The sequence below is a fragment of the Anthonomus grandis genome, chromosome 13 (assembly GCF_022605725.1).
Source record: "Anthonomus grandis grandis chromosome 13, icAntGran1.3, whole genome shotgun sequence".
Lineage (NCBI taxonomy): Eukaryota > Metazoa > Arthropoda > Insecta > Coleoptera > Curculionidae > Anthonomus > Anthonomus grandis.
Window position 1 is genome coordinate 26,916,428 of NC_065558.1, and position 288,358 is coordinate 27,204,785.

The following is a 288,358-nucleotide window of genomic DNA, read 5'->3' on the forward strand; positions in this document are numbered from 1 at the left end:
CATTTTGTCGAAAACAGCTTGGTAATAAATGTCGTAACAAGGCAAGCCCACCCAATAAAAATACTTAAAGGTATGACACTGGGGTATATAGAAAAACCCTGTATGTACAACCTGGTAGACTCCTCAATGCTCTACATAGAGACAGACGAAAGGGAAGAAGAGCAAGTGACATTGGCCGACCTCAAAATCAGCCATATCCGAGACACCCATATAAAAGCACAGCTTAAGGAACTCCTCGAAGAATTTGAGGACGTATTTTCTAAATCTCCAAAGTATATGGGACAAACGGACTTGGTAGAACACGACATAGACATAGGGGATTCACAGCCGATAAAGCAAAAGGCATATAGGGTCTCCCAAAAAGAGAGAGAGATTATAGACCAACAAATTAAAGAAATGGCAAAACATAACGTGATTCGCCCTAGTCAGTCAGCATGGTCAAGCCCTGTAGTTCTCGTAAAGAAAAAATCCGGAAAAACAAGATTTTGTGTAGACTACAGAAAATTAAATGAATGCACACAAAAAGTTAATTGGCCAATACCAAATATAGACGACATCATGACTTACTTAGGAAAAGCCAAACATTTTACTACCCTTGACATGTTCTCAGGATTCTGGCAGGTCAAAATCACAGAAAAAGCAAAACAATATACAGCATTTCAGGCACAAGGCCACGGTCTTTGGGAATTTAATTACATGAGTTTGGACTATGTAACGCACCGGCCACGTTCCAAAAACTAGCAGACAAAGTATTCGAGGTACTAAAATGGAAAGAAATACTAGTATATATAGATGACATCATAATATTTTCTGAAACCCTAGAAGAACACCTTAAAAAACTAAGAAAAGTATTTATGCGACTTAGGCAGGCCGGACTTACGCTAAAACCCAGCAAATGTGAGTACCTAAAAGAAAAGATTAATATTCTAGGATACACGGTTTCTAGCGAGGGCATTCAACCAGACGAAAATAAAGTAGTAACAATAAAAAAGTTCCCAACCCCTAAGACAGTAAAAGATGTACAGAGCTTTTTGGGACTCTGCAACTACTACCGAAAATTTATTAACAACTTTTCAAGTATAGCCCACCCACTACACAAAGTGACACGAAAAGACATTGGGTTTATTTGGAACGAAGAGCAACAAGAAGCATTTGTAAACCCTAAAAGGAAAGCTTATAACAACACCCGTTTTAGCCCATTACAATCCAGAAAAATCTAGCGAGCTCAGGGTAGACGCCTGTGGAAATGGCATTGGAGCCATCTTACTCCAAGAGGACGACGAACAAAAATTACACCCCATAGCATACGCCAGCAGAAGTCTCTCAAAGGCTGAAAAGAATTACACCATCACAGAACTAGAAGGACTAGCAGCTATATGGGCATTGACATATTTGAGGCATTTAATATATGGAAAGCCCGTTAAAATAATCACCGATCATCACGCACTCTGTTGGTTGAAGTCATTAAAGGACCCAACAGGTAGGCTGGCGAGATGGTCGATAAAACTGTCGGAATTCGAATATACTATCATCCACAAGAGCGGGGTATTCCATAAGGACGCTGATTGCTTAAGCAGGTACCCAGTACTACAACCAACAACCGATATAATAGGCGACATAGACGAGACCCCCACATTTTTATTACAATCCGACGACATTGGCAAACTACAAAGAGAGGATAAGCAACTTAATACACTAATAAAGGCATTATTACACCCAGACAGCGTGTCAATTGGAGAAAGGAGACGAGCCAAGAATTATAGGTTAGAAGAGCAGGTTCTTTATAAGGTAGGAACACCTTTTGAGAAAGTGGGTATAGACCTACTAGGACCTTTTAGAAAAAGCAGCAACGGAAAAACAATGATCATAGTAGCAACAGACTATGCTACACGCTGGGCAGAAACCGAGGCCCTCCCTAGCGGAAAAGCAGGGCCCGTAGCCAGATTTATACTAGAAAAAATAATAACACGACACGGTGCACCAAAGCATTTATTAAGCGACAGGGGTAAAGTTTTCCAGTCAGAAATAGTACGAGAACTTTTAAAAAGAATGGGCACAGCTAGTCAGTTCACGACCGCTTACCACCCTTCGACTAATGGTCTAACAGAACGGCTCAATAAAACTCTAGCGGATATGATTGCCATGTATACCAATACCAACCAAACAAGTTGGGACCAGTATTTACCCCATGTGACATTTGCTTACAATACATCGAAACAAAACACTACAAGGTTTTCGCCTTTTATGCTGGTATACGGCAGAGAACCCATCTTACCGATCGAAGCAACCCTAATGCCGCCTCCCAACCCCCAGGACAGTAGTGAAATAAGAGATAAAGCACTACTATTAAGGAATTTGGCAGTGCAGAATATTCAGAGGAGGCAGGGTATCGATAAAGTACGCTACGACACCAAACATAGACATATAGAGTACGCCGTAGGAGACCAGGTGAAAGTATTCACCCCTATAAGAAAAGTGGGGAGAAGCGAAAAACTACTTTTAAAATAGTTCGGTCCATACTATATAACTAAGAAGACTTCAGACGTAGATTACGAAATTCAAAAGGGTTCAAATAAAAACGCGAAAAGAGATATAATTCATGTCAGTAGAATACTCCCTTATAACGACCCCTGGACCCCAGACGCGACCCCAAATGTACAATAATCGCCATAAAAAATCGAAAAACTCTGTAATGTAAATACGTGACATATATAAATTTATATATATAGTACCTCTTATAGATTCTTTTTTTACGGTACATGTTCTATATTACAAAATATATACGAACATTTTTTTTTCTTTTCTTAATGGATTCTGTAAACAGGAGATACAACTCAACTTATTTATTATATTATTTTTAGCATCTAAGATAAATATCATGCTAATCATAAATATCATGACCGCATTACAATATGCAAAATAATCAAAAATAATATATCACTACAAATTAAAGAACCTAAGACTATAGTCGGTTAATTAGTAACTTAAGGTGTACAAAGAAACCCTACACACTTAAATTCCTGACGACATACCTTATTTTTAATTCGTAGCAATATATAGTTATAAAAGCAAAAAACGCTAAATGTTTAATATAATAAGTATAAGGGGTATATATAACGGATATATAGATATAAATAGATGAAAAGTTCATGTAATACGATAAGCTCATAGCTTGGGAAATATTATTTCATTATATGCATGAATATTATAGTATTGTTACATACGGTTAGATTAGGTTTGATGTGAGTGGGACACCTGGTCCATATTGACTCACTCCTAAGTTTACTACATATAACTAATATATAGGTTAATTCATAGACAAAGGGAATAACATTTATATTTTAAATGAAATAAATACATAAAGAAATCAAATACGTATATATATAAACGTAAATATATACTAAGTATAATAAACTCAAAGTAATCAATAGGTATATTAAATTAACTTTAAATAAGTAGATAAATGATTAGTTTAGATACGTAAAGAAACAAATATACATAGAGTACAAAATGTAATGTAACGCCAAAATACCTTACAAGTTAATTTGAGATAATATGGACGACATAGGCTATAATAAATTACTTTATAAATCCTTTAGAATGGTAGGATATATAAAGAACACTATTTTAAAAAAAACATATTTTAATGCTATTATTAGGTTAATCACTATGGTGCTAAATCAGACGCAGAACATGAAGGAAGAACAAGATTACAGAGTTGAGGTTAGCGCGGGAGCTTATTGGAAACCACTCCCAGCGACAAGAATCTATGAAGCTACAGTACCATTGACATATAAAACGGAATGGACCGAAAATACCGATGACCACACGATGGATGTAGGAAATCTCAAATGCAGCCAATTGCAAACGAACGAATGCTTCATAATAAATAGTATAAATGGACTAAATAAAGCATTCTTCAAAGAATTAACTTTACTTAACGAACACTGGGGCATAGCACCACTAAGAAACAACGAACCATCTAAGAGAGAGAAGAGGTCTCTAGACTTTATAGGCTCAGGATTATCATGGTGTTGCGGAGTGGCAACATTGCAAAAACTAAATATGGTCGAAAACTCAGATGACGAGATCAGAAAAAGGCTAGACACAATGTCACAAGGACTGTCCGATACCGTAAAACAAATGAGCGAAAACTCCAAACACTTTCAAGACTATGAGAAATTAGTCGCAGCAACGTTCTCGGACACGGAGCTAAGGTTAAAGAGCATAGAGAGGTTCACTAAACAACTGGAAAATAAGGTGGCAAATACGACAAACGAACAGGAATTACTAATAATGACAAACCTCTATAACGGATATCTAAACCTAAAAAGGATGGTATTACTAGTAAGGACTCTCAGGAGACAGGCTATCGTAAATTCATGCAGACACCATAAAATACCGGCGGAAATTGTCAACCCGCAAGTCCTAAAAAAGGATCTGGAGGATTTCGAGTCAAAAATCGCAAATTAATAACCACACCCTTTGCTTGGTATAACCAGACCTGTATTATACGCCACCAACCGCTATACATTGCAGTGTCCAAAAACGGAAATAACGAGGGCGACTTAAGACAAATATCGGGGACAGGCTTACATTCATGCAAAATAAATTATGCTATTTACCCAGATTCTCAGCAGACATCCTACAAGGGCCTGAATGTGCGAAAATCCTATATCAAGAGGCAATAGTAAAAGAATTAAGCCAGTACTGCCCAATGGACTGCCACTCAGCAACATCGATGACAATATCCGAAATTAAAGACGAAACTTATGTCATTACCCACCCGAAACAGGACATGACAATCTCTTGTGACAAAAGTAAGCCTCAGAAATTAGACACGACATTAGCACGTCAAGGCTCTATCAAAATTTTCCTCCCATGCAAATGCCACCTCAGCGTAGGCAATGCAGTTATTATACCTGAAAATTTCCCTTGTCCAGAAAACATCACTACCAATGCAATAGTAACCCACATAATACCTGCAACCTGGTCAAATCTAAATTCCTATATCCTCAATCCCAACATTATTAGTACCCCACCAATCGACAAAAACATTTCCGAATGCCTAAATACAAATTGGACACTAGAGATACCCCATCTTAATCTCACATCCAGCGATAACACCTTAAAAAATATTCTAAAATCAGTAGAGAAAAACTATCCAAATGTAATCACTTATGGTGATACACATAGCTTTCACGGGGACTCATTTTTTCTAATTTGGAACATAACCATTTCAATCTTGGTAGCGTACATCCTAATTAAACAAAATAGAATAGCAATAGTAGCGGCAGTTCCACAAATACGTGGAGAAATAGACTGTCATGAAAAAAGCCCCTCAACAAGTGTTAATCACGAGGCTCTCTATATAATAATTTACACTTCATGTTTACTTTTCCTTCTATTCTTATTTACTTATATTTTATATATAACGCTCAGATACTTCAAAAACAAACCAAAAAATTCAACTACAACCCAAAATCCCATGTCCATTAGAAGTGCAAAAACATTTGACGAAACAATATTATACCCAATCCCCGACCCAGACAATGACCCCGAACCGAGCGTCGAACCAAACGCCATGTCAAGATTCCGGCTAGATATAAAAAATAGTGCTAGCCTTTTATCACTGTCCCCTGGTAAAAAAGTAGATGCTAGTATAGAACGCATCGAAATAGAATAATTACTTATTATTTTACGCAAGCTTGCATATAGTTAGTATATACTGGGGCCCCTCTGAAGATGATACATTTCACCATGTTATTTAAGCCTTAATTGTAGTCATGACAATCTAAACAATTTAAGGATAAATATCATAGTAATTTGCAAATCACATCAGAAAACGTATAAATAATTTTGATTTACGCGCGTATATACATATTCGAAATGAAATTTATTGAAATAATAATATATTGAAATGAGATAATAATGGGGAAATACTATAAATATATCGCCGGTAGGCGAGGGACAGCGAGCCTAAGGCACATAAATATTTAAGTAGAAGCTAAAAAGAAAACATATTATTAAAAATAATGTAAAAGAAAGGGTCTAATTAATAATCTATAAAAGTTAAAAAGACATACATAAATAAAAGTTATTCAGAAGAGAGGGGATAAACAATTAATGGATAAAAAAAAAATTTTTTTTTGGGTTTTCTATAAATAAAACACTTAGTTATCTAAACTCGAAATACAAGAAACTTCCAAAGATCTGAGACAAAGGAAAATTAATAAAATTTGATTATGAGTCAAATTATCCTAAAATATATAATACAAAAATTGCGAGGAAGTCAACAATTTCTCAAGATATAATATAAAGATTTAACATGAAATCAAAATGATTAAATATAAAACCATTAAGCACCATATAATAGCACATACTTACACTTTGTTCTTTCTTTACATATAAACATACCATGAGATGCCACACGTACAAATTCGACCTGAACAGAAAATAAGGGTACGCTCCTACCAGAACCATAGAAAGTAGCCGATGGAACCAGAGCCAGAGCCAAACAGAAACACCTCACATCCGCGCACTGCCTTGTTGTCAGTCCTGATCATCCCAATCGCAGACAGGGTGATGCCAGAGCCATGGCCATCCCAGGACAAGCTAAGTTACCACTGCGCCAATGGTCAAAGTCCAAACTTGCCCGAACTCACGACGCTACCAGCAGCGGGTTGAAGTGTTCAACCTATGATCTCCAGTAGGGGATGCCAACATTACGAATCATGGATTCAGCTGAAGATACGGCAGAGGCCATCCGTAAAGCACAGTAAGCTTATGGGATAGCTCACTGGAAATGGTAAAAAAGGGACAAAACAAAAGTTTTGTCACGCCACAGCAGCTGCAATGAAGGAGTCTCTGCCTACAGGTTCCAGGAAACCGACGGCATTGAAGGACTGGTACAAAACAAGGGAGAAGTCAGGCATACAAGGGGGTGTCATGTGATGTCGCAAGGGTTGCCAACGGACGAATGGAGGCGTCAAACCCGTAGGCGTTCCAGACGAGGAGTCAGACATACATGGGTGAAGGTGTCCTAGGACGACACATGGAGGCGTCAAACCTGTAGGCGTTCCAGACGAGGGGCAGGCGACAACGCTATGAACGTCGCCGTGTCGCCACCTTATGGACCGGACCCGGATGCTGAAGACATTTTGTGTTCAGAGACTACGTAGTGAAGTTATATTTGTATTTTGTGGTAAAAGACTTAAAAAATGTGGACATCAAAAGCGATAGTTACTTTAATTGTAGTTAAAATTTAATGAATAATTAGGGTTCACCTCTAATTAATTATATGTTATTTAGGTACATTGTTGTTCTGATCCTACTAATTGTAAATTTTTTTTTCTTCTGGATCTTCTTCGATCATGATTTCGATTGTTAACAATAAAGCTGGAGGCCAGCTTTTCTATGCCCGGGGGATATGTCAAACGAAGATAATTCATTAAAAAACATTTTAAATTTTATTTTATTAATATAAAAGTCACTTAAAAATATTCGTTCGGTATACCAGGTCATTTACCCACAAACTGTGTAAGTAACAATTTCCTGATTGCATGATGAAATAACCAAGTCATTTCCATCGTAAAAAGATTGCAAAAGTACTTTGTCGACAGAACGATGGTTTGGAAAAAACCGGAAATTCTGCTGACAAAAAAAAAATTAACACTAGGGTACGACGAACGAAATTTGGCAGAGTTACGACCGGGTCTCGGGCAAGAAGAGGTGACCGAAAGCAGTGCGGAAAAGCTTTGTGAAATGTTTGCTCCAAGAATAATAATAATGTAAGTACAACATTTTATCATATCGAAGAAGATCACAATTATTGTCACTTTATTAAGTTACGTAACATTACTTTCACTTTAATTATAGAATTCGCTACATATTCCCATGTACTTAAATTATTAATCCTGTTATGTCGATCTTAGTTTATCTCTTGTCAAATTAGCTCTTTTATTTGGGTAACTCCACTTAAATCGTTATAATTATATTTTGCTGTTAATACAAGGTATTTAGTAAACGATATATTTTGTTTCAATGCTAAAGCGTACCTTAAGGTCCCAGTTACATACAATGTATGTAACCGTCACACGGCCTTGTCCTAGACCGGGCCAACCCCCGGTGTGACAATATTAAGCTCCCACTCAGTTTCAGAGGCAAGCTGACGGGATCCTAGATCAGCCTCTTTGTTTTCTGAGGATTGAATGTAAGACACAAATATAAAAATTTCTCTTTGTTCACACCAGTCCCAAATAATCCGACATAATTTGTTTAACCTGTCAAACCGAATACCCCCCATTTTATTTATAAAGGCAATAGCCGTTGTATTATCAATATGAAGAAGGATTCGTTTTTGCCTAACATCTCGAGCAAAACATTTTAACCCAAAAAAGGCTGCCTTTAATTCTAACAAATTTATGGGTAAACATCTTTCTTCCCTAGACCAAAAACCATGTGTTGACTGTCCCTCACAGAAAACCCCCCAACCAGTCAAAGAGGCATCAGAAAATATTACTAAATTAAAGTCTTGGGCTTTTAAAAAATGTCTTGACATTGGAATCTTTTTTATCCACCAAATAAAATCTTGATGGAGGCTATCTGGTATATACATTGTACTATCAAAATTACCTCTTAACAATTGCAAAGCCCTAAATTTGGCCCTTTCAAAGGGTTTTAAATGCAGCCAGCCATATGGCACTGCGGGACAAACTGACACAATTTTTCCTGTTAGTTTAGCAAAATCTCTTATTACACATCTCTCTTTTTTCATAAAATCAGATAATATGAATAAAAGAGATTTTATTTTAATTTCAGGTAGTGTTAAAGAAAGGTCCCTGAAATTATAAATAAAACCTAAATATTGTATTTTTGTTGTGGGTTCAATTTTACTTTTCTTAAAGTTAATTAAAAAACCTAACTTTTCCAAAGTTTTTATGGTAAACATAACGTTATCTTCACAGTTCCGAAAAGAGTTACCTATTAATAGAAAATCATCAAGATAAACAACAGATCTGAAGTTCTTAGTTCTTAAAAAGGCCATTACAGACTTCATCAATTTTGTTAAGACAAAAGGCGCGCAATTGAGTCCAAATGGGAGACAATTAAATTCATAAATGTCATTGTGAAAATAAAAACGTAAGAATTTACGATATGATTTTTTAACTGAAATTAAGAAATAAGCATCCTTCAGATCTATTGTAGCCATAAAATCATTGTATTGAAGAATTTTGGCAACTGTTTTATGATCTTCAAGTTTAAAATGATCAGCTTTTACAAAGTTATTAAGCTTTTTAAGATTAAGAACAAATCTATGTGAACCATCAGCTTTAGGAACAGTAAAGGTATTAGAAAGAAAGACCCGAGCAAGCAAGGCTTTACAACACTTAGAGAACCTGAGGCTAAAAGTTTGCAAATACAACTTTTCAAAATGTTACCCTCAGTTAAAGACCACACTTGCCTCCTTGGACAAGACTTTTGAATTGGTTTTTTTGTAAATGGGATTTCAAAACCCCTTACCCAAGACAAAATATTTTTATCTTGAGTTATTTTTGACCATTCAAGTAAATAATCTTTCAGTCGACCAGAAGTAAAAGGATGTGTTACCTCAGCATTTATCTGCGAGTCCCCCTTGCCATCTTTGTCTTGTTGGGAATTTCTTTGCGATGCTGGAATCCCTGAGGCTTCCTCCTCTCTTGGATGTTGACTGCTTTCCGGAAATTGTTGGGGGCATGTTGTGTTGGTTTTTGTTCAACCAGATATTCCCCTTGATGTCGAGGTGGACGCCTGTAGTTTAACTGCGGTCTAGGAGTATTAGACACCACTTTTTTAAAAACCTTTGGGCTTAGATCCAAGCCAGATCGCTCTAATTTCTTAGACATTTTGATCCTCTCTCCCAGCTTCTCTCCAAAAAGCCACTCATCAATGGGGCTGTTAGTAAGGGTGTCTTTGAACTCTTTTTTTAAGTCCAATAATAACAATTCTCTTCTAGATTTGGATTGTTTTGAATGGAAGTGTAACAGTAACCTTGTAGCATCACCAATTATTTGAATTTTCAATTAATTTCCAGTGGCGTTCTCAGTAATTAAAGAACTCAGCACTTGACCTAATGCTGATAGAGCTGTACCAATTTGATTCTGTAAATCCAGTATTTTATTGTCTCGTTTCCGGACAACATCTCGGCTAGCAGCATCAACCTCTAGATTTAGTTTTGGACCTCCAATAAAAAGACAGTTCTCAGGTGAAGGGTATTTTGCCATAAGGGAAAATACCCTTTATTACCTTTTTGAAGGGTATTCTTCCAACTTAATGCCACTTCTTTTAGAATGGGCGGAGAGGATGTTTTTTGGGGAGCCGAGTAATGAGAGGACTTACTGGTTCAATTCATTAGGGTCAAGCTCACCTTCATTTTCCTTATTTTGCCCTGCAAATGAGATATGGAGGTATAAACTGAAATCCTAGAACTTGAACTATTTTACTGTTATCCAAACAGTAAAAATAAAAGTATTTGTTATCAAAACAACAAAAATAAATGTATTTGTTATCAAAACAGTAAAACTAATTGGGTTAGGTACCTATTTGTTATGAAAATAAAAGAAAATTTGCCTGGCAATTAGCATTTCAAATTATAGGACAATACAAAGAGATTGTTATCAAAACAATTAAACCTTTCACTTATAAAACAAAATACACAGGCAAAAAGACTCAAGACAAGTGGGGTAAACCTACCTGCTAAATCCGATGATTCAATAACATCAGAAAAGCTGGTAAAAGCGGAGGGCGAAGATAACCCTGCCCTTTCTTGAAATTGCTCTGGGTAATCACCCTCGCCCATCGATCGATAATCAGGCGGTTCGGTAAAAGACTTCGGAAAAGAGTGTTCGCGCTCTCTCTCACGCCTATTTTTACCTTCCCCTTCGCGTGAATCATCGATGTCCTCTAATTTGGATAGCTTCTTTTTAACAGCTTCTCAAAGAAGCTGTTTACTGTGGTTCACAGAACACAAATATATAGAGAAGTGGTGGTTGCATACAAACTGATAGAAATTCTTCTGACAAATCAGCTAGCGTCCTCTCGCTTGGCAACGGAAACTGTTGTAAATAACTTGACAGTTTGACGTGCCTAATTGGACCAATCAAAATGGTGAAAGGCGTGGCCAAATTAAGGCGGGAAATCAAATTTCATTTAGTCTGACAATCTTATCATTTAATTGTAATATCTAAAGCAAAAGCCTACTCAAAAAGGTTACTCATAGAGAAAAGAGTCTTTTTGATTAGGTGTTAGCATCAGATATTGATCTGAACAAAAATAAAACTTTTCAGTTTTATTTTACATATCTACATGGGTAAATTGACTGCAATAATCTACGACAGTGTACTAACAATAGTGTAATATATATCACCAATTATAAAATGGAAATAAAACAATGTTTTTCTTTAATATATTTATTATTTAATTTTTCTAAACAATAATTACTTAAATTTATATACATAATTTATTGGAATTTATTATAACAGACATATAAATTAGAATTAATCTAAATGTTTAAAAGTATTTTGTTAGCACTGAACTACCCTAACCCAAACAGAAAAGGTTTTGAAGATGTTTGTGCTATTTTCTTATCGTACACTAAGGACATTATCATTATGCTAATAATATCCTTATTTTACTAACACAGAGATATATTCAATAGAGGATGAATTATCTTTGTCTAATATGTACTTGTTTCTGTTTCCTAAAGAAAAATTAAACAGGTTTTAAGAACTAATTTAAAATTCTATAACACAAAAAAACAAAAACTCTTTAAAAACAAAAACAACTTATTATAGTATAACATATATCACATACATAGTATATATTTGTTGGTCTTTCATAATAGTAACAACATAACTTGTAACTGTAAATTAAAAAAACAACTGAAAGACCAATGTCTCTATAAAATAAAAATAAAAAAAAACAAGATATCACAAAAACATTTATTCTATTTCATTCATTCATTTTGGGGCTCAGCTCTCTCGGAACCCTTTATCTCTGTCTCACCTCAGCAACATAGGAAGTGGTATGAAACAAGGATAAAATAAAATTAAAAAATAGGCAGTGCAAACCTTATAAATAAATTCACTAAATGATTTATGTGAAAAATAATGACAAAACTAATGTTTAAATAAATAGGTATTGTATTGCAAAGCCTTATTAAATATAGTATATTAGAAATAAGGGTATCATATATCACAGATAATTGAGTACCTAAGTCATTAATTATCACAGAAATTCGATTACTTTAAAATGCAATTTAGATTTTACATTTTTAGCCTCTTTTTTGGAATCTTTGATTGACAGATGTTTTTTTGTTTTTTTGCATGGCCATCACTATTTAAGGTTTTATGATTTTTATCCTTTAAATATTTATAGATTTTTAATTGAGTAATAGTTCTTACAATGGGTTTAACGATGTCATCTGTGTCGCAAAAATTAAAGTCATTAAATTTCTCTTGATGAAGAGACCAAAAATTATCTACTAAATCTGTATAATGTCCATATTTATCCAAAAAGTTATATAATTTATCATGAACAGTATCTACTAAAAGTGATAATTGACTTGAAGGGTAATTTAATCTTGTTGTATTGTCATTTTCCTTAAACTGAATAAATAAGTGCTCTTCCTGTACTTCACTTGAATATAAATTACTGTGGCATGTTGTGCAATTATCAAAATTATTTTTTCTTAGAATATAACCAGCAACATATGGTGTGGCATAGTTATCTTGTGGAAAAAATTCATCCTCATCAGAAATTTTATCAATATTAGCAGAAGGCTGAATAATGTCCAGGTCCAAGCTGTTATCAGTTTGTTTATCACAATATTTTTGTAAAAACTCACCAAAGTTACCAATTGATTTACAGAAATCATCTTCACAATTAAAACTTTTTGAAATTGGAGAACTAAGATTATTTATACTCAAAGTTTTTAAAGCTGCAATAAACTGCAAACAGTTTGGATTGGAGTTTGAAATTCCATGTTGCCTAATTTGCCCAAACAAATTTTCAATGGGATCTTCATTAAGATTTCTAAGATTTAAATATTTAAGTCCCATACCTTTGAGATTTTGCCATAATAGCATCACTGCTCTTATAGTAATTTACCATCCCTGAATAAATTGACATCTATTATTTATTTTTCCCTTTGCATCAATAATTTTCCACCCACTTAATTTAGGCAACATGTCTGACCATAATTTCCAGTGAGGGGAATCAACTGACAAAGCACAACGATATTGTTTGCCATTACTATTAATATATTGTGAATTATTAAGTGAATCAAACAAATTATCAATTAAGTGGCAAAACTCAGCAGTATAAATAGCCTCAGCTTTTAAATCTCCTGCTTTTTTTTAACTTTCATTGCTAAAAAAGTGTCACTGAAGTTAAAATGATTTTCCTTTAATTTATTAAGGCACTTATATGTTCTTTTTAAGTTGTCACATTGAAAAGCTTGCTTAATGTACTCCATAGTGGCAAACTTTCCCTTCTCAAATTCAATTTTGTTTTTAACGAGAGCATTTCTAGTATTTTTTAGTAAATGTGGCACATCAAAGATAGTGGATTAAATGGACAGTAATACACTGTCCATTTAAAATAAAGTGATATGGAGTAGGTTTGCTGTCACTATACTCCATGGTCAATTCTCTTAGAGCTGCTCTATTAGGGCCAGCTTGATCACAAATTGTTGCACAAACCTTTAGACCAATTGACTGTAGATCTTTAATACAGTTAACAATCAATATTTTTAGGACCTCTGTTTTGATTGTATGCTGAGTGAAAAAATAGGATACTGACATTTTATAAGATTTCCGTAGACCCCTTATCATAAAAACAAGAGCATGATTTGCTTGCTTGGAACTTCTACCAAGTGTTCCTAAATCTTCAAATCCAGAAATTCTTTGTCTGGACCTTTCATAAAAAAGTCCCGAACATAATGATATCTCATCAAACATTAGAGCACAACAACGATCTAGTTCACTCATTGATTCAACTTGTAATTTCAGATGTTCTAAAATGGGTTTTACCTGACCACAATCAAAAGGAATGCATGCAAGAATTTCTTGAAGCGTCCTTGGAGAGGGTAGTTGAAAAAATGTCTCAAGTATTTGTAAAGACGTGGACTTCTTTTAAAAATAGAGAGGGCAAAGGCTTTGTCTTTCACTGACCATCTGCGACCTGAAGGAGGACGATTAGCATTTAACAACTGTGAATTAATGAATTCCTTAGTTACTTCATTAAGGCTGTCCTCTATAAATTGAAATCTTCCATCATTGTAAAGGGACTTTAAAGAGGCAAGTTCAGCTCTCTCATTTTTCAGCAATAACTTAAGTTTTGACAGCTTGGTCATGGTAGATTTTACAGGAAAATCTTGTAATATTTATTTATAATGATAAATTAAAAAATTAAATATTTGAAAGGTTGGTTAAAACCAATTGAATTTGAGTTTATTATAGACAAAAAATTGACAATACAAAAAGATAACAGTAATAAATAAAATCACACTTTCTTACCGAAAAACCTGGAAAGTTGCTGCAAATTAATTAACACGTTACCCATAATATTAAAAGAGACATTTTTTAGGAAAAAAGTAATAAATTTAAAACAGCATTATTTAAACAAACCTAACCCACGCTTACGATATACATAGAAAGAGAAACCGATATTACCGATATGACATGACAAATGATGTTCCGTCAGTCAATACCAACAACGTCATTTCTCTCAGCTCTCTATCAATTTTGCCAAGCAAGATGGCCGACATACGATTCCCACCTGCCCCATACAAGTTTCATATAGGTGCTGTGGTTCGCCCGATACCTGCGGGCCGGGGTTCATGGATGGTAGAGATGGGCGATTTTTCGCTGTTGCTTTAAACTCGTAGTGGTTAATATAGGGATGGGGATACTACATAGTGTATTCTTATTTACGAGACGAGGTCCAATATAATGTAAATATTCACTATAAAAGCACACTGGCAATCCCCCAGCATAAGACTGAATGTCTGAAAAGTTTTTTCATATATATGTACTTCTGCCTGTATTTACATTACATTACATTATATGGCCTACCTGCAAAAATTAAAGATTTAGGCATGGCCTCTTTTAAGTCTAAATTTTAAAAAATTTTGGAGACTGCTGATATTTTAATACGGGTGTAACTTTGATTCTGATATGGTTCTCTGAATCATTTTTGTTTAAGTTTTTATTTTTAAGAAAATTGTACTATTTACTTTTATTATTTATTGTGGTGGTTATTAAACCATGCCTAGTGGTACTTTCCACCTTTGTATGTATAAGTATAGAATAGATGTAATTTATTTGTTGCATACAATAAAGATTATTTTATTTTGTGAGAAGGAATATGATATCTAATAACATTCCTGAGATTCAAGTTCTGGGGGTTTGATCTGCAGATACTGAACCAGGTAATTGGGAGAATGTATGCTCAATATGCCAATGCATAAAAAGAGCCAAGTGAATATCAACTGTTATCAGAAATTGTAATCATCTCTCAGATGAGCCAACCAGACTCATTTATTGTATAACACTGATTCAGATTAACACTCTTAAAAGAGTTCAAAATAAATTTTTGAGATATTGTGCTTATAGGTCTCATATCAACAATAGCAACCTTCATCAGTCAGACTTCTTTGACAATCATCTGGCTCTGAAGCCATTGGCCAGTCACAGGGAGGTCTGTGGTAAATTATACTGGTAATATTTTATGGAATTCACAGCCCTATCGACCATTATATGATTTTTCTAAATAAGCATCCTTATATTGACATTCATAATTTCACTGACAATCAGGTGAAAATATCTCCTGCCTTGTAATAAATTGTTAGCTTGGTAATTGTGTTGTTATATTATGTTATATTATTTTATATGTTTTTTTATTGTTAGTGTTCTCTTATTTTCAATTTAATACTTTATATTATTACTATGATGAACCATATGCTGTGTTTATAATCTTCAAAAGTTTTTACATTTTAATGAGGTTTGCCCATATATTTACAAATTAATAAATAAGAACAATAATATTATGATAAATAACCTCAAAAATTTTGACTGTTACGTCACGTTCGGTTATTCGTCGATGTGAATTATGTATTGCAGAAAATGGTTCACATTTCGAACACCTTCTTTAAATTTGTTAATTGTTTGTTGTGTTCTTGTAATCTGTTGTTTGTTATAAATAAGTTATAAGTATTTGTGGTATTGTTCTATGTTGCGATTTATTAGACGGTTGAAATAAATTTATCTTCAAATCTTAAGTGATTTTTACAACCCAATTTGAGGAGAAAACGGAGTCAGATACGAAAAAATATCAAGAGGGCATTTTTGTTTACAATTTAATGCACTATTTAGAAATGATTGTTTAATCGACCTAATCCAGTGGCGTGCTACTTTTTTAGTCACATTAACATTATTAATTAGTCATATCTCCGCCACTGGCCAACGTAGAAACATGACATTATTTACGATTATGACCCTTCATCCTAGAATTGTTTATACCAATTTTGATTTAATCTTTGATAGTTCGGATATTAAAAAATAAAAACTTTTTTTTTGGGAAACTTTGACGCCCTGTATCTCAGAAACAAAAAGTTTGACGATCAATATTTATATGAGAAACCTACCTTAAAATTAATTTTTCTAAATACTGTTAAAGTCCTGCTACAAAAAAGTGAAACACCCTGTATATATATATATATATACAGGGTGTCTCACGACGAATAGACGCGATCGATATCTCGGAAACTAATTTTTTTAAAATTTTGAAAATTTGGCAACATGGCACAGTCGATGGGGGCTACACAACTAAAATATTTTGACAGTTGTGACATTTCCGGTTATACTGGAAGTAGGTGTCAACTTCGTTATTTTAAATGGAACACCCTGTATATTTTTACATTTTTGGCTTGTACGTGAAATTCTAAGTATATTTTGTGTATAATGTCCTATACCTAAGTGTAACCGTTTTTGATATATTTTTAATGTCATGTGAAAAACTATGTTTATAAGCCCTAACATAATTACCGATTACTCCCTTTTAGTAGCCTTTATTTATTGGTTAGTTTTGGTTTTATTTTAGAGGAAGGACCATTTTAAAAGACTATTTTAATTTATGGCTAAAAAAAAGATACAGGGTGGTCAAAAACTATAATTAAAAATTAAAATGAAAAAATCATTAAAAGTCAATTTTTTTAAATGGAAACCCCTTATTTTTATAATTTTTTCATAAAGATAATTAAAAATAAGGTTAACTTTGTATAAGGTTATTTAGTCCAAAAATTGATAGTTTCCGAAATATTGGCAGTTTAAATTTGGCCTAATATTAAAAGCCGTATAGTAACACGACTCAAGGATTGTTGATTAGTTGGGCATGACGGTTATCATACGAGTAGTAACCGCTAGAAGCGGCAGTAAGATAATGGATTATAACAGAAATGTACCATTTTTAATTAAATTACACTTTTATCTTTTACGAAGAAAACTTAAATAGCAAGTAACTTATAAATTTAATGCATATAATCCATTGTCTCACTGCCGCTTCTAGCGGTTACTATGACAACCGTCATGCCCAACTAATCAACAATCCTTGAGCCGTGTTCCTATACGGCTTTTAATATTAGGCCAAATTTAAACTGCCAATATTTCGGAAACTATCAATTTTTGGACTAGATAACCTTATACAAAGTTAACCTTATTTTTAATTATCTTTATGAAAAAATTATAAAAATAGGGGGTTTCCATTTAAAAAAATTGACTTTTAATGATTTTTTCATTTTAATTTTTAATGCTAGTTTTTGACCACCCTGTATCTTTTTTTAGCCAAATATTAAAATAGTCTTTTAAAGTGTTCCTTCCTCTAAAATAAAACCAAAACTAACCAATAAATAAAGGCTACTAAAAGGGAGTAATCGGTAATTATGTTAGGGCTTATAAACATAGTTTTTCACATGAAATTAAAAATATATCAAAAGCGGTTACACTTAGGTATAGGACATTATACACAAAATATACTTAGAATTTCACGTAAAAGCAAAAAATGTAAAAATATACAGGGTGTTCCATTTAAAATAACAAAGTTGACACCTACTTCCGGTATAACCGGAAACGTCACAACTGTCAAAATATTTTAGTTGTGTAGCCCTCATCGACTGTGCCATGTTGCCAAATTTTCAAAATTCTTGAAAAATTAGTTTCCGAGATATCGATCGCGTCTATTCGTCGTGAGACACCCTGTATATATATATACAGGGTGAGTTTTTTAAAGTGTTACAATGCGATATGTCAAAAACGGCTGCAATTTTTTTTTACATTTTGGTGACATTTCAAGTATACCGGGGAGCACTTTTTGTGATATTTTTGACATTTTTGACATCCCTTCACCCCCCTAAGAGGCGGGGGAGGGTCACTTCCTTATTTTAAATGGAATGACGTGTTTTTTATTCTTAAATACGAATCTACATAAAATATGAAGTCTGTTTACAAAAAATTTTTAAAATTGCTCTGCTGGTTACGGAATTATGATCAAAAATGTTTTGATTAAAGTTAAAAATAATTCGAATATTCTACTACAATAAAAACAAATTATTTCCTACTTTTTAACTATTTATCGTCTATGTATTATGCCTAAGGAGCTGTTCGAAGTGACCGCCTTCGACTTCCAAACACTTTCTTATCCTTTCTTGACATGAGTTTCGTACCCGCTGTAACATTGCTGGTGTCACTAATGAACAAGCAAAACGAATCCTGTTCTTCATGTCCTCTGGAGTTGTAGGTGCACTAGCCATTACTTTGTCTTTTATAAATCCCCATAAAAAAAAGCCAAGGGGGGTCAAATCTGGCGAACGAGCAGGGCAGTTGACAGGACCACCACGACCAATCCACCTGTTTTCAAAAATCTCATTTAAATAAGTACGGGCCTGTATGGCATAATGGGGTGGAGCTCCGTCCTGCTGAAACCATACGTTAGGATTTAAATTTTGGTTTAGTAGACGAGGTAACTGATTTCTTAAAAAATCTGTGTAGACCTGTCCATTTAAATGACCTTGGAAAAATGCAGACCAATAACTCTATCCTCGAAAATACCACACCATACGTTCACAGACCAGGGATGTTGATTTGGTACAGTTCTCATCCAGTGAGGATTATTTGCTGCCCAGTAATGTATGTTGTGCCTGTTTACCTTTTAGAAAAACAAACAACCAAAACTTGAATATGTTCTAATTTAAATAAGTTAAATCTTACCTGCCCGCAATTATTAAAAGAAGCCTCATCAGAAAAAATAACGTTTCTCAAAAAATGGTTATTTTCACGCATTTTTGTTGAAATCCAAGTGCAAAAATTAATGCGATTCTCAAAATCATGTCCGTAAAGTTCTTGATGAAGTGTAATGTGGTAAGGATGAAACTTGTACCGGTGCAGAATTGTTATAATTGATGATTGACTAATTCCAGCATCTAAAGCAAGCCGCCTGGTACTGATTTGAGGATCAATAGCTACTGCTCCTAATACAGCAACTGCCTTATTTTCATCTGTTTGCGTTTTAATCCGATTTCGTCGTTTACTTTTTAGACCACCAGTCATACGACTTCTGGTCTCCAGTCTCTTAAAGGCCATATGAGATTTTGGAATATCCGGCAACCTCTCGACCCACACTACTGCAGCCTCCCTATAATTTTTTCTGCACTCCCCCAAAATTAACAACATATCTACTTCTACACTGAAATTCGCTTTTAATTTTTTTCTTTTTAAACACAATTTACTTGTTAATAACACGTCAAAATTTTTATGTGACACTGCTTGTTATGTTGCCATGGAAATCCTACTGTTACTAGGATTTTCATTTCTATCCATACTAGTAAAATAAACAGGATTTCCATGGCAACCGGTTGTTATTATGGTAAAGTATTCGAATTATTTTTAAATTTTATCAAAACATTTTTAATCATAATTCCGTAACCAGCAGAGCAATTTTAAACATTTTTTGTAAACAGACTTCATATTTTATGTAGATTCGTATTTAAGAATAAAAAACACGTCATTCCATTTAAAATAAGGAAGTGACCCTCCCCCCCTCTTAGGGGGGTGAAGGAACAAATGTCAAAAATATCACAAAAAGTGCCCCCCGGTATACTTGAAATGTCACCAAAATGTCAAAAATTTTTTTTTCACATATCGCATTGTAACACTTTAAAAAACTCACACTGTATATATACATATATATATATATATGTATATATATATATATGTATATATATATATCTCAAGTATATTTTTAAAATCTTTGGTAATAAATAACATTATTTGGAGTACAAAATATTACTAAATTGAATTTTTCCACTAATATAAGACACTTTGGGAATACCTCTGCTTTATTGAAAAAGTGGTGATATGTGATATGTAACTTGGTGCAGGATCAAGTTAACCATTAACTTTAATTTTTTAGTCACAATTTTAATCTTAGGAATTGCCTGACCATATCACAGGACAGTGCTTTTCCAATGTTTACATATTTTTGTGTTGTTACATATACATATGTATGTTAATGTTTTACATATTTTAATTATATAACTGTAAGCAGCATAAGTTGCTTCAGATGTAAGTTTGAAACAAGGTTTTTAGTTTAGGAATATGAAAATTTTGTATAACATCAATTGATGCCTTTAAGGATTGAAGCTCCGATTATAATATTAGGTTTAATAACTGTTGTCTTAGGAATATCATGTAACAGTTGAATGTGTAAAGTGTAAGAATAACAGTACTATAATGTACACTATCATTTTTCTTAATAAAGAGTTGATATTATTTTATTACAACAATAAAGTTTTACAATATATACACTGTAATATTACATTGTTATTATACTTTTCATTTTCCATATATTACAGATTATTGCTGTGGTTATCTTTATTAATTTATATACCAATCTTTTTATGTAAGTTGACATAATGTGGAGAACATAGTTTTGGAAGGTATTTTTAAATATAGCAAATAATAAATGTTTAACACCTAGCTTTACTAAATCTACATATATATAAGCATTGTTATGTCTATAAGGTTCTAAAAGCAAATGCAGTTAGATATCATTGTTGTAATTATGACGAAAAACAAATTTATTGACTAGAATATAATAATGTATACTTACTTTTGCAATATGGCAACTGAAATAAAAAACAAAAGATCTTTTTTTAGTGTTCATAAAAGTCTCATTACTATACTGTTCACTATAAGTCACTACTATACTGTTCAATAGAGTGGGCCGAAATTTTTTTTTTGTAAAATATCAACTCCTGGGGTCAAAAAAGTTGCGTTGTAGCAAAACATAATTTTTAAGCACAAAAATAGTCCCAACAAATATTTTTCTTCACTGCCACAAAGACCCTCTGTTTTTTTAATATAAAAAGTCGTGGTGGCAGGGGAAAAAAATTGAAAATTATATTTTTTTAGAAGCAGATCTTTCATATTTTTTTATTATATAATTTTTAGAGCATCAGGGTTATAACTTTTTTTTACCTGAAAAAAAATTACATTATTACCCATCATTATTACATATAATATTACTCCGAATAGTTAAGTAAATGTTCCTAAAACAAGGTGACCTTGAAAATCAGCAGTTTTGACCCGGCAGTTTTACAGCAAGCGCGGCGCAACGCAGGTAATTCAGACAGACATTTTTATTTTAGGGCTTTGCCGACTGTCGAGTAGGAAATAGTGGCTGCGAAAATGGCTAAAACAAGAAATTCGTGTCCAATTTTTGGTGATCCTAGTGAATTTAATGACTCGCAGTAACCAACATACAAAGATGTTATTAAGTGTTTTTTGTGGGTTCGTTTCGATTTGAAAAAAAATGGTGTCAATAAGAATCGACTTGTTCCGGAAGCCTTGGAAAGTAAAAAGCATTTGGATCAAGGCTTCAATTCCAATCATAAGCCACCAAAGGATTATTTTCTTATTGAGAAAATATCAAGAAAAACGAAGACAAATTCTTAAACCATTTAAGAAAAGACAAAATGTTCCCGGTTACAAATCTCAACTGGAATCATTTTTAAACAACAGTGAAACCTTGTTTGACATAGCGACTTGTAAATGTAAAGGTAAAGATGCTGAAACCATTTCATGTAATTGCCCAAAGAAATACAAGGTAAACTTTTATTCCTTATTAGTTTAACAAACTTTGTTTAAAAATTTATTACCCATTTTTTAGATACCTCGACTGGAAAGAGCATTTCTTCTAGACCAGAGAACTTGCCGCAAAATGAAGATTGGTTCCCTTGATTTAGTTGAGTCCCAAAAACTTTTGCAAAAGGAGAAAAAAGCTTTCACAGTGGCTACGTCACATACTTCAGAATCAACTAGTGTAATAGTCAATAAAAAAGATTTATCGTCTTCTGAATTACTGACAGATGTGTGTGATAAATCTGACAGTAAAGATTTTGACTCAGACTTTTCCAACTCCAATTTGTATGCAAGCTCTTCTAGTGCGACGTTGCCCGAGGTATTTAATTTCCCACCTAGCACATCAAATTTGCCTAGTACTTCAGAACGCAATTTGAAGGAAATACCGAGATTAGCTGAAACACTAGACCGGTATTCGGTTTCCGACCGAGCAGGAGCAGCAATTGCCTCAGCGGTGCTCCTAGATTTTGGTGTTATAGGTCCACAAAGGAAAACAAATGTCATCGATAAGAACAAAATAAGAAGAGCAAGAGAAAAGAAAAGAACTGAAGTTCAGGACGATTCTATTCCATTATTTTTACGTGGTATCTACTTTGATGGACGGAAAAGACAAGACTTTAGTGTTCCAGGAAAATGCAAGGAAAACTGTGGTGGAAGAGCATATCATAATGATAGAAGTGTTATTTTTAAACATCAAAATATTAATAATGATTTTAAGTACGTCCCTGTCTTTTAATAATTTCTGTATTGTCAGTTGGCAATACTTCTTGTCAGTGTAGTATTTAGTAACTTTTCTGTCATTTTGTAATAAAGTAGTTAGTTGAGATTGAACTGTAATGCAAGCTTGTTTAATTTTTTACCACCTTTTTGAACAGGTTATGGGCCCAGACAGCAGCAGTTAGCGCGGGGTTTTGTTCTTTGTGCAAGTCTTGTGTTCATTATCTTGAGTCATGGCAGTGAATTTTGTGTCGAATGTGCGGAAATTAAAAGGCCGGGAGAACTATAGTAGTTGGGCGTTCGCGGTTCGGAATATGCTAGTTTTAGACGAATTGTCAAATTGCTTAGACGGTACCGAGTCGGACAGCAATAAAGATGCAAAGGCGTTAGCGAAATTAGTTTTGACTATCGATCCGAGTTTGTACGTGCATATCAAAGACGCCAAGAAAACTAATGAATTGTGGACTCAGTTGCAGAAGTTGTTTGATGACACGGGATTCTGCAGAAAAATTGGGTTGCTGCGATCGTTAATTTCGATCAGATTAGAGGGCTGTGATTGAATGGAAACATATGTTACCCAGCTAATTGAAACCGCCCAGAAACTAAGGTACAGGCTTTAATATAGACGAAAATTGGATTGGTTCATTGCTTTTGGCCGGACTACCTGAAAAATTTGCGCCCATGATAATGGCCATCGAACATTCCGGAATCCAGTTGACAGTTGACAGCATCAAGACCAAGCTGTTAGACATGGAGCCCTCGGACAAAAAAACTGGAGGCAGCGCTTTCTTTGGTGCCAATAGAAGCAGTAAATATAGCAAGCGTAGCAACCGAAATTATGGTGTTGGCAACCCTGGCAGCCTCAGTAGTTCGAATGCACCACAGATGACTTCTGTCAATCAGACCTCTGGTGTCAAAAATGTGAAGTGTTACAAATGTCAACAAACAGGACATTTTAAAAACAAATGTCCAAATATTGGCCCAAAAGTGGCTTTTAACACTGTATTTTTAAGCTCCCAGTTTAGTAAAAGGGAATGGTATGTTGATTCTGGGGCTAGCTGTCATTTAACTGTGCATAGGGAATGGCTTTCTGAAATTTGTGATAATGTGGAACAAAAGGAGATTGTAACAGCTAACAATCACAAACTCCTTGTGACTTGTTGTGGTGATGTAAATATAAAAACAACAGTAGAAAATTGTTCTTATGATGTTGTCATAAAGAGAGCTATGTGTGTACCAAATTTGGCAACAAATCTTTTGTCAGTTGGCACTTTAACCAAGAGTGGAAACAAAGTCACATTTAATACAAAGCGCTGTAAAATTTTTAGCAGTGATGGGACTTTAGTGGCAGTAGCAGATTTGGTAAATAATGTCTATAAACTGAGGATTGATGAGGAACCTCAATGTTTTTGGTCTTCTACTGTGACACCAGCAGTGGGCAGTGAAGTATGGCACAGGAGGTTTGGACACACCAATTACCAAGATTTATACAAAATGCGAGATGGTGCTGTTGAGGGTATGGTATTTAAATCAAATTTGGGCAGTTCAAAAGATTGTCAGGCATGCTACGAAGGTAAGCAAAAAAGGCTTTCATTTAAACCTAGTAGTACAAAAACAAATTCTGTTCTTGAACTTGTGCACACTGATGTATGTGGTCCAATGGACGTAAGATCTATTGGAGGTTCCAAATATTTTGTCTTATTTGAAGATGACTATAGCAGATATGTGTTTGTTTATTTTTTGAAGCAAAAGTCAGATGTATTTGAATGTTTTAAAAATTTTAAAGCATTGGTAGAGAACCAGACAGGAAAAAAGCTCAAAAAAGTGGAAAAAGCGAAGTGTATGCTGTTTGATGCCAAACTTGACCAAAATCTTTGGGGAGAAGCTGTGGATACAGCTGTATATTTAAAAAATAGATGTATTGCTTCATCTTTAGGTAACATAACACCATATGAAGCTTGGTATAAAAAAAAACCCACTGTTGGACACCTAAGGGTTTTTGGAAGCATGGCTATGGTCCATGTACCAAAAGAAAAAAGGACAAAATGGAGCAAAAAATCTCAGAAGCTGATATTGGTTGGTTATAGTGAAACAACAAAAGGTTACCGTGTTTATAACCCCGAGACCAATACTGTAAGCACCAGCAGGGATGTTGTTATTATAGAAGACAAAGAAGAGCGTGGTATAATAAGTGTCGAGACATCAGATCCAGTGGGGGACCATGGTAAAGATCCAGAGCCTATTACAGATATGCCTGAAGTGTGTGATGATTCTAGTAGCAGTACTAAGCAGGGAACTGGTGAAATTGAAGAGGAGACATCCAGTGAGTCACTCTCTGACAGTGACTATGTACCGGAGGAAAATCTAGATGGTTCCTTGGAACAGATGCTGGCTGATGATGTTAGACGATCACAAAGGGTCCCAAAGCCGAAGGTATTTGATGATTATGTTTCCTACATGTGTGCTGGTGGTATCGAGCTTGGAAGCAATCCAGTGACAGTGGAGCAGGCTCTTTCTGGCACAGAGAAAGAGCAGTGGCGTCAAGCAATGAGGGAGGAGTACCAATCCTTCATAGACTGCGAGGCATGGGATGTGGTTGATTGTCCAGATGGAGCCAATATTATTGGGAACAAATGGGTCTTTAGGAAGAAAAGGAACAAGGATGACACTGTACGCTACCGTGCTAGGTTAGTGGCTAAGGAGTTTACCCAACAACATGGTGTGGACTATGATGAAACTTTTTCTCCTGTGGTAAGGCATAGCACCCTTAGATTATTAATTGCTCTTTCTGTACAGTTAGATTTAGTAATAAGTCATTATGATGTTATGACAGCTTTCTTGAATGGTGATTTAACAGAATGTTTGTATATAAGTCAGCCAGAGGGTTTTGTAAAGGGGCCTAATAATAAAATTTGTAAACTTAAAAAGGCAATATATGGGCTGAAACAAGCTTCACGGGTCTGGTACATTAAAGTCGATAAAATTCTAGGTGATATAGGTTATCATAGGTCGGAACTTGAGCATTGTATGTATATTAAAACTAACGAAGCAGGTTTAACAATAGTGGCCTTATATGTGGATGATTTTTTCGTTTTTTCTAACAATTCTCAAGAAACTAGTTTTTTAAAAGAAAAACTTAGTAATAATTTCAAGTTAAAAGATCTGGGAGAAGCTAAAGAATGTTTGGGTATGAAGATTACACGAAATTGGGAAAAGGGTTTAATCAGGTTAGATCAGACAGATTATGTAAAGGAAATTTTAAAAGGATTCAACTTGTCAGATTGTAAACTGATCGCAACACCTTTAGAGATGAATGTAGAATTTCCATTAGATGTAAATATTTGTGACAAGAATATACCTTATCAAAAGGCTATAGGCAGCTTAATGTATTTGGCCGTTCTAACGAGACCAGATATTTCATATGCAGTAAGTTTTATGAGTCAATTTAATAATAAGTATACTGAGTCTCATTGGAAGTGTGTCAAGAGAATACTAAAATATTTACAGGGTACTAAGGGATATGGGTTAACATTTAAAAAATCGACTTTAGATTTACAAGGATCTGTCGATGCAGATTGGGGCAGTGATAAGATAGATCGTAAGTCTTATACGGGATATGTATTTAGGCTTTCTGAAGGTGCCATATCCTGGGAAAGTAAAAAACAAAAAACTGTTGCCCTTTCAAGTACAGAAGCCGAGTATATGGGACTTTCAGAAGCATCTAAAGAAGCCATTTATTTAAGGAATATTTTGTATGAAATTTTTGGCAAAACTTTCTGTATCACTTTATTTAACGATAATATAAGTGCTCAAAAATTAGCTGTAAATCCTCTATATAATAAACGTTCAAAACATATAGATATCAGGCACCATTTTGTTAGAGAGGCAGTCAGTGATGATAAGGTTAAATTGATATATTTGCAAACCAATGAAATGAGTGCTGATATACTAACAAAAGGTTTGGGTCGTGATAAACATTATAAATTTATGCAGGACTTAGGTTTAGAAATGTAGTTTACATGTTTTGATGTAGTGGGGGTGTTATTTTTAAACATCAAAATATTAATAATGATTTTAAGTACGTCCCTGTCTTTTAATAATTTCTGTATTGTCAGTTGGCAATACTTCTTGTCAGCTGTTTAGTATTTAGTAACTTTTCTGTCATTTTGTAATAAAGTAGTTAGTTGAGATTGAACTGTAATGCAAGCTTGTTTCATTTTTTACCACCTTTTTGAACAAGAAGAACCTGGTGCTAAGTATCTGGGTCACATTTGTCCTAAGTCTGGCACTGCTGTGAATATAGTAAATAAAATCTTGGAGTTTTTACAAAAATGTAATTTGGACCTCAACAGATTAGAGGTCGTTGGCTGTGATGGTACTGTCACAAACACAGGGCGTAAGGGAGGCATTATAGTGTTAATGGAGAACAAAATTGGAAGGCCCCTGCAGTGGTTTGTCTGTCAGCTACACGCCAATGAGTTGCCCCTAAGACATCTATTTGAAAAACTGGATGGCAATACCAGTGGACCACGTGCGTTTTCCGGGCGTCTTGGAAAACAACTGCAAATCTGCGAAACGCTTCCTGTAACTTTATTTAAAAAAATAGATTCATCAGTTGGCGAATTCCGGAGCGACGATCTTAGCACAGATCAAAAATATCTGTACGATATTTGTCAAGCAGTAAAAAGCGGTGTTTGTTCAGAACTGTCTAGGAGGCAGTCTGGGAAAATGGTTCATTCTCGCTGGTTTACCACTGCTTCCCGTATTCTTCGTTTATATGTAGCAACTTAAAACCCTTCAGAAAATTTACAAATACTAAGCAATTTTGTAATGAAAGTATATGCGCCCATATGGTTTTGCATTAAGGCTCAACCGTCATGCATTTATGGTGTAAGGCATTTATTCAAAACCATAAGACTCTGCGACTATTTACAACCAGAATTAAAAGATTTAGTGTATAAAACCATTCAAAGAAATGAATACTTTGGAAGCCCAGAAAATATTATTTTGTCTATGTTATTTGACGAACGTAAATACATAAGGCAACTAGGATTCCAAAGAATTTTGAAGAGTAGGCAGTTAAATTACAAAGATCAGCGACATTTTATAGTACCAGAATTTATTTTTGACGCTAAAGAGTATTTTGAAATTATCGGCTGCCAAAAAGTGTTATGGGCAGAGCCTCCTGTAACTATAAAACTATCAAAGGACCAACTAGAAGAAGTTGTTCAGAATCCTAAAACCAGTCTTTTGGCATACGTAACAGCATACCCTTGTCATACGCAAGCAATTGAGAGGGGTATCAAAATAGTAACAGAAGCTTCAGCTTCTGTCTGTGGAAATGAAAAAAGAGACGGGTATATACGAAACAGGCTAAAGTCAATGGTAAATATGCCCAAATATAAATCAAAAAAAGACTTTTGTTTAAACTGATGTGTTTTTTTTCTTAAAAGAGTTACGCTTTGTTTTTTTTTTACTTGTGGTTTCATTTACAAATAAAAAATATATTTTTTTAAATATTTTATTAGGTGTTTTTTATTTTCATTTCCTTTTTATGCGTTTAGATCAAAAAAAACTTTATCCGAAAATAATTTTTTTCAAAATCTATCAGACAATAAGAAATATAATGTTTTTTTTTAAATTTTAATTTTTTTATCGCTCTGTGGCAGTGAGCTAAAAAATTAAATTATTTATCAACCAAAATCCTATGAAGTTAGTTACCTCATCAAATTCTGTTTTTGGCTAAGGAGACCGTAATTAATAAAGAAAAACAAATTTAGCATATTATATTAAATAATTAGTTTTTTTTGTAAAAATTACATTCTAATATAACTCTGTGGCAGTGGAAAAAAAAATGAATCATGAAGAAAAACACTATAAAGTAAGTCATCGTACGATACATCTTTTCCGGGGTCAGGAGATCCAATTTAAAAAACAAAAAATCACATTACTCAACGGCCCACCCTACTGTTCAACACTGTTAACCACTAACCACCAACACTCCGAAAATACTCTAGGATCCTGTGAATGTACGTATTCGCCGGCATATGTTGAAAATTTTTTCAAACAATCACATTAATCATTAATCGCACAAAGAGAAGTGACTTAAGTCATTAAATTAAAGTGAAAACCACAGAATAGCCCCACATAGAAAGGTAAGGTGCGTGTTAATGACGTGTTCGACGTGTTGCTGACTTTAAAGCGCCATCTAGTGGATGGCCGAGGCCGGGGTAATTTGGGGTTATTCAGTCGTAAAAACAGTGTTGCCAGCTATACTTATTAAATGCTCCGCGCCAGTTTTGACATTAAAAATTGCCACCAAAGCTCCACATTATAAATAAAGTCTTATAACTATCATTTTTTAGTAAATAGTCTGGAAATTTATGAAAAGGCATAACTTTTAAGGTTATGTCATAATGTTTTTCTTGTTATATTTCATTTTTTTTGTGATTTTAGTGGAGTACACCATTAAAAGTCATGTATTTTGCACCAGATTAAACGCATCATAGCGAAAAACGAATCTGTTATTTCTTTAAATTTCCAAAAGAATCCCTGGAAAAAGAGAAATGGATATTTCTGCTAAGGGATACTAAGGAATATTATAACTGAATCTTAAATTGTTTTATTATTCCTAAGTGAGGTATTCTACAAATTTTGTTCCTTATAGGCAAAAGGATAAAAAAACCTTCAATCCATGCCTTGGTATGTAATTGTCATTTTGTTGACAAAAATAGAATAAATGATCTCACTATTTTTCCACACGCAAAGAGATTTACCGAGGAGAAACCAAAGACCTTAAAGTCAAAAACTCAGGTAATTCTATACTTCCAACTTATAATTATTTATTTATTTCCAAGCTTCATTTCTTTTAAGGTAAATACAGAATTGCTTAGTACAAACTTATCTATACCCAGTACAAGTTCGTCCACTTCTTTAAAGCATGGTACTTCAAACAGAGAAACTGTCAACGATTTGGTAGAAGGTGAACCGGTGTCAAATTCCAGTAAGGGACATGATTTCAATTTTGCACCAACAGCAGAGCCTGAAATTAATTTTGCTGTGAAAAGTTGGAGGATGTGAAAGAAAAAAGTGCAGAAGTTAAAATTAAGTTTTTCTTATAAGCATATAAAAAATAGTCATAACAAAGTTCAGTTGTATACAGGTTTGCACGTAATAAATATTTTTGTAACCTTATTAAGTTAATTAGTTTAATACATTATTTAAATAATAATTGTATAGCTCACATAGAATAGGCAGAAGTTATAGGTACATATATAAAATGTTTTATTAAGATCAGGACAACATGTATTAAAGCATAACACATAATGTAGACACACATATAATATCTTTATTAAAAATTATAATTTTATGTTATGTAACATTAGAGCCTAAAAACATTAAGGAGAATAAAGGTCGTTATTAGCAAATGACAATAATATTTTCTCTATTTTCTACATTTTTGGTGAAGGGAATCGGCTCTGCCCTAAGAAGCCAGATTAGACCAAGAGCAAAAATGTTTAGGTCTCATGAGTGTAACTAAAGTAAACCGTTCTATTAAAAAGGCCATTCAGGATAAAAAAAAATATGCTAAAAATATTAATGTTAATTCTCTAGCGACATCTAGGGTGGATATGCTGAAACAGACTCCATCAATTAATTCACTCTCGTACTGGTAAACGATATAGCATATTCACCATAGGATGCAGATAATCGCTGTTCTCAAAGTAATTTCATTTAAGGTGCGGGTCTAGAAATACAGCGATTGCATTTTTCGGCGCTTGACTCTCGGCTTCGTTAATTAAAGGAGAAACGGGGAATCGGGGAGTACAGGTGGTGGGGATAGAAACAGATCACCATGATCGTCATCGCATCGCGGATCGAGGCGCTCGTCTCGGTACGAACGCGTCGAACTGTCGGCACTTAAGGGGGGTTTACACGATGCCAGTGACTTGAACAAGTTACTAGAATCCAGTACCAAAAGCAAGTGCTTTGGAAGATAGTTCTTGTCTACGTGATGCCAGTCATTTGATCAAGTAACTTGCATAAAATCCATTTTATCAAGTTTTTATAGTGTAGGTTACAGGCGAGAATTAAAAACGTTAAATTTAAATGATGAGTGCGAAGCAGAAGGAATATGTTTTACTTAAAAGAAACTTAATATTAGGTGTTAAAGTACTGATAGAGGAGTTAATTGACATTGTTCAGAGTGAATTAACAACAAATCCCAAGAAAAGAATTTGGGTTAGAAAATGGCTGGCAAGGAGAAGCACGCATGGTGCATCTAACATGCTTTTAAAGGAACTTGCCATCGAAGACGTTCAAGAATACAGAAACTGTATGAGAATGTCTCCTGCTTCCTTTGACGTTCTTCTGAAAAAAATATATCGCCAGCTATACAGCGATCTGACACCACAATGAGAATGGCTTTACCTGCCAGAACAAAATTAGAAATTACTCTGTCATATTTAGCTACTGGAAATAGTTACCGAAATTTGCAGCAGCAATTCCGTGTTTCCCGGCCTGCAATTTCCAAGTTTATTCCAGAAGTATGCGATGCCATATACGATGCATTGGAGGATTTTATACAGGTAAATAATGTCGTATTCCTTTTTTTATAAAATTAAAATCATAGTTTTCAACAGTAAAAAAATAATTATTCATATATCATATTATTGAATTAAACGTAAAATAACACATTATTCTTTAAACTGAAATCTAAATATTAAGTATGAATGAAAATAAAGTATATGATTCTAACCCCAATTATCAGTATCTAGATCAAAAGCGGATCTATATGCTTCGGAAAGAATATTGCTTGTATTGTTATCTGCCGGTGGTAGGGATGTGTTGGGTGATTCTGGTTAAATCAAGGTTTCACCTGATTCCGGGATCGGCAAAGTACTAAATGCACTGGTGCATCTGGAAGAACCTAATGAGGTGCTTGTACCCTCTATATTTGACACTCTGGAACGAGTCAAAATTTGCTGAATTTCAGCTTGAGCCGTGACGGCCGCTAAAAGGGGCAACTTATTTAATTGTGCAGCTACGCTCTTCCCGAAAATATCGAATTCATTTTCAGATGATTCCGTAGATTGTAGATCTCGAATAGACTTCGTTAAAGAATTTAAGTCTTTGATGCAACCAGCAACTTCTTTAATCTTGGACTTCGCTGCCTTATGGCGTTTTGGAGTAGGTTCATTAATAGCTCCACTAACATTCGCTTTTATTACCTCTGCTGCTAATGGTACTTCTTCGTGTGTTGCCTCTTCAACTTCATCTTCTACTTGTAATGTATTCGATCCATTATATGTTTCTGAAGCCTAGAAAATATCTCATATTCACACATTTGGCATATTAAGAAATTATTTAGTATTTTTTATTTTAGGTACCAAAAAGTAACATTTTAATATATTTTGTATTCAATTACTAATATAGGTACATATAATAAAATAATATAGTAGCTTCTTACTTACCAAATTACTGCATGTTACCCTTCTCTTATCCATTGTTTGTAAAAACATATGCATAACTGAAAACCACTTCATTTTTGGTTTATATATTTCATCGGCTCTGGCCCCAGAGCTTTGCGATTTCTTAATTTTTGCTACCTCTTGTACATACGTCGACCTTAGAGTTTTTATTTTGTTTTTTACATCTATTGGGCCAAAATTCTCGATTTCCATTGTTTCCACAATTCTTTTTATAGCCGACTCACGGGCTTGTTTATTTCTATAGATTACCAACTGTGTATTCCAAAGGCACTCTTCCTCCTTATATAATTCTACAAACTTTACTGTGATATCTTCAGTCCATTTTGCGCACATTTTGAATAATAATAACACCTACACTTTAAAACAATTACTAAAACTACGTACTGATTTATTTACTAAAATCGAACGCTGGAATCATCGTGTCTACACAGGTTTAGTTAAGAAGATAGTGGGAGTGGGGGCAACTACTTGCTCCAGTAAATAGAAATGCTTTCTATTCAGTGTACTGAAATCGTTACTAAAATCAGTACTGGAATATATGTTTACACAAAGCAAGTACTAAAATCCAGTGCTGGATTTTAGTAACTTGTTCAAGTCACTGGCATCGTGTAAACCCCCCTTTAGGGTACAAACATAGTGGAACGACGAGGCTAGAGGCACAGCGACGAGGTAAGCGAGTTATGGAACATATAACCCCTGACTATAGTATATTTTATTCCTTAGTTTATAGAATATGATCTTTTGCATTGTAATCATTTTTACTTTAGCTAAGAAGTAATTTGTATTGTTTTAATCAGATAGATTTAAGCATTAGTAGAGTTAAGTCACAACGCTGTAACGTTCTTAAAATAAATTTTAAAAGCCTTTCCATCTTTCAAATCTATAACTGGCGCAGTCGACGGAGTTCTAAGTCGAACAATATCCGACAAAAATCGAGGAATTGGTCCGTTTTTACGGTTTATCGGCAATCGCGAACCTTGTGAATTTACGAAGAGGCAGCACCCAGGAGGAAGTCAAACTTCGACCAAATCTATTGGGAGAAGAGCGTTCAGCAACGGTCCAACTTCGACCAACCCTAGATTAGGCTTGGGAACACAAGCATCGGTTCCTATAGGCAACGTAGTCTAAGAGAATGCAGCTTTTCATCGCTGGATTTTTGCTATTGTAAGTGCTCATTGTCCTTTCTTTTTCCTTTGTTTTTAAATTGATTTTTATTTTGATTTTTCCGTTTTTGCACAATTGCAAACTATAACATATACTGTTGTTTTTACGATTGGCAATTTTATTTAGGTTAGATTTAGAGTTACAATTTATTCAAGTTTTATTTTTTCTTTCTAGTCAAGTTACGTAATTTTGCGTAATTTTTTTATTAATTTTATGTCTGAAAATAATTCTGAAATTATTGACGAATTACTTTCTCATTTGGAAAGGTTATCCGTAACAAATACTAAAACGGATTCGCCTTATTTAAATCAAATTATTTCTGATAATACCGCTGATATTAATAATACTTTACCTGCCTTACCGGAGGAAGAACTCGAAGTAGAATCTGTATCAGTTGTATCCAGAACCATGCCTACTGATATGCCACTTTTAAAATACCAAACGGATAACATCCCACATTTCGATGGGAATCCAAAGTTATTGCAAAGATTTATTTTATCGTGTGAAAATCTTCTAAGAAATTTTCAAAATAGTCAAACTCGTGAAGACCCTATTAATTCAATTTTAATAGACTCGATTTTAGGCAAATTAAGGGGTAGAGCAGCTGATTTAATTGGCTCTAGATCAGAATTAAATACTTGGGCTTTAATAAAAGAAACCTTAAATTTAACATTCGCAGATCAAAGGGGTATTGACTGTCTAATACAAGACTTAATTTCTATTAGGCCTTATAAAAATGAACCACCATTAAATTTCGGCATGAGAATACAAGATGCCAGAAGTCTTTTGTTTGCTAAATTAAGTACTTTAATTGTTGATGAAAATGAAAAACGAATTAAAATCGCCCATTACGATGATTTTGCTTTAAAAACCTTCTTAGCAGGACTCAAATATCACATGCAGTTAGTAGTTAGGCTTAAAAATCCAATTAATTTAGAACAGGCACTATCATTTGCCGCCGAAGAAGAAAACTTCATAAATTTCAGCCGAAATCAACATCAAAACACAACTGTAAACCTACCACCACAGACTAAAACACATCCACATCAACATATTAGAGCTACAAATAATAATCAACAAACATTTCCCCATAATAATAAGCAATTCCCAATACCTTTCTTACAACCAACATTTAATGCCCAATCATCCCCAGAAATTAATATTTTCCGCCCAACACCACCCTAAAATAATGTGTTTGCATTAAACCCCCAACAGCCTCCAATAAATAATGCATCTTTTGTACCAAGGCCCCCTCAACCACAACCGTCAAATAATTTTCAACAAAAACCATTTTTCCAAAACCCAAATACAAATTTTCCAATAAATACCAATAACAGACCGAATTTTAATCAAAGTTCATCAATTAGAAGCCGCAGTGCTCGAAGCAATTTAAATAGGCCGACGCCAATGGACACTAGTTCAGGCACAGCCATAATTCATCATCCAACACCCCATAAATTGAATTACCAAGAATTTCATGCACAACAAATTAACGACAATAATAATTATTGCTACAATAATTCCCAAGATGATTATTATTACGATTTCTTAGAGCAAAACGAATCTGACCCATATCCCAATGAAAATGCATATTATGCAGATGTGCAAGATCTTTATCACTACAATAACACTCAGACATCCGATCCTTGCGCTTCAAGTGAAAATATAAAACCAGATGAAAATTTTCAGCAAGTTCAGCCAACACAATACCCAACGTAATTAATATGCATAATTACAACATAAGATCAGATTTACCGTACGTGTTTATTCCCGAAATCACCGCACATTTTTTAATTGATACCGGCAGCTCTAGAAGTCTAATGAAACCTTACCTTGCACACAAATTTTATAAGAATTTTATTAATAAAGAGGTATTTAATATTCAGACCGCCCACGCAATGACATATCATGATGAAGTCGCAAACATTCCTATTTTTAGTTTATTTAATACCAATGCCTATCACAAATTTTATCTTTTCGACTTTTCTCAAAAATACGATGGTTTAATTGGCGCAGATTTATTGAACCAATTAAATGCTAGTATAAACATTAATGCTCGGAAAATAACAACTTCTAATGCAGAAATACCAATAATTTATGAAAAACGTGACGATAAAATCCCGAATGAAAATTTTCAAAATTACAATTTTTTAGTGACAGTATCTCCTAGATCCCAACAAATAGTTAAAGTACCAGTAACCGTTGAACATGGTACCGGATTTTTAGATTATCATAAATTTGAACATAATTTAGAAATACCAGGTTCTTTGGTTAATATCTTAAACTATTTTGCCATCACTTCAGTCACAAATCCTCAGGATATTCCTATAACCCTACATTTGACAAAACCTCTAGATATTGAACTTCTTGACATTCATAATATAAATTTTGTTGAAAAAATGGAAGTTGATGAACCTCTTTCCTTAGAGCAAAATAATCTGCTTAAAGAAAATTTAAAAAATATTCGCTTAGACCATTGTAACATAGAAGAAAAACAAATGATTCGAGACTTATGTCTAGAATATAAAGATATATTTTATTGCGAAAAAATTCCCCTTACTTTTACTAACCAGATTAGACATCAAATAAAATTAGACAATCACACACCGATTTATACAAAAAGTTATCGCTACCCAGAAGTCCATAGACAGGAAGTAAAACAACAAATTTCAAAAATGTTAGAACAAGGCATTATCCAAAATTCATATTCCCCTTGGTCCAGCCCCATCTGGATCGTTCCAAAAAAATTCGATTCTTCCGGAAAACGCAAGTGGCGACTTGTTATAGATTATCGTAAGCTCAACGAACGAACGATTGATGACAAATACCCTCTTCCCCAAATTACAGACATTCTGGATAAGCTTGGCAGAAGCCAATATTTTTCAACACTTGATTTGGCCAATGGTTTTCATCAAATCGAGATGGATCCCCATGATATCCCAAAAACCGCCTTCTCCACTGAAAATGGACATTACGAGTTCAAACGAATGCCTTTCGGACTTAAGAATGCCCCATCGACATTCCAGAGAGTCATGGATAACATCTTAAGAGGTCTTCAAAATGAAATCTGTCTTGTATATTTGGACGACATTGTCATTTTCAGCAGTTCTTTGGAAGAACACATTTCCCGTTTAAGACAAATTTTTGACAAACTTCGTGAATCCAATTTCAAAATTCAGTTGGACAAATCAGAATTTTTAAAAAAGGAAGTCCAATATTTGGGTCATGTTGTTACTACTGAAGGTGTTAAACCTAATCCAGACAAAATTTCAGCAATTAAAAATTTCCCAATTCCAAATTCCCCCAAAGCTCTGAAGTCGTTTTTAGGTTTACTTGGTTATTATCGTCGATTTATAAAAGATTTTGCCAAAATAACAAAGCCTATGACGATTTGCCTTAAAAAAGATCATAAAATAATTCATACCCCCGAGTTCATTAAATCATTTAACCACTGCAAACAACTTCTCACCAATTCCCCCATACTTCAATATCCAGACTTCAGCAAACCATTTGTTTTGACAACTGACGCTAGCAACTATGCAGTTGGAGCAGTCCTTTCCCAAGGGAACATTCCCAATGATAAACCCATCGCCTACGCATCAAGAACCCTTAATGACACCGAAGTAAAATACTCCACGATAGAGAAAGAGTTACTTGCTATAGTTTGGGCATGCAAACATTTTCGACCTTATCTTTTCGGTCGCAAATTCAAAATTTACACAGACCATCGACCTTTGGTATGGCTTTTTAATATGCGAGAACCAAATAGCAAACTCGTAAGATGGAGATGTAAATTAAGGGAATACGATTTTGAAATTATTTACAAAAAGGGTAACCAAAATACCAACGCAGACGCACTCTCACGAATTTGTATTAATGCAATTGAAAACGAAAGTATCGTAAATAATTCAGGTGATATAGATCTAGATATTGACCAATTCCTAAAGTCCTATGACCCCAATAAACTAAACCCAGCAGATATAACATCAGTTTTAAAAGAATTAAAACCTCCCTGTCCAGAACCAAAAATTAAAATATTGCAAAATATTCAGTTGGTTCCTCCAAGAAATACAAACCTTAATATTCAACCACCCCAATATAATTTCCAAAATTTTAACGACCCACCCCCTCAGTACGAAACACAAACTCTTAATGATTTCTCAAACTTAAACCTTCAACCAGATAATGTCAATTTACCACCACCAGAGTTTCATTCCCAAGAGACTCCAGAATCTTCTATAAATACTCCGCATTCTAGCAGCAACCATAACACATTAAATGATGGAATCCCCATACTGGATGATATTATTAACAATAAATCATATCAAATAATTATCTCCAAAAATCCACACAATAAATTGACTGTCAACTGGGAAACATTCGAGAAACATAATATATGGCATGTCAAAATTCCAAAATCTAATCCCAAACTTATATTAGAATTCCTAAAAACATATACCACCGATAAGAAAACTTTTTACCTATATTTTCATGATGATTCCATGTATATCGAATTTAATGATGTTTATATGCACCACTTCCATCAATCTGGACCAAAACTATTTAAATGTACAAAACTAATAAACTCTATAAAAGAACCTGATGAGCGAATCCTTATTATGAAATACCAGCATGAAGGTAAATGTAATCACCGCGGAATAGCCGAGACTTTAGAAAAACTTAAAAGGAATTATTATTGGCCATCCATGAAATCCGACATAACAAAGTATATAAATGATTGTAGCATATGTCAAACATCTAAATATTCCCGTAAACCACCGTATGTTCCTCTTGTACTAACAGAAACCACTGGAAAACCATTCCAGCTGCTTCATATAGATATTTTCAAATTTGACAACCAAGACTTTCTTACACTCGTCGACACCTTTTCAAAACTAGGTCAAGCCATTCCTATTCAAGGCAAAACTTCAGTCGAAATATGTTCAGCTCTCATCCATTATTTTTCATTTTATGGTCTTCCTGAGAGAATAATTATGGACAATGGTCCTGAATTTAAAAATACCACCGTTCAAGAAATCTTAAAGACTCATAAAATAAAAATACATTTCACAACACCTTTTCACCATGAATCGAACTCACCAATCGAAAGACTCCACTCTACACTTATCGAACACCTTCGAATTTTAGGAGACCGTTTTAAGGACGAAGACGTTAAAACCTTAATGAAATATGCCATAATAGCATACAATTGTTCGATCCATTCCTCGACGCAGTTTACACCCTTCGAGCTAACATTTGGTCACACAAACACAAGAGACCCATGTGAACTTATAAATACCGGCTATTATACCGATTATGCCTTTAATCATAAAGAAAAGATAAAACACCTTTATGATGAAATAAAAGAAAAATTAGAATCCCAAAAACAAAAAATTATCGAAAAAAGAAACGTTCTAGGTCCAAATCAATATCAATTTAAAGTAGGACAAATTGTATATAAAAATAACGCCAACAGAAATAAAAAATCTAAACGATTCTTAGGCCCTTTTGAACTAATTGAACTACTCGAAAATAATAAAGTTAAAATAAAAAACAAAAAGAACAATAAAGAAGAGGTAGTCCATATAAAAGAATTAAAAACCCCTGTTGTTGCAGGTCCCTCAACATCAAACATGCAAGACCTGACGTAACATTTCATGACGTATCCAAGAACCCCGGACTTTTACCAATGAAATTAGGAAACTCGCAAAACATAATTGATTACTGGACTTTCATTCAAATTTACGACATCAACCCTATTATCAGCCAATACCTCATAATGCAAAAAACTATATACGACTTAGAAAAAAACATAGAAAACTGTTCTTTATATAAAAAAGAATATTTTAATTCATACAATTTAGCTTCAACCTTAAAAGAAAAAATAAAAAATCAAATACTTCAAATAAATCCATTCTCTCTTAAAACTCGCGAAAAAAGAGGCCTTATAAATGGATTAGGCAGTATTGTCAAAAGTATAACCGGCAATTTAGATAATGAGGATGCTCAGCGCTATGATTCAGCAATAACTTCAATTATGCAAAACGAAAATAATATAAAACTTTTAATGCAAGAACAAATTACCATAATAGATAATTCTAATAAACTTGTTCAAAAACTCTCAAAGAATTTAACTTCCAATCAAAATATTTTGGAATCACAAATAAAAGAAATTCAAATAGAGGTCCAAAGACTTAACAAAATCAGTTTTGAAGATAAGCATTTCTTTCTTTTGCAAACAATTCTATCTCATGCTATCACACTCTTACAAGAAATGTATGATGTCTTAGAAGATCTTCAAATAGCAATAACTTTTTCAAAACTAAATACCTTTCATCCATCGATCATTAGTCCAAAAGACTTATTCAAGGAAATTCAATTAATTTCTACGAGTTTAACATCCGGTAAACTCCCATTTGATCCAACTTTTAAAAATGTATTTCTTTTTGAGAAAGTCCTTAATATAAAAAGTTACGCAAAGGAAAACAAAGTCATATTTATCATTGAAATGCCGATCGTAGAGAAGAACAGTTATCTACTGTACCACCTTTATCCTCTACCTACACCTTCAAAAACCTTCCACGATGTAATATTTCCGCAAACCAAATACCTAATCCTTAATGAGCTGAATTATGCAAAATCCAACCAACCATGCAGGAAAATCACCACCAACGAATACGTTTGCCAAGACTTTAACCCCTTGCCTATAGACGAAGATGCATCTTGCGAAGTACAGATGCTAAAATTTAGAGAATCAATATCCCAATGCCAGCAGACGAAAATCCAAATTACCACCAACAAAGCAGAAAAACTGGAAGAAGGAAAATGGATGCTAATCGTACCTCGACCTCTTGCAGCTATCCAGACTTGTGGTTCCAATAAAGATAATATCCCATTAAATGGCACCTACATAGTAGAACTGGATTCAACTTGTGAACTTCGAGTCGGAAACATTGTCATCAAAAATTACAAGGATCCAGAAACCCATTACAAAAACATCGAACTACCTCAAATCAACCTATCACCGCCTAGCAATGAAGCTACACCAATTATCTTTAATAATTTGGAATTAAGCTCACTGGACCTAAATGAAGCCAAACATCTTCATAAATCCATCGAGATTCAGCATCAAAGACTTGACCGGGCCCTGAACCAACCTGTATACTACCACAGAACCAGCATTTATACCGTATTACTTTATATTCTGCTAGTAGCAATAATTAGCTACTTTATGGTGCAGAAATTCCTGATGCCAAGAATATCTAAGAGAAGCCTACATCCAGACGAATCTATGACGAAATCCTGTTCAGAAATCGTCATATAACCACCTCACCACTCCTGTACCATCCGTAAGCTCGTTTCTTAGGAGGGAGGAGTTATGGAACATATAACCCCTGACTATAGTATATTTTATTCCTTAGTTTATAGAATATGATCTTTTGCATTGTAATCATTTTTACTTTAGCTAAGAAGTAATTTGTATTGTTTTAATCAGATAGATTTAAGCATTAGTAGAGTTAAGTCACAACGCTGTAACGTTCTTAAAATAAATTTTTAAAAAAAGCCTTTTCATCTTTCAAATCTATAACTAGCGACGCGGCTTTTATTTCATCGTGTATTGTAATGAAGCCAAACATAGTAAAGAGATCGACGCGGTGCGCGTCGAGATAAAATTTGCATTTATTGTCGCGTTGATACGGGACGGTTTTGATTGGTTTTTGCATGTTTTGGTTTAGAAAAGGTTGTTTGTTGGTACAGCATATACGCAATGGCTGAGCAAGTAAACATAATAACCTGCGTGTTCAACAGGCGTGCATTATGGAATGCTTTTCATCCAGATCATAGAAACCGTTATGTATTAGATGAGCTTTGGTCACAAGTAGCTACAGAATGTGGAATAACAGGCAAGTAAATTTTAAGTACATACATTTATTTTATATACAGAGTCACTCATATTGAATGGGGAAATTATTTAGGTAATCTTTAAATGTGTCACGAATAAAAATTGCTTGATTGGGAACCCGACCTCTTGCATTCCAATTGGGTCTTGTAAAATTATTATTTGCAGGACTTTCTGTGACCAATTTTAAATGCCTTTCGAAACCCTCTTTATCCATGATAATATTATGTAAAAGACAAATTGCCTTAATTGTAATGTCGGCGAGTTGTTCGTTTGTTTCTATGGCTTTCGATAATATTCTCCATTTTGCATATATTATACCAAATGAACATTCAATCGTCTTCCTAGCTCTAGATAATCGCTGGTTAAAGTACTGCCTTTCAGGATTCAGAGTTTGTCTACTATAGGGTTTAAGCAAGTTTTCTTGTAGCGGATATGCTTCATCGGCTATGAAAACAAATGGCATTCGAATTTGCGTATGTGGTAGAGACTGATCAGTTGGTACATTTAATTGTTTCTTTGAAAGTAATTTAGAGAAACCCGAACTTTGAAAAGTACCCCCATCGGATTGTCGTCCATATCCTCCCACCTCTATTACAGTAAAGCGATAATTTGCATCACAGACTGCTTGAAGAACGATCGAGAAGAATTTTTTATAATTTTTATAGAACATGCTTCCTGAATGACTGGGACATTTAATTTTTACGTGCTTGCCATCCAATGCACCTAAGCAATTGGGAAAATTCCAGATTTTCATGTAATCTTCACTGATTTTAATGAAAGCATCCTGTGTTGGAACTGGCAAGTGTATTGGCTGTAATATATTCCATACCGCGTTAACACTTTCTTTAACAATTGATCCAACTGTTGTAGATGCGAAAAGTGAATGATAGGCTTTTGAAAGATTCCCCTGTAGCACAATATCTGCAATAAAAAATAATAAAATTTTAGTTAGTGTCAGTGATTAGGCTGTGTTCTATTTTATTTTAACACTAATGCTAGAATGAACCACTTCTGAAACAAAAATCAATGTTAAAAATAGCTTATTCGTAACTGAAATCCATTGTTTTGCAGTGAAGGTGGCCCAAACTAAATGGAAAAATTTAAGAGATTATTTCCGAAGAGAACTGAAAAAACTTCCCATTCCACGGTCTGGTGATCCAGGGGAGCAATTAAATCCCACTGGCCCTATTTTAAAAGTTTGTTATTCTTAATGGATCAATTTAGGCCTCGACAAGCAACGGGAAATTTGGTAGATTCTTTGGAAGAATCGCTTGCTACGGACGTGCAATCTGATGTTAATTCTGATGACGATAGAGTGAAGACGGAAACAATAGACGATGTACAAGATCCCGTGAATGTCGAGCCATTGACACCTGCTTCTGTTGCTTCCGAAAACACTGAGGATTCATCTACAGGCACGTCAAGTCATTTTGCTGAACCTCGAACAGTTTTAAAGGGCCGACTCCGTAAAAGAAAAAATAATGTTGACGCTTATATTGATTTTTTGATTAATTGACGCTATTATATTATTATGAAAATGTAAATACGTTAATTATTCTGCTAGTTTTTGTACAATTTTATTAGTATTCTGTAGTTAAAGTTGATTCGTAGGGTTTCTTTAGGGTTCTACTTACGTTTGGTTTATTATTTTCATCTATAGTGTTTAGTTTTTAGGTAGTTCATCTTGTTTGAGAGCCCCATTTTGGCCCCAATTTAGGTTATTTAGGTTATATTATTGTAAATCCCTGTAGTTCTAATTTTCTAGAATTTGTATACTTGCTTGCTTTGACTGTCAGTATTCTCATAAAATTATTGGTCCCTTTGGGCAAAAACAATGAAGATAATTTTAAATATTTCGAAACTGTTCCATCGGGTTTTAAAAAGGACGCGCTTCGTGACAAATCATTCAGTTTTAATTGTTTAGTCAGTTTTTACCTTGGAAACAATTAAACGACAGTCAAAGCGAGTTAGGTTAGTGTTTTTGACGTTGATAATAAAAGTGTGTTCCCGAATTTCGTTACAATATGTAATGACGCTTTATTGGCCATCGAGGAACAGAAATTGGAGTTCATTAGAACAAAGAGGGCAAACATAAATGAAACCAAAGAAGATGATCATCTGTCATTTTTTAAGAGTCTACTACCACACGTGAGGAAAATTACGGATAACAACATTTTGCATTTTAGAAATGGCGTTCAAGATCTGGTTCAGAGATATGCTTATGGCTATACTAATCAAATGAATCAGAATCAAGGAATCGAACCTTTCGATTATCCGATCAATCAGAACGCCAACTCCTACTGAATCTTTCGTTTTATGTTTTTACCGAAATGAATATTTCTACTTAGTTTATTTTTGTTCATTTTTTCCAGTGTTTAAGATGTTATGTTAATTGACCTGTTTAGTTGTAATACTTAATAAATATTATGTTTTTTGTACAAAAATATACATTCAACTTACCTTAAAGTAATAACCAACCTCTCTTCCGGTCCAATGGGTTGTTTATTGTAGTTTGTCCAATTTATTTGTAGACATGGAGACACTTTTTCTAAAATATAGTTAAAAGTAGCAATATCCATTCTCAAGTACTCGAAAAATCGGTCTGGATGCTGCTTGAGTTCAAAAAATAGTGTATGATACTGCCCAAATCGTTTACGCGATTTATTAATGGGATGTACAGAGCAAGTTCTGTTTAAACCTCCCATTACAATAAGTCCGCGAAGCGCGGCATTGTCAAATAAAATTTCATCTTCACTGTCGGAAAACATTGTTTTGACTAAATTGAATTTAAAGAGTCGCAATTAATCGCGACTTCTGTCTCCTTACTATGTGTATGTCCCCTGCCACGTCGCTTATATCGTCGCTGTGTCTCTAGCCTCGTCGTTCCACTATGTTTGTACCCTTAGGCAGTTGCGAGTTGTGATGTTTTTTTCTGTTTAGCGGAGCGAAATAGGGTGAAAACAAACTTCTGATAAAATGCTTTTATTGTTATTTATTGTCTTATTGGACATCCAAAATGGTGATTTACGATATTTTTTAGTGGTCAAGTGGTTTTTTATTTAGAAAAATAGCACCAAATTGAATAAAATCGAAAAATGTATTTTGCGAGTTTACATAATAAGTTCTCTAATACTAACAAAGCTAGGAAATCATTTTTTTCACCATAATAAAGTTCATTTGTTGGGCTTTCTAACAATTCTATATATTTTTGTACCGTAGATTGTTTTATATTTTTTAAACGATGTTTTAAGAATGAAGTTACAAAAAGTGACTGTAAAACTTCATTAAGCGACAAACTTTTTTATTTTTTGCTTTTTTTACATACGTTTTGCGAAGAAAATAAAGAAAAAATATCCAAAAAGTTTTTAAAGTAAAAATCTTTTAGCTAAGAGGGTAAGAGGTATAGTTGTTTAGCTATGAATTTTATAAAACCGCGCAATTCTTAAAAACTCTCGTTGGAAAACGTCCGCGGGTTTGGCGACAGTGCAGCAGTTATTTAGTATTTTGTGTTCGGAATATGTAAGAATAAAAACAAAATTAATATTTATAAAATAAAAAAAGTAAAGCCTTTTCGACAAATTAAATACTTATATTATAAATTAAATACTTATATAAATACTTATTATACAAATTAAATAATATATTTTGCTTTAAACAAATACCTATATAATAATTTCTAAATAGGATTTTTTAAATAGCAAAAAATCTATCCCCTTTAGCTAAAAGATTTTTACTTTAAAAACTTTTTGGACATTTTTTGTTTATTTTTTTTCGCGGGATGTATGCGAAAAAGGTAAAAAATAAAAAAGTTTGTCGCCTAGGTAAATTTTACAGTCATTTTTTGTGACGTCATTTAAAAAATATAAGTTACCTACAAATCACACAGTTTTTAAATAATTAAATATGTAAATAAATAATTAAGGTTTTTAAAATAATAAATAGTTTTCTTCAATTTTGTATTTCTGGCAATTACATCAAGAGTCTCGCCCACTCAAAAAAGTTAATACAAATTTAAAACAAATACATATAATTAGGTATGTAAAAAAACTTTTACTTTCATTTCTTTATTTCCCTTTTTTTTGTGCATCTAAAATTAGGATCAAGGCAGTTCAGTTTGTTTCCTCGTCTGTTTAAAACGATTTCTGGAGCTACACATTCCAGAAAAAATTGTTTCAGTTTAGGTAGCATTATGTTATTCCAAACCTCTTCATTTTTTGGAATTTTTGGAACAAAAAGCTCATTTTTGGGTCCGGAATAGACAACAAAATAACATAAACTTGCCCCCGTTATGGCGAATTGCCCTTGAATCTATTAAAATATATGAAAAAAAAAAAATTACAGCTTTTATTATTAAATGAAAACCTGAAAATAGTAATCATGTGATTCTTTTAATATGATGTGCGAATCATTTTCTACTAAATAGGTTATTTCATTGTCCTTAACTGCAGCTTCAAAGGTCTTTTCAGAATGGGCAATTTTAAAACTGCATTTAACCTCTACAATTTCGTTTTCGTTAATTATGCCTACAAGAATGTGTATGGGTACAAATTTTGTAACTTGGTTAAATAGTTCTTACCATCCGGTGACGCAGCCAAAAAACCATAATTTAGATCAATAAATAAGCCTGCAGGTACCACAACTTTTCCGTTTTTTTCTGAAAAGACGCTTATTGCTACTAATTCGTTTTGTTTTCCATATCTTGTGCTTGCTGTTTGAAAATCTTGCGAACCCGATAATATTTTTTTCACTAAAACATCGCAAGGTGTAGCGATTCTTCTTTTAACTACTGCCCCAAAATTAGAAGCAGTTAGCCTATTCAATCGGTGAGTTAGGTAAAGAGGATTATCAAACTGCTTGACAGTAGATTGGGATATTTGAATTATCTCCTCTTTAGTAACCTAAAAACAATATTTTTTTTTGGTTGTAACAATAAATCACCATCATATAAAACTAAAAATAATTCCGATTTAAAAGTTGCATAAAAAACGACAAATTTCACGTTAAATATTTGTAAGAAATATTAGTTTTCGAACCTTGAATTGTTTAACAACTTGTTGAACCTCAACTTGAAGTTGCTCTGGAGTAAGCAAGATTTCGGCAATGTCTTGACCGTAATCAGGAACCGTTTCTTCTTTAAAATTAGGCTAGGCGCCGCTTTTTCGGTCTTCTTGAATCTCGGTCACTTTTTCTTTTTTTTTCCTGTAGGGATATAAACTTTTGAAGCGATTTTCCTGGACTCCGCTTAAAGGTTTCTTTCCAGGGACTGACATGCCATTTATAACTATAATTATATTTTAGCCCTGTTACAATAGACCAAATTTCAAATGAGTCCCTCTGAATTAAATTAAGTCATTTTCCCATATTAAACCTTGCTAAAAGGCTCATAAATAACTCAGCTCTATTATTTGTTTCCTTATCTAAAAGGAGATGCGCCTTGCTTGAAAGGTTATTAAGAGCTGCTTGTAGATGGTGATGTAAACCAGAAGCCATTAAGTTATCACAGTTGTTTTGTTATTTGTTGCCTACATTTGTGCAAAGATAGTCTTTGCAGGCTTCATGGTTTCCAAAAACATGAAAAACGGAATTTTGGATATCGCATTTGAGGGTAATAACATCATTAATGTTGGCGTAAATAGCATGCTGAACCGAGTGACATAATTCATCTAAAATTTCTCGACTTAAAAGTTTTCTGGCCTGAAGAGGTACCCCTTTTGTGTCCTGTTTTATTTTATAAAGAGCTTTTCCAAAATTTTTCATCACATGATTAGTACATTCAGCCTTTTGTACCTTAAATAGTTATAATAAAATAGTAAAATCATATTAGATATATCACTTAATTTTATACTATACTTACTTCTAAACTAAAAGAGACATATTTACGTATTTTTGAAAATACGATTGAGTCTCCATCGGCAATTATTTTGGTGTACTTTAAACCATGGCTTTCAATACTTGATTTGAAAGCCTCCACAATAATATCAGACTCCATTGCGCTGGAAGAACCGCTCCAGTTTTTAAAGCATATGTGCTCAGGTACTTCTTTATTTTCATTTGTCGCACAAATGGAACAATATTTATTCCTCACTCCCAGAAAAAGGACTTTTCCAGTAGCTTTTCCAATAACAACTGCCTAAAAGTAAATGTAAGAATTAGTATACTAAGTACTAATATTCTATTATTAGTATTTTGTTCAAATTTGGTGCTTTGTAAACCTATATCGAATTTACCTGCTTCAAAACAAACTTACTACTCCTGAACAAGCATTGTATGTGTGATCATAACTCCTTTTTGACCACCCACCATCCATAAGCACGGAAATGCAAGGAATCCCTTGTTTGTCAACATTTCCATTTTTAATGGCAATTTCCTTTTCTTCTTTTCCGGCATTATTCATGGAATTTATAATTTCATCTTTCCATACCTTAAAAAAAGTTAAAAATTATTATAGTTTTTCTTGGGTATTTATTTAAAGTAGTAGCTTTTAACACAAGTGTTTATTTAAAATAACTTACTTGACTCAGTTTCCTTTGAGTGTTATAAAACATAGACTTTGTCCCGGAATGTCCAAGACACTTAAAAATTCCTGTGTATGCGCATATGTACTACCAGCTGCAATCGTTGCACAAACCAATGCTTTATTAAAAACTGAATTTTCCTTCTTAGGATGCTCATTAAAAAGAGAAACAGATTTATTGCAATAATTGCATTGCACAATAAAAGTGCTCTTTAAGCCAAGGCAAATTTCCTTTTTATAAATCAATTTCCCAAATGGACAAATCTTTGTATGTTCATATTGTGCAGAAATAGTGGTCTCCAAAAAAAATTAATGTCTACAATCCTGTTTCCACAAATATTTTCAGTATCTTGAACTTGCTCAACTTCCAAGATGTGCTCATCAACTCTGAAAAACAATATAGCTTAGGTAAGTAGGAAAGACAATGAATACTTTCTTAAATTATTCGTAAAATGAAAAAAAAAACAAAAATTTTATTACTTCTGACATTCTTCGATATATTCCGAATCATTGAAAAAACCATACTCAGCATTCTTCAAGAATGGTAGCTAAAATACTATTTGCAGCAAGTGTAGCTTCTCGTCGGCGCTCACGATTTTGAGCAGCTTTTGCTTTTGAATTTCGTTTTTTGAAAGACATTTTTTACCAGTAGTTTCACTAAAAAATATGTTAAAAAATGGTATAAATTGATATGTGATACATAATATATCTGCTTTATGAACCAATTTCTCGTTACAACTACCCTCCCTATAATAAAAAATTGCCACATTCCACAATCACAAAACTTAATAGATTTAGAATCCCACATTAATATATACCTACCGTCCACTGACAAAAAATAGCTTCTAGCTTTTTTTGTTTCTCTTTCATTTTAACACCTATTTTCAGTAAATACATACATATTCAGGGTGATTCATGAAGAAATGTCAATACTTTAGATACGTATTCAGGGCCCAAAAATAAACATAAAAGTTTATACAAATATGATGGATTCGCAACGCCTTCGTTTCCAAAATACAGGGTGTTTTTATATATGTATGTGAGTGGCGCCCCCAACAAGTAAGAGCCATACTAAGATTATATTCGAATTTATCATACCAAAAAATCCCCCGACACCAATTTTTGCTCCAATATTATTACAATATCTAAGATTTTATTTAAAAAATACAAAAATTTAATAAAAAGTTTAACACCCTGTATTTCGGAAACGAAGGCATTGCGAACCCGTATTTGTGAAAACTTTTATGTTTACTTTTAGGTCCGGAATACTCACCTGAAGTATTAACATTTTCTCGTAAATCACCCCTGTAGATATCTAGAGAGCTGATCATAGACACTTACCTAAGAAATACTTTTTGTCACAAACACAATAAAACACACAAAAATTAAAATTGTCAATATAATCTAAAGTTCACAAAAAACAGCACTTTTTCAAAAATGCAACTTTCTTATTTTTTCAAAATATTTCAAAAACGAAAAAAGATAAAATCGTTCTCAAAGCGGCATTGGATTGGCATTTAAATTTCTTACAACTTTCCCCTTGCCGGTCATCGTTGTCGTGTTGATGTTTCTTCTTGCGATAAGGAAAAAACGGCTGAACTAAATTCTTGAAAGAGATCAGGCCGTATTTTCGAAACCATGCGAGAATCTTCGAATGCGAACAAAGTCGAGCGGCAAAATTCGAACACGAATTAAAAAGTGCAGTTTTGAACAGCACTTGAAATTTCATTCGCATGCGAACATGAAATGTAGTGGCAACGTAGCAAAGTCGAGTGCTATTGGAGGCCGTGTCAACCGGGATGAAGACGATAAAGATTTAACGTAACCTAAAATTTAAGTTTAAAAACATCAGGGAATTTTGAGGTTTTTTCGTTTCTTGGGTTTTTGCGAATTGACTTTTTTTTAAATGAATTCAAAAAATAAAAAATATTGCGGTTTTGTGTCGAGCGAGCGAAAGAAAGAACTAATTTCATTTATGGAAGAGCACCCGGAATTAAAGTCGGGCAAATTCACCCAAAATTTTTCGGCTAAAACTGCACAAGCCTTGTGGATAAAACTAGCGGACAGATTACACACTTACACAGTCTCTGGAGCACATAAAGAGCACATCATCGTAATAGGCTTAATCATTCTATCTTATATCTTAATCATTCTATAGGCTTGTTTAATCTATATTATTAAATTGAGAATCTGAATACATTTCAAATGGGTCAAGAAATGAAGAGTACATCCTATTCCTTCTATCTGCCAGAGTTTTAGTCTCTTCCAGTGCATCGACGACTTTTCTTTGCACAATATTGTTTAATCTTGCTATTTGATTATTCTTATTTTTTTTCAATAAACAACAAGAAAACATTACAAAAAAACTTAACCAACTCACAAATTAAGAAAAAAAACAAAGCTAGTTTAAAATCAAAACAAGACAAGCGGCAGAATCGCACACGAACTTTGAAATTCGAATGGTATATACCCATTCGAGACACCTCATGCGAAAATGTTCGCATACGAAGCGGTCGAAAATACGAATATCGATTTTTCGTGCGAAATCCTCTAATTTCGTATGCGAATCAAAGTCGAATGGTTTCAAAAATACGGCCCCAGCAGACCCCTCTCTCTCATACATTAACAAACGTCCATAAGAGCCGTAAAACAAATTTTGGGATCGTAACCGGCTGGCTAAAAAAGCACAAATCTCAAAAAATATTCATTTCTTTGAACATTTTTTTTGACTATCGTATTTAGAAATGTTCCCAGATTAGTATAAAGTAATTTGGTTAACTTTGGCCCATTATTAACTAAAATATTGCGAGTTTAAGATGAGAGATCTTAATTCTGAATTAAAACCGGAATTTTATAAACGATTAAAAAAAATAGATAGAATTTTTATAAAAATTTGAAACTGCTTCATATAATAGCTATAGCTCATACCTTTATAATGGTGTAGTTTAAATTTTTAAATAATAAAAACTTTTTAAGATTTGTGCTTTTTAAATCTCTTATGGAAAATTAACATTGCTTTTAAAATTAGACGGCCCCCTTAAGTTTTTAAATTATGCTCCAAATTCAACATTTCTTTTTTTACCTTAAAGGCCATTTAAAACTTAGTAAAAAAGTCTATTAAGTAAAATTCCACGATTTATACGTGCCACAAGATAAAGGGAAAATAGAGTCCCATAAGAGTCTAGGTATTGGGATAAGACAACCAGGTTTTGATGTCGATTTTTTTTATTTTCCATTTTTATTTTAAAAAGCAATTGTAATAAAATATGAAAAGAGTTAACAGGAAAAGAATTAGTGACAAAAGAAACCATCGACGAAATGAATCGAAGCTATAGAAGCCGAGATGACCGAGTAAAAATGTGGGAAAAACAAAAGAAAACTGGTTTTTTCCCACGGTACCATTTTTTTTCCTTAAAATAATGATTGTCAAATTTTAATGTTAGCCCTAAAACGAATTGATTCTAGCTATCGCAGAATCAGAAAAAATTGGAAAAAAAACATTAAATATAAATATCGATTTATCAGAGGTCCCATGGAAAAATTTCAATTTTTTATTTCTCAATCCTGTACTACTTCAGAGTACCTTTAAAAAAGTTTATTACCGATTTGACTCTAAAATGAACAGAAAAGCTATTTCTTTGCATTTTTCGATTTACGAACAAAATCCGAGGTCAAAATGACCATTTTTTCAAAATATTCTCCAAATTCAAAAAAAAAAAAAAAAATCTGGTCAAAGACCATTCAAAAACTAGTAAAAAAGCTTCATGATAAAATTGTTCACGATCTACCCGAGTGCTACAATATAAAGGAAAGATTAGGTCCCATAAGAATTCATGTATGTTTTTCGTGAATTTTTTTGATTTTTCAGTTTTATTTTTAAAAGCCAATAGTAATAAAATATAAAAGGAATTAACAGGAAAAAAAAGAAGTAAAAGAAACCATCAATGAATTGAGTCGAAGCTATAGAAACCGAGAGATTAATAAAAAAAGTGGAAAAAACAAAAGAAAACTCGTTTTTTCCCATGATACCATTTTTTTTCCTAAAATAATTATTGGCAAATTTTAAAGTAAGCCCTAATCTAGCTATTTCCAGTAAAAAAACCAATAAAAAAATATTTTTTTTTTTGGTCGAAAATCGAAAGTATACCCACGAAAAATTTCGAAAAAATGATTTTTATTTTTTCCTAAATTAACTGTAAGTCTGCTAACTTTTTGTTTCAAACAAAAGTTCTCAGGAATATTGTAGCGTTATATTTTTCTACTCCTTATGTTCACTAACGACCCACCTCTCGCCTGAGCTGTCAATATCAGCCAATCAGAGAAAATGTTAATTATGACCAATCAGAGAAGTGACGGACCGTCAACAGAAAGCATGAATGATTAAACCAGGAGAGTGATGCGTTACAGTAGTAATATGTCATTGACAGTGTGAATTTAATGAAATATGAATAAAGGAAGTTGACTGAAATTATTAATGTAATTATTGAAATAATTTGAATAATTATAATATATATAATAATAATTGAATAAAAAAAAAATTGATATTTCATTAATTTCTTTGTAATTTGTATCGCGGGTTGTATATAGTATTTGGGGCTAATACTTAGTTTTATTAATTAATAATTGTAGGTATTCCCTTGGTATTACCTATCTTAACTAGTATGTTCATTGTTCATATTTCATCTTTTTTTTTGTTTTTTTTTATTTTTTGTTTTTTTTGTATTTTTATTTTTTTTTTAACAGATTTGAAGAAGAACTTTAACTTCAAAAATTCATGTGAGTTAGTGTATCTAATTTTCTTTTACTGCCTTTCCCAAGTCGATCATTTTTTTTGCCACAGTAATTTTTTAAAAGAGTATTGCTAACAGAATTAATAATAATTTTTACATTAGTTTAACTACTATGAATATGACATTTAGGAAAGCTGTCTAGAAAATTATTTTTCTTAATATATTCCAATGTGGTCATTGCTAAAAACTTTTTTTATTATGAATCGCTATAGGAAGTCATCTTCAGAGTTTTGTAAAACTTGATTAAAAATAATATATTCATATAAAACGATGTTACTTATATAATCTTTAGGAAATTTAAGACACCCTCTTGTCAAATTTTTAATAATGTGTATGATTATCATCAATTTGAAGGTCATCTTTAAAAGCTAAATTTTCTTTACATATGTCACATTTAGTTTTTTTAAAAGAATGTAGCAACAATACCCTCCGAAATAGGCAATTACTGGTATTTCTTCTTTGACATTTTCGATATCATGTTCAGTTCTTACTTCTACGTTCTCTCTGTTAAAACATTCTTTACCTGCATTGCATTATTTTTTTGTTCATAGTTATGTAGATTGATATCTGTAGGTTTTTTCAATGGACCTGCATCTGTATTTTGGTTAAAATGGTGTATTTGTTCAGTGGTAATATTTTCAGCATCTATCTGTTGTTCTATTATGATGGTATCAGGAAAATCACTTCCCGTAGCCAGTACAGTTATATTTGAATGTGTGTTTACAATGCACTGCATAACATCATCTGAAAAACAAAATTGCTAGAAATTTAAAGAAGTTGAAATTATCTAGCAAAGGCAAAGAAACATGCCTCAAAGCGCGCATTTTGCACAAGACATTAAAATTATAAAATTAACTTACCATCTAGTGGGATTTCTGCTAGTTCTTGAAGAACAGCTTGTTTCTCTGGAATTGCAAACAGACGAACAGGAACCTCATTTCCATCACTAATAATAATCTGATCTAAAAATAACATTTTCTGAAAAGTTTGGCATGATTTGCAAACAAACACAATAACTTTTAAATGTTGTAGAAATTTAAATTACCTAGCAAATAACTTCGCAAAAACAGTTTTTGTATTATTTACAAATATTATGTAAAATGCAGATCTTAAAATAAGTCTTAAAACTAAAAACTTACCACATCGTGGATTTTCTCCTGTCTCCTGAAAGTCCTGCAAAATATCTTGTTCCTGTGGTCCTAATATCTCGTCCCCATATTTATTATCACAAGAAACCAATGTAGATAAAAAATTATTTGGAACAACATTTTCTTTATTACACATAGATAACCGATGTATTGGTTTAGATTGTGCCTTCACAAGTGCCATTATTTTATCACTACTGTCAGGCCAAAAATGTTAAATTCAAATCCGGTGGCGGTAAATAAATATTTTAATTTTAATATATGGGACGTTTACCAATTTTTATTATTAAAAACAATATTAATCAAATAAATCAAATACTAGTCTTAGTGATAATTACTTACATTATATAGTTAAAAACCACGATACTTAAATTACTTGTTGATTATGTTGATAAATATGTTGATACATGTAGTCAAGTGTAAGATGACATAACGTACGTACCTGGAAAAAATAAATGTGTTGAGCAACCAATTTCCTAATTATGTTATTTTATTTAGTATTTAGATATTTTGATTATTAAAAGATTTAAACATTTATAACTAGTTAAATTATTATTTAATATTTATTATATTTGAAATATTATTACGCATTGTGTCTGTCACCCACTAGCGCAATATAAATGTGCTATTAACTGCTTAAACAGATAGTAAAATAGGATATTTGGAAAGGTATAGTTTCATACTATAAATAGTACAGGAAAACGTAATTTGCAACATTCAAGTGGCTTCTGTAATCATAGGCACTGCAATCTGTAAGTGGCTCAAACACTCCACAATACAGAAAGATTGCTCTGTGGCTCAATCACTCTACAATAAGCAACTTGTTGGTAAATAAACCTACGTTATATGGCCATTTTAGGTAAAAGGAAAAAGATGATATGCAGCTCTAGCACTCTGCTTTTATTAAATGAATTATCTGTAAATATTTTATGTAAAATATTATTATTATCTTGTAAAACACATATATTTAAAATAAAATGTTGAAATGTAAATAGCAACAACAATAAAAATAGGAAATAAAAAATAATGGAAATTGGATATGCTCCGTGAGAAAACTCACCAGTATAAAAATAATCCAAAATAAGGCACATGCACTTAAAACAAATAATATTCACGCACGCTACTTTTACTTCAAAAGTCGAATACGTTTTAAAAAGATCTTTTAAGCAAAGTTTGGATCTCAGGGCTCTTAGACTGAATGTTTATGAGATCGAACCTCAAGTATCGAATTACTCTTGTATGGCTTGTCCATAAATTCTTTCTTAATCTTAATAGTTATTGCGACGTTAAAAGAAATTGACGAAGTGATTAGTTTAGTTTAATATTTTTTCAAAGGAAAAAAAACTTACATCTTACAGTCGGCCATCCTGCGAATATCTCGTCCCGAGATACTCAGCTTAGTGGTTGCCTTCATCCTCGTCTGAAGACATAGGCACTCCATCTTCACCGCTATCATCATCAGAATCATCAGAAACTCCACCAGGTATTCTCCAAGGACGCATTCTATCGACTGCAATAGTCTTTTCATAGTTGGAGGACCTTAAAGTACGATGTGAACCAGCCATATCTTTAACCACATATCGATCATTTGGTAGAACGGTTTTAACTACCATTGGCCCACTATACAATGGTGCTAGCTTTCTACTAGTACCTGTAGGTCCAATCTGTTTGATTATGACTACCAAGTCTCCTTCTTTATAGGTTTTCGGCATTTTTCTTTTCTTATCAAAGTAATGTTTTTGTTTTATCTGAGCCATTTCTATTTTTTTACTTGCTTCTTCTCGTATTGCCAGTAAATTATCTATTATAATTGGTATTTGCTTAATTTCATCTATCAATAAAGCATCGGTACTTTTTCGAGGTGTATATCCAAACATCAGTTGACTAGGAGTTTTCCCTTTTGCATTAATAACTTGTCTATACTCTATTTCAGAAGCGTGTACAGCAATAAAACCTCATTAGGTATGCAAAAGTGGTACCTGGTGATCCACCAATATTTTATGCCACTACCTTAGTTGGGTATTAGTTTCAATGTAAAATTCTTTCTTTTCGTTGATTGCAGGTAGTGCCACCCGGTTTTGGGTCAATTTATGAGTTTTGCCCATTGTTACCCACTGATAAACATTAAAAACGGTTCGCCAAAGGCGTGCAACTGGGACTTGTTTTTTACCTTATAATTAATGTACTTAAATGCTATTTTATTTTAGAAAGTTACTTTTGTTTAAATGGAATAAATATTTTTTTCACAAATTTATTGAACATGATATGTAGAGTAAAACAGTTGAAAATGTCACTTTTGGATCTGGCACTTTTTGAACAGTGTATAACAATTTTAAATTATAATAGATTGTAGTCTTCTTCGTCATCTGACGAACTGTCATCACCTCTTGACATTATAATTAAAGGATCGACTGTCTGATCGATGAGGTTGTCAAGATCAAGAGAAGTTTGCAGTCAGCCAATCGATAATTTCTTGCTTTCTCCAACTTGAAGTTGGCGTCTTCTCTATTCGCCGTGAATGATAGCTTGCGTTATCCATAACCACCACCGAATTAGCCGGAAGAAATTTTATCATTTATCAAAATTTTATCATTAATCATTTTATCAAAATAGTCCTCGAAAACGTCTGAGTTCATGTCTTTATGGTAATCTCCTGTGCGAGTCGACTCAAAGGTTAGCAGACCTTCTTTTAAAAATCCCTCTTCGCTTCCAATATGTGTGATTATAAGTCTTTTTCCTTTTCCCGAAGGTACTTTAATACCCGTAGACAGGCCTTCTATGAAAGCTTGGCGAGCACTGGTTATATTTTTGTCTTGCCACATTTTTTGGACTATATAACCTTCGTTAATCCACGTCTCATCAAGATAAAAAACTTTCTTTTGCTCCCTGCGGTACTGCTTGATACTTCTCAAGTATTGTCGTCTCCAACAAACAATTTCGTCGCTCTCCAGTAAAAATGCTTTGCGGTTATGCTTTTCCCAGGCAAAATCCATATTTTTTAAAGTTTTCCATAAAAGTTTTCTACTTATCAACGGAATACTGTCATCTCGGCCAAGCTCCATTAAAATTTTGTCTAGGGTGGGTATTTCCTTTTTAAAATAAAAAGAGTGAACTTTTCTTCGAATTATACATTTAGCATTTTCATCAAGGACTTTTGTAGGTCGTCCTGGCTTTTGCTTGGGAGATTCCACTTGACCTGCTACTTTTCTTTCCCGCAACAATTTGAAAATGGTGGACTTTCCAATTCCACTCATTCGAGAACATTTTTCAACAATTTCTTGCACAGTAAAACTAGGGTAATCGTGTTTTATGCAATCATGTACATTTAAAATAATAACTTTTTCACTCAGCGATAGTGGAGAATTTTTAGTACATCTTTTCGTTGGACTGAATACCTCCATTTTTTAAATATTGGGATAATAATATTGTGATTACACTACAGCGTAGCAGTGACTACTAACGGTTAAAATATGATTTCATCATCTTGGCACTAATGTTTCCGGACTAGCTACATGGCTCCTGCCGGTCTTCTGACTGTTAATTTACCGAGATTTAGGCGCCTATCTTTTGTTTATGCGGTCGCATCAGAGTGCTTTGGTTTGTAAGGCGCGGAGCGTGGGAATTGACTAGAGATGTTACAAAAAGAACGGAACAGGTTTTTGAGAATAGGTTTCACAAAGCCTGTTCAGTGAACAGTTCTTTTCAAAGAACGGTTAACGGAACAGTTCCGTAAGTTTCGCTATCGTTCCCCACGAACGGACTGACTACGCATGTTCTCAATATGTCGGGACTGCCACTGGCCATGCCGACGCCGGTTTTCGATTCCCGATTCCGTTCTTTGACGATTCGCGAGTGCTTGTCGGCTTGTTGACTTGTTCACGTGTATAGTTAGCGTGAGATGCCAAGATGTCGTACTCATCGGTTCTTTGCTGTTATTTAAAATGTTATTTTATTTAACTGTGGGTTCTAAAAATGTTTGTTTTGTTTGCTTTTATTTTTTATACGAACGTTTTGCTTTTATTAAATAGGTATATTTAGTTGTTTTACGTTTTATTACTCAATTTTTTGAAATCTCTAATAAATTTTTAAATAAGAATAAATGAAAAAAGTTAATTATAAGTTTTACTTAGGTAGATATATTAAACAAATATCCATAAACAAATGTCTATATTATAAAATATACATTTTATACATTGAGTTTATTATATTGACAAACACCAAGATATTATAAACCTATAATAGCTTTGTGTTTGTATTCAAAAACAAAAGCTGATGTGCTTTAGAGTTTCCTAAACGGTTTCGCCTGTCAGTAAGTATTTGCCCAGCTTTTGAAAATAAATGCTCACAAGGAACAGAGGTCGCAACAACACAGCATTTTTCCCTTACCAATAATGCTAAGTTTGGGTAAACAAATCTGTTCTCGAGCCACCAAGTCAAAGGGTCCATTTTTCTTTCAAGGGGTTCATCTTCCATATATCTCTGGACTTCAATAATGGATCTGGCTGTTGAGGATTTTATTTGAGTGGGTTTGTTTGAGCTTAATTTGTCAACGGAGGCCCATATTGAGAGTTTCTGTTTTTTCTCGACATTAAAAGGTTCGGCAATTTTTGACTTATTTTGTTGACTTCCCGTTTCGTCAGTACTGGCATCTTTTTTAACTTTTTTCTGCTGCTCCAAATCTTTTCTATAAATAATGTCTGCTAATGCAGAAATTACTTCCTTTTAAGCTTTTTTTCCCGCATCTTCGCTCATAAAAAACAGGGTTTTAAAACGTGGATCCAAAAAAGTACACATGGCTAATGTATTGCTATATTCCACATTTCCAAGGCGTTCCGTAAGTTCTTTTTCGAGTTTCTTTGCCACAACTTTTGCATTCACAGCAAAGTCTGAAGACTCTAAAATCTGTTTGCAGACACCCAACAGCCCATTAGTAACAACAATTACTAATGAGGCAGTCATGTACTGTTGACCGCTAACGACCTTTGCTGCCTCTTCAAAAGGTTCCAGCACTTTTTGCAGATCCCGAAGTATTTGCCACTCTTCCAAACTAATGGGTGGCAATGTGACGTCCAAGAGAGCTACCGTACTCCGTACTGCTTCCTCCAGTTCGGTAAATCTTTGCAACATGTAGAATGTGGAGTTCCACCTTGTCGCCACATCTTGAATGAGTTTGAGAGGATTCTTGACTCCACTGTTCTGCTGAGTTTTTATCAGTTTAAATGTTGCCTTGGGGCTTCTTTTAAAATGACCAACAACAGTTTTAACTTTATCTAAAAGTTCTCTATTTAAGTTTAGATTTAGGGCACTTTGAACTATTAAATTAAGTGTGTGAGCAAAACACCCAAAATGCTTCCACCCAAGTTCTTTAGCTATTGCTGACTTGATATTTGATGCATTATCTGACACAGCGAGCATAATTTTTTTTTCAAGTCCCCATTCTTCTGCTACAGATTTCAAGTCAGCAGCAAGATTTATGCTAGTATGAGCCTTATCAAAGAAAGCACATTTTAATAGGGCTGACCGAAACCTAAATTCTTCATCTATAAAATGTATTGTAATTCCGACAAAACTATCATTTGTCTTGGAGGTCCAGGCATCAGTTGTTAGGGAAACTGATAAAACTTTCGAAATAATTTCTTTAACACGCAAGACGCACTCCTCATAGAAACTAGGTATGTAACTCCTCGAAATTGTTTGGCGAGATGGAAGTTCATAATTAGGATTTAGTGCTTTGACGAATTCCCTGAATCCCAAATCATCGACAATTCTAAACGGCTGGTAGTCCCAATAAAAGAGTTTAAGTAGCTGGGCATCAATTTTTTTTTTACAGCTTACTGTCACTTTTTTTGGTAAATACGATGACAAGGTGGTTTGACGTGGTTTTGGGTGAATGGTGCCACTAGCAGGAACAGAACTAATTGAACTAGTACCAGGACTGGAGCTCTCAGTAGGCAAAGGCGCTTGTTCCTGTGGTTTTTCTATCTGAAATTAAAAAATATACCTTAAAAATAACGCAAATATAATTTATTTATTTATTTTGTATCTCAAAGTCTTAAACAATCATTGGGCTAAAAAAACAAAATTAAATAGCAATATTATTCGCGATTCGCATTTCGCAAGCCTATATGAACTAGGCTTAATCCTCCTTATTCGCGTCTAAACTGTGAAACGTCATCTGACAAAGAAAAATTGAAGAAAGGATTGGCCTATTGCCTATTGGCCATGGTACATTTTGGCGGTAAACGCATCATCTAAAACTTATACATGACTTTTTTTACCAAATAGCAGAGGTGGCTCTAGGATATAGCGATATAATAAACTTAAGACTGTGATTACTCTACCACATAATATGTATGTATTATGTATAAATTAAAATATAAAATAAATTTATAACCAAGAATATGTACTTACCTCAGAATTCCCTATCGTAATGCCATTTCTAGTTGTTTGTGTTTGCCCTACTGACAATTGCACCGTAGGATGTTTTTTAGAAATATGTCTTTTTAAATTCGAAACAGAGGATTTAAAAGAAATATCACTCTTGCAAATGTCACATTTTGCGATTTGATTAGTCTTATCTACGATTGTAAAAAAACTCCATACAGGGCTGCTTTTTCTACTCATTTTGAATTAGACAAAAATGTTGATTGCAACACAGCACAACGCGAAAACAATTAAAACCACAAAACAAAAAAAACAGTAAATACTAAATAAAACAAGGGAGGCTACTAAGAATATACTGACAACAGGTTCTAACTTATCAGAACTGATCTGTCAATGTCAAAATCAAAACAATAATAAAAAATAAAATCCAAGAAAATAAAAACATTAATATTGTAAGCCATACCCAGATGACGGCGTATCAAACTATTATCAAACTTTTTTCGGTAGTTTATAGTTTTTTTTAAGGCTTAAATGGAAAAACCATGTGTAACCATGTAAACACGCATTTTCTTGTATAACGGTGAATTTCGTATTTTTGAAAAAAATTAAAATACTTAAAAATAAGAAATTTTTTTCATAAAATTTTTTCTTTTGAATAAAGTATTTATTATTATACTATTATGAAACTTTTAACATAACGCATAAATAACATTTAAATACATACAATACAAAAAAAATTTATTAAGTGACCTTAACAAACATACAAAAATTGAGTAAGTTTAACTTTAACTTTATATAAAAGTATAAAACGCCATATAATCGATGTCTTACCATAGATCCATACAATTAAATCAAAAGAACAGATGAACAGGTGAACAGGTTTATAGAACATGTTCTCTGAAAAGAACGGAACAGTTTGAACCTGTTCACGATTTTTACCTGTTCTTTAACATCCCTAGAATTGACTGTCGGGACGTGAAAAGGTGGGTTATATTTATACCTTTGGGTCGCTCTGGGATTGGTGGCTGGCCCAAGCGCAGGCCACGCCCCCAAAAGCGAAAACTGCTGATCCTTTACGGTGCACTTTGTAGCGGAGAGAGCACAGCATTTTACGCGGTGTAATTTAGGTTTTGACCGTCAAATGGGATCTTGAATGAGGTCGATTTTTGCGGTGTCGGAGAATAGACAGTTTGCGCTATGTTTGGGCTTGATGTTTTTGTAGGTTATTTTTATGAGAAAAGGCCTCTCCACGGCCGGCTTTCTCGCCATTTTAGAAAGAATTTTTTCAGTTCTTCATTCTCGAGGGACCTTATACGCTCTTTGAATTTGATGTGTTTCATTTTTATAAACTCCTCTATGGTCTCAATGCGGCAATCCTCTCTTATATCTATATTCCTTGCATATAAAGGTGCATTTGTGATCGTTCTTAAAGTTTTATTTTGAAATCTTTCTAGTCTTGTGAGGTTTGTTTCTGTTATATTTGTTAGCACGCATGAGCCATAGAGGAGCTTAGGTCTAATGATTTGTTTATAAATCAAGAGTTTATTCTCAATCGACATCTTGCTCCTTCGACCCAGAAAAGAGTAAAGTTTCTGTACCAAGCCATTGCATTGACTATGCTGCCTTTTGATGTGAAAACTGAAATTGTTTTTGTTGTCAAAAAAGACCCCTAGGTAGCGAATCTCGCTCTTCCAGGGAACCTCTGTGCCCAATACCACCAAGTTTAGAATGTCACGATCTCTTTTTTTTGTAATTAAAATTGCCTTCGTCTTGTCTTCATTGATCTTTATCTTCCATGTTTTTGCCCATAAGCAGAGTTTATCTATGTGGCTCTGTATATAAGCATTTATCTGGTCTATTGCAACTGGCGAAAACACAGGTGTCATCAGCAAAAAGTGCTAACTGTGAATAATGATCATTCTTCGGTATGTCCGCCTGGTAAATGTTAAATAGTGTTGGGGAGAGTGGGGAGCCCTGGGGCACCCCTGCTCTCGCTTCTCTATATGGTAGAGTTTTATCGCCAATTTTGGCGGTAAAAGCTCTACCTTTTAAATAGTTTTGGATTAATTTTACCATTCCGGCGGACACACCGAATTTTAGCATTTTGTATATCAATCCGCCATGCCACACCCGGTCGAAAGCTTTCTCGATGTCGAGTGTGATCATGGCGGTTGAGTATTTAGCATTGAATGAGTCCACAAGACTTTGTTGGATTCTCGCCAGCTGCATCTCTGTTGAGTGACCCTGTACAAAGCCATGCTGTTCTTTGGGGATTATTTTTAATCTTTCCGTTTCCTCTCTCAGCCTGTTTAGTACCGCCTTTTCAAAATTTTTCCAATTATTGGTAACAGACTGATGGGTCGATAACTCTCTGGTTTTGCTAAGTTTTTCCCCTGTTTGGGTATCATTGTTACTATTGCCCTTTTCCAAGCTTCAGGAAAATGGCACAGGTTAAGACATTGGTTGTATATTATTAGTAAATCCATTATTGTGTTGTCAGGTAGCTTTTTTAACATTTTATTATTTATGTCATCATAACCTGGTGCTTTTCTGTTTAGCTGTAATGCTATAAGTTCTTTTATTTCATGTAATTTAATTTTTTTAGGGCTTATTATATTCTGTGGTATTTTTTCTTCTATTATTTTATATGTATTTTTAATTTCTTCTTCTAGTGCTAGTATTTCAGGTCCTTCATTTAAGTTAAATTGTTTTTCTAGTGATTTGTTGAATGCCTCGACTTTTTCTAAGTCCGAGTACACTAGAGTTCCATCTTCTGTTTGTATGGGCGGAAAATTTGTTTTTGTTTCCCCTCTCAGTATCTTTGAAACCCTCCAAAAGTTTTTATGATTTTCGTCATTGTTATTTAATTCTTGTAAAAAGTTATTCCATTTTTCGTTTCTAAAATCATATACTTCATTTTTTATTGTTTTGGTTAGACTGTTTGCTATTTTTTTTGTATCTGGGTCTTTGTATAACCTTGCCTGTTTATTTAATCTATTTCTTATTTTAATCAAGTTTTTGATTCTCATTGGGAAAACCAGGGTGTGAGAGTTTGGGATAGGGATTTTAGTTGTTGCTTTTTCATAAGCTGATTTTATTGTATTTGTTAAATTAACAACTTGAGTGTTAATTTCCTCTGTGGATTGTGGAGTTGGGATGGGTTTAGTATTTTGAAGAATTTCTGTGAAATATTGCCAATTTGTTACATTTTTTTCAGGTAGAGGATTTTTTTTTAAAGATTGAGCTATTGTTATAAGTATTGGAGTGTGGTCTAAGGAACTTAAGGAATCCAGGTTTTCAACAGCAATGTTATGGCCAAGGTTTTTTGTTACTGCTATATCTAGTATGTCAGGTGTTAAATAATGGTAATGAGTTGGCTCTTTTGGAGCTGCTACCTGTATAGTGTTTTCATAAATGTAATTTTCTAATTTTATCCCGGCATTGTTTTCAGTTTTACATCCCCAGATTTTGCTTTTGGCATTCCAATCCCCCACGGCTATTGTTGGAATGTCCTCTTTAAAAAGCTCGTCTAACTCTTTATTTGTTAATGATTTACTTGGTCTTTTATATACTAAGATAAGCAATAGTTCTTTATTCTTCATATAAATTTTTATAGCCGTATTTTCTATTACCGGGTCTGTTTCCCTTTGCGGTACTTCTTGATGTATAATATTTCTTTTTATAATAATTGCTGTACCTCCGCCCACAACGTTTGGTCTATCGTTTCTGTATATTTTGTAATTTGGTATTTTTAGCTTTGTGTGGGGTCTAAGAAATGTTTTCTGAACCAGGGCCACATCTATGTTATTATGGTTGATAAAGTCAATGAATTCAAGTTTTTTTGGAAACAATGATTGTGCATTCCAACTGATGATATTTAGACAACTAGAAAGGTCTCCCAGAATTACAAGTTAGCCCCCAGGAGTAACTTAATTGCCGGATTGGCGTTTAACTGGTTTAATTTATCCATTAATTTATCTAATTTTTTGTCTAACACACCTTCAGGCAAGCTTAATAAATACAATAGGCCATTATTTTGGGTAGGCAACCCAACTCGCTTTGCAGCTGAAGTTGAGGTGCCCGCCTCCAAAATAATGGCCTATTGTATTTATTAAGCTTGCCTGAAGGTGTGTTAGACAAAAAATTAGATAAATTAATGGATAAATTAAACCAGTTAAACGCCAATCCGGCAATTAAGTTACTCCTGGGGGCTAACTTGTAATTCTGGGAGACCTTTCTAGTTGTCTAAATATCATCAGTTGGAATGCACAATCATTGTTTCCAAAAAAACTTGAATTCATTGACTTTATCAACCATAATAACATAGATGTGGCCCTGGTTCAGAAAACATTTCTTAGACCCCACACAAAGCTAAAAATACCAAATTACAAAATATACAGAAACGATAGACCAAACGTTGTGGGCGGAGGTACAGCAATTATTATAAAAAGAAATATTATACATCAAGAAGTACCGCAAAGGGAAACAGACCCGGTAATAGAAAATACGGCTATAAAAATTTATATGAAGAATAAAGAACTATTGCTTATCTTAGTATATAAAAGACCAAGTAAATCATTAACAAATAAAGAGTTAGACGAGCTTTTTAAAGAGGACATTCCAACAATAGCCGTGGGGGATTGGAATGCCAAAAGCAAAATCTGGGGATGTAAAACTGAAAACAATGCCGGGATAAAATTAGAAAATTACATTTATGAAAACACTATACAGGTAGCAGCTCCAAAAGAGCCAACTCATTACCATTATTTAACACCTGACATACTAGATATAGCAGTAACAAAAAACCTTGGCCATAACATTGCTGTTGAAAACCTGGATTCCTTAAGTTCCTTAGACCACACTCCAATACTTATAACAATAGCTCAATCTTTAAAAAAAAATCCTCTACCTGAAAAAAATGTAACAAATTGGCAATATTTCACAGAAATTCTTCAAAATACTAAACCCATCCCAACTCCACAATCCACAGAGGAAATTAACACTCAAGTTGTTAATTTAACAAATACAATAAAATCAGCTTATGAAAAAGCAACAACTAAAATCCCTATCCCAAACTCTCACACCCTGGTTTTCCCAATGAGAATCAAAAACTTGATTAAAATAAGAAATAGATTAAATAAACAGGCAAGGTTATACAAAGACCCAGATACAAAAAAAATAGCAAACAGTCTAACCAAAACAATAAAAAATGAAGTATATGATTTTAGAAACGAAAAATGGAATAACTTTTTACAAGAATTAAATAACAATGACGAAAATCATAAAAACTTTTGGAGGGTTTCAAAGATACTGAGAGGGGAAACAAAAACAAATTTTCCGCCCATACAAACAGAAGATGGAACTCTAGTGTACTCGGACTTAGAAAAAGTCGAGGCATTCAACAAATCACTAGAAAAACAATTTAACTTAAATGAAGGACCTGAAATACTAGCACTAGAAGAAGAAATTAAAAATACATATAAAATAATAGAAGAAAAAATACCACAGAATATAATAAGCCCTAAAAAAATTAAATTACATGAAATAAAAGAACTTATAGCATTACAGCTAAACAGAAAAGCACCAGGTTATGATGACATAAATAATAAAATGTTAAAAAAGCTACCTGACAACACAATAATGGATTTACTAATAATATACAACCAATGTCTTAACCTGTGCCATTTTCCTGAAGCTTGGAAAAGGGCAATAGTAACAATGATACCCAAACAGGGGAAAAACTTAGCAAAACCAGAGAGTTATCGACCCATCAGTCTGTTACCAATAATTGGAAAAATTTTGAAAAGGCGGTACTAAACAGGCTGAGAGAGGAAACGGAAAGATTAAAAATAATCCCCAAAGAACAGCATGGCTTTGTACAGGGTCACTCAACAGAGATGCAGCTGGCGAGAATCCAACAAAGTCTTGTGGACTCATTCAATGCTAAATACTCAACCGCCATGATCACACTCGACATCGAGAAAGCTTTCGACCGGGTGTGGCATGGCGGATTGATATACAAAATGCTAAAATTCGGTGTGTCCGCCGGAATGGTAAAATTAATCCAAAACTATTTAAAAGGTAGAGCTTTTACCGCCAAAATTGGCGATAAAACTCTACCATATAGAGAAGCGAGAGCAGGGGTGCCCCAGGGCTCCCCACTCTCCCCAACACTATTTAACATTTACCAGGCGGACATACCGAAGAATGATCATTATTCACAGTTAGCACTTTTTGCTGATGACACCTGTGTTTTCGCCAGTTGCAATAGACCAGATAAATGCTTATATACAGAGCCACATAGATAAACTCTGCTTATGGGCAAAAACATGGAAGATAAAGATCAATGAAGGGCCACATCTATGTTATTATGGTTGATAAAGTCAATGAATTCAAGTTTTTTTGGAAACAATGATTGTGCATTCCAACTGATGATATTTAGACAACTAGAAAGGTCTCCCAGAATTACAAGTTAGCCCCCAGGAGTAACTTAATTGCCGGATTGGCGTTTAACTGGTTTAATTTATCCATTAATTTATCTAATTTTTTGTCTAACACACCTTCAGGCAAGCTTAATAAATACAATAGGCCATTATTTTGGGTAGGCAACCCAACTCGCTTTGCAGCTGAAGTTGAGGTGCCCGCCTCCAAAATGTCCGCCATAGACTCCTCCTCTCTAGGTCTCGAGCCGGGCGTTTTTTTATCGCATCTGCGAAACTGACAGTTTTTTTGGCATTGTTTATTTTGATAAGATTAGGATTTTTTGGGCAGCGCCAGAAGTTCGCTGGGTGATCGCCGCCGCAATTACAACACAAAGCCGGTGTCGTTTTATCTTTGGTGCACTGTGAATAAAAGTGATCTCCTTTGCACTTATGACAACGCGGCTTTGCGTTGCAACTGGACATTGAATGGCCATATTCTTGGCACCTGTGGCACTGCCCGATTTGTTTAATATTATCTATTGTAAAGGTTCTTAACACGTTCAGCGCCATGACGGTCCCATGGGACCTACAATGTGTTATAAATTTGAACATCGCTTACTGTCCGTAGGTCCCCTTTTATATGCTTTAAATCATTAAAAAGGACCGTCGCGGTCATATAGACTGCAAAAAATATGCGGGGTATGATTTTTGTTTTCGGGTTACCTATGTGGTCCATTATAAATGACAGGTATGTATATAAAAATATTTTTGTACAAAATGTTTTATTTATCAAAGCTAACAATAAACACATCACGTTTTAATTTTTTTTGTGAAGCTTATTGAAACAATTGAGACACATAAAGGGCTCTCCATCACATGATTGACAAAAAGTAATTACTTTTTTTGTTTTATTTTGTGCTGCCTTCCTACCTTCTTTTTGGGATAATTCTTTGTAACAGTTTACGCACATGCGTCTTACTTCATGTTTTTTTCCTTCTTTGGCTTTTAATTCATGTTGCCTGGTTTTAGAAATATCAATTGATAGTTCACGATCACCATTATCAACTACCTCAGTTACATGACGAACCAGTTCCTTTTTGAAATCAACGATGGATATATTTTGGCCGGAAGTAAGCAAAAGTTCAAATGCCAACTTACGATACCACTTTATGGTTTTACGGAGAGGATTGCTATAGGCGCCCATTTGGTCCGATAAATCGACTGATGATTTTGCAGCATTATAGTCGATTATCATTTTTGGTTTGACTTTGGTTCCTCCTCTGCATCCAACTTCAACTATTTCACTGGAATGTCTCGTAGATAACATAAGAACATTGCGCTGATCTTACCAGTTTAGAACCGTAATTCCTCTGTGTTTTTCTTCACCAATAATTTCACCTTTTTTTAATTTTTTTGTTACGACACTCTTAGGCAAACCCTTTCGATTAGAGCGCAAAGTTCCAATCAAATGTGTATTCGCATCTAAGAGTTTATTAGCTAAATCTAGGTTAGTATACCAATTATCAGTGCACATAGTACGACCTTCGTGCAGTAAATTATTTCCCAAAGATAAAACGATGTCCCTTGGTACAGTTTTTTCTATTTCTAAATTTTTACCGCAATAAACTTTTAGGTTGTAGGTGTAACACATTCCAGCACACAGCTTAAATAGTTATTCCATATCGGTGCCGTTTTTGTTTTATGTATTGTCTCATAATAAGCCGTCCCCTGAATGGGACCATGGTCTCGTCCACACACATATACTCCCCTGGTATGTAAAGTGCTTGGAAATTTTCAACCAATATATCTACTAAAGGTTGGATTTTATGCAGACGATCTCCTGGTATACAAGCGGAGTTATCTGCAAAGTGAAACATCTTTAGAATTAGTTGAAATCTGTTTCTGGTTATTTTTGTTCTTGCAAATTGAACATGATATAATGGGTCTTGGCTCCAATAATCTCTTATAGAGGGCAATTTTACGAGACCCATCCACATTACCAAGCCTAGAAAAGTTTTTACTTCTTGAATGGTAACTGGATTCCAAGAATGAAGTCGAGATCCGGGAGCTGCATCATTCCCTAGGAGTTGTTGGGTGGCATATAAATTAGTCTGATCGACGATCATCTGTAGAATTCGATCGTCAATCAAAGCAGAATAAACAGTACCAGCGGTACAGTCGGGTGCTAACAAGGCTGCTACGTTTGGTTCAACCCCTCCTGTGCCTCCATTGAATGCAAGTTTTGGCTGATTTCCGGTTGGAGGACCCCATTCCTTTTGCAAATGTCTGACATTATTCTGATCTGTATCGACCGTATCTTCAGGATCATTGTCAATGTGTTGAATAACTTGAGTTATATTATCAGCAACTGACGGTAAAACAGTTTTACAAGGATTTCCAGGAAACAAATGCTCAACAGTCTGATTTTCTGGAAGAATAATTTCAGTTAAATTAGCTGAACTCGTAGAGGGTAAAGGTTCAAATTCACTTTCAGTTGGTTTTGGTAAACAAAGCTTTTTCGAGTGTGGCTTTGGAACAATTCGTTCAGCTTCTGAGTCAGTCTCAGAACTTGAATCAGTCGGCTCAAAACATGAATCAGCATCAGAGTCATAGAAACTGCTACAATCTTCATCTGACATCTCCAACCTCAAAGCTAATGCCTCAAGTTCATCGGGCCTTAGTGCTCGTTTTCTATCACGTTTGTTTTCAGACATCTAGAAAAAAACAAACTTGCTAGAACAACCGTAAACTATAAATATAATATTGTTCAAGCTATTCCGATGTGCGATGTTCATAGGATCGTAAAAATAACCTTTAGCACAAAAAAAGCATATTATATTCACTTACCTTTATATTTCCAATGAACCACTCAAAACTCACGTTATAACAAGCACAGGTACAACAAAATTGCAAAGATAAGAATTAGACACATGCGCTACCAATATGCACGAGAAACAGAATGATGCAATAACTCACCTCCCACCACGCGGACCAACGGTCCCGCGTTAAAAATTTGAATTCGCCAGACCGCGTTGGTCCCATGGGACCAACTGTCAATAACTGTCAATATTTATAAAAATGTGTCAATAATTCAACAATTACTAATGTTAAGGTATTTATTATCATGATATCTTTCAAAATTTATGGTTAGTTCAAAATTGAAAATTACAATTTTTTTTGCTGGCGCTTAACGTGTTAAACGCTCGACTCGAACCTTTATACAGAGCAAGGTGTCGACCTTGAAAATATCCTCCTGATTCTTTGGGATTAAGAATCTGATGAGGTCTGTTTGCCTCTTTCTACCCGGGCCGGTATTGAACCATCCCATTTCTTCGAGCTCAAACCCCATCAGATTCAGTTCCTCTTTGATTTCATCTAAATTAAAATTTCTATCAAATCCCCTTAAGATGACATTTAATTTTCGGTCTTCCTCGAGAAAGAAAGAATGAAATTCTATGTTTTTTTCTCTTAGTAATTTTGTAAGACCTCTATGGTCCTGAAGGGTCTTTGGGAAAAGCCCTAAACCCAGTCTTTCTTTTTGTGTTTTTAAAATGTTTATTTTATTTTCTATAATCATTTTATATTTCGCAGCCCAATTTGTGGTGTCTCTTATGACTACTTTTGGCACTTTTAGAATACTGGGTTCAGCGCTTTTTCCCTTTCCCACCAAGGAGAGGTCGTTTAAAGGCATGTGTAGCGGATTTTTTGGGTTTTTTATTATATTCTCATTTTGATTTTTGTTTTCTACAATCCCATCCATAGCGCAAGTGTCCTTGTTTGCACCTGAAGATGTTGCTTGTTGTAGATCTTTATTGTTTTTCTAGTTCAGATTCGTGCACTTCCCCGTCCTGCGGGGGCGGCGAAGTGCCCGTCTCCTCCCTAGGTCTTTTTCTGGGTTGTTCTTTTTTATTACTTTCGTCATTTTTAATTTGTTTTTGCAACATATCCAGGTGCAAAGTCAAGTTTTGATTATTCACTACTAGGTTTTGATTAGTGTTTACTGCCTCATTCAATCTGCCATTTAGGTTCAAGATCTGAGCATTGAATTTTTCTGTGATTTGGTCTAGTTTTTCCTCAAGTTCTTTAATTTTTTTATTTAATTGGCTATTTAAGAATCTAAGAGCAAAGTTTTCTTTATTTATTTTTTCGATGCTCACATCTTTTTCCCTCACTACACCCTCTAATTTTTTACTGTGTCTCTCCGCCAGGGACAGCTTTTCGCTTTGGAGCGGCGTTAAGCCAGCGCCAGTTTTTGCCCCCCCCTGCCAGAGTGGGTTCACCATCGGAAAGGGATACGGTAGGTTTACTTGTGCGGGATGCTGAAGGTTTTTTAAATTTAGAGGATTGGGGATAGCCTTCCAAAGTCTTACCCCGCTCTACTCTCTTTTTAGTCTTTGAATCATCGCTCTTTATGGAAAGGTCTGTCAGGTAGCCATCCGAAACGTCCATCTTCTCTCTTTCTGACGACATTCTCTGATTGTGCCCCCCACAGACTATGGGGGGCGATTCGATGTTGGATTCCGCCGTGTGCTGTGGGGTTTGATTGCTTTTTGTAAGAATTAAAACAACGCTTGATTTATTTATTGATTAATAAAGTAATAGACGCTGTGTTTCACTCTCTCTGTTTTCGCTTTGATCGAAAAAACAACGCTCTTTTTCGAAAAAAGACAACTGCAAAATATGATTTAAAAGTATTTATAGTCTGTATATATTACCTGACCCCATTTTTGCACGTTACAAAGCGTTAAAAGATAGGTACCTATACAAAAGGATTAAAAGTATTTATTTAGTATTTAATCTCTTTCAAAATAAAGGCATTTAATCCGTGAAAATTAAATTCATAAATATTATAAGTACCTGCGCCTATGAACTACCACGAAATGTAGCCAAACAGAACGGAATTCCCCAGTTTATTGCTCTATACACTTCTGAAATAGAGTATAACATTATTTTGTTGGCAAAAGATTTTAAATTTATTTGAAGTAAATGAACTGCCTTGGTCTGATATCAGAATTTTAGGTACTCCATAAGTTGCAAAAATATCCTTGAAACAATCTATAACGTATTTTGTTTTGGTATCTTTTGCTGCTCTCAAGAAACAAAACTTCGTGAAAGCATCTATTCCAACTATAAGGTAGCAATTACCCCTTTTTGATTTTGGAAAAGGGCCTAAATGATCCACATGAAAAGTTTGTAATGGTTGAGCACCTTTTGGGATCGGATGTAGGAAACCTTCTTTCTTTCCAGTATTACGTTTATTATATAGACACGGTACGCAGCAAGCTATGTATCGTTCTACATAATTCTTCATTTTTGGGAACCAATAGTTTTCAGTTAGTCTCTTCAAAGTTTTATCTACACCAAAATGCCCAAAATCATCGTGCGCTGCTTTTAAAACACGTTGCCTTATTCCAGCTGGAACCAACCATAGTAAACCTTTTACCGTAATACGGTATACTCGTCCATCTCTTAAGCAATAGTTCTTATATATCTGTTTTTCGTTATCTCTCTGAGGTGGTTTTGACAGAATCTGGTGTATTTCTTTTACTTTATCATCAGTAAGTTGTGCAGATAGAACCCAATCAGCTTCCTCGATTCGAAAAACTTGATCTACTATTTGTGTGTTTGGACAGGGGTTGCGACTAAGTGCATCTACATGCTTCATTCGATCTCCTGGTCGATACTGAACTTCAAACGTAAATTCCTGCAGCCCAAGCCACCATCTAGCTATTCGTGGTATAAGCTCTTTCTTTTTGCTAGTGGCTTTAAGAGAGTTGCAATCGGTAACAACTGTGAAAGTTATTCCAAGCAAATAGATTCTAAACTTCATAAGACTTTCTACAACAGCAAGAGTCTCTAGTTCATATGAATGATACTTTCGTTCAGTATCCGATGTCTGTCTGCTGTAGAAAGCTATGGGATGTAATCGGTCATCGGCATGTCGCTGCAACAATATACCAGCAAGGCCCAATTGACTAGCGTCTGTATGAACTTCTGTAGTTGCATTTGGATCGAATAACGCAAGTATTGGTCTTTCCACCAATATACTTTGTAGTTTTCTAAATGCTTCATTTTCAACTGTAGTCCATTTCCAGGGAATATCTTTCTTTGTGAGCGTTGTAAGAGGTTTTGCTATCAGTGCATATTTTTCTACGAGATGACGAAAATATCCAGTTAATCCAAGAAACAGTCTGACATTATGTACACTATTTGGTGCTGGAAATTCTTTGACAGTTCGAATTTTATCACTTCCTGGTCTTACTTTACCTTGTTGAATTTCAAACCCTAAATAATTAATTGTTGTTTGTAGAAAAGAACACTTTCTCAAATTAAGTGTAAGTCCCTCTTATCGGAAAATTTACAAAGCATCTTTTAATTTATTTAGTGCTTCTTCCACAGTCTTGGCAAAACAATTTCTGTATTCATTCAAAAGCTCGATTAGTTGTTGTTTTTGTTCTTTGCTAATTGAGCCGGTACAAATTTGCTCTACTGGAAGCGGTGTTAACTCGGTTTCGTTGACTTTATGTATTATTTCTAGTGGCTGTTTATCCTCTACACATTTTTCTGTCCTAGCAATTATTTTATCTTTGAAAAAGTTAAGTTCCTTGCTAGAAAAATTGACTATTGGTAAAACGGAGTCTACATTTTTCTTCAGCGAGATAATTGTGCGTGGAATGCAATATTCATGTCCTACAAGTCCTCTAGTGCTTCCTTCAATCAAAACATCTCCTTCGTAATTGCAGTCATTATAAACTTTTAAATGACCCCAATGATTTGGTAAAATAGTTGGATTTTCCTTAAGTCTTTTCTAATTTTTAAAGTAGGTATTTCGGGCTCTATATTACTTAAATCTATCTTCTTATTACGATTATAAAATGTTAGTTTAGTAATATCTTTAACAACTAAAACATTGGGTAATTCGGTGACATTTCGACCAATTAAAATTGGCATCTCTTCAACTGTATCGGGTACAACATAGGCGGAACCTTCGGCTTCTACTTCATCGATTTTTATGGTGACTGTTACAGTACCTAAAGTGGTTGTATGAGATTTACCGTATCCTTGAAGTACTGTCGTCTCGTTTGGATTATACTGAATTTTTAAATGTTGAATATCCTGTAATCTTATTGCAGTACAAGAACTACCCAAATCTATATAAGCTAAAATTTTATTATTATTAATTAGGATATCTTTATAAAACTTTTGATTTGTTTTATCTACTACTAGTCAGATCTACTTGACTGACTTCTGCTTCAAAAAACACTTCTCCTCAACATGTTTACAAAAATGGCACTTAACGACTTCTTTATTGTCGTTGTTTTTGGCAGTGCAAGAATACGCGTAGTGCCCAGGTTTCTTGCACTTGTAACAAAACGCAGCCTGTTTATTGCTGGATGACTTGAAAAACTTTTTGTTTTCAAATCGTCTGTGTTTTGAATGTGCCGAAAAATTCAACCTCGATGTTGATGGTACGCTACTTAAGGAACTTAGCGAACTTAAGTAACCATAGAGGGAATCCATTGATTGGTGATTTCCCGCGGCAGCTCCCGTTTTAACTACCACGTCGTGAATGCCTCCAATCACGCACGACACAGCATCAGGACCAGTAATTCTGCACCTGTTCAGCAAAGCCATTTTCTCATAATAGTATTTTGTATAGCTTTCTTCAGGTTTTTTCCTACGATTCATCATCGCCCATAAGTCTCCATTATAATCCTGCTTGCTCGGAAAAGCAGCCTGCATTTTTAATTCCCATTCCTCCCATGAAAATTTTAAAGTTGGTAAGCTTTTATACCAGACCTCAGCTAGTCCCTTTAATTTAGCGGTTACAAAATAAATAGTGGCTTCTTCGGACCATTTATATATCTTCCGAAGTTCATCAACCTTTTGACACCAGCTAATCATTGTTTTTTTGTTACTCTCTGGGTCAAAGTCAGGTATAACATCCCCTTTCACAGATGGTGCACTTAAGTGGTCCCGTTTTTCTAGAAAAGCAGTCATAACCGTAGTTAAGCGGTCGATAGAGTCGTTATTATTGCTTGTGGATGGTAAAGATATGCTTTCCGACGTACTACTTCTTTGTCGGTTTGAAAAAGATTCACGCAATTCGTTATTATTATCAATGGGAAGTGGCCTTTTGCGACGATTATTACGAGAACTCATTATCGTAGTTTTTCGTCACGAAAATCTTTAAAACAAAACATAACGCTAGACCTTTTTATTTTGAATAAAGTACAAAACGTCATCTTGACACATGTATCAAAGTAAAATCAATCTTGGTTTAAATAAAAATTGTTTTAGTTTCATAATAAAAATTGAGATATCAAAATGCTTACACCGACTTATTTATTTACATGCAAGAATTCTGTCTCACACAGGGTTTTGTGTTGTTATTTGTTAGTTAGATGGTTTTAATATAGGTTTGACTCTATTCCGTGCACCAATCAAATTTACAATCATGCATTGATTCATACCAATTTAAATAGGTAAGTCGGTAAGTTCATTTTGTTGTTTATCCCACTTCTGAAAATTTTGTCAGGCCAAAAATGTTAAATTCAAATCCGGTGGCGGTAAATAAATATTTTAATTTTAATATATGGGGCGTTTACCAATTTTTATTATAAAAACAATATTAATCAAATAAATCAAATACTAGTCTTAGTGATAATTACTTACATTATATAGTTAAAAACCACGATACTTAAATTACTTGTTGATTATGTTGATACATGTAGTCAAGTGTAAGATGACATAACGTACGTACCTGGAAAAAATAAATGTGTTGAGCAACCAATTTCCTAATTATGTTATTTTATTTAGTATTTAGATATTTTGATTATTAAAAGATTTAAACATTTATAACTAGTTAAATTATTATTTAATAGCTATTTATTATATTTCAAATATTATTACGCATTGTGTCTGTCACCCACTAGCGCAATATAAATGTGCTATTAACTGCTTAAACAGATAGTAAAATAGGATATTTGGAAAGGTGTAGTTTCATACTATAAATAGTACAGGAAAACGTAGTTTGCAACATTCAAATTTGTAAGTAGCTCAAACACTCCACAATACAGTGCTAAGTGGCTCTAGCACTCCACAATAGCAATAAATAAAATAATTGCTCTGCAAGAGGCTCAAACACTCCACAATACAGAAAGATTGCTCTGTGGCTCAATCACTCCACAATAAGCAACTTGTTGGTAAATAAATCTACGTTATATGGCCATTTTAGGTAAAAGGAAAAAGATGATATGCAGCTCTAGAACTCTGCTTTTATTTTATTAAATGAATTACAGTGTGGCAGACGGCTCTGAAACACTTCGGCCTGAGGTAAGGGGAATGCAGTAGTGGAGACAACATGACCGACTTCATTCATAAAATGGACAGTGGCGTGTGGTATTATGTGAAACTATTTAAATTCGATTTAAGGAAAATAATTTTAAAATTTATCAAAATAAATTTTCCTAATTAATTATTCATTTGTATGTTTTATGGTTTTAGAAATAAGTTTTTTTTTTGGTATACAGGGTGTCCCACAATCAACGTCACAGGCTATAACTTTTTTATTTTTAACTATAAAAATTAGAAAAAAAAAATTAATAGCTATAGGACCACTACCCAAAATTACTTAAAAAAACTACCCCCAACAAATACCTCCCCCAAAAATGAATTTGTCGGGGGTAGTTTTTTTAAGTAATTTTGGGTAGTGATCCTATAGCTATTAAAAATATATTTAAAAAAAAAATATCCTTAAAAATAAAAAAGTTATAGCCTGTGACGTTGATTGTGGACCACCCTGTATACAGGGTCGCACGCAAATATCTCTGTTGCTAAGCCGAATTTAAAAACAAAGTTTAAACAAAAGTTGCTAAGGTCACAGGGGGCCACGTCACTGCAATAGTACGTGTATTTTGAAGGTCATTAAAAAAAACAAAACAAAAGTCAAACGTCGACTAAAATGAGCCACCTGGTATAGATTATAAAAAACGAACAGCATAAGCGTTTTGGCAATGATAAAAGTTCGGTTAAACTAGGAACGGGAATTTTTATGTTTTTTTATGCGAAATTTTCACTCTTTTTGGTATTTCCGAAAAAGTAAGGTAATTTGAGAAAAATATAAGGTAAATAACTTACCTAATTTTTCGTTTACTGTTATTTATGTTAATGTTTTTTTTAAGTCTCACACACTTCACTTAAACATGTTTTTATTTTCACTGAAATAAGCGAGCTCGTTTTCTTTACCTTCAGCCTCGTATTCATTATCGTCTTCACTACTACTGCCATTAGTGTCACTGTCCTCAGTTCCTACTGTGATGACAAGGGGCTCGATTTCTTCCATGATTTGGTCAGTTTCCCAGAATTTATCCTCCACAGTTCTGACGTGCTGGTAAAATTTCTGCCAATTATTTTCGGAAATCGAGGATATAGCATCCTCAGTAACCTCCTTTAAGGTTGTAATGTTAAAATTGCCAGTAGTATTCCGACTTCTTATTAAAAATTTGAGTCTTGCCCAAGCTAATTCCATTGGGTTTAACTCGCATAAATAAGGCGGTGTTCTTAATGGAGTATGCCCATGGGATCTTATAATCCGATCTACTATATAATTTTTTTGGTCATCAGGTGGTTTGTGGCGTAAAACCAAATCGAAAAGATCAAATTTTCTGGCACTTGCATCGTGACTTATACCTATAACATATAGTATATGTAATACATAATAATATACAGGATATACCTTATTCCACCCCATTTTTTTCAGCCATTTTCTTAAAAAAAAAATTTTTGCCAATCGATATTAGACTGCAAGGGACAAATTTATTTGGTATTTTTAACCCCTTAACTTTAACCCCACGCAGGGGTGACTATCAGCCCCAAAATCTTAAATGGTAAGGGTATCACTCGACACCCCTTCCTATTTAAGATTTTGGGGTTGATAGTCACCCCCGCATGGGGGTTAGAGTTAAGGGATTGAATATACCAAATAAATTTGTTCGCCTGAAGTCAAAAAACGATCATCAAAAATTTTTTTTTAAAGAAAATATCTGAAGAAACTGGGGTGAAAAGTTTTCATTAGCTCACCGTGTATGTACATATTATGTAGGTACATTTATATATTTAAAATTTATCAGTTCAAAAGGCTTAATTAAGTTGTTATAGCTACTTTTCTTAGTTAACCAGGCGATTATATCTCTTTTTAAAGAGGATTTTGTTGGGGTTTTATCCTCCTGCACCGAATGATAAGGAGCATTGTCTAACACTATTACCGAATTAGCAGGTATATTTGGGAGAAGTTTTTCCGTGAGCCATCTAGTAAAATTTTCCCTATTCATTTGGCCATGGTATTTAAAGCCTACGGCCTTATTATTAAACAGGCATTGTCCACAAAACCCTTGTCGGAACCTGCATGAACAATTATTAGCCGACCTAAAATATCATTTAAAATATATATATTTCTCAAATTTAACGGGTCCTTGCCCGTGAAAAAATATATGACTGTAAATTATACACACTGTTTTGTATTGTATGCTTACCCGTTGAACTAATATTTTTTAAAACACCAGTAACCGTATCGCTCTGCCAACATTTCTTGAACGTTATCCACCCAAGTTTCGTCCAAGTAAATAATGTTTCGGCCTTCTTCACGATATTTTCGTATTTCGCGAAGATATTTGTATCTCCAGGAAAGAATATTGGGCCTCTCCATTAAGATTTTCCTCTTATTTTGACACTTACGCCAAAAAAAGCCATTTGACTTTAATAAAAGCCGAAGCGTTTCCCTGGAATAAGAAAAATTTGCTTCTTCTTTTAATTTTCTTAACAACTTTCTAGTTGTCGGAACCACTTTATATTACAGGTAAAATCTGGTGATACAATGCCTAACTATTTGAAAATGAAAACTGTCATCTTTTTCGACGACAGTTTTCCGTGGCCGTTTTTTCCCTGGACTGGCTAACATTTCATCAGGGTTATTTTGTCGCCTTTCTTCATCTTCCTTGTGAATTTTTCTCACAGATGATACGGAGACTCCGGTATAAAGGGAAACGCGATCAAGCTTACGCTTAAGAGGCAATTTCATCGAATTATTTGCAGCTTCTTCATCGCAAATCCTAATAACAACATTTTGAATGCATAGTTGGTATACAAAAAGCAATAAAATATAATATAAACTACTGTTTTTTTAAGAGGCACAATGTATTTCACTTTTTTTGAAATAAATTATTAGAACTTACCTGTAAACGTTTGCTATGACTTCTCTCGTTTGACTATAAAGGACCTTACCCTCAGTAAACTTATTCATTATAATAAATGTTATTATTCGTATATATGTAGACAATAATAAAACAAACTAAAAAATTAAATATTAGGTATTTCATGTAAGTAATAATACAGTGAAACTCCAAACCTACGAAAATTACACTACCTACTTATAGGTATACACAACACTAATATCAATTTTTTCACAAATAAAACAAAATAATAAATAACATATAAAATAAACGGAATCCAAAAATCAACGATAAAACCTACGCCACTGTCCACCCTTCAATAGTAATCAATGTTTTGAAACGGCAGCAAGCATTGTAAACAGGTGACAAATACGCTGTCCAATGAACTGTCGAAATAATTCATAACAAAACACGTGCGGCGAGGTGGAACGTAATGTTGCCAGATTTACTAAACATGATCCATTTTTTGGACAAACATTTAATTCTACCATATTTAATGGTAAAACAATTGCGTATTAAAGCCAAAATGAAATAACTATTTAGATTATAATTCTTAAGAATTTACCCTCTATATCTTGTGATTGTAAAAAATCTTTATTCAGTGGCGGCTCCTGACAGTTCAGGGAGGTAGGGCCAGACCTTGATCTAATTTTATCATGACCGAACGAGTGATCGAAATTATTACATTTTATTATCAAAATTATAACGCAATAAGTTTTCTATTTTTTTTTGTAGATAAAAATATAAATTTTAAAAATTTTGAAATTTAAGGAAATGAACTTACAAAAACTACGTGGAAATGTCAATACTTCAAGTAACAGGCAACATACAGTTTTCCATATTTACAGGAAGGTACACAAATAAGTAATTTTATTGTTTTTAATAACTCAAAGAAATTTTTCTATATTTAAATCGGGCAACGGTCGCCCTAACTTCTTTATTTCTACTTTTTGTTCCAATGATAAAGTGGAAAATGGATTTGCTTTTAAAAAACTAATTTTATTCATTGTTTTTAATATTCAATAAAAATAAAAAACACCAACAAAGCCGAAAACGCCAGCCAAATAAAATAAAAGATCTCTACAGAACCGCGAACGTCCGATGAATAATCAAAACAAACAATATCACGCACGTTTTGCTAGAAAAGATTCTATTGGTTTGGAGCCCGGCCCAAAATTATTTAATTTGCCGTAGCTTTACCCCATTGTTTCAAGGACATTTGCTGTGATTATTCGATGTGAACACGCACCGATACGGGGCCTGGCGCGACAACTACGTCTTCGATTTCGCATTAGCGGAATTTGCGGAATCTTGCACTGGCTGCGTTCCAGTATCTTAATTTTATAATTGGTATTAAATATTAGTATACAGATATTTTTTTGGACTGAAGTAAAATTTAAAAAATTAATTACTCTTTTTATTTTCAACGTTTATTAGGTAGAGCCATGGCACTGTGGCTCTACCCCAAAAGCCGCCACTATATTCCATATTATTAGAAAGTAAGTCCCGCACAATTACGTTTTGAGGTTAAACGTGGCAACGTCGAATATTTTGGCCCACATTCCTGCCGCTGTTTCAGATCCACTTGCCAGACTATATCTGTAAATATTTTATGTAGTTTAAACAGGTCTTAAATGTTTTATGTAAAATATTATTATTATCTTGTAAAACACATATATTTAAAATAAAATGTTGAAATGTAAATAGCAACAACAATAAAAATAGGAAATACAAAATAATGGAAATTGGATATGCTCCGTGAGAAAACTCACCAGTATAAAAATAATCCAAAATAAGGCATAAGCACTTATATATACAGTGCTTTTCTTTGAAGTCCCCCCCCCCATTTATTTTTTGAACGGGTCAAAAAAAATTTTTGAAACTTGGCATAAGTAATTGGTGGAGAAAAAATTTTAAATAGAAAGGGGGGTCGTGTGGTCATTTTAAAGGTCTCAATGAGTACTTTATAACCCTGAAATATTAGACCCATATCTTAACTCGTTTCAAAATGGCGGCCTAATAAAAAAGTATTTTTTTTGTTTTAATGTTTTACATTTTTATGATTTTTGAATAGGTAAAAATCAGTGTACGAAAATAAATGCGTCACTATTTTATTTTGACATAAAAACGACAGTTTTATTTAAATTTGGATTTAAAAATTGTCCATGTAATAAATATTAAAAGTACTCAATAAAACCTTTTAAATGAGGTAACACAAGATTTCTATTTAATGCATTTATTCAAGATGGCGCTTATGTGTTATTTTGACATTTAGAACTGTCGTTTTTATGTCAAAATAAAATAGTGACGCATTTATTTTCGTACACTGATTTTTACCTATTCAAAAATTATAAAAATGTAAAACGTTAAAATAAAAAAAATACTTTTTTATTAGGCCGCCATTTTGAAACGAGTTAAGATATGGGTCTAATATTTCAGGGTTATAAAGTACTCATTGAGACCTTTAAAATGAGGTACCACACGACCCCCCTTTCTATTTAAAATTTTTTCTCAAGATGTCGCCCAGCAGCCATCTTGGAATTTACAACTACCTAGTTTACAGTGAAAAATAGTATCTATAGACCAATTTACTTATGCCAAGTTTCAAACATTTTTTTTGACCCGTTCAAAAAATAAATGGGGGGGGGGGGACTTCAAAGAAAAGCATGGTATATATACAGGGTGTCATTGAAATGGTGTAAAAAAATTCGGGGGGTGATAGTACTCCTAAAAATTTTAAAAAATTTCCTATAACTATAGGGTGGAAAATGCATATTAAGGGAGTTAGGGGCACTGAAAGGGTAAATTTAAAAAACGGTTTTTTGAAATTGTAGGCTTAAAAAACGAGATAAAATTTCGAAAAAAAATCCTCTGCCATAAATTTTGACCCAAAATCAAATGGTGATACTGAAAAATAATTTGGAAAATCGGAAAGGGTAGTTTTTGCAAGGGTAGGGGGTTAATTCGTGAATAACTTTTTTTAGGTTATTTTCTTCGCAACGTGGGTTCATTTTTTAAAAACTAAATACTTTTTCCTACAAAAAAGGTACTCTTGTTGCACATCGCCCAGAACGATGGTTTTCGAGAAAATTGAAGGCAAAAAGTTTGCTCTGATGGGCTGCTAACTGGTTAAACAACATAAACTTATGAAAGTTATGGGGTTTCAAAAGTAAACAAGTAGTTATTAAATAATTAATTGAAAAATCTAAATTTCATGATTTTTAAAACATCGTATTGCTTTAAAAAAACGAAATAAACCAATTACCAAAATTCCTTATTAAATGCATACTTATTTGATTCATTAGCCTAGTTTACACCGCGAGTACCAAATATTCAATACGCGGACCCAATCCCCTAGTCTCAAACTTAACGTGCGCGAGTTGACAAGTTTACACGTAAATTATTCCAAATTGTGACTTAATAGGTTTGAGAATATGTAGAGGTTTTAGTCCGCGTACTGAATATTTGGTACTCGCGGGGTAAACGTAGCTATTGAAGGTATGCGGTCTTATCACTTTATTTATTTTGCATGTACGCAAAAGAAATGTTCTGGTTCATAAATATTTTTGTCAGTTGATTGTTGTTGAAGTGTGCGTAAACGTAAAATTTCACAAATTATGGAATACCCTGTGTGTGAACTGGCAGATATGCATTTTATTTATGGAAGAGCAAACGGAAACGGTCTTTTGGCTAAGCGCTTGTATGTCCAAAAATATCCAAATCGCAGGGCACCTTCTCACCGGATATTTGCGAGAATTCATCAGCGCCTAAGAGACACAGGCTCATTTGGACATAGAAACCAAGACCGTGGCCGTAACTTGATGGTACGTACACCTGATGTTGAGGAGCGCATTTTAGCACATGTAGAGGAAGATCCGGGGATATCTGTAAGGAGAATTGCAGCGCGGGAAAACGTGAGTCGCCATTCTGTGTGGATGACTCTTAAGACTCAACTCCTGCATCTGTATCACATCCAAAGGGTACAAGCTCTTGCTCCGGCAGACTATCCCGCTCAAGTCATCTTCTGTCGTTGGTTATTAAGAAAACAGGTACAAGAACCCCTTTTTTTGGCAAATATTTTATGCACGGATGAAGCTGGGTTTACAAGAAATGGAATTTTCAATTACCATAATACACATCACTGGTCCGATGAGAACCCTCATGCTGTTGTGGAAAGTCGACACCAAATTCGATTCTCAGTTAATGTTTGGGCGGGAATTCTTGGCGATAGACTTATTGGACCATTTTTTCTACCCCCGAGGTTAATTTGACACCTTTTGAAAAGTCGCTTGTTATTTATAATAATAAACATTTTAGGCTAAATGGTCAAAGTTACCTTAATTTTCTAATACATGATCTACCAGCACTTTTGGAGGAAGTTCCCATAGCACAGAGGCAGATCACGTATTTTATGCATGATGGTGCACCAGCTCATTTTCCGCTAGCGGTGAGGAATCATTTAAACCAAGTTTTTGAGAGGCGTTGGATAGGACGTGGTGGTCCACAAGCTTGGCCAGCAAAATCACCAGATCTTAATCCATTAGATTTCTACTTCTGGGGCCACTTGAAAACTTTGGTTTACTCAGTGCCGATTAATACTGAAGAGCAACTACGTCAACGCATTATCGACTGTTCCAATCAAATTCGTACAACCCCAGGGATATTCCACAGGGTACGCAGATCATGGAGAAGAAGAGCAGATGTCTGCATTGAAATGAATGGTGGCCACTTTGAACATTTACTATGAATGAATTAAGAAATGCATTATTTTAATAAGGAATTTTGGTAATTGGTTTATTTCGTTTTTTAAAGCAATAAGATGTTTTAAAAATCATAAAATTTAGATTTTTCAATTAATTATTTAATAACTACGTGTTTACTTTTGAAACCCCATAACTTTCATAGGTTTATGTTGTTTAACCAGTTAGCAACCCATCAGAGCAAACTTTTTGCCTTCAATTTTCTCGAAAACCATCGTTCTGGGCGATGTGCAACAAGAGTACCTTTTTTGTAGGAAAAAGTATGTAGTTTTTAAAAAATGAACCCACGTTGCGAAAAAAATAACCTAAAAAAAGTTATTCACGAATTAACCCCCTACCCTTGCAAAAACTACCCTTTCCGATTTTCCAAATTATTTTTCAGTATCACCATTTGATTTTGGGTCAAAATTTATGGCAGAGGATTTTTTTTCGAAATTTTATCTCGTTTTTTAAGCCTACAATTTGAAAAAACCGTTTTTTAAATTTACCCTTTCAGTGCCCCTAACTCCCTTAATATGCATTTTCCGCCCTATAGTTATAGGAACTTTTTTTAAAATTTTTAGGAGTACTATCACCCCCCGAATTTTTTTACACCATTTCAATGACACCCTGTATAATAATATTCACGCACGCTACTTTTACTTCAAAAGTCGAATACGTTTTAAAAAGATCTTTTAAGCAAAGTTTGGATCTCAGGGCTCTTAGACTGAATGTTTATGAGATCGAACCTCAAGTATCGATTACTCTTGTATGGCTTGTCCATAAATTTATTCTTAATCTTAATAGTTATTGCGACGTTAAAAGAAATGGGACGAAGTGATTAGTTTAGTTTCATATTTTTTCAAAGGAAAAAAACTTACATCTTACACTACGCTTTGACATTGTCAAAACCGGCGTATTTTGTCACTAATAAATTAAAAAACAAACTTCCAAGCCAACTTATAATGCAACGAATTAAAATCTCCACGTGTTGTTTATGTTTAGCCAAACGTTGTCAGTGTGCGTCGCCATCGTCTAATTTCGCGCAAAACAGACATTCCAGACGGTCCAGCATAAAAACATAAATTTATTTTATTATTGTAACCATTATATTATTTGTTGACGCGCTCAATTAAATTGAAAGAGTTTTACTACGTAAGGTAGCAGTAACAGATACTTGCTTAATAAGAGTGTAGTATATGCATATCATTTACTGCGGTTTAGTTTAGTACATGACCGATACTGCGCTTTTATTTAGTATGTACGGTAAATTGTGTATATGCTGCAAATAAAATTGACGTTTTTTTAAATTTCTTATGGAATATACTGCATTTTTACTTAGCAATAAGATACCTAATTGCACATAGAATCCAAAGACCAAAAAAACTAATTTTGCTAATTTTTGCACATACGGCACTTTCGTTAAGCAGGGCAGTATAGTATTAGTACTTCTTTGGTTGTGTAGAGAAGCGTGCAAACACGTGCGAGCATAATAATGGCGCGGAATATTTACGAAAATGAACAAAAAAGGCTTCAAATGCTAATGGATGAAGCTTTAGCTGAGAATAATAGTGCTCAATTTCAAGAGGAGGTTTTAGATATGAGCGATGAAGACGTACCTGAGCCCTTTGGAGATTATTCCGAAGATGACTATTTACCTAGTGATTTTTCGTCTACAGATTCGGAAGATTATGAACCAGTTCGCAAAAAAAGAAAAAAAACAAGTTGAAAGGTAAATACCTAAAGTTTTAAATGTATATTTTTTTAAACGAATATGGATTTTTTTAGAACAGATATTTTGAAAAAGAAACAACCTAACACCAATCAACAAATAGGGTCAATATCACTTGATATGCCATCCACTTCAACGGTTGATTAAACTACAGAGGAAGTAAGTAAATCAAGCACATCAAAACCCAGAATTATCTGACCATTCGGAGCCTGATGAGGATTCTTCTGATGTTCCTGGGGAGTTGGTATGGAGCCCCGTTACTGGAATAAACCTAAAACAATTTTATTTTTCTGAAGTAAACTCTAGAATTCCTGCAGAGATTATCAATGAATTAATTGACAAAAGTCCGTATGAATATTACAAGTTCTTTTTGACTGAAGGCATCATTCAGCACATGATGACAGAGACAAACAGGTATGCACAACAAACGCTGGACAACAACTACTATCTGATTACTGGTCATAAAAATTTATTTATGAGAATAAAGTAAAAAATGTAATGTCCAGAAATCGTTTTGAGCTTATTCTACGCATGTGGCATTTATCAGATAATAAAGCATGCCCCGAAGGTGATCGACTCTTTAAGATAAAACACCTTATAGATTTATTAATGGCACGCTTTCAAGCAGCAAATATACCCAAAAAAGAAATTTGCATAGACGAAACTTTGGAGGAAAACTTGCCTTTAAGCAATTTATAAAAAATAAAAAACATAAATTTGGCATAAAGGTATATAAATTATGCACTGAAAATGGTTATACTTATAACATGAAAGTATATTGCGGTAGAGATGTCCAGCCAGGAGCACCAGCAGCTTCATCTGTAGTAATGGAGTTAATGGCTAATCTTGTGGATTCGGGAAGAATACTTTACACAGACAATTTTTACAGCAGTGTCCATCTTGCCCATCAATTATTACAACATTCTACTCATCTTGTTGGCACTCTAAGAAGTAATAGGAAACTAAACCCACAAGAAGTTATACAGGCCAAATTGAACAAGAATGATACCATTTCTCGAGAAAGCAATACTGGACTAGTAGTCCTTAAGTGGAAAGACAAAAGAGACGTACTGACATTAAGCACTATTTATGACAACAGAATGGTCGATATTCCTAAGGAGAACAGCACAGCACTCAAAAACCTCAAATTGTGGTGGATTACCATCGTAGACATATATCAGACCAAATGAAAGCCTATTCAGCTGCACTCAGGAGAGGGGTAAAATGGTACCATAAACTCGCAATCGAACTGATAACAGGGTCGGCTCTTGTAAATGCACACATTCTTTACAAAATAATTAAAAAGAAAAACATAAAAATAACCAGTTTTAAAGAAGAGGTTACAATGGCTCTATTACAGTCTGAAATTTCTGAAACAGAAAATTTACCAATAGAAGATTGTTCTTTAAAACATATGGATGCAAGAAGAAGATGTACAGTTTGTTATGAGAGCTTGAAGTCGCAATTTGGAAAAAAACATGCAGCTTTAAAAGCAAAACAAACTCCATATAAGTGCGAAAAATGTAAATCTTATTTTTGCGTAGAATATTTTTTTGTTAAACAAATCATTTAAATTATAAGTACTATATAAAATATCCATTAAATTAACCATTATTTTGTTCTATAAGCTTAAAAACATGTGTTTATTTTGTCTATAATAAAGGTAATATTTGTTATAACATATGTGTATTTTTATGCCTCCTTTAATTAAAAAAATAAACTAAAACTACAGGCCAATTATATTAGTTTGCTCCTGGGGCCATGATCAATATCACTCCATAAGCAAAGTATTAAAACGTGAAGCGTACAGAAGTCACACGGCGTTATAGGTAAGGATGTGATGGAGTTAAATAAAATTCACTTGGAGCAGAGTGCCCAACGCCGTGTGAATTATATTTACTTCATATCGCAGTCAACGTGTTAATATTGGACCTAAAAGTATATTTTATTGTCCAGCAAGAACCAGCGCCGAGGTGAGAGTTAAGTCTTGCCAGGAATAGGAAGGGATAAGGAAATAGGAATATGGTTTATGAAATAAACAAAAATAAGGTATACATTATATGGGACTAGAAAAATAGGATAATAAATAAAAAGGAGAATTCTATCATCAACTGAAACCATGTAATGCTTTTATATACAAAAATAAAACAAAACGTAAAAAATATTAGCCTTGGTAAAAACTTTGGTTAGTTGCTTATATTGCAGATAGCAGAATGTGCTCTAAAAGTTTATAAAAAATAATATTTACAAATTTACAAAATTATTCTATAAATAAAAAAAAACTCGACTCTAGCAAAACCATGTAATGGTTTTATATACAAAATATAACAAAAACGTAAAAATATTTTCCTTGTTAAAAACTTTGGTTAAGTAGCTTATAATGTAAATAGTAAAATAAGCTTTAAAATAATATTTTATATACATACATACATACATACATATTTATGTACAAAAAATATTTTATAAATAAAAAACTCTGTTATAGCCAAATGTTATGGTTTTATATGCTGAATAGAACAAAAGAAAAACATATTTTCTTTGGAAAAAACTTTGGTTATTATTGCTTTATATCACAAACAAATACTTAGTAGGAATAAGTTTTAAAACTCAAAAATAAAAATATAATATACGTGTGGACGTATATAATATACGTCCAAGCGAATAAGATAATAATTTATTATGTACAATGTACATACATACATATGTATGTACATATATATGTATACATTATAGTCATTATACATCAGTTATTTGTTTGTTGTTTTTTTTTTTAATTTTTTTCTGTGGGCTCTACTCTGGTTTGAAAATTAAGGGAATTCTTCGGTTTTTCATATTAGCAAAGAAGTCTATAACTTCGTCATAAAATTTTTTATTTTTTGTCATTTCTTTTATATACTCTTTTTCGATTGAAAGAGATATATTACTTAGTCGCATTTGGGTCATGGAATTACGGCTATAACTTTTAATTCTTTTGAGTGCTGAAAAATTTCTTTCTACAGATGCCGATGTTACGGTTATACTCACAGCAATGTTAATAAATTTATACAGCTCTGGCATGCACTCACTTAAATTATTTTCAAACATAAAACTTAATAATTCAGATGGAGACTTACAACTCTGAAACATCTGAGGGTCGCTGTAGGTTACAATTAATTCATTTTTTAATTGAATGGGATCAAAAAACGGATACTGGTTTACTAAATTATCCAGTAATTTTTGGAGAAAATCTTTGGAGTAGGATCGACATTTTTCGAACATTAATAGATCAAAGTAATTTAATTTACTAAGATCGCTGAATCTAACCTTAATTTGTTCAGTTATTGTGTCCATTTATTCAATATAGATTTGTCTATAATTTTGTCGCAAGTCAAAATCAGATTTTCGTTTTTTTACTGGCGGCTCAACAATAACATCAAGTTTTTCAAAAATGCTATTAAAATACTGCTCATCACTTCTTTTTATTCTCAACTTTTGCAAAATTTCTAAATTTTGTCAAATTATTTAATCGATTTTTTGAAAAATTAATGTCTGAAGATTTATTTTAAAGAATTAAGAAAACCACGTCAGTTTGCTCAAAAACTAGTTTAAATGTTTCAAGCAAAAAAGAAAATTTATGGTCTGTTAAAATATACTTGAAACCCTTTGCCTCCCTGATACTTTGGTCGTCACTTTTAAAATCCTCACTGTTTAGAATAAAATCAAAAACATCTATTAATTTTTCCTTATGTGTTCCTGAAAACACAGATTTTGATGTAGAATTCTACCGTGTAGCAGCAAAAGTAGGCATTCGGCTACCGCAAATTTCATTAAGGATGCGACTCCTCTTGGTGGACTTGGAGAAAAAGGCAGAAAATCTTGACAAGTTGGAGAAAAAAATACGACAGTCTTTAATATTATTGCATGTCTTGCTTAAAACTAAGTTTAGTGCATGGGCATGGCAATGCGTAAAAAGTGCATAGGGCGCTATCGATTTAATTTTAGCTTGCAAGCCATTTAAATGTCCCGCCATGGCTGCTGCCCCATCATATGTTTGCGCAATTAGCTTACGCCTGAAATCAAATTTGTCGCATTTATTAACCGGGAGATTAAATAAATCGTCTGCAGTCCGCCCAGATGAAACATCATGAAACCCCATAAACCGTTCTACTACCTTTCCGTCTTTGACATACCTAAAAACAATCGAAAGTTGGGAATTACAAGTAATATCCGTAGTCTCGTCTATTTCCCATGCAAAAAAAGGGACTGCTTGAATTTCTTGGAAAATATGCTCATCGACGACATGTGACAAACTTTCAATGATTTCATTTTGAATCGTTTTTGATGTGTCCGAAAAAACATTACCTTTTAAAAATTCGCCAAATTTTGAATCGTATTTACCCCACAACGTCAAAAGTTCTTTACAGTTGCCACGATTAATCGACTCTTCGGTCTCATCATGTCCGCGAAAAGTTAGTTCTTGTGAAGCTAAATAAAGAGTAATGTCAACAAGCCGCTTTAAATTTGACCGGTTTTCACGTACTTGATTGTTAAAAGAAATAAAGGCTTCTTTTTGAGCATTATCTAAAGGAGAAGCAATATTTTGTTTTCCAAAAAGCTTCTTCCTTTTTTAACGTACATAATATGACAGTATCTTTTTTTAAACGTATTTGTTTCATTTATTGTTTACCATTAGTCATACCAGCTGGTTTTCATTAGTATATCAAGAAGCTTTCTTAAACACAAAAACTAATAGATTTAATTCGACCCTATTTTCCACAACCTTCTGTTAATAATACAGGCAGAGGAAGTAGAGTTATCATTGAATGGGCAGTTTTAGTATGTCAAGATTTTATGCCACGGATTATTACCAAAGAAGCATTGGACAAGATTTTAAATTTGGAATTAGCGAAACTACTGCAAGTCGTTGAATCCATAAATTTACTAAAATTATTGACAATCACCTTGCTGACCGATTAATTTTTCAAATATAAGAGATGAGAGAAATTAATAAATTAACATTTATAGAGAGATCCAATTTCCCTGGTGTTATAGGTCCTATTGATTGCACCCATGTTGCCATATTAAAACTAAAAGTGGATGAACACAAGTTTTTGTGATTTTCCATGAATTTAATTATTATTTTCCAATGGATAGTGGTGGTTTTAAACGAAATTTTTTTATTTTATAGAAATAATATAGGCATAAATTTAAATAAAAAAACAAGAAGGCGAAAAAATGAAAATTCTTAGTGTTTACTGTTGTATTAATTGACGGAGTAGTGTTAATTGACGTTTCCATCTGTCAAATATAAGGAAAATAACAAAAATTGTACCAAGAAACCTAAATCAAATCGAATAAAACCAGTTTAGCCGACGATTGAAATTTATAATCACCCTTGTCGTCACGACTGAGTGGCGGTCGAATTCGAAGTCGTGATCGTATCGAGATCGAGTCGTGATTTTAGAATCCCAGCCCTGTGTCGATGTGGATGAAGCCGGTTAGCTTTCTCTCTTTTCTTACAACTGTTTAAAAAAGGATGCGAGTCGCGGCGAATTAACAGTATGACGTATGGCTACGCTTCTAAAATCACGATTCGAGACGATTACTCGATATCACTGATTCTAAATAAAATTTTCAGTCTTGAGTGTCTTGCGGATTGCCTATTTGTCGACGACACGCTTGGGTATATCGTATACACCAGACGATATAGCTTCTTCCTTTTTTAATACGTGCATAATGTGACAGCATCCTTTTTTAAACGTATTTGTTTCATTTATTGTTTATCAATGTTTTCATCTTGAAAAAGCTTTGTGTTAGGTGAATAGAAGTGTTCTAGTGTATAGAATCTATGAACCAGAAGTCCGTCTGTGTTTAAAACTGAAATCATTGCACCAAAAATATATTTGAGAGGTAAACACAAAAAGGTAAGAAATCAATTTTTTCATTTTAATTATATAATCTTTTGTTTTGAAGATATGCTACCAATATTTGCGAATCGTTTAAGACGCCATTACCGGAGGGAAGTAAATTTACCACTAATTCAACAGAGAGCTCAAATTAGAAGATTAAATAATGCTTTCAATTTAAGCGAGAGAAGATTTATAGAGTTGTTTAGGTTAAACAAATTACCTCAACACAACATCTAATAGATCTAATTCGACCGTATTTTCGACAACGTCCTGTCAATAATAGAGGCAGAGGAAGCAAAGTTACAATTGAGTTGGCAGTTTTAGTGTGCCTAAGATTTTATGCCACAGGTTCTTACCAAAGAAGCATTGGGCAAGATTTTAATTTTGGAATTAGCCAAACAACTGCAAGTCGTTGGATCCACAAAATTACGGAAATTATTAATCACCTTGCTGACAATCACCTTCCTGACCAATTCATTAATTTTCCGAAAACAAGAGACGAAAGACAACTTAATAAAGTAACATTTATGGAACGATCAAATTTCCCTGGAGTTATAGGTGCTATTGATTGCACCCATGTTGCAATATTGAAACCAAAAGTGGATGAACACAACTTTTTAAATCGTAAAGGTTTTCATTCTTTAAATGTGCAGTGTATATGTGATCCAAACTTAAAAATTATTAATTTAAATACCAACTATGGAGGGGCAACACATGATTCTTTTATTTGGAGACTGAGTCAGCAGTTCAGCAGTTTATGAAAAACTTATTTGAATCTGAGGAAAGAAACACATGGTTGATTGGAGACTCAGGGTATCCATTGCAACCCTATTTATTAAAGCCATTTTTAAATCCACCTCCCAACACCCCAGAAAGCAGGTTCAATGATGCTCATTGCAAAGCGCGTAATGCAATTGAAAGAACCTTCGGGATGTTAAAAATGAGATTTCGCTATTTGCTAAGAGAGAGAGTAGCAAGGTATGATCCTTATTTTGTGGGGAGGCTGATCACTGTATGTGCTGTTTTGCACAATCTCTGTATCACAAAAGCCACATTGTAAATTTGTTTGTAATATTTGTCAAAAAAAAACCAAAAATCTTAATATAGAATTTATTTTTAATAAACAAAACAAAATACAAACTCATCAAAAAAAAGTCTTAACTCTTAAATATTAAAGGTACATAATATACATACATAAATATCTTCAAAAACTAAATATTTATATAAATTCTCTAACTAAATGACAACAAACATGAAATAATATAATTAGGATAACATGATATAGATAATATAAATTATAAAAAATTACATCACAGAACAAAATTATAATTGTCAGTCTTACTATTGTGAATTTTATTGCTTCCTTTCTGCAATTTTCTCTAAAGCAGACTGAATACCTTCTCCACAGTTTGCTATCTCTTTTAAGAATCCTTTGATTTCTCTTAACTCATTGAGAGTTTCTTTATACATGCTTTCCATTGGGTTTTCAGCATTGGTTTTTACTCTTTTTGGTCCATTTTGCATGAGGATTTTTAAATAATCATGATCATTTAATGATCTTTGCTTGGGATGATTAATACTAAAAAGAAAAGTTAGATGTTCAGTAAAAATAACAAATATCTTCAACACCTTATATAAATGATACAAGTTGAATTATTGTATATAAATAGATTTCTACAGAATTCGAGTTCAGTAAAGTGTACCTACCTTGTTGCCTTTTCTTGAAAAAAAATTTGTTAACAGGTTTCATTTGAAATCTGAGTTCTCTCTGTAGATATGGATGTGTTACTTGTACTTGATGAAGGCAAGTTACTCTTGCTAAAGCTGCTGGACATTCTTAAGTCTACACAGCTATTTCTAGGCTGAAGGGGCTCAGTAACACTACTTTCACTTATTTGTTGAAATCCAGTATTACATTAAAAATATTGCAAAAAATTATTAAAAATTTTAATAATATATTATTCATCATATTATAATAGTTAAGACAGATTCATATAATATTATTATATCACTGATCTAAATTATATGTCAACTTATTACTTAAAGCTGCTAACTGGCTAAAGTATATTTATTTGAAAGATAGAACTAAACCAAATAGAGATCTTGATAATTATTTATCTGCCTGTGTGAACGGACAGAGCTTTTACAATTTGTTGTCCACTGGAAATTTATCTTCAGGATGACTAAAGGGAAAGCTCTATCCCTAAGCAGCTATATCTATATTTTAATGACTAGTATTATAAGTATAAATGTCTTGTATAAATAAATTTTATACTTAGTAGTTATAGATAAAAACATTTACACCATTTTCTAACCTGCCAACCCATTGGTAAAATGTTGGGCCCAAAATGGATAAAACTCTCTTCTCAATATCTGAAAGTCCTTGCATCTGTAGAGGTCCACCTCCACTAATATTTTGTTGTTGTTTCAACTCAGCAGCTTTTTTTTTCAGCAAAATGTTTAAAATCTGTCCAAGAAATATGAAAACAACAATGAAATTTCTCCTTTTATATGCCATTTGATGACAATAAAACTTGAGAGTATTTCAACAGCAAATCCTCTTAAATGAATACAAATATTATTTTGAAAAGCATTAATATCATAATAATACAAAGATGCTATCTAGGTGGAGCAGAGCACCTAATATTTATTTACCCATATAAATTTAAGAAGAACTTACCTTTTGCCATTTCTTTATAGATCTTTCCCCATGACCGGCTGAATTTAATTGCACTGTGAGTTCTTGCCACAGATTTTTTGTGGTGTCTTTCCCTGAAGGACCACATATAAAGCCATGAGCTAGGCTTTTGTGATTTTCTATAAATTCAATTATTATTTCCCAATGGGTAGTGGTGGTTTTAAAGGACATTTTTTTATATTAAAGAAATCCTATATTTAAATATAAAAACACGGAGGCGAAAATTATTAACGAAGCAAATGAAAATGTTTAGATTGTTTATCATTTACAAAAGACAATTGACATTTCCATCTGTCAAATATTAGGGAAAATAACAAATATATACGAAGAAACCTAAATCAAATCGAATAAAGTCGCGATCGAATTCGAAGTCGTGATCGCATCGAGATCGAGTCGTGATTTTAGAATCCCAGCCCTGGTTCGCGCTATATTGGTGTATTAGAAGTTATAGAGTCGGTACTTATTATTTGGAAAAAAAAACTATTTTCTTTTTTTATTTTTGTTAAATATTTTTATTATTTCATTACAATTTGATGGGGAGGCTAAGCCTCCCTTACATCCCCTGACGAGTCGCCACTGGTTTATTTCATAATTCTGGTGCAGGATGCCCAAGATTTTGATGGATAGATAATGAAACTTAGCAAGGTGAGTGTGTCACATTTTTAACGCCATTCATTTTTTTATCGACAGTGAATACAATGGCAACCGTTGTTTTAGGGTTTTACTTTTTTGTTTTCCTCTTTATTCTCCTTCAATTGTTGATGACAGCAAGCTTTTGATTTCCCCGGGAAATAGTTGAAAGCCGTGGAGCTGGAGCTAGGGTTAAAGCTAGTATTAGAGATTCCCAATCCCGATAGCTAAGCTACAAATGGCATACATTCACAGCCTCGGTTTTGAAGGCTAACCGTTCATTTCTTGGAGGAATATACAGGCCAGTTTATTCCATTTATTTAAATATCACTAACCATAGATTTGTCTCTTATTTAAATTTTTATTAATATACCTTTAATTTCAATTTATTGCTACAAATATTTAATCAATATTATAATTTAATACGTAAATTTCTTATATATAACACTGCACAACAAATCGAAGGTTATTTTATGTTGACTGAAATATTTTTAATGTTGTTTACTAATTCGAGGCATCTGATTTCGAATCTGTCGTCAGTTTTACTCTAACAGCTCGAGTTGTTTAGATATAGCTACGTTCTTCTCATTTATCTTTATTTTTGGTTTTTTATCTATTATAGTCGCGTTTTAGATAAATTATTGTAATTTTCATCATGACTTCGCTAAGAAGGGTCTGCATTAACGATCCGAATTGTTTTTGTTATATTTGTGGTGAATATGTTTTTCAAAAATTTCGATTGAATATGTCAGACTTTGTAAAACGAGCGTATTTAGAGTGTTTTGGTTTTCCTTTGGAAACAGATAACAAGTGCTGGGTGCCCAATATTGTGTGCAAAATTTGTGTTGAAGAATTACGTTTATGGGCCACTAAGAAGAGACTCTCTTTTAAATTCCAATCCCCAATGATTTGGCGTGAACCTTTAAATCATCACGATGACTGCTATTTTTGCGTTGTTAATATAAAAGGAATCAACAAGACGAACCGCTCCAAATGGATTTACCCCACATCAACATCAGCTGTGAGGCCTGTAAGGAGCTCAAAAGATACATCTTTACCATTACCATCTACATCTACAGAAAGTTCTGATGAATTGAATGAACTGAGTAGCATAAGCGATGACGAGTTTGTTCCAGAAAATCTCTTTGAACCAAAACCATTCGATCAAAGTGCACTTGATGATTTAATTAGAGACCTTGGACTATCCAAAACTTCGTCTGAATTATTGGCCTCCAGATTAAAAGAGAGAAATCTTTTAACTAAAGAAACTAAAGTTTCTTATTACCGCACTCGAGAAAAAGACTTACTTCCCTTTTTCGCTGAGGAGGATAATTTTGTATTTTGTACTAATATTTCTGGTTTAATGACTGCCATGGGCTTGCAGAAATATGAACCAATCGATTGGCGTTTATTTATTGACTCGTCAAAACGGAGTTTGAAGTGTGTACTATTGCACAACGGAAATAAACTAGGCTCCATACCAATAGCACATTCAACTAAAGTTAAGGAAGAATACCCCACAATAGCACTGGTCATGAACAAAATCAAATATAACAATCATAAATGGGTGATTTCCGTTGATCTTAAGATGGTGAACTTCCTTTTAGGACAACAAGGAGGCTACACTAAATATCCTTGTTTTATGTGTTTATGGGATAGTAGAGCAAAATCAGAACATTGGTCAAAAAAAGAATGGCCCTCAAGGGAAGCACTACTTCCAGGTAGTCTTAATGTTATAAATGAACCTCTAGTGCCACGAGATCGTATCATATTGCCACCCCTGCACATTAAACTAGGTTTAATGAAGCAATATGTTAAGGCATAATAAAGATGGTGAATGTTTCAAATATATTTCAAGGAAATTTCCAAGTCTAAGTTCAGAAAAACTCAAGGCAGGTATATTTGGTCCACAAATTCGCAAGTTGGTAAACGATCCTAATTTCACCAGCTCAATGTCAGAAATTGAGAAGAATGCATGGGATTCCTTTGTTTGTGTTATCCAAAATTTCTTAGGTAATAGGAAGGGTGATGATTACATTGCGCACATCGAAGAGATGTTGTCACACTTCCAGCGACTTGGATGTAACATGAGCATCAAAGTGCACTTCCTACACAGCCATTTACACCATTTTCCTGAAAATCTCGGTGACATGAGTGAAGAACAGGGTGAACGATTCCACCAAGATCTTCGAACCATGGAGGAACGATTTCAGGGTCGCTGGGATGCACATATGTTGGCCGATTTTTGCTGGAGTATTCAGAGTAGCAGTTCATTCAAAACTAGTAGAAAATCATATAAAAGAAAATTCCTGAGTGTATAGTTCTTGTAATTAAAAATGTTTGTACGTTGAGTGTATTTTTAATTCCCAAAAAATACTCCCTCCTTTTAACTCAAAAACTAGAGCTGACACATATAAACTGATGACATTATTTAATATCAGCATAAAAATAAGCCTAGAATCATAAAAATATTCCATGCAACATACATGCTGTTGGGCGGTGATAATTTTAGTTATTTTTTGTTCAGTATTTTTCAGTACCTTTTTTGGTAATTAAGTGGATATAACTCGGTTAACGCTGGTATACCTTAGGTAAAAAGACTCATGAACTTTCCCCTGCGTAATACAAATATATACTAAAAACTTTGATAATAGCAATTTATTTTTCAAGTGCTGAAATCTACCTAGTAGCGAAATCATAATTTAAATGTTACTTTTGTCAAACTTATTTTAATCATATCAACATTATTCATATTTTAATTCATAATAATTATTAAACATTTAACAGATTAGAACATGAGGTGTATACATATCTTTGATGTAAATATAATTTGGTTGTGTTGTTAAGATATTTTTTTTGCCTCTTTAAATCTACCTTATCCAGGGTCATTTAATTGTTAATTAAAACCTACATTGGTATGTCTTATCTTGTATTAGACTTGGTAGTCTTTTTCTTAGTTTTCTTTCATTTATAAAAAAACTAAGTGGCGCCCTCTTATTTAATAGTTATAATCAAGTTTATATTCTTTAATAGCCAGTCATTAGTGAACCTTCGAACAATCCCAAGCCTCCAATAATTCTGAGCTACCGTCTGCAAACTCTTGGCAAAATAGTAACACTGTAAAGTTAACACCACAATATTCCGAGGTATCTGTATGTCAAAACGAATCGGTTCTAGCTATCATAGAATTGGAGAAAATTGAAAAAAACTATAAAACATAAATATCGAATTATCATGAGTCCTATGAAAAAATTTCAATTTTGTATTTTTCTGTCCTGTACTACCTCAAGTTTTAAGTCTTTAGGTGCCGCCAATAAAGAGTTATTAAGAAAAATAGAAAAAATCGGTCAAAAAAAGGCTCAAAAAGGGGTTTATATTTGTTAACACAGCTCACTCTGTATAATACGTAGCGTCATGAGTAATACCTCTATTTAATCCTAAAGGACTAAGCTTTCAAATCGTGTACAGAAAAAATTTAAAAAAAATTTAATGTAAACGCATCTATATCATAGGCTTCAGGATTTCTATGCCAAGACACAAAAACCCTGCACTTCTTATTAATCCTACTTGCAAAAAGGTCAATACTCGGCTCATAAAATGTTTCAATTATTTTGTTAAAATAACTACTGTTGAGTTCCCACTCTGTTTCAAAATTTAACTGGCGTGAACCTAAATTTGCCTTTTTATTTTCTGAGGATTTGGTATAAGATGCAAAAATAAAAATCTGCCTTACTTCACACCAATCCCAAATAATCCTACTTAATTTATGTAATTTTATAAAGCGAATACCTCCCATTTTATTTATAAAAGTAATGGCAGTTGTGTTATCAATTCATAACAAAATTCTTTTCCCTCTAAGATTGTCTGCAAAACACTTGCAACAAAAATGCTGCCTTTAATTCTAATAGATTTATTGGAGAAAGTTTTTCCTCCAATGACCAAAACCCATGAGACGATTGCCCTTCACAAAATACACCCCAACCCGTTAGGGAAGCGTCTGAGAAAATAATGAGGTCAAAATTTTGAGATTTTATAAAATTTTTCAAACAGGGGATCCTGGATAACCACCAATTAAAATCTAAAGCTAAGCTAGCTGGTATGAACATATCCTTATTATAATCATCTTTAGATTCTTTTAAAGCTTTAAACTTTACCCTTTCAAAAGCTTTTAAATGTAACCACCCATAAGGTATGGCAGGACATACAGATACCAATTTACCTGTTAGTTTGGCAAAGTCTATAATCTAACATCTTTTCATATTTTTAAACTCAAACAACATAGATAATAAAGACTTTTTTTTATTTTCAGGTAGAGATATAGAAAGATCTTCTGAATTATAATTAAAACCTAAATATTGTATTGTATGTTTAGGATAGATCTCACTTTTTTTTATAATTGATGACAAACCCCAATGACTCTAATGTCTTAATGGTAAATGAAACATTGTCTAAACAATCTTGAAAAGAGTTTCCCAGTAAAAGGTAGTCATCAAGATAAACCACAGACCTGAATCTATTTTGTCTCAAAAAAGCCATTACCGGTTTCATCAACTTGGTAAAAACAAAAGGGGCACAGTTAAGACCGAAAGGCAAACAGTTAAATTCATATAAATTATTATTAAGTCTAAACCGTAAATATTTACGAAATGGAACGGCAACAGAAATTAAGAAATATGCATCCTTCAAATCAATAGATGCCATAAAATCATTTATTTATATAATCTTAGCAACTGTCTTTAAATCTTCTAATTTAAAATGATCAGTCTTTACAAAAGTATTGAGAATCTTAAGATTTAAAACAAACCTAAAAGAGCCATCAGGTTTAGGTACTGTAAATATATTTGACAAAAACTGATCAGAGCAACGCTTGACCATACTGATGGCTCCCGAGTTTAAAAGTTCAGAAATACAACTTTTTAAAATAATGGTTTCTTTTGACGACCACACCTGTCTTTTTGGGACCAGTTTCTGAACAGGCATCTTAATAAAAGGAATTTCAAATCCCTTTATCCAAGTTAAAATGGTGTTGTCTTTTGTAATTGTTGACCATTGATTAAAAAAATATTTTAGCTGACCAGAAGAACCACAACTCACCTTACTAGTTATCTGTGAGTCCGTCGGGCCATCTGAGGTCTGGCAGGCAACTCCCTGTACCTCAACTGATTGTTCCCCTGGGTCACCTTCTTCCTGTCTGGAACATTGTCTGATCTCCTGTTGGAACGAATTTGATTTTGCCTTGGTCCACTTCGAAAGTTCCCTGGGGCTCGAAGTGGACGGTTGGAGTTTAAAGCCTCCTTTGTATTACCAAATGGTTTCTTAAAAACTTTTGGTTTTAGATCCAGGCTTGAGCGCTCTAAATCCTTTGATTGTTTAATTCTGTCATTCAGCTTATCGCCAAAAAGCCACTCACTCGAGGGATTTTTAGTTAGGGTCTCTTTTACATCTTTCTTTAAGTCTCGCATTAGTAGCTCTCTTCTTGATTTAGACTGGATGCCATGAAAATCCAGCAGAAGTCTGGAAGCATCTCCAATGCACTTAATCTTGGACTCATTATCCTCTCGATTTTCCTTTATTAAGTCACTAAGTACTAGTCCTAATGCAGATAAGGCTGACCCAATTTGGTTTTGGTATTCCTGAATCTTTTTATCCCTCTTCCTAACAACTTCCCTGCTTGCCACTTCCACTTCAGGGTTAAGCTTAGGTGCCCCAAGCAACAAACAGTTTATAGGTGGAGGGTATTTTTCTAAAAGACAAGAACGATCCTCTTCTGCCAAACCTCTTTGCAGCATACTTGACCAGCTAACAGCAATTTCTTTTACGAGAGGAGGGAAGCCTGCCTTTAAAGGAGCTACATCATATCCTAATAACGAGAGAACGGATTGATTCAACTCCTTGTCGAGGTCACTCTGATTTTCCTTGTTGGATTCAACATCTGCAATCCAGGAAAAAAATATGCTGATATTATGCGTTTAAGCCATGTATTACTATTATCAAAATAGTAAACATAAAAAAATATATTAAAAAAAAAATTAATAGGTACTCAAGACAATTCTTGGGTGCATAATCAAAAAAAAAAAAACATCAGCCCTCCCATAAACCACTGTCATCAAAACGGAGTTTATTAATAAATTTGTTTTCAAAACAAATATTGGGCAGGTAACAACACAAGAATAATTCAGAAGTCACTGTTATCAAAACAGTGATTATGATCTCATAATATATCTGTTCTTGGACACCTAAAATTCCAGTCACATGAAGCAGTGTTTTCAAAACAGGCAGAGTATAGGTATAGAAATGTAATTTTTTAAAAACAAACAATGTACCTATATAAAATATGGCCCCACACTTGTTGACCTAGTCCAGCGTAATTGTTGTCCTAACATATCATAAAAACTCACCTGGAAATTCGGATGGCTCAATCATAGAAAAATTCGAAAGCCTGGAGGGCGATTCGACCCCCGACAAATCAACAAAAACATCTGTGTCGACCTCGACTGGGGGTTCAACAATACCGCTGACGTCACCCGATCGATAATCATGTTCGGCACGTGTACGTCCCTTCATGGTGCGTGGTGACGAAGCTCCAACGGAAGGCTCCTTGTCGTCCATCTTTGATAGTTTGCCCTTTATTATTTTCACTGCTTTTCTTAGGACGACATCGTCATCCGACTCAGAATCACTGTACTCTGCCCTCCTCCTCTTCCTTGAGTGTTTTCCCATTTTCGTAGAAAAATTAGCGATTGCAAACACACAAAAAAAAACGCCCAAAAACGCGTGAAAAGATAATGATGCTCTGTGGTTAACACGAGAACGAGAAGTGATTTATGTGTGCGGCGCCGGAGTGGAGTAGGGGTGGCCCGGCGCGGTGGGAGATGTTATTTTTCGCGGTTGCTTTAAATCTCGTGGTTAACGTAGGAATGGGGAAACTACAATAATATTCTTATTTACGAGACGAGGACCAATATAATTTACCCTTCTTTTTTGAGTTTTTGGGAATGGGGATCGCCTCAAGAATATGATTATTTTTGTCGTCTCGCCTGGATGCTCTTTTTTTAGTCTTTACTGCCGCTACAAACTCTCTGCCATCCGTTTTTCGTGCTATTCCTAGTAGCTCTCTAATTACCCTTTCCCGGAATGTTGCATATGATGGCTTTTTTTCTAACTTATGTCTATAGATATAAAATGCATTACACAATGCAATATCAAGAAAGTGAAATATTCCTTTTTTATACCATCTTACAGTTTTTTTAGGGCAGGAATAATAACTGATCATTTGATCGGATCTATCTATTCCAGACATGTGGTTATTATATTGCACTATTTCTAATGGTTTTGCAGTCTTTTTCCCATATCTATTTTCGGATTCTATCATCTGTGGGGTATAAGCGGTTGTAATGGCTAAGACTTCACGTTTGTCTTTCCACTTTGAAACATAAACATCATTTGAACGATGCCAGATATGATCACCACATCGTAGTTTTGCTGTAGTTACTTCTTTGGGGTTACCAGCCCTGTTACTCCTTAATGTTCCAGTTGAGTGTGTCTTTTGAACTAGCAGCTTGTTGGATAAAGTGACGCTAATATAAAAATTATCCATATATGCGTGGTGCCCTTTATTTAAATAAGGTTCCATTAGGCGTAAAACTAGGGAATCTATTTTGGATGATCCGACATCATCGCGATTTGTTTTTCCTTTCTACATTTCAATATTAAGGATGTAACCATCACTTGAACAAAGTTCGTAGAATTTTATCCCATACCTTGTTTTTTTATTTTTATATACACGCGGAATCTAAGCCTACCTCTAAACAATAAAAGAGATTCATCCAATGATAATGCTTCTTGGGGATAAAATAAATCTTGGCTGTTTTTTATTATTTTTTTAAAAGGAGGCTTACTGTTCAGGCTGTATCATTTTGTAGAAACTAGAACAATTAAGACATCTCAAAATCTGTTCAAATCGTCTGCCAGAAATAGTGGCCGAAAATATTAGATGATAGTAAATTGGATCCAGAGAAAACAACTTTCTTGCAGATCGACATTTCAGTTACCCACCTATAAGACATAAATCAAAAAACTGTTTCATTTCCTGCATACTAACGGGTTGAAAATTTCTAAATCTCTCATTCCTTCTCTTTGGTCTATTTTGAAGACATAAAACCTCGCCATGTTCATTCAAATCAAATCAAATCAAACTTCTTTATTTGCCCAATATACATATACAAATTATACACAATCAATTTTACAACTATATACTATATAACCCGAGGACAAAAAGGACTACAGCGCGACCATAGTGGCCGATAACAGAAAATACATAAATCATGTGAATTTGTGCGCGGTAACCCTGTATCACCTAAACTATACATAAATAAGTAAATAAGTCAATAAAATTTTCAATGGAACAGCAAATGGCAGAAAAAAAGGGCGAAAGGCGTGCGCGAGACAAAACAAGGGCAGTTAACAGTAAATTCGTTTTCTCTACTAGTAAATTCATAATATCACGGGTCCATATTAGTTCATAAACTTGAATTGGTGTCATATTATCAATATTTTGCCTAATACCACTATTAGAACCATCAAACGTAAGGTCAACAGGATCGTTTATTGTAGATTCCCATACCAAATTCCTCTCTGCAGATGTCTGAACTAAAAAAAAATAATATTTGCCGAATACTGAATAACGGATGATAAAACAGGTACATTACTTTCTTCTTCTTCTTCTCGTTCATTTTCAGAGTCTGAACTAATATCCGTCTGATCCGGGAGGCATGTTTTTACTTTTTCCCTATCATTAGACCTTGAAGTCGATGCTAAAAAAATGGCAAAGTATAAAAAATACTCGGTACATGCTAGTGTTTTTACTCAATACTTGACAATATTATAATACGATAGATAAACTTACGTCTATCCCTTTGATAATTTTTATTTTCCAGTTCACTATCACTTGAACTTTCGTTTAATTCGTCACTATCGGCTTCGTAGTCCGAGTCATCATCTCCGCTAAAGGGGTTATGTTCTGAAGACATTTCATCTGTATCACACTCTTCGTAAAGTTTAAGAAGTTTTTGCCGTTCATTTTTTAATTTATTCTTTTATAAACACGTGCTAACTGGACCGCGGTCATCAATAAACTATTATAACCCGAAACCAGAAAACTTTTTATACTACTCATCCTAAATATACGCCAGCGGGTTTTTAGAATGACAGCCTACCCTAAATACATGATAAATTGTCGGCATTTGACGCTAACTGCTATAAAACCGCCATACAGCAAACGCGTTATATCACGTCAGTGTCCACCAAAGCGCTTTACGCTTTGCCACCAAAGTGCTTTACGCTTTGCGGTATATGCCGCTAGTGCCGATATATTACCCTAAGGAAAAGGCAGGTGTCCTTCAACGTGTTAAATATGACAAAATATTAACTATTTTTTGGTTCCCCAAAAAAAGGCGTTTTAGAAAACTCACAATTTACACTTTGCGGCATATTGAAACTAATATATCTGAGAATCCTTTAGTGTATAAATATTGTTTTTGTACTATCTCTTTTATCTGTGGTACGATATTTCTGTTATCGATGATTTTGTTTCTCAATTATTAAGTTTTTTTGGGTTTTAAAAAAATGGCTTCAATTGGCTAAGCTAAAATTAGGCGTTTTGGAAAGATCAAACCTTACCTAAGTAATGCCAACAAATATTGGCTGCGACCACTTGCGACCCCGCGAAATAATTGCGTATTACGCTTAATTCAACGATTGCGTAGACTAAGAAACCTTTCTAATCACAGAGATACAAAGAATTGTTACAAAAAATAGGTTTCAAGATACGGGGTGGTGTATATTTTGAATGTATTTTTAGTTATACAGGGTGTCCCAATATGAAGGTACCGATATCAACTTTCAAATTTTCAATGCGATATCATGTAGTTTTATGCATTTTTGAGTTCTTTGCAAAATGTTTAACAAAAAATCTTCTTTATTTGATATTGATGTTTGAAAATTGACAATTTCCGGATTTTCAAGCGACATAGGTAGTTTCAAGCGAAAATGAGTTAAATTAGCGCGAAACGTCTTTGAGGCTCCCATCTTCATTTTCAACTTTCAATCATTTGACATCAATTTCCGGTTTAAATTGCACATACGGTTTTAAAGGAAGTGTTGGTTAAACCTGAAGTACCTAACAATATGGATGTCAAATTAAAAAAGAAAGGCAGGAGCCTGCATAGAAGCCGTTTTGCTATATGTATTTTGAACCGTTTTCAAGATATAAGATATCGTGAGTGGGCCGTGATGTAATGTCGTTATCATAGGTACACAAACTAAATAAATTTGCATGTCACGGTCATATTTTTTAGTTTGACAGCTAAATATTTTTCACAAAATGCACAACGGTGAAAATAATACCTACGATATATCAAAAAGAAGTGAAATAGAGCAGTATATGATCCGGCTCTTCGACAGACATTTCCGACCTGCACTGCGCCAAATGAGCAGGGAAGCATTATCAGCCTTAATACATGGACGTATTGGACAAAATAGGCAGGAAACAAAACAGGAAGTTATTAATTTCCTGCGTCTTATAAAAGAATCTGGGGAAGATGCTAACAAAAATGGTTTGCTAAGTCCTCCGGCATCAGCACCCAATCTCTCGGATGCTTCCTTGGACGTAGAAGAATAGTAATAAATATATTATGTGATAATTATTGATAATGTGTTGAAATATAATTAGATTTAATTAAAAAGTGAATTCTATATATTGAATAACAGGGTGAATCAGGTTTTAAGCGACAAACTGAAGTGGGTGATTTGAGCAAATAAGTTTATATAAACATGATTCCAATCTCATTTTTTTTTTTTGCTACAAAATCGGTTGTGGCTTAGTTTGAATCATAGCTGGCCAAAATTTTGCAAAAGTAACCTTGACACTTCGGACAGCAATAATACCAAGAGAGGACCTCGAAAGAGTTTTCAAAAATTAGGTAACAGACAGAAACTAAGAAGGACGGCCAGCTTAAGACAGGCAAATGTCGACGATCTTATTTTTGCAATTTTGTCAAAAATAAAGGCAGGTAAGATCGATTTTCATGACTAAGTGAAATTAGAAATTGATCATTAATAGTCATTAATTTTTAGGATCTGCTAATAAAGATATCAATAAAATACTACAATTTTTAAATGAAAATCCGAACGAGGTGCAAAACGTACTTCATTTCTACAAAAATATGGATCAGTTCCATTGCCACTCCTACACAAAAGAGAATGCCCTTGCTCTATTTGTCTCCTTAGCAATACATTAAGATTAGAAAATCAGCACAAGATGAACATTGTAACATTTATCCGTCCTACTATCAGATCCAGCAAGCGAAACAAGAATGTTTCCCTCCAAAGTGTTCAATAATGGTCACTGATACATTTGCAAAAATAATTCTTCAATCTTTACTGGATATTACCGCAAGAAGAATTTTGGATATTTCAGATTGCCGTAATAAAATTGAAGGCAATAGCGAGCTTACGCTCTTTGGAAAATGTGGTTTTGATGGTGCATCAGGACAAAGCGTGTATAAACAAACCTTTGATACGATGAATGTCGATGACTTTAGTATTTTTATGTCAGCTTACGTTCCATTAAGACTAGTTCATTCCAATGACTGTACAAAGGTTATATGGGAAAATCCAAAACCATCAATAAAATGTTGATTTTTATTGCAGACCGCTTTGCTTTCAATTAGTAAAAGGATCCAAGGAAATTATTTTACAGTGTTCTGAGTCCTTGAATGAAGAAAAAGCCATGCTTACCACAAATTTTTTTTCTGGTGGTGTTTCTATCAAACATGAAATTTTTACAACCATGATTGATGGAAAAATTTGTTTGTGTTTAGCGGGCGCGTCAACAATGGTCTGTTACATATGCGGAGCAAAGCCTAGTGAAATGAACAATATGTAGGGAAATTTTTATATGCTTTTGAGGCTTTAAATACCGTATGTATCTACTTTTGTATTGGTAGGTCATCGAGGAAAAAAATCTGAATGAGGACAAGTACGCTTTGGGGCTTTCTACTCTTCACTCTTGGATCAGAGATCTCCACATATCCTACAATTTAGATTTTAAAAAATGGTCTGCAAGAACTTCCCAAAAAAAACAACAAAAGGAAACAAGGAAAAAAGAAATTCAAAAAAGGTATATTCATTTGCTTTTATGATTATGCTGTTATTACTTTGTACTTTCTTATTATCAGAAGATACGATGCAAAATACCTAATAAAAATAGGCCGCGCGTTAATATGATTTTACAATAAAAACATCAATGGAAGTATAGTTTAATTTAGATTTTTTTTTGAATTCCAACTATTTTGTAAAAACATAAAAAAAATTTTGTCCAATAAAATGAAATATTTTTTTTAGATTTAAGGACGAAATGGGTCTACACGTGGATTTTGTAAAGCAAGGGCTGGGTACGTCAAACGATGGAAACACAGCAAGAAGATTTTTTTAAAAGTTTGAAAAAATTATATGTAGAGTTGTATGGATGGTACTACATACCGGCATCTATACACAAACTTCTCATGCATGGAGCCGACATAATAAGAAATTTTATATTCCCTATAGGCAACCTTTCGGAAGAAGCAGCAGAGGCGAGGATTAAACATTTTCGCCATTACAGAGAGTTCCACGCAAGAAAAAGTAGTAGGATATTTACAAACGAAGATATTTTACATAATCTAATTCTCTCATCAGATTCATCTCTCACCATCCAGGAACTCTCTGTAATGGCGAAAATGTTTATTGACCATCTTTGTTCTAGAAGTCGGACAATAGCCTTTCCTTTATAAATACTTGAAACTTTGCCATGCTGAAAGAATTCGTGCAGCATTATACACTTGTTATGTTATAAATATTATCCCGGCAAGACTATCCGGTTTACAGGGGCTATTTCTAGGGAGTTGAGTTTGTTCGACAGTCTTGGTTTAAGAGTTCTAAACAACAAGAACAACTCCCTAGATCTGATAGGTTCCAGAAACCCTGTTAAATTTAAAAGATGGAACAAAACAAAAAAAAAAGAACCTATCAGGCCGGCTTCGTGGGTTCTCTGTATGGTCAGTTGCCTCAGTCACACTCACTCACTCAGTAGTAAAACACCTTAATTTAATTTAAATAGGGTGTTTATTAAAGTCTTCATACTCAATAGCTTAATTTATCAGAAACAAGGAGTTAAATCTACATGGTAAGTAAATATAAGTAAATATACAAGATGGTCTTAAAAAGGTAAACAAAAATAAATAAAAGATATATATATATATACAAGTTTATAACCCAAAGGTAGATACCTGAATTCGTCAGTGATCACTTCGGAAGCATTACATAATAAGGCGTAACATTGAATTGTTTTAATTTAGATAATTATACCATAAATATAGTTACTTATGTTTTAAATATTAAAATGAGAAAGTGATAATAAATTCATGTTAAATCATACAAAAAAAATCAAAAGAAGAATATGGTTAAGATTAAAAGAATGTGCTTACGGGTCAAGTTCCATGGTGTTCTTCTTCATCGAGAGCCCGCGATGGGCAATTTTTCACCACATAGGGCTTACGGCATGATGTGTGTTGACGGGGCTAAGGGCGGCGAAATTATTTTTCAGGCTTCAGGGCGAAATCCTCATCACCGCTGGGTCACGGCTGGCGGTTTACACTGTCATATTTAAGGAGCCCTAAGAGAGATTTCGCAATGGAAACACGGAACACCAAATAAAATGTCACCAACGGTGAAAACTACTTACGAAGTTTCGAGAGGCATCAAACTACTAAAACCCATCCTGCTTCAAAAATATTTCGTTGAAACTGAAGAAACACTAATGCATTTTAGTTTTAGATGTTATTTTAACAAAAAAGGTGCTGGCGGAGAGAGATGATAATAGATTTATTTCAAACCTCTCTCCGTCACAGCGGGCAGCACGGTTCACTCTTGACGGATGCAGGAGCTGGAAAGACCCCCAGATACGTCGCGGAACTGCTTAAGTAGTAGTCCAAAAGACGTCTGGGCGCAAGACCGGAGATTGAGGAACTTCACTCGTTACTTTATGGGTTTAGCCGCTATGGGCCCAACCAAAACCCATACATAGGTCACTAATAAGCAAACCATAGAGTGCCTAGTGGAAAGTACAATTACGGGCCAAATCGTAATAATTCGACACGCGGCGCCACTGGCGTCCGCTTTAGTAAACCAGTTGACCAATTCAATTGCCGTGAAATCTTCTCCATGCACAGCATATTGTAAACAATAACAAAGAATTAAAATGGTGATAATATTGATAGTGGTTTAATGAAAAATATTGGCGAATTCCATTAAGAGTCGAAGGCAATTGTAATTATGGTGGGTGTCTCAGTTTTGAAAGAAAAATTTAGAATAAAGTCATTTTTAAATATTTTAACCAAATGAATAAAAGTTAGGATTCTCCAGATCCCGTCTAAAGCGTAATTAATCCTGCAACAACTCCCCCTCTTCCCCCAAGAGAATTACCAGAAAAGTAATTCTCATGCGAAGAGAAGTAAGCATCCAACTGGGAAGGGAAGTAAAGAATGTGCGAACAATCTAATTATTTGAAAATGCTATTCAAGCATTAAAATAAGTCAGAAAAATTAAAACTTCAAATTGATTGACTCATGAAATAATAATACTATAATAACCAACGAAATACCAAATAACACAAAATTTCTAGTAATTTCTGATAGAATTCCTAATCGGAAATCTAAAATGCTTCAAGTGGTAGGCCTTCACCACAAGAAACTTCACTAGAAAGAGAAAAACAAACAAGGTAGCTACTATCCAATAACCGCAAAAACATCAAAATACCCAGTCCGCACAGCTTTGAGGAAAGAAACTGGAGAAAAAGAAATTATATTAGAATTGAAAAATCAAAAGAACTAATAAGTAAAACACAAAAAAAAAAAAACATACGTCCCGACCAGTAAGCAAAATCGATAAAGTCTAATCGGAATCGGAATCAACGAGTAGCTCTTCTTTTGGGATCTTTTTCAAATCTTTAACATGCCAAGCACCCTTAAACTTGCGCTTTTCGTCAATCAGTTCATAGACTACCGGAGATAACTTCTTCTTTATTGTAAAGGGGCCCAAAAATTTTGGTGCGAGTTTGGCGGTAAAGTTTTTACTAGCATCAGAAAGATCGTAATTTTTGCAATAAACTCGCTCACCGATCTCAAAACTAATTGGTCTTCGTCGAAGATTATAACGATTCTTTGATCTCTGATGCGCCGCTTTCAGTCTTTCCTCAACGTCCCTATATACTTTACTTAATTCACGTGAACGTGCCATAAAGTCGCCAACCGTGATACTGGGAACATCCCTATTATTGTGTTGGTCGCCCGAGGGCATATATTCTCTGGAAAAATTCATAAAATAGGGAGTGAGCCCGGTGGCTTCATGCACCGAAGATCTTATGGCAGAACCAACCTTAGGTAGAAGTCGATCCCAATTCTTATGATTATCCTCAATATAACAACTTAACATGGTTTTAAGGACTTGATTCACACGCTCCACGGGGTTGGCCTGGGGATGATAAGCCGGAGTATATCGGATATTGACCTTATACTGCTCACACAGTTTGGAAAAAAGTTCACCTCGAAATTGAGCACCATTATCGCAAATAAGAAATTGGGGAACACCAAAAATGAGAAAAACTTGTTCCTCCATAAGACGACAAATCATAGGGGCCTTAGCTGAGCAAAGAGGGAAGAACAAAGGAAATTTAGTGAAGGTATCCAAGACGACCAATACGTATTTGTAACCCTGAGTAGAACGAGGCAAGGGCCCAAAAAGATCGACGCTAATCGTGTTCCATGGCTTCAAAACTTGAGTTTGTTGTCCCATTAATCCGTGTCGCTCCCGGAGGGGCTTTTGCGAAATACATTTGGCGCAATGCCTAACATATCGGAGGACATCAGCTCTCATTTTTGGCCAATAATAACGACGCTTCAATCGTTCGTATGTCTTCATGACACCACCATGACCAGCCAAAGGATGATCATGATTTTCTTCCAAAATCATACGTCTTCGATCCTTGGGTACTACTTCCTTCCAGAAATCTTCATCATCTCGAAGAGACGGGTAAGAACATTTCACATACTTGTAAAGTAAATTTCCTTCAATTCGCCATTGGGGATAATTAATAGGATTCTCTACGACCTGATTGAAAACTCTTCGATACCACTTATCTGCAACTTCTGGTTCCTGGTATACACTCAATTTAGCAATCTCTGGCACAGCTCTACTGAGAACATCCGGCACAACATGATCTTGGCCCTTTCTATGAATAACCTCAAAATCGAATTGTTGCAACCGCAAAACCCATCTGGCAAGCCGTCCTGTTGGTTCCTTCAGACTATGAATCCATTTCAGACTATGATGATCTGTTATCACTTTAAAGGAGTATCCCTCTAAGTAGGGTCGTAATTTCTCGCAAGCATAAATAATGGCCAACAGTTCTCTCTCTGTGGTGGAAAAATTCCTCTCTGCTTTAGACAGAGATCGAGATATGTAACAGATAACATGTTCACCATCATCAAACTCTTGAGATAATACAGCACCGATCCCATACGCTGAGGCATCAGTCTGAACCAAAAAGGGTTTCGAGAAATCAGGACAAGTAAGTACAGGAGCGGAAACTAACGAATTTTTGATGTTCTGAAACGAATTTTGACATTCTGGGGTCCAGTTCCACTTTTTGTGTTTACAAAGAAGAGCGGTAAGGGGAGAAATAACGGTTGAGAACTGAGGAATAAAACGCCTGTACCAGGACGCCATACCGATGACACGTCGGACTTCGGTGGTGTTCTTTGGAGTCGGAATGTTCAATACGGCTGTCACCTTATCCGGGTCGACATGAAGTCCATCTTTATCGACAACATATCCTAAATACTTAAGTTCGGATCGACAGAATTTACACTTATCCTGAGAGAGTGTTATACCGGCTCTATGAAATCTCTGGAAAATCTCTTCCAAAACCTCTAAATGTTGCTGAAAAGTCTCAGAAATACAGATTACGTCATCTAAATAAACAAAGACATGTGGCTCCAAATCAGCTCCCAATAAGGTATCTACCAATCGCTGCCAAGTTGCAGGGGCATTCGTCAACCCAAATGGCATTCTCTTAAATCGATAAAGTCCCCGACCAGGGACAGAAAAACTAGTTTTATCACGTGAATGTTCATCAACCTCGATTTGCCAATATGCAGAGTTAACATCTAACGAAGTAAGATACTTTGCATTTCTTAATTTGTCCAAAATACTATCAATAAAAGGGATCGGATAAGCATCCTTAGCCGTAACAGAATTTAGTTTTCGATAGTCCACGCAAAATCTCCATTTACCATTACCTTTCGGTACTACTAAGGCAGGGAAAGACCAGGCAGATTGTGATGGCTCGATAATATCGAGTTGCAGCATGTTATCAACCTCCTCATCGATAATCTTTAGAGTGGCGGGTGAGTATCTATAAGGGCGCAAACGAATGGGTTGGGCATTACCAGTATTAATCTGATGCTTCACTAAATCTGTTCGACCAAGCTTACCACCCATTAAAGAAAAGTATTTTGAAGTCAATTTATCCAAGGCGGATCGCTGTTCTGGGGTTAAAGTTTCCTGAGGAATAATGGCTTCAGTGATACAGATGTCCTGAGACGGCACACCAAAATACCAACAACCATTTTGCAAATCAGGAACGACACCAACAGTTTTCCAAAAATCGGTACCCAATATCAATGGACAACTCAATTTCTCCACTACCAAAACACTGCAAACCGCTACCTTATCATACAAAACAATAGGTAAGTTAATTGCGCCAATCACTTTACTAGAACTATGATTTCCAAAATTGCACTGAGAAAAAGGTGATGATAACAATTGTATGTCTGAACGTTGTAATATATTCCATATGCTTAAACCAATAGCAGTAACATTTGCTCCAGAATCCAATAAGCCAATAAATTTCATACCAAATATCGAGACTTCGAGATGAGGACGATCATCACCCTTGCACTGTGCGAAGGCGTAATCTAGAATAGGGTAGCTGGGGTTACTAGTCGAGACCTTAGGAATCGAACTGATCTCTCGACTAACTAACAGTTCGCCCTTGGGTTTCCCGACCTACTACAATTTTGACATGAACGGGTAGTCACATTTTCCCGACCGCAACGGAAACAGTGTCGACGAAAGGGTTGTGGACAAGTACCACTCAAATGGCCAGTAACACGACAATTCCAACAAACCACCGGACCACGAGAATTCTGAAGGTGCGGTGAAGAATTCATTGTATGTACACGAGGGTTTCTTGGTCGCTGATACATCAACTCAGGCTCGGCGACATTATTAGGGTTTACTGGAGGAGGTTGCATGCGTTGAGTTCGCAATTGGATGTTCTCAATCTCTTGTGCTGCAAGTTCCAGCTCTGTGATGTTGGTGAAATTGTGAAGTGCAAGTTGATTTTGCAATGAGGGGAGCAAATTTCGGCGTATAATGCGAAGTTGCATTTCCTCGGATGGAGGTTCACGTAACTTTCGAAACAAGTTTCGCATTTGTGCAATAAAGATTACCGACTTCTCCACTGGACCTTGTGTCCTATTCCTTATATCACACCAAATATCCTCCTCATATTCTGACGATAAATAGGCAGACCTAAGTTTACATTTCAGTTCTTCCCATGACCTGATATCACTGCGTATAGATCTATACCAAGACAAGGCTGTGTCCGAAAATAAAATTACTGCACAATGCAGCAGCTGATTCCAAGATATTCCACAAGCAAAACCCAACTCCTCTACACGCTCAATAAAATTGGTAACACTACCAGAACCATCAAAATGTAACTGCCATTTTGAAATTGTTGAAAAGCTCTTAGCCAGATCATCGGAACCTAACGGAATCGTGACATCATTAGCATTAGCAGAAGTAAACACGGGTACATTCCGCTTCAAGGTGGAATTAGATTGTGGAGGAAAGGAATAGTTCCTCGATGGGGAATAATAAGAACACGTTATTGGGTTAACTGGATCCTGTGAAATAACGTTCGTAGAAGGAATGGTGTGAAGTGACTGAACTAAATGTGTCGAAGTGTGGTCACAAAAAGTTGGTGCTGTTCGAGTAAACGGAATTGAAGCAGGCCGAAACGAACAAGAGGGACCTGGATTTACAGATACCGTCGAAGGAATCACATTGGGTGAAAGATGCTGTGAGACTTCTGTCTGAGCTTGAGAAACAGGAAGAGGATGATCCAGAAGGGAGTCCTCTCCAGGGGAAGCCTCAATAGTAACCGGCACCTGCAAAATTTCCTCTACACTCATTGTCAAGGTTCTCTTAGCCATTTCTAACCTATCAATAATAGAATTTAGCTGAGTAGACAAACTCATTACTTCTTCAGAAAAATCAGGATGAAATTCTAATAACTTCTTGAAACGACCCTGGATATGTAAGGCCTTAGACCGCAACCTACTATACTCTTTATTAATATTTAATTCACTAAGACCTGAGATAGCACTTTCCAATAAATTACACTTTCCTGTACAAATATCAACTTCGTTATCAGGGTCCAATTCTATTACCTCAAACATCGGCAAGCTATTAAGTTTCTCTAATTTCAAATATAACCTTAAACGTTGACGCTTTTCAATAAGAGTACCAGCCGTGATAGCACCTCGAGATGATAGCTCATACTCAAGCTCGTCCAGCTCCAATTTATTTATATCCATTTTCCCCAAAAATATCTCCGCCAATAACACAAACAAAAAAAAATTAAAAAAAAAAATAAATTTTTTTCTTTTCTTTCCTTTTTTTTTTAAATTATAGTCCCCTGTATGTATTGTGTATTGTGATGTAACTTGAGCAACTAAGCCGCTAACAAGGTACGGTGCACACAGTGCAACCCACCCCGTTCCAAAAAAAATTAAAAAAAAAAAATCTGAAGTCCCGGGTTTGTACTGCCCCTAACCTACGTTAAAATCCCAATGACAGTATAAACGCTTTACTGAGTTGCAACACTAATCACTGTTAGTAAAACACCTCAGTAAGATTCCCCCCCAACCTAGAATAATTATACCTAATAATATATCTATAATAACAATATCTAATATAAAATACCTATCTAAATTTTATTTCTATAAGCTCTAAATATCTTTATACCTAAATCACTCTTAAAAAATCTCCAAATTCAGAAAAACAATTTGAAAACAATTTATATTTTCACAGTATTACAGTAAGCATGACCCAGCAGTGCCGATTTCCCCCTAGCCCAGCAAAAGAATTTCGCCCAAAAAAATTCAATTCGCCTCAAAGATTTACTATAAGTAATTTATTTAATTAGCCCTGTCTAGCTGAAACGTTACATTAAAAGAAAATCTTAACAAGTTATAATCCTAATTAGAAATGAAATGTAAGTAGATAAGTAATCTTCAAACTTTCAAACACCCTATAATATATTAAATCTACCAAAAGGAAATTAAATTAAAAAAAAAACTTTCAAAAGAAAAGTACTATATAAAAAAAAATGAAAATCCAATCTCCCCTTCCTTCCTTAATTTCCATAAATTTTTTTAAAAATATTTTTGTTGAGCCTTAGTATGGGTATGTTCTAATGGAAGACACCCCATACTGGTAAAAGAGCACTAAGTGGAATTTTACCACCACCAGCTAACTGTACAAAGTTAGTCTACCCATTGACTGAGTTGGACAACTCCAATGTTTCGCGCCACTGAGTCATCCAACTTTCGCCAAACGCCCACTTTGTAGAGCGGGTTTTTTTTTTTTTTTTTTTTTTTAAGCATCTAGTATATAAAATTAAAAAAAAAGTATATGGAAAGCAAAAGGAAAAGAAAAAAAAAACTCCCTATAATATAAGACAAGTTACTTGGAACCACTAATTGTTTCACCCTGTAGTACCAAAATAAGAAAAAAAAAATTTACTTCAAGTATCTTTTATACTACTTGTGTACACCACCCTGTATAATTCTATAATAAAATTAAATTAATTTAAAAAAAAAAATTCAGGGATTAAAGTCCACCCTGTATACCAACAAAATTCAATGAAGATTTATTAAATTGATTAAACAATAAAAGTTGACCCTGACCTTCCTATCAGTAAAACAAAATCCTATTTAAAAAAAATATTTAAAACAACCCTTATTAATAAGTATGTACTTGTATATGAAAACCACTAATAAGTCATATTCCTGCCTAAAATTAAATTATCAAGGTTTATAGAAAAATTCTCAAAATTATTTCTTGTAAGATACCAAAAAAAAACTAATTATTGTCAATAACAGGAAAGCTATATATAGTAAGGAATGCTATTCAATGTTATAGTCCCTACATATTTTATCTCTATACTGTCCATGCTCATATACCCAAGTCACAATAATCACAATATCACCATCACTATCTACTAAATCACCCCCCTGAAAGTTAAGACAATTCATGCTATCAGCCGGAGATAAAGAATGGAGAAAAAAAATATGTCAGTCATAAATTTAGAAAAATGAATTATAAAATATGTGAATATTTAACAAAAAAAAATGAAATGTTGCATTACACCACCTGTATGTTATGCACTGAAATGTCGATATTTAAAATAAAATACTGTTACATAACTTGCCATGAACATTAGCCACCGCCAAATTCAAAATTTACAATACATTAGAAAATAAAAAAAAGTATCAGAAACTTAGTTATCTTAACCTTTAAAAAATCATCACACCCAAAAGAATTTATCACAATTCCATGAAACTTCACCCCCAATTATCATCATATACCTAGCTATGAGAATTTTAAAACAACCCTAGAGAAGATGCAACAATACCCAATGTACAAAAAAATTATATCTATATATATATATTAAAATTGCTGAAATAAATTTAAATTTTTGTTTTATTAAAAGTGTCTTACCCCAAGATAAGCGAGGATGACCAATGACAACTTTTGACCAGAAAACTTTTTAAAATTTGGGCGCCATCTTGTTATGTTATAAATATTATCCCGGCAAGACTATCCGGTTTACAGGGGCTATTTCTAGGGAGTTGAGTTTGTTCGACAGTCTTGGTTTAAGAGTTCTAAACAACAAGAACAACTCCCTAGATCTGATAGGTTCCAGAAACCCTGTTAAATTTAAAAGATGGAACAAAACAAAAAAAAAAGAACCTATCAGGCCGGCTTCGTGGGTTCTCTGTATGGTCAGTTGCCTCAGTCACACTCACTCACTCAGTAGTAAAACACCTTAATTTAATTTAAATAGGGTGTTTATTAAAGTCTTCATACTCAATAGCTTAATTTATCAGAAACAAGGAGTTAAATCTACATGGTAAGTAAATATAAGTAAATATACAAGATGGTCTTAAAAAGGTAAACAAAAATAAATAAAAGATATATATATATATACAAGTTTATAACCCAAAGGTAGATACCTGAATTCGTCAGTGATCACTTCGGAAGCATTACATAATAAGGCGTAACATTGAATTGTTTTAATTTAGATAATTATACCATAAATATAGTTACTTATGTTTTAAATATTAAAATGAGAAAGTGATAATAAATTCATGTTAAATCATACAAAAAAAATCAAAAGAAGAATATGGTTAAGATTAAAAGAATGTGCTTACGGGTCAAGTTCCATGGTGTTCTTCTTTCGGGGGCGAGAGCCCGCGATGGGCAATTTTTCACCACATAGGGCTTACGGCATGATGTGTGTTGACGGGGCTAAGGGCGGCGAAATTATTTTTCAGGCTTCAGGGCGAAATCCTCATCACCGCTGGGTCACGGCTGGCGGTTTACACTGTCATATTTAAGGAGCCCTAAGAGAGATTTCGCAATGGAAACACGGAACACCAAATAAAATGTCACCAACGGTGAAAACTACTTACGAAGTTTCGAGAGGCATCAAACTACTAAAACCCATCCTGCTTCAAAAATATTTCGTTGAAACTGAAGAAACACTAATGCATTTTAGTTTTAGATGTTATTTTAACAAAAAAGGTGCTGGCGGAGAGAGATGATAATAGATTTATTTCAAACCTCTCTCCGTCACAGCGGGCAGCACGGTTCACTCTTGACGGATGCAGGAGCTGGAAAGACCCCCAGATGCGTCGCGGAACTGCTTAAGTAGTAGTCCAAAAGACGTCTGGGCGCAAGACCGGAGATTGAGGAACTTCACTCGTTACTTTATGGGTTTAGCCGCTATGGGCCCAACCAAAACCCATACATAGGTCACTAATAAGCAAACCATAGAGTGCCTAGTGGAAAGTACAATTACGGGCCAAATCGTAATAATTCGACACGCGGCGCCACTGGCGTCCGCTTTAGTAAACCGGTTGACCAATTCAATTGCCGTGAAATCTTCTCCATGCACAGCATATTGTAAACAATAACAAAGAATTAAAATGGTGATAATATTGATAGTGGTTTAATGAAAAATATTGGCGAATTCCATTAAGAGTCGAAGGCAATTGTAATTATGGTGGGTGTCTCAGTTTTGAAAGAAAAATTTAGAATAAAGTCATTTTTAAATATTTTAACCAAATGAATAAAAGTTAGGATTCTCCAGATCCCGTCTAAAGCGTAATTAATCCTGCAACACACTGGTCAAAAAATACATTTATTACATTGACTTCATTGACAACCTTCACTACAACTAACTGAAGCCGGTGGTTATAACAGTGAATGTAAGGAATACTTCTTTGAATCTCTTTTTGCATAAGAGCAGAAACTCCACCTTTTTACCACTCATGACGCATGTAAGCAATGTAAACCATGGTACATCAGAATTTTTTACATCATTTACTATGATTTCACGTACTATTTCAGCTAATATTCCTATAATTTCATTTTGTATCTCAGGAGACGTCTACTTTGCGTTTTTGGGGATATGTTTATTTGCCCCTCCAAGAAGTTTATCCTTTTTAAGAGTATAATCAAAAAGACTAGCAAAATAAACCTCGCTCTTTGCTTCTTCCACAACATAGCTTCCTCACATAGCAAGTTCGTGGACTGCTAAAAACTGTATGATCTCAGCGATTGATTTTACATAATATCGATATTTTTCAAGCAACTCGCTATTACTAAGTGTTGAAACTGCAGTGCCTGTTAAGTCCCGAGAAGATCGTTCTTTCCACATAATCATAGCTCTTAAATGTGGGGTATAAATGCAAAACGCGACATGTCCATTAGATTACAATTTGAGAAAACTAAAAAAAACCTTTTTCGAGGTTTTCATTGCTTTATTGAAATAAGTTTTAATTATTGTTTAAAACTGAATTGTTAAATATGTCTACCCTACCGTTTTGATGAATGCATAATCATTAGGCTTCTTTTAATTTAGAGCTATATTTTGGACATGTCGCATTCTGAAACTAAGGCTTGGACATGTCTTATTTTGCACACAACAATTGAGCAGAGCAATGATAAACCCAACTTACTAAAATTATTAGCTCCCGTTTTTTATTAGGAAAAAAACCAAGTCACTTAGAAAAACTTTATTAAAATAAAAAAAACTTTTACAAAAACTTATTTTTAGATATTAATTTCTTCGTCACTTATTATTTCATTTTCATCGGCATCAACCTGCCTTTCAAAATTATTTTCTACATTGCTGTCGAAAATATTTTTGAAATAACCTAATGCTTCGTTTGATTTCCATTCATCCCCGTAGTGAGTCTTTAATAAGTTTGAAATGCTTTTAATTTTATCTTCTTTTATTCTCAGTCCAACTTGGAGTGTTTTAGGCCTTACTGCTTCAATTCGCTTCCCTTTTCTACAAATATTATAGATAATATAGATTTAAACCAAAACGCACGAAAAACACGACCATTATTTTGTTTTGGATATTCTTTTAGGATAATTTGCTTTATAGGTTCACCTGTTTTTGGCAGATCAGTAACTTGCATGTTAAGACCCTGTCCCTGTGCTTTTGAAGAGTTTGTCAAGCTTTTTCCGTCGGTAGAGCAGCCAGGCTCAGTACCAATCGGGGAAGTATCATCGCCATCAAGAGGTCGTTTTTTAGTGGTCAAAAATTTTCTTATGTCCATTCTAAATACCTTTCGCACTTTAAAAAAACAAGCTTTGATTTGATTGCGGAGCAAAAATATATAATTAACAATTCCGAACCGAAATAATATAAAAAACCGAAACGTGCTTTAAAAAATACAACGACAGAAATCTAACTACGCCGTCCGCCGAGATGCAAGTGCAAAAAATACTGAGAATAGGAAATGTATAGTCGTTCGTCCTAGCGCCGTCGCCGCCGCGTCGTCGCGCGGGGAATTGCAGTGTTGGCAACTGGGGAATTACCCGTTTTGCGGAAATTTTTTATTTAAAAGGGAAAAGTAAGCTTTAAACAGGAATACTTTAAATTTAGTTTAAATTACCAACAAAATTCAACCTTTTTGCTAATAAGTTCCTGGTAGGTAGAGAATGTTTTTTTTTTATTTTTTAAATTTAATTTTTGTTAAAAATAATTTTTTTACTAGGGCGGTCGTTTTGCCTGCCAGGGCGGCGCACAGTGACGACTTTTGCTAATCTAGGGGAACAAAAGTATTACTTTGTAATAGACACAATTTTTGTGTGCCAAATTTATATTTTATGCATATATTAGTAAAGAGAAGTAATTTTTAAGCAGTACCGTGCGCAGGGGGCAAGCCCTCCCCCCTCCTAGTGCTCAAAAATTAACTCTTTTAAAAAGCAAATCCCTCCAATACTTTTTGGGTATATAATAGTTAGGTTATTTTAAAAAAATACCCAACGACCCCCCCCCCCTCCCCCCTGAAACACCCCTCCCAGAACCACTGTTTTACGCTTACATTTTTTTAATATAAAACAAAAAATATCTCAATATTTTTTTTATTAATTGAAAATATTCTAAGCTGTCTTTAAAGATCTGTATTGTAGTATTCAAGTATTTCTAATTAAAATAAATTAGATAATAATTATTCTTTTGCTTACATATTACAAAAAAGATAAATATTTTCTTAAGTCTAAACACAAATTAAAAATTGGCTACAAAATTTTGGTTTGAAAACAATAGATACTTGAATAGTATGTAAAATAAATTAAATAGTTATTCTGCACATATAAAAAAAAGTTCAATAAAAATTAAAGACTTAATCAGTCTCACTGTCACTATTATTATCGCTATCGATATCGCTCTCATAAATTCTTTCCAATTCCATATCTGGGGCTTTTAAAAGACCCAAAGCCTCAGGTGAAAACTGTTTTAAAGGTTTACTAGTTTTATTTCTAAAGCTATTTATTACTGGATCTGATGCCACTAAAAGATGATGCATTAAATCCTGCATTGTAGCTTTCCTGGAAAATTTTCTGGTGTTGTATTCTCGCACTTTCTTAATATCTTTATGCATGCACTCTTGCGCATCTTCGGATAGTTGTCCAATTGGGATTAACGCATTTTTTATGATGGCTGAGCCATGTACCAAGATTTTATGCACAGTCACCGGCAAATAGTACCAACTGTAGTGTTCTAAGTACATAGCTAGAGTTCGGTCTGCATAAATCTGATATTTTTCTGGATCAATTTCAAACCCAGAGGATAGTACCTGAAGAAGTATTGCAAATTTTTTTATTAACTCCAGGTTCACTCCAGTAATTAGGCTTGAAGTTTCAGGATTGTCGAAGAATTTACGGGCCGTATTCCCGTCATTACTGGATCCGAAACCCTGCTTTACAGTGTCAACCAAAATATTTAATTCTTGTTTAAATCTTTTTTGCACTTGTTCTTTTTTCTTGTTTGCTATTTCTTTATCACTTCCTTTTGCTTGCCATTTTTTGAATTCTAATCTGTAAGATATTTTAAGAAGACATACCATTGTTCTGATTCGTGCATGTAAAGAAGATATACCAAAACTATATACTTCTGACTTGGCTTGTTTATTTAAAAATTTGTTTGGGTCATTCATTTCTTTCGGTCCACAGCCACAAATATAGCACTTTTGTGATGCAATGTGCAAAAGGGAATTACAAATTTTTGTGTCAACCATGGTAAAGGAAAGATTTGGTGTAATTCTTACAGTATTATTATTTTCGAGATCATAAGAACATTTTTTTAACTGTGAAATTTGCGATTTAATCTTGTCTGTTTCAGTTATAATAAGTCCTTCGGTTTCTTTTTTTTGCAAAAGCTTAACTGGTCTGCAGAATCGGGTGCTTGCTGGAGTCGGATTTTGCCATAAAATATGTTGTTTGCCCTCTGACTCATAAGATAATCGAATTGGAACAAGGGAAATTACAAAAATTGCACTGTCATCTTCATTTTCGCAATTTTCCATTAAATAACGTTGCTTGTAGTTAGTATAACCACTGCTTCCATCGCAACCCCATTTTAACAAAAGTTGCAGTTCAGCATCACCATTGCAAAATTGATTAAGAACTTCATTCTGAACGGTACAAAGCCTATTTATGGTATGATCCAACAGCGATTGCAGAATGATTTCTGCAGAAATGTCTGTCACGGTAATATTTTCAGGATAACAATTTTTTTTTGCCTCAATTATACCTTTATCATACGAGGGTAACAGTTTTATACCACGACCTTTTAGTTTTTGATAGACGCTTATATAGGACCTCCTGCTCATTTTACCATCTAAGAACATGGCCAATGCCTCATTCTTTGAGAAATTTTCAAAATTATTATTAGTTGAAGTCCTTTGCTCGGCTTTTTTTAGTGCTGTGGCAGCGGTATTTCGTTCAGAGGCAACCTTTCTTACTATCAAAGCAGCATCCCTTTTTCCCTCTGCATAAAGTTTCACTTGTGCCGCATACAAAATTTCTTCTCTTGAGTGCGACTGGAGTAATCCTTCTATTTTTTTTCTTTTATTTTTTTTACAAAGTTCTTCAAAATTTTTCTGTGGTCTTCCCATTTTTGAGGTTGATGGTTGTTCAGCTTGCTCAGCATTCAAATCAAAATTTATTTGTTGATTAAGCCAATTGAAGTTTAATTCTAGAAATTTTTTTTCAATTCGATAACTTTTTTCCCACTTTTCAGCAAATTTGTATCCTAACTTTTTTAGCTTTTCCTTAATTGAATTTTCTGAGTCTTCTGGAAGCATATCCACATTATATCTTGACAGAAAATATGTATACATTGCTTCATTTTTGATATCTTTTGATTTCTCGGTGCGCCAAGCATCAAACAGGTTTCTGTGAGTAATGACAACCTCATCTAAAAATTTAGAAAAAAAACAAAGTTGCAAAAAGTTGCAAATTTTTATTTTTGTATTTGAAAGAACATTGCCGAGGGACCATATAAATTTTTTTAATTTTACTGGAATCTGCTGGACTCAAAATATATGACTAGTTGTAATCAATTTGTTAAAATTTAAAAAATTTTGACATATCTAATAAAAAAAATTAAAATCTTATATAACGCTACTCAAATTTTAAAAAAATCATACTGTTTGCAAAAGTACATACCTACATCCATTTTATAAAATAGGAACCGAAACAACAAACCAATACACTTTTCACTACGAGCCTTTTACAACTACTTGAAATTGCAAATAAAAACTGCTATAACATAAACACTTCAGAAATGCTTTACATTCTTATCAATTAAACCGATAAGAACTTATAATTTTTTGCTTTTTCGTTTGGATTCATGCGAGTTCGGCATATTTTTAAAATATTTCGAGCAAAAATTAAATGAACTATTTTTTCTAAAAAAATACTTTTGTTCCCCTAGATTGCCAAAAGTAGTCACTGTGCGGCGCCCTGATCCGCCATATTGTAGCTATGGCCCTGTGCAGCGGATGGTGAACGTTACGACCATCTCATCGATGAACTGCAAAAGAACGACAATAAATTGTCTCAAAGTGTAATGAACCAAAACTCCTTAATCTTTAGTGTTATAAAGAAATTTAACAACAGAATTTTACAAATAGCTAAGCGTTAAGAAATGTTGGAATTCCGGATAAATCAAATAGCTGATGTTCTAAAAGATTTTGATCATACTTAGAATTCTAATAGTATTAGAAACATTCTTGATGCTCTTGTTAATGTTTATGAATTTATAGATTCTACGTTACAAGAGTTAGAAAACTATAACTTTTGCTAAACTTAAAACGATGCATCCTAGTATTATTAAAACCACAGATCTATTTACCGAATTAAAACAATTAGAACAACGAGTAGGTTCTAATCAACTACCAATAAAAATTGAACTTGAGAACATGCTTTTAATAGAAAAAATAATAAAAATAAGCTCTTACATTCTAAATAATAGAATTACATTTATCCTACATGTTCCCGTAACATTTAACGAAAATTTTGAGATATTTCACTTATATGCTGCCCCTGTCCTTGTACAGAGTCGGTTTAAGGTTATATTACCGCGAAGTAGAAGGTAATATATAATAAAAAACAAATTGCATTACGCATATCAAAGCCAGGCTTGTCAAGAAGTCTCTACATAGCTGTTCCTTTGTGACAAATCTAATCTACAAGATGTTCAGGAATCTAGCCCTTGCGAACTCCAACTGCTGTCCTATGTCAAAAGCACTTCCATATGTAGCCAGATACAAGTCGTTCTTAACCACATCATAATTAACCAGTTATCTAGCTCAAACAACTGGTTATTTGCCTTACCAAAAGAAGCACTAGTTCTACTGAAATGCCAAGCACAAGAAGAAGAGGTTCAGTTTATGGGATCCTATATGGTTAATATTCCGAACAACTCTTTGGCCAAGGTCAACGAACTTATCATTACTAACGATGATAAACCCACAAACTTCAGCCCACAACCACTACTATTTCCAGATCTAAACAAGATCAATGAACCATTGCTACTACTAAACTTAAGTTTCACATCAACCGATGTAAAGCTAGATGAACTTCAGGAGTTGCAGAACCAGATAGTTGCAATTGACCCTTCACCAGAATTCTCCAGAGTAGCCGCTGTACCATCATTTTGGACAATCCTTATCTATATCATGTTGGTAACTGGGATTAGCTACCTATGTTATGCCAAATTGAGAAAAAGATACTGTACCCAGAAAAAATGCCAAGAGGACAACCAGCAGTCGATCCAGCTTCCTTAGCAGTAGAGCTGTCACTAGGGGTGGAGGAGTTATGTCACAGTCCCTTATGGAGAATGCTGATCATTGCTTATGCTTAACTTGTTCTTTTACTCATATAAATATCCACCATTTGTAATTTAGTCAGTTGAAATTGTAGCTACGCTAAGTTTGTACGAAATAAATATTGTATTTTTTTAAAAAGGAGTTTGGCATATTCGAATAGTTAACTCACTACCTTTATTGACAGCTTTATGGTATGCTTCGGGCTGTATTTTATACTGAATTTGCAGTATCCCAAGACCATAGCTATAACTCTTGAAATGGTGCAAAGATTTCATCTAAAAATACACCCAGATTCTGGAACCAGGGGCAAAACTGCTTCAAAATGTAAAGTATTAACCCTTATGAAAAATCTGTCAATGTTTTCTCCTAATCTTCTTATTTTCAACCTTAAAAAAGTTTTATTTTTTAAAATGCAAATTAGAATTTAGGAATTAATATTTAAGTTATTTGTGTACTTAAAATCCAAACAAAAAATACCGGTTTTATGTATTAAGTAAAAATTATTGTTTTCTACCCTTACCCTTTTGCTCTTTGGTAAACAAGTAGTGATGTATCAAGTGTGACAAAGTAGATTTATTATGACAAATAGCAATTTTTTAATTAGATGTCAATATTCAAATTATCTTGCTATCAAATTATGTGCGTATATAAAGGGTGATTTAAAAAAAACTATTTCATTTTAAATACGTGATAGCGGAGAAAGAAAGGAGTACATTTAAACCTAATGACCTCCATCTTATGTTTTCGGAGATATGGACCGTTGAAGATTGATTTTTGCATCGTTGACATACTATAAAATCCGACTAATAGTTTAAGTTCCAAGTTCACACTTCCTTATCTTAACTTTTAACCTATTTACTTATATAAAGTTTAACTGCTGCCAATCGTCAAAATGTTTTTTTTTGTAAAGCAGAAAATTTTTGCTCGCTTTTTTTAAAAGGCAACTGCACCTTCTTCAATTTTATAGAAGTTGATAGGTTTTAAAAGGTTATGATAGAAAAGCGTAAACGTTTTTTCTTCTTTCTAAAATTATCAGATTTATAATACCATATCAAATGTGCAAAAATCTTAATATTAAAATGTCAATATCTCAGAATCCATGGGACTGGGTGAGCATAGTTAGGGTTAAATATGTTCCTTTTATTCTCTTCTATCACACTTTTAAAAGAATTGGTCAAACTTGTAAGCAACCACGTATACTATATTCTTGTAGACTAGAAGTCATTGGACAGTAATGTTATTTTACGAGTAATGTTATTTATTGCTTGATTTTCTACTTTGTAATTTGTTACATTAATTTTTACCGTAAAATAAAACATAAATGTTTATACAGATTCCGGTAAGTACAGTTCTCGAGAGTATGTACCGAAATCTGTAAAATACAAATGTTTTATTTAGAAAAAAAAGTATATATCTTTGATTATTTTTCCTTTTTGCCAATTATTGAAACAAAGATCCTGGCGTTATATTTCTTGGGTTAATATTTGCATTTTTTTGGTATATTTATAGAATACGCAAAGAAAACGTGTTCAAACACTGTTTTTTTTTTATTTAGTGTTAGATATTTGGTTTTGTGTATTTTCGAAATGTTCGATATCTTGTTTAACTGTTTCTGTTTTGTTGGTATTGCATATAATTAAGACTGCCTGGAGACTGATTTATTTGTATGTTTATTTCATTTACCATTTTAATAAACGTTTTTAAAATAAAATGAATTTTTACTATTCCTAAAATTCAAAATGTTTATTATAAGCTTGGTATAGTTAGTCACATTCAGTTCTGCAAAAATTGTTTATAATGGTGTTCAGTTTGTAAGAAAAATTATTAGGTTCGGCAACGCCGCTTCAGTCATGTGAAGGCTGGTGGTTCAGCAGTCTCCGCGTTCCGCGCTCTTTATCCGTCTCTTCTACCGCCGTCGGCCATCGTGTACGCAATACAATAAATACAGTCCGCTTAGAAACAAAAGTAATTGGCTTTTATTTACTTGAAAGTTAATTAAATTAGTACAAGTCTAAGAGAAAATAACTCAGTCCATAAGGGTTGAATGAAATGGTATGCGATAAAATTTCATAAAAATGCTAACGATAGCTTGTAAGACTAGTTTAAAGCTCATCAAACTATATGTAACAAGCATTTTAAGTTTTTAAAAGGTAGGGTAACGGGTACAGTTATTGGCCAGTTAAGCAATGTTCCTGTGTTGAATAGAGAAAATAATAAAAACAATTTAGAATAAATGTTTTATTTAGTTTAAAGCATCGAGGACACATAAGGAAATAACTCAAATAAAAAATTATTAACTAAAGATAACAAATAAAAAAAATATTTAATTAAAGAGATCCTGATAAAAACTACAGTCATTGGCCAGCCTTATATAGTTATCAGCCATGCGTTTGGACAGTAATTGGCCATTTATAACTAGAGATACAAACATAAGTAGATATTCTAAAAACAAAAATATCTAAATACCTACAAGTAGTATAAAATCTATAACTAAACATTATAAAACTTCTTAAATGTATCTTATGATTAAAATAATATAAGAATATAGAATAAAGAAAATATCATGAAATTAACAGGTACGTACGTCTTAAATTAGTAAAAAATGCTTACAATTTTTTATGAAATGTTATTATTTATGTTCCGTACAAATATGACCTGTGTTATTATCCTTATATACTTTAGTTTATTTATGTTGGCTTGTTGTTGCAATAGTTTGGGAAATAATTGTATGTATGCGCTCGCGTCAATATATTTATAATTTGTTATTTTGCCTATTCTTATTGCGCCTGGGTCAACCAGGCTTTCATGGTACGCAGTACCATTTGGCGCTCCCCACCAAAAAAAATGTGTATATATGGAACGGAGAGCGGACCGAGTCGCCCGAATTATTGGCGACAGAGAACACCAATTAAGGTAAATTTCGCACCTTTTCGTAACAATTTTGGTTTTACGGTCTTTCGAAGTTGGAAATACATATTCCTACGCGATAATTAAACCTCGCCGGATAAGTGTAAAAACATTGATCCTTTCGCGCCGGATATGAACTAGAAATTCGGGAAAAACTGCCTTTTCTGCCTATAATATTGCACGTGCTGAGTGAATATTTTCGTTGTGGCCTGGCTCTCTTTGTCGTAATCGGATAAGTTGCTGGAATTCCTATAATATACGGAGAACGGAAAAGCCGAGAAGATCCCAGGTAAAGATTAGGCAAATTTCCTTTTAAATTCGTTTGTTAAAAATACATTTTTTTTTGTTGTTTTCGAAAGTTCAGACATACAATTTACCTAATATCTATTGGATTGAAATGATTATTAGCTAAATTTATTACATAAAAAAGTAAAATAATAACTATAAAAATTTTATTGAAGGTCACGCTAAAATCCATAGTTATAATCTTGGGCACTAAATTCGCTGGTACCAGGTATTTGACCTTCGAATTTTTGTTAGGTTTTTAATAGCAATTACAGGTATTCGATGTACGGTACTTGACACTTATACGTTACCAGTATTCTTGCTACTTGTTTTGATGCGTGGAAATAATTTTTTGACCCTAAACGGTTTAATTTAATTTTGAACGTCCTTGCAAGCAACTGACAGCTATTTGTTTACGCTTGGCTTGTTTAATTTTGGCCGTAAATAAATAGTAAAACGGGATTATTATTTGGTTTTTCAATTTAATTTAATTTTTTTAAAAATTAAACTGGTTGCACATGCGTTGAGTATAAAGAGTTCTTTAACTTAAGACAGTTGCTTCTATACATTTACGTATTGTCCTATTTTACTTTTTTTCGAAGTAGGGGCTACTTAATAACCTTCAATTTTTTTTTTAATTGATTTAATTTTTTTTTGTTATTTAAAATGGCAACGCAATTAACTGCTTCCCAAAGCGAGAAGTTGAATAGGCTCACATACCAGAGAAACGCTGTTTCAAATAGTTTAAAGGAATCTTATGCTGTAGCTTTAAGTGCAAAAACAGATGAAAATTTAATTTGTGAAGTTAAGGCTAGGTATGATGACACTGTTAACGATTTTCAAACTTTTCGGGAGTTACATAATTCGATTCGATTCGATTGGTATGATGGCGAGTTTAGGCGATGAAGAATTTCAAAGGCAGGATGAGTTGAGGGCAGGTGTTGCAAAAGTTTTTTATTCGTTTAAATCTTTATATAATCAACTTGTAGGCAGTTCGGTCAATGCTATGGCTTCTCAACCTGCTCATAAAAGCATAAAGTTGGAACCATTAAGTCTAAAGGCCTTTACTGGTGGCTTTAAAGAATGGAGAACATTTTTTGATATGTTTAATAGTTGTGTGCATAATGACTTGGAGCTTTCTGTTATTGACAAATTTAGATATTTGCTAAAATATTTAGATGGTGAACCCTTGGCTTTAGCTCGCTCTTTGCCTCTCACTGAAGATAACTATGCCATTGCTTATAATGCTTTAATAAAAAAATATGAAAATCACAGGTTAATTGTAACAAATTTTTGGAATGAAATATTCTTTTCTTCAAATTTAAGAAATGATTTTAATCTGTCAGATTTAAGTAAACTTTTAAGAACCTTTTCTGAAAATTTAGAAGCATTGAAAAACCTTCGTTATCCTGTCGATCAGTGGGATTTTATTATTTTTCATTTGTTGTTATACAAAATCGACAATAATACTAGAAATCGATTTGAGCTTGATTTTGCGAATAAAAGGACAGCTAACAGTACAAGAGGGATGCCGGCTTACTTCGATCTTTACTCTTTTCTAGAGTCCCAACTTCATGCTATACAGTCTTCAAATATTATACAGAGTGCTGTAAAAAATTATTCGAGATCATCGAATTTTAATTTTAATTTTTCTCGTTCATCTCAACCTCAGACTTCTAGAAAACCATCAGTGGCCTTTGTCTCTACTAGTGCAAATAATATTTGCTCTCTTTGTAAAGAGGATCATTTTTTGACTTCGTGCCCCAAATTTCTTTCCAAAAATCCGCATGCTAGATTTAATTTTGCTAAATCTAGACGTCTGTGTTTGATCTGCCTTAGTTCTGCTCATAATGTTAAAGGTTGTACTACCTCACAGGGTTGTAATAGTTGTGGAAATCGCCATAACACTTTACTGCATTTTGCAAAAACTCACAGTACCCAAGTTAATCCATCTCCAGCTGAAGAAGTTCAGAATATGGGTGTCACAAATTTAGTTGATCATATTCCAGTAGGTACAACATTAGTGGAATCTACAGCCTCTATACCTATTCTTCCTACAGCCATTGTGGAGTTAAAGGATTCCAAGGGTAATTTTTTACCTGTTAGAGCCCTTATTGATTCTGGGGCTGCTGCGTGTTTTATTTCAAACGAATGTCTTCTTCGTCTTGGTTTGTCGTATCAAAAATACCAAATAGACATTTCGGGAATCGGAAATACTGCTCGCACTACCTCAAAGGGTATTACAGAGTGTATAATTAAACCTCATTTTTCACCGGAGCCCAAGTTTTCGATGAAGGTGCTTGTATTACCAGAAATTTGCTCGCAGTTGCCTCATAGAATGGTAAACACAGAGCACATAAAAAACTTGGACACCTTTGAACTTGCGGATGCTCAGTTTTGGAGACCAGGTCGTATAGATCTTCTTATTGGAGCCGAGATGTTTCCCTTTATTGTTAAATCTTGTAAGCCCATGGATTCCATTGATCATCCCTTATTTTTGGAAACTGTTTTTGGTTGGGTAATCATGGGTAATGGAAAACCTTTGGAAAATTCTTCTAATTCGTCATGGTTATGTTTGACAGCTAATTGTTTGACATTAGAATCATTAGATGAACATTTAAAAAGGCTTTGGGAATTAGACAACATCCCTCTTAAGAAAATTGAATCCCCAGAGGCAACATTTTGTGAGGAATTTTACTCGAACACATATGCTAGAGACCCAGCTTCTAATAAGTATGTTGTTGCTTTGCCCTTCCGTATTAAAGACCCTATATTTGGTGAATCCAGACATTTAGCCCTTCGTCGACTCTATTCTCTCGAAAACAGGATCTACAAGGATTCTTCATTGTTGCAAGGTTATAAGGGTTTTATGCAAGAATATTTGGATTCGGGTTATATGTCTTTAATTTCATCAAACCAGCATAATAGCAATACTTATTACATACCGCACCATTGCGTAATAAAGGAAGAATCTGTTTCAACCAAATTGCGAGTGGTCTTTGATGCTAGCATGAAGTCCTCTGCTGGAATTTCTTTGAACGACACTCTTTATGCCGGTCCAAAGCTTCATTCTGATATTGCCACTGTACTCCTTCATTTTAGATTAAATAAATTTTGTCTGATTGCAGATATCAGAAAAATGTTTTTGCAAATTTTAGTCAGGGAGGGCGATAGGCGTTTTCAGAGAATCCTTTGGAGATTTAATCGAGAGGATTTTGTACAGGAATACGAGTTAAATACTGTGGTATTTGGTGTTACTTCTTCACCATACTTAGCCAATAGGACTATACAGCAGTTAGCCATGGATGAAAAGGAATCTTTTCCAATAGCCTCGGAAATTCTTTTAAAAAACATTTTTGTGGACGACATTTTGTCGGGTTGCCAGACTCTGGATATGGCAATTAAAATTAAGGGTGAACTTACAAATTTGCTTAAAAGAGGAGGGTTTGACTTAAGGAAATGGGCAAGTAATTGTCCTGATATTCTGTCAGGCACTCCAATAGAACACCAACAGCCTTCTTGCCTAAAGGTTTTGGGTTTGCAGTGGCAACCTAGTTTGGATAATTTTGTTTACCAAATTCGCGAGACATCTGGTGACGTTTGTACAAAGCGTTCAATTCTGTCTAGTTTGGCTCGGATTTTCGATCCTTTGGGCATGATTTCTCCGCTCACTATGTATGCCAAAATTTTAATACAGGATTTATGGAAATTAGGTATGGATTGGAATGAAAATTCGCCCCCTGATATTACTCGCAGATGGAAAAGGTTTCAATCAGAACTAGGGCTGCTTTCGTCTATTAAAATTCCTAGACATATTCCTGTAATAGAGGCAGAATCCGAGGTGCACGCCTTTTGTGACGCCAGTGAGAAGGGCTATGCGGGTGTTATTTATTTTCGTGTTTTGGTGGAAGAAGAATGTCGGGTATTCTTTGTGATTGGCAAATCTAAGGTTGCTCCTTTGAAAAAAATTACATTACCTCGACTTGAACTTTGCGCGGCTGTATTGCTATCTAACTTGTTGGAATTTGTCATAGGGGCGTTAGGAGACAAACTTTTAATTTCCAATATTTATGCTTGGTCCGATTCTAAAGTGACTTTGTCGTGGATCAAATCTTCGGCTCATCGTTGGCACACCTTTGTGAGTAATCGGGTAAGCCACATCCAAGAAAGAGTCTCCCCTGAAAAATGGCGTTATGTTCCCACTGGCGACAATCCAGCTGATTGTGCAAGCAGAGGTCTCTGCCCTGCCGATTTAACAGGTTATTCTGCATGGTTTAACGGGCCTTTATTTCTTCGTTTGCCTTCTGAGCATTGGCCCATTGATAATCATTTTACTGTCAATAATGCCGAGGAATATCTGCAGGAAGAGAAAAGAGTTGTCTTGACGTCCTTAAAACTTTTGGAAAGGGATGGGTTGTTGTATAAATATTCTTCCTTACAAAAGATTTTGCGTGTCTTAGGGTATTGTTATAGATGGGTAAAGACTTTTCGCAGGACCAAGAATAAGGAACCTCACGTAATCGGTAAATTTTGTGAAAATGATTTGCAGGAAGCCCTAATGTGTCTTGTAAAACAGGTGCAAGAAGAAGTGTTTTCCGAGGTGATATCCAACCTTCGTAAAGAAAATCCTATTTCGAAAGGATTGAGACAATTAAACCCTTTTTTAGACGAACATGGATTTCTTAGGGTCGGCGGTCGTCTCACAAACTCGACCTTGTTTATTGCCTCTTTTATTGCCCCAAAGACACAGGCTAACCGAATTATTAATAGTAGATATTCACGAAAAACATTTACATCCTGGTTTGCGAACATTACACTCCTTTATAGTGCAGCAGTTTTGGATATTGTCCGCAAAGAGCAATAAATCGATGTCTATCTCAGTGTTACAGGTGTTTCAGGGTCAATCCCAAGCCTATTGTTCCCTATATGAGCGATCTACCTGCTTGTAGAGTATCTCAGTTAAAACCCTTTGAAGAAATTGGTGTTGATTTTGCTGGGCCATTTTTAGTCACATTAGGCAAATCTAGAGGCATAAAATCGCAAAAGGCTTATATCTGTATATTTGTTTGTTTTGCAGTTAAGGCGGTACACTTGGAGCTTGTGTCAGATTTGAGCAGCAATGCATTTCTTGGAGCCTTACGTCGATTTATAGCCCGTAGGGGTCGATGTAATAAAATCCATTCTGATTGTGGCACTAATTTTGTCGGGGCCAATAGGCAACTTTTGGATTTGTTTAAGGATGCCGCGCTCAGTGAAAGGATTGAATGGAGTTTTAATCCGCCGGCAGCACCAAACTTTGGAGGCTTGTGGGAGGCTGGGGTGCGCAGCATGAAAACTCATTTAGTAAAAATAGTAGGAATGCAGGTTCTTACTTTCGAAGAGATGTATACAGTTGTATGCCAGATAGAGGCCGTACTTAATTCGAGGCCATTGCACCCTGTTAGTAACGATCCTAATGATGTTACGGCTCTAACGCCCGGTCATTTTTTAACACTAGAACCACTAATTTCTCTTCCTTCAAGGGATTTTTCCAAAACCAATATTAATACCCTACAACGTTGGGAACTTGTGCAAAAGATCCAGATTGATTTTTGGAAGCGTTGGCACCAGGATTATTTGCATACGTTGCAACAACGGTCGAAATGGACAAATAAGTATCCAAACATTAGGGTCGGGGACTTGGTTGTCATTAAGGATAATTTGCGGCCGCCATTGCATTGGTTGCTTGCACGGGTGCAACAGGTTCATCTTGGATTGGATGGCATTTGCCGGGTAGCAACGGTCAAGACAAGTAGTGGTACTTTACAAAGGCCCACCTCCAAATTATGTCTCTTACCAAATATTAATTAAATTCTTCTGATAATAAATTCTTAAGCAATTTATAATTTCATTTAATTTTGTTTTTTTTTTATTTTTGATTTTTTGTTTTGGCATTTAGTTAAAATAAATGGTTATTTTAAGGTCGGCGGTATGTTCCGTACAAATATGACCTGTATTATTATCCTTATACCCTTTAGTTTATTTATGTTGGCTTGTTGTTGCAATAGTTTGGGAAATAATTGTATGTATGCGCTCGCGTCAATATATTTATAATTTGTTATTTTGCCTATTCTTATTGCGCCTGGGTCAACCAGGCTTTCATGGTACGCAGTACCATTTGGCGCTCCCCACCAAAAAAAATGTGTATATATGGAACGGAGAGCGGACCGAGTCGCCCGAATTATTGGCGACAGAGAACACCAATTAAGGTAAATTTCGCACCTTTTCGTAACAATTTTGGTTTTACGGTCTTTCGAAGTTGGAAATACATATTCCTACGCGATAATTAAACCTCGCCGGATAAATGTAAAAACAATTTATTTACGAAGAAAAACAAATTGTTAAAACATATATGTATGTAATAAAAATATATATATTTTAAGTAAAGTACTATTTCGTTCTTAACTAGGATTTTGCTTTCCAACGCGTATTTTCTGAACCTGCCATGGAACAGAGCCGACTGGAGAATTAAAATAGTTCCTAAACTCATCTCTAACCATTAGTGCTTCATTTGATGAGTTCCCTCCTATTCGATTTAGATCTTGCAATCCGCCAACTTTAGTAACATCTAAGGTTTAAGTCACTTTCGGTCTAGTGACAATTATCATTTCTCAAATAGTTGTGAAGGCAACACGCGGCAAGTACAATAGTGTTAATGTGTTCATGAGACAATGATAATCGGTGCTCGAAAAGTCTAAATTTTCTTACCAGAATTCCGAATGAATTTTCTGAAACATTTCGCGCTCGGCTGAGCCTATAGTTATATATCTTTTTTTCCTCATCACCTAGGGCTGACTTTCGCGAATATGGCCTCATTAAATTGGCACATAGAGGAAATGCTTCATCGCCAATAATTACATGCGGCAACAGTGCTTTGCTTCCGGGCAGCAATTTATTGGGTGGAAATTGTAACAACGAATTACGCAGACGTTTTCCGAAATTGGAATGTTTAAAGATGCTTCCATCAGAATTTTTACCAAAACCTCCTACGTCTACTGCGATAAATTTATAATTTGCATCAACTAAACATAACATAACAATGCTAAAAGTTTTTTTATACCAGAAAAACTGTGATCCAGTGTGAGAAGGGGCTTGGATAAGTACATGTTTACCGTCTATAGCTCCTACCAAATTTGGAAAATTCCATGTGTGATAAAATTCTTTTTCTATGCGTTTCCACCGATTTTCATCTGGTGGCGGCATAACTAAAGGTTGCACCTTTTCCAAATAGCTTCGCAAGTGGAATAAACTATTTCTCGTATAGTGCTTTCACCCATACGATAGTTAAATGCCATAGAACGAAAGGAATTTCCTGTTGCAAGATATCTACAAAAGAAATTATTTAAATAAAAAAAAATTAAAAGAAAAATTACAATAAAGAAATTAATATATTTGTTTTTCCACAACAAAATTATTATCAAAATCCTGAACGTTGGTTAATGATAATAATGGCAAATTTTAAGTTCTTTTTTTTTGTTTCAGCAAAAACGTGTCGAGACAGATGGTCGAGAATCCGGGAAAATCATCAAAAAGCCCTTAACTTACGCAAGACAAAGAGTGGTCAAGCAGCAAAGAAAATGAAAGCTCCGAAGTACGAAAACGAATTAACGTTTCTGGTTCCTTATCTGTTTGATGAAGAGACTAGACACTCAAATATCTCTTCTCCCCCGAATCAACAGAATATTGCTTCGCCCCCAAGTCTTCATTCCGCAAAATCAAGCACCGATATAGATGAAGCAGAGCCTACTGTCGAACAGCAAAGCCCCTTACTAAAGCAGTCATCCTCTAGTCTTTCTACTTCCTCTAACATAAATCGTCCAAAGCGAAAACACGCTCAGCAGACACCAACTGCAGCTGTAGTTCTGAAGGAGTATTTGGATAAAAAGAATACCGATTCTATAGAAAAAAAATATCTGGTATGTGAAAGTCAAAGGAAAGACCCTTTAACTGAATTTTTCCTGACAATGGCCGACACGGTGAAAGGCTTTCCCATAAGAGAACAAGTTCGCATTAAAGCCAAGCTATTTGAAATAGTCAATTCCGTTGAAATGAGATTGGCTAATAATGAAGCTACCGATAATCGGCAAAGTTCTCCCAATATAATAAATCCAACGGATTTTACTTCTGATAATACATTATCTTCTGTTCCATCTATGGGTTCCAGCCATGCGCAAGACCAAATACAAAGATCTTGAAGCCACGTTCTTGTCGTCCCTCAGTATATTATTCCTCAGGAATCAAATATTTACTCTTGCCAAAACTACAATATTTCGATGAATCACTCTCAGCCTACTTACTATAATTTAGATTCCCAATGTCCACAGTAACTTCTGTTTGACCACAAATTACATTTTATTTCTTAATAAATATGTACTTTTGTAATATACTCACCTTAACGTAACTGCGAGTCGTTCTTTTGATCCTATAGCCTCTCTAAAAGGTGTATTATTTCTCACTATTTCAGGTTGTAGCATATTAAGAAGAGCTTCAAACTTCTCAAAACTCATTCTAAAATATTGAAAAAATTTTACAAATCCGGAAATAATGTGTGAAATTCACCCAAGGCTAATCGTTTTTTACATATATTATGGATCCATATTTTGCGTTTTTTTTTTACGATAACCTCTTCTTCCGATAGCAATAGACTAATAATAACAATTTCTTCTTCATCACTCATTGTATAATATAATATTCACTAAGTACGACTAAGCTCTTGGACCGGTTAACTTCGTAAGCTCACCGTGAACTGAAAAATTCGACGCGTTCACTTACCGTACAGCGTACGCACTTCGAAAAAAAATGCGATTCGGAAGGCGCGTGCGGCTCGTTCGCCTCTGGCTAGTCTGCGCTTACCTTAAGTCTCCATCTTCACACCATACATAGGATTCTATTTTTTTTTCACATTTTCGAGAATCCAATTACTGCTTCAGAGTTCCTTTCATACACCAAATCAACACTTGACATGTCACTGGAGGCACTAGAATAGTTGCTAGACATGATTTTTACTGGATATATTTTTTTGTGGAGAGCGATTAACATTATATGCAATGATTAAGCCGGCGCCACACGATGTGTCGAATACCTTCCAACGTTGGACGCACAGCGATTTATCGCATCGTGCAGCCGTGCGCTGGTGACAATCATGTCTCCAACGTTGGTCACACGCAACGTTCGGGCCGAAGTCGGTAAAATTGTACCGTTTCAAAAGGCTCCAGTACACGTTCGGCCAACTAGTTGGGCCAACGTGTACAGGACCGTTTGGCGTTATTTGGTGATTGGCAGCCAGCGTTGGTCCACGAACCGAATGTTGTCGGTTTTTCGTGCACAAATCAAAGGATCTTGGCGCCATTTACCAAACAGCGTTCACACGTTGGTTGTTGATTTTACGGCGTAAAAAGTGAAATGACGGCTACGATGGCTGCATGGAAGAGCGAAGAAGTTTTAAAGTTTATAGATTTGTACCAAAATGAACCAATAATATGGAATCCTAAACATGAACAACACAAAAATAAAAACAAAGTAAGTTAGTTTTTGTTATCTATTTTTTTATATCTCTGAATGTGAATAAATATTAAGCCATAAAATGAAAAAACAAATCTAATATTAATGAAAAGGACAATTAAATTTTTTGATTGATCAGCAATAAAAAAAACGTTAAATATTTAATTTATCTTGTATTTTAGTTTAATGATGCTTGGAATCGTATTCCTGATAATTTGCATGTACCTGTAAATGAACTAAAAAAGAAAAAGGAATCGCTTATGGCTACCTTTAGATTACATCATAAAAAGAAAATGCAGTCTATAAAATCAGGCATGGGTGGGGATGAGCTCTACAATCCCATTTGGCCATTCTACGAGCCTTTGTACAGCTTTCTGAAGGATGTGTATGAGTGCCAAAGCTTAATTAACACTGAGGATAATAGTGTAAGTAAAACAACATTTTTATTACATAAAGTTTCATTATCTACGATTTCTATAAAAATAGTCCATGAAATCCAATCGCATGACGCGGGGCTCTACGCGGTAAAGGCAATAATGGCAAAAAAGCGTTATCAGTATTATTTCTCCATGAACCGGGTCGAATACTCCGTTAACATTATAGGTGTCGAATGAACCTGGAGGTGTATAATTATCCCGAGAAGAGTTACTATTTCTCAAAAAATTATGTAGATAAACGCAAGTCATCGAAACAATGGCAGCTTTTGTGGGTTCTAGGGGTATATATTTTGGAAAGATCCTGAATTTGGCCGAGAGTACGCTGAAAGTATTTTCTACTTTTACCCGAGAACGGGACAATTCTTGGTTAAATATTCTTTCCGGGGACCCTAGTGCATAATGACCGGGAAAAGGTTTCATTATACGGGTACTGAGAGCAAATGCGCCATCGCCTAAAAATACGTAGGGTATATTATTTTCACTACCCGGAAGTGGACTAGGGAGGGGTAAATTCAAACTATTAGATAATAGTTTTCGGCATAAAACACTTTGATTGAAAACTCCGCCATCACTTATCCTCCACTATAATTACTATCAACTACTGCTAATAGAACGATGCTAAAAGTTCTTTTATAGTTAAAATAGTCGGATCCTGAATGTGACGAAACACCAATGAAAAAAAGATGAAACACCAACGCGTCGAACTACTGGTTAACTTCAGGACAACTGTTTCCCGAAACGGAAGGTTTCCTCTTGGCCATACAAGACCAAGTTATTCCAACTAGAAACTACTTGAAGTGCATTATTTCGGATCCTTCAGTGCAGAGTGACAAATGTCGATATGGATGCCAAGTGACAGAATCCATCCAACACATAACGGGGGGATGTCAAACGTTTGCCCAAACTGAGTATAAGGCACGTCATGACTGCGTGGGAAAAATACTGCACCAAGAACTTGCAGTTAAACTGAACCTCTTGAGGACGGACAAAGTTCCATATTACAATTATACTCCAGAGCCGGTTCTTGAAAATGGCAAGTATAAATTGTACTGGGACCGAACTGTTCTCACCGACCAAAGAACTGTCAACAATAGACCAGATCTTATCCTGGTGGATAAGCGACTAAGAAGAACCACGCTGATTGACGTTGCTATACCTAATAACAATAACCTCCAAGGAAAATACAACGAAAAGATCATCAAATATAGAGATCTTGAAGGGCAAATCAGACGGCAATGGGAAATGGAGCATGTTTAAACAATTCCGATAATAATCTCGTCAACTGGACTTATACCAAAAATCCTTGTAGAGAACCTCAAACAACTGGGACTAAGTGAGCACCACTACAAAAACATGCAAAAAGCGGTGCTACTGGGGACAGCACGGGTCGTCAGAAAGTTCATGGGTACAGAAGACCGAACACCATCCAGGGCCCGACAACCTGGAAAGGGTCCCCTCAGAGCTTAATCCTTTTGATATCTTAGATATCTGGGATAAGTGAATGTTCCCCGTAAAACGGGAATGTGATTGCCGCAAGGCAAAAATCTATAATAATAATAATAATAATAATAATAATACTAATAATAATAATACTCTCCGGTACCTGTAGCCAACAGTTACTCCAAAATTGTTCCTGAGACTAGCAGCAACTCCGAAACTAATAAAATAAAAGTACCGGTTGTTAAGCGCCGTGCGAAAGACCCGCCAGAATTAGCAGAGGCCGGTAGAGAGATGTCAAAAGCTTTTACCGCATTAAACCAAGCCCTTGACAAAAAAACTGCCAGACAAGATGATGATTGTAACTTTTATGGTAGACTTCTTGCAACAAAATTGAGGAAGTTTTCTGAGAGTGAAAGAGAAGAAATAATGTTGGACATAGACAACATGATAATAAAGAGGCGACGAAATAAGGAAAATATTCACTCATTCATACACACACACTCGTCCAGGCACTTCGCAAAGTTCAGATGAATCTGAATGGTCATATATATCCGATTCAGCACAGAGCAATTCGTAAATCGTTCAACTTATAACCCTTATCAAGCACCAACTCAATGGCTTCAAATACTTTCCAGTGAAATTTTACCTGTCCAATTTATACAACCATCATCAAATATACAGCCAGAATCTCGTGTCTATACTCAACTACCAGAAATGTCTCCAGAGTCTAATGAAACGTACAATATTTCTTTGCAATCCCCGTCAAGCAATTCCCAAGATATTCTATATGAGGCATATAAAAATGCATAAAAAAATTAAATAAGTTTTATTTACCTTAATCATATCTTTCAGAACTTTATTCAGTGCCACACAGACTTCAATGACTATGCGTGAGATCAGTGAACCTGATATTTTAAACAGATAATGTAAACTTCTGAAGCTATCTCCGCTAGCTAAATATCTTAAGGTCATTGCTAGTAGTATTTTTACTGGTATAGCTTCTCTCCAGTCAGTGTCTTGCTTTGCAACCATTAGAGAAATTTGTTGTGGAAGAGTTTCAAAATCTGCATATGACATCCGAATGAAATTATCGAACTCCCCAGATGGTTCTGCAAGAAGCTCCGCAAGTTGGTTGTTCATGGTCTCTCTAAAACAAAAATATTTAAAACAGATATTTTTACATCTTTACTATACTGCTATAATGACATATCACATCTTTAACGTCATGCACTCTCATAAATTCATAAAGTAAACATGCAACTATACTAGATGTATTTTTATAATCACCTTGTCCTGTTTCGATGAATACTCAGCATCCAGCATCTTCTTTTACGCCATTTTTTTTTATCACTTTCGTTTGGTGCACCTTTTTATAAACATTGAAAGCACTATGCAAATAAATTGCCGCAGCTGCGATGGTTTCCACATCCATCGTCAAAAAATGGTCTATGTAGCAGCTGAGTCAAGTCCACCTACTTATTTTTTGGCTGTTTTGGCCCAACGCATTGGCCTAACTAGTTGGTCAAGCGTGTAATCACTGTACTGTATTTGGCCCAACTCATTGGCCAAACTAGTTGGCCGAACGTGTACTGGAGCCTAAAGGCTGCTTCCAACGTTCGGCACGCGACTTGCCATACGGTCACACGAGATGTTTAGTTATCTACTGATTTTCGCACCAGGTCAGTGTTGTGCAGTTTTCAAGAAGTATTATTATTTGTTTGATTGTTTTATTTGAGCGAAAAAATAAAAAGGTAAGTAGTGTAGGTTTATAATAATTGCAGTGAACTAGTATTTAGTTAAATTTTCCTTTTTGCTTTTAAAATGAACAATTAGAGTTTATATACGTAATACATATAGATTTTTAGTATGTATAACTATATATATTTAAATAATATTAAAAATAAAAAAAGTAGGTAAGAAAAACAATTGAGGGCTCTAGAATCAAATCCGGCAATCTCCACTTTGTAAAATTTTACAGGGTAGAGAATTTTTTAATAAAATATGACCGTTTTAATAAAGTTTTAAAATTTTTTGCGATTTATGTTTTATTTACACATCTTACAAAATACTTTAAATTTATCTATTTTGCTTAATTTAATTATTTTACTTTAATTATTTCGCGCAACACTTAATTTTATCAGTTTCGGGAAAAAATTGAGATTGCCGGTTTTGGTTCTATACCCGTCAATTTTGAGTATGTTATACAGTGCATCCCAAGAGTAATATCTAAATTCATTTTAAATTCAGGGATGTGTTCGAAAAAAAAAACAAGGTGAACAATACGTAACAGCCAGTAAAATAATTCCCATTATATACTGCCTTTTTAAAAAAATTGATAGTCTATCCCCTTTGTCTAAGGAAGTTATTGCTTTAAAAAAATCAACAAGGGATGAACGTTTAAAAAGATTTGGAGCTATTGAACAAAATTTAATTTTAGCAGTTTCGACAATCTTGGATTGACAAAAATTTGCTTTTTAGCAGAAGAAATAATGTATCACTATAGATATACATTTTTATTTGGATTAAAGATTAAAGAAATGACGATGAAGTATATAAACCTAAAATGATACAAATTAAATATTATGTAACATGTATATTATATCTAATTTTAATAAATAACATGTACAATAAAAATTTAGACAAAAAAAGGCTTAAGAGCTATTCCAAATTCCAGTCTTCATATTTAACTGAACATAAAAATCAAAGCTGCTGCAATTTTTCACTAGATAGCCTATTTCGGTTTGGACTAATAATGTTTCCAGCTTTTGAGAACAGCCTCTCCGATGGCACAAAGGTTCCAACAATTGATAAATATTTTAATGCAAGTTCCTTTAAATTACTAGATGGCTCTTTACTCCAATATTTAATTGGGTCATCTGATATTGGTATTGTTTTATTGACCAAATATAATTTAAAAGCTTGGTCCATGCTGTCACTAGTATTTTCGTGACAATGTTTTGCAGCAAGCTCTTTATGGTAAGACCATAAGTCCGAAGATTTTGATGTTAAAGGTGTTTGATCTTCTTGTAATATATTTTCTTTCTGTTGTGTATTTTGCTCTCTTAAATTTTTTGATGGACTGATTTATAAACGAAATTGTTTTAGAGCATACCACTGGACTGTTAAAATGAAGTTTTTTGAATCGTGGATCTAAGATTGTCGAAACTGCTAAAATTAAATTTTGTTCAATGGCTCCAAAACTTTTCAAAAGTTCATCCCTTGTTGATTTTTTTAAAGCAATACCTTCCTTAGACAAAGGGGATAGACTATCAATTTTTTTAAAAGGGCAGTTTATAATGGGAATTATTTTACTGGCCGTTACGTATTGTTCACCACTAACTTCTTCAGAAACTGTTTTTATAGGGCCTAAAATATGTAACAATTCCTTTATTGTATCCATTGTTGGAGCTTTGGAATTTTTTAATAAAATTTGAACAATATACTCGCATAAACTAAGAAATCTTTCGAACATCAAATAGGTGAAATTCCATCGAGTTGGCAGAGATTGAATTAGTCGTAAAGTGTTGTTGGCAGGCTGTATTGGTCTAAGCTCATCTGCTGCAACAACACTTTGCTTAAAATATGTATAACAATGGTTTTTACTTTGTTAATAATTACTTTAACATCCTCTTCTTCTATTACTTTTGAAGCTACCAAATCTAAAGTGTAAGCAAAACATGGCAGATGTCTATTTTTCCCAAATAAATTAGATATAGCTTTAACAACATTTGCTCCATTATCCGTCACTATAGCAGTAATTTTTTCATGAGGTATTTTCCAATCAGTACACATATTTGAAAGGCATTGTCCAAGATACTCTGAAGTAAGCCTTTCTCCTAGTTTGTAGACGCCTATAGTGACAGAATTTAACTTATTTTCTAGCAAGAAATGTCCAGTTACACCTAAAAAGCTTGTTGTGGTTTGGGTCTCTATACATACATCTTTTGTTAGGGTTATAGAATCTAATGACTGAATTCTGCACCTAATAATTTCCGATAAAAAGTTATATTTCTCCTCAATTAAAGTGGAAATTTTGTGCCTACTGGGTGGACGATATAAAGGAACAACTACCTTCATCAGATATTTAAATCCATCTTTTTCCACTGTGTTCAAGGGCAGGTTGTCTTTTGCGATCATATAAGTAATTGCATTAGTAACTTTTCCGGCCCTCACACCACCATCTAAAAATATAAAATAACTAAGCAAGGTATTCCTAACCTTTTACTGATTTAAATTTATCTAAATACTTAGTAGTTAAACTGTTTGTGCTTATTTATAACATTATTTTGTATTTTTAAATTAATAGTTTCGTCTGAAACTTTTTTAATTTAGATGTGATATTTCTGTAATGATATTTTTACATGAGAAAAGGACAAAAAAAAAATTTTTTATACCTTAGCCTAGCACAAACAAATTTATGTACCTATCTACAAAACAAACTATAGTTAGAATAGAAAATTTTAATATTTGAGACTTAGGTTTGGCCTGGATTTAAAAAAAAAATGTTAAAAATGCAAATAATTTTTCCATTATTTAATTTTCACCATTGATAATTTTGCTTACTCCCAGGACCCTGGATGCATTATATCAAATCAGAAAAATAAACTTATCAGAAAATGACTTTATTGTTGAAAAAGTCTCCTTTATTGAAGATTGTCGGTGGACTGGAAAGACAGCACTGCTAATGCTACTACAGCTACTATTTTCTTCCATAGATAATGTAAAAGACGTTCCAATATCCCCTAATATTTCAAAATTATCTTTATCCGAAAAAGCTATTGCTGAATTTGGGTTATCCATACTTGTGGATAGTTGTGGTTCCTTTTCCTGGTCATTGCTACACTAAAATCATTTGAAAATAATAAATTTAATAGGTGATTGCTGAGAGCTAGCTAGGTGGAAAAATAAACAATAAATAAATAAAACTATATTTTGATGGCTAAAATAATGCATTTCTTGACACCGCCCTACCAATAAATGTATTAGTATTACATATTATAGCATATACAAATGCCCCGAACAAGATTGTAGCAACAAAAAATGTCAGTGTCTATCGGTGTTTCGTTAAAAAGTGGCAATAATATTACACCATAAATAAGCATTTATTTCATATGACAGAAGTGGCTTTTAGAAATTTTAAATAATATTAAATTAATGTACATAAATTGATATTCCCCGGTTCTTCTTTTTCATCATCAGTTAATTTGATTTTTGGGTGTCTTCTTTGGAGATGTTTTTTGAGGTTTCTTGTATTGCCTGAAGTCTTTACCTCAACTTGGCAAATTTTACACTTTCCACTTGAATCATTTTTCACAAAATACTTCCACAAATTACTTCTTACTGGTGGCATTTTAAGATAAATATACCAGAAAGAAAATAAACTAATAAACACAAAACAATTTAGTCTCTCTGTGAAATACGAAATTGGGGCATTGGGGGAATCACCAATACACCAATCAGTATTTGGCATCGATCGCCGTGTAAATGTCCAATGTCAAAATGTCAATGCAAAAAACAATAAACCAACAGAACTCTGCAGAGGGTAAATATTACATTGATTTTTACTAATTTTACTGAATTGATAGATGAATTGATAGTTGTCGCTAGTTGTCTGAGTTTTGTGGGGTCCAAAGGGTTGTCTCCACGTTGTTGTATCAAATAATACACCGGGAAACCTAATTAGCACTTTATTTCCACATTAAAATAGCCAAGATCGGCAAAGTAAAAATTATCGTGAACTTAACGTGTGTCTCTCTTCTTTCCTCCTCTTTTAACTGTCAACAGTCAAAAATGTCAAGCAGGGAGAAATATAAAACGGAAAGAGAGTGGCGACGATTCCCACACACTCCCCTCCTAGTGATAGCGATACAATAAGATAAACTTAGGACTAATACAGTAATAAAGAATACTTAGTAGTAGAAATACATGTGTACAGTCATGCAACTCTTTAAAATAAAAAATTCAATTTTTATTTTTATGTGCTGCGGGAACCGGTCGAACTTGTCGCATATACTCCCTAAACTCCTCAATGAAGAAGTTGGGGTCTGGTGTGATATCTTCTGGAAGGAAAAATTCACCTGGAAGTCTTAATGTTGTTCCAACCAAAAATCTGCTGGAGAAGCACCGATGTCCGAACGAATATGGGCTCGTAGACCCAACAATACCGTGGAAAGTGTGCTTACCCAGTTTTCTTTGGCGAAACACATTAAAGCCGCTTTAAAAATTCGGTGCCACCGTTCAATTAAGCCATTTGACTGAGGATGATACGGGGTAGTGCGAATTCGTTGCGTACCTATGAGTTTTAATAACGCTTGAAACAATCTCGATTCGAATTGGGAACCTTGGTCTGTCGTTATGCATTTAGGTGATCCGTAGCTGGAAATCCATGTATTGAAAAAGGTACGACCGATTGTTTGTGCTGACATATCTTTAATTGGCGTAGCTTCCACCCAACGCGAAAATCTACCGATCATGGTTAAACAATATGTGTAACCGTCACGTGATGGCAATGGTCCAACGATGTCAATATGCACTTGGTCAAAACGACCATCCGGCGAGACGAATTGATCTGGAAAAGTTTTTACATGTCTAGTTAGTTACCTTTGATGCCTGGCAGTCCGTACACACTTTATACCATGTCCTCGCGTCTCGTTGCATGTTTGGCCAGACATATCTCTGGCGAATGAGACGATCGGTGACTTTGGCACTGGGATGTGAAGGATGATGAACCATGCGAAAAACTCTTTCACGTAGAGATTTGGGCACATACGGTCGAATTGATTCACCCGAGATCTCGTAATCTAACTTTACATTATTGGGCCCCCACTGAATTGTTTTAAGCTTTAATGGGTGATCCTGAGTAGTTTTGATAACTTTTAGTTGTTCATCAACTGCTAGATGTTCAGCAAGTTCGTTTAAATTAAATTGTTGTGGCAGTCGAAGAGCATCAATCCGAGAAAGCGAATCAGCTACAACGTTCTCCAAACCGGCCAAATGGACGAATTCCGTTGTAAACTCCGCGATAAAAGATAATTGACGAAGTTGTCGAGGTGACGCTTTATCACTGCGTTAATTAAAATCAAATATTAATGGTTTATGATCGGTGTAGACTTTGAATTCGCGACCTTCCAAAAAATATCTAAAATGTTTAATTGCACTGTAAACTGCGGTAAGTTCCCGATCATATGCGCTATACTTTGTCTGAGCGGGTGAGAATTTCTGAGAATAAAAAGCTAAAGGTTCCCAGTCATCACCGAAAGATTGCTCTAATGCTGCGCCCATGCCAAAATCCGACGCGTCTGTCACTATCCTAATATCTGCACCCATACGAGGATGAACTGATAAGGTCGCGTTTGACAAAACGTATTTTGCTTGTTCGAACGCTTCCGAGGCTTTCGGGGTCCAAATTATTTCCCGTTTATCATTCTTAACTGCGCCAGCGAGGTAAGAATTGAGCGGTGCAAGAATAGTTGCGGCGTTAGCTAAACATCGACGATAGAAATTCAACATTCCAAGAAATCGGCGCAAGGCCGCGACCGTTTTTGGTTTCTCAAATTTATTTATTGCATCAACTTTTTCGGTGGTGGGACAGATGCCCTGTGAGTTAACCAAGTAACCCAAAAACTCTAATTCCGGCACACCAAACACGCACTTATCCACGTTTAGGCGAAGATGGAATTTTATTTAGCCTTTCAAAGACGACAAGCAAATGTTGTGAATGTTCGTCAGGAGAAGATGATGCGACTAAAATATCATCAATATAGATGAAAACATAATCTAAATCACCTAAAGCACGATTTATATATCTTTGAAAAGACTGGCTAGCATTTCGCAACCCAAATGTCATGAACAAATACTCAAATAATCCGAATGGGGTTATAATGGTAGTTTTTTCCACATCTTCAGGCGCCATCGGAATTTGGTGGTAAGCTTTCTGTGCAACACTTTTATTTTAGTTAAAGGGTTTTTATATCTAAAAGAAACACACAGTTAAACTCTTCCTTTCTAACAGTAATGATAAGTGTGCAATAGTGCACCGACTGCCCAGTGTGTGGATTCGTTAGCGCCAGTAAGTTTGAACCAGACAAATTACAAACTGCCAAAGATGTAGTTTGGTGTTAGAAAAGAAAATTTAACTGGAAAGGTAGACAAAATAAAAGGCAAATCAATATATTCACTTACAAACTATAATTAATTCTTTCTTAAGAACATTGGGCTGTGGCTCAGGTTTCAAAGTTAAGAACAGAAATAACTAAATCTTTCAACTATGTATAAATGGTTACTCAATCAGTATTTTTCGCACGTCTGAAGATATTAAAATAATAGGAATTTAAAAAGCAATAAGGTAATATGACATTAACAAGATAATGAACCAATTATATATAAGATAACAAACAATTAAACCAAAATTGCAAAGATCTTAAAAATAATAGCCATTCACCATGCGATATGTAATGGTTCAAACGCAATAAGATAATAACATATCATATATATTTGCTCACACCTGAAATCACTTATACGCAACCATGATCATGTTTGGCTGTTTTATAAAACTAGTATGAAAAGTGAGAATAATTGAGTGATCTCAACACCGCTACTTGTAAATATAAATGTACCCGAACCTCAAAATTTATTAATCAAAACAAGTAAAAGCTAGTTAATTAAATTTAAAAGAAATAATTAAAAGATTTATAAATAAAAAAAAGTATATAAACTAAGACTTAGCTGTCTCCCTTTGGCAAGTGAATATCACGATTACTTGGTGACCAACTTAATCACCCTTTTGTCCGTTGTTATTCTCCCAGTTGACAGCCTAAAGCTGATGTCTGATGTATGTATACTTCGGGAACGTATACTTCACATCAGATGATATATGTCCAGAACTCCAACACGGGAAAGATAAAAAGAAAAAGGGAAAGGGGTACAGGGTAACAACAAAACCTGTAAAGAAAACTTGCTAAAGACAGAAAAAAAAACAATAACAAGTTCGACCTTTATTTAAGAGTTAAATTACCAAAAAAGAACACAAAAGAAAATAGATTCCCACAATTTCAAAACAAACCCCTTAATGAACTTGTCTTAATAAATGTCTATAAATTATGCACTTAAACAAAAAAATAACCCGGTAGAAAAAAAATGTAGTAGTCCCTTAGAATATCTTACCTGACAATAAAACCGGAAAATGGCCTACAAAATACCTCTAACCACTAGGAAACCAAGGTTTTCCCAGCTGCAGAACCAAACCAACTCAATTGTATGTGGTAGTTGGGTGTCTTTCTTTAAACACCTTCACAAGAGCATCCTAAATGATCCAGAGAGAAAAATATTGTTTACAACGGGGAATTTAGGACGTATCAGAAGAGAACATCCATTTTCACAAACCAAAACTTACCGAAAATCTCTGTTTAAGCCCGACGTATGCGGAACGTAATCTCCCGTCAACCAAAAACTCAAAACATCGGCGACACCGCCAAAAAATACAACCAAAATACAAAAACAGGAAAATCACTAAATTATTTGGAATCCAATATCCCCAAAAATGGGCTGAAATAGATCAGATTTTTACGGATTTCCAAAGAAAGAGACTTTTCACCGTCCGTGATGGCGTTGTCAAAAATGTGTGAAAATAATCACGTGAGACGTTGACAACCGGAAATGTCAAAAAGATTGTCAAAAATCCAACAGGAAGTCGATAAATTGGCCAATTACAATGCTTGATCCTAGCCAAACTGATAGGGTGGTAACAAAAATTACAGTAATCTCTAACATTTAGGAAGAATATATTAAGAACGACCACGCACTCCGATAGATGGCGTCTCAAATTACAGTGATCCGTACCCCTCAATGATAGGTACCGACCTTCTCCACTGGATGGCGCTTTCCAACCATTACAAAAGCAAGGCTGCCAACTCAACCTGTTCAACGGTCTGTCAAACAGCATTAAGGTAGGGCTGGGCAAACCTGGCAAGAATATAGGGAAACACTTAAATTCGTAAGGATTATTAAATATCAAAAGGTAAAAGAGGTATAGAATAATTGTAACAAATTATAAAATATTTAGCATGAAAAACGAAGTGTTACAACATTCCCCACCAAAAAAAAAAAAGGAGGGTATCTTCTAAAAGATAACCGACGATAACTGTCTGAATCAAATAGACTAACGAAAGAAGATAGTATAATATATATTAAAATAAGTAACTACTGATGTTAAGGTAGCGCTAAATCAGTGATGAAAGGTAACTCTAAGTATCCAAGGAACTAACTACGACAAGAAAAAAAAACTTCATAATAATAATACCGTCATAAAATAAAAGGAAAAAAAATGCGGTCACCTATTGTTGTACAACAACACAGAACACCCAAAAACCAAAATAAGGACATAAAATTCCAAAATAGGGTTGGTGATCTGGTAAAAAAAAAGTGTTGGACTATCAAGTGACATTAGTAACTACATAAATGATAGTGCAACAACTTCTGGCAACCTAGAAGGTTCAAATGAAAAAAGCCAATTAGTGGTTATATTTAATCGCCTCTATCCTACGATTAAGGCCATAACGTATAAGAGCCTACGGGCCTAATTCTAAATCCCCAAAGCCCGTATAGGGAAGTAAGAAAAACTTAAATAGTACAAATCAAAATTAAGAAAAGAATGCATAATACAAGATTAATACCAACAATTTAAATTAAAGTAGCCTGAATCATTGAAAGTTGCGCATTATTAACGGTAAGATAACCATTACAAATCTTGAATAAAGTTGAAAATAATACTAAAGTTAATAATGCAGGGCCAATAAGTTTGTTTCTAGTTTGTCAAGGAAAGTGAATTTACTGGTTTCAGGTCTTGTACATGCCAAATACCTTTTGAGTTTCCCTGTATATCTTGTAGTTCATAAGTACAGGTACCAGTTTTCTTTTTGATGATGAATGGTCCAACAAATTCAGGAGCTAGTTTCGCAGAGTAATATTTTGCGGCATCCGATAGTGACTTGTTCTTCCTCCATACTTGTTCACCAGGCTGATACTGAATTGGGCGACGACGCCAATTATAACGATGTTGTACTTTGGCATGTGCATTCTGGAGTCTCTTAGAAGTGTCTTGATATAATTTTCTAAATGCTTCAACCCGTTTAAGTTGGTCTTCTTGACCAGATGTAAGTTCCGAGGCTCTATCCGTAAAATCACTTCCAAACAATTTATGCTCCCTGCAAAAATTCATGAAATATGGAGTATACTTAGTTGTTTCGTGTCGACTAGTTCGTAGTGCACATCCAATTGCAGCTAAGTTTTGGTCCCAAGTACGATGATTATCATTTTTTATGTAAGACCGAATCATAGTTTTGGCCACTCTGTTTACTGTTTCAACAGGATCGGCTCCAGGATAATAGTGAGCTGTATAAAATATTTGGCACTTGTAGTTGTTGCACAAGTCTTGAAATTCCTTAGGATTCATTTGTGGGCCATTATCGCACATTAGATATTGTGGTGTTCCATATACCAAAAATATGCCTTCCTCTATATGTTTAACTAAAGACTTTGCATTGGCAGCTCTACAAGGGAAAATTATAGAATACTTAGTAAAATAGTCACTAACAACCAATGCATAAGTGTTTCCTATTTTAGATCTGGGAAATGGTCCTATGTAATCCAAGCTAACACATTGCCATGGCTCTGTGGTCTTTGTCCCATGAATCCTGCTGGAAGTTTCTGCTCCACTTTATGTTGCTGGCAAATTCTACATGATTTTACATATGCTGACACTTTTCACTTTTCATTTTCGGCCAGTAATATCTTTGACAGACCTTCCAATACGTTTTGTAAGTCCCGACATGTCCTGAAGCTGGTATATCATGGCATCTAATAAAAATTCGATCCTTTGGTCCTTGGGAACAACAATCTTCCAATTATCTGAGGATGAAGTTAATTCTGGGGGATGATGAGATTTTACATATTTATACAAAATATTATTTTCACTACGCCAGGATGGATACTTTTCTGGATTTTGTGACACTCTGTCAAGCATGTTTAAATACCATTTATCACTACTTATAGTTTCGGTGTTAATACTGGGATTGTCTATAACATCAATAGCTTCATTGTGAGCTGGAATAGGTAAAGATCTGGACAAGAAGTCTGGTACTATATGGTCCTTTCCTTTTCTGTGTATTAACTCAAAATCATATGGTTGAAGTCTTAGGGCCCATCTTGCAAGCCTTCCTTGTGGATCCTTTAATCTATGGAGCCATAATAGAGAATGATGATCAGTAATTACTTTGAAATGTACTCCTTCTAAATAATGTCTGAGTTTCTCGACACTCCAGATCACAGCTAAACATTCCTTTTCTATAACCGTATATTTCATCTCTTGTTTGGTAAGAGTCCTTGACAAGAAACAGACAACCTTTTCACCATCTTCGTAATTTTGTGTTAAAACAGCACCCAAAGCATGATTGCTTGCGTCAGTTTGAAGTATGAAAGTTTCATTAAAGTCAGGACAAGTTAAGATTGGGGTGCTTACTAGAAATTCTTTGAGTTTCTTAAAAGACTCATCGCAAGCCGAATTCCAGTTCCATCTGACCTTCTTCTTTGTTAAGTCGGTAAGTGGAGATATGATCGAAGAGAAGTCCTTTATAAACCTCCGGTACCAAGATGAAATACCTAAAAATCTGCGAACTTCTGATACGTTATGAGGTGGAGGAATATTGACAATAGCTTCAACTTTTTCAGGATCTGGATGTAGTCCTTTCTGATCGACTTTATAGCCAAGGTATTTTAATTGAGGAACACAAAATTTACACTTGTCTAAGGAAACTATTAGACCAGCCCCTTTCAATCTATTAAGTACGATGTTCAAAAGTCTCAGGTGTTCTTCAAAATCACGTGTAAAGACACAGACGTCGTCGATATATACCATCACTGCAGGTTGAAGGTCTCCTAAAAGCCTATCTATAATTCTTTGCCATGTAGCCGGGGAATTTGAAAGTCCAAAAGGTAGTCTACAAAAATGAAATAAGCCTCTTCCGGGCACAGTAAAAGCAGTATATTCTCGGGATGACCTACTTAAAGGAACAGTATGTTTCATCCTTCTTCTTAACAAGACAAACTGGTGAAGACCATGGACTTCTAGATGGTTCAACAATTCCAAGGTTTAGCATTTCATCGAGCTGTTCATTAATGATTTTCTGTTTATAAGGAGACACAGGGTAGTACCGTTGTTTAATTGGTTTTGTACCTGGTTCTAGTTCAATGACATGTTCATCCATGTTACAGCAACCTAGGCCACTACTGATTCCACTAAGTTTGTCCTCAATTAGCTGGTCGAGTAGAAGTTTTTGATCATCAGAAAGAGATGTTTGGTCTTGAATATTACAAATGTCTGGAATACTTTCATTATCAAAATGCCAAATATTTTGTTTTAAATCAGGAACGATAGCCATCTGTTTCCAAAAATCAATACCCAATATTAGTTTATGAGGCACATCCGGCAGAACTAACACATCTATTATCTTGGTACGGCCCATCAATGACATAGGTACTTGGATATATCCTAAGCTATTACAACGTTGTCCATTTGCCACGGAGCATATGATTGTTTTATAAGCTTAAGTCCCATTTGTTGTAACTGTTGACAGCCCTTAAATCCTACAATTGTCCGAGAAGCCCCAGAATCAAGTAGTCCCAGAAAAACTTGTCCAAGAATAGATACTTCTAAATATGGGCGTTCGTCTCTATTGGCTAATGATATAATCTATTAAAACTTGGTGTTTATAAGTTGTGTCAGGGGTCGTTGAAGTTACATAAGGAGTGATCTCACGACCTATTGATACTCCTTGACTTAGTTTCCCGACTTTTTACAATCTGGGCAGGTCTTTACAGTACAATCTGACTTTCCACATTTAAAACAATGCATCTTTTTAGGATTCGTGCAGTTCTTATTGATATGTCCAGGGTTTCCACAATTCCAACATTTAACGTTTGCTGATGTAGGTCTAGAATCTGATCTCAATGCATGGAGATGTTCAGTTGAACTATGTGATGATGGTACTTCAGAGATGTAGGCAAAATCTGGTTCGACAAAACCGTGCTTCCTTCTAGGGGGAGGAACATAACTCTCGGATCTGAATTTCTTTATCTCAAGTTTCAAGCATTCTTCCTCCAATTCTTCGATGGAGTGAACTACAGGTAATTGAGTTAAATAGAATGGAGCTAAATTTCTTTTTAAATATCCAGGTGCATATCTTGTGACAAATCACCATATCTCCGGAACAATGATTGCATACTTGAAAGATAATCTACTATACTCTCAGATGGATCTTGTGTTCTGTCCAGCATTTCTTTGAATAACCTGGGCCTATAATCTGGAGGTTCAAAATGTTTTGTTAACAGTTTAGAGAGCCCATGCCAGGAATTAAATCTTGTTCTATTTGAACGATACCAGGTTAGAGCTTTACCTTCGAACAGATCTATGGCAGATGAAAATAACTCCGTTTCAGATATACCCCTAGCAATTCTTAGTTCTTCAACTCGTTCCAGAAAACTATGCACTGAAATATGTTTTGCATCCCCAGAAAATCTCAAACTCCATTTATCTATTCTATGATGTTTAGGTGTAACCAAATTACTAGAAGGTGGTAAAGCTTGAGTTTGGATTGGTAATGGTACACTGCTGGAGTGTGATGCTTCTTGTGAATTCATACTCTCATAATCTGAGTTTTTATCCACTTCTGGTCTGTGTTTAGAACATGTGTTGATTCCATTATACTAGATAAGTGAGGATCATTTACAGCAATGGTGTTTAATGAATCTAAAGTTGTTAAAATTTCCATAAGTAAGTTAGCTCGAAGTTCTGAATTTTCTGGACTTAAGTTGGATGTGGGCATCCTAGTGATGCGATTCATCAAGTGTACAAGTGTCGATTCTTGTCTCTCAAACTTATTAATCACTTTTTCTCCTTTTATGTTTGTCAAGGAAGATTGTATCTCTTTCAAGTTTAAAGTAATGAACTTAAATTCTGAATCAATATTGCTATTATAAGGAGGACATGGAAAATTTCCATTTTTCTTCTCTATTTGCAATAATGGTCTTAATGTTGCTCTCAATTGGTCAACGGTTTTAGAATCATCAACTTGTATTCCTCTAACTTCCAATTCATAAATCAGCATTTCCTTTTTAAGAAAATTGATCTGCATGTTGTAGTTCATCTTTCCAGCAAAACACAAAACAAATATGGTTGGCAAAAATATATATATATATCTATATAAAAAAAATTGACCTATGCAAGCCTAAATTAAAATTACTTCAAATTTAAAGTATGCAACAGGTAATAAAATTCACAATAATTATCCCAGTCCAAACAGATTCAATACCCAAAGGTAAATCAATGTAAGAAAAATAAATCCAGGCCAATAACCTAGACATAGTCAGATCTATATCAACTAAATTTCAAGGCAAAAAAAAATCTACTAAAAAGTCAAATGGTACAATTAAATGTAGTCAACTCCCAATATTGCCCCCAATATCAAGAAAATTGCCCAAACATAAGTCAAATATATACTCAAATATAATATTAGAATGAAATAACCTGTAAAAAAAATTGTACTGATAGGAAAAAAAAACATTAAATTTGTTGTTCAGCTACTTGTTCCTCCTTTTGTTGATACACACCTAATACCCCTTTTTATTTCACCAAAGAGAGTAGCTTTAAACACCGAACGTGATTCTCTCTTAAAATGTGAGCTTTTTCCAAGTCAGATGTAAGTAAAATGTAAACACTCATCCATAAGAGTGAGCTTGTACGAAAAATACAAATTAAGAACTAAAAGAAAATAGCAACCCAATGTCCAAAAGTTTAATTTGTCGGGCTCCACGTTGGGCGCCAAAATTGCAACACTTTTATTTTAGTTAACACATTCACTGCCCAAAAAAATCCTAGCGGTCACATGTGTGCCGCCTATTTTTTTAAAATAATTTTTTAATTTAAGGCTAGTGTTAGGTTTAGGTTAGTGCCCTTAGCTGATATTGGCCATTTTTTTGTAAAAAAAACAAGGCCGCCCTAGGGGCGGGCAAGGCACAGGGCAAGCCAACTACTTAGCTTGTGCCCGATGCCGCCTCTGCGGCGTTCAATTGACATATAATATATCCTTTTTCGAAAAAGTCGAAGTAAATAATAAGACGATACACATACATATTTTAATTTATGATAAATATTAAAGTTAAACAATAAAACACAGAAAATAAAAGAAAAATAAAACAAATATGGCAACAAAAAAACTGAAACTAAACTTTATTCAAATCCAACATAATAAAATTCTATGTTGAAAAATATGAAAACTCAAAAACAAAATACAAAATCACTCTATCAAATAAACGAACATAGTCAAATAGAGACAAACACGAACAAAATTTATTTTGTGGAATGAAATACTCGAAAACATGGAGTCAAGCAAAGCCCAGGTTGGTTAGGACACAAAGGACAATAATAAATTGAATCCTTCCTTTGTTTTTTTTGTTCCCAGCACACAGCGCACCTTCTCCGTTTGACTCTAGTATTCTCTCCATCAGGTTTAGGGCATAATTCAGGAAGATGTGTTATTCTAATTTTTGGCAACGGCTCTGTTGGAAGGGGTCCTAGTAGTTTTTCAATTATAGATAATCTAAAGTCATAGAGGTTTTTCTTATTGTTAGGATGTCCTTGCTTGTAAAGGTAAAATGAAGTGAGCAACATCATTTGAAATATATGTATGGCTAATTTTTTGTACCATATGAGGGTTTTATGCTCACAAGAATAATAAGAAAGCATTTGGTCACAATGGTCCACTCCTGCCATGAATTGATTATACTTATTTATCATTGCAGGTTTTAATTTTTCTTGACCACGCTGAGTTGTCACTTTTTCAAGTTGCCCACCATATTGGCTGGATATAGCCAGAATTTCACGACGGTCCTTCCATTTCACCACGCAAATCCCTTGCGAATTGTGCTGAACAACTAACTCGCCCTTTTTTAGTTTTTTTTTAATTATTTCTTGAGGATTCCCTTTTCTGTTAGACCGGAGTGTTCCAGTTACATATGTTTTTCGGGTAAGCAACTCCTCGGCAAGTTTTACACTATTGTAGAAATTGTCCATATATAGCGAGTGACCGTTGTCCAATTTCTCCGCCATTAAAGCTAACACAACTTTTTCTGTATGCCGTTCACCAGATAACTCTGTATCTGCTGAACCAGCATATACCAGCATCTTCAGTGGGATGCCTTTAGGTTCGCATAAAACATAAAGTTTTATGCCAAATTTATGCCTTTTTCCTTTGACGTATTGGCGAAATTTTAAACGGCCTCGCCACAGCACCATAGATTCATCAATGGACAGTTCGTTAGTTGGGTAATAAATCTCTACCATTTTATTATTATAATAATTTATTAACGGCATAATTTTACCCAATTGCGTTCGAGGTTCGTTGCTGTCTGTGTTTTCAAACTGCAAGCTTCTTAAAATCAGCAAAAATCGATTGCGACTCATAAATGATGAAAAACATGTCAGGTTAAATAAATAGTTTTTCTTCCAGTAGTCATTCATTCTATTAATTTTAATTGTGCCCATATGAAAAAGTAAACCCAAAAATGTTCTCATTTCTTTTGGAGTAACATCAACCCATCTAGTAATTCGCGCTTCATCACCTCTGCCCAGTGAAATTAGGTCGATAGCATGATTATTGGCTCGACTACATAACATGTCAAAAAAAACGTCTGGGGCCATAATGTTGAAATAGTCTATTGGCTCGTTGGAATTAACATTGACTAGTAATCCTGGTGTCTTTGTAAAAGAAAACTTTTGACTAGGAACCTCAGCAAAAGTCCAAAAATCCATAGATTTTCCTTGAATATTTGGTAAAGAGGGTGGAGGAGAATTCACAGGGGCAGGAGGAGGGGGAAGGACTTTTGGAAAAGAAGGAAGATCTTCATCTTCGGACTCACTAACCTCGTTTTCGGTTGAGTAATCAGGGTCCTCGTCGGAGCTATTTTCAAATGGATCGTTTTCACTTTCCGACTCTTCTAAAAGAGCTAACAACTCTTCATCAGTTAGTCTTTCTTCCCTTTTATTATACTTCACCCTCTTTGACGGTCCAGGCTCGTCTGCCATAATAATCTGTAAGAAAATTCATTAAAACTATCATAAATTTGCCTGTGCCCTTGAACGCCTCTCGGGCGGTCATTATTTAATTTTCGTGTTTATATATTCATATATCTAACAAAAAATTACTAGAATAACATGATTTTGGTATTTTTCTATGATTTGCACTAATAAAATAATAAAAAAACTAGAAGAATATTAAAAACCTACCTTTTACAAAAAACTGATAAAAAAAACACACAGAATTAACACTTTCAGAAACCAAAGCCGTCACGTAGTAAAAATAAGGTACACAAAACATCCGATCATAATAGTGAACGAATTCAAACTGACCGTGCTTATTTATCTCCCTATGAATAAGCGTTAGACGAGAACGCCGCTCGGGCGGTCCCGGCATTTTTACGAAGTGCGCATGAACGCCTCTGAGGCGTTGCTGGCAGTGAATGTGTTAAAGGGTTTTTATATCTAAAAGAAACACACAGTTAAACTCTTCCTTTCTAACAGTAATGATAAGTGTGCAATAGTGCACCGACTTCCCAGTGTGTGGATTCGTTAGCGCCAGTAAGTTTGAACCAGACAAATTACAAACTGCCAAAGATGTAGTTTGGTGTTAGAAAAGAAAATTTAACTGGAAAGGTAGACAAAATAAAAGGCAAATCAATATATTCACTTACAAACTATAATTAATTCTTTCTTAAGAACATTGGGCTGTGGCTCAGGTTTCAAAGTTAAAAACAGAAATAACTAAATCTTTCAACTATGTATAAATGGTTACTCAATCAGTATTTTTCGCACGTCTGAAGATATTAAAATAATAGGAATTTAAAAAGCAATAAGGTAGTATGACATTAACAAGATAATGAACCAATTATATATAAGATAACAAACAATTAAACCAAAATTGCAAAGATCTTAAAAATAATAGCCATTCACCATGCGATATGTAATGGTTCAAACGCAATAAGATAATAACATATCATATATATTTGCTCACACCTGAAATCACTTATACGCAACCATGATCATGTTTGGCTGTTTTATAGAACTAGTATGAAAAGTGAGAATAATTGAGTGATCTCAACACCGCTACGTATAAATATAAATGTACCCGAACCTCAAAATTTATTAATCAAAACAAGTAAAAGCTAGTTAATTAAATTTAAAAGAAATAATTAAAAGATTTATAAATAAAAAAAAGTATATAAACTAAGACTTAGCTGTCTCCCTTTGGCAAGTGAATATCACGATTACTTGGTGACCAACTTAATCACCCTTTTGTCCGTTGTTATTCTCCCAGTTGACAGACTAAAGCTGTTGTCTGATGTATGTATACTTCGGGAACGTATACTTCACATCAGATGATATAGATGTCCAGAACTCCAACACGGGAAAGATAAAAAGAAAAAAGGAAAGGGGTACAGGGTAACAACAAAACCTGTAAAGAAAACTTGCTAAAGACAGATAAAAAAACAATAACAAGTTCGACCTTTATTTAAGAGTTAAATTACCAAAAAAGAACACAAAAGAAAATAGATTCCCACAATTTCAAAACAAACCCCTTAATGAACTTGTCTTAATAAATGTCTATAAATTATGCACTTAAACAAAAAAATAACCCGGTAGAAAAAAAATGTAGTAGTCCCTTAGAATATCTTACCTGACAATAAAACCGGAAAATGGCCTACAAAATACCTCTAACCACTAGGAAACCAAGGTTTTCCCAGCTGCAGAACCAAACCAACTCAATTGTATGTGGTAGTTGGGTGTCTTTCTTTAAACACCTTCACAAGAGCATCCTAAATGATCCAGAGAGAAAAATATTGTTTACAACGGGGAATTTAGGACGTATCAGAAGAGAACATCCATTTTCACAAACCAAAACTTACCGAAAATCTCTGTTTAAGACCGACGTATGCGGAACGTAATCTCCCGTCAACCAAAAACTCAAAACATCGGCGACACCGCCAAAAAATACAACCAAAATACAAAATCAGGAAGATCACTAAATTATTTGGAATCCAATATCCCCAAAAATGGGCTGAAATAGATCAGATTTTTATGGATTTCCAAATAAAGAGACTTTTCACCGTCCGTGATGGCGTTGTGAAAAATGTGTGAAAATAATGACGTGAGACGTTGACAACCGGAAATGTCAAAAAGATTGTCAACAATCCAACAGGAAGTCGATAAATTGGCCAATTACAATGCTTGATCCTAGCCAAACTGATAGAACAACAGAAAATAATGTTGAGGTGGTTTGTGGATGACGGAGTCGTGGTGACGGCTTTGAGTGGAGTAATAATTGAGGAAAAATGTATTGAAAAGAGTGTGGAAAATATTCCTCATTCCGTCTTATATGAAAATGCTGATTTAAAAATTGTTCGGTAAAAATAATAATCAATAATTTAGTATTTAAACTAAGATAAAATTTGTTTTAGAAAATTTTTCTCAGATGAAGCTTGGAATGTTGTTGGAAATATAATAATCCAAGAAGAAAAGTGAAACGATGTTATGCTGTACATGTCATCTGAAACTAACTAAAAATGGGCCAAATGTCATAATGTGCGTTTTATGTCTTTTTTGGAGGCATGTTAAATGCACAACATTAAAGAAAAACCGAAGTATCATGGTAAATGGATATGCATGAAATGCAAAGCAGAAACATGATTTTTTATACTTATAGTTGCAATAATCGTTTAACCGTTTTTATACCGTTTGTTCTTAATTAAAAAAAATTTAACGCTCAGCTGCTTTTTATTTTATTTTACAAGTTCTGCTAAACTTTCTGGGATTTTTATAAATCCCGGCTTCTAGTGACGTCACTAGCATTATTTTTCATTTTAGCCTTTCATTTCATTTTCTGCAAATCCCCGCTACCGTGATGTCATTATTTAATTTAGCCGGGATGGAAACGGATACCGGAACCGGCCCCTGGAAAAAGAAAAATGAATATCTCTGCTAAGGAATACTAAGGTATTTTTACTAACTCTTTCATTTTTTTTAATACCTAAGTGAGGTATTCTATAAATTTTGTTCCTTGTAGGCAAATGCATAAAAAACCTTCAGTCCATGCATTGGTATGTAATTGTTGACAAAAATACAATGAATGGCCTCACTATTTTTCCACATGCAAAGAGGTTAACCAGGGAGAAATTAAAGAAATTGTCAACAACCTAGGTAGGTCTACACTTCCAACTTATCTTTATTTATTTCGAAGCTTGATTTTTTTCAAGGTAAATACAGAATTTCTTAATACAAACTTATCTATACCCAGTACAAGTTCGTCCACTTCTTTGAAGCATGGTACTTCAAACAGAGAAACTGTCAACGATTTGGTAGAAGGTGAGACAGTGTCAAATTCCAGTAAGGGACATGATTTCAATTTTGCACCAACAGCAGAGCCGAAATTCATTTTGCTGCAAAAAGTTGGAGGATGTGAAAGAAAAAAGTGCAGAAGCTAAAATTAAGTTTTTCATATGAGCATATAAAAAATAGTCATAACAAAGTTCAGTTGTATACAGGTTTGACATGTAATAAATATTTTTGTAACCTTATTAAGTTAATTAGTTTTATACATTATTTAAATAATAATTGTATAGTTCACATAGAATAGGCAGAAACTATATGTACATATATAAAATTTTTAATTAAGATAAGGACAACATGTATTAAAGCATAACACATAATATAGACACACACGTAATATCTTTATTAAAAATTATGATTGTATGTTATGTAGCATTAGAGCCTAAAAACATTAAGGAGAATAAAGGTCGTTATTGGCAAATGACAATATTATTTTCTCTATTTCCTACATTTTTGGTGAAGGGAATAGGCTCTGCCCTAAAAAGCCAGGTTAAACCAAGAGCAAAAAAGTTTAGGTCTCATGAGTGTAAGTAAAGTAAACCTTTCTATTGAAAAGGCCATCCAAGATAAAAAAAATGCTAAAAATATTAATGTGTGGGGACTTGTATCGCCCTCTCACTCACTCCGAGAGTGGAGGGGAGGCTGTCAATTGTCAGGATGTATTCGATCCATTATGGCGGATCAGGTTGCACCTGAGTCGTGACCGAGACTGGTTGTAAAAGTCGTTGACTTTCACGTGTCTAAGCTATATAGCCGTTTTCTTGTACGATCGGTACAATAAAGTATTGTTACCCGTTAACGAGTGTATTATTTTGGTGTTTAAGAGTATAGGATCTCTCGTCTGGTGACTACAAAACCTACAGTGGTGACCCCGACGTTCATATAATAACGGTTATGCGTGTGCTGTAATTTAGCAGTGAACTAGTAATCCATTTGGTAATTTTACCCTGGAACGGTGATGTGATCGCTCAGTTGTGTTATTAATGAATTTTATTGAAAAATTGTGCCGTCTTCAGTATCCTTACCGCCAATTTTTCCCATCTGCCATCGTGTGCATCCGGCTTTGTGATTGTTTGTATTGCTAGGCAGAATATTCTGGCGCGCAGTTACTGCCGGTTGAAATTGTGCTGTGTGCAGCCGGCTTTTTCAGTTCGACTGTTGGCCGCACTTGTTGGTAGTGTTCGTACGGTTGCTGTTTGCCGGTTGCCGGATGTTTGGCTGGTTGCTGTACTTTGGGGCGCGACGTTTCGCCACTTGACTCTTGCATCTCGCCGTCTGACAGCAGGATCAGCTGATGTCAAACTTCAAACTTGTGATTGAGGGATCAGCTGATTTGATACTTCAGTGCAGTGCGTAAAGGTACAAAAGTTTAAATTTCTTTAGTTTTTTATTATGGGTCTTAATCTTATAATTATCGTCACTGTTTTTACTGTATTAAATATTGTGTTGGAAACTATTTTTAATTTAAAATTAGGTAGATCATACTTTTTTTATTTTATTCATTTATTTCACATATATTATTCATTTTGTTGCCATAATGTCGGCTGAAGAGCTACAAGTGCAATTAGATCAAACTAATGCTCAACTACGTGATGTCAGGGACGCCCTGGCTAACGTTATTGCCGGTAATGGCCGTAATGAAGGCCGCATCGACGCTGTTTCGCCTAAAATTCCCAAAATTATAACTTCTGACATTCAGAGGTGGCTTTTTCAGGTCGATGCCGCTTTCCGCCGTGCCAATATAACTGTAGATTCTACAAAATTCGATTATTTAGTTATGGCTATTGACGATGCGGAAGCCTTCAAATGTATCAGCTCAATTATTAAATCGAGTCCGCTTCCGGGTGATGCGTTTGAACAAGCAAAAGCCAAGCTTGTTTCACGTTTTTCCTTATCTAAGGAGGAGAGCTTAAAAAAGTTATTAAAGGGTCGTGTCGATGTTAATTGCAAACCTTCTATAGTATTGAGTCAACTTCGTGATTTGAATGAAAGTAACCTCTCGGATAAAGTTCTTAAAACAATCTTTCTCGATTGTCTTTCGCAACAACAGCGCGACATTCTAACGATTGTATCAGACAAGGACCTTAAAACTTTAGCCACTATCGCCGACAAGATTTCGTGTCAACCTGGTTCGAACGCTAAATTTCCCCAAGCTTTCGGGGTATTTAAAAAACCCGTGCCATCATTGCCGGTAGACCGCTCTGAATTTCAAAAGCTCGAGGCAAAATTTGACACCATGATGGAATCATTTAAGCAAATGCAAATGGAATTTAAACGCTTACGCAGTCGCGGTCGGTCACGGTCTGGGTCCAATCAGGGTCGCAGGAGTAATTCTGCGAAATCCGAGTTATGTTATGCGCATCAGAAATACCCGAATAACGCTCTTTCGTGCAAAGAGTGGTGTAAAATGTTCGCGGAATTTTCAGCTAAGCCAAAAAACTAAGTTCTACACCTTCCTGTTTGGAGGTGGCAGGTAAAGGTGTGATTGGACCTTCTCGACGTCTTCATATCCGTGACAGGACCACAGGTCAAATTTATCTTGTCGATACCGGTGCGGACATTTCGCTAGTGCCAGTCTCTCCTAGGTTTTGCGACAGACCGGCTTGGCTAAAACTTTATGCCGCTAATAATAGCTTCATAAATACTTATGGTGAGGCGCTTCGTACTCTGAATTTGGGGCTGCGGCGCGATATATCCTGGAACTTTTGTATCGCGGAGGTTCCATATGCCATTATTGGCGCCGATTTACTTTTTCAGTATAATTTGGCGGTTGATCTACGCAGGAAATGTTTACTGGACACTTCAACTGAGCTATGCTCTAAAGGAATTGTCAAAGAGGCTTCTGTACACTCCATACATAGTGTGCTGATAGATAGTGAATGGTGACCGTTGAATGCTGTCACCAAACCGGATAAATATCCCATTCCCCATTTATATGACTGCTCCAGTGAATTACATGGTAAAAAAATCTTCAGCAAGCTTGATCTTATTCGTGCTTATCAGCAGATTCCAGTTCATCCTGAGGACATCGAAAAGACTGCTGTAATAACTCCCTTCGGTTTGTTTGAATTCATGTTCATGACTTTCGGCTTGCGTAATGCTAGCCAGACCTTTCAGAGATATCTCAACCAAGCCTTGAACAATCTTGATTTTACCTTTGCTTATCAGGACAATATGAATGAATTGGCGAAACAGTGGGCTGCCAAGGCAGTTGTGCATATAGGTCTCCTGATGGACCCGTCATACCCCACCGGAGGTTACCAGAGCCCAACGGCCTTAGAGAAACCGATAAGGCTCTCTGATCTGAAGGACTTAAAGTCGCTCGGTACCCTGAAAGTGTTACCCAAGTATTTGAACCTGGCGCGCGTGAGTGCTGGGCACTCCCCGACTACATGGTCAACGGTTTCATCTTCCTCACAGCACCATCGGCATTCCGGGTTGTCCGCAATACCGATAGTATGGAGATGGCTTCTTAAGTGCCAGTGACCAGTTAAAAGACCTGTCACTAGCCGAATTTCGCGTCTTTTTAGGGGTAGTAGATTTTTGGTGAGACAGGCAGAGGGCCCACCTATGTGCGCTTTGGCCTGTCTCATACCAGGGGACTCAGTCCATCTTCGGTGGGTTCACTTGTCCAGCAGACCCTTCATTGACGCGACCACAACGCATTTGGCGATATCAACTATGGTTTTCGGCCCCATCGGCACATTCGCGGATCCCAGTCTGGCGAGAGAGTCCGCTTCCTCATTACCTGCATGGCCTGCGTGGCCAGGTATCCAGACGAGCTGGACCCTGCATCCAACCTGTACCAGTTTTTTCAGGACTTTTATGCACTCTAGTACAAGCTTGGAGCTTACCTTTGCGGCCGTGATAGCCTTAATGACAGCTCTGCTGTCCGAGCATATTGATACAACTGTATTGCGGTGTCCGCTACTTAGGATTTTCTGTCCGCATTTTAATACAGCGAATACTTCGGCCTGGAAGACAGTGGCGTGCTCCCCCAGCGAGTATGCCCTACTGGTAATCAGGACGATATTTTGGTATTCTCCAAAACCATTGAAGACCATCACACTTATTTAGGAGTAGTCTTCGAAGAATTTGGTCTTCGCTTAAATCCCGCCAAATGTGTTCTTGCAGTTAATGAAATTGATTTTCTGGGTTATCGCATTAACCATCGTGGTATATCTCCTATTCCTACTAAGGTTGAAGCCATTTTAAGTTTCCCCAAGCCTTCTACGGTCTCTCAGCTTCGCCGCTTCTTAGGCATGGTAAACTTTTACCATCCCAATATTCCTACCGCGGCCTCCTCTCAAGCTCCTCTAAATGCATATTTCAAGGCGTAAAAATGATCAAAGTCCTATCATCTGGACAGATCAGTCTGAACGAGCTTTTGAAAAAGTTAAACAGGAGCTGGCTAGTGCAGTCTTACTAGTCCATTCCCGCGCTGGTGCGGAACTCCGTGTGGTATCCGACGCCTCTGACATTGCGATTGGTGCTTCCCTCGAACAACTGTCTGAACCGATTGATGGAACGAAGCAGTCCTGGGAGCCTTTGGCATTCTATTCTCAGAAATTGTTCCCTCGGCAGACTCGATACAGTCCTTACGATAGAGAATTGCTAGCCATTTACGAGGCAACTAAATACTTTGAGCATTATCTTGAAGGTCAGGAGTTCAAGGTTGTGACCGACCATAAGCCCTTGATCTACGCTTTTCTTCAGCGTCCAGACAAAGCTTCTCCCCGGCAATCTCGCCAACTTTCATACATTTCCCAATTTACTACGTGCATTGAATACATTAAAGGTTCAGATAATGTGGTGGCTGACTTTCACGTATTGAGTCTCTTTCTCTACCCATAGACATCTCTCTAAAACAAATTTCTGATTTGCAGAGCAAAGATGAAGAACTGGCAGAGCTTATTAAGACCCCCCATAAAGACTTCTGTTTTAAAACCTTCGACTTTGGTCCTGACAAGACATCTTTATATTGTGATGTCTCTGGCGACTCCATTCGCCCCTTTATCCCTTTGCCATTACGGCGCGTGATCTTTGATCGTATACATAACACTGCCCATTGTGGAACCAAATCAACTGACAGGCAAATTCGCATGAAGTACATTTGGCCCGGTCTGCACCGTGATGTTGCACTATGGTGCAAAACCTGCTTAGATTGCCAGCATGCCAAGGTTTCTAGGCATGTCAAATTTATTCCTGAACATTTTATGACCCCTAATGGTCGTTTCGACCACGTACATATCGATCTGGTAGGCCCCCTGCCTCCAAGCAACGGCTTCCATTATATTTTGACAATGATTGATCGGTTCTCCCGTTGGGTAGAGGCCATTCCAATCCCGGATAAATCTGCCCAAACTGTTTCGCGGGCCTTTTATGATACATGGGTCTCTCGTTATGGGTCTCCCAAAGTTTTTACCTCTGACCAGGGTCTTGAGTTTGATGCCACCTTATTTAAAGCCTTGCTTAGCCTTATTGGCACTCAACACATCCATACGACTGCTTACCACCCCGCGGCAAACGAAATGATCGAGCGTTGGCATCGTTGCCTTAAAGCCGCTTTGAAGTGTCACAATGACAAGAATTGGACGCGGACCTGATCCACGGTTCTTTTAGGGTTGCGCTCTCATGTTCGTGCTGACACAGTGGCATCGCCTGCCGAATTCTTGTTTGGCACGACACTTGCCTGGCGTATTCTTTCTTGAAGGGGATTTTACTCCTGATCCTCGCACATTCATTGAGGAGTTTCGTGAGTTTATGCGACTTGTCAGGCCTGTTCCGGTCACACATAACCACAAGAGGCGCGCGTTTGTTCTTAAAAATTTATATGAATGCTCCCATATTTTCTTACGCAATGTTGTTGCGAAGGCACTCGAACGAACTTATTCCGGACCTTAAGGGGTTGTTAAAAGACCGTCCGATAGGGTGTTTGATATCGATATCACCGGGAAAACGAAAAGCGTCTCGGTTGAGCTACTTAAGCCGGCATATCTCATGTCTGAAGACTTGTTAGCTGATACACTTGATAGCGACCCTCCTTTAACCACCCCTTCGAGTCTAGCTGGAACCCAGGACTCGAATGGTGCTGGCAATTCGCCAGTCACCTCATCCAGTTTGGCTGGAACCCACGACTTGGACGGTCCTGGCGATTTGCCAGTACCAATGGTTAAAAAGGTTTTAAAAACGTTTACGCTCGTAAAAAGCAAGTGAGATGTTCAAATACATAATTTTATTAATCTTTGCATATTATAGTGTTTGTAACTTTGTGTTATTGTAATGTTGCTAATGCATAATTTTATTAATATTTGCATATTATATAATGTTTGTGACTTTGTTGAATTGTAACGTTCACACTAGGAGGGGAGTGTGTGGGGACTTGTATCGCCCTCTCACTCACTCCGAGAGTGGAGGGGAGGCTGTCAATTGTCAGGATGTATTCGATCCATTATGGCGGATTAGGTTGCACCTGAGTCGTGACAGAGACTGGTTGTAAAAGTCGTTGACTTCCACGTGTCTAAGCTATATAGCCGTTTTCTTGTACGATTGGTACGATAAAGTATTGTTACCCGTTAACGAGTGTATTATTTTGATGTTTAAGAGTATAGGATCTCCCGTCTGGTGACTACAAAACCTACAAATGTTAATTCTCTAGCGACATCTAGGGTGGATATGCTGAATCAGACTCATCAATTAATTCACTGTCGTACTGGTGAAAGTTATGGCGTATTCGCGAAAGTATGCAGATAATCGCTGTATTCAAAGTAATTTTATTTGCGTTTTCAAATTATGCTTCAAATTCAAAATTTATTTTTTTACCTTAAAGGCCATTTGACTTTGTAGAAAAGTTTAATAAGTAAATTTTCCACGATTTATACCTGCCACAAGATAAAGGGAAAGGAGGGTCCCATTTATTAGGGTATTGGGATAAGACAACCGGGTTTTCATGTTGATTTTTTTATTTTGAAAAGCAATTGTAATAAAATATGAAAAGAATTAACAGGAAAAGAATTAGTAATAAAAGAAACTATTAAGGAATTGAATCGAAGCTATAGAAGCCGAGATATTAGTAAAAATGTGGAAACAAAAGAAAACTGGTTTTTTCCCACGGTACAATTTTTTTTTAAATTACTCTTGACAAATTTTAAAGTTAGCCCTAAACTGGCAATTTTTACTAAAAAAACCCAAGAAAAAAATATTTTTTTGGTCGAAAATCGAAAGGGGTATGACCCACGAAAAATTTCAAAAAAATGGTTTTAATTTTTTTATAAATAAACTATAACTCTGACAACTTTTTGTATTTAATAAAAGTTCTTCGGTATATTAAGAGGTATTCGCCTGTCAAAACGAATCGGTTCTAGCTATTATAGAATTGGAGAAAATTGGAAAAAACTATTAAATTATTATTATAAGAATTATCAAGAGCCCTATGGAAAAATTTAAATTTTTTATTTTTCAATCCTGTACTACTTTAAAATACCTTTAAAAAAGGTTATTACCGATTCGACTCTAAAAAGAACAGAAAACCTACTTCTTTGCATTTTTCGATTTTCGAACAAAATCCGGAGCTCAAAATGAGCATTTTTTCAAAATATGCTCCGAATTCAAAATTTCTATTTTCTGGTTAACCCTTTCGGTACGAATGACGGATAAATCAGGCACAAAAAAAAGCCACACAGACGAATGACGGCTATAACCAACACCCACTCAAAGACAAGGCCTTAGTGCTTGGCGCGTGTCGTCATCGATGTGGGCCACCGATTTTTAAAAACCAAGGGATTTCATATGCTAAGATCTCAATATTTGGCTTATTTTAAAAATGCTAGGAATAGAATAGAGTTCAGGAAACATTCAAAGGTATGTTTTAGTTCTGGTTAAATATCAGGTTAATTATTATTATGGTGTAATATTAAATGCAGACTCCCAACTCCCCTACATTTGCGCCAAAATTCAACATAGGTATTTAGGTATTTATAATAATTTTTTTATACCACCTAAATACATATATTGACTTTAAAAGCTTAAAAAGTTTATCATACTCCAGTTCATGTAATTTTTTAATTGCAGAAAAAGAAGCACATTTTTCTTCGAAGTGTCAAAATCAGGAAAATAAAATTTTGGTCTGGTTTAGAGTTAAGCCAATTATTAAATACACATTTAAGTAAGTGAACTGTGTCAAATAGGTAAAATAATGGTCTCTGATTATCTATGGGATGAGGATAAACAATGCTAAGTTGGTCTGCAGTTGAAAAATGACTCATGACTTTCCCGTTAATGGCATTATTATCACTTATAACACAAAAAACTATGTACCCAATCTCCTCTAAATTTTCAATAATTGTCTTAATAAAATTATGAAGTATGTCTGATGTAATTTTGGAGATGGGAGCTATGTGAACTACTTCCTTAAAGCTGGAACACACACTTGTAATCATAAAAGTAAATGCCGAGGAAGCTAGAGACTTATTATTGACTGATGTTCCAGTGATATTACCGCCTTTATAGTCCATGTAAGGGTCAATATGAATTTCATCAAAAAGTAGTGAAACAAATCTCTCATGATCCTTTAGTAAACTAAACATATTTTGGGCATAAGTTAAAAACATTTTTTTCTTCATCTATGTGGGGATCAGTCATGTGTTTGTTACAAATAACCATTATTGTTTGAGAATGTGGTAAAATTAGGGATCCATAATTTCTTAAATACTTGTACACATGAGGATTAATAGTATAGATAATAGAAGTCAAAATTATTGGACTACTTGAATATCTGTACCTTTCCTTTGTAGTTGAAAGCAAAGCTAAATAAAATCTAATCTAAAATAAAATAATATAAAACAAAATCTAAAGCACGCACTATTTTGTTGTCTTCAATGTTTTCAAAACTTTTTAGTATGTTTGACACAAAATCGAACACACATTTCATTTTATTTATGTCATTTGATGGTTTGACATGATCGAGCATAGTATTGCCAAGGGAATTGGTAGCAGTCTCGGTAGCAGTATTTGGATTTAAGTCACAGTCGGGGTTGTCATTATTGGTAACATTTTTCTCGAAAGGCAGGGTAATAATAGTTAGGTCTATTGCTTCAAGTATTGCATATAAATCATCTAAACTATGGGAAGTATATGAAGTTTTAAATTTTGATGTTAAAACACAAACTGGCTCGCTATATAAAAAAGTTTCAACATTTAAATTAAAATTAAAAACAATTGCCCAATTAATGCATGGACCAGGTGTGTATTCAATTTTAAAAATTGTTAGCTTTTTGCTGTCTTGAGACTCACTGTGAGCAGTAAACCAATCTTTCAGTAGTTTAAAAGCAGAAAATTTTTCAATAAACTCTTCAAAACTGTCAAAATTATTTTGTTTCTCATGCTTGCCATCTCGCCAAAGTCAATTTTGCTTAATTCAAGGGCTTTTGCTAAATTCAACTCGTCAATATTTTTAAACCTTTCATCTTTACTTGGCCGTATTTTTATAGTTTTTGACAAATAACTAGGGCAATTTAAAAAAAATATATGGTGTACAGTCTTCTTTTAGCCGTGGTTTTAGTAATTCTATTGTAAAAATTTTACCAGCGTTGGAATCTTGAACTTGAGTACTCTTTATTATACTACCTTCAGGAAAATGAGCCTCACATACTCTGATGTTGTTTGTGGGCTCAAAGTCATCTCTGTTTATGGCTTTTACCCATTTTCGCCTTAGATTTATATCCTTAGGAAAACCGAAGACATGCACTTTAGGTCCGTTTTATAGTTTCCGTTACAACCCGGAACACAACACTTTTGAAGCATATTTACACTTTGGTAACTAGCCGAACTAGGAGAAAAACATTAAGTTAAACACCAACTAAGTGTGCCCACAGAGTGGACGCGAGATTCTCGCTTACCGGTGACTCGCGTCATCTCGCGTTTATCGCTTTAAGAATTATTTCGAATGTTTATATGCACGTATCCACAGTTAAAACCGGTTAAAGCAGGTCCGCGCAGATAACCTGCTAGCCAGCGTTTAAAGTAATAAAAATTTAGTTTATTTCCGCGCTTGTCATACGCGTGTCCACGTGTGTTGCCATGGATAAGGAACTACTTATTGCTGCGGTTTTTGAAAGGACAGCTATTTGGAACAAAAGGGATCATGTCAATCACACGCAATGTGATTGACAAATTCTGGAACGAAATAAGCGCTGAAATGAAACAAGATGTCAAGTACTTAAGAAGTATGTTTACTACACCATTATTTCTTAACATTATTTTTGCAGTAATATTATTTAATAAGATTAATTTAGGTTTTGTATAATAAAGGATACTGAGAAAAATACGTCATAAAAACATTGCGAATATTTTTTGTTTCATTTGGAGGTCTTCCCGTCGTCTTTTTCTGGCATTTTCTGAGCCATTTTCAATAGATACTTCACCGAGATGTCTTTCAAAACCTTCCTTATCAATGATTGTGTTATGTAAAACGCAAATGCCTTTAATAATATTGTCTGCTGTTGTAATATTGGTTTCAATGCATTTTGAGAGTATACACAATTTTGAAGTAATTATACCAAACGTACATTCTACACATTTTCAAGCACGAGATAAGCGTTTATTAAAACATGCCTCTTTACTTAATTTTTTTCCACCAAAAGGTTTTAAGAGGAAAGGCAAGAGTGGGTATGCCTCGTCACTTATTAGTACAAAAGGCGCCTTTATTGTTGTTTGGGATAAATAAGATGGTGGCGGGATTTTTAATATGCCATTTTTTAATTGACGATATAGTTCAGAGAAATAGTGCTTATAGTTATAGAACATCGATCCTGAGTTTCTGGGACAAACAATTCGAACGTGTTTTCCATCAATGGCTCCGATACAGTGCGGAAAATTCCAAATGGTATTAAATTCTTCTAATATCCTTAATAATAATAATAATAATAATATTTAATTTTTGTACTGTGGTTGTTATAAAAAAATATGTATATAAAAAAAGATGTAATAAAAATATATATAAAAAAGTATACCTTGTATTTTTATTTTTTAGAGTCCAAGATCAGAAAGCAATGGAAATATTTGCGGGATCAATTCTCTGTTGAATTGGGAAAATACTCTCCACCAAGATCTGGAGACGCTGCTGAAAATGCGCCTACATCCAAGTGGCCATATTTCGAACAACTTCTTTTCCTAAAGGACGTTATCAAGCCGAGGGTAACCAGTGGAAATTTGTCGAGCGCGCAGTCAACGCAGCAGACAGAACAGACACAGGAGACAGAACAAAATCAATCTTTGAACGAGAATAGCGATAAAGAGGAATCTTCTCAAGCTAGTCAAAGTTGCGTGATACCACCTACTCGTATTTTAGGGCAAACTAATCCTATTTTGGCACCTAGTGCATCACAGAGAAGAAAGAGAACTGCTACTAATGCATATCAGGAATCAATTCTGGAAATAGAAAAACGCAAAGTCGAGTATCTGGAAAATAAAGCCAAAAACAGTTGCACTGATCAAGATGATGAACATCTGTTATTTTTTAGAAGTTTGCTTCCACATGTAAGGAAAATACCTGAAAACATAGTATTATCATTTCGTTGCCGCGTGCAATAATTAGTAGATCAATATTCCTACCAACATAACACTTTTCTCGTTCCTCCTCCATTATCTTCTACATCGTCCCATTCTAGTGGGCATTCTTCTGGCGATCCTAACTATCATACCATACATGAAAACACCCACTCTTCCATTCCCTTCAACCCATCAATCACGTTCCAAAGGCTTCCTGCTAATGTTCCTACATATTTATAATAACCAGGAGGAAAACTCAACTTATAATCCTTATTTCCATTAACAAATAACTTATATTTGTTTAAACTAAAGTAATAAAACAATTTTATAACCTATAAATAAGTTTGTTTGATATTGGAAATGTATATTACTATCTTCCAGTTATACCACTAAATACCTACCATTTAAACTAAATAAGAAGAAAAATATACTATTAAAAGTAATTTAAATTATTTAACAAAACTTACCTTTGGGTTATAACAAGTCTTTCTTCTGGTAAAATAGGCTGCTTATGTAGATTGCACCAATTTTTGGTTAAACGACATTTCACTTTTTCTGTAATATAATTAAAAGTGTCCTGACTCATTCTCATATATTGGAAGAATCTTTCATTATCATTCTTTAAATTTGGAAATAAATGATGGTATTCCCCGTAAGTTTCTCTTTCACGATTAATAGAATGAATTCCAACTTTTTTTCTGTTTAGTTTGGTAAAAATAAACTCCGTAGCAATAAGATCATCATCAGACGACGACATCTTGCTAGCAGTTGTAAAACGAAACTGGCGAATTTTAAAACGAAACTCGCTTTTACCGGTATTAACTGTGTGTAACCTCCGCGCGAGAAAACGGCGCAGATCGGCTTTGAGTACCGGAAGCGAGAATCTCGCGTCTACCCTGTGGGCACACTAAAGTATTAAAGTCTGATAATTATAAACAAATAAAACCGCGGCGCGCCGGAGAACCGGTTTTTTCCGAGGATTTTTCTAGTCTGAAAATACATTTTGTGATTTAAAAGTACGCGAAGAGTTTACATGAATATAACATACACGTTTCGCGGAAATAAACAGTTCCGATTTTAGAAAAAACACAAAAATGAGCTAATGTTTACTGCAGATCTCGTCAGAAATACCGGCAACCACAGAACATAAATATAAACAACCTAACCTCTCGTTTCATCAGGTGGCACAACTAGTAGATACGCTGTTGTCAGATTTATATAGAAAGAACTCTTATTGGCAAGTAACAAGGCATTATAGATAAATAATAAATAGATAAATAATAGATAAATGATAAATGATAAAATTTGAAAAAATGGAAGTTTAAATTATAAAAAGAGAAATAAGGATGCACTCTTTTTTTTTACTAAATTGTAAAGTAAGAGCAGTTAAAGATATAGATTTCCTTATTTTAAGATAGTAATAGAGCATTCTAACGTTCACGGCAATCTGCAAAGTCTGGCAGCGTTGCAAGCAACCTTCCGTAGACGAACAACGGCAGCGTCAACAGCTGAATTCACCTGAAAATAACCCGAAGTGCATGGCCCAAACGCGTGACGTCACGAGCAAAATTTTTTGGAGCGCTTTGTTCTTTTGTAGAGGTGTTATTGTACAGACTGCATACAGGCTTAAACACCAATATACATATATAACGTATGCACAAGACCCTTAAATATATATATTTAAATGGCAAACATGTTAAACGTCTAGACAAAGCAATATCGGCGATTATGAAATTTGTAAGAGACAAACTTTTTGATTCCCTAATAACTGCACATAAGGGGAAAATATGCAGTAAAATTAAGGACCTACGCAAGCATCATAACGTTAGTCTGAACTTGGATATCTCTTTGGTTGTTCCCACTCAAGGAGGCTGGAATGTATCATCAGCTAATATATATACTGTTGAGAAATATGATAACAATTGTATGTGTCAGATAAAATGTTTGGAGTGTGGAATATGTATTCACAAATACAGATGTTCTTGCATAGACGCAGCAATTAAATGGAACATGTGTAAGCATATCCATGCTGTATGCCGATATAGAGTCACTAATCAATCCCAAACTGCATCACAATCAGGTAAAGATATAATATTATGTAAACATACTCATTATATAAATTCTATTTAATTTATACTTCTCAACAAGAATTAACGGAGAATATTTAAAAAAGTAAGAAGTTTTGTTATTTGGTATTGGGTATATTATAGCTTTGTTCGAACTTTTATTATTTATTATTTATTATTTTTTCGATTTTTTATTATTTAAACCGTCCTAAAACAGTCCTAGGCCAATCTGATTTCTAATACAAGTTTGCAAACGTGTATCCAGTAATTAATTGGCTAGGACTTTTCTAGGATGGTCAAAAAAAATTTTGAAGTCGAACAAACTTTTGTTTTGTGTATTGTAGTGTTAGCTGTGGTTTGGTTTTAAGGTTCTTTTGTCATTATTGCTTATTTTGCACCCTAACTATTTACATAATGTGTATTTTTTTGGTTACTTGTATGCTACAGTTTCATATTATTCCATGGCGGTAATTTGCCTTAAGATGAGGGTCTCATATTTTTATTATGTTTAGATCAAGATCAAGATGATGATTTACACATGCATATTGAAAAGCCAAGTTTTTCTGCAGAGAACGCCATCATTAAGGAGCTAAGCAAGAATAATACAAATGATCTGGCTTTTAAACAACGCAAAAATAAAATTGAAGAAAATTTTTTACAGTTGCTCGAGTCTGCAACGTAATTGGAGGAGCTTAACATTTTTGATAAAGGTATCACTCCTATAGCACCTACATTGGCATCATTAAGGAATCATAACTTGCCAAATATTTTTTCTGCTAAGTCTAAACATTGTAGCATTGCGACTGTTCCACATAACAAAAAAATTTATATAATTTATGTAAGCCAAATAATGTAGAAGCTGATAAAATCACATTAAATTTGATAAGTACCAAAATTGCAATAAATACTATACTTACAATATTAATTTAAGATTTTTTGTCACTAGGCAATTTTGTTCATAATATTTTTACTTTAAAATAGTATTATATTATACTTACCTAATTGATTTACAAGGAAACTTAATAAATAATAAACAAAAACATTTTATGTTTTTTTATTTATGAAACTTACAATAAATTACCTATGTGCTTATTTTTTAGTAGTCAGTATGTTGTTATTCCACATGGATGATTGATGAATATTTTCTAATCCTGGGTGTGATGGCTAAAATATAAATGCAAAAAATGAATACAGAATGAAGGCACAGTCCGCACAGTTGATGTAATACCCCTGGGTTAAAGTAAAAGATAACCCCGAGGCAAAGTGGTGCAGAGTTATCCCCATATGCAACGTAAATGAAAACCTAGATTAGTTGTTTAATCTCACTTAACCTATGGCAAAAATGGTGGTTCGTTGAGATCAAAGAGGTAATCGAGATTATGTATGTAGCGTACATAGGGGGTTATTGAAAAGTCATTATAGTCTTAACTCAAGGTTTGTGACCTATGATTGATAAGCCGGAGCCCTTAAAATAATATACATTATACCTACACTCTACACTACAGTATATAGTACTTACCTTAAATTTTCGGGTTTCATTCAGCTTTCCATTTAATTTATTATTGGGTTTCAGTTTTCCATAAATTTAATAGAAAATTCAGTTATATAAAAGGCTTCTTCGAGTACTAACATTGTTGTTTATGGGCTTTTAGGACCTTGGGTGACAAAACCTGAAATGCAGAGCTAAGAGTTAATAATAAAGTAAAACCACAAACATATCAAAGGTTTACCGTTTTGCTTTTACTTGGCATCAAAAATAGTTTCTATTTTTACTCATTATCACTATAGTTATTTAACACCTAAAAAGGTTTTAAAACTATAAAGCCCTTAGCAAAAATTTGCAACAGAATAAATCGCAAGACTGAGGTTTAACAGCTGATTGAGTGTCATTCCTTATAATTTCGCCTGTCGTGATTTGATTGGTCGGGATTTTTTGTTGCAATCGAACGGCTAGACGCTAGTGCCAGAACGTTTATAAACGTATTTTGTTTTATTTTAATGTGATCTTACGCCGAAGTTGGTCGAAGCGAAGCCATTAAATAACTTTGTTTTGTGGAGTTTTTTCTCTAGTAATTTTTAGTCAAAAGTTTGTGACTGTTATATTTGACTTTATTACGACTAAAAATTGGTGTTATAACTTAAAGGTATGGAGTATAAAGAGTTTAAAAGTTCCAGTGTTGTTTGGAAATACTTTTTAAAATCTGAAGATGCTCAGACAGCTAAATGTAAGTTGTGCAACTCAGTCATTAAAACCACAGCAAGGTCAACAAAAGGTTTACATGTTCATGTTAAATCGAAACATAATATTAACGTGAAAACAAGTATCGAGTCCTCAAATGTCAACCAAGTTTTTCCATCGCCATCATCGTCGCAGTCGAAGAAAAGAAATTTAAAGGACTACCATTTAGGGTATTTTTATAAAGGTTAAATCTACAGTTATTAATGAAATATCTAAACTTAAACAAGATATTAATTTTAAATATAGATTTTCCCTTACCATAAATGAATGGACTTCAACACGAAACCGACGATTCTTAAATGATACATGCGATGATATTCTAAAAGATACACTTCAAGAATTTCAATTGAATCTTCATAAAGATATTGTCGCCTTAACCAGGGATGGAGCCAGTGTTATGGTTAAACTTGGTCGCTTGATTCAAAATCTCCATCAACTTTGTTATGCTCATGGATTACAGTTAGGTATTTTAGATGTGATCTACAAAAAAACTGTCAATATGGTTGCTTTAAATGAGGACGAGAGTGAAGCACTTTATAGTGATAGTGAATGTTCAGATGATGAGAGAGACGATGACACTGATCAGTCTGAGTTTGTTGTTAGGCTTACCACAAATGAAGATATTGAAGTAGCTCCCGAGTACGATGATCTTATTAGAAAGGTTCGAAATATTGTTCGTCTTTTTAAAAAGTCCCCACTAAAAAATGAAGTATTGCAGAACTATGTTAGAAAAGAGTATGAAAAAGAAAACCAGCTTATATTATATTGTAAAACAAGGTGGAATAGTCTTGCTAATATGATAGAGTCGTTTAATAAATTAAAATTATGTATTTGCAAGGCTCTTATTGACCTAGGATTGCGTTCAAATCGCGAATATTCTTTTACCCAAGAAGAATTCATAGTGTTACTAGATTTGGAAAAAATATTTCAGCCAGTCAAGTTGGCAGTTGAGGTTCTTTGCCGTTAAGATAGCTCTTTATTAACAGCGGAAACAACGTTGAAGTTCATGGTTAGAAAGTTAGAAGAACTAAAGAAACCCCTGGCAAACGAGCTGGCTTCAAGAATGCGACATCAAATTTCTCAGCGACGAACTGTAATGACTCCTCTCTTAATATATCTGCACAATCCCAGTAAATATGAAAATTTGGAAGACGAAACATTTCATTTACCAACAAAATCTCAAATTCGCTAAGAACTAAAGAAACTAATTGAAAGATTATTTTCTGAAAATGAAAACCATGATGAATGTAGCATCGATATAGTTTCTTCTGATGAAGATGATATGCCTCCTGCTTCTATAGCACAAAATTCAATTTAGCAAAAAGTGCTTTCATTGCAAGAAGCATTGGAGTCTGACTTCCGAAAACGTAATATGCACTCCACCAGTTCAACCCCATACTCAATCATTAGATGCTATTGTTAACCCTTAACTACTATCCGCCGGGTCAAACGGACCCAAGGCATATTCGTTTTTTGCGCCATCTAGTGTTTCTTAGGAGAGGAAAGTGCGGCAAACGGAGTATTCTCATTCTGTCGACCGTTAATACGAATAGTAAAGTTTGAAGTGTCTTAGTGGTTGCGTTGATATTTTTTTTCGGTCTAGTGGGTCAAATTGACCCGGGGATAGTAATACAAGTATTTCGTTATACGATTTGATCGATATTTTATTGATTTTTTTGACATTTATGTGGATAAGCACTTCATAATATACATATACTTTGTTTTGTTTTTAGATTATGACAAAAAGAGGACTGTCTGATGCCGAGTTATTCGAGATAGTTGCAGATAATACTTTTTGGAAAGATCTGGAGTCTATAAATAAGCTTGAAGAAAATAGAACTACTTCAAATGAACCATCAACCAGCGGCACAAACATTATTGACGACAGACAGATTGCATGTAATCTGATTTTTGACAACGGAGACGAAAGCGATAAGGACGAATGTGATTCTGAAGAATTCAGTGGACATGACACCGATAGCGAAAATGAGTGGCAGCCAGATGATGAACCATTGGGTCAGTCAGAGTTATCATCGGAAAGTGAATATGAAGACGAATGACAAACAGTAAAGAAAACAAAATTGTGGTATGGAAAAGATAAAACTAAGTGATGTCAGGTGCCCTTGCCTAGGGGAAAAACGAAAAGTACTAATATTATAAAAATACTTCCTGGTTTGAAAGGACCAGCTCGCCAGAACCCTCCCTCATCGGAGTTGGAATCTTGGAGACTTCTCATCACACACTCTATTCTTGAAAAGATTGTTAAACATACCAATGCAAAAATTAGAGCTATGCAAGGTCAGTATACAACTTTCAAGAAGCGAAAAAATAGCAGATCATTATTTCGACCAGTTTTTATTGAAGAGACCGATAAAATTGAAATAGAGGCGTTTTTAGGCCTTTTATATTTGTGGGCTACCGACGATCTCTATGGACGGGACAGGTTCAAATTCAAATTCAAATATATTACATAAAGTTATATACAAAAATGTTATTGTTACATAGGAAAAATAGGTACTAATAAAAATAGATAACAACCCTATTTCACGAGAGAAGAAAAATAACGTTAAATACCTATATACCTAATGTAAAAATCCAAGAAGAGGAATCGGCCTAAGGCCATTTAATGACGTACCTTGTGTGCAGATTTCCTCTTCCAAAATGGCACAGATATTAAGAGGTTAAGAACGGCAACAGTCCGGCCGCTATGTAGGTAGAGATATATTTCGCTGTACGATGTCTCTTGCACGTTTTTCTTTCCTATTATGTTGCCTAAGATTCGACGATATGGTTACCAGGCGGGAGAGAATGAAAGTCGACAAACTGGCTGCAATATCTGAAATTTATAATGAATTTGTTGAAAACTCAATGATGTGTTACACGCCCTCTGAATTCTTAACCGTAGATGAAATGTTAGTTCCTTTTAGAGGGCGCTGCGGTTTTAGAATGTACATGCCTGCTAAGCCGGCGAAATACGGCATCAAGATTCAAATTTTAGCAGATTCCAAATCACATTATATGATTAATTCTGAAATCTACACCGGAAAACACAGTGATCAGTCTAACTTGTCTATACCGACAGAAACAGTACTTCGTTTAGTTGGTTCTGTGGTTGGGACCAATAGGAACATAACGGGAGATAATTGGTACACATCAATGGAATTAACTGGTGAACTTCTCAATCGTAAGCTTACATATGTTGGCACAGTCAAGAAGAATCTTGAAAAAATCTTGGTCGTCAACTATGCGAACCCTATATGAGATCGAGAGTTTACAACAACAAAATACCACGTAGGTTGAGAGAACTGACTGCAGATATACTTAGGGTTGTTATAGAAACGCATTGTGCTCTTTAGCAGGCTCAGGGTGCATCCAAGAGAAAGAGATGTGCTTTCTGCCCACCGAAAAAGGACCGCAAAACGAACACTTTCTGCGATTCCTGCAAAATACCAGTTTGCCAGCAATGTTCAAAAAAAATCTGCCCAAAGTGTGTTTAGGATATTTTGGCCAACAAAATTTGTTTATTAATGTTTATTTCATCATTTTTTATGAATAAATTAGTTTATTTTGATCAAACAATTTTTTATTTTCAAAATAAAAAAGTGGGTCATATTGACCCGCGGGTAGTTGTAATGTTTTACTATAGGGAGGATAGTAATTAAGGGTTAAAAAAGAAATGGCATTGTATGAATCAGGAGGATCCAGCAGGGTTAAATATCTAGAACTGGCTTATGTTTGGCTTAAATCTGTAACCCCGACAAGTGTTGAGGCTGAAAGAGCTTTTTCTGCTGCTGGTTACCTTGTCAATGACATACGAAGTATTGATATTCCAATTTTGTTATAAGTTATAATAACACATATTATAATATTTGTTTATGTTATGTTGTGCATCTTTGTACGTTTAAGATCAGTTTTTAATTTAAGCTATAATTAGAGCATAATTATCAAAATTAGTGTTTGTTTTCCTAGAAAGGGAATTTTCTTTGTTTTTGTAAAATAAATAATATAAACTTTATATGTGTTTTATTAATTAAATTAAAGAAAAACCTTGTAATTTATATACTACAATATATTTATGCGGGATCCCGTTAATACCGAGATCCCGCGGGATTTCTATTTTGAGTCAGAGAGAAGTGGGATTGGGTGTCAACATAATATAATGAATAATACCCTGTATTGTTTTTGTCTTGTTTATAAAAAAAAACACATCCCACATTGTTAAGAAATAAAAAAAAAAAAAAACCTATGTATGTAACATTTGTTTTTGTTAGCATCCAACATCCGACAGTCCCAACCCAACTCCCATTTTATACGATACTACGATATTTTTAAATATCGATTTCTTTGACCCATATATCGAATGGTATCGATGCCTCTACCACAAAGTATCAAACGATATCAGTATCGATAGATTCAGCCAATACTGGGAACCCTACCCCCGATGCATTCTGATATACCGCCCGAGGTTATTGACCCCGGCGCACGGGGACGTTGAAATCCGCGGGATTTTGATGCGATGCGACTCCTCAATCGGCCGCACCGCTTAATTTGCCCGGCTTTTTAAGCTGAGCGTCCACTGGGTCGGGAACGCGGCGCGGAGTAGGTCGGTGCCGAGCGGTTGAGGTTATATTCAAGTTATATACAGTAAATATGGCTGATAGTTCTGATGAAGAAATGTTTTTCTTGGCTACCGTGTTGGAAGCAGAGGAAGAAGAAATAAACGTAAAGCGTAAACGAAAAATGTGGGTACATGAAATAAATACAAAAAGACTTACCTTTGGAGAAAACCATCACCTTTTCCTGGACCTATTGCAGGACAGAAAAAAATTTTTGAAGTACTTTAGAATGTCTCAGGAAAAATTTTACGACCTTCTAGAACTCATAAGGCCAGATATTGAAAAGAAGGGTACAATATTTCGTCAAGCAATACCTGCGGAAGAAAGATTGGCGACTTGTTTAAGGTAAGAAAAAACAAGTTAGTCTTGAATCTTTTGGTTTATTTTGAATATACATTGAACTAATTTATATTATAACTATCATTATACTGAGCATAATTAGTTTGAGGAGGACTGGAAAAATTTTGATGTGAACTTTCTGATAAATTTTGAAAATTAACATTGGGTCGTGATAAAAGCTCATTCTGATTTGTGGTAGAATATATGGTTTGAGAAGTCATTGTATGTCGATCTGGCGGTCCATTTGAAAAATGTGAAAAACAATGGGATACGGGTAATGAGGAAACGTGACCACTTGTAGCGCATAACTCGGTTCAAACCAATTTATTTCCAACCCGTGTGAGTCATACCTACTATCCAACCACAAAAAAAAATTACTAAGTCCAGACAAGCAAATTTTGTTTTAAAAGATTCAGAGATTTGGTGGCCGCCAGCTTTTAGACAGTGGAGAAGGTAGTGGGAGAAATTTTAATAAGAGCGCCACTTGAGTTAAATATTTTACACCAAACCCTGATATATTATGATGGTAATATAAGCCCCCCCTTAATCAAGAAAATGATGACCTATATTTATGCTTGTACCTAGATCCTAAAAGCTGAAAATAATTTGGGAAAAACTCAAATAACAATCCATAGGTCCACCAGACTGATATAATCATCCAAGAATTTACATAGTCACTTCCATTTATAAAAAAAATTAAATTCCAGATCCTCTGAGATATTTAAATTTAGATAATTATAGTATGTAATACTGTAGTAATTTTAAATAAATAAAAAATTGATAAAAGAATTAAGAGTTACTTGAGGTATGCTTAAGGCGAGGAATAGTCAAGTCACATTAATCTAAATAAAACTTTTAAATAGTAAGGTTCGAATTTGAAAGCCTATTAATGGTATGTTGGTGCAATAAAACCTATTAACCAACAACCAACATTATGACTAAATATGTTATTTGTAGCAAATAGCCGATCCCTTACAAGGCCATCCAGGCTCAATGTCAAAATCAATTATGTCGATGCTCGACTCAAATGAAAACCCTCAGGTTAATGTTAATAGACTTAGCAAGAACCCCTTAACGTTTTTGTTTTACATAAAAGAAAATAAACCCATAAAATTCAAATTAATAAATCAACCCCCAACCCTAAATCAAACCGTTCAATAAGAGAAAAATAAAATAAAATGTGCAAAAACTTGCGTGTCTTCTAATCTCTTGTGTATTTTGGCTAAGGTAGCTTAACTCGACAGCTCTGGAACCAGTCAGCTACAACCAGGGTAACGACCACATGGGCAAGTCGATTTCAGGCAAGTTCCAATCCAAAATCGCAGAGCCACAGTACAATGCTCAGTCCAGGCTGTGTTGAGGCTCACTTCAGCCGGTCTCCAATAGTATTGGGATGACCAGAAGAACCCAGAGAATAGGAAGAGACCAGAGAATAGAGGAGAGAATGAGAAAAAGGAGAGGCCTCTAAAATAGAGGACAAAAAAAATCAGTAAAATAAACACACAATCAATTCTATGGCAATTACCAACATGTTGCTACATACCTAAGGTGGTGAGCGAGGCCTAGAGTCTCGTTTTGTGCTTAGAAAATTTCAAAATCCCATAAATGGTGTGGGAGCAGCCGACCAAATCCAAAAATATCAGGTCAATCCGAAATCCTCTCGGCTACAACTTCCCACTAGATCAAATTAAACCCCAAAACTTGGGAGGAATATTTTTCCATTCAACCGAATTCCCGGCAAGGACTTAAATTTTCATTAAAACCACAAAATGTCGACTGTTCTTTCTGATAACGGGATGGCTACAGGCTGGACAAGGAACTGACAACTCACCAGACAGTGACAATGACAGGTGACACTGGCAGTGAACTTGTCACTCTCTCTCTTCGACACGATCTGACCCTGCCTCTTGGTGCAAACTACGCGGAGCCTCACTCTATCAAAATAGAAATTCCGCAATGCCACAGCAAAATGATACTGCTCGGATACTAAAACATGGAAAACTAATAAAATTTTCCCAACGGGGCTACGAAATTCCAATTTTCCTCTTACGTCGCTCTGCCTGATTTATGACGCTCCGTCATCCGCCACATGGAAACCAAACTTTAATGGGAAACAGCAACGCTGCCAAACCTCCACAGCAACCAGTGTGTCAATAGTCATTACTGTCAATCACAGCCACTGTCAATCGGCTAGTAGGGTTAGAAACCAGATGTCAAGGCACGTTTATTTACTAAAACTTAATTTGAAGAATTGAAGGGAAATATAGCAAGCAAAACTGGGGAGGCTAATTTCAAATCAATTAGGATACCTTGCCCAACATGATTCCGCTATAGAAGAAAGTATTTGTAAATTTTCCTACACTAACGGATCACCATCTAAAAGGTCTTATTTACTCCACTCATAGCGCAATCTGTGGCACAACAGCACCCTCTAGAAGTCCCTCCATACCCCAGACATATGCCGGCCTCATAAAAACTCTTGACAAACAAACCAAAGGTCAGAAAGTTCCCACCAGGTACACCAGGTACATGAATAGGGACTAAGGAAACATAATACGACTAACTCCACAGAGGTGTGCTGACAGGATAGGGTAGGTAAATACATTTCTAAAAATAATCAAACCCCAAAAGCCTTAAGAAAAATAAATTGCATTACTATCAAACCCCAAATTCCATTTATAAAACTGTAAATCACACAACCCTTTCAAGCCGATACCAAAACCCATAAACTTTTGCCCGAATTTATATGAAATCCCATGTTACATGCTTAGGGCAAAATCTGCATGTAACTTATAACTGCTAGCATGCTAATTCAGCTGCATGAACTAATTGGGATATTTGTGTTTTTAATCTAATTTGTGTGATGTGTGGAAGAGTACGAACAGTTTCTTCAATACTTTGGAAATATTTACTTAAGTGGTCTCCAGATGACTTCGTTTCTGTCGCCGTATTTTTCATATTCATATAATGACGCAAAACTTCAGCAGCTGATCCAGGGGGAATGTTTACTAGAAGAAAGATGTTTATATCTGCTGTTTCTTGTAGATAATAATTGGGGAGTTTCGATTGAATCTTGACTGGTCTCGTTGTTGGATGAAGCTTCAGGTATTTGTAATTCATTTGGAGAACTAACTGATTCTGGAGATTCAGGCGGGGGTGAAAAATTACTAATTTGGTCTTGAAAATATAAATATGGTTTAATAAATTCCATCTGAACTTCTAAACGCCATGGTTTTATTTTCTTGGCAGCTTGTCCACTTTTCGTTTTTCTGGCATTTATTGCTTTGCGATAACTTTCTCTTAAGGATTTCCATTTGGCTTTACACACAGAACCTAAAAATATAGTATGAGGTCAATATTATGAAGTTGGAAAAAGCTTTGAATCGTAACATGCCAAACAAACATTGGAAAGGTACTAATTTTCTAAAATTAAATATTGTTGTAATGATATATATAATATATTTTTGAAAATTATTACAGTCATTTTTTTTTTGAAAATCCTCAAATCGTAAATCCTAATTTAAAACTTGATTTTATTTTGTAGATTTTTAGCTACTGGAGATAACTTTGGAACCATTGCATTCAGCTATAGGATAGGAGAAAAGTCAGTATGTCGTATTATTTCGTCGAAACATGTGATGGCATTTCCAGGAGACTTGGGCCAATATACATGATCCCACCGAAAAAAGAGCAATGGAAGCAAATTGAAGAACAATTTAGAACAAGGTGGAATTTTCCAAATTGCGTAGGCGCTATTGATGGCAAACACGTCATCATTAATAAACCTTATCATAGTGGGTCACTCTATTTCAACTATAAAGGACACTGTAGCTTGGTATTGATGGCAATTGCTGATGCCCAATGCAAATTTATTAGGATTGACGCTGGGGGTTATGGTAAAAATAGCGATGGAAGTATTTTTGCAAACTGCAGTTTTGGACAAAAGTTTCGAGAAAGAAAACTAGATTTTCCTGAAGACACCACTACCTGGAACAAAAGCACCTATGCCTTATGTTCTTGTTGGCGATGAGGCATTTCCTCTTCATAGAAACCTAATGAGGCCTTATCCTGGGGCCGAACTCACGAATAATGAAGAGAAGAAAATATTTAATTTTAGGTTAAGCAGGGCAAGAAATACAAGCGAAGATTCATTCGGAATACTATCTAAGCGATTTCGCGTATATCAGAGACGTTTAGAGATGAAACCTCACTATGCAACCAAAATTGTTGTAGCAACATGCCATCTTCACAACTTTTTAAAATCGGATTGTCCTAATCTTTTCGCAGAAATACAGCATGAAGAACCTGCGGCAAATCCTGAGAGGAGTGCCTTACAAAATATAAGGAATATTGGAGGTGGATTTCCTGGAGATGCTTATCTTGTACGAGAGAAGTACAAAGATTATTTCTCATCTTCAATTGGATCAGTTGAGGGGCAAGTTCGGGCTGTTCAGCAAGAAAGACGACATGATTCATAAAAAAAAAGTTTAATTATAAGATTTCTTTTGGTATACAGTGTCGTCCAAAAAGTTTGATCGGTATGGGGAACTTTTTATTTGCGAGTTCTTAGAAAATTTTATTCAAAAGTTGCATATTGTTTAGAGTGAGAAAAATGCATTGATCGACTATAGGCTTAATATTTCAATAAGCTTATAGAATATTTAATTTTTCGTGAAAATGTTGTTCATCTCTCGCAGTTTTTTATAATACATTATTAAAATTGAACATTTTAATCTACTTTCATTGGAAAAGTGTAAATTCGGTTAAACTCAAAGAAATGACAGTTAAAGAATTAGAAAAAAAAATATTGGTATACAAACAAAAGTTGATTTCTGAGAAAAACTTATAAAAATAAGTAATTTTTTCCTATAATTTTTTTTACCAAGTAAAATAGGGCTACTTTATTGATTGACAATGAATTTTTCGTTAATTACGTCCGCTTGGCACGCCACTGGTAAATATCTAAGAGTAGGTTAAGTTTCTGATCAAGCACACACTTTGTAGTATAAAATTTTCTGAGAAGTCGAGAATAAAAAAGTTTCCCATATAGATTGAACTGTTTGGAACACCCTGTATAGGTTAACTGTGTCGTATTTATTGACTCAAATTCAAAAATATAATGTAAATTAATATTATGTAAAGAAAGTATGATGTCTGATATTATTAATAAATAAGTATTATTCATATCAAATTTTACCTTGTTCTTTGAGTTTCGCTCCGATTTCCTCCCAGCAATTTTCTCTAATTAAACTATTATGATAATTTTTATCATTCAGATCATATAGATTTCTATATTCTTGCACACAAAGTATCAACTTTTCTTCCGTTGCAACGTCCATTTTTGTTTGAACTACAGAACACCAAACTTGTTGATCACTCTACAAACTGATAAATTTTTGCATGCATTGTCGTGTATACCAAAATTCACAGATTTTGCAACATGCGCAAACATCGTAGGCGTATTGAAAATACCAGATACAAGTACGGTGGCTGTTATTTTTTATATTTTATATTATCTTGTGACGTCATTTGAAAGTGCTCAATAAACGAAACATAAAAGAATTAAGCCTTGTTTGGAAAGCAAATTGACATTTATTGATTTCTAGGGATTTTTATAGCATCAACATACTAAAATTTGATCGAAATCCATCAAAAATAAATAAAAACTGTCAGATACCTGTAATTTGACAGATACCTGTAATTTTAAAGTGCTCATTTTTTTATATTCCCTATGGCACCAACATACTAAAATTTGGACGAAATCCGTCGAAAAATAAACAAAAACTGTCACCGACCTTTGCAGTCGACAAAACTGTTGACCCCGATCGTGTTACGTGTTTTGATCTTTCAACGCCTTATGGCTTATTTATTTCTTCTCTCGTTCTCTTATCTTATTTATGAGCATATCGAGTTCATATACGCGTTTGTTTATTTCGGGCCCCTATGTATGAAACCATAAGTATTTTCAACACTAAAAACTTTTAAAACTTAATAAGTATAAATTTTTCCTCGTTAATGTAGGCACAATAATCGCCAAAAAGTATGTCAGAAGCTATAATGTAGATCCAGTACAAACTGACAGGTTCTTATGATCATTATTCATTCAGTTTGTTATTTATTATATTTTTGTAATTGCCATTAATTTTAACGGTTTATTTTTTAAAATTAGGGTGCCCCCCGAAAATTCCGCCCTTCGCCCCTTCCGCCTCTTTTTTACTACCCACTCTGGAAAAAATTGAGCAAAACTCATCATAGCTATGCGGGTGGTATAAAATACGGCTTTTATTTTTATTTCCAAAACTCTTGAACGAGGCGCCATTCCATATGGCTCTAAAATGCGCCACCAAAAATAACAATCTCTGTATCCAAGCAATTTTGCGAACACGCCCCCATTTAAGTATTATCGAATTTATTCGACTTGGCTGATATACCCTGTATTATTTTATATGGAGGAAAAGTGAAACTTTTTAATTATTTATGAATAACTGGCCGCCATTCTATTTTATAATGTAAGGTGTTAAAGACTTTTATGGTTGGCGCCTTAAATCTTTGAGACCTAAAATTGGTGACATCGCTGGCGACCCAGATTTCATAAATAAGACGCGCATTGGGTCGTGGATTATTGACGAGAAATCGGTCGGGTCGGTCGGCTATTATAATTTAAGCCGATAAGCCCTTAATACCTATGCCATAAACGACCCGAAATTTTCTGGTTTCGCTATAGTAGGTATCTTAAACCCGAGTAAACATATGGTTTTAGCTAATATTATTTTTTGCTTTGATGGTTTTTATTTTGATGTTGATGTTACGGCACCGCCGCCGACTAATAGCTCCTACCGACAACTAGCGCAGCGTTGCCAATCTCAATATTTTATCAAAACATTAATATGTAATAATTATAGTTTTTCATAACTTAAATAATTTATGCAATAAAAAATATATGCAAATCTTCTTCAGTCTTTTCTAAATTTTAATAAAAAGAATTATTCACCATACCCTTCTTTTTACTTCAGGTTATAATTTTGCCAGATTAATAATTAACACGTTCAGCGCCATGACGGTCCCATGGGACCTACGGCATTTGGGTCAGAACTGACCTTGTTGGTCCGATGGGACCTACAATGTGTTATAAATTTGAACATCGCTTACTGTCCGTAGGTCCCCTTTTATATGCTTTAAATCATTAAAAAGGACCGTCGCGGTCATATAGACTGCAAAAAATATGCGGGGTATGATTTTTGTTTTCGGGTTACCTATGTGGTCCATTATAAATGACAGGTATGTATATAAAAATATTTTTGTACAAAATGTTTTATCAAAGCTAACAATAAACACATCACGTTTTAATTTTTTTTGTGAAGCTTATTGAAACAATTGAGACACATAAAGGGCTTTCCATCACATGATTGACAAAAAGTAATAACTTTTTTTGTTTTATTTTGTGCTGCCTTCCTACCTTCTTTTAGTTTACGCACAGTTTACGCACATGCGTCTTACTTCATGTTTTTTTCCTTCTTTGGCTTTTAATTCATGTTGCCTGGTTTTAGAAATATCAATTGATAGTTCACGATCACCATTATCAATTACCTCAGTTAGATGACGAACCAGTTCCTTTTTGAAATCAACGATGGATATATTTTGGCCGGAAATTTCTTTGTAAATTATATGTGCATTTACTACAGAAGTAGTAAGCAAAAGTTCAAATGCCAACTTACGATACCACTTTATGGTTTTACGTAAAGGATTGCTATAGGCGCCCATTTGGTCCGATAAATCGACTGATGATTTTGCAGCATTATAGTCGATTATCATTTTTGGTTTGACTTTGGTTCCTCCTCTGCATCCAACTTCAACTATTTCACTGGAATGTCTCGTAGATAACATAAGAACATTGCGCTGATCTTTCCAGTTTAGAACCGTAATTCCTCTGTGATTTTCTTCAGCAATAATTTCACCTTTTTTTAATTTTTTTGTTACGACACTCTTAGGCAAACCCTTTCGATTAGAGCGCAAAGTTCCAATCAAGTGTGTATTCACATCTAAGAGTTTATTAGCTAAATCTAGGTTAGTATACCAATTATCAGTGCACATAGTACGACCTTCGTGCAGTAAATTATTTCCCAAAGATAAAACGATGTCCGTTGGTACAGTTTTTTCTATTTCTAAATTTTTACCGCAATAAACTTTTAGGTTGTAGGTGTAACCCATTCCAGCACACAGCTTAAATAGTTTGATTCCATATCGGTGCCGTTTTTGTTTCATGTATTGTCTCATAATAAGCCGTCCCCTGAATGGGACCATGGTCTCGTCCACACACATATACTCCCCTGGTATGTAAAGTGCTTGGAAATTTTCAACCAATATATCTACTAAAGGTTGGATTTTATGCAGACGATCTCCTGGTATACAAGCGGAGTTATCTGCAAAGTGAAACATCTTCAGAATTAGTTCAAATCTGTTTCTGGTCATTTTTGTTCTTGCAAATTGAACATGATATAATGGGTCTTGGCTCCAATAATCTCTTATAGAGGGCAATTTTACGAGACCCATCCACATTACCAAGCCTAGAAAAGTTTTTACTTCTTGAATGGTAACTGGATTCCAAGAATGAAGTCGAGATCCGGGAGCTGCATCGTTCCCTAGGAGTTGTTGGGTGGCATATAAATTAGTCTGATCGACGATCATCTGTAGAATTCGATCGTCAATCAAAGCAGAATAAACAGTACCAGCGGTACAGTCGGGTGCTAACAAGGCTGCTACGTTTGGTTCAACCCCTCCTGTGCCTCCATTGAATGCAAGTTTTGGCTGATTTCCGGTTGGAGGACCCCATTCCTTTTGCAAATGTCTGACATTATTCTGATCTGTATCGACCGTATCTTCAGGATCATTGTCAATGTGTTGAATAACTTGAGTTATATTATCAGCAACTGACGGTAAAACAGTTTTACAAGGATTTCCAGGAAACAAATGCTCAACAGTCTGATTTTCTGGAAGAATAATTTCAGTTAAATTAGCTGAACTCGTAGAGGGTAAAGGTTCAAATTCACTTTCAGTTGGTTTTGGTAAACAAAGCTTTTTCGAGTGTGGCTTTGGAACAATTCGTTAAGCTTCTGAGTCAGTCTCAGAACTTGAATCAGTCGGCTCAAAACATGGATCAGCATCAGAGTCATAGAAACTGCTACAATCTTCATCTGACATGTCCAACCTCAAAGCTAATGCCTCAAGTTCATCGGGCCTTAGTGCTCGTTTTCTATCACGTTTGTTTTCAGACATCTAGAAAAAAACAAACTTGCTAGAACAACCGTAAAATATAAATATAATATTGTTCCAGCTATTCCGATGTGCGATGTTCATAGGATCGTAAAAATAACCTTTAGCACAAAAAAAGCATATTATATTCACTTACCTTTATATTTCCAATGAACCACTCAAAACTCACGTTATAACAAGCACAGGTACAACAAAATTGCAAAGATAAGAATTAGACACATGCGCTACCAATATGCACGAGAAACAGAATGATGCAATAACTCACCTCCCACCACGCGGACCAACGGTCCCGCGTTAAAAATTTGCATTCGCCAGACCGCGTTGGTCCCATGGGACCAACTGTCAATAACTGTCAATATTTATAAAAATGTGTCAATAATTCAACAATTACTAATGTTAAGGTATTTATTATCATGATATCTTTCAAAATTTATGGTTAGTCCAAAATTGAAAATTGCAATTTTTTTTGCTGGCGCTTAACGTGTTAATAAAATTACCAATAATTTTAGAACCAAGCACTGGCAACACTGGTTTAGTTACCGATCTAGCGCGGTAAGCAAAAAAAAATGCGGGTTAGGCTTTGGGTTATGTTAATCATTATTGTAAAGTTAAAGTGTTGTGATGTATTTTAAAAAAGGGGAAGAGTTTAGCGAGGAGCGCGAGGACAATAATAATGGAAAACATGTGCGCAAGCGGGTTTATGAATGGTCACGAACCCGTTCGCGATCATATGGAAATTCGGGAAATGTGAGGTGAGTATAGAATTATTACAGATATTTGATTTGATTTAATAGGATGGGGGCTGGATGTATTATTTGTCGATTTTAGGATCAAACGGCAAAAGAATGTGAAGAACGCACGAGCCGGGTTCAACAAAGTTGCCAATTTTAGCTATATTATACACGAATTTTTACTTTATTCTATTTAAATCCTTTAAGAAGAAAAATAGGACTGACAACAGGGTATTTTTTTAATGCCTAACAATGAACTTTTACGAGCGCTCTATTGTAATATTCGAAGAGTCGTAAATCTTAAATAGGTTGATAGCGAAAATCTAGACCCATTGGCGTTCTACGGGGAATAATCACCCAATAGTTTCTAAAAGTTATAATATGTTAGTAGTTGCCATGTTAAAAATAAAAATAAATGAAGCATTTTTTGTTACGTAGGTACTTATAATATCAATAGATATATCAATTTTTTCATTTCAAAAACTTTTTTGTTATTAAATTGTGTTAAGAAAAAAATCCTAAGATTCTGAGCTTCATACAGGTATACAAAATTAATCGCTCTTATTCTTACTTATAAAAATTAAACAAAATAGGTAAAAAATATCTAATATTTTTTTAATCGAAAGTGTGCGCTACTGAAATTGGCCTGTGGCTACTATTTTAAATGGGTTTTTAGACTTTTTATAGCCTTCTTCCCCCTTTCGTCGCGTTTACAGTAATCGTCGATAGACTATAATGGAGGCTTGGTGCGTGACGTCATCACAATATGTAGGCTTAAATCATGTAGTAGCAGTGCATTTTAAATTTGTAAAATGCATTTTATATGAAATGGCCTACATTTTATGACGTTACGCTTAATTCACGTTTAATAATTATATAAGTTCTCCGGCCTTTATGTTTTAAGGAGTTTTGCTGGGTGGCCCATGGCCATATGTACCTAATGTTTCTCACATATGTCTGTCATCTTAAATTTTTAGTTAAAATTATTAGTTCTGTGATTAGGTGATAATATTTATTACTAGTCACACTTCTTTCTGTCAACATTTTGCATATGGCCCATTTCTTTACTAATGTCTGTCGTCACGACTTTATCTGAAAGGGAAGAAAGTCAAGTGTGTAGTTTATATAGGTTTAAATCCTAAACCGCTTCGTGGGAACAAAAAAACGATTAAATTTAAATTCGCGAAATTAAAAAAAAATAAGACAAATTTCCACAAAAAAAATCATCAAAAGTTAAATCGCAATATTTTTTTTTTATAGCAATGATGGAATAAGGATTGAGGGTATGGAGCTGGTGGACCCCTTGGTGGACTCACAAGATATTTCGAATGTAAGTAATAATGACTTGGAATCAATTGCCTTACAGTATATAGGAATATTTTTTCTCTGCAAATAAAATTAAATAAAATGTTTTTAGCCCATACAATTTAACAATTTTTTTACCATTCTTGATGACTCATTTGAAATTTTTTGTTTGTTTACGAAACAGGCCCATAGCCATGAGTATGGCCGTTAATATTTCAGTAAAATTATTTGGCTACTTTGCAAATAGCTAATTTGTTTAATTTAAATTATCATAAATCCAACTCTGCATCGGCAGCATTACTAAAGTTTAGATTCAGTTTAGATTATTAGATTCAGTATTCAGTTTAAATACGTTTAACGAAGACTATTATTAAACAAAATGGTAAGTGGAAAACTTATTATGGAAAGTTTATTTTTAAAAGCTTTTATTTAACTTGCAATGTACCTATGTATGTATGTATGTATGTATGTATGTATGTATGTACATATGTAACTATGTGTTTGGGTCAAATCTTGGAAATCAAATTTGACCAACTTCCAGATGTCCGATTTACGTGAAATTTGAAACACATTCATATTTCCGATGACAATGCAATTTAGTGCTATTACAATTACAAAAAACAAAATGGCGGATCCAAAATGGCGAACTTTGTTATTTATGAACCGATTTGGTTCAAATTTGATATTTAGAAGAGAATTGGGTTTCTTAAAAACAATTTTTAATAAAATTTACAAAATTCAAAATGGCGGATCCAAAATGGCGAACTTTGTTATTTATGAACCGATTTAGTTCAAATTTTATATTTAGAAGTGATTTGGGTTGTTTAAAAATAATTTTTAATAAAATTTACAAAATTCAAAATGGCGGATCCAAAATAGTGAACTTTGTTATTTATGAACCGATTTGGTTCAAATTTGATATTTAGAAGAGATTTGGGTCGCTTTAAAACAATTTTAAATAAAATTTACAAAATTCAAAATGGCGGATCCAAAATAGCAAACTTTGTTATTTATGAACCGTTGGTTCAAATTTGATATTTAGAAGAGATTTGGGTTGCTTAATAATTTTAAAGTAAAAAAAAAATTATTAAAAGAAGCTTTTATTTAAAATGCACTAAAAAGCTAAAAATAAATTATAAATAAGTAACCTTTTTAAGAAAAAGCTTTTATTTAAAATGTACTAAAAAGAAGAAAATAAGTTTTAAATTTAATAAAATTTTCCCATCAACACTACCAATTAATTTATTACATATATGTATATGTCACATTTTTGAGGTTTGATATAAAAGCTTGTCGCGAGATTTATATAGATAGCAAGAATAAAATTTGTATCTCGCGACAAGCTTTTATATCATCAAACCTCAAAAATGTGACATATACATACATATATGTAATAAATTAATTGGTAGTGTTGATGGGAAAATTTTATTAAATTTAAAACTTATTTTCTTCTTTTTAGTACATTTTAAATAAAAGCTTTTTCTTAAAAAGGTTTTTTATTTATAATTTATTTATATCTTTAATTTTAATTGAAATCGAAAGATTTTGTTAAAAAAAAACAATCAAAGAAAATTTGAGCGAAAAATATTAATTAGGTCGGTAGTACGCCCGCTACAAAGATTTTAAAATCGAGGCACACCGCGAGGCTAAAAAACGTACCTGGCGCGGCAAGACTCGAGTGACCGGAGTGACGTCAGTAGTCAGACAAATTTTCCAGCGTTTTGGCAATACGTATAGGGAATTAGTTTCCGCGTCTGACTATCGACGTCACTCGAGTCTTGCCGCGTCAGATACCTTTTTTAGCCTCGCGGTGCGCCTCAATTTTTAAATGTTTATAGCAAGCGTAATAATTAATATTTTTCGCTTAAAATTTTTTTGATCGTTTTTTTAATTACAAAATCTTTCGATTTTAGTAAAAAATAAAAAATGCCAAACCTTCCTATAAAGGGTGTTCAGATAGGGACGCTCGATGTTTGAACGGCGCGCGCGCCCAAACCGGTGGGGATACAGCTGTCAAATTTTGTGAGGTTATTAAGTTAGTCTTGACATTTTATCATGGAGCAGTACACGATTCAACAACGCGTGGAAATTGTGAAAATTTATCATCAAAACAGATGTTCGATTCGTGAAACGTTCCGCGCATTGCGTCCAATTTATGGTGCGCATGGCCGTCCTGCTGAGTCTACTATTCGACGTCTGCTCAATAAATTTGAGAGAACTGGCTCAGTGGCAGACCAAACAACACCCGTACGGCAACGAACAGTAAGAACAATCGAGAATATTGCTGCTGTGCGAGAGAGCGTGCGTCAAGACCCGCATCAGTCATTGCGGCGACGTGCACAAGAACTTGCCCTTCCAAAGACCTCAACATGGACAATTATGCGTCGAGACTTGAAATTGCACGCGTACAAAATTCAATTGACGCAAGAATTGAAACCGCAAGACCATGGACAGCGCCGTACATTTGCCGCATGGGCTCTAGAGCAGTTGCAAGTCGACCCTGCAATTGCACGAAAAATCATTTTTAGCGACGAGGCGCATTTCTGGATGAACGGGTATGTCAATAAACAGAATTGCCGTATATGGGCTGACCAAAATCCTGAAGTGACTTGCTCAATTGCTATGCATCCTGCTAAAGTGACTGTATGGTGCGGTTTCTGGGCTGGCGGCGTAATCGGTCCATATTTTTTTGAGGACGCTATGGGCAACGCGCTTACGGTCAATGGAGATCGGTATCGCGCCGTGATTAATGATTTCCTGTGGCCTCAACTGGACGATATGGATCTAACAGACATCTGGTTCCAGCAGGATGGCGCTACGTGCCACACCGCACACGCAACGCTGGATTTACTGCATGAAAAGTTCAACGGTTTCATTATTTCGCGCGGCGGCGATGTGCACTGGCCACCAAGATCGTGCGATATAACGCCTTTAGACTTTTTCCTGTGGGGCTACGTGAAGTCTCAAGTGTATGCGGATAAGCCAGAAACAATTGCAGCATTAAGGGCCAACATCATTCGCGTCCTCGAACAGGTAGACGCTGAAATGTGCGGAAAAGTGCTCGAAAATTGGACCATGCGAATGCACGCTGTACAGCGCAGTCGCAGTGGCCATTTAAACGATATAATCTTCCATACATAATGTCGTCGAATGCTATTTACGATCAATATAGACTTTTAGTGCTGACTTAAATTTTTTTCCTTTTTTTTTCCATTTTAACTTTCGAGCGTCCTTATTTGAACACCCTTTATTAAACTATTCCATAGTGTCAGCGTTTTTAAACACAAAATGAAGGTCTAGTTTTAGTGAGAAATGTTTATGTTGACGACGCTGTTTTACCTTCCGGGAAAATATTTTTAGCGTTAAAAACTTGCCCACAAGTATTTTTTAGCAAAAAAACTATAACCAATATCGGAAGATGTTTTAGCTTTTGTGGCATATTTTAAATTAAAGGATATAATTTTGACTATATAATTGACTATAAAAAATTTGATGATATTTGGTATTGTTTTTTGCTAAAAAACACTTGTAGCAAGTTTTTACCGCTAAAAATTTTTTCACGGAAACACCGCCGTCACCATGAACATTTCTTACTATACCTAACTAGACGTGTAGTACGACGCGACGCCCGGGTCAACGAATGTGATAAAATTGCTGGCGTTTGGGTTTGTTTATTATCTTTGTTTTACACATAGGAACCAATGGTAATTTTTGTACATAAATCGAGCGACAAAATCTATCGAAATTATCAGTGTTCGACTACACCTTGAATCTGACCATCTACATTTTAAGTAGGACCGGTTCCAAAACTGCTTGGACTGGTAACCGCTTATTCTGCTGAGTAACTTCTTCAGAAGAAGGTGGTTATATCCCCATGAAGGGCATTCCGTCCCCAAGCGGTTATGAGATAAACCACCTGCGTATGAATGTAAATAATTATATTATTATGAGTGTGATTTTATTATTTGACATTACAAATAATTATATCTATTATTATCAACTTCTAGGACAGAGAATATTTTGAAAGAGAGAGAGAAAGGGATAGGGAAAGAGAGAGGGAAAGGAAAAAACAAGAAGATGACCACCGGAAACGGGAGCGGGAGAGGATCCGAGAACGAGAGAAGGGCCAGAGAATGAGAAGAAAATCGAAGGAGGGATACTCTCAGAAGATGGGAGAGGAAGAGTGCCCAGGAAAGAGAAAAGGGTAAAGAGGCAGAGAGGGAAACTTCAAGAAGATATAAATACGAGGATAATCACTAAGGTAAATATAAAGCCCTTAACACATTAATATCACACATCTTTTTTTGATTTTTTATTAAATTGAATACTGAAATTTGACTTTTTTATAGTTGTTACGTGCGGCTTCTGATGGCGGCTCATACAGTATATCAACGTTCAACATCTACATTAATTTTATTACTACGTTATTTGTATCCCTTTGAATAAATTGATTTCTTCAAATGGCATAAAAAGCGGTCTTTTATTGAAATAAAATTGTAATAGGCGATAGTAAGTTCTATGGCTATCGCTAAAAAATAAAACAAAAAGTTCATACTTTATCAACTTTTGGGAATTCAAGCTGCCTTTTCGAGATACGGGGTGTAATAAAAAGTTAATCAATAAAAATATATTTTTTAAAGATATTTCAAGAACTATTCAATCGATTTTGATATAACTTGACCCGTTTATAATACTAAATATATGGGACTTATATGATGTAATTAGATTTAAGTTTACTGTCTAGTGGCGGCGGTGGGGCATCACTGTTAATTTATTTTAAAGAAAAAAATATGCACGCTCCTGCTTTTTTAGAAGTTTAAAATTATTTTTGAATTTATAGATACTAAATTTGTAAACATTTAATTTTTTGTCTCTTGACTTTTTTGTCTATCTTGCTTACTTTTTGCGAAAAAAAAAATTATCCGTTTACGAAATAAATATGCACGCTAATACTTTTTAAATAAATCTAAAAATATTTTATTAAATTTTTTAAAATTATTAGTCAATATTTATTATCAGTAACAATTTACGAAGTTTATTCGTATATAGGTCAAGAAACACCCTGATACAAGATAGCATACAGGGTGATTCAAAATTGAGTGCAAAGTTTTTAAGGCGTATTTACCAGCCAAAAATAAGAATTTTTCTATATACTCGTATGTCCGACTTGCTTCGTTTTCAAGATACAGGGTGTAAAAGTTTAAAAAAAAAAAATTTTATGAATTTTTCAAAAATCTTTCAGTCGATTGAAATAAGATTTGGTAGCCTTATTTGTAGTCATAAGGGCCTTCATAAAAGGACCTTCTTATTTTAATAATAAATTTAAAAAAATAATTAAAAAAAAATTACACCCTGTATCTAGAAAACGCAAAATAAGCCTGCCAAATTTTATTTAAATCGGCTGAAAGTTTTTTGAGTAATTGATAAAAATTATTTTTTTTTTACATTTTTACATCCTGTATCTAGAAATCGAAGCAAGTTAGACAATATTATTAAAAAAATTCTTATTTTGGGCTGTTAAATAAGCTCTTAAAATTTTTTCATTAAATTTTGAATCACCCTGTATATTATTATAATTCCGATTCAACTTATGACTTCCGATCTGATTACTCCTACATTAATATAATCTGTATTTAGACTTTTATGCTAGGTTAAATTAAGGAAATTTGCGACCCATTTTTAATTAAGTCATACTGCAAAGACTAGCATAACCTATGATTTGTCTTTGTCAATTATTAAAATTTGAAAGTAAAAATATTATTTCGAATTCTGGCCGTACCTATACTAAGTGAAGGCCAAAAAAGATTTAAAAAAAAATATTATTTTTAATTTTACTTCGAAGTGCAAGTGATTTAGTAAATATACCTAAATGAGCCAAGTACCTATTTTTTAAAATAATTATGTTTATAAAATAGGCGGGAATTTTTTTAACAAATACTTATACGTATATGTATTACGTTAAAGTGCAGAGAAAACAGCAACATTAATGGTGATGTCGACTGTAAAATAATGTGATACTTACGGGAGATGTGCAGATATACAAATAAATAAAACATGATAGAAAGTTTAGCAAATATATTATAATAAAAAAATAAATTGTGGTAAAATACAAATATAAGATATGGGTGCAAAATGATAGCATTGGTAGTTTATAATACACACTGGATGAAATCAATAAAATTGCTAACCAATTAAAAAAATGCAATAAAGAAGTTAGCGTCTTTTTAACGTAAATTAATATAACAACTAAAGTACTAAAATCACTAACATACCTACTTAAATTAATAAATTTTACAAGTAGTATAAAATTCAATAATTTCGGAGAAAAAGAAACACAATAAGAATAGGCAAAAAGACTGGCCAAACAATTTAAAAAATAATATAAGTTCCATAATAAGGATAATACATTATTGGATACGAATACAGTGTGAGCCTACAAGTTTGCTTCGATATGAGAATATATGTAATTATTGATTTATAAAAAATATATATATTTTAGTTAAAGTTTATACAAAGAGTAAAGATATAAAGTTTTAATAATATCAATTTGAAATACATATAGGTACCTACTATTAGCACAACTTAAAAGTGTAAACAAATAATATAATATATAAATATATTTAACAAGAATTCGTCTCAAGTCTTTTTAATTTTATACTTATAGGTCAAATAAAAAAGCATTTGACGTAATTATTTATTACGTCAAATGCCACGAAATCTTGTTTAATATAGGTAATCTATTTAAGACGAGGTTAACTACTTATAAGTACTTATAATTTTATAAAAATGCTTAATTCTAATTCTAATAAAAACACACAAATTTATTATCGAATTTTTAAATTAAGTTTATAGCAAGCAAAGTAAACTAAAATTAATAAATTTTAAAGAAAAAAGCCTAGATGTTAAGAAAAGAGAACATTATATTTAAAGAATACATAGGATTTTCTAAATAAGCTTTTAAAAATCCCATATTTTAATGGATAGTTAAATACTTGCGCCTAAAAAAGTAAGTTCGGCACAAGTTTTTAAAAAAATCTCTGGTACCAAAAAAATACCTATAGCTTAATACAGAAATAATTGTCAGTGACGAATGACCAATAATTATTGCAGAGCGGTGTGTTTATATTTAAAATTTTTGTAAAAAAATATTGATGTAGGTATAATATAATAAGAAAAAGAAAGTTACCAGTCCATCTCAAAAGAATTTGTCTTTATTTTTTTAGCTTGAATTTGTTCCTCATCACTATGAGAAACCTCAGCAAAATTTGAACAATCAAGAGATGTATCCGAAGTAGCAAATGTTTTTTTTTTTCGTGAACAATATGTTTTTTTAAAGTAAATAACGGTTGCTTTTTACGTTCTACACGTGTAAATGGTCGGTATATTAAATAGTTTACCTCGCTGTCTAAGGAGATGCCGCTTTTTGTAATTTTAAATCCAGTCACTGATAATAATATTAAGACGTGCATAAAAGTTGGGGGAATCATATCCTGTCCATTGGTGGCTTCTAAAGAATTATCATCCAATATTTGGACCATTGGCATATTCAATTCACTAGTTGACTGACTTGAATTATGATAGACTTTTACACCAAACACTGCTGGAACAACTTCGTCGTTTACAATTTTGGTTGATGTCAGATATTTCTTTTTGAAATTAACAAGAACATCCTTATTCTGGCGAAATCGAATCATGGAATTTGTAAAATCCTGATCCATGCTTAAAGATTTAATTTCAGTTCCCATGCGTTCAATAAAAGCCTTAAATGTAGCAGAGGATTTTTTATGCCACCAATGGTCACTTGTTGGAAGTAATAATGAGATTCTGTGCTTAGCTTCTAACGCAGCTAAACTGTATAGAACGGTTCTCTCGGCAAAATCCTCAGAATTCTCAATCACAAACCCATAAGCATTTGTAACCAATGCCAAAGTAGGGGTTTGCATATAAGAGTATTGAGTATAGTTGTTTTGAATCACTGGATTCCTTTTAAACTTTAAAGATATATCACCCAGATCATCTGCCTTGGAAATAAAAATATGGCCAGGAGAACTTGACTTAAAATCCTCGTAGTATTCTTGAAGCTCCTTTTCGGCAAAAAATGTACACGATTCAGCAGGATGTAAGACATACTCATTATTTTTAGTTACTTCATTAGATTCCGTCTTCTTTTCAGTAGGTAAGGCAGTTGTAGCACCAGAAAAAACTGGCTTTGACTCCAATAATTGTTTTAAACTTTTTCTAGTTACTTTTTTGGCTATTGGCGTAGATGTAGACACTGGCACTGGGTTACTTGAACTAGCTGATGATGACCCTGACGCTTGTTCCATTGTTTAAAGAAGATTCAATTATCCCAAATATTCGACAAAATACGATAAACAGTCTAGAGCGTACCGAAAGACCACGTAAGACTAACTTTAACTATCCTTTTTATAATGCAGCCAAGCACCTCGTTTTGTAAACACTTAAGTGGTTACACCGAAGCAAGCAAAATATCTATACCTATATTAAGAATCCCCGTGATCCATGACAGGCCGTATCGAATTACTCATGACTGTCAAGTATGTATGTTACATAAAAGTGTCAATAGAGAAGCACAAACATGAAAAAGGACTTGCACTATGGTCCACTTGAGATGCGTTAAAAAATAGCGTACTATTTATTGGTGACACTGGGAAAACGAAATAAATGTTTTTTAATTGAGGAGGGGTAAAAACATACAACTCCACAAAAATGTAATTTTATTATTAAAAGGGGGAAGGAAAAGCAAACATTTTTCACTGATATAAAGTAGCAACTTAAGTGCATACTACAATAAAATAAAGTGCCACAAAATCAATGTAAAATATTAATAAAATACAAAGATGATACTAACCTAGGGGTCAACAAATTCCACTTCTAACTCCTTAATGGTGAGGTTATAGATGGTTAAAAATGTGTTGAAACATTGGTCACTTTTTACAAAATAAAGAACTTGGATTTAAAAATAGAAAAACAAGACTTAAAGTGGAAACAACTTTAAGTATGGAAACATTTTTTTTTAACACATTCATGTAGATAATTGCCTTACTAAATATTTTAAAGACAAAACAAATTAATAAAAAAATATTGATTGGTTCATAAGAACCAACAATACCACTGAATATTTTTTATTAATTTATTATGTCCTTAAAATGATAAGTAAGGTAATCTTCATAAAACATTTTTAGTATGTATGAGTGATAACTATGGTATGGTGCTTTTCACGATATTTAGAACTCATTATTTTATATGGTGTCCCGAGCCCCACGAGCAAAATGATTTACGACTACAGAGACGTATTTAACTACCTTTTAAAAAAAAATGAAAGGGTAATTGTATTAAGTACTTATTTAAATAGGAAAAATATAATATCCATTTTAAGGTTTTAATAAGTTTAAATAAAATAGAGTTTTGTATCATTACTGTTTTAAATATTTTCACACCCTTTCTCCAATCCAATTGCTTAATTTAACAATAATTACTATACATAATTTAATGGTAAAATAATATTTTTATCAATATCTTAACACTATTATTAAAAATTACAGTATAGGAAAAAAATTCATGTATATAATACTCGCTTTGGCCATACTTCGACTCGGTCCGGTCCTAAGAAGGATTAAAAGAAATAGTTCTTGACATGCTTTTTAACTGATGGTGGCATCGGGTCCAACAATAGATATTTTATGGCGAAAATTTTTGAGGCTGCCATAATAAGTTCCAAATATCGAAAAAAGACTATTATAATGATTATAAAAAGGACTATTATACATGTTTCTACACTTAAATTTGTTTCCTTCTCGCAAGTCATGTTTTTCTATTTCTAAATCCAAGTACTTTATTTTTTTAAAAATGACCAATGTTTAAACGCATTTTTAATCATCCATACCACAGGTCGCATTTTTTCGCGATTTGCCGCGGCGGAAAACCGCACGCGACTAAAAATTCCCAATTTTATCACAGAATTAAATACAGTGGTCGCCTACTGACTGGTTAAAAAATATCGCGAAGTTTTCTATGATAAAATTGTCGCGAGCGATTTACCCCCGCGGCAACTGGCGAAAAACTGCGACCTGTGGGCGACCAACCTTAAAGTTAAGTCCTCAGTCAGCGAATATCGGCATTTTTTTTGCGGAAATGTTTCAAATGGTTAAATAATTGACATATTGACGTGATAATCGACGGATAGAAAACTTCCGCAAAAAAAAAATTGCGAATATTCGCTGACTGAGGATGTAACTTTAGGAGTTAGAATTGGGATTTGTTTACATTTAGGTTAGTATCACCTTTGTATTTTAATAATACTTAACATTGATTTGTTTTATGGCCCTTTATATAGTTTATTGTCGTATGCACTGAAAATGCTGATTTTTATCAGTGAAACATGTTTGCTTTTTCTTCCCCCTTGTAAAATAAAAAATTTATGCTTTGTGGAGTTGGTTGTATGTTTTTACTTCTTCTTAATTATTAAGGAATTAGGACCTTTACTCAAAGATATGGACTACGTTGTCAAAAATGAAATATATCAGGTGGCACTGGAAAAAGGGAACACGCCATAACTTAGTTAATTTTTAAGTAAAACAAACTAAATTTTATAGTAGTGTATGGTGCCTTAGTGTGCATTTTTTACCGTAATCAATTGTTTTTTGTCACTTCCGGTTGAACCAAAAATTGCCTTAACTTTCTTAATTTAAATGGAACACCCTTTATATTTTTGAATATTTGGATATATACTTACATTCTAAGAACAATAATAGCACCCCACTTGTCACTTTTTGACACATTTTGTTAAAAAAACATTTTTTTTTTAAATTTAGAAATAGATTGCTATGAATAGCTATGTAAAAAATAATTAAATTTGCATATAGTTGCCAAAAAAATAGTTACGACCGTAGCTTTAGGATTTATCGTTTGTACTTTGTTTAGCTTGACTTGTATTCTTGTATTAAGAAATAAAAGGTATTAATATAACCATTTTATTAAAAACCTCGGTGGTTTTATTACACATTATTAGCAATCTATTTCAAAATTTAAACAATTATTTACATTCTGAAATAAAGTGCTACATAAAAAATAATTTAATTTGCATCTAGTCAAAAAAAAAGTTTTGATCGTATTTTATTTTTTTAGGTGCTCTGCGCAGCTAATAAATATATGGATGATTTGGTTTTTTCTTTATTAATTAGCGAATTTTGATAAAAGTTATACCAAAATATTCCGAAAAAAGATACTTTTAAAAAGTATCTGTTGCCATTAGGGTACCTACTATTTAATAAACTAATAAATAACAAAAATGCATTTTTGTTTACATTTAATAGGTAGTTTTGTTTAAAGCACCTAAAAAAACAAACCACGAGCACAACTTTTTATTTATGGTTACTAGATGCAAATTTAATAGTTTAAACGGATTCATAGCACTCTTTTGCAAAATTTAAAAAAATATATTTTTTTTTGACATAATGTGTCAAAAAGTGATAAGTGGGATACCTATCATTGTTTTTAGGATGTCATTATCTATCCAAATTTGTAAAAATATATAGGGTGTCTCATTAATTAAATAATTATAAATTAATTTAGTTAAAGCGATTTCCGGAATTAACAAAAAAAAAACAATTGAGTACGGTAAAAAATGCACACCAAGGCACCATGTATGATCAATATTATTTACAATTTCTGCGAGGCTTCAAAACCTTATTGGAATTCAATGACTGATGAGGTGGTTATGGATCGTTTTGAACAAAAATTAAAATTGGTCTGTGAACACTAAAATAGGATATGTAAGGAATAGTTTCAATAGGAATACCTCGATGAAATACGTAATCAATACAACTTCCTACTCTGGTTGTTACAGCAATCTTATCGGAAGCCAGTCTTAATTTATGGACTGAATTAAAATATTTATCATGCATGTTTAAATCACCGCATAAGATAACTGGACAACAATCTAGGTCATCAGCTGGTGAAATGGAAGATTGTCTACTTGTAGGATGAAATGGCAACATAGCATTATCAATTAGATTTATTATTTCATTTTCAGGACTGCCAACCTGGATGTATACTGTCATAATGCAAAATTGTTGTTCTTTATTAATGTTGATGATAAATATGATCATAATAAACAATTCGAGCACAACATACATCCCCAAAGGACGATTTTGTAGAAAGTTCTACTGGTTCGCAAATTTTAAAATTTGATTCTAAAGATTCATAAATTGCTACACCGCCAGCTCGTACATTCTCCCTTTTATATCGAGTTACACATCGAAATCCTTCAATTGTTATTGGCCCATTACCATAATTCATCCATGTTTCAGACAGAGCTAAAAGTTTACACTTTTTCATAACAGGATCGTTTGCAACATCTGGAGCATGGGTATTTAGGCTTTGTGAATTTAAGTAAGTAATGGTAGGCATTTCATGTCTCTCATTAACTTTTTCCAAACATTGCTCTAAAATACAGTCTAATTTGTTTTTTTCTAAGCGTTTGAATTCTGTTTTTAGTACCTGTCTATCAGTGCTTTTTTTAGAATGATAAAATCTATAGTCCCCTTTGCGATTAGTTAGATAAAGCCCTTCCAATGTTTTAGCCCGTGATAAAGCCACATATACTAAACTTATTTCATGTGATTTTGAATACTCGTACACAATTGTATCATAAGTTCCACCTTGAGATTTATGAATTGTCATAGCATTTGCAGCAACAATAGGAAATTGTTGTCTCCTTACTTTAATGATTCTGGAACCAACACTGATAACAGTTTCACGACGAACAATTGGAGTCCAAGTATTCGGAAAACCAAAAGCATTTGAATGATATTGATATTTTATACGTAATTTAGTTCCCATACCAATATCAGAAAACTCTAACCATAAACGTTGTGGCTTTTCTGGATTATCGGTATTGTATTCAATGTAACGAAGGTATCCAAATGAACCATTTACAATTTTATCCATTTTATCGATGTTTTGTGTAATTATATACGGTATATTTATGACTAATAAAAGTTTTGTAGGCATGTTGCCAGTTTGGGTAACATCCATTTTTTTAATTTTCTGAAGAGTAGATTGTAATTGATTATCATTCTGATGGCCTCGTACAACGTCTTCAGCTAAACAACAAACACTTTCAGGAATATTTAAAACTTTGTAGTTGTGATTATCAACATCATTATTACGATGAAACAAGAATACGGCGTCCTTTTTCCGGCGAATTTTCATTGCGGACAAATCTATTCTCTAGAACTTTACGTTCACTATCGAGTAGCACGTCGCCATTGCCAACTTTTGTCAAGATTGATGAAAATCTTTTTGTCGGATAACTTCGTCCAAAGAAAAAAAACTAAGAGATTGCCATAACATACGAGACTGTAACAAATTTGGAGGTCGAGAAAAAACAGGTTTTGCATTAACTGGGGGTAAATCACCGCAAAATATGACATGCAATCCCCCAAAATTGTTATTTGAATTTTGACTAACTGCTCTTAGTCGACTATCAACTTGTTTTAAAATATCATAGCTCATCATGCTGACCTCATCAATAACAATAGTAGTTATTTCATTAAAGTCACAACGCATGTTATGTAAAAGATCCTCTCTTATATTTGCGTTTCTTTTAGCATTAATATTTATATTAAAAGCAGTGTGTACTGTAGTACCATCAATATTTACAGCAGCTTTACCGGTTGTTGCACAAGCAATAAAAGCACATTTGGTGGTATTATGTCGTAAAGAAAATCTATTTGCAGTTTCAAGCAGTAATTTTAAAACAAAACTTTTTCCAGTGCCAGCAGGTCCAGTAAAAAAACTGGTAATGGACAAGAATTTTGCTCATGCGATGTATAAGTCAACCGATTAATAAATTCCAAAAGGAATGTTAATTGTTTTAAATTAAGACGTCGATAAGTCCAACAAAAATCTGCATGAGACATCACATTTTCCACTCGTCTGACAACACTAGTTCGATTAATGGAATCTAAATCAATATTATTTACATCAACTTGATTCGGTCCTCTTACACAATCCTCATCTTGTATAGATTTAACCAGAGCCCCACAATTGCTGGCTGATCTGTAAGAATATCTTCCATTTTATTGTCAAATTCTCTTGAAATTGTAACAATCTTTTTTAATGATAAACCGCTATCATATTCTTTACATTTTTCATGTATCTGATTAAAGTTGCTGTCGTAAATTCCTATATACATATCATTGTTCAAAAGATCTAATTCCTCATTACCAAACGGCCAAAATAGGGTAACCATTTCTCTCTTGAAATTTAAAGGTTCTCTCGTGTTATCATATGCTCTCCATTTTAAAACTTTTGGTAATTTTCGTTTCCGATATTTATCAGAATCTTTAGATGTTTTCTCACTGATGGGTCTACTGTTTTGAAAACTCACATGTTCATCAATAGGATCGTCTTCGCAATCCTCCATGAAAAACGGCATGTTTTCATGTTGTTTGGCACGTGTTTGATCATACCAAGCCACAAAATCAGCCAAACAGATATCTTTTAAAATGGTCGGTCTTTGTTCATATTTCTGAATAATGTTCAATTTCCAGATATCAGTAGAGTAATTTTCGATATTCTGTTCATTCATTTGCTTCAATGATTTCTTCATTAAAAATCTTTCCATTGGATGCTGTGTAGGTATGGCTTCCACTTTTCTAGACGCTTCAGACATGGATAATCGTAACAAATACCAAGCTGCTTCTTGGGCACACATTTCTACATTATTTAATGCTAGTTTACCCAATTCTTTCATACACATCTCATAATCCATATCTGGATATTTATCACGAACTTTTATTAATTCTCGATGAAGGGAACTAAAGCCACGCTCACTTTTATTCACATATTCGGCAACGTAAGCAGCACAGGAATATTCATCTAATATAAACTGAACATCCATATTTGACTGCAAAGCTTTCGAAATACATGGATTAAATGGACTGATCCAAATGTCTTCAATCCCACGTTTCATAAAAACCGAGGGTCGATGAATGCCATGTCGAAGAATGTCCAAATACCCATCAAATGACTCTAAATAAAATTTTTGAAGGAATTCCTCAAAACTTGTCAAAGAACCCACCTCTAAAGTCTTAAAGTTATTTATTGAAATAAAACTCGGAAGCATACATTGCAAAAGGATTTAATGGTCAAACTTTTACTAAACGCGAGAAAATGAGAAAACTTACTAAACGTTTACAAAAATAAATGATTACACGTCGGCCATTACTTAAGAGAGAGAAAAAAACTTAAAACACTGTGTTGCCAACTCGTTAATACAGAACATAGTTCTTTTTAGTACACTGCCTGCCATCTATGATTTAACCCAATTATCACGCTGCTTACATTACAGAACTAACGGAACAAACTGTAAAGATTCCTACATTTTTATAAAATCAATATCCAACACGCCCCCTCAATTTAAATGTAATAACAAATCAGTCACCTAATACTAAAACTACATTTAAATTGCCCTGCTTAAGAATACAAAACATAGTTAATAACATTTGTTTAACACACAAGACCTAAACTTTACAAATTTTTCTTTTCCTAATGATTTCGTAAACATATCAGCACAATTATCATTAGAGCTTACATATTTTATTAATAAAACACCTTTTACATAAAGATCCTTAATATAGTGATACTTTATATCTATATGCTTACTACGCTTTGAATTCTCACAATTCTTAATCATAGATATGGCACTAAGATTATCTAAATTTAATAGCACTGGTTTATTTACATGTGTTAAATCACTGAGCACACCTTTGAGATTTACAAGCTCTTGTGCTGCCAGTCCTGCAGAAATATACTCTGCTTCCATCGAGGATAATGCAACGCGATTTTGTTTTCGTGAATGCCATGCTATCAGATTTTTTCCATGAAAGCACACAAATCCACTAACACTCTTTCGAGTCAGATGGTCACCTCCCCAATCGGCATCACAAACACCTATCAGTTCATTGTCCGATTTGGCAGCTTGGAGCTTAAATATCTGATAATCCGCTTAGCTGCTGCTTTCCATGCACTCACAGTTGGCTTGTCCAAATATCTTGATAAATAAGATACGCTGTAGGATATGTCTGGTCTGGTTACTAAGGACAAATACATTAGACTGCACACCAAACGCCTGTATGGAACATTCTCCAACACTGCCTCTCCACTACAGTCTATTTGAAAATTTACTTCCATTGGAGTTGCTATGGCTCGTGTCTCTTCCATTCTAAACTCTTCTAGCAACCTTTTAATCATTCTTGGAACACTGCTTGACTCCCTTTTTAGATCCATTCCAAGAAAACTCTTAACTTCTGTCATAAGTTTAACCTTAAATTCCTGAAACAAGTGATCAATAAGTTGTTGAACTTCTTTATCTGGTCCAATAATTAATGCATCATCAACAAATAATGCTAAAGATATTGATCCATTCACATAGAGACAATAATCGTGTTGTGACCTTGTAAAATTTAAATCTGTCATGACCTGGTTGAACTTCATGTTCCAGCACTTGGGAGCATTCCTCAATCCATACAAAGCTTTCCTTAGCTTTAGGCACTTTGACTCTGTTAAGAATCCTTCGGGTGGTTTGATGTATATGTCATTTTCTAAAAATCCATTTAGAAAAGCTGTGGGTACATCAATCTGGTATAACTTCCAGTTATACTGCAATGACACTGAAATTAGTAATCTTATCGTAGCTAGTCTACACACTGGTGCGTAACTAAAATCATCGCTCTCATTATAAGGTACCTGGAAACCTCTCGCTACTAACCTCGCTTTCTTCACACCATTTTCCTTAATTTTAAAAATCCACTTTGTATCGATGACTTTTTGCCCTTCAGAAAGTTCTTCGACTGGGATCCATGTCTCAGAATTTAAATGAGATTGGATTTCCTTTTGAATAGCCTCTTTCCAGTCTGCTGTTTTACAGGTCTCTTCAAAACTTTTTGGTTCCTCTGGAAGTGCTGTTAGCAGACAATAAGCACTGTATAGCTCATAATCGGATAAAGTCTTGGGTCTATTAACAGTCCTACCTCTCCTTGTTGTAGTCTCTTCACTCCAGGGTAAACGCTCTTCATATTCATCATTACTACCACCGGCATTCTCATCAGCTGCTGCTTCATCAGGATCAGGAGGTTCTGCCTCTTGAATTTGTTCTGGCACTTCAACTTGTCTCTCATCTTCCTCTTCTTCCTCAGGTAAGTATACTTGTTTATTTGAATTTCTTTCATGTCCTTCTTTTCCATGGTCTTTGTCTCGGTCTTTGTACTCCATTATGCTCTCGTCAAACCTTACATCCCTGGACTTCACAATCTTCTGCTCTTCTGGCAACCAAAGTCTGTAACCACCACCACAATATCCAACCATGATTGCCTTTCTGGCTTTTGCATCCAGTTTATTACCTTTAGGTAGTATGGTATACCAAGCTCGACAACCAAAAATTCGAAGTTTGCTTAGGTCATTCCTACCATGCCAAATTGTTGAGGGTGTAACTCCTTTGGGTAGAGCTCTGGTTGGGGTACGGTTTAATTCATACACTGAACATCTGAGAGCCTCATCCCACAGGGTTTTTGAAATACCTGCATCAATGATTTTAGTCCTAATCTTGTCCAGTAATGTTCTATTCATCCTCTCGGCTTTCCCATTTTCTTGAGGTGTGTAAGGCATTGTGTACTCTAAAGACATATTATTTTTCTTACAAAAATTCTGGAAATCTCTTGATATAAATTCACCTCCATTATCTAATCTAAAGGCTTTGACCTTGACTTTATATTGCCTCTCAAGATCTTTAACATACTGTATAAGATTTGAGCTAGCCTCATCTTTGGTTTTTAATTAATTTTAATAATCAAAAAAATGTGAGTAATCATCCAATATAGTTTGGAAGTACTTACCACCATGTACAGTGGCTGGTGTGATTGGTCCGCATACATCACTATGCACTAAATCTCCAATCGCTTTGGTGACCCTTTTATTCTCCCCAAATGGGCACCTTGTCGCCTTCCCTTCCATACAACTGCTGCATATTTTGTCACATTTTGACAATCCAAGCTGCATAAGCGAGTCACCACCTGCATAGCCCAATCTTCTATGCCATAAGTCCTCCACTGATATATGGCTCTGGTACATATGTGGCTCAACTATTTTATCTATAGATAAAACATACAACCCATTCTGGGTCTCACATTGCAATGTAAAGTCTTTACCGCTTATGGTAGTTCCATTCTTCTCCACAATTATCCGATGTCCTCTTGAGGTTAGTTTTGATGCAGACAATAAGTTGTGCTTCATTTTTGGCACAATGAGGGCTTCAATAGATAGTGTGATACCTTGACATTCTGTTTTTAAAGTACCAATCTTATTCGACTTCAAAATTTCACCATTGGCTATATGTATGCATACATCCTGTGGTAGCACGTGCACATTATGCATTTTATTTTCCAACCCTGCCTGCACAAAATGATTACTTGCCCCTGAATCAAGAACAAAGCTGACTCTACCCTCTAATTGACTGCAATAGTTAGCTGCATATAGTACTACTTTAGTAGCTGCGTTTGCTTGATGCCTCCTAGTGTCATTAGCCCCTTTTGTTTTCTCTTGAGTATGAGCTTGACCTCCACTCCTAAAACCTCTATGGTTACCTCTAAAACCTCTGTAGCTTCTTCCTCTAAAGTTATGCTTCTTATTCTTCGGACACTGGGCTTGAAAATGTTGTGGACTGCCACATATGAAACAAGTTTTAGCAGCTACATATAAACCAATTTCACTCTCTTCGACACTCTTGGATTTCAACTTCATTTCTTCGTCGAGTAGCCTCGCCTTCACAAAATCAAAAGTAACATCTGACACAGTCTCCAAAGCTGTGACTACAGTGTCATACTGCTGTGGCAAAGATAATAAAAGATGACATACCTTGTCACTATCACTCAAGTCAGATCCATGTTCTCTCAACTCTCGAATAATGGTGTCAAATTTCAAAAAATGATCTTCCAGCCTCTCACCTGTATGAGTCTTTAAATTGAGAAGTTTTCTCCAACATGACAGCTTTTTAAAGGAACTAGACCTAACAAAAACATTCTTCAGGGCCTCTAATTGGTCTTTTGCATTTGTGCAGTCCTTTATTATGTCCAGATGCTTATCTGATACTCCTTGGACAATAATCGACTGAGCCTTATAGTCTTTCTTTTGCCACTCATTTCTTTCTGTTGTAGGAGCCTCCTCACCAGGCTGACTTACTTGTATGGCCTCTAAACAGTTTTCCCTTCTCAACAAAGTATTGATTCTAAAATGCCAATTATTGAAATTGTTCGCCTCCAGGATTGGCACTGTATTATGGTTTTGTCCAGCCATAGTCTGCTATTTCTCCAGACAAACACAAAATAACGACTCAGAATACTTTGCACCCAAACAGAAATGCACTATTAAACTGTCTACAGCTTACTTTCTACCATAATCCTTTTGCCGCGATAAACCGACTCCTGGCCACTGGGCCCATAACCTCTTAAAGTTATTTATTGAAATAAAACTCGGAAGCGTACATTGCAAAAGGATTTAATGGTCAAACTTTTACTAAACGCGAGAAAATGAGAAAACTTACTAAACGTTTACAAAAATAAATGATTACACGTCGGCCATTACTTAAGAGACAAAAAAAAACTTAAAACACTGTGTTGCCAACTCGTTAATACAGAAAATAGTTCATTTTAGTACACTGCCCGCCATCTATGATTTAACCCAATTACCACGCTGCTTACATTACAGAACTAACGGAACAAACTGTAAAGGTTCCTACATTTTTATAAAATCAATATCCAACATAAAGCTTCATGCATTTTTTCAAATAACAAAACTTTTGAGTTATCCTTATTAACTGGCAATACCGGAATTAATACCCTAGTTTGATCCATTGGCCAAAATGGTGCCCCAAAACGGCATTTTTTTGTATTTTTTTTGTAGCATGTATCAGTATGAGCATGCGTTTGTAAATTCCTGGGGCTTCAAACTAAACATTCTTCGGCTGAGGCAATACTATCAATTAATGCAATAGTTTCCGGTAAATGTTCATCATTTAATAACTGTGCCTCGTGGGAAGGTGGAGCGTTTTCAAGCCATAATAACATATGACAGTGTGGACTACCTCTATGCTGAAATTCCACCCTACGAAAGTAATCTTTTAAATAATATTTTCCAAATGGGCCATCTCTCTTTTTTTTTAGAGCAATCATGATTGTATCTACTAATTTGTTAAAATATAGGCAACAAATAACAGGATCATTGTTCACTAATTCCGCTTTAGCACTATTAGACATAATATCAAAGATACTATCGTTAATGTTATCTTCATCGTCTAAATTTTGTTGAAATTTATAGGCGCATTTTAAGAGTGGCTTTCAATGTACCTCTGATGCACTAAGTGTTACAAATACAGTTGGTTTTCCGAGTTGACGCATCATACAAAATAAGTCCTTTTTCTTTGACTGCCAATATTGTATCGAATTAGGTATATTTTTTAAAAACGACTCATTCTTTTCCATGCTTTCTTTCACAAATTCTGGATCTAATAAATCTTCTCTTGTAATATTTTTTACCTCATGGTTATTATTGCGTACTTGAAATGTTTGAATAATTCTCAAACGCATGATTTTGGCTGCCATGTAAAGAATGTGATTAGGGGTAACACCACGTCTATCTCTTCTACGGATTTCACTAGTTGCCATCATATAAGGAGTTACATTAATTTTAAATTGTCTTTCATGTCCGTAATAGATAGCAGGAAATGATAATTCCTCTGCATCAGCGTCAAAAGATAATGCAAACGGTTTGTTTTTCTGACCTGGGGCTAAATGTAACACCATATCTTCCCCCCAAAAAATTGTTTGATGTTGCATGTTTAATAATTGCTCAGTTGTTAAAATTTTTTCTTTACGCGACGAAACTACGTCCATCATGTCTTCTTGACTATTCCTTATCTCGAAATGCTGGTCGTAAAATATTTGATTTTCTTCTGCAAAATCATAACCTTCATGTATACCCAAGAATGTGTTATTAATTTTAATATCATATTTTCGGTATAATGGCGTATCTCGTAAATATAATAACCATCTACGCAGAATAGCTTTTGAGACACATCCAGATAAATATGCCCCTTTTTGAAGAATATGACGCTTTATTAAAACTGTCACTGTATATTCATCGTCAACATTTCTGGGCAGGGAAGTTACCATATTATTTACACTGACAGGAACATTTATTATTTGACCCACCATTTTTTGACTACCAGCAAAATAGTGAATTTTGCGAATTTGCAGAAAGGGTAAACGGGGTGAAATTAAACGCTCAGCAATAACAGTTACGACAACACTTATAAAATTTGCATTCATCCTCGATACTCGAATGCATTTTTGGGTAGCCAGCTTCATAAAGAAGGGGAAGAATATCCTTGGTTATGGAGCAAATATCATTAGTCCACCAAATTTGGACACATATACGACAGAATTCGTTTAACTTATTACTATAAAATTTAGTGTTCATAAAATGCTCTAAATATAATGTTCTCTTTTCAAAAATTTTTGTATTTGTTGGATTTACAGTAACTATTGAATTATTGAGATATCCTGAAAAGTTCAAAATATCTGAATCAAAAGACTCACAATTACCTGTTTTATTTGGTGCTTCCCTGGCTTCTTTCTTTTCTATGATGATACCCGATGAACTATTGGTAGAACCGTTTCCCCGTGATTGGATTTTCTGCTTTTCCTCAGATCGTTGAACAGAAGAGACATCTTGGAAAACAGAAACACCATCAACTGTAGTATTGGGATTCGAAGAAATTATTTTATTCAACTTTTTTCGTTGCCTATATTCCCGACAACGTTTAGCGTTCAAGGCAAGTTTGACATTGTCTTGCTTCTTATTATCAGGTTGACTTTTATTAAGTGCGGTAGCACCGCTAGTGCTTGGTAATGAAATATTAGTATTAATTACTTGTTTTTGGTAAGTCCCACAGTCTTCTGCATCCAAAGAAAGTAAAACAGTTTTAATATGTTTTTTCTCAGTATTTGCATTTGACTGCACACAACATTCAGCATTTGACTGTAACTCGACAGCTTCCTTTTTATCTTCTATAAGAGTTATTTTTCTCTGCTTGAATGGTAAAACTTTTTCGTTTTCATTTTTTACAATATTAAGTTTTCGTTTCTTTAACGGCAATTGATGTGAATGGAGGGACATTCTGGAAGTAAAATAGTTTATAATTTATTTACATTAAAAACATTTAGTCAAAATCGTCGAAAAATAAACAATTTGACAGGTAACTTTAATTTTAAAGTGCCTTTATTTTATATTTCCATAAATAAAAAGTGTGCATTCGACAGGTACAGTCTTGCCCAAAATAAGTTTACTCATCAAATTTTTATGTGGTGGAATTTAGCTAGAGATTCAGAAACGAATATCATGTTTTTACAGTCGCCCAGACAAGTTTTGGTTTTAAAGTTCGCCATTTTGGATCCGCCATTTTGTTTTTTGTAATTGTGATAGCACTAAATTGCATTGTCATCGAAAATATGAATGTGTTTCAAATTTCACGTAAATCGGACATCTGGAAGTTGGTCAAATTTGATTTCCAAGATTTGACCCAAACATACATAGTTACATACATACATACATACATACATACATACATACATACATACTTACATACATACATACATACATACATACTTACATACATACATACATAGGTACATTGCAAGTTAAATAAAAGCTTTTAAAAACAAAAAAAAATTAAACCAAAACTTGTCTGGGCGACTGTAAAACATGATTTTCGTTGCTGAATCTGTGGCTAACTTCCACCACATAAATTTTTGGTCAAAAAACCGTCAATTTGCTAGCTATAAATTATTATATCTACCTATACTTTTCAAGTGGTCAATTTTTATATTCCCCATGACACCAACATAGAAAGCTCAACTACTTCACTAAGGACTTACCTATTTTATTTTCACTTATTTTATAAAAGACCACCCTTGTTTGTAATCCTCGTATCAATAATTGACACACACACACTTTTATTTTCGAATACACAAGTTTTTTAGTAACACGTCTTGTCGAAAGGAACAAATAAAATAAAAGAATCCTGAATATAACACACACCCTATTCGCTTCATGGCTTATAAATCGGATATCACATAATATTTCTCTCACCTACATACTTGACTTCAAACCCAAACCTCATTGCGGCCTTCGAACGACCTTGCTCTATTTCCTGATCAACGCCGACGGGTCCGTTACAGTAGCCCCCCCCCAGTTGTTTAAGAGCATTAATTTTTTAGCACCCTATAGCTCTCACCTAGCACTACCTAGCACCCAACTTACAGAGCCAGCACCACACCCCCCAGCGAATTATAGAATATTTTCACCGGGGGGGGGCTAATGTAACGCGAACCCCCCCCGTTTGTGTTATTTCCCCAAAATTTTAGCACCCGATAGCCCTTACCTAGCACTACCTAGCACCCAACTTAGAACGCTAGCACCACCTCCCCTAGCGAATTACAGAACATTTTTACCGGGAGGGGCTAATGTAACGCGAGCCCCCCCCGTTTGTGTTATTTCCCCAAAATTTTTAGCACCCGATAGCCCTCAGCTAGCACTACCTAGCACCCAACATAGAAAGCTAGCACCACCTTCTTTAGAAAATTATAGAATATTTGAACATTTTTAGCGGAGGGGGGAGGGGGTTCGGGTAGGGTTAATTGGCTATATCGATCGACGCTGTTCATCTTGAGATATGATTGAGACGTGTATGTTTTATTTTGTGTATTTATTGTAGAAGATAAATTCAATTGAGAAGAAGGCACGCGCGTCATATAAAAAAGGACAGAAAAGTGTATATTTCTTGAGATGGAAAAAGCTTGGGTGGTGTAAAAGCGAGATGGGGAATCAACGAGCTCGTTGCCGCTGATGACGCGGTGGCTTATACTCAGTTGAATTTAAATCAACAGAGGTTTTTTTAAATTTTGCCTTCATTATTTGATTTATAACCTAAATACTTTTTTGACAATATTGTTTTTCTTACTCGATGACCTTGGTTAATTTATTATTTTACAAATTATGTACAGGATGGCCCAAATTCTAATTAATAATAATTTGATGCTTAAGAAAATGACGCTAAGAAATTAAAAAAAAAACATATATTAGCATTTTAATTCGCAGATATAGGCAGGTCTACCAAAAACGAATATCTGTTAAAAATATAACCTTGCAAACAAAACTATCTATATTATTGTTCAGAATTTTCACTTTAAAGAAAATTTAATTAAAATAGTTTCCTCTGAAAAAATCAAGGAAAAAATCAATCCAGAATCAAAAATATAATTAACAGTATAATTTGTTGATTATTAAGTATATACGTTGGTATATAAGCCGCCAATTAGCTAATTTTTATTAATTCTTATAAATTATTGCTTAATTTTATTATATTTATCTTTTTCAATCTTATGATTCTCATCACCTCTTAATCTCAATCCTTAATTTGAACTAACCAATAGTCAGTTAAAGCGATATGTATAACAACTTACTTTATAGGGATAGAGAAATACGATATACGGAATACACGCAACCCGCACACGCCGAAGCCCTGTGACCGGTCTCCCTAAATGTCAGTCAAGACGCTGGGTTTCCCAGTGCTCCTCTGATTTGTTTTAGGCTTGCTTTATTAAACTTTATTTACATTTACACGCATTAACTGAAAAAGTGAAGTTGTACTTACATACCTACGTAATTTTTGTTGTGTTTAGTTGAGTCATTGGTTAGGTTGGTCATTTTTCTTTTGATTCTGTTTATCTAAGAGGTAAGCGTATTAATACCAAACTAGCTGGTATCCGCTGATAGGACAAACATCTGAAGTAGGCAAAGGCAGTAAGGCTGAGCCAGTAGGTATTGATTTGTTGGGGTAATTCAAAAATTCGAAAATAAAATAGTCAAATCAAAAAACATGTAGTGTTAAAAACACTTATGTATATGGTGCTTGTGCTTACTTGGTTATTTTATAAATTAACCAATAATATTAGCTATTTGTTCGAATTATTAACTCAATTATTATTTTATCGGTGTAATTTAAAGAGACCAGAAGAAATTCAGGCTAAGCAATCGAAAGGTCCGCGGCGAGACACTCAGTTTATTTTTCTTTCTTTATGAATGATCGTTATGTATTATCTAAGAACTGTTGTGTAGGCAAAAGGATACCGCGGTCGATTTTGTCACGAAGAACCATTTTGCGTGTTTGTTTTAATATTTTTAATATTTAATATTTTTTAAATAAAATTTCGTAGAGTTACTAAGCTTTTTATGCTCTATTTAACGAACTAAAACTTAGTATTTGATTGTCTTCATAATTTGTAATGAAATTTTCAAACTTACTTAGAGATCATCGTCGGTAATAAGTTTGTTACATTTGTCCTACACATGATCAAAAAAGGTGCATGCAGAAGTACGTATAACAAAAGAGCAGATTGCTTTTTAGCATAACCTAGGACAGAGCTTGCTCAAGGTCTGACTAAAATAAATGGCGAGGCTACAATCTCTGAGGTCCTAGATCATTTTTTTGGTAGAAGGATGTTTTCGGCAGAATATATAAAAACTGCAAAAATTGTAGCTTTATGTCAATAACGAAAAAATCTTATATACCTTGTCGTCTAAACTTTAATGATTTAGAGCAGGAAATTAGCAATACTATTCCTAAAGAAAAATCTTGTATACAGTGCAAAAGTGATACCATGTGTAATAAAATATCCATAAATCCACACCTTCTAATTTTGGAACCGTTTGATGTCTTGAATAAAACAGCAGAATGTTCATTAAATAGTATTAATCAAACATTATATATTTTTAACAAAACTTATCAACTTGGTGGAATAGTATCACATATTGGTTCAAACGTAGGGCATTTTAGAGCTTACTATGTCCGACATAACAAGCGTTTTGAACTTTATGATGACCTACAAAAAAAGAAAATTGATATATCGCCCACCACTATCATTAATATTCAAGTTTTAATTTATACTTCGTAGCTTCAGTTGCAGTGAACTAGATTAAATTCAAATTAATGCATTCTTCATTAAAATTTGATACAATACAAAAATTGTAAATATGGTTGTTATTTCTAGTTTTTTTTTGTTAAATAAGGATATTTAAATTTATATTAAATTTATCAAATAACCTGTATAACTACATCATTTGTACCATTTATTTTAGTTACCAAGAATATTAAGTTTTTTTTGTACCTACATTTGTTATTTGTTAGAATATTTCAATTCTTTTATTTTTAGCCAATTAGAAGGCTACTTTTTTGATGTTTTACTAGTAAAGTAACTTAAATAAACGAAATTAAAAAGTGATAATTTTTCTGTCAAACATAATGTGCATTAAATAACTACTGAAACCAACTTGTTATTTTATCACATTTTTGTAATATTAAAACTTTGTCTTTAGTTGAATGTGAAATAGGAATATTTATATTTCACTCTGAAAAATAAAATATTTTTATGCATTAACGTGTTATTTTTTTCCATTTTTAGCACGAAAATTCATCCCTTCCTTTTTTTCGCAAGCATTACATTACCTACATTGTCTACCCCCCACTCTCCATGCAGTAAATTTGTTCGCTAAAATTCGGTAGGGGATGAGGTGCTAGCTTTGTAAGTTGTGTGCTAATTAGTGCTAGTAGTATGTTAAACCGTGTTAAAGTTTTGGAGAAATATAGAAATTGAATAAGTGTCTTTTCGGTTGGTAAACATAAATGCAATGGGAAAACCTTGCTTGAAGCTATCAATTATCAAAACTGTTGTAAGCTCAAAATCATAAGCATTAAGCCCATGGGTGCTGTCTATAGAAATTGCATGATGTCTAAATTTCTTTGCCAGATCCTTTCGTGTCTAATTTATAAAAATTAAACAGAAATCTTCTGGATTTAACCTAGAATCTGGACATACCGAATTTTGTGCTTTATAAAAAATTATTGGATTATTTTGTCCTGCCTTGCATTTCTCAACCCATATTCGAATACTCTCAGAATCTGTTTGATGGTAACATCCTTCCATAATATTAATTTTAAAAGAGTTTTTCACATTATAAATGTCTTGCAGTGAAAGCAAATTAATCCTACTTAGTTCAGGGCCTTCAATGTTGTCTCTTACAGATTCTAAAATTCTTCTAAAAAATTTGATAAACTGATAATTAAAAATAGCAAGAAAAACATTATGATATCATCTTACTTGGAAGAGGGTACTCCTAAAAGTAGTTTTGAGGCTATACTCTGCCGATCTGACTCTGGAATCTTCAAATGCTGTATTTCTTTTTCGTGCCCATGTTTTTTAAAATAGTTGGCCACACATTCATCAGTTTCTATATTTCTTTTTACTATAATTTGGCTTGTACATCCATAATTTATTTTGGCAGTACCTTGACTTTTTAATGCTCTTTTGCGATTGGAAGTGATCCTTCGATTAATGCCTATAAATATAAAACAAATTTAAAATAACGCCTTTTAAGATGGAAAAATAAGTTACCTGATCGTACACATCACTCTAGGTATATATTTTCATATCCTTCACAAGACTTTTTAGCACCAGTATTTTTAAAATATTGCACTTGCAATAGTTTGCATTTATTTTGCAACCATCTTTGAAAGTCTGTAATGAGAAAAATACATAAATTTGTATACCTACATGATGGAAATTAGTACTATTGCATTACCTACTTATGTTTGGTGTGTTGTTAATGAAAACTGCCTAAACTCTGGTTGATTATGAGTTTTAGAAAGATGATGCCGAAGATCACTGTTAAATTTAAAATATATATTATTACACCCTTCATCTAAGCACTTATATTTTCTAACATTGCTGCCATACTCTATTATAGCAGATGATAATCCATGAATGTTTTTTCTGTGTCGATTTAAACTTGATTGTGTAGAAAAGAATTTCTCACAATGGGGTTCCAAGCACTTAATAGGATTTTTAGGCATGGTGCTTATTAACTTAAGCACAATACACATATGGGTGTCTCTTGAGAACTGAAATATAAAAAATACCTTCATTGGGTATTATGTAATACGTGAACTATGTATACGGCGTGTGCAGCCCAGACCAAACGTTTTATAAAGAGAGATAGAAGCTATTATCAAGCGGGTCGCGCGCGCCGCACCGCTGCGTACTCTGTCCTGGTCTTCCGTCTCTCTGTTTAAAATGTTCTGTCTGGGCTGCACACCCCTGTATACCTAGATTTGTAAATATATATGTGTTACTTTGCTCAAATCATGTCCATTGATGAATTACGGTGGAAAGAAAATCACGAGCTTGTGGACAGGTTTTTTATTCCCAAAGTGTTATAAAAAAAATGTATTTTATAAAAATTTGTGAATAAAAAACCCTGTCCACAAGCTTGTGATTTCACCGTAATAAATAAACCGGGTGGCGCATCGAAAACGAAACAGAGTCAATTACGGGCACTCCATTAACTTTTTAAAAAAACGCTCGGACCCGTCGATTTTATTTTCGAGGGGGATACTTAATAATCACAAAATCACTTTCCCACCTACAACCCCCTAAGCGGGAGTGGCACTACCCCTAAAATCTTAAATGGGAAGGGGGGTCGAGTGATACCTCATTGGAAAGGTCTTCTAATGCTCTTTACAAGGGTACTTGGTTTGACGCAATTTAAGTAAGTACTTTTTAAAATTTTCGCATTTCTGTTCTTTTCTTTCTTCTTTTCTGTTCTTTTCTTGAAACTGGTAATAATGTAAATTTTAATTGTATTTCATTGTTAGATTTGTTAAACATAAACATCTGTCTTAAACCCTGAAATGTACATATTTGCATGAAAAGTGTTTATTATTATTACTGATGTTATTGTTATAAATGTGATGCTAGTATTAAAAGTAATTATTTTTTTGTATTTATATTGTTTGTATTTAGATTGGGCTTTGCCCGTTGATAAAGAAAATAAAATAAAATTAACTTAACTAATTCCCAAGCCCAAGAATAATAATAGAGATATCTCATACTACTAGAGTCCAAAATTTAAAAGAAATTATATGTATATTTAAAAATTATATGTATAAGTACATAGGCAAGTCAGACAAGTGCAGAAAAGAAAATATAATGTTGTTGTACTTACATTTTTAATTTATATACCGAGTTAAATACAGTACAAAAGCACAAAATACCTTGATATTTTGATATCCCCCAGAATCAAAGACATACGCCAAACTTATGATACAAAACTCGACAATACCAAAGTTTACTGAATAAAATACAAGTTGCTTCACTCGGTGAAAAACCTTTTATATTTCGATCAAAGGCAGGCCGCCGAGCTCTTCGCCGACGGGGAACTAGCAAAAAATGTAAAGGGGAATTCGGGTAAAAAATAGCTATTATTTTACGAGTTTCGTCTATTTCGAACTGTAGGGGAAGACGGAGCACGATTTTATAATAACTTTATTATCTGGCATAAAATTATTATTTAATGTACCTACTTGGGAAAAATATGTAAATTGATAATACATACTATAAATTATTTGTTTTTATAGCCACCAAACTAAATAAATGTTACATTATCAAAGTTTACGTATTTCAAGAACTAAATGGTTTAATTTTTTTTGTTAATAATTAGGTACTTAGGTATCTTATTAAAGGTTGTTTTGGTACGACTGGTTTCATTAGGATTTATTTTTAAATTAAAGTCAAAAGTTTGTGTGAAAAAATGCATATATTACTGTTACTAAACGTAACAACTAAAGATAGACATAACTACTAAGTAATGACATGTTTGAATTTTAAATGATTGATTACTACACTTTTTGACGTTTTTGTTATTTTGCCAGACTAATAATAGCATTAAAAATCCATTATAAGTAATAAACATAATGTTTCATTCATAACCAGCCCAAAAATGTGGAATTTTATTGTTTTAAAATCATAAGTGAGAGAGAGAAAAGGATGGAAGTGTTGTTAGTACCCCTTGGCAACAATGCATATTTTCAATTAATTTTTGTTTGGTTTGTTGCCAGTGTGGTAGAGCTTATGCACTAGTGCAAATAATATTATAATAATCGACAAATTTGTAATTTTCATTTTCCCCCCTTACAAATAGGGTTAGGATTGTGTACTGTACAAATAATTTTCTATATCTATACGTGTTGTTTTCGTCGCTCTTATGCAATTTTAAATAGAGGCGAAAAATGTCATTACATAATTAATTAACCTTAATATTTTTCATGTGACGACGCTGGTGGTAAAAATACAAAAGTCTTTTGTTGTTTAAACGTAAAGACGCCCTTAGACTCAATAATTTAAAGCGTTTATTTGTTTTAATTCCTTGGCAACATCGCTCGGGATTTATTCATTCATAATTTTTGACAGAACTCGAAAAATAGTAAAACGTGCGTAAGATTATAGAGCAATGTTGCCGAAGTGACTAAATTTTTTAATGCTCCAAGATATTTTTGTTTTGACTACTGCTTTTATTAATATTTTTACTTTTAAATTAAGTCGATTTTTTTATGAATTTTATTAATTTTCGATTAGTTTTTTTCATTATAAGCTCAGTTATGTTTCCGACTCAAATAACCTTTAAAAGGTATTACATTTTTTAATACTTAAAAAGCGGATAAATAGATCTGGCAAAAGTGCAATATTGTAAAAGAAGGACAAAAGATTGAGAGGAAAATATATTTTGCCACTTTAAAATGTAAACAATGTAGTCTCTTAAGCTGGATTTATACAGACAAATAAAGTAAAATAAAAATAAAATAGGAGTTAAATGTACAAAAGTTCCATAACGCATTTATATAGCAAAATAATATAAGAATAAAGTAAGAAGTTGACCAAAATCCAACTTTCATATTTTATTTCATGTGAAAACGAAACTGCGCACGTTATTTTGGTCACAACACAGCCTCTCAAGACAGAGAGGTACTATAACCTGGCATGTAATTGGTTACCCTTATTTCTTATTTGTTATTTTATTATATACAGTGTGGCCCAAATTGGGTGTACCTACATGTATGGGTATCTTGGAAACTATAAGAGATAGAAAATTGGTTAAATGGGGAAAGTTGTAGGGCATTTAGTTACCAATTTAGTGCCGCTTTCAGAACGATTTTATCTTTTTCCGATTTTGAAATATTTGGATAAAATCAAAAAGTTGCATTATGGAAAAAGGGCTGTATTTTTTTTATTTCAACGTATTTTTAAAATCTGTAAAAACATTATTAGGACAACTTTTTAAGGACAATGCATACCTGAATTCAGTTTTTGTTTGCGACGTTTCGGTTCTGAGATTCCATCCTCAACTTCTTTTTTTCTTATGGCGGCCATTTTGTTTTTTTGTTAAATTAAAAAGATCTTTTTTCCCTTTAAAATGATGTATAACACTTTATGAAAATATTTCATTCTTATGTCAAAAAGTTACAAAGTTCATTTTCCGCGGAGTTGGCCATGACTACGGAGGCCATTTGTCGTATAAACAATTATTATTGCTTAATGATTTAGCGTCATTTACTGACAGTTTTGCAAAATATTATTTATTTGGTTTAACTTTTTATCTTGTTTAGTAGTTCTTATCTTGTTAATTTTTTGTTCTTGTTCTTGTTAGTGTTAAATAGTTTTTTCGTATCTAATTGTTTTCATTTGTCTTTAGTTACAGAGTTTTGTTTAAATTTTTAATTTCCGAAAATAGCCATGCGATATACCAGTGAAGAAAAATTTGACATATTGGAATGTTATATTACATGCAATAGAAATGCAAATCTTGCAATCGCTAGATATTTGGAACTGTATCCTGAGAGACAACAGCCAGGTCCAAGACTATTCGCTAGGCTTGTCATGAACCTTAGAACTCATGGAAGTTTTGAAATACCGACGCCAGAAAATTATCAAAGGGACAATGAAGCTCGCGATGAAAACATTTTAGATCATTTAACGCCAACCCGAAAACATCGACCCGAAAAGCTGCAACTGATATGAATATACCAAGGACTACCATTCAAAGAGTCCTTAAAAAAAATAAATATCATCCATATAAGCCTACTATTGTTCAAGGTTTAAGGGATACAGACTACCCAAGACGATTAGAATTTTCAAACTTGTTTTTAAGGCAATGTCAAGAGATACCTAATTTCAGCAGGAAAATTATTTAGACCGACGAAACGTTTTTTAGCAACTACGGAGTATTTAACAGGCATAATCGTCACTTTTGGGCTACTGAGAATCCTCATGAAGTAGCTGAACGTAGACTACAAGTAAGATTTGGATGTAATGTATGGTGTGGTATGTACGGTAAGTTAATTACCCACTCCACAAGATAATTTTCAAGTAAAATGCTATAGTTGTTTTTAATCACCTTATTGGGCCCTTTATTTATAACCATACACTGACGGGTCAAAGATATTTAAATCTTTTGGAAGAGCAGATATTACCTGCCGTGAGAGCTATAATACCTGAAGAACAAATACGGAGTGATGTGTGGTTTCAACAGGACGGGTGTCCCGCACATAATACTCGGGCGTTCAAAACTTGTTAACGCAAGCATTTAATAATAAACTTATCGCGAACCGCGGTGCTGTAAATTGGCCAGCTAGGTGTCCAGATATTACACCCCTGGATTTTTATCTTTGGGGATATATTAAAAATGAAGTTTACGAATTTGAACCTCCTGCGACATTCGAACAACTAGAGGATAGGGTTCGGAATGTCTTAAATAATATAAATAGAAACACCCTGCGCAAGGTAACTAGAAGTGTTTTAAAGAAATGTGAAAAATGTTTTAACAAAAATGGCCGTCATTTTGAATAGTTTAATTTAATATTATTGTTACAAGTAGTTCATTGTTTTAGTTAGAAATTACGTAAAAGTATAAGTTAGCAAGTTAGTAAGTGAATAAAAATTGTGTGTATGACAAAAATGCCAATAAAAGTCATGGCCAACTCAGCGAAAAATAAACTATCTAATTTTTTGACTTAAGCACAAAATATTTTCATAAAGTGTTATACATCATTTTAAAGGGAAGAAAAAGATCTTTTTAATTCAACAAAAAAACAAAATGGCCGCCGTAAGAAAAAAAGAAGTTGAGGATGGAAACTCAGAACCGAAACGTCGAAAACAAAAACTGAATACAGGTATGCCTTTTCCTTAAAAAGTTGTCATAATAATGTTTTTACAGATTTTAAAAATACGTTGAAATAAAAAAAATACAGCCCTTTTTCCATAATGCAACTTTTTGATTTTTTCCAAATATTTCAAAATCGGAAAAAGATGAAATCGTTCTGCAAGCGGCACTAAATTGGTAACCAAATGTCCTACAACTTTCCCCATTTAACCAATTTTCTATCTCTTATAGTTTCCAAGATACCCATACATGTACACCCAATTTGGGCCAAACTGTATATAAATATATATTTTATATATATATTTTCGTTTTTCGAACATCTAAAAAACATTAAACCACTTCCACGCATTGTAAAACAACTGTCTACCGAACAATAAGTCGACATTTTAATATAATAGATTATAATAATTTGTGTAACCCAACAGATTCGATTGTAGGAGCGTCGCCCGGCAAATGAAGTGAGGGGCGGTGAATAGGTAATTCGGCGCGTGGAGCCGAGTAAAGCAACTTGTATTTTATTCAGTAAACTTTGACAATACTCAGTTATAAATCAGTGCAAAACTGATTTTCGACTAAATAAAGCAATAATCCAAATTCACCAAATTGAGGTAAAATACGTAAAAAGAATAAACATGATAAGATTATTATAATCTAACCACTAATCGCACTTTTTGGTGAACAAACGGGCGAAAAACAAAAACACCACGGAACTAGCCGAACTCACATACCGAACCGAGGTACGGATTCCTACAGTTATGCCCTCCTGGCCGGTCACGGACGTGATGCCGATTGTCAACCACTCAACAGTGTTGAGCGGGAAGATAAACGTCAAACACCGCGCGATACCAACACCACCGAAATAAAGAAGACCTAGGTGCTCTGACGTCACTAAAGTAATACGCCACGCAAAGAAGGCGAAGAAATTCGCTACGGACCTCCCCCTTCAAATCTTATAATGCAACGACCCATTTCTTGTTCCTTTGCCCGAGCCTCGGTGCCAAATCAACCGCAATATCATTGAAAATATATGCGGCGTAATACTTATTGACCGCGACATCTGTGGTTATTACACCCACATTGTGGCAACAATGCTGACTCTTTTACACTTCACACATTATCCCGTTAGAAGGGTGTTTGTTGTTGACAACTTGTAGTATTTCTACAGGTGAATATAATAGGTGTTTCGGTGCCGGTTTCGGTGTTATTGTGTTATTATATAAATTAAATATTGTATAATCCGACTGCCGTTCGCAATTATGCCTAATAAGTGCTGTGTACCGGGTTGCAAAGGCAATTACGATGCCGAACATACTCGGCACATGTTTCAATTTCCGAAGGATGATGAACTGTGTAAAAAGTGGCTAAGAATGATTCCTAGAGACAATTTTAAACCTACCCAGTATAGTAGGGTTTGTGACGAACATTTTGCCAAGGAAAATATAATTTGGGTGACAACATATTTTGATGAAGAGACAGGCAACATTTTACAAGTTCCATTGAAATATCCTAAACTTCAACAAGGTACAATCCCTGTAAAGTTCCCTAATTGTCCTTCATATATTTCAAAGTCTATACCAGTTATTAGGAAAAGTAGAGATGAAAACAGAATTGAAATTGAACAACAAAATTTGTCTCTAGCAATTCAAAACAGTATTAATGAGTTTTTAGCCTATCAAAAAACTATAACTTTTAAAAATTTCCAAGAACCTATTTTTAATGCAATGGTACTGCCTAATGATTGGCTAAAATCTGTTAATACCCAAAATGATATTGTATTGTATAAATTAAAATAGTCACCCGCACCAATCATAACTTTCTCTCTTATTATAAACCAACATTTAAAACTAGAAACTTATTTATACGGTCAAGACATAGTATTGCAGATAAATAAATTTAAAAATCAATTCACTATAAGTAATATTAATGATTTGTCAGAATTGTTAAATGAAATTAATAAATTGAATTCAGAAAATCAAATAGAAAACAATAATGACATAAAACTAAATATGACATATGTAAAGAAAATTTAACTTTTAAAGATGACCTTCAAATTGATGATAATCATACTCTTATTAAAAATTTTACAAGAGGGTGTCTTAAATTTCCTAAAGATTATATAAGTAACATCGTTTTATATGAATATCTTATTTTTAATCAAATTTTACAAAACTCTGAAGATGACTTCCTAGCGATTCATAATAAAAAAAAGTTTTTAGCAATGACCACATTGGAATATCTTAAGAACAATAATTTTCTAGACAGCTTTCCGAAATGTCATATTCATAGTAGTAAAACTAATGTAAAAATTATTATTAATTCTGTTACCAATACTCTTTTAAAAAATTACTGTGGCAAAAAAAATGATGGACTTGGGAAAGGCAGTAAAAGGAAATTAGACACACTAGCTTCTTAAATTTGCTTAAATAATATCCTTGCCAATTTATGACATGAATTTTTGAAGTTTAATTTCTTTTTCAAATCTGTTTAAAAAAAAATAAAAATACAAAAAAAAAAACAAAAAATTTAAAAAAAAAACAAAAAAAAAGATGAAATATGAACATACTAGTTAAGATAGATAATACCGAGGGTAATACCTACAATTAATAATACTAAGTATTATTTTTGATATTAGTATGAGCCCCAAATACTATATATAACCCTCGATACAAATAATTTTTTTTTATTTCAACCCTCGCTTCAACTCTTATTTTTGCAATTACCCTTATTGAAATGAAGGTTAAGACAATTTATTTTTAATAATTAGTTTGTTTACATTCCTCATGAATTGTTTTTCTTATTTTATCAAAGCCAAATTTTTTTTTGTCAAAGAATAAAAACCATCCCTTATTTTCTACCCCTTTTTCAGAACCGATATTACTCAAAAGAAATCCTAACTAATAGTTTATAGGAATGCAACATGTGTACCAAATTTCAAATTAATATCTTAACTTCTTACTGCAATACACAGGTTATGAGGTTATTCCAGAGACAGATAGAGACATAATTATTTGCCTAAATTAGGTTTTTACAAGTCTTAATACCCATACTCGTTAAAAACATTCTACTTTAAATATAACGGCCGATATTATCTTAAATACACGTCCTTATCGCTACCGAGATGCATAAACGTGTGCAAAGCATTTGCCTTCTTGTGATGACGTCACAGCGAAGCCCCGCGGCCTTCTTTATTTCGGTGGTGTTGGCGATACTGGCTCGACAGCAGCGGGACGCGAGCGTTGTATCATATGGATATTTCCTATTGAAATGCACACAGATCGCAGAATATGCGCCCGTAGTTCTTGGCGGGTCGGGACCTGTTACTCCAGTTGTACTTTATGACAACATTAATAACGATGGATATTGAACGTCTTATTGATTACATGTGTTTCTTTACGATTTGAGTGACAAAAATTATAAAAATAATGTCTTGAAAAGTACTACTTGGGTAATGATAGGAAAAGAACTAGATCAGAGTAGTAAGTATTTTTTTTATTGTTATTATCTTTTATTCATCATTAGTTATTTGATTATTATAAAAATAAGTAACAAACGTTTCTCTAACTTGGAAAGCTGCGGCTGGTGAACGTTGATTTGTTCTTCTTATTGAAGTAAGGGCTCTTGATTGTAATGATTCATTTGTTGCTTGTAGTGGTTCAGTGGAAAATGTCCCTTCCTTGTGTCTTACATAGTTATGTAAGCAACAGGCTGCTTTAACAATGTGCATGGCATTATCAACGGTAGTATCAATAGGTCTGTGAAAAATTCGCCATTTCTGAGCCAAAATACCAAAAGTGTTTTCGACAACACGTCGTGCAAAAGACGATAATTGAAGTTCCTTTTTCTGATATCATGTATGGCCGTGGCTCTCGGAAAAGGGTGCATCAAATACGGTTTTAAAGCAAACCCTTTATCACCTATTAAAACGTGTGGTACAAGTTCTTCTGTTCCGGGAAAATGTTTTGGTGGTAACAAAGATTTATTAGTAAGAAATTCACGATAGAACGCTGAACTTTCAAATATCCCATTATCACTTAACCGTCCATAGCTTCCTATGTCAACCACTATAAATTTGTAAAATGGATCGACGATCGCAAGCAAAACGATTGAAAAAAGGTTTTTATAGCAGAAAAAGTTAGATCCACTATTAGGAGGGCATTTTATAGCAATATGTTTTCCATCTATGCTCCCTACACAATTAGGGAAATCCCATATTTCTCTGTAACCAACTTCCGATTTTCTCCATATTTTATGTCTTCTGTTGGTGTTGGTATGTATATAGGACACAAATTCTTCCAAATTGCTTTGCTGAAATTTTTTACAATGGAGCCCACTGTACTACGTCCTACGCGAAAAGAAAAAGCAATGTCCCCAGTGGCCAAGTATCTAAAAAGGAAAATTATTGTTTTATTGATTTCCAAGTTTTTAACAAAGAAGAAAAGTCTTAAAAGAAAATTCTAGTCATTTCGAATAAACCTATATTCTTTGTAAAATATTTTTAATTTTTTATTTTAGGTGACGCCGTTAAAGTTAAATGGAAAACACTACGAGATCGCTACACAAAATATAAGAAAAAATTAAAAGGAACCACTGGATCTGGTAGGAAAAATATTCACTATATCTGGAGTTCACAATTAAGTTTTTTAGACGATTTTAATGTGCCACAGGCTACTTGTTCAAATGTTTCATCAGTATGTGCACCATCCCCGGCTCCCACATCTCCACATTCCAATGAGTCGCAAAATTTAAGCAAACCAGCATCACCTAACTTGTCCCAGTTGCAAGAATTAAAGCCAACGCCTTCACCAAATGTTACACCTTCTACGTCAAAACATACAGCACCTTTAGAGTCAGTCCAACAGTCAAGTAAGTCAAGACAATTAAAAAGGCTGCCCCAAGGAGATGTAGATAAAGTAATCGACTATATGAGTAACAAAAAAAATCAAGCAAGATGAAATAGATTATTTGTTTCGTAGCTACGCCGAAACATTCAAAAAATTGCCTCGAAGAACTCAGGTTGAATTAAAATTACAATTAGCGAATTTATTTACAAATGCGGAATTAAGATCTCTTGAAAATACTGGCGATTCTCAATCCAAATTTACGCCTAGCTCATCACTTGCCTACTCAATTGTAAGTTGATGAACCAACTTATTATCAGCAAGTAAGGCAAAAGCGACCAGAGGGATATTCAACTACTGTCAGTGGCAGCAGTAAATATCTACAAATAAATACACCATAACAGCAGCCAATTTTCTTTACTTGTCCTCAAATTTCACTTATCCTCAAACCGACATCAAAGCCAATAAATATTGTAATGAAATTCGGGAACACACTTTTATTGTCAACGTCAAAAACACTAACCTAACTCGCCTTGACTGTCGTTTAATTGTTTCCAAGGTAAAAACTGACTAAACAATTAAAACTGAATGAATTGTCACGAAGCGCGTCCTTTTTAAAACCCGATGGAACAGTTTCGAAATATTTGGAATTATCTTCATTGTTTTTGCCGAAAGAGACCAATAATTTTAGGAGAATACTGACATTCAAAGCAAGCAAGTATACAAATTCTAGAAAATTAGAACTACAGGGATTTACAATAATATAATCTAAATAACCTAAATTGGGGCCAAAATGGGGCTCTCGAACAAGATGAATTACTTAAAAACTAAACACTATAGATAAAAATAACAAACCAAACGTAAGTAGAACCCTAAAGAAACCTTACGAATCAACTTTAACTGCAGAATACTAATAAAAATAGTACAAAAATTAGGAAAATAATTAACGTATTTACATTTTCATAATAATATTATTGCCTACGACATTATTAGTCCTAATACAGACGCGGAAAATTATTGAGTATTGAGTTGATACTTAATATTATATGTACCTACCATAATATGTGTTTAATACCTAATACTTGAATAAAAAAACTACCTTAAACATATTGCCAGTCTTTCTCTTGAACTTATAGCACGCCGCCAATTTGTATCCAGTTTCATTATGTCTTCTCTAATTAGCATGTGCAACTCTTCAACGCAATCCTTCGACATTCTAAAGTAAGAATAAAATCTATCTTCGTGGGGTTCAAGTTGTCTACATAATCTGTGATATTCTCCATAGTGTAAATAAAAGTAAAAGCTCTTCTTCATCCGAATCACTTGGCGACATTTTTAATTTTAATGAAAAACAGAAATACAGGACGTTAGCGGGTCATCTCATCGTGCCAGCGCAGCGCGCGGCGTGGTGTGACCAGCGCGCTGCGCCCATGCCGTGCCGATGCCCCGCTACTGCCCTGTCCCGCCCGCTGTTTGCCATGGTGTTGGGACAAACCTGCTATTTTCGTATAGCAAATACTTTTGCTAATGTGAATAAAAAATAGCAGTCGAAAATAGCTGCTATTTAATAGCAGGTGCTATTTGAGTTTTATTCGATACGTACATGTCGTACATAGCTAGTCCTAGCTGTAAACTGTGTAAACTTTAAACTGTTAAATTTTAAACTGTAAAATACTGTAAAAAGTCATGAGCGAATTTGCAAAAGGAACAATTATTATAAACTGTAAACAGACCGAGTGGACAAAGAAACATCGCTAAAAGCTTTTATTTTTTTTCCTTAATTTTTAAAATATTAAAAGCCGACTTCTTTTCGATAACGCTATCGCCGACGCCGCACCATAAAGATAAAAAATGGGTGAAAAAACCGATGGGTGTCGGCGTCAGTCGGAATCAGTTTAATAAAATGCGGTCATCAATGATGACCCTAAATAAATTCGAAAGCGCCTTAGCGCTTGATATTCAGTTGGTAATACTTTACAGCCCAGACTGCGGGGAATCACCGGTTATTAATGCGTAAACGACTACGGGGACCGGGTCGCATAGTTCGACAATAGTTTTGAAATTGAAAACACCTCAGTTGCGAAGAACCATTTATATTTTATTAGAATATTTCTAAATTTTTAAATATGTGTTTAAAAGTTTTTAATTAGTTTGTTTCTGTTTTGTATATATGTGTTATTTATATTTGTAATAACTTTGTATAACACAAAAAATATGTGTTATTTATTTTTTGTGTTATACAAAGTTATTTATAATTTAAAAAAAGGTATGCACTTAAATTAAAATGAATATTGCTTTGCTTATTGTTGTTATTTATTTTTATTTATTAGTGCTTCTAACAAAAGCAAATATGAGCAAAAAATCCGGAGTTTGGAACTTTTTTACTGACGAAGGAAACTATAAAGCAAAATGCAATATGTGTAGATCTGTTCTATCGTTTAAAACGTCCATAACAAATTTAAAAACCCATGTTACCAAAAAGCATCCATCTGTGAAACTGGACCAATTCAAACGTCAATTTGATGTTGAGTACCTTCCAAGAAAAATGACAATGTGCCAACAAAAGAATTTAGACAAGCTCCTCCTTAATCTAATCATAAAAGATTTCCAGCCATTCTCCATGGTTGAAGATCTAGGCTTAAAAGAGTTTATTTCTGCTCTAAACCCGAAATATAGGTTGCCTTCAAGAAAAACTTTGAGTAATGTTCTTCTTCCCACGGTATTTGAGGAAGTGAATCTTAAAGTTGCAGATGTTCTAAATGAAGTATCATCAATTACTATTACCACTGATTGCTGAACATCTCGAAACACAGATAGTGTTATGGCAGTAACGGGACACTTTATTGATGAAAATTATACTGCAAAATCTGTCCTTTTGGAGTGCTTCAAATATGAGGGAGGTCACAGCAGCCAAAACTTAGCAGAACATCTTTTATCTGTACTTAATAAGTGGAACATCCCTGCAAAAAAAATTTTACTTGCCATTTCTGATAATGCTGCAAATATTAAAAAATCACTTACAGATTTGCAATGGAAGCAGTTTGGTTGCTTTGCATATACCATCAATCTTATAGTTACCGATGCCCTCAAACTAATCCAAGAAAGGACATTAAACAAAGTTAGCAAAATAGTTACACATTTTAAACAAAGTGCTAACACAAAAAACAAATTCGATACCGTCCAGAAGCAACAGGGCATCAATGAGCCGAAAAAACTGAAAAAAGATGTGCCTACTAGGTGGAACTCCACATATTTGATGTTGGAAAGATTTGTAGAATTGAAAGAAGCCATAAAAACAACGCTGGCTTTATTAGATTTGGTTTCCCTACCAGTAATCCCAGCGGAAGAGTGGTCATTTATAAAAGAGTTAATTATAATCCTAAAACCATTTTATGATGTAACTAATTTAATGTCAGCAGAAAAAAATGTGACATTATCATTAATATGCATAATCTCAAATGGCTTACAAAATGTGTGCAAGGAGATGTTAAGAAGTACTCAATTATTCACTACCGAAATTAGCATCCAAGTAATACAAAAACTACTCGAAAGCATACAATTACGAATTGGAGGGGTAGAATCTAGTCAGACACTAATCGTATCTACATTTTTGGACCCCCGGTTCAAAAATATATGTTTTAGTAGACCGGCAGTGTCCGACAAGGCCAAGGAGCTTTTGGTTAATTTAGTGGCTCATAAGATAAGGGCCAAATACACCGCAACCACCGAAGAACCCAGAGTAGAAGAAGAAACTGCTGCCTCCACAGAAAAACCAGTCTTTGATTTATGGAAACAAGTGAAACAGTCCATTTCATCTCAGCCTGCGCTTCATCAAAATCTGGAGGAGGAAATTCTACCAAGGAACGAGAATCCCTTAAAATGGTGGGCTAACAATGCATCACTTTTTCCAAACTTGAGCCAGGTTGTTCGAAACAAGTTTGGGACTGTATCGACGACAGTTCCCTGTGAACGCGTTTTTTCCAAAACAGGAATTATACTTTCCGAAAGAAGAAATCGCATTAGCTTGGATAAAATTAAAAAGATTATGTTTTTAAATGCGAACCAACAATTAATTTAGTTTTTTTTAATACGTCAAAATAATGTGATTTAGGTCAACTTGCCTTATCCTAACTTTAATAGTAAATGAAATACAGGGTGTCAAAGTATTATTTAATTTATCGCTTTTTTCTCATAGGTCCGGAGCCAAATGACATATTTACATGAAATTTAGAACGAACTATTTTTTAAAAAAGAAAAATAAAATTATGCATACAGTTTTTGTATTTTTGATAGATGGCGCTAGTTGTGTTAGTTTTTAAGATTAAAAAAAAAATTAAAGTAATTTTTTACCTATCTAAAGAGGGTTGTTACTAAAATAGTCCTTAAATGAATCTCGAATTCCTGTAGCAAGTTTAGAGGCTCTGTTGTTTCTTACATTTAAATTATTTACATTGCCTTCCCTTGCATTAGCAGCATTTTCTACGACATAAACATAATCCAAGTCAGAATTTCCATCAAAGTCACGAATTAAGTTGTGTAATATGCACGCGTATTTGATTACAATTATAGTGGTTTCTCGTTTTAGTAAAATGTTTGTATCAAAAATGCGGAACTTCTGATATAAGATTCCAAATGCATTTTCAATGCATTTTCGAGCTCGTGATAAGCGATCGTTAAAGACTTGCTTATCATTTTCTAACACTGCATTTCTTGGGCGCGGATAAGGCCTCATCAAATATTTTCTTTAAAGGATATGCCTCATCCCCTATCAGAACATTTGGTAGCACACTATTGGAATTCGGCAGAGCTTGATCTGAAGGTACATTGAATCGATTGGTGTCCAACAAACTGTAAAGTGCCGAAGATTGAAATACTCCCCCATCACTTTCTGATCCACGTGAACCCACTTCAATAGTAATAAATTTTTTGTTGGCATCTGCAACCCCTTGCAATCCGATTGAATAGTATTTTAAATAGTTAAAATAGGTTGTGCCACTATTAGGTGGACATCTAATACGACAATGCTTCCCATCAATCGATCCGAAACAATTTGGGAAGTTCCACAGGGTATTATATTCGTCAATGATTTTCTCCAATTGCTGTTGAGTGCAAATTGGCATGTGAATTTCTACAAGTTCTTCCCAAATAATTGAACATGTTTCTTTTATTATTATCGAGACTGTTGAATATCCAATCCTAAATTCATGTGCCAAATGTTTATAAGTAGTTCCAGTTACAAGAAACCTGAAAAAAGAAAAGATATTCGTTACTTAGAACCAATTTAAATAAAATTAAAAAAAAAATTCTTTACAGTGTTTTAAAAAGCATTTCTTTTTCAGAGGAAGCAGTTGCAACTCGGTGGAAAAATAAAAAGGACAAATATCGGCGAGAACTCAAAAAGGTTCCAGTTTTGCGCTCGGGAGCTCCTGCTGACAATTACAAATCTATTTGGCCATATTTTGATATAATGGGTTTTACGAAACATTTGTTAATACCTGCTGTCAAGTCTGGAAATCTGCCAAGGTTGAATGATTCTCAAGACGATGACAGTAGTACATATAATCTAGAAGCTGAAAAGGATAACGAAACGGATGTACAATCAGACATGGACACGACATTTCCAAACCGTCAGACATCTGTGTCAGCATCAGATGACGAATGACTATCATCTGCATCTACTTCATCGTCAATGGTGCAACACGGAAGAGGAAAAAGTAGAAAAAGGATAAGTGAAGCATCAGCAGAAAGAAAGAAATCAAAGATATCTCAAGCAACAACGGTTCACATGTTACCTCCGCAAAGTCCTAGTAATCATAACTTGATAACAACACAAAACTCTACCCTTCATAACTTGCTACCTCCTGAAAATCCCAGCCATCTTGCTTCATCTTACTTTGGTTCGTCATCACAAAACCCTATCCCTCTTCACCCTACTGTGTCCTCGAATTCTGCTACATTGACTACGCCCTTTTCCGAGTCCAATAGCCAACAGAGTTCAGCAGCCTTTCTAGGACAACAAACTTTCCAGTACTAAAGTTGTACTCATAATATTATATTCGAGGAAACAACCATATTATACCTATGTATTTTTTATAATATGTATTTATGTATCATTTAGTTTTGTTTCTTGCAATGAAAAAACAATTTTTTAATAAAAAAAAATCAATATCTTTTCTTACCTTATTGTGATAACAACTCGTTCAACAGGTGAAATAAATCTCCTTTTTACAAAATTGGTTACAGTTTTTTTTCAGACGATGGCTAACCTTTTCCAACAAATAGTCAAAAGTTTTGACGGACATTCTTAGGTAATTAAAAAACCGATCAGGATACAATCTTAGCTCACTACACAAATGGTGAAATTCACCAAATACATGTCTTCTCCTGTTTATGGGGTGAATTCCAACTTTTTTTCTCTTATATCTATATAATGTTGTCTCTAACAAGAACATTAACGCACATAAACGAACTGTCTTTTTGGAGAAATTTTGTAGACTGAATTCTAAATTTTAAATCGCTTGTTCTGACGCTCTCGCTGACGGTACTATGAATGTACTAACGCAAAACGCGGCACAACGCTGGACCCGACGCGACGCTCGACGCTTCCACTCTGAACGGACCTTAATGATTGAAGATCGCCCTGATTTATCCCAAAATTACCCAATTTTAATAAAGTATTTGCAATAGAATTAATTTTTTTGCTTCGCACGCAATCAGGATTTATGAACTGTAAATCTTCCAGGATATTATTTTTCAAAGGAAACCTTTTTAATAATTGGTCCAGAGCCTCTATATAAAATTCTAAACACTTTAACTTTACAAATTCTAAATCATTTTTATCTACTACTGTAGAAATAGAAAGAAGTAGAAATGTCAGAACCAAAATACATCTCTTCAATGGGCAACATATTTTACCGATTTTTATAGTCTATATCGAATATTGCAGTTTTATCAATAATGTCTCTTTTTATAAAACAGTCCAAAATAGTTTTTATGGCGGATTTGATGTTTGAATATATAACTAATTTATGGTGATTCTGACTGCATTTTCAGGTTTAAGTTATAAAAATATGGAAGAACATAATTTAAAAATTGCAAAAAGAGTTTATTTTTTTGATTTTTCAGAGAGGTTAAAATATTGGAAGCTTGATCGTCTCTAGGACTATTGTAAGAGATGTCTGTAAAAAACAATACAAGTGCATTATACTGTTCTAGAACCCTACGTATAACAGCAAGTAATGCCTTGTTTGAGATGGATGCAAAATTTTGTGTAGTTTAACTTGGGCGAACTCCTGAAATTGTTTTAGTTCAGACACCCGTTTTGGGCTATTACTAAAATAGTTATATATATCCCTTGTTAACTATTCACCATAATTTGGAATTTTTGCACAAGCATAAGACGCAACTAAATGGAAACTATGACATATACATTTTAAAATAAATAGGTTAGGTATAGATTCCGAAAATCACGCTGCAACTGAATTGTAACGTCCAATCATTACATTAGCTCCGTCAGCTGCAAAACCGATCATATTTTGTTTGTAATCGATGTTATTTTTATTTAAAAAAATCTGTAATTTGATTAAAGAGGCTTTCGGCATTTGCCGTTTTGACTTCTAACAGACTTAAGAAAGAATCTTGAATTGCTTTATCATAAAACACCGTAACTACTAGACATAACTGTTTGTACAAGTACGGTCAGTTGACTCATAAATTATTAAACTAAATTTCTTAATTTTTAACATGGAAATAAGTTTTTCTTTGGAAAAACGGCCTAGTACATGTTTAATAATGTTTGTCGTTTTAGTACGAGCACACTTTATGTTCTTGGCTATGTTGGAGTCTGGAAAGATTGACTGCAATAAATTCGGCATGTGGTCCATAACGCGCATGGGTAAATTGTGTTCAACAACAAAAGCACATAGCTTAATTTCTGCATCTTTTACTGCATTGTTCGTAGATGCATGAGTTATGTGATGCAACCAGGCCAAGAACCTCAGTTGACCCCATACATAATTATTATTATTATAAATATTTCTGAATTAACAAAATAAGCATTTGTATATTATTAGGCTCCATAAAATTGCATTATATAAAATCACTCATTTATTAATTTTCGACGAATAAAGTTGTAGTTAATTGATGGTCAAATTTGTGTAGAATTTATTTTGAATTAAATTTATTCCTTTTTTAAAAAGTAGATGTTCAATAATAATTCCATCACTGGCGCAGTCGTGCATGTAGGTGTCTCAAAGATTCCTGGTTGTGCAAGCAGTCCAAGAAAACGTTGCTGAAGCCAAGAAATCATCAGTTTTAACTGTTTGTTGAGACATTGAAACCAACCCAAGGCAAGAAGACCACAGTTGCGAGAAGTAAAATCGTAAGTGAGTTTTCCTTTCCACTCCCATTTAATTTTATGATAATTGTTGTGTGTATATTTTGAATTTATTTTTTTAATTTTTGCAATTTATTATTAAGTATACTTTAAATTTACTAAAAGTGCGATAATTTGTTTACATTAGTTAAATTTTAATGTCAAATAGTGAAATTGATAATCTTACACAAAACCTTTCAAATATTTCTTTAAGAAACGTAAATTTAACAAATTTAACGTTAAAACCAAATTCATCAAATATGACTACCCTTACAGCAGCAAAAGAGATTGCTCATACTGTTAAAACATTTACAGGCAATAGTGATCATCTAGAATTTTTTTATTTCAAGTGTAGACAAATTTTATAATAGATACTATATAGGCACTGTAGATGAATCTCTCAAAGAATTTGTTTTTGCTTCAATATGTTCTAAATTAACCGAAGAAGCAGGCGATTTTTTACTTTATAGACCGGATCTAACGACCTGGCCCAAAATAAAAGACGCTTTAAGACAAAAATTTGGCGATAGAATAAACCGTCAAGTACTTTCTTAACAGTTAAATTTTTTAACTCCATCTAGAAAAGAGTTCATTTTAGATTTTATAGAAAGATTAAAAATTTTAAAATCTCGTATTTCTTTAAAAATCGCTGCTGATCATTCCCTAACTCAAGGTACAAAAGACGCTTTAATGGAGCAAACTGAATTAACAACTGTTACTGTTTTAATGTCTAACTCTCCTAGCGAGCTTCGAACAATTTTAATGTTACACCATCCCCAAAATATTGATGACGCAAGTTCAATTGTTCTAAACCATTCACTTATCGAACAGCAAATAAATGCTCGTAGTTTCATTCCACGACAAGAAATTTATAATACACCCCAAAATAGAACATCTCCCCAAAGAAATAATCGCCAAAATTTCAGCCATATGCCCCCACCAATTCAACAATCTTTTGTTCCTCCGCAAAATCAATATTCTTTTCAAAATCCCTTTCCAATGCCAAATTACAACATTCAACCCCAGTTTTCAAATAATACAGGTGCAATATCTAAACAACCATTTCCAAGCCAACCTATAAATATTCAACCCCAACCCGTACGTCAACATTTTCCCACTAACGAACAAGTTTTTGGCAAGCCGAAAAATGTATTTTCTAAAGAAAATTCAAATAAATAAACCAGCCCCCCAACCCCAATGTCTACAACAAGTAGAATGCCGTCTGCAATAAGTAGAAACACAGTCGTTCACATGCGCTCAATTCAAAGCCGCAATCCACAAAGGCAATATCCCAGAAATCTAAATTCAACATTCCAAAATCAAAAGCCATACCTATTTACCGACTTAGCATATCTAGCAGATAGCCATATTCAATCCCAACAAGAATATGAAAATTTCCGTGAAGAACAAGAATATCAAGACTCTTTCGAAACTCCTGAATACTACGAAAAGAATGAATATTTTGAAAATTACGAAAATTCCCAAGATTTACAAAATTTTCCCAAAAGCCCTCTAAACGAAAATCCGTCCTAAATCTAAATAGTTTTCAAGTCAACTCCCTGCCCTATATTCAACTTCAAAATCCCCCAGCCAAACTTCTTATTGACACGGGTAGCCACACATCCTTAATCAGACCATCTTTAGCAGAAGAATATTTTCCACAATTAATTTTTCCTTGTAAACACACTTTAGTAACTTGTACCGGCAATACCAACACCCAAAATAAAGCAGAAGTCCCCGTTTTACATGAATTTAATATTAATAATGAACTTGAATTAATTTTATATAGTTTTCACGACTATTTCGATGGAATAATAGGTATGAGAGATTTACGTAAACTAGGTCTTAACATTGATATAACAAATAGGCTTTTAAAAAATAATACGAAAGAAATACCTATTTATTACAGAGACAACTTTGACTTACAAAAAATAGGAATACCACCCTTATCTATAATAATAAAAAACATATATACTGATATACCTGACGAAACCGAATTATACATTCCTTATTTACACACTGGCCAAAATATTGAAATCCCAGGATCCCTTTTAAAAGTTCAAAATGGCACTGTCCCTTTGGAATTTCGAAATCATAGCAACGAAAGTATCGTCCTAGAATTTTATCCTGATTCACTTAGAAAAGTAGTTCATGTTATTAATGTCCAAAATTTCGAGATATTTAATATCGAGTAAATAACATCCAATTTTCACACATATGACAGTACCGATCAAAGCCATGATTTTTCACTTATCCGTACAGATCATTTAAATAGCGAAGAAAAAACCGCCCTTAAGAAAATTCATCCTTCAATTTCCAGAAGTTTTACATAGGCCAAATGAAAAACTACATTGTACAAATACCGTTATTAATAGACCACAGATGATGTCCCAGTCTATACAAAATCATACAGATATCCCTTTGTGCACAAAAAAGAAGTACAAAAACAAATTTCGGAAATGTTAGAAAATGGTATTATTCGTTCCTCTTCAAGCCCCTGGTCTAGTCCTGTCTGGGTTGTCCCCAAAAAAAATGACGCTTCCATGAAACAAAAATGGAGAATCGTTATAGACTATCGTAAAACCAACGAAAAAACTATAACAGATCGTTATGTCATCCCCAATATTTCAGATACCCTCGATAAACTTGGACGCAGCCAATATTGTACTACATTGGATCTAGCCTCTGGCTTTCATCAAGTAGCCATGCACCCAAATTCCATTGAGAAAACCGCATTCAGTGTCGAAAATGGACACTACGAATTTCTTCGAATGCCCTTTGGCCTTAAAAATGCCCCTGCCACTTTCCAAAGACTCATGGACAATGTTCTTAAAGATCTCCTTGGCAAAATATGTCTTGTATATATGGATGACATTATCGTCTTCTCTACATCCTTGCAAGAACATATTTCTAATCTAAAAGCCGTCTTTCAAAAACTCAAAGAAAACAACCTTAAAATCCAGCTTGATAAATGCGAGTTTCTCTGCAAAACCGTAGAATTTTTAGGACATGTTATTACGCCCGAAGGTGTGAAACCCAATCCGAAAAAAATTGCAGCCATCCAAAAATTTCCATTGCCAAAAACATCTCGCGACATAAAGTCATTTCTAGACTTAATTGGCTATTATCGGAAATTTATCAAAAATTTTGCACACCTCACAAAACCATTAACAAATTGTTTGAAAAAAAATAAAAAGTTGAACATACCCCTCAATTCATTCAGTGTTTTGAAACTTGCAAAACTCTGTTAATGAATGACCCTGTTCTTCAACGTCCATATTTCACAAAACCTTTCGTTCTTACCACGGACGCTTCAAACGTCGCTATCAGTGGAATTTTGTCCCAAGGCCCCATTGGCAACGATTTGCCAATCGCATTTGCTTCACGCACCCTAAATCCGGCAGAAACAAACTATAGCACCATCGAACGTGAACTTCTTGCTATAGTCTGGGCAACAAAATATTTCCGCCCCTATCTTTATGGGACCCGTTTCAAAATTGTTACAGATCATAAACCATTACAATGATTATTTTCTGTTAAAGAACCCAATTCTAAACTTATTCGATGGCGATTAAAACTCCAAGAATACGACTATGAAATCGTATATAAAAAAGGAACACAAAATTCTAATGCCGATTGTCTATCCCGCATAAAAATTAACCCCATTGAAGACGATCAAATGTCAATTTTACCCAACTTCGACCCAGATGAAATTCCCCAATTACCGCCTGAGGAATTTGATGATATTCTGAACACTCTTTGTAATGAACCAAAACCAGACAACGAAAAAATAAACATAATTTCTGACATAATAATACGACCAGCACAACCCTCTACCAACCTAGAAACTAAACACTCTAACATAGAAAATCCCATTATTGGTGCTCCATACGTTTAAAAAGCATTAAATATCTATAAAAATTAAATTATATTTAGATACTCCAATAATAACAAAATTAAAGTTCAAAAAGAATTTATTTTTGACAAAGAACGATTATATTTTTGAAAAATGATCCATCTGAAAAAGATCTCTGTGACATTATTAAAGAACATTTTATACCCAAAACTACATACTACCTACATTTCATAAATAAATCTCTTGAGCCACTTATAATCAGAGTTTTTCAAAAATACTTTAAAAATAATTCGTTTAACCTTTACATATCCAATACCCTACTAGAAGACATAACAGACGTAGAAGACCAACAATTAAAGATTAAAATATGTAGAGACCAAAACTTCCCACCGAGGTATTCAAGAAAATATTATATCACTTAAGAAAAACTTCTACTGGCCAAATTTAGAAAATGACGTCAAAATGTATGTTAACCTCTGCGAAATTTGCCAAAAACTAAATACGACATCCTACAAAATCGTTTTTAAACCCACCCCTATTGGTCACGAACCTTTCGATCACATCTATATAGATATCTATAAAACACATAATACGTCCTTTCTAACCGTAATTGACAGCTTTTCTAAATTACGACAAGCATACGCTCTTTTAACACCCACAGGAATCGAAGTAGCTAACAAACTTATTACCTATTTTAATCATTATGGCCTTCCCCGAAAAATTACTACAGATAATGGCACATCCTTTAAAAACGAAATAATTTAAAACCTCTGTTCTTTACATAAAATTGAAATTCATTATTGTACCCCTCACAACCCTAACTCAAATAGTCCAATTGAACGTCTTCACTCCACTTTAAACGAAATTATTCTTACCCTTAAGCACCAAAAGCCAAAAGAAAATATAATAATTCTAATGAATTATGCCATTCTTTCCTATAATAACTCTACACATAGTGCATCCCAATATACCCCTTTTCAAATTGTCAGAGGCAAATTAGACTATAAAAACCCTCTAGAGCTCTCAAACGAACAAAATCTTTCCCAATACATGCAAGAGCATGCAGAGAATATTAAAATAATTAATCATGAACTTTATGAAAAATTAACAGACCAACGACAATCTTCTCTAGATAAAGTAAATAAAAACCGAAATGTAGTAGATATCGACCCTACAAAACCACTTTTTGCGAAAACGTTTCCACAGAAATCAAAAGTTAAAGAATCAGATAAATATAAAAAAGTAACCAAATCTGTTACACAAAAAACTAACGCCGTAGCCACCCAAAATAGACGAATACATAAAAACTTATTAAAACCACAACGTAACCTTGTTTCAGATGAGACAAATCATCCCATTCCTGCTCCTCCTACCCATCGCTACGAACTTAGAAGTAAAAAGAATTAGAAATCGTATATTACCAATGGCCATAGGAAAAACCTATATATCAGCTACGAAATATACATCCACTTTTCACATAAACCTCACAGAAATCGAAATTCCCCTATATAACATAAAAAACATACTAACTCAGGCAAACAAAACTGTTTCCAGTACAAATCAAACCTATGAATATTTTCAGACAATTTTAAGAAATACTAAGATTTTTCACAAACCTACGATCGATCAAAAAGAGGATAACGTAGAGGTAACGCTGAAAAATGGCTCTTCGGTACCCTTGACTCAGACGATAAAACCCGCTATAATAACTATTTCGATATGCTAACAAAAAATCAAGAAATTCTAAATAACAACTTTAATAAAGAAGAATCAATTGTATCCTCTATCACACAAGAATTTACTAAAAATTTAGAAAAAATAAATACCAATCAAGCAATTATATTGGAAAAACTAAATTTACTTGAGAAAAATCAGTTAGATTTATTTAATGCCCTATATATGTCTTTAATATTAGACAATATAATGTTGCAATTAAACACTTTAAATTCCGTAATAAATAACATCGAAAACGCAATCTCATTCGCTCATGTAAATAAAATGCACAACTCTATACTCAATCCTAACCAACTTTTAAATTTAATAGAAAATATAAAAACAATATATGGTCCAAACCGAAGAATACCTGAATTTAAAGAATTAGTAAACTTTTATAACTATTTATCTGTTCAAGTAATTATCAAAAATAGCTCAATTTTATTTTCAATACACACCCCAATTGTCTTTCCCAACCACTATATACTTTACAAACTCTACCCAATACCCATTGGAAACAAAGCCATTCTCCCTTCCAATCCTTATATCCTACTCACAAACGATAACTACTGGACCACAGAAGAAGAATGCCCGCAGCTAGAAGACGTTTTCATCTGCAAGCAAACCACCCTTTCAAAAGACGAATATTGCCTCTTCCAACTGCTAACAACGTCAACCAATATATGCCCGTTAAACAATGTTAATTACCAAAAAAGTACCATTCAACGCCTAAATGGTAACGAAATTTTGGTCATTCCTGTGCAGATGACAATCGCCCGAGACAAATGTCAACAAGGACTCTACAAAATCTCTGAACCAAGTATTGTTACCCTATCTATGTGCCCCGTTGAGATAGATAACAAAACATACGAAGGCGAAAGAAAAACGGAATTAAAATATGTGTTAGAAAGTTTTCGTATGTCCAAAGTAGCAACAACAATTCCAAATGAAACCTCGAGAAAATAAACTTGGATGAACTGAAGACAGCGCAGAAAATATTGTCGAGAATCCAGTTACACCCTCTAGAGGCGCCCAATTCCACGTACCCGTGGATCGCTCCAATCTCATCGATTGCCGCCCTCATATGCGGAATCCTGCTGTATATTGGATGGAAGAAATGGAAAAAGCCTGTTTCATCCCATAGAAGCCACCACTACGAGAACGACCCCTTCGACAGCCCTTCACAAGAGAGTCGAAAAAACGAGCAGCCATTGCAGCTCTTATTTTCCGAACTTAAGGAGGGAGGAGTTATGTGATGCAACCAGGCCAAGAATCAGTTGACCCCATACATAATTATTATTATTATAAATATTTCTGAATTAACAAAATAAGCATTTTAATATTATTAGGCTCCATAAAATTGCATTATATAAAATCACTCATCTATTAATTTTCGACGAATAAAGTTGTAGTTAATTGATGGTCAAATTTGTGTAGAATTTATTTTGAATTAAATTTATTCCTTTTTTAAAAAGTAGATGTTCAATAATAATTCCATCACTCATGTCCTAAAAAACTAGTCAAGCTTCTCTCAGTTTTCTTGCTTCTACAGTTATCTGAGTGTTTTTTCCAACAGCATGCCTTTCTAGTTGTATTTTGCCTGATTTAATATCTATATCAACGTGACATGCAGAACAGTAAGCAAAATATTCTCCCTACAAAATTCTCTGCTATTTTTACATAAAAAAAAATCTATAAGAATCATACCTTTTTACTTTTTTCAAGCCAGCCTTTAAAATTACTTTCTTCTTCCCATGAAATCTTAAAAAACTTGGGAATATTTTTTTTTCTTTACAACTTTGGCTCTAGTATCACTGGTACTGGAATCACTGTCAGACATTATTATGTTAATATTAATAAATATTCACTCAATAACATAACGCAACACAAACCACCGAGTTGAAAAGTGCATACATTAATACCACAAAACATAACCTTCATAGAACGATATCTGCAACGTTACCAACTCGTTAAGAGTTTCAGCGCTATCTGTGTCTGAAAGCAGAACTAAAAAAAAACTCTACTATAATGGTGAAGGCGCAACTCAATTCCTTAATGGTTTATACGCGCTTTGTCGCATGGTGGTAAACAGTTTGTAAACCACAAAAAATGTAAAACTGTTAGTTTTTGCAAACATTTTACATTTTTGGTGGATTACAACTGATAACCACCGAAGCGACGATATCTGCAAATTGCAAAAAAGCTAAAATAAATAGGAATAGGAAGAAACCAACAACTATTTTTAAAAAGAATGTAATTATATTAATTATTTCATACAAGTTCATGATCATACACCTTACACAAATAATAACAATTAGAAATTTGATAAAGTGATACACATTTTTTCTTACAACTTCTGGATATTTTATTAATATTATTCTTTAATCGCTTATAGTATAATAATTTTTTCTACAAGCGTGCGGAACATACTACTTTTCCGCACGCATTTTGATTCGAAAAATGCAAAAAGTTTTTTTTATGTTTAGTACAGGGATCTCAGAAACTAGAGGAGATACAAAAAAAATTAAATGGGCAAAGAAAAGAAAAAAGCTGTCAAAAGATATCAGAGAAAAATTGATTTTTTTAAATTTTTCTAGCTTATTTTAAAAGAAAAAAGTTGTTACAAAAAATACAGGAAATTTTATTCTAAATAAAACTATACAAAAAAACTTTTAATAGAACCTGTCATTTTTGGCATATGACATTAAAATGTATTTTTTTATATGGGAACCATTTTAATTTTAATTTTTAGTTAATGCAATATGTATTCTTAAAAAACTTTTATGTCATATGATTTCGAGTTTAATTTCCTATAATTTTTGTATTTAACTTTTTTTTCTAAAGATAATATTTACGAAGTTAAGACAATTCAAAGTGTCTCTTGTTTTTAAACATAAAAAAACTCGCCCTGTATAGTACAATTTTAGATATATCGTTCACTCTTCCATTATACATATTCACTTAGGCCATGAAACGACCCAAAATTTACATTAATAATTTTCCAGCAGAGATGGAGCTAGAAAAACCAAATTTATTACCTCTATGCGAAAATAATAAAAAGAATACCTTTAATCCAACCTGTGGTCGTCGGGTTTATTCGAACTTATTACGGAAGTATTCTTAGAAATATGTATTTTATCGTATATACCTAATACTACAATAATAAAACCAGTATAATACTGAATAAAACCAGGAGAAAATTTTGCGAGCAAAATTGGTGTTTCTATGATTTCTAATATTTTTATTGCCTCGTACCAAAAAGAAATGTGGGAGCTACCTGGTGACACCCCCGCTTTTAAAGGCTTGCCTGCTACTTCAAACTTTTTACTTGAATTTAGGGAGTCAAAAAGCTTGTCCAAAAAGAAAATTAAATTTGCTGTTCCGATTGCATCCTTATCCAGGTTCAAAGGTACATCTGCAAAAAAAATAATCAGAAAATAAAGACAAAAAAAACATGTTAAATATTAATTTAAAAACTTACTCCAACTTAATATTTTCTTCATGTAAGACGCAACTTGGTGACTAAAAACTTGCGTACAGCATTTGACCCGCATTTTTCTAATTTTTCCTCGAATTACGTGTTCGTCTGTTAGTTTTGGACACAGACGAACGTCTTGGTCTTTTGTATCCAAGAAATACAGCTGTAGCGGAGTAAATAACGGGTTAAAATGTTTCAATTTTTTTTTCCGGCTTAGAACCAGATGAAACCTTTACAAAATCATTAGTTTGGTTATTGCACATACGAAATGGGTAATTACGACTTTTTTTAATGGTACCGAGTTTTTTAAAATCAGAATTAAAAAAAAATTGTTTCATTCAAAAATGGTACCATTATACATTAAACTGCCAATATCTCCGAAACTAATTCATATAGCCAAATTTTCTTTTTTTTTGCTTAAAGGGCATATATAAGCGCTAACAACTGCAGTAAAATAATTGCAGACAACTTCTATTCTTGTTAATAAAAAACATGAAAATTATAAAATTTATATTGTTGGTATTGAATTTTTCAGCAAGCGATAAACTTATTTATTATAATGAATTTTGCCATACATGCTACGAATGAAATGTAGAAAAAACCATAAGAAAGTTTTTAAAAAAAGCCACAGGTTTCTATCCGAAATAGTTTTTGAAATATGATTGTTTAAGGTAACGTGTATAGGTGGAAATTGCCGCGCTCTATACCGTTGCCGACCGAACGTACTTCCAACTGCCGCCATTTATTAACCATCTACGAATAATTTATAAATGAAGTTGGTGAATAATAACTTAAGATTCTTAAGTAAACTTAAAAAAATAATTTATTTGAATATTTTAATTAAACAAACTTTAATTTTTAATACTCCTCATCATTTTGTGTTTCCAATGAATCTGGTGTGTTTATAATGTCTTTGTTGCCACAAAATTTACAGTTACATTCGTTATAACACTTCAAACCCTGGGATACACATATACACTTTTTAGTGTTGCAGTTTCCATCGGAACATCGAAGAACTAACACTTTCCGTAGTTCCTTTGGGACGGGATCCTGATGTGTCGCAAATATTGGAGTCCATATATTAGACTCTATATCATTTGTCCATCCATATTTTCTTGGGTCTTCAAAATTCCTATATGGTATGTGACTGTTATACCAAATTTTTAGTTGATATATGCACCTAAAACAAGAAATAAATTGAAGCAACGTTTTAGGAACTTGTTCTTGAAAAATTCTCTCATTTATGTCCTCAGGAATGGGAAATTCTTTCCGCTTGGATTGAAATTCGCGCATTTGATTCTTTAATATTCTAGCCGCTCTGTGTAAGATACGAACTTCATTTTCTTGAAAATATGGCTCATGATCTAAATAATTTAATTCAGATTCACTCGTTGAATCTGACTTCTCCGCGGAATTATCTTGTTTCGTTGAGGACTTTTTTTTTGGTGATAACAGAGTTTTATTTCCTAAGTTTAATTGTTTGTTTTTTGCTTCTAAATGCCTGAATATTCTTTTTAGATATATAGTGACTATAGCATCGTTTATGATATTTGGCATCATAAGCAAATAAATCCTCGTATCTACATAGCTTTGAAATCATAGAAATATCTTCCCGTTTTTGTGCTGCATTAATAATTTTTTCGTGCGTACCTTTACCTGTTCCTAGAATAAAAAGTTACACGTGTAATTTACTAAAACTTATCTAAAAGGAGGATTTTAATAAATGTATTAAGTATTTTAAAAACTGCACTAGCTAACTCTAAATGGTCAAACTTGTCACATCCCATGTGATAATTAATTGATACACGATGGATAGAGTTACAGAAAACTTTAGTGGTTGTATTACATCGCCCACCACTTTCAGTTAAAAGTTAATTTAAATTCATTTAATCAATGTAATAAAAACCAAACTTGTCACTGCTATTAGTTAAAAGATGTTGCATACGGCGGAAAATATTTATAAATTTATCCAATTTTAACCTTTATTTGCACCCACTAAGAGTTAATTTAAAAAATTACTTTTATGTATATTTTTCTCAACTTTTTAATATAAAAAACTTTTCGTAGTTATAATTAAAATTTTATACTAACCTGTTTGTACGGATGTTAATTTTTCTTTATTTTTTTTAAATTTTTTGCTCAAAAGTTCATTGCAGAAAATATAATTTTAATGATTTTTAAATGTTATATTATTAAAAAGAAACGTTTTTTGGATTTATTTTATCGCAGTTTTCAGCGCTTATGTATTCTCATTAAAACAAAAAAAAGATCTTTTGAATATGTTAAAAAGTTCCAGAGATATTAAAAGATTAAGGTTAAAAAGCACTTTTTTTTAATTCTTGCCTTTTTGCAATATTCTCCATTTTATAAAACTCGGTACCACTAAAAAAAGTCGTAAATGCCCATTTCGTATGTACAATAACCTAATTAATGATTTGGTAAAGGTTTTATCTGGTTCTAAGCCGATTTTATTTTTTTTAAGAAGGGAGCTACTTTTATTGTATTTTTTACTCCGCTACTGCTCAATGTGGTCCCACTTCGCAATATTTGCTTCTCCTTTCAATTGGAAATGAAGATCTTTTGTAAGTAAGTTATTACGTATTTCTTTAAAAAGGTGTGGTGTGTCATATAGGGGTATGACTTGCTTTTTATCCACTAAAAAGCCGACGTATCTGTCATCAATTCCTTTTTTTAAACAGTACTCTCTTGTTTCCTTCTTTAATTGGTTTATGGCAGATTGATTTGGGGCTCCTTGATCGCAGACTGTCGCTAATATCACAGTATACTATAACAACCAGTAGGTTATCTCGATGCTCCACGCGCTGAAATTTCGTTGACCTCCAACGCGCTTCATCCGAAATATTTCACCCGTCGGCTCTTGCCTATGATCAGTGACGTCGTTAGCAGGGGAGAGATACGTTTGCCGCCTTTTATTTTTGTGTATGTTATTTGTTGCGAGAAACATTTATATTTGATTGCGTGAGTTTTATAATTTTGTTTTTGTATTCTTATTGAAAATGGAAAGACGTAACAAATTTAAAGGGAGAACTGTTTGTGCCGTACGAGAATGTAAAAATAAATCGTACAATTGTAATGAAAAGTTTCACAAATTTCCTAGAGATATAGAGAGGTAAGTATTGTTTTCTTTTAACATATTTTTTTATTTATATATAATTAAATAATATCTAATGCGTACGAAGTATCGTACACGTTATAAATTTAAATAGGTCCATCAATAATAATTGTATTTATTGTTGAATCAAGTATACCTAATAAATTTGTGTAAATATACGAGGTGACCATATAAAGAATGTCTAGTTTAAGATAATGTAAGTAGTTAAAAAAAAATCTCTTTCAGGGCTAAAGTGTGGCTTGAAGCTAGCAGGAGATTAGATTTAATGCCCAAAGTTGATGTGTTACACAGACTCAGTTATTGTATATGTAGTACACATTTTGAGCCCGATATGGTCATGCAGAATCATAAACGGAAACTTCTTAAAAAGTCGGCAATTCCTACAATTTTTAAACAGACATCAATTTCCAAAGGTAAAGAGTTTTATTTATTATAATTATAATTACGTTTTTCCATAATAAATTGTAATCTGTATCGTATGTGCATGTAATATGGCAATCTTAATTTTAAGCAAAAAATAGGTTATGATTTGTTTTTTCCAGGATCCTCATCTATCAGCTTTGCAACAACCTCATCAGAAATGCAATGTGAGTTTGTTCAGTTGGAAGAAAGCAGTTTGGAATTAAAAGGTATTTGTTTAAACATTTCAATTGAATGTATTAGTATAAAATCGGGCAAAGATTTTAGTTGTTTTTTTTTATAGGTTAAAAAAAACAATTTTTTAATCCTGTTTGACATGGTGATATTTTGGCGAAAATATTTTCACAGTTTACGAATATAATATGCAGTTAGTGTAAGATGTTTTTTTTTTAAGCCCAGAATAAAAGTTTTCGCCATGTGCATGTAAATACCACAATTAAAATGACTTCTATTATTACTTTTATTACTATATTATTATTGTTATTATTATCATGTATTTTAAAATAGAATTGGCCAATTAAATTTTTAAAATCTAGCCCCTAGAAAAGTGAAACTAATAAAAGTGTAATAAAAATGGAAATACTAATAAATCTAGCTATTAATAGTGTTGTAAAATGCTCAAGAATTTATTTTTCGAGAACGTTCCTCGAGCATGAACGAGCACGAACGAGAATTTTCAGCACATAGGAGCATAAATGAAAAAAATGCAAAGGAAACATATTAGGAAAATATCTGAAATTAAAAATGTTTGTGTTTATTTATGTTCTATTTATTAAGTTAAACTTTCAAACAACCTATTTAGGAACTCTCCTTCGAACTATCCTTTCCCTTTTCGCGCTCGCTTGATTTTAAATCACTCAGAATTTCCGTTAAATCAAATTCAGACTCGTCAGACTCAGAAGAATCATCTTCAATGGTATTAATTTCAGCCCCAGATTTGGTAGTGAGTTTTATTTTTTTTGATTTCGGTTCCATTAAATTGGTAGAGGTGTTTGGCTGGCCGGTATTTGAGCTTATACTTTGACTCTTTAACGCTATGGGAACGTTCACATTTTTGGGGAACGTTCGGATCCATGCTCATTCGTGCTCTTGAGAATAAACGTCACGAAAAAAGTCGTGAACGTTCGCGAACGTTCTTCAAGAATAAACGGGAACGTTCCATTGCTCACAACACTAGCTATTAACACTTTTAGAGATCTTATAAATAACTAATCGTTTTGTACTGGCACAGCTTATTATCTAAGGGCGAAGCGTGATGGTACATATATTTTTAAAAATTAAAAATTATAAAATTTTCAAAGAAAATTGAGAATGGGTTAAATGTATCTTTTTCTACAAGTATAAAACGATGGGATGAATTAAGTTCTTAAGTATTGCAAGCGACAGGACAAGTTTATACATTTTTCGTGTGGATGAAAAGCTAAAATGTTTAAAATTCTAATTTTCATTTTAGATTTATCTTTAAAAGACTGTGAGAATGTTTTCATAAAAGTAATTTAACGTTTTAAAATATTGTTTTGAGTCAATTGCCCTGATAGATTTGGTCAAATTAATTTATGTTTATTTTAGAGTCTCAAAGTTCGGTGATGCAATCTAGTGTTTCAATACCCACAAAATCTACTAGTGGTGTTCAGACGTGTCAAATGTTAACCAGTCATACACCACGAAAAGAAAAACTGAAGAAAACTTGCAAGGAATTACAAAATGAAATAGATGAATTAAGAAAACAAAATAGCGCATTAATTAGACAAAACGGCGAGCTAAAGAAAAAGTTGACTAATGTTTACGATTCAATAACTTTAGAAGAATTAAAAAAATTGTTTTAAAGTTTTGCTCATCGACTGAACTGGCCGAATTTATTAATGTACAACTAAGTTAAGCTTATCATCTACCTAAAGGTCGACGATATTCTAACGAGTTCAAAAATAGATATTTATCGATATATTTTTCTGGGCCTAACGTTTATAGGGGTATATTAATGAAAATATTTTGTTTGCCGGGACCGCAAACTTTAAGAAAATTATTGAACGGTTTAAAAATATCTTGCGGTTTGGAAAATGAAAGTGTATTTAAAACATTAAAAATTAAAGCAGAAACCCTTAGTTCTGAAGATAAATTTTGCGTTCTGTGTATTGATGAGATGAGTATTAAGTCAAATTTATTTTATAGTACCCTAGATAACATTGTTGGATTCGAACACAATGGAATGAACCAAGTTTTTAAACCTGCGAAGGTTTCAACATCTATAATGGTTAGGGGCATTTATTCTAATTGGAAACAACCTTTAGCATATTTTTTTTACAATACTACATGTCCAGGCAAAGTTTTAAAGCCTTGACGTAGTTTTTTACAATACTACGTCAAGGCTTTATGTAAAGTGGTAAAAGATGCAGTCACAAAACTAAAAGAAATTGGACTGAAACTGTGATTGTTTTAGTATGTGACATGGGATCAAACAACATTAATTTAAAAAATATACTTAAAGTATCATCAGATAAACCCTATTTTTATATTAATGAGCAAAAAATTTTTTAATTAATGCGTTTTAATTAATGTCTTTTAATAAAAAAATATTTATATTTTTTTTTATTTTTTAAAATATTAAAAAAAGTATCTCTTTTAGTGCAAAAAGCTTTACTTTAATGCATTTGTAAGGAAGTTTTTTTTACACGCCATGTAAAAAGTTAATTAACCAACCATCCTACATCAATTTGGTAAATTTAGATAAATATACCTATGTGATGAAGTTTCACAATTCATCCTCCAGCTTAAGTTTAATTAGTAATTAATATTTAAGTACCTACCTAATTTAAAATAATCATACCACTTGTATTATATTAAATATTTCTTGTAAATACGTTTATTTAGTTTTCCTTAGAAAAGGGTCGAGCCACATGTTCTTCGTTTCTTGGGTATTTTTACCTACTTTGTTTGTTGTGCGATAAGAAAAGGGACCGGCCAGATAAATTCTTTGTGACCATGGTAAAATACACACAACCGCAATGTCTAGGGATATTTTGAATAAATTTGTATATATATTTTTTAATATGATCTTTTTTTTTAAATTTATTTGCAAGTTTAAGAGTAGTTTATAAGGTAATAAAAAAACCCAAAAAATTTTAAATAATTTATATTTTTTCTAAAAAAATGCAAAAAAATTAAAGTTGTTGAGAAACTAGGTTTTACAAAAATTTAATTCTTAATTTTAAATTAACAAAAAATAAACAAAAACAATATTCAATAACTTGTATGACCTCCACGACTGTTCACAACTGCTTGACATCGTCTGGGCATGCTTAGAATTAAATGATCAATATCATCTTGGGGTATCTCATTCCAGGCTTCTTGAAGTGTCAGAAACAAAGTTCTTCTATTGTCTCTTGGTCTTTCCATACGAAGAACTCTTCTTTGAAGCATATCCCACATGTGTTCAATGGGGTTTAGGTCCGGGGATTGAGGTGGCCATGGTAAGACATCGATATTATTCATTTCTAGAAACTCTCTAGCAACCCTTGAAGTGTGTGGTCTGGCATTGTCGTGCATGTAAACAAAGGTTTGACCAATTGCTGCTGCATACGGAATAACAACAGGTGCCAGTATCTGATCCACGTATAATCTGCCAGTTAAAAAGTTTTCTAATAAAATGAGGTCTGTTCTTCCTCCAATACTAATGCCTCCCCAAACCATGATGGTTCCGCCACGAAAAGAATGCACTTCCTGGACATTGCACAGGCGGTTTGCGTTTCCAGGCTCTCTCCACATGCGAAATTTTTCTTGAGTCGGGGTAAATTCCAAACCGAGACTCATCAGTGAACAGCACATTTGCCCAACTTTCATTTTGCCACAACAAATGTTCTTCCGCCCACAAAAGTCGTACTCCTCGATTACCCCAGGACAACGGTTGCACCCTTAAAGGCCGACGACTACGTAGGTTGTTTTCATGCAAACGTCGGCGTACAGTATCGGCTGAAACGTCAACGTTATGCACTTGCTGTAGCATGATTTGCAATTCTAGTGCTGTTACAGTGGGGCGTCTTCGAGCATTTAAGTGTAAAAAGCGGTCCTGTAGAGGGGTTGTAATACGTAAGCGACCTCTATGCCTTTCCGCCACATCGCCTTCTTCTCGATACCGTGCATATAAGCGTGAAATTACACTTTGAGTAGTGCCCATGTTCACTGCAACCTGTGCTTGCGTCATACCACCATCTAAAAGGCCCACCGCTCGTATCATTTCTTCTCTCGTTAAATGTCTGCGCTGCATGGTTAGCAAGAACTATACTGAGCTCTATGAACAAACTTTTTTCCAAAAAAACGCAAACACTTTTTTTTGGTAAAAGAATTCAAGACAATAAATAACGATATGTGTATTTGTTTATTTATTTGAGATAAATAAATTAAGTAGAAAAATGTACAGTGTGGTTTAAGCAGTCTAAAATAAGGATAAAGTCTAGATATTTTTATATTTATAGCAAGTAAATAAAATTTTAACAAATTAAAAAAAAAATTAAGAAAATTCTAAATTATCCCTAGACATTGCGGTTGTGTGTATTTTGTGTTGGGGAGAATAAAAATATCCTTTGAGAGGATCGGTTGGTTTTATTTCTCTTGTCGTTACAACCTATTTTTGTTCGTAAAAAAAATGTTGTATAATATATTTGTGAGAAGTGTGTTAAAAATCGCTTCTCTCGTTCCGCCGTCCGCGTGCCATAAACGAGCACTTTTCACACTTATATCATTGTTATTATTATATTACAATTACATTATTTTACCTGAGGGATGTTTTAACCCTGTAGATAGTCCTTTGAGAACTGCTTGACGCGAGGAAGTAATGGATTTATCCATCCAAACTTTAGATTTAGTGTGCCCAGCGTTGATCCACGTTTCATTCAAATAATATATTTTGTTATTTTCTTGCCGGAATGTTTTAATTTTAGTTAAGTATTCCCTTCTGCAACACTTAATATCGTTTCGGTCCATGAGAAAACTATTTCTTTCACGCTTTCCATATTTAAAGTTTAACTTCTTCAATATTTTGTAAAAAGTGTTTTTTTGAAATTAGGCAAATCATTGTCCTCATTAACAACCCTTAACACTTTTCTTATTGTTGGAAGTTCATTCTTGAAAAAAAACTCATGAACTTTTTTACGAATAGCGTTCTTTTCGATATCGAGCAACATATCAAACGTGGTTTGATATGTTGCTCGATATAACGCACAATAACAAATTCACTAAAAACGCCATCAATAACAATCAATAAACACCTGATGCTATCAAAATAAACTGAAAAATGCAACCCGACTCTGTAAAAAAGCGACATCAAACGGCCCGGATATCACATGGGCCATCTGACCAATAGCAAGTGGAGCACGTGTTTTGACGCCGCTGATCACGCGAACGGGCTTGTTTGGGTGCTTGGCCGCTGCTCGATGAATGTAGTATAGTAACATTGACCTCCTTTAAAATAGATTATCTTTTGAAATCTAAAAAAACAATAATATATTTAGTTTTATACAAACTATATAGTTCAGTTCAAAAGTCATTAATTGTAATACATATTATGTGATATACCAAAAATATTTATATTCATTATAAAATTTTGCACATTTTTTTCCGTTTTTGCTATCAAAAAATGCAACACACATAGCGTACCTCTTTTGTTTTAAGGAAATTGTTTTATGGTTCCTTTCTTGAATGCCCACAGCTAAAGTACATTGATTGGCTATTTTGATTTGTTTTTAAATACAAGGAAAGCCAAAAAAATCTAATATTTCCTTTAGTTTGGAACACCCTTTACAGTGAAATAATTGTTTTTAATAAAGATTTTATCTAATTATAATAAATAATTGATAATTAATGTAACATTAATATCTGTTTTTTTAATATTTCAGGAATTAATTTTTAAACCCGTTTTAAGAGAAAAACTTTCTATGAATGTATGCTCTAAACATTTTAACCTTTGAGATACAGGGTGACAAAGTTTTTAAAAAATCGTTTTTTTAATAATTGAGGCATCATAAAAAGCCCTAAAACACAAGATTTTTGTAAATATAGGTAATTTTTCGTTAAAATTTATCAAATTTGCCCAAATTAATCACATCGTCCATAACATACCGGGTGTTGCATCGCCGGGCGGGCCATAGGAAATCCCATGTAATTTTCAACAAGGTCAATTATTAATCATTTTAGAAAAAAAGTGTATTTAAGTTATTGGAAGAGCGCTAAAATCTGTATTCAGCCAAAGAAGTTTCAGCATTTTTTATTAACCCGTTTAAGAATTATATTCAAAAAACCAAATGAAAAATTTTAAGTTTTTCATTACTTTGTATTCACAGGTATGACCGTACCTGTTCTGTTATTTTTTTTTTACTTTGAATAATGGACTGCCAAATAGTTGTCATTCCAAAAATGCTCTTGAAATTATGTTATTCCATTTAAAAAAAAAGGGTGAATGGAGACAAATTAATTTAATATGTTTGAAAATTTTGTTTTTTAAGCAATTTTCAAAATTGTTTTTTTGGTTGATAGGTTTTGACAAACTCTTTTTGGGCATAATCAAACCTCGTTCCAGGGTCGAACTTATGGGTAATTAGGGGGGGCCAAAGAAGGTCAAAATTCAGAAACTCATATTAGGGCAATTTTTTTATTTTTTTTAACAACGGAATCTTAATCAGCATCATTAAAAACCCCCTTATACAAATTTTTAGCGCTCTACTATACAGGGTGTTTTTAACCCATATATTGGATCGCCCTGTATTAGGTATTGATGTTTTTGAGTTTAAAATTATTATATTGTTACAGGGTGATCCGATATAATGGTCTAATTAACGATTTTTTATAAAATTTATGAAAAGTTTATTAAAACACCTTGTATAGTAGAGCGCTAAAAATTTGTATAGGGAGGGTTTTTGGTGATGCTGATTAAGATTCCGTTGTCAAAAAAAGTCTAAAAATTGCCCTAATGAGTTTCTGAAATTTGACCCCCTTTGGCCCCCCTTAATTACCCATAAGTACGACCCTGGAACAAGGTTGGCATATGTCCAAAAAGAGTTTGTCGAGACCTATCAACGAAAAAAAAAAATTGAAAATCGCTTAAAAACCAAAAATGTGCGGACACCCTGTAGAAAGCTTAAAATGGTTTGAAGAAGCCCTCCCTGATATCTCATATATTACGTATACCCCTATATTTAGTATACATATTTTTTTAGAAAAAAAAAATTACTGCTAACAGGGCTACTTAATTAGGAAAAATGTGTTAACATGATTTGCCCGAGGATTTGCCCTACTTGAGTCCCTTCTAACTTATTCAAAAATATATTTTAAAAGAAACACAAAAACTTTTTCAGAAAAAAAATTTTACATTTTTTGAGAGTAGGTAGAATTATAACTTTAATTTAAAAACCGAGTTAAAAACTGTTCTTCACCTATTCACCCTCACCGCACCCAGCATTTAAATCAAGCGAGAAATCAAGCGGTCTGTGTATTATAGAACCAAAATAAAGTCAAAACAGGAACAGGCAAGATGACTTCACTCCACTTCGAGGCATGTAAATATTATAGGCTATGCCGAGCGCTATGCAATAATAAATAATACCCAACTACTAGACTATTAACTAACCCTACTGCTAACTACTAGATTATTAGAGTACTCTTATACTAGTTTGTAACACCCTGTATAGGTCTGGATCCTTACCATTATTATTGCTGCTGCCCATAAATAAAACAGTAACAGCATCATCAGAAATTCCTCTTCTGGATCCATCAAGATTAAGCTTTTCTGGGCTAAAATGCCTGGCACAAACCCGAAATTTTCTATGAATTTCATCATAGCAGTGGTTGTTTAGTATTGGATTTTTAATATTATCAACCCACATTTTAAACATGTTCATATTATATAGGTCCTTTGGTTTGGGGAATTTAAACCGTCCACTATCTTGGTCAGTGCAGTTTGGCACACAACATTTATGTTTTCTTTTTTCATAACTCATTTTTACCAATTTATTGTTTCATAAATTATAACTGCACAACATACACAGGAACGAAAATCCAACAAAAACACAATACTTTGTACTAAACTAGAGACCACAGAACACAAAGACGAAAATAGAAAAAAAACATAAATGGGGATTTGCGCCACGGAAAAGGTTCGGATCGCGTACACTTTGGGGCTAGTAACACTGTCCCATTTTATTTTCTGTTTTCTATTTTGACTGACAGATGCTTACTTTTCGTTTCCTGGTAGTTTGCTGGGAATTACAGAAAACATTTAGAATTCATATTTTTGTGCGAGTTTATGATAGTGATTAATTTCTTATTATATACTGTTGTGACAAATTGTGTTGTGTTTTATTATTAAAAAAAAAACAAACTAACAGGACATTATAGAATAGATTATAATGCTGTAACCTGTGGTAAATTTCCAGATTAGGGTTGCAATTTACAAAACTTTTATTATTTGTTTAATAAAGACCTAGTTTTCGGGTAAGATTCTATATACTCTCTTTTTTTATTTTAATATTAATGTTTTAACATTTTAGTTTCTCTATAAGTAATCATGTTTTCTACTGCTCCACAGTCACACCCAAAAAATGTTGTGTAGCTGGGTGTCTGAATCAGGATGGTAAGAGGCATAGATTTTCAAAAAATGACCCAGAAATATACAATGTATATCCATACATTGTATGGAAATCCTTCCATTATTAATCCATCTAATTATCATTGTTTATCCTTAGAACAAATCTATAATCGTTTGTATGTTTGCGATTGTCACTTTAAAGAGTACTGCAAAGTGCCAACCAGTAAGAGAGGACTCAAAAGAGCAGCAATACCTACTCTTAACATTGAAGGTAAGTAAATGAATGAATTACTATTAAAAGAATATCTATTTAAATCTTATTTAGTAAGATTTACATATATACTTATGTAAGTTATTTTATTATTTAATTTTTTTCCTTAAATTGTTGGCACAAATTGGTGGCAAACCTAAAATATAGGGATCCATATTTTTTATTTTTTTTTCAATGAACAGGGTTTTCCATATTGAATTTATTGCAATTAAAATTTCCACGTTTTACTTATATATATCTACATATAGAATGATATTACTATTTTATTTTTTTAATAAAAAATTATGTTTTACTAGCAAAAGATATTTCAAGTTCTTAAGTTCAGTCCTCTTACCACTGGGGGCTTTGGGTATAAAAGATCCACCTTGAAAACAGTTTTTTTTTCTTTTTTATACTAATAAAACAGAATGCTTCAAAATATCATATTAATTTTTGAGGCTTAAGCTTTAATAGAATCATTTTAATTTGCTTTAAAAAAATTTTTTGCAAGATTTTTTTATATATGTAGATCTTATTTATAAAACTAATTAATTTTAACATCTTGATTTTGTGAGAGTAAAAATTATTTACATTAATTTATATCATCTGGGAAGCAACTTTATATTTGAAGCAATATTTATTTTTTAGGGTATGGTGCTTATAATGCTGAGCTATTATTAAGCAATAAAGGACATATAATAAATGGCATATATTATGCAAAAGGTAAGATTTCTTCAAAATTCAGAATAGAATATATTTATATACATTTTTTATATTTTCTGCACATTTTTTGTCACTTCTAATATATGAAATGGCTTAAATATATGTTTTATATAATGATTATTAACTAATGATGACATTAACGAATTAATGTTATAATTATTGAAATATTTATTTTTAAAATTAACGTAATTATTAATTATTGACCATGCTTTTAAATTAATGCATTTTGATACCTGATTATGTTTCAATTAGATTTGGATTTTGTTTATATTTTAATTAAAACCTTTTCATTTTACTTAACATTTGTTAAAATAACAAGTACTGCTTATTGCCTTTTCCCAAAAGTTTTTTTTAGCACTTCCCACCAAAAAATTATTAGACCTTCATATGTATCTAAAAATATATAATAAATTTTTTTTAAAGGTTCCGTCGATGGGTCCATATGTTCTAAAGTTACTAATCTTTTAGAACCTATCAGTCAAACTAATGTGGTAGAAAATATCTTAGAGGTACCTATGGAAATAGCTGATGAGAAACCCTCATATGATTTAAATCAAAAAGATATTCCAGAAAATACCTCATCTTATATGGAAATAATTGCTATAATAGAAAATTCCAGTCAAATAGATATTGAAAAAGTACCATTACAAATTGTACCTAATGCCTCAAGGAAAAAGGAATCTGCTAAGAAACGTGAGTATACTTACATATGTATACATTTATTATTATTATATTTATTTATTTTTTCTCCTCACTAGTCTTATTCGTTTTTTTTATTGCTAATTTTATTGATATTCCTTTAAACAAATGCATTATTTGAATATTTAAAAAATATGTTTTTAGGTCTTGAAAAAAGAAGGTTTTCATTAAAAAGTTTAAATGTTCATCGTTCCATTGAGTTGACACCAAAGGCCAAAAAATTATATACCAAATTAACATCTTGGAGGAGTGAAATATATGGAATGGAAAAAAAAAATTAAATATTACAAAGTGAGAATAGGTATTGCCAAAAAATATGTCAATTCCACAGATTTTAAAAACCTCTTAAAACATATTAATAGTCCTACTTACAAGTTCATTATAAAATGATGTATATTATTGTACCTATCTTCACCAATAATAAATTATTATTCGTGAAATCACAGAAACGTACATGTATAGACATAATGCAAAATAGACAATACTTACAAAAGGTCGCCAAGAAATGATAAGTCGAAAATTCACCTCCATATTTTCCTCCATATTTAAATTTAAAATATAATACCGTATAAATGCATATTATTATGTAGTACTTATTGATTTTAAGATTTTTACTTATTTTAATAAATATTTTGTTAGTTCTATATTTGAATTTTATTTATGTTTTTGATAATGTCTTTTTCAGATCGTTGATTGAAATAATAATAGGCAACAAAAATTAATTTTTCTAATAATATTTCAATTGATGTTCGGAGGTAAACTGGAATTCTAAAAGAAATGTAATAATATTTCTTCAGGTTACCTGAATATTGATTGGAATATTATAGGGAAATTAATTAATATTGTCTATTATTATTTCAACAGATTTTTAATGTTCATTTCTCCATATTTGGTGAAGGGGCCGGTATACATTTTTCCATCTATCGGTATCTTTGCTAGTTCGGATCGCATCCACCGTTTTTGTGGCGTTTTGTTCCGCAGAACTTTATTAAGAGGTTTGTCTTCTATCCTTGGTCTGTTTTCTGTGCTAGAGACTGGGATTCATCCAAATCATTCAAAATAAAAATCAAAAATAATTAAATAATTGTCTGTCTGTTTGTCAGCGCCATCTATTAATAAAACCATTAAACGTCAAAATCGTTTCGATTGCTGACGGTAAAAACTCAGATTATTGCTTGTGGCGCCATCGGTGATTGAATGCATCGTTCTCAACGTATGTTCAGCTGAGTCCATTTAAGATAATTTTCTATGAAGGTTATGTTTTGTGATTAATACCGATTATCGTCTCGGGTTTCGGCAGGGTCAGGCGTCGATCGGATTGGCGTATTTCACCAACAGTGTTGCCAGACGTACCATAATTATGGAATTGTACCATAATTTTGCAACATTTTTTGCTTGCTCCATAATTTGTACCATAATCAGAAATGTACCATAGTTGTACCATAATTTTGTTTTTTTTTTGGGTTTTATAAATTTCTATGATTATTTTTTATATTAATATGATATGAACAATTTCGCAGTAAAATGCGAAATGTACATGAAAAATCCCATTAAACACACAACCACAATAAGACACAACCCTTCTAAACGTCAACAGTCTGTCATTTTTTTTTATTATTTGAGGTTAAGTTGTTTTGTTATTATTTTTGTTTGCTTTTGGCTGTTGGGGGTGAAATAGAACTAAAGAATAAAGCTTCAATAATTATTATAAGATTATGACCTCCAACTCCGGCTTAAAACGAAAACATATAAATATTTCTGATTCCGAATCCGAAGATAAAAATAGTGAACGAAACTTAAAACAAGTGAAGTTTGGAAATAAAAATAGACGAGCAAATAGCCCCCAAAGCTATCGAAGGGATTGGGAATTAGATAAGTCGTTTCAGGGTTGGTTAAAATTACAAATACAAATATTACAATATACAAATTTGTATACGTATTTGTGTTAATGTTTATCTATTTTTAATTTAGATTTTGAGTGAAATGTTTTGTTCATTTTTCAATAAATTACTATCTTTGTTAAAAAAGTATTTTATTTCTACTAGAAATCGTTCTTTTAATTAAAAGAAATTATCAGAGTAGGAAATTTGATTAAATTCATAATTCATTATCAACAAAATGAAACACATTTTATAAGTTTGGCGACGGCGCGACTGTGACCTGACGTCATACATAGGAAAAGGTTGTGTACTGACAGAATTGTATGATTGTACCATAATTTTGTACAAAATTCCATAATTTTGGCCAGAATGTACCATAATTCTCACCCAATCATCTGGCAACACTGTTCACCAATGTCTTTGTGTGAATCAACGCAAGCCCAACTTGCAGCTCGCAGTAATAATCCTAGCTGCCGCGCTGCCAGTGTTACTACGTCATAGACGCGCGAATATATGTTTAGTTTGACATTTTCTTTAAAAAATCATCAAAGACGGAGAAAAATAAATAAGCAAATATTTATTGTTTTATGTTACATCCTTTAAATTAAAAATGCGGAAGAATCTGCAGTTAAAAAGGTAGGGCGGTAGATCGAGGTGGAAAACTGTAGATCCACCGTAAATACGGTAGACCTGGCAGCACTGTTTGGATTTTGTGGTGCCTGCTGCTGGGTGCTGGCGAAGCCACTGTAATAAGTTTGTTCTAACCAAGAATCTCAAACCGATTTCAAACAATTTACAAATCGTCCTCAATGCGCATATCCGTAAAATCAACGTTTCTCTGATCAATTTCAAACAAGGTTGGAACACCTGACAATTTGCTCGCTGTTTGCAGCACGCCTGATATTAGAGTTATTAGAGTGACATTTGACACAAAACAAAACAGCATAACCTTCAATTCAACCTCAGCGTGTCATATTTGTTTTGTTTCTGGTTTTTGCTTTAAATTATTTTATGTTTTGCTTTGACTATTTAAAATGAACCGAGAAGGTAAGTTAACGCACCTGTGTTATATTTTTTAAAGTACGGTAAATGAATGATTATAAGAATAGGGGTATTTAGTACAAAAATAAATAGGTCCCATTTTTTTAGGTCTGGAAGAGTTCCTCATTTTTTCTCCGGAGTCAGGTAATTCGACAATAGTCACGAGTACGCCTAAGCATCTAAATACATTCCCAGTGCCGCAGCATGTGCTACAAGAACGTCAAGTTGAATTTGTGGCTAGTTGGACGACTAACCAAAAAGTCTTATTAGACATTTACAAAGAAAATCATAGCAAGGTAGGAAGTTTTCAAATGAAAAACTTTAAAAAGCTGTGGGAAGTAATGGCTGTTAAAATCAGTGAGATACTAAATACAAATTACACGGCTAACCATGTTGAAAACCGTTGGAGGGTGGTCGAAAGGGCCTACAAAAAGTATGTCGACAACCAGAATAAGACCGGAAGGGCCAAAAAATATTTCGAGTACCAAGAAGAGATGGAAAACATATTTAAAGGGAAGAAGAATGTCCAGCCTGAGGTTTTGTTGTCTTCGGACATTGTGGAACATTTACCGGAAGCACCACAAGATGAAGTACCATTTATTTCATTAAATGCAACCCCCAGTCAGACCTCGGGGAAAACTTTCCTCTTAAAAAGAAGGAAGTTAACGAACAGGAACTCAACCATTGAGCAAATTAGGAAAGATCGAAAAGAGTATAATGATGGGAGGCTACAAATTGAAAGAGAGAAGTTGGAGCTGCAGAAACAAAAAATAGCTCTATTGAAAGAAAAAAATGAACTTTTAAAACAAAGAAACGAACTTTTGAAGAACAAGGCATGTTCTTCTTGTTGTAGCGAGTTTTTATGACTGATTTTTAAGGAAATTTGTATTGTTTATTAAATAATAAATAATATTATGTTTAATTAAGTTTTATTTTCTCCATGAAAATTATATTTCTTTTGTTTAGTTCCTAAGTATGTTAAAATTAAATAAAATTATTATATATGTATGTATCTATGTAACAAATATATTTTAAAATTAATACAAATTATATTTTCATCATGTTCGTAAATTGTTTGCTACCCTATCTCTAATAGTCCGAGCTTCTATATTGTCAGCAACTTCATTGTCATTTTCTTCATTAACTGGAATATTATCATTATCCATTTCTGCAGGATCATTATCCAAATTAATATAGTCATCAATTGCAATATTATGAAGTACACAAGCTGCTCGGATAAAATGACAAATAAATCTAATTTTTCTTAATTTTATGTGATACATCTGTTTAAATTTCTGTTTCAGTATGCCAAAACAATGTTCTATGACATAGCGGTTTTTGGACAATTTTAAATTATAATTTTGTTGCTGTCTAGTAAGGTTGCCCCTGTCTTTATAAGGAGTTAACAAATTGGCATGTAAAGGATACCCACTATCTCCTAACAGAAAATATCGTCCACACTTATCTTCCAAGCTGTTTTTTAATGGAGAGTTTCTAAACACTCGGCTGTCATGCACGGAACCAGGGTACCCAATAAAAATGTCTAGTATTTTTCTTCTGTGATCACAAACTGCCTGCATCTGTAATGATATAATTACAAGATCAGATAGTACTACACCAAGAAATCATGTAAACTTACCTGAATAGAATAGTAACCTTTACGATTTAAGTATGAATCTGGGTCATTTTCAGGTTTATCTAATTTGATATGTGTTCCATCAATAGCTCCGATAACATTTGGAAAACCATTGATTCGAAAATGTTCTTCGCTGATTCTTTTTTCATGCTCATTTGGCCACTGTATTATTTGTGGAGAAAGATTGCTCAAAAACATGGTAACTCGATGAAGAATTATATTTATGAAGCTTATTGTAACATCAAATCTATCAGCAACATCTCGAAAGCTGCTAGTCTGATGCCCCATATACCATAAATATATTAGAACCTAAAATTTAAAATGAAAGAGTTAAATATTATTATTATTATTAGTAAATGTTTATGTATACACTCCCCCACAATAAATTCCGGACAACTAAAATTTTACCATAAGACACAATACAAACATGACCTATTTTAAATACCCATAACTTTGGTAATTAAGATATCAATTTGATTAAAAAAAGAAAATGTCGAGCTATAGCCTCATTATAAGTTTGATACTCTGCTTTTATCAGTATATTCTACAGGGTATTTCAAAGTTTTAGAGCAAATCAATCCATAAGAATTACAAACTTTTAGCCACCCTGTAGGATATATTGATAACCGTAAAGTACCACACTTATGATGAATTTATAACCTGATATTTTCTTAACAATTTTCTTTTTTAATTGAACCGATATATTAATTATCACTGAAGTTATGTGTATTTAAAATAGGTCATGTTTCTATTGGGGTTTCTGCGAAAATTTCAGTTGTCCGTAAGGTTGTGTAGTGAAGGGAATTGTACATGAGTTTGTACAATTGTGTAACACGACGGAGCAAGGGCAAATTTTCTGTTTTTGTTTTATAATCTGACTGATATAAGATCTCTGTCAACATGTCGAGTACTTGTGATATTTGTTCAGTCAAAATTACCAGCACACGAAAAGCAATTAAATGCCTAGAAAGGAGCTGTCCTAATGTATGTCACCAGGATTGCCTAAAGGGACATTTGGATGATTGGAAATGTAAATCATGTTCTTACTGCCCATCACAAAAGGATCTTTTTGAAGAGATGCAGAAAATTTCCAAGTCTTTGGTGGAAATGAAAACTGAAATGGGAAAATCGATTAAGTTTTGTCAAGGCTCAATTGAAGAAAATAATAGCTTAATAAAAAAACAAGACAAAAAAATTTCAAAATGTTTGGATAAAATAGAAACTCTTCAGAATAAATGTATCCAGCTGGAAAAAGAAAATATTGCCCTCAAATCGCTCCTTAATGATGAAGAACAACATTTAAGATCTAACAGTGTCGAGATAGTTGGCGTCCCTGAACTAAGGGATGAAAATGTAATCTCTACAGTCGTTAAGATTGCCAGAGCCTTAAACGTCAATATTGGGGAGGATCACATAGATCACTGCTATCGTATAGGGGAGGTCCAGAAAGAAAAACATGAACCTTGTTCCATGTATGTGAAGTTCATTTCAAAGATTAAAAAGGAACAGTTTCTTGGTGCTAAAAAAGTGAGACGGGATCTTTGTGTGGGCAATATATGTGAGGGTGTGCAGGGGGTTCACGCGAAAAAACCCGTGTACATCAACGAATCTCTAACAAAGTCTAATCGTGCGTTGTTTAAGAAGTGTCGTGACTATAAAAGGAAAGAAAACATAAAATACTTGTGGGTGAGGGATGGAAAAATTTGTATGCGAAAAAATGACACTTCGAAGAAGTTTGTAATCTATACAGAAAATTCATTGATTGATGTTAACTGAAAATGAAGGTAAATATTTTAGAAACAAAAATAGCTAGCGACCCTAGCAACTTCTGGAGGTACACAAGTTCTACAAAGTCAGGTACTTGTTCATCCAATACACCAATGTTATACAGAGACCAGGAAATAATCAAGAACAGGGATATCGCTGACGCTTTTGCCTCGCATTTTTCTAGTATTGTTCAGTCAGATCCCTCTGGCTACACCCTGGATTTTACTCCGGCGGTTCCTCTGACAAATGCGACTTTGTTTGTAAAGGGTATTATTGTGGAAGATATTAGGGTCGCTGTAAAATAATTAAAACCTAAAAACTCGATCGGGCCAGATAAGATACCACCCTATATCTTTAAAGCATGTATTGATCCTCTTATTGAGCCCTTATTAATAATATTTAACCTAATATTGAAAGAAAATGTATCCAGATTTATGGAAAACCTCAAAAATAGCTCTATATTTAAAAGTGGTGACAAGGCTGATATTTCAAATTATAGACCTGTAGCATTAATTTGTTGTCCAAGCAAAATTTTTGAATCAATATTATATAACAAAATTTATAATCATATAATCGGTGTTGTCACTGAAAAACAGCACGGTTTTATAAATAAGAGGTCAACAGCCACAAATTTAACCACATTTTTGGAGAAGCTGAATGGCGTGGTTGACTCTAACGGACAGGTAGATGTTATATATACCGATTTTTCTAAAGCGTTCGATAGAGTCAACCACGACATTTTGTTAAGAAAGCTAGATTGGTTTGGCTTATCGCACGATCTTCTGCAGTTGCTTGCTTCATTCTTGCAATCAAGGATACAGTATGTAGTATGTATGAGGGTGTACATCTCGAAGTTTTGTCGCTTTGTCAGGAGTGCCTCAGGGGTCTAACCTGGGGCCATTGCTTTTTTTATGTCTTATCAACGATCTACCATTGTGCTTAAAATATTGTGATGGTGAAATGTTTGCCGATGATTTTAAATTTTATAGAGCAATTAATAGTATTAAGGACTGCGAACTCCTTCAGCATGACCTGAATAGAGTAATACTTTGGGCAAAACAAAACAGATTATCTTTTAATGTTGAAAAGTGTATTTCAGTAAATTTTACTAGAAAAAAAGTGCCAATTAATTACAATTATAAAATGGGTACTAATGTCTTAAAATGTAAAACAGAAATAAAAGACTTGGGAGTAGTTTTCGACAATAAGTTGCATTTCGATGCTCATATTAACACGGTTGTTAATAAGGCATTTAAGATTTTGGGTTTTATAATTCGTAATGCCTGTAACTTTACTAACTTAAAGACCATTACCACTCTCTATAATGTCTATGTTCGCAGCATATTGGAATATGCCTCGATTGTTTGGTGTCCATTCTATTCGGTTTACGAACAAATGTTGGAAAAAGTTCAAAAAAGGTTTTTGCGGTATTTGTACTATAAAAAACATGGTGTGTATCTGATGGATATATCTTATGAAAATCTTTTGACAGAATTTAATTTAAAAAAACTTACTTCCAGAAGAACTGTGGCCTGCTTACGCATAAGATCCTTCATAATAATATAGATTGTTCATTTCTTCTCGATAAATTGCTTTTAACGGTAAACATTCATAACAATAGAGATTTAGGAACTTTTTATATAAAAAAAACAAATACCAATTTAGGTAAAAAGTCGCCAATTTTTCGAATGTCCAGTGCCGCCAACCTACTATTTCATATTGACATATTTTACGAACCATTTGGGAAATTTAAAAAAAATATATCTGATGTAGAATACTTTTAAGTTTTTTTTCTTTTTAGTTTTTTTTTATTTTGAGTTACCTAATGTGTTATCTGGGGGGCAAAGAATCTATTTTTTTTTAATTTTGTAATATGTAGTGCTTACTGTGCTTATTAGTCATTAAGGACCAATTGTAATCATTTAATGGACTTTGTGTCTGTAGATTGCATAAATAAATAAATAAATAAATAAATTTATTTTTGGGGAGTGTATTTTACTTAAGGAATAAAATTACTCATTAAATACCTAATATCAGTTATAGAGGAATATAATTTAAAAAAATGTGTTATAATTATAACCCACCTGATGTAAAGCAGCTATATTTCCATACTGTCCGATCTGGCTATTAAAATATGGGCTTGTTTCAAATCTATTACTTATGTGAGTTGCAGTTTCTCTCCTTAGCCTGAAATGTTCAAAGAACACTTCTGCAGGATACTGTGGTACTATTTCCTCTAAAATTATTAATGCATATACAAATTAATTTTCAGTTCTATGGTTATGCTTAAAAAATAAGAATGTCTTACCCAAATAATTTTGATTTTTTATTCTCGGTTCGTCTAGCAACAATTCTAAATCCTCGTCATCACTACTGTCCATTGACGATAAATCGCTCACCTCACTAAACTCTTCTTCACTCATATTCAGTTTATTTATTTAAAAATCAGAGTAGAACAATAAATCCAAAACACAAATTTTATTTTGATGCAATAAAATTTAATGTTTTATTTGTAGGTTATAAACCCATTATAAAACGAGAGGCTAAATCCCAAGTTGATTCCATGTTCTGATCGGTTCTTTCTATTCGTCATTCATTGGCCGTTTTTCAGGTTAGGCATCCGCAGTATTTTTTAAATGGGCAAATGGGTAATCTAGCGTAGTATTTTAGCTAATGAAGTGCAATGTGTATAAATTAATAGACGAGAAAATAATATTTTCAGAGAAGTAGTCTATAGACTCAAAGTGACTTAATGTGTTAGAAAATTTGTAAAAAATTTGTAAACTTTGACTTTGTGTCCTTTTTACACATTTTCCAAAATAATATTTAATTTGTTTTTTTTTTATTAGCTCCGCTTTATATTAACATATGTTGACCATCTTTGATCCTTTTATTATACAGGGTATCCCAGAAACAGACCGACCAACTTTATTGGGCGATTCTTATATAAAAAAAGAGCCCATGAATATTTATAAGCTCAATAATAATAATTATAAAAATATAGACGTCCTTTCCTTTTTAGTTTATCATTATTCAAATGTATCTAGTATAAATTTACGAGAATAAATTTTTGACACTGATGATGATTAAAATATAATTATTACTATACAACCCGCCTTTATTTAAGCCAACCCATCCTGACAAAAGTATTAACACCCCTTTGGTATCTGCTATGTTTATCTGGCATTAGATATTCTAAGACCAAAAGTACAATTTTCATACAATTTCTAAGTTCAAAATAGAAAAATTTTTTGGCATTCCAATACCTAATAAATTTCTTATCATTTTTATATCATAATTTGTTACACAATTTATTTGCTATTCTACCTACTATACTGTACGTACTACTGTAATAATGTGATATATTTAACATAAGCCAAACTGAAACATGATCGTATATTATTAGGTATAGGTACTTATTAAAAGGCTATTATTAAATGACAAAGTCAAAAACAAATAAAAAGAACACCATTATTTTGAATACCTATTTATTTCTTTCTTTCACACAGTAAATAAATTAATTATTACATATGATGACGACATAAACGAAAGCAAATACCTATAATAACTTATATGTATAATGTTTATAACAAATAATTATGATCTATTAAAGAAGTACTTGAAACAAATAACTGTTTAAAATTACTTTTTAAATCCGCATTAATATCTACTGTTTCAGAAGCGGTTGGCTTCTTGCACATGCTCTTATTAACTTTTCTTTTTTTTTGAGTTGAAAAGAATCTGTTTTGTTTTTTAATTTTTTTAGTGGCTGGTTCGTTATTACAATCGACTGGAACAAATGGTTCAAATGAAGTAGTAGGCAAATCAAGTAATTTATCGACTGTATCCAAATGACTTTGAATTTGCAGTATTAGTTCATCATCTAAAGTATTTGTATCAGTATTTTGCAACTTGGTAAACGTGCTTAATACTCGCGTAGCAAATTGATCTCTTATTAATGCATCGAATTTATTATTAAGATTTTTTCTGGACGAGCTGCTGCAGGAGGTACTTCCTTCGAATCTATTTTCTGATTGTGGCATATTTTTACTTTTCTTATATGACAATGCTACAAAATGAATGTGTTTGCAAATGGAATTCCTAATGCAAAAATCATTACATGTGCAGGAATAAGTATGGTAGCAAATTTGACAGTTATTGCAAATCAAATCACAACGCTTTCAGTCTGAAGTTTTTGTACACAATATATTGCTCCTGTGCCTTCATTGGTAGATGCATCCCCAATTAAACATATCGATTCATTATCCTTATCAAAATCAATATTAAAGTTGCTCGAAAGAGCAGCTCTATGTCTTAGCAAAATATTTTTAGTATGAATAGTGTGCTTTCCTTTAATATTTTTTATAACCCTATCCACAGACTTATCTCTAACATATTTTAATAGCACATGCAGGCTTTTATCTAACCTTTTTACCTTTTTTCCATCTAGGTAAAAATACTTGATGGTTTTATGCATGGACTCCAATCGCATATTTGTATTTATTCCACAATGTGCCCTAAAAAAATATGCCCACTTTTCATAATTGTTAAAATAATTATTCTGAAAATAAATCCCAAATTGATGAGTCTCAACATCTAGAATCAATTCTGATACTGAACTAGAAAGGCATTCAGGAAACATATCTGCACTAGTATTTTGCTGCAAACATTTTATAACTTTATACACTTCTGAACATTTGTCTTTATTACTTATTTTTGATAAGTTATGTTGCCACGCACGGTCAATGTGCCACGAACAAAATAAATGTTGATTCGGAGGCTCCATTTTACTACACCACGCATTGTAAAAAGTTAAAACTATGTCAGTCATAAATACTTTTGCAGATACTAACCCTACATTTGATTTAACTACATCAAAAAAAAGTTCATAAATGAAAGTGTCCTTCCTATTACTAAACATAAAACATACTGGCACTCCTTCTCCAAATTCATCTACCACCATAATAGTTGTAAGCTCAAAATCATAATTGTTTAAGCCATGAGTCCCATCTAGTGCTATTATATTATTCCCAAATTTGTTTAACATGTTTTTTTGAAAATCTGTCATTACAATTAAACAAAAGTCTACACTACCCAACTTATACAAATCACTATCATCCAACACACCCTGTTGTTTATAGTACAAAATACAATTTTCTTATTTTTTACATTGTTTTACCCATAAATCGACTGACACTGCATCATTCTCTTGTTTAACACTTCTGAGATATTTATATGATAAGCTTTTTTGACATTTTGAATATCCTTCCGTGTAATTTAATCTTCACGACTTAGATTTTCCTCATCAATTTTATCTCTATATGAATCCAAAATACTAAAAAATAAATATTTATAAAATTATATTATTTTTATTAAAATCTGCCATATCCATGTGCCATGTACTTACCGTGATGGTGATACCCCCAATGTAAGTTTTGAGGCTACAACTGTTCTATCCAACTGTGGAAGTCTGATATGTTGTAGATCAAGTTCATGGCCATAATGAGTTTTAATCCAGTTTACTGATACATTTTCTTTTCCAGTAACTTTAATCATACTTATACAATAACGGTTGAACTTGCATGACCTTTGGCTTTTTGGGAGTCTTTTATTCAAGCTTTTGGTTTGTACCTTTCCTGAGATCAAAAACAAATTTCTTAATAAAAAATAAACATGTTTTTTTAATACAAGTTGCACCCCAGCAGGTAAAAGGGATATGTCATTATTATGAATACAGAATACCTACACCCCCTCAAAAACAATACATATCCCAGCCATTGTAGTTTTCAAAATTTCTTCAGATATTTAAAAAAAAGATGGCAATTCTTTACTTACCAGATCTATTACATAATTAGATTGGTTGGAGAATACTTTGTTGCACACGAAACACATTAATCCCATTGTAATATGCAATGCAATAATCCAAAACTTGAAAAAATAAATTATTAATATTGTGTAGTTAATGTTAATATCTCAACAGCAAAACATGAAGTGAACATCTCAACTCCACAAACCAATACTACCGGACCGGATAAATACTAATAACACTATAACTATACACTATTTTACATATACATATACACTACTTTACTTTTACTAATAAAAAAATGTGGAATTGTGGTTATGTTAATAAAACATAATATAACATAACCACAATTCCACATCAAACGACGACGACGATCAAAAGACGAGGACCAATCAAAACACGGAATTAACTTGGGATTTAGCCTCTTGTATTATAAACAGCTGTATTAGAAAATATTAATGCGCCTGCGCCAAATTAATAGCAAGCGAATAATCCTCAAACCGTCCTGATAGTTTTCAAACAGTTTGTAAACTTAGTTAGAACAGAAAACTGTTTGTTTGCGAATCGTCATAGACTTTGGTTGGAACGAATTTAACTTAATGCGCAGAATCCTGATTGTAAGAAACTGTTTCTGATTGTGGTTGGAACGAACCTATAGAAATAGAATTATACGGGGGGGTTTTAAGGTTGAGGGCATAAATAAGGAAAATATTATTTATAATTATAGTAATCGTATTATACAGGGTGTTTTAAGGTTTAAGGACATTTACAAGAAGGATAATATTTATAATAATAGTAATAGCAGCATAAAAGTTAGGAAAAAGTATAAATATCTGGAAAAAATAACAGTAATAATAATTTTATTTTAGTTGGGGTTGCTAAATTGGTAATAAATTTATATTAATAGTTTACCAATATAGAAAAAAAGACATTGATGCGGTTCCAAAAAAAGGTGTATTTTTTGTATTTTTTTACCATGTTACTGATATCACGGCTTTTATAGTTTCTATTTAATGAGTTGATAATTTTTTTTTAATTTTATTATAATTACCTTTTAAAATAAAAATACAAAAAAAAAACAAGAAACAAACCCGTTTTTCTTATCCTAATACATTGCTTCTTATGGAACCTGATGTTTCTCTTTAGATTGTGGCACTCGTATGAATCGTGGAAAAATTTGTCATAAAGCTTTTTTACTAGTTTTTGAATGGTCTTTAACCAGAAATAAGAAATTTTGAATTCGGAGCATAATTTGAAAAAATGGTCATTTTGACCCCGGATTTTGTTCGAAAATCGAAAAATGCAAAGAAATAGGTTTTCTGTTCATTTTAGAGTCAAATTGGTAATAACCTTTATTAAAGGTATTTTGAAGTAGTACAGGATTGAAAAATAAAAAATTGAAATTTTGCCATAGGGCTCTTGATAATTCGATATTTATGTTTTCGATTTGATTCGATATACTAGTTTTTTCCAATTTTCTCCGATTCTATAATAGCTAGAACCTATTCGTTTTGATAGACGGATATCTCTTAATACTCTTAATACCAAGAACTTTTATTTCATACAAAAAGTTGTCAGAGTATTAGTTTAATTATAAAAAAATAAAAACCATTTTTTCGAAATTTTTCGTGGGTTACTTTCGATCCTTTTCGATTTTCGACCAAAAAAAATTTTTTTTTCTTGTTTTTTTTACTGGAAATTGTTAGTTTAGGGCTTACTTCCAAATTTGCCAATAATCATTTTTGGAAAAAAAATGCTACTACGGAAAAAAACATGATTTCTTTTTTTTTCTACATTTTTACTAATATCTCGGCTTCTATAGCTTCGATTCAATTCGTTAATAGTTTCTTTTATTACCGATTCTTTTCCTGTTAATTCTTTTTATATTTTATTACAATTGCTTTTCAAAATAAAAATGGAAAATAAAAAAATCGACATAAAAACCCGGTTGTCTTATCCCAATACCCTAATAAATGGGACCCTCTTTTTCCTTTATCTTGTGGCACGTATAAATCGTGGAAAATCTACTTATTAAACTTTTCTACTAAGTTTTGAATGGCCTTTAAGGTAAAAAAAGAAATTTTGAATTTGGAGCATAATTTGAAAACGTAAATGAAATTACTTTGAATACAGCGATTATCTGCATACTTTGGTGAATACGCCATAACTTTCACCAAAACGACAGTGAATTAAGGTTTACTTTACTTACACATGAGACCTAAACTTTTTTGCTCTTAGTTTAACCTGGCTTCTTAGGGCAGAGCCTATTCTCTTCACCAAAAATGTAGGAAATAGAGAAAATAATATTGTCATTTGCCAATAACGACCTTTATTCTCCTTAATGTTTTAAGGTTCTAATGCTACATAACATACAATCATAATTTTTAATAAAGATATTACCTGTGTGTCTATGATATATGTTATGCTTTAATACATGTTGTCCTTATCTTAATAAAATTTTTTATATAAGTACATATAACTTCTGCCTATTTTATGTGAACTATACAATTGTTATTTAAATAATGTATAAAACTAATTAACTTAATAATGTTACAAAGATATTTATTACATGTATACAACTGAACTTTGTCATGACTATTTTTTATGTGCTTATATGAAAAACTTAATTTTAACTTCTGCACTTTCTTTTTTACATCCTCCAACTTTTTGTAGCAAAATGAATTTCAGGCTCTGCTGTTGGTGCAAAATTGAAATCATGTCCCTTACTGGAATTTGACACCGGCTCACCTTCTACCAAATCGTTGACAGTTTCTCTATTTGAAGTACCATGCTTCAAAGATGTGGACGAACTTGTACTGGGTATAGATAAGTTTGTACTAAGCAATTCTGTATTAACTTTGGAAAAAATCAAGCTCCGAAATAAATAAAGATAAATTGGAAGTATAGACCTACCTGAGTTTTTGATAAAGTCTTCAGTTTCTCCTCGCTTAACCTCTTTGCATGTGGAAAAATAGTGGGCCCATTCATTCAATTTTTGTCAACAAAATGACAATTACATTCCAATGCATGGACTTTCAGGTTTTTTATCCATTTGCCTACAAGGAACAAAATTTATAGAATACCTCACTTAGATATAAAAAAAAATTAGAGATTTAGTAAAAATACCTTAGTATTCCTTAGCAGAGATATTCATTTCTCTCTTTCCAGGGGCTCCTTTGGAAATTTAAAGAAATGACAGGTCCGTTTTTCGCTATGATGCTTTCAATCTGGTGCAAAACACATAACCTTTGTCGATGTACTCCACTAAAATCACAAAAACAAAATCAAATATAACAATCAAAACATTACGACATAACCTTAAAATGTATATATTTTCATATATTTCAGGATTATTCACTAAAAATTGGTAATTATGAAACTGAATCTTAAAAAAAACTTTTGTATGTGTACAATTCTGATACTTACATTTTATTTTCATATAGAAAAGTAAGAAAGATGTGTAGACTTAAAAATATCTTTCTACATTTGTTTAGATTTTGGGAACTTGCGTTGCCGGTGACGTTTATGTGCTTGTGGGCCGGAAGGTGATATTGAAATGACAAGTAAAAGTGGTCTTCTTCTTTTTTTCTTCGATTTTTATGGCTTAAGCGATAAGGCGATAGCAACCAACGCGAGAGTTTTGTGGTTGATCAAGACTGGTTTCTTTAAGAAAAAAACAACTTTAATATACAGGACGACTTTTTAATGTACAAAGGTTGATACAAGAAAGAAAAGTGTTTACAAAATTAGTTTAAGGTATATTTATAAGTTTAAAAAGGCGTTGGCTACATAAGCATAAAAGTTACTAGCTAAGGTCCGGTTAACATGCTTGGTAAGGGCACCGTCTATAGATTACAACAAGTCAGACCACTCGAGCAGCCCTGAAATCGATTGCCCCACCCCCCGTTCCTCACGTCGCCATGCATCGGCTGGGTAGAACCCAGGTTTAGTTTTCGCATGTACGTTAATTTGTGTGCATCCGGTTTGGTCCCATCCCATCGAGAGAGTTTTTGCTTGTAGCGTTTTAGACAATAATTTGGTTACATACTACTTGTATAAATATAATTACCCAATAATAAAATAGTATGTATTTCATCCCTATTTGTTAAATATTTTGTTCTGTATTTTGTGTTTTACATAAAAGCATTACAATCTTAAAAAATAGTTTATTATTTATTTTCTCCCCCTAATGTTACTGGAATAGTTTTAGCCGATTTTACAACCTATTATCCCAAACCAACACACCCCACTTTTTTTTGTCGGCCACCAATGTCGGCATTTAAGACCCGGTAAATTTTGATATTTTAACATATTTTATATATATTTACTATATCCACAAATGAATACAAAGTATATAATTTACAAAACTACTTATTTAGCGCTTATTATGATAATTGTTTGTTATTCGTTTGCGCTTTTGTATTTTTAAAACGACTTAAATTAAAATAACCCATACCGTATTAAAATTATTTTATATTTTTTAGTGCGTTTAAATGTGTTTTTTAATTGTTTATTTATTATAACTTTAGATTTATTTTTTGAATATTCATCTCTAAAATTTCAACAAATATTAAGTAAAAACTTGTATTTTTTGATCACTCCTAAAAATGTAGCAAATTTAAACAATTCAACAAGTAAAATTTTTTTCAAATTCACTTTTTATATATTATATTTGACTTAAAAGGCAGCCATTTTGAATCCGCCATATTAAACGCTTCCAATTTATTTAAAAGTTCAAATTCATTGAACTGATCAAAACTTAGATACACTCTAGATACACCAATTTTAGAAAAGGGAAACTCAAAAACATTTTAAAAACTGTCCTTGTTATCGAAAGCCAAGCATCTACAAAATTTGAAAACAATCTGACAAGTAGAAGTTATAGTTTAAATAGAATTCTTAGATTTGTTATATACATACATACAAACATTGCTACATAAAGGCAAAGAAGTAAAGCTAATATAAAAATGTGTAAAAACGTTAATAATTAAGAAACACTGTCATATAAACACATTCTATTCCAGTCTTATAAAATACTTCTTATGAATACTCCTCGTATAAAAATAATCAGCGCGCCTCAGAATTTGCTTTCATCGATATTTACGATAAACCCTGGTAAACGCTCGTACGCAGCAAACAGCGGGATTCAAGGTCAATTTTGCTTTAACACGGGCGGTATAGGTGCGGTATAGTAAGTGGTCTGACTTGTTGTAATCTATAGACGGTGGTAAGGGCTACTGGTCACGTAACTCCTCCCCTCTGAGTTGGAGAACTATGGGGTAGTCAGAGTTCTCCTGGAAAATCGGTTAGTTTAATGTTCTGGACTTTTTCTTCCGGGGTTGTCTTCAAGAATTTTCTCTTCATCCAGCATGTTTTATACAATACATAAAATGCTAAAATTATTATAATAATATAAAGTAATATAGTATAAAAACTAACACCATTTATTCGTACAGCTGGAATTTCTGAAAATTCATTAAGTTTTTGCTTTTGTATTTTAAGGGTATTTAAAACTGTTTTTATTTCATTACTATTTATATTTTCTAGTTTTAAATCTTGAAAGTTTATTTCAGAGTCAGCATTTTCAGAAATATTAAAACTTAAATTAGGTAATTCTATGTTTTTAAAACTAGGTTTTGCATATTTAAAGCGATGTAAAATAGTATTTTTAATATTGATTTCACAATCACTGTTTAGTTCGATTAGATAGGTGCCATTTAAAGGTATATTGTCTTTATTTCCGTCACAATTCTGGATACCAACAACTGCACTTGGCACTACTACAATGTATTTATTTAGTTCAATTCTGCGAATGTCTAGGTATATCTTGAATCTTCATGGGAATCTGGCTGCAACTGGAGGTGTTTTTATCATACTGTAACAGCTTTACTTCGCATGGAGCTAGGTTGTCATTTTTTGTTGTATGGAGGTCCAGGCATAAGTATTCTTGGTTGTAGACCTCTTTGCAAGCGTCATTAATAAGTACGTAATTTTGCTCATTTAAAAGAAGGTATTTGGAACTCGGAATAATTGTTTTAAAGGTATTTGATAGAGGAGTAGGAAGGGAATATAAGTGGTAATAATTGTACTTATTCTCTTCGACAATTGGAATTTCTAAAATAAACGTAACTTGATTTTCTTTTGTGTAGCTTTTGATTTCTATAATTTTTTCGTAAATTAAAATATTCTCTACAATGCTCGGAAAAGGGAATTTTTTATTGACTAGATGTTGTTCTACACTTCTAATTTCATTTAGTAATGTTTTTGGATCAATAATTGCATTGTGAAAGGTATTTATTTTAGAGAAGGTTATTCCTACTTCAATTCTTTTTAGAATATCATAAATTATTTGAAGAGAAGATATTAATTGAGATATAATGGTTTGAGAATGTAGAAAATGTTAAGTTATTAGGTTTTCATTATGAGTTTCTAAAATAAAACGTTGTAATTCTTTTATTTGATCACCTAATATTAATTGATTTCGTTCAATGGCTTGATTAAAACGTTCAGCGTCATTTTGATCTAAATTGCCTGTTATTATAATTGATCCAAGACCATCTATTAATCCTCTTTTTGACTTTCTATTAAAATGTGGATTTATTTGAAAAATTTGAGATTGTATTTTATTTATAAGAATTTCTACAATGTGGTAAGTGTTATAAAATTCTGTTCCTAAGTTATGTTCGTGAGTATTATTCGTAATTACTTCTTTTATGAGTGTGTAATGACTTAAATTGTTTAGTTATGTTATTAATGTCGTATATTTGTATAAAAGTCCATGAGTCTATTTTGTTTTGAGCATTACCCAATTTTAAAGGATTTCTATACCAGGATTGGAATTTAGATTGTGGATGATTGGTGTTTTTATTCCTGCTGCGATGCTCCAGAGGGTTGATCTGTAACAACAGGGGTCTTTTTAAGTTCTTTTATATGAATTGTTTCATTTTTATTATTAGTAGATATTTCAACACAATTTTTATCTAAAATAGTGAGTAATTTTATAGGGACCTAAAAATTTGTTGTCTTTTTTATTTCTACCTTTAGGATTCTTTTTAAATACTGTTTGTCCTAATTTAAAAATTTCGTTATTATTACCGTATATATTATGTTTAGCTATTATATTTTCTTTTCCGGAATGCAGTTTTTTTTAAACTTCGTTATAAACGTGGGACATTATATTTTTATGGGTTTCTGTGTAATCACTATAAAAAGTATGGGGCAAAAATATTTCATTAGGGTTTCTTGATAGGGAATGACCAAAAGTTAATTCAAATGGAGTATAATTGCTGGCACTATGAATGGAACTATTATATCCTATTATAGCATAGTCCATTATATTTTTTTGTTCATTAGGAAAAAGTTCTAGTAATATTCTTAAGTGTTCGATAATCGTAGAGTGAAATCTTTCTACAATACCGTTAGACTCATGATGATTTGGTGTCGTGAAGTGCATATTTATTTTGTGTAATTTTAATAATTCATTATTAAATTCAGTTCCATTGTCGGATATTATTTGTTGTGGAACGCCAAAGCATGTAAAATACTTTATTAAAGCATCAGCAATATGAATGGCTGATTTTCCATCTATACATAAAGCTTGGGCAAATTTCGTAAATGCATCTATAGTTAGATAATTTTTATTATTAAAAGTAAATGTGTCTATATGTACAATTTCAATGGTCGCGCAGCTGTTTGCGTCAACATTTGGTACGTACGGTGTTTTTCGGGCGTATTTTGAGCGTTGACATATTTCACAAGAATTAATATATGTACTTACAGATGTTTTCATATTTTTCCAATAATAGTTTCTCTTAAGATATTCAAGGGTTTCGTTAATGCCGCGATGGTTAGTTTTACCTTCATGATGGTTTTTAATTAACATGATTTGTTCCTCTAAGTTTTTAATGGTATTAACACGTTTTGTACATCTAATTATCTTAGGACCTTTTTCAGAAAAATATTTAAGATAAACGTTACAAAACTCTATGTATAATTGGTCTGTATGAAAATAAATGCAATATACATTTTTCGTGTCAGTATTTTCTTTTAAGAAATCAAAAATTATTTTTTCATTATCCATAGGAGGAATTTTTATTGTTGTTATTTTATGGTTGTCATAAGTATCACGAGATATGTGTGTTTGAGGGTAAATATTAGGCATAACGATAATTTGATTCACTTTATTATTAATAATTTCATCGTATATTTTAATTCCGTCATTTGTCGTAAAGTTAGCGGTAGAATGCTGAGTAGACGAGTGTGAAGTTCCGGGTTTGTTTATTATGTCTTGTGGTTTTAATTGGATGTCAGATATTATGTTTATTTTCTTTCGGATGTTAATATTTTCATTACGTTTCGGAGGATTTGTTTGTTGTTGCGATTCTATTAAAGGATTTTGATAGTTTTGTAAGGTTTGTAAGTTTTGGGAAACATTTCGAATAGTATCTAATATTTCTTGATCTATGTCACCTGGATTATTTTCGATAGATGCTGTTTCTAAGGCGTTTAAATTAATCCTAGAAAGACAATCGGCGTTTGTATTAAATTTTCCTTTCTTATAAACTCTATTATAGTCAAATTCCTCGAGTTTTAATCTCCATCGAACAAGTTTTGAATTTGGTTCTTTAAGACTGAAAAGATAGGTTAAAGGACGATGATCTGTATAAATTGTAAATTTTCTACCAAAGAGATAGGGTCTGAAGTATTTACAAGACCAAACAATGGCTAAAAGTTCTTTCTCTATAGTAGAATAACGACATTCGGTTTCATTAAGTGTTCTGGATGCATAAGCTATAGGTTTATCGTGTGGAATAGTACCTTGTGAAAGAATAGCTCCTAAAGCATAATCGCTAGCATCAGTGGTCAGAATAAACGGTTTGAAAAAATCGGGGTACATTAATATGGGATCATTAGTTAAAATTTGCTTGCAGGTATTAAAACAATCAATAAATTCTTTATCATGTATGACTTTACCATCCTTTTTAAGACATTTAGTCATTGGCTTGCCTATTTTAGCAAAATCTCGGATAAATCTACGATAATATCCAAGTAAACCTAAAAAACTTTTGATATCTTTCGGTGACTGGGGAATTGGAAATGTTTAATGGCAGAGATTTTGTCGGGGTTTGGTTTTACTCCTTGGGGTGTGATAATATGGCCTATTGAACCGTGGTATGAAGAAATTCGGATTTATCTAATTAAAGTTTAAAGTTACTTTTTCTTAAACGATCAAAAATTGATTTTAGTCTTGAAATGTGTTCTTCTAGAGAGGTGGAAAAAATAATAATGTCGTCTAAATAAACTAAACATATTTCATGCTGAAGGCCTCGAAGTATGTTATCCATTACGCGTTGAAAGGTTGCCGGGGCGTTTTTCAAACCAAAGGGCATGCGTTTAAACTCGTAATGTCCACTTTCGGTACTAAAGGCTGTCTTAGGGATATCTGAATTATCGACTTTGATTTGGTGGAATCCACTCGCAAGATCAAGGGTTGTGAAATAGTTAGCTTTACCTAGCTTATCTAAAATGTCAGTTATGTTGGGTAGGGGGTATTTATTGTCGATTGTTTTTTCATTTAGTTTCCTAAAATCAATTACAAGTCTCCATTTTTTCTTTTTTGAGGCATCCATTTTTTTTGGCACGACCCAAATGGGACTGGACCAGGGTGAGTTACTATCTTGGATGATACCTTGTTTTAACATGTTATTAATTTGATCTTTTACTTCCTGTCTATGGACTTCAGGTAATCTATAAGATTTTGTAAATATCGGGGATTCGTCGGTAAGTTGTATCTGATGTCTAGGGATTTTATCACAATAGAAAATATCTCTATATTCGAAACATAATTTTCTTAATGCGTCTTTCTCTTCTTTATTACAATGGTCTAATCTAAGGTTCTTTAAATTTTCTTTTAGATAGTTATCATGTTGAGGACTTGGGTTAAAATCTACTTCCATTTTTTCAATAAAATTTACGTCAATTAAATTTAATGGTTCTGTTTCAAAAGGTTCTTGAATATTTATTTTTATAGGAATTTCATTTGAATTTATTAGAGACGTTATAGCAAAATTATCTTTTATATTGACTAAGGCTTTTGGCATTTCTAAACCTTGTTGAAAAGAAAAATAGTTTAATATTCCTATACCATTTCTTTGTGTTACAGGAATTTTTATGATCTTTTGTAGTATAGGTTCAATAGTTATCGAATAACTATTTATTTTATTATCACTTTTTTCAATTAGTTGGTCGGAGTTTTCAGGTTCAAAAATAATTTTTATTGTTGAATATGGTGTCTCTAATTCTCTAGTATTCATGTTAATATTAGCATTTAATTGTTTTAATAAATCGATGCCTATTAAACCATCGAATTTTTCGCTAAATTTAAACAAAAAGAATTTGTGATATTCTTTTAAATTGAAAATTTTAAAAATGGGTATTTCGGCTACTTCATTGTGGTAGGTTATATTATGTGCTGTTTGAATATGAAAGTTTTCTTTATATATAAATTTTCGATAAAATTTGTGAGCTAATTCTGGGTCTATTAAAGATTTTGTGCTGCCAGTGTCAATTAAAAAATTTGCATTGATCTGTGGTATAAAAATATACGGGAGATTTGCTTTGATTGCATTTAAATTTTTTATTAGGTCAGGTTCGGTTGAGAGACATTGTTGGAAAAATTTTCTTTATCGTCTAAATCGTTTTGATTTGGGTTACTGGGTAAAATAACGGGTTCATTGACATTTGCTGAGTCAGTGTCTGTTGGGAATGTATCAAAATTTTTATTTTGTTTCGTCACAGCATAAGGCATATTTGGATAAGGATTATCATATACAGGGTATAAATAATTTGGGGGTTCAGTATAATCATAGTAAGATTCAAATTCTTCATTATCATATGGTAATTGTGGGTTGGAATACATATAATTATTATCAGAATAATAATCATTATTTCTATATGGGTTTTCAAATTGCATGTTATTAATAATATGTTGGTGATACAATTCGTATCTAGGTCTTTTATTCGGATTAGGTTTTAAATGTGTATTGCCAGATGATGTGTCCATCGGTTCTGGTTTATCTCTTTGAGGTTGATTATTATTTTGAAATTGTTGAGGTCTTTGCAAGAAGTATTGTCGGTTTTGTTGATTGGAATGATTGAAAGGACCAAAATTATTAGTTTGTGGTCGTTGTGAAAATTGATTATGATTGTTGGGATATAACCTGAATTGTCGGGATTGGTTTTCTCTATGGAAATGATTTTGTGGTTGAAAATTTTGATAAGGGTTATAATTTGATTGATAATTTGTCTTATAGGAGGGAAATTATTATATCTTATGGGTTGTAACATTGGTCTTTGAAAGTTTTGTTGGGAATACATATTATTTCTCATGGGTGTGTGTCTTCGTGTAAGTGTATTTTGTCCTTGTGTATTTAAAGAATTTGATCTATTAGAGCTATACAAAAAGTTTTCTTCTTCTATGACGAATGCCATAGCTTGCTCTAAAGTGTCGGGTGTTCTTAATCGAATAGTAGTTTGTATAGAAGGAGGTAAATCTTTAATGAAAGTTTTAAGGGCTAAATCATCGTAACTACGTTGTCTAATTATTTTTTCTGCATTAGGTATAGTAAGAGTATTTAATTTAGAAATAACAAGACTACTTGTATCTTGGCATTTCATACCAAAATTATATGGACTCTCGTTTTTAGTTGGTCTTAAAGCAATTAAATCTTGGACTAGGCAATCTATGTCGCGCTGATCTCCAAAACAAAGGTTTAAAGAATCTTTTAGTTGTTAACAATCTCTAATTTCTACTCTAGAACCTATCATCATTAAAGCTCTTCCACTAAGTTTTCCTAAAATTGCTCTGAGAATGAAATTATTAAACTGATCATCATTTCTACGGGCAACATTTTGAATTAAGCTTTCGCAATTACCAATAAAGATAGGAAGTGTGTAGGGATTACCTTCATAATTCGGAATTGCATCAAGATATCATTTAAATAATTGATAGTTAATGGCTGGTTTAACAGCGGCTGCTGCGGTATTATTTGCTTGTGCCATTTTTTTTTATTTAAATAATTTGAACTTAAACTTAAAATATTTTTCTTAATATTAAAAATTAAAATATATTTTTTCAATATACGTTTGAAAATTCGCAATATATCGATAAAAAAAAATGCAAATATAAATCACTCAAAAGAAATAGATAATTCAATTGGAAAATAAACAATATTACTCACATTATCATGACGATTTGCATTTTCTGAGGTTTCTTCTTATTCTAGCTTACGTCTAGGGCTCCTATAGGTTTTGACTCCCAGGATACTGTATTTGTTGCTTCTTCTTGAGGAAACTGCCTCGATCGCTTAGTTTTTACAGCTTGTACAGGTATCTTGTCCCAATTGACCGGTGATCTACGATAGATCAGACGACCGTAATTTTTTGTAAAAACTGTTCGTTTTTTCCGTAAATCGTGTCGCAAAAAAAACTTGGAAAAGGTTAGCCAGTTTCTCGGAAAAATCCTACTATCGACTGCGCCAGTTTTGTGGTTGATCAAGACTGGTTTCTTTAAAAAAAAAACAACTTTAATATACAGGACGACTTTTTAATGTACAGGGTGGCCAAATAAGAATGCGAGGTACTGTATCTGGGAAACTATTCATCGTAGAAGCTTGCGATAAAAAAATTTATTACTAAAATGGCCAAGAGAATGACCTGGAAAATATTTTCAAGCTTCTAAAATGGCCGCTAGGGGGCGCAACTGCAATCTTGAATCTAGAAAACTGATGTTTCTGTAAATTTTGTTGAATTAATCTAACAAAAAAATAGCTGATTATTAAAGTAGAGACTAATCCGAACCTTTTTTATTTGAATAGTTTTGCTGTATCTCTAAAAATAAAGTGGTGGGGGGTGTTCAAAAGTTGGCTTAAAACACACCCTGTATACTAAAAACGCCTTAGCCGATTTTATCAAACTTGGGCTAGTTGAAAAGAGCTATTATTAAGCTACGAATATTATTATATTTCATGTGTTTTTAGTTTTACATCTCGCCGCTAGAGGGCTTTTTTCGGCTTTCTGACACAAATGACTAATTTTCTCAAAAAACTTAAATGCAATGGTATAAATTTTTTTATACAAAAAAACAGCCTAAAGACGCCTAAATATGCTTGCGAAAACCGCATCTTAATATCTTCATCCTAACCTAAAATTTAGGCCAAAGAAAATTTTATATGGAAATCCCTTAATATTTATAAAAACTAAAAAATAATTTCTCGAATTTCTTTTATAATGTAAGTTGTGGCCCTATAAAGGACCGATTTTAAAAAGAAAGGATTTTAATGCCCCCGTAAATGCTCGAAATGCTGACCATCACGCTCTATGCATTGCTGAAGCCTCTCATGGGTAGATAGAACTGCAGCTTCAATTTCGGCTCTCGGTATGGTATGTATTGCATTACGAATGCGGTTTTTTATATCTTCTCTAGTCGTAGGCTGAGTCTGAAATACAATGTCCTTTAACCGCCCCCATAAATAGAAATCAAGACAGGTTAAGTCTGGGGATCGCGGAGGCCATGGAAACAGGCCTCCTCTTCCCATCCACCGCTGTTGAAAAATGTTATTAATATGCTCTCGCACATTCCTAGCAAAATGTGCTGGACAACCATCCAACTGCAAAAACAAATTTTGCCGGACTTCTAGTGACACATCTTCCAGCAACAACGGTAATTGATTTACCAAAAAGTCGAAAAAAACATTGCCATTTAGAGATTGCTAAAAAAAATATGGTCCAATAATGTTGCCTCCAAGTATACCACACCACACATTTAAACTCCAGCGCCCTTGGTGCTGAACTTCACGCAACCAATGCGGATTTTCTGCAGACCAATAATGCGTGTTATGCAGGTTGACTCTACCGTCACTATTAAATGTGGCTTCATCGGTCCAAAGAAT

At 33.7% G+C, this 288,358-nt stretch overlaps 2 protein-coding genes and 2 long non-coding RNA genes across 4 annotated transcripts; all 4 read right to left on the reverse strand.

The window, feature by feature from the left end:
- Positions 1-31,649: 31,649 nt before the first annotated feature.
- LOC126744118 (uncharacterized) lies at positions 31,650-33,059 on the reverse strand. Its single transcript, XM_050451467.1, has 2 exons — positions 32,423-33,059; positions 31,650-32,269 (listed from the first exon to the last, which is right to left on the reverse strand). Exons 1-2 carry the CDS (start codon positions 32,771-32,773, stop codon positions 31,811-31,813), a joined length of 810 nt encoding a protein of 269 aa, XP_050307424.1. The 5' UTR covers positions 32,774-33,059; the 3' UTR covers positions 31,650-31,810.
- Positions 33,060-46,100: 13,041 nt separating this feature from the next.
- LOC126744129 (uncharacterized) lies at positions 46,101-47,947 on the reverse strand. Its single transcript, XR_007663073.1, has 3 exons — positions 47,735-47,947; positions 46,541-47,637; positions 46,101-46,405 (listed from the first exon to the last, which is right to left on the reverse strand). It is a non-coding gene; the product is annotated as an uncharacterized LOC126744129 (long non-coding RNA).
- A 67,534-nt stretch (positions 47,948-115,481) lies between these two features.
- LOC126744126 (uncharacterized) lies at positions 115,482-223,350 on the reverse strand. Its single transcript, XR_007663070.1, has 3 exons — positions 223,307-223,350; positions 117,602-118,315; positions 115,482-117,532 (listed from the first exon to the last, which is right to left on the reverse strand). It is a non-coding gene; the product is annotated as an uncharacterized LOC126744126 (long non-coding RNA).
- A 42,908-nt stretch (positions 223,351-266,258) lies between these two features.
- LOC126744207 (putative nuclease HARBI1) lies at positions 266,259-271,105 on the reverse strand. The gene is made up of 4 exons (XM_050451565.1): positions 270,912-271,105; positions 270,688-270,839; positions 266,840-267,145; positions 266,259-266,780 (listed from the first exon to the last, which is right to left on the reverse strand). The coding sequence occupies exons 1-4, from the start codon at positions 271,024-271,026 to the stop codon at positions 266,259-266,261; spliced, it is 1,095 nt and encodes a 364-aa protein (XP_050307522.1). The 5' UTR covers positions 271,027-271,105.
- Between the last annotated feature and the right edge of the window lie 17,253 nt (positions 271,106-288,358).

Coding starts and splice junctions, on each gene's coding strand:
- LOC126744118 (XM_050451467.1), bottom strand. CDS start 32,773: ATGTGCGCAAAATGGACTGAAGATATCACAGTAAAGTTTGTAGAATTA. Junction 32,270..32,422: donor GGGTAACATGCAGTAATTTG/GTAAGTAAGAAG, acceptor GATATTTTCTAG/GCTTCAGAAACATATAATGG.
- LOC126744207 (XM_050451565.1), bottom strand. CDS start 271,026: ATGAGTGAAGAAGAGTTTAGTGAGGTGAGCGATTTATCGTCAATGGAC. Junction 270,840..270,911: donor AAAAAATCAAAATTATTTGG/GTAAGACATTCT, acceptor TAATAATTTTAG/AGGAAATAGTACCACAGTAT. Junction 267,146..270,687: donor ATATAGCTGCTTTACATCAG/GTGGGTTATAAT, acceptor TTTAAATTTTAG/GTTCTAATATATTTATGGTA.